Raw genomic sequence first — 250,309 nt, forward strand, 5'->3', positions numbered from 1 at the left:
GATGGATGGATGTTGGTGCATTACCGCCACCCAGTGGTCGTCAACGAAAATGTGAAAATTACAAATAAAAAAATCAATACTGGGAAGCAGAATCTATTATTAAAATTGGCACCCAAAAAACCGCGATAAATCATAAAACCGATTTTTCACCCCCCCCTCACCATTACTGATTAATAGAGGTAAGGTGAAAAGGCTTTATTGTCATTGAATAACAGATTGTATCACAGATGTCTACTATGTGTTGCCGTATTTTCTAAACTGAGAACAATTTCCTTACTATGCGTGTTTATCATGGGGGAACCATGGCATATATATATATATATATATATATATATATATATATTTTTTTTTTTCAAAAACGAAAACAAAACAGTTAATTGTTCCACATTAAAAACCAATTCAAGAAAAAAGTGGTGCCCCAGAGAAACGTTCCAGATGCCCATCAGGGTACACATCCAGGGACTTCCTGCTTTTCCTGATTTTTCACTTATTTATTGATCACTGTGCTGTGAAAAGGATGCACTGGAAGTAGACAAAAGATTTTTTTCAATACTTGTGATATTTACTTCTCCACTAGAGTGCGATACTGTACTGCTGCAGGAAGATTCAGAGACCTAACAAGAAACACAATTGAGTTGGGATGTTAGGGCTGCTGTCAGGGCTGGGGTCAATTATAATTGTAATTGTGTAATTGATAATTTATGACAATTATGATGTAATTATAACTGTAATTTCAAAAATCTGTTGCTGTTGTAGTCATAATTTAATTGTAATCGAGTTCAGGCTTTGTAATTATAATTGGCATGGAAATTCAATTAAACACAAACATGTACATGTTGTTAATAATTATTAAAACATGTTTCATATTCACTTTTCCCACTCCCTGTCACTTCTCTTCAGTAACATTTTACCATTAACAAAAAATATAAATCTAGGGGTATAGTGACAGAAAAACGTCTCAGACGCCCACAGTAAAAATATGAATACCAATATTTTCATTGATTCGTAAGCCAACTAAGGTAACCAAGAGATGAGAAACAAATTAGATGATAGATCATATTTGTATGTGTATTTTATAGCTGATTTAAGATATGGGTCAAAACTGACCCGTCATCATCAAAGATGCTAACAGAAAGCTAACTCAAGAGGAAGGTTACATTTTAAGTGATAATATACACTCTTTCATAATCCTCATGAATCTACAATATATATCTATTATTAATTTGAGATCTTAAGCGACCTAATAAAATGGCTTTACTTTGAGACTTTTATTAGATGTACTGACACTATTACACTGTTTTCTAAGAGATGTTTCAACTACATTTGACTTCCCCCACTATCTTTCCCAGATCACTAAATGTCAGACACTTGCACAGTGTGCAGTGACCCATGCCCATCTGATGGAGACTGTAGAGTAAGATATTCATCACTGACAAGATCATTGACTTCTCCCTGACATGCAGAGGTGAGCTGGCGCTCTGATATCACTTCTCAGCAGCAGAGATACTGGAACAGAGAAGAACCACCCCCAGCCAGGACTCTGATAACCCCCCAAGCAAACATTATCTCCTCTATTTAACCGTTGTTGTCACGACTAATGCTTTGTTTTTAAATGCAGGTTCATATTGTGTAGCAGCCTATACATCTCAATGTTACACAGAAAAGTCTATTTTCATGTTTGTTCACAGCCTAGTCTGTCCTTTGGGATCAACTACTTTCAGACCTTTTAGTCAATTAAGCTGCAAATGGGTTTTGTGCTGCAGTCCACTGTGTATTATGTATGTATGTATGTATGAGCTAAGGCAATGTGTGTTACAGCTCACAGTATCAATACAGTAAAAACCTCATATATGTTACTGACCTCTACTTAGATTATACTGTGTGTTTGTTATTTAAAACTAGGTATCTCAAATACTCTACAGGGGTGGGAACCTCTGGGTACCTCACGATATGACACGATACGCGATACAAAGCTCACGATAAAGGATTATCTCATGATATGACGATATTGCGATTATCGATATATTGGTTAGAAATCAACCTACAATAATTTATGACATAACAAGAAAAAAAAATACAATTTTTATTTTATATCTCTGAAAGACAATAGATTGAAACACATTTTAGTGCAACATTTGTGTAAATAAGTGTCAACATACCAATGTAAATGAGTAAGTATCAGCAATAGTGCTTTCTATAAACAAAAATAGGGTCTTTCTTACCAGTGACACCATTATAGAGCAATATTCCAGTAAACAATATACTGGTTCCTTCAACAAACAGTGGCAACATTTCTGTGAAGACCTACCTGCACATTTTAGTGAAAAAGCAGAAAAAGTAAAAAAAAAAAAAAAGATAATAAATAAATCGATAGCACAAGTTTATATAGATAATCGATCATGCGAAAACCAAAATATTGCGATATATCGCAGTATTGAGATATTGTCACACTCCTATGACTTTAGTCATTTTTTTTTCTAGCTCATCACCAAAAATCTGATTTTGTGTATTAAATCTGTTTATTTTGTCAATGGTCAATAATAGGGATGTCCCGTTACATCTTTTTCACTTCCGATATGATACCGATATTGCAGCCTTTAATATTGGCCGATACCGATATTGATCCGATGCAATATCAGCACAAATCATACATACTTTAATGACTTATTTTGTTGTGTGGAATGTTAGAAAAGGCTTGATCAAGTGATGTTACTCAAACAGAGAACATTAGTCAGCAACAGTAGGTATGAGAAAAACGGACCTATTTATTACTAACCAATTGGTTACATACATTTTACCCTTCATCAGAAATAAATGAATAAATATAATATAATATATATCGGAGATTTTAGATGCAGTCCAATAAAATCTGATATTCGTTTTCTGGCTGATATCGGACAAATATCAGATATCAATATCGGATCAGGACAACCCTAGTCAATAAGGCAGATTATTCCCATTCAAACACATCTGGATATTAACTGTCAATCTTTATAGATTTGAATTCAATCATACTCATTTTGCCAACAAGCTAGTTTTAGCTTGAAAAGGCCAAACTGTATTTTACTTTGATATTATGGTAGGGTTTTTATTAGCAGCAGACATCGTCAATGTCAAATATATATATTGCTGTTAGAAAATGTACAGACATGCTCATATTCTTTTAAAAAATAAACATGTTCATATCTTAATTCTGGGCTATGTAGACTATTTAAGTTTAATGTATACAAAGTTCATGGAGGACTATTTTTTTTAAGTAAGTTATGATGATATGATATGGTTTTAATCTTAAACAAACATGAATTGTCAGTCTCTTTTTTTTTATATATATTCCTACTGAGTTGAAAAGGTATGCCCAAGGTTAAAGTCAATTCTGCTTTTTTTTGCTTTTTTTTCTGTTTTTCCAAAATATCGTATTGTATCGTGAACTCTGTTTATCGTCCCACCTCTACCTACCTGCTAAAAAACGTGGCGAAAAAAAAAAATTGAAAATACTTTGAAATGTTATACAGGACTGCAAAACACTTGGGAAATCATGCCAAATAGGATAAAAATCAATATGAATAGATTTAGAGATTGAGATGTTTTTAAAACAGTTGTCGGATGTTGTGGACAGTCGCACCACATTTTTTGAATTGAAATAATAGAATGAATTACAGATAGGTAATGTTTGTTTTTATTCAAAGTGAGTGCATACATACCAGAGGTAAAACATATATAATGTATTTTAATGCATTAAATCAATTTTTAACTGAAAGAAATGCAGCAGGATAGAAAATGTAGGCGTCACATCACTGACCCATATATAACAGACTTTAATCACTTTAGAAAATGGTTGTTGGAAAACCAATTTTGTGGACATAATTGTATCTAATGTTTGTTTTTCAAATGGGCTTAGGATTTTGGGGTACCATACACAATTGAACACCACTGAGAACATAAATACATCTATGTATGCTATCTTTGTTAATTAGTGCTTAGATTAAACATCTATGTATGCTTTTTAGTGCAATATATACCCATACTTCACCTACTCTTCATATTCCTGTACAATAATCTGGCAATGTGCAATATAATGACGACCTGATCCTCCAGGCAGCTAGCACCATGCGCTTTAGCATTATGGCACTTTAATTAGCACTCTCTAGCACTTTACAATCCACAATGTATAATTTTTATGACATCTCTAGGTCTATCTTTTATATCTGCAATATATGTCACGTAGAATGTTCAGGGTTGTTGTATGTTACCTGTCTTTTTAATATGCTCTGTGTTTTTCAGTCCATTACTGATGTTTGTTTTAGGCAGTGGCTATTCGTACGTAGCCATATCAATATACCGACATTCTATCCAAACGCAACGCCCCTCACTGGCCAGTTGAGGTGATGTGATAGGTCCTGTGATTAAGATGCTAGGTACTTGTACTTGTGTTTTCTATTAATACGTAGATTCCTTACGGACTAACTAACCCCAAACCTAACCCTAAACTACGTTACGAACTAACTAACCGTAACCCTAACCCTAACACTAAACTACGTTACGGACTAACTAACCCTAACCGTAACCCTAACCCTAAACTACGTTACGGACTAACTAAGCCTAACCGTAACCCTAACCTAAACTACGTTACGGACTAACTAACCCTAACCGTAACCGTAACCCTAACTTTAAAATACATTACTGACCAACTAACCCAAACCGTAACCCTAAACTACGTTACGAACTAACTAACCCTAACCGTATCCCTAACCGTAACCCTAACCGTAACCCTAACTTTCTGAAGTGGATTTGAATTTCTTGTCACCGTGAATTTGTACGTGTATCGCTTGTTCAGCCATTTTTCTCTACTGATTTGAATGTACGGAATGGTCACATGATTTCCGGTAACGTCATAGCATCGAGGGTTGTCCGTACGGGTACGTATGGATAGCCAGTCCGTTTGTTTTATGTTAAAACCAACCTGTTAATTAGCCTGAAATCCATCCTAATCTTCTTGTCATTATTCAATAATTAATACAGGTATTGATTTTATACACCCACTTTCTTACAAAAAGTAAGTGGGTGTGGCTTCTTGCCAGGCTTGCTGCTAATGGGACAGAGGATGGAAATTAGCCCCCTGGCTACAATCTCACGTATTTACATTAAAATGTGTTTTATTACATATTGTCCTATTAAAAAATAAATAAAAACATTTCAAATCTCAAATTTAAAACACACACGAGAAAATCAAATAAACGTCTGTTATGGAAGCCTATTCCCGCCAGTTTAAATACATAAACAAAATAAATATCATACATATCTCATAATTATGAGATACTCTCAAAAATGACTTAGCATCTATTATTTATGAGATAGTACCTCATAATTATGACTTTGATTTTTATTATAATTTTACTTTTCGAAGTTTTTTTTAAATATTTTTCAGTAAAATAATAAATATAAAAATGTAAGTAACTCATAATTAAGCCTTGGATTTTTTTTTTATTGTTGTCATTTTACTTTTCCCATTATTTTGTTATTTTGTTTTTTCTAGTAAAATAATAATAACAAATTGAAGTCATAATTACGAGAGAGTATCTCATAATTATGACATATTATAGGTTTTACTTTTCCTAGTTTTTTTTTTTTTTTTTTACTGGCGTGAATGGGCTTCCGTAATTTGATTTTGACTTTAAAACCATAAAATTACATGAAATTAAGCAAAAAAAAAAAAAAAAAGAGCGCGAGAGAGAGAAGTGTTTTTATAGACTAGTGTGAATGATGCAGTGTTGATACAGAGGACACAGTCAGCACTGCAGCTGCTGGTCTGTCTGACTCTGCACTGACATGTCTGTGACTGCACTGGTGTCTGTCTCTGTGCAGGTAGAGACAGACACTGATGGGCTGCATGCGGCACAGCTCGGTCTCTCTGCAGGAAAAGGAGTGGCTACGAGAGGAAGACAGACGAGTGACCGCTACGGCCGTGCACACGCACGCACGCACGCACTCACGCGTAGTGTCGCACATGCGGTGGACTTTTTACTTGTTTAGGTTGGAAATTCAAAGCAGTGGATCATTACGTCACTGTTTGACTGGATCATAGGCAGCGATAGAACTGCAGCAAGGTGAGGCTGAGCACCATCACTGTGTGCGTGTGAGTGTGCGTGACGTGTGCATGTGGAATAACAGTTAGGCTGGGTTACAACTGTGGTGACATTTCAGGTTCACTGTGTCGCAAACAGGTGTGTTTGCGTGCGCGCGTGTGTTTTTGTGTCACGATTCGATTCCGATTATGACTGCAATTCGATTATGAATCGTTGCACGAACCCCCCCCCCACCCACATATTCTCTTAGTTTCTCACCCTGACCAGTGATTAATTGCTATTTATGTATTTATTTATTTATTTATTTAAAGCAATTGCATTAAGACAAAAGACAAATTAACTTTTTAATCCAACCAGAGGACATCTGTAAACTGTCCCGTTTGAACTGAATGGTAAAGTGTTAAAGTAGCAGCATCTCAAATACAACAAATAAACACTTAACAAAAAGCACTGTTATAAGTGATATATAAATTACATAGGTCAACAAAAAGCACTGTTGTTAGTGATAAATAAATTACATAGGTCTACAATAAGCTTAATAAGCATATAGTGCTGGGCAATATAAACCAAAATTCATATCTCAAAATTTTGTACAATATTAAGTCTCGATCATTTTAGTTCAAATGAAGTCTGACCAGAAAGACAATTCTGGCTCATTTTTATTAACAAACTGTTAACACAGTGATGCGTCAAATGTGTCACTTTTGGCTTTTTCTCTTATATAGGACAGCATGTGTGAGGGACAAGTCTTTTTTTTTTTTATTATATATATATAATAAATATATAAATATATTATATATATTATGTATGCAATATTGTAATTTGCTTTATCGCCACAATAAAAAAGAGGATATATCTTGAATCTCAATAAATCGCCCAGCCCTAGTACACTTAATGCTTTGATATTATCTGTTATACCGTATTTTGTGTAACTTTACATTACAAATAATGACAATTGGCGATGCATCTTTTATTTCTCCCAGCCCTAGTGATGCTGGAGGCTGCTTTAATAACCTTGATGGAGTTTGAAAATGAGAAGCGCACAATTATTTTTTCCGCCGTTATTGCCCTTGTGCGATTTTTTTTTACTGTGTTCGAGGTATCTTCAAAGGGGACAGCTTTTCTTAGAAACTGTTTAGGATAGTAATTTTATATTCTGATGTTATAATATTTTCTTATGTATACATCTAAGTTCTTAGATATCTGGCAGGGGGATGTTGATGACTGTCTTGTTGTTTTTGTTGAAAACTTAACAGAACAGCATTATTAATAGATTCAAAAATGTGTAAAGTCATAGGTCTACACCACAATAAATATTACAAAAATCACATTTATAATGTACTATTTTTAAAGATTTCTAAACACTGGATGATGTGCAGATGATTTCATATTTTCCCTTTAATCCTCTGTTGTGATGTTGCATTACTCGTCTTGTTTGCCTCCTATCTGGACGTTTGTCATCCTGGCTTCTGCATCATGTAATAATGTTTTTACTCTTGTTTTTGTCATAAAAAGACATTAATGAAGATACCATTAATGCCTTTGATAAGAAATACAAGAACAACTAACCTCTGTACTTGTGCTCAGCTGTCACACAGATAGTGGTGGCGTCACACACTCACTATCACCTGCTGTATCAGCGCTCACTACCTCCTACTGTGGGTGTGTCTCTGTCACAGAAATGTGTTTTCAGACACATTATCTAATATGTTCTAGAACTCGCTGGCATCCTTAGTGTAACTCTATCCTTTCTGCAGAATGATTGGTGTGATGAAAGTGAATCAAGGTGTGATGTGCCTTCCATAATATACAGTACACAGTAATGATTTTTTTAAGCTGTAGATTGTCGGTGTTTATGACTCATTTTGACAAGTGTTACCACTGCTTCCTTTGATTCCAATAATTCTGTAATCTTTACCAAGTTTTATTTAACACAACACTGCAAACAGGAACATTAAAACTCCTCAAAAATGGAATCTAACTAAACCAGACATGCTTTATATGGTTAATCCGTGCACTTTTATTACGCTTTAAAACCAAATCAAAAAAATAAATAAACAGTGTGGTTATTTTTTTTTTTTACTGACTTAAAACCTAAACAGACATGCATAAAACAACAACAACCAGAAAAGCAGCGTTTTTTTTTTGTTTAAAAATAAATTTTGCTCCTTTTTTTGTCTGGGAGTAAAGTCCGCCCCCGTCTGTGGGTCCCCTCTGTGTGGTGAGCTTAAAACATTAAGCTCTTGTCCTAGTTTCCCTTAAATATCTAAATATCACACAAACAGATTTAAAATTGAAACAGAAACATGCTGCATGTCTGTTTTTTGATTTTTCTGTATTTCTGTTTAGGTTTTAAGTCAGTAAAACAAAATAACTAGACTTTTGTTATTTTGTTTCGTTTTAAAGCGGAATAACCAAAGAACAAACAGTACACAGATTATGATTAATTAAGTTAACAATTGTTATTCATACCATATTTCTCCACTATATTTGCACCAAATGCAATCAAAATTATACAAGATTTTGCAGGAAATTTGATGTCTGTTTGCTAAAGCTGCTACACATTAGCCCACGCTGGTATGTTAAAAAATTGGCTGTAAATGTGTGATATTGTCCCATTTTATGTCAGCGAGGGTTTAGTCTGTGTCATATCCCATTGCTATTTCCATTTCTGGAGGTGAATTGCATCATGTCATGTAACGTGCGAGAATTGACATTTCTATCTCTTTGCCCACATTTACAGTAAAAATATTGCATGTAAATGTGTGATATTGTCCCAAAACATGCATGTGAGGGTATATTTGCAGTCATTTATTTAGGGATGCACTGGAATGAAAATTTGTGGCCGAAGCCGAATAAATATAAACGCTTGGCCGAATATCGAATGCGGTTGTTTTTAAAAAGCGCATAAATAGCCTAGACATGTTTTTTAAAGAAAGTAAATGTTTATTGAATATTAGTTTTTCATTTATATTAGCCCTTCAAATAAAACAAAACATGCATGAAAAAAATCACTTTCTAATGGTTTTGATAAGTGACATACATTCCTTTAGCCTCATTCAGAGGGACAAAGTTGTTGTTATTTCAGATTTTGTAAAATGTCAGCTTTAAACAGGCGAGTTGTTTTTTGCCCACGTTGGCAGGTGACGTCACCTAACACGCCTCCTACAACGTGAGCTCCTCCCTCTCCAACTATTTAACAGCTAAAACAACAGTGTGGTTTAATATAGGACATATATTATACTTTATTGCCATATATGTAAATGCAACTGCACTACTGGACGCCCAAACAGCGCTACTTTTTCTGCTGCCGATCGTGTTGGGAGTCACTGCTTGGAGCCACGGAACCATTGTTTACACACATCAGCTGTTAGCACTCCATGCTAATGCTACACCAGTCTATGCAGCGAAACCTGGTGTAGTGTAAGGAGGAAACGATGGGGAAGTTTACGGATTTGTGGCTCACAGCGCTAACAACGGACTCGGTTGTGGAATTGCATGGCTTTCAACTTTTCCACTGTGACGAAGAGCGGTAAGGAGAGAGTCTGGCTGTGTGTGTGTGTGGAAAGCAGAAGCTACTGCTGCTCTGGTTCTACAGCAACGCGCACACACTTTTCCAACTCAAAATGACTCAATCAATCGTTGTTTGATTGAGTCATTGCGTCACACGCTACTATTCAGCCATGCTTTTAACTCACTAAACCAAAGGCGGAATGTGGCTTTTTTTGCAATATTCAGTCGAATATATTCATCCACAAATATTCGGTGCATCCCAAGTCATGTTTCAACTTCCACTTGATTATTTTCAAATCTGTGTCAGGAAGTGAATTCCTTTATCTTCACCTGTTTTCATGGAAAATTTGAGCCCATGCATTAATGTGTTTTTTTTACAAATTGGGAATGGTTGAATGGTTTTTAAAGTAAGACAGATGCCTTCTTTCCACTTCGTTGGCCTCTTGTTACTGACACGGATACGGGTGAATAATTAACCTCAAGGCAAAGGTCAGAATCTGGTCAAATTAAAATACATACTTTCTTAAAGGGGTTCTTTTTTCTGAGTTGATTATTATCCACAACCTGGCCCGTGATGTAATAGAGAGACCATGACGGTTTTATGTATGACTCAGTAGCTTAAAGTATGCATGTCCTTTAAAAAAAATAAGGAAACTCTAACCTTCATGCATGGGTGGTTAAAGGTCCATATTAGCGTTAGTTATCAGGATCATTTAGCCTTACACACACACATACACACACACACACACTGATATTTGATAAGGAGTGACAGGTTGTGCATTTATCTTTTATAGCAGTGTTGTATAATGACATAAAGCTGCAGTATGTAGAATCATGAGACTTCTATAGAAACAACCATGCTTTCTCCTCACCTCCCTGTTTCAAAACCTATCGTCCCGTACTGGTATCCTCGTCAACGCATACAACTGTGGAGCTTTTAGCAACTTTTTTCTCAAAAGAGACCAGGGACTTTATCTTGTGTTATTGCAGGGTTCACGCCAACGCTGTTGAGCGTAGGGGCCCCCCGACATTGTATTTTTGATCCCCTACAGAGTGATGTCGCCCCCTACGGTGTGTTTTCAGCAATGTAGGGGGGCTTTTTAGTTACTGTTGTAATAATTGTTGCACAGAAAAGGGACTTCCAGGCGTGCACGGGTTGTTTTAACTCTTTTTAATCTGCATAATCCAGAAACACACATCAGCCGCACCATCTATTTAATACAGGCGATTTGCTTGGCTGTTCCCGTATTCACCTGAGGACCCGCGTGCGTGCGTCTGCGGGTTCGTGCCTCTGTCGGTGTGCGTGTGTGTCCATAACAGTCCCAATCAGTCTTTTGAGTAAAATGTTATTTCTTGTGTATACAGTGTCTGCTATCTTTTTTCTGAAATAATTGTATCCATTTTTTGCAGAAAATATTAGTTTTTCCTGTGAGGAAACCATAATTAAACACAAATGTATGTCAACATAAAAATGTAATTTAAAACCTTGTGTATGCTACAATTAAAAGATATATGTATTATTCTAACTGTCATGGATACCAGGGATTGTCGCGTATTAAACATCGTAGGTTCATGATAACTTGATAACTTCTAGTACCGTAAAAGATCATTTAAATTCAGAATCATTTAAATTGAGTTAATCATAATCATTGATACCTGAGGGGAAATTGGGTAACATTAATGCTGCTCTCATACATCTTTATATGAAACAAATCATTAAAAAGGAGAAGCTTGAAAAATCCATGTTGGTACAATTTTTGTTTGTAGATTTCACATTGTTTTGAATTAAATGTATTATTTTTGACATACATTTTTGTTTTATTTTGGTTTCCTTTTTTCATGATTTATTTTGTTTCCTCAAAGGAGTTAAAATGTATAAATATTTCTAAAAAAATGTTTAAAAAATTGATGTGGAAAACATGGAATTTAGAAAAAAAAAAATACAATGGATTTTCATAGGGTTCTACATACTGCAGCTTTATTCAGTCATATTTGAGCAGGTTGCAGTAGAGAGAAGGAAACAGCTGGTCAGGCTGGTTTCAAATTGTTTGGGTGTTTCTCTTTTACATTTTAGTACTTGGCAGGCAGGTTAAGCCAACAAAATAAATAGTCATGGAGGGTTAAAATGTAACTGCTGTTACGTCGTCATAGTTCATTAGAAGGCGCATAATGTTTCTGTTCATGTTTAATCAGTCAAAGTTTAACTCTTACCTGCGATAATATTCCTATAAAAGCTAACTGGAGGAAAGCAGCAATTGATGTGATTCATCATTGGTGTGAGGTAAGGTGTGGTCATGGTGAAAGTTATTGTGTAGGTGTGTGTTCTGAATGTGTGCGTGTACAATCTCGTTCACGTAATTACTCTCTAATCTCTACTTGTAGTTGGTGATGGCGTCTCATCAAGACAGACATGGGCATCAAACATCACCAGAGGAAAGCAACAGTGAGAGAAGACCCGTCCCCTCACCCGGGGACACGCTTCCATGGAACCTGTCCAAGCACCAGAGGGTGAAACGCTCCAAATCCTCCTCGGCAGAAGTCCTGGATCCAGCAGAGAGGGCGGTGATACGTATTGCAGGTAGGGTGACGGAGTGGCCCCAGGGCTGGACTCACACGCACCAGACGCTGGACGTGCATGTGTCTGAAAGATAATCCATTGACAATAGAGCAGTGACGGTCCCTTCTTATATAAACAAGCTAGAACTAGTCTGTTACAGTTCACTCTGCTGGTTTATGTTTCAGTGCTCTTATTAGTTTATTTAGTTTCAGTTACAGTTATAATATTCAAACATAATCACAATTTATCTGGGAGCTGGTCTGCCACTGTCCTAAAACATAAATAAAAAAATCTGTTTACATATGTACAGTATATATACTTTATTTCAGTTTCTATCCATTATTATTATTTTTATTTTTCATTTGAACCTTGTTATTCAGTTTAACCTCCTTCTGCGTGTGTGTGTATAATTATTATTGATTCTGACAGGCAGAAGCAAAATGCTTATATGCCCAACATAAATCATAACATTTCAGTTACTTTTCTCACTAATACACACAAAAGAAAAGCAAGCATTCAACAAGTACATTTGAGTTGCCTTTTTTAAAATAATGCAAAGAAAAACAAAAAAATTAACAATATATATACTGTATATATATATATATATATATATATATACACACATGTACTTTATTTTATATATGGACAGAGAGAGCGCTGAAGCATTCCGGTTAAAATAAACATCAGCCAGTTTATGATAGAAATAAACAGCATAAAGTTGCTAAATAACCACGTTTACATTTGTTCAGAAGCGATCATGTCAACGTAATCGCCAGGGATGTCGTGATACACCTTTTTCATTTCCGATATGATACCGATTATGCAGCCTTGCGTATCAGCCGATACCGATATTGATCCGATATGATATCAGCATGACTCATACATACTTTTATTACCTTTTTTTTTTTTTTTTTTTTTTTATAAAAAAAATAATAATTACTTATTTTGTAGTGTGGAATGTTAAGGCTTGATCATGTGATGTCACTCAAACAGAGAACAATAGTCGGCAACAGTAGGTATGAGAAACACTGACCCATTTATTATTAACCAATTGGTTACATACATTTTAACCTTCAACATAACATTTACAGTGTTATACAATTGAATAAAATAAAAAAAAAAAAAAAAAAAAAAGAAATCTGAATTTCTTCGGAATTTTGAATCCGATATTCGTTTTCAGGATGATATCAGACCAATATCAATATTGAATCGGGACACCCCTAGTAATCGCTGCTGAGGCGATGGTGCACGGGGATCAGACGGAGCGTTATCTCACTCTGGATCCAGTAAAAAGTGACCATGGAAAGCTGTAAATGGACTGATATGCAGACGTGGGACAGTGAGGAGGAGACTTAATGTAGACATGGAAACTCATCCATTGAAACTGATCAGAATACACGGAAATACACGGAAACCTCTGTTAACAGGAGTACAGCAGCCGTCCTACCTGCCCGTTCATAAGCAGTTATAAGCATGTGGAAGCTTAATGCTTTTAGGTATTCTTTCATATATACACTGGGTTTTTCTATCAGATATGTATAAATGTCTGGCCATTGAACATCAGTCCAGAAGTGCACATTGGATGATCACTCGTTTTCGGCAATGCTGCATGGGTTCTGCAATTGTTCACCTGTACTTAAAGTGAGTTTCCTTAAATAAGCGACTGCGTCCTCAGGTGAGGACTATTATACTACTACTACTATTTTCGAGCCTGAACAGCGGTTCATTCATTGCCATTTTTCAATTTTTCAAGCATCACATATGTAAACAACATGGTTTGCGCGCGCATGTCAGTCACGTGTCTCATGTTTGCACACATTGAAATCCGTCTATTCTACACACTCTGGCTGTGTTCAAAATGTCATACTATCGTACTACATTAAACTAAGTATTTAGTGCATTCACATTAGATAGTATTTAAAGATTGAGTACGTGAGAAAGTATACTATATCGGGACATTTTTGTATGCACGGTGGGCACACTAGTCATACCCAACTGCCTCATGAGGCTTTGCCAGCGGAACGTAAAATTGTCCAAGCTAAAAATCAAACATACCCTTTTCAAAACAAAAGAATCTCTTCTCGTCTTCATTGGTTTTTAACCCTTTTGTAAATAGGGCCCTTGTTTTGAAGTTAACCGGAAGTTTTGTCCGTAGCACAACGACGGTTCCCCCGAAAATCTCAGAAATGTCGGCATGAAATGTGTTTCTTCCAGTTTTTATGGATCAAATGACATTGATATTCATCAAATGATGTTGATATTCTACTTGGTCACTTTCTCACTTAAAATGTTTTCAGAACTCTCAAAGGTGGAGAATCAGCTGAGATATTTAGCCTCAGTGTGCTTCAGGTTTTTATCGTTCAGATTTGAAATGCATCTTGGGAATCTTGGAAGTATACTTCAGTGGGAAGGGTCATCCTCCTAACCATACTTAGTAGTATACAGTGGACAGTATATAATCATTGAGTTTGTAGTGCATAGTATGGAGTACTACAGCCCATCTCAACAGAAACAATATTCTGTCAACCGCAGTAATTTGACATCATTTGAACTGTTATTTTTAAGCCCATTATCCTAGAGAAGCTTCAGTTCTTGTTGATGGTTAGGCAGGATGTGATACTAAACCAACAGTATTACACTGTGGTCAAGCCGGAGTGAGCAGCAGCATCATATGTCACGTCAATGAGGAGAACTAAACCTTATGTGTTGTTGGCAAAAAAAAAAGAAGAAATCTAGATATGCACCTGCAGTGTGTACACAGGATGTGCATGTTAGTATGAGGATAAAAACCGAAAAGCGCGTCTACGTTCCTGAACCTTTTATTTCTACTGGAACAATAGGCTGGGACGGCATCCGGATGGAAACACATGATTTATTTACACAGTGGGCGTCCAATGCCATCGCTGGTATGTGAGGACTGGCTGAGCCCAGGTGTTAGATTCATTCATACAGCTCCTAATTAATATTGGATTTAATAAGCAAAGAGATGTAGCAACTTTAGAAGAAGACAGGACTGGTTTTATTCATTGGTTTGTCATTTAATGTGATTTCCTTTATAGGCTGAGCAGGTATTTGATATTATTTTAGGGCCTCTGATAGACTAATTCAAAGTTCTTTTCATGGAATCCCAGGCAATTTCAGTTATGTTCCATTTCCGAGTACCTGTTTTATGTTATTACCATTTCATTGTTTTTCCTCTTGATGTTATGTAATTACTGCCATACCAAGCCTCCTAAAATAATGCCAAAACTGTTAAGAATTAATTAGGTTACACTTTGTAAATAATGGGATTTGTAGTACTTTAAAAGGCAGTGGCTATCCGTACGGTTGCCGTATCAATATACCAACATTTTATCCGTACGCAGCGCCTCTATTTGGCCAGTTTAGGTCACGTGACAGGTCAGTCATTGGTCAGTTTAGGTCGCGTGACTAAGACTAAACCTAACTCTAACCCTAAAATTTGTTGCGATATAGGGTTATAATCTAACCCTAAAGCTATCCGTACGGTTGCCGTATCAATATACCGACATTCTATCCGTATGCAGCGCCCCTCATTGGCCAGTTTAGGTCACGTGACTAAGACTAAACCTACTTGTAAACCTAACCCTAACCCTAAAAATTGTTGCGATATAATAGGGTTATGATCTAAACCTAACCCTAAGACGCTACGTATGTGGACTTCAGTAATTGTACCAATAGCACCTGGGGTTGTCCGTACGGCAACCGTACAAATAGACACTTATTATTCAAAAACGTCTGCCCCACTTATGCCAAATCTGGTGAGATCAAGTGGGATGACACACAGTCGGGATTTTGTAGAGCAAGACAATATGAATGAAATGCCCCAACTTGTCCACGGACTCACGGAGCAGCTGTATTTCAATACATCTGAGCACAAAAGCTTTTTCTGACGTAGCACGTAAGTGTGATTAAGTTTCTCTGTCACGTTGACACTGAGCACACTGAGCACATCAGGAGCCTGAATCCAGTTTCAGAGTCCGTCAGCGCACGTTTTACAGAGATCCTCTGCACTTCACGACTGTACTTGGTCCATGTTATAAAGATCATTTCTTTGGATGGGATTAAACCAGCACACCACAAGAAATAACGCACGCCGTAATCAAAGCACACAGAGCACATGGAGCGTGTGCGTCTTGGAGACGCACACAGAGCAGGAAATGAGAGTAGAGCTTACAGAGTCACTGTAATACATGAGAGAACTTCAATGCATTGTGTGTTTTAATGAGAGCACAGATTTAATTAACTCCCTTTCAGCAGCTCACTCAGTTATCAGCCTGTACATTATTATTTAATGTACGAGTGGGGTCAAGCTAGGGATGTTCCGATGCAACTTTTTCACTTCTGATACGATACCGATATTGCAGCCTTGCGTATTGGCCGATTCCGGTATCGATTCGATACGGTATCAGCACGAATCATTCATACTTTGTGGAATGTTAGAAAAGGCTTGATCAAGTGATGTTACTCAAACAGAGAACAATAGTCAGCAACAGTAGGTATAATCTAACTAATCAAACATTTTAACCTTCAACATAATATATACAGTATTCTACAATTGAATAAAAATAAATTATAAGACCCTGAAAAATAACCTAAATAAATCCAAAAAAAAACGAATTCCACTTTTAAAGTGCAAAGTATTCAAGTTCACTTCAGCTATTTTTTATTGTCAGTATATGATGGGAACAACTGAGGGCGGAGACAAAAACAGCACATTATTGTCCACTGATCAAAGTTAAGAGTTCACAGCTCCAGTTTCACTGACCAAAACAATGTGATCATTGCTCTTAGTCCACTAAAAAAATTGGAGCGCTTATATCGGAGATTTTTGATGGAGTCCGATCAAATTCGATATTCGTTCCTGGGTGTTATCAGACCGATATCAGATATCAATATCGGATCGGGACACCCCTATTATTTAACTTTTTTTTTTTTTCAATTTTATATTGTGTATTGTTGGAATATCAGTGCTAAATAAATATGTTCATATTTTTAATTTACTTATTCTTTGAAGCTTTAATATTAATTTCAGAGCCATAATTTGCATAATAATTTTTTTCCAGTGTTTCGGTTTTTTGGCCTTGGTTTTCTCGTTCTTGGTTTTCGGTTTCAGCCAAGAATTTTAATTTCAGTGCATCCCTAGTAAATGCTTAAATAATGAAATTAAATGAACTGTTCAAATCAACTCTCTAAACAAGGATAATTGTTGGAATAGATTATGATGCAAAGCATTAAAATAGTGGTAGGCAGACCAAAGCAAAGGAGGATTAAAACACTTTTCTATGTGTTTCCTGTGATTTAAACATAGTAAAGATTAGTGTGGTGGCTGTTCAGTCTTTGATGGAGTGGCTCTGGAATGCTGTGCTCGCAGCTAAGAGGAAGTTTGTCATATTTTAAGCATCTACAATAGGTCCACATCCTGTACCTTTTCCTCCCCCATCAAGACGACCATGTCGCACCGTTTCTGGACATCAAGTTTGTCAGTTCACAAAAAATCCCAAACTGTGCATGTGTGTTTGTTTCACTGACTAGTGCATTGGTCCAAAGAAATAACCCCTCCCCTCAGCCACAATACAATATCAATTTATCCTAAATCACAAGTGGCCTGGGGGCTAAATCTGGCCCACAGGAGAAAGTGAAAATGACAGAGAAAACATGAATCATTGTGTAAAGGAAACTCAACAATATTTGCTGGTTCTCACAGTTTTCCCAGTGCTTATATTGCATGATTGCTGCTGTCATTTTTAATGTTAAACAGTTGAAAAACTCAAAATTCTTCAATTTTCCTCAAATTATGACACAACATTCACCTTAAGTAAATAAGAATTGGTCAGAAAATCAAGGAAATTTAAAGTGAATATCCTGTTGTGACTAATATCTGTCACTTATTTTTTGGATATAGTTGTTTCTGACATATTTTGTATTTTATGTGTACGTATAAGTGCAAACTAGGGCCCAATAATGTTGAAATTACTTGTTTTCCCGCATAAAATCTATGGCCCTCTTGAGATCAAACTGCACCGTATTTGGCCCCTGAACTAAAATGGTTTTGACACCTTTGGCCTAAATGCTTAATTATTACGTGCTTCTTGTGTGGCATTTAACTGCTCAAACTAAGTATCTGTAATAATTTTTGTTGCCGTGAAAAGTCGTTTTACTCGAAATTAGTGATTTTATTAATGAAAATGCATACAGTTGATTTTTGAATATGTTCACAAATGTTAATATTAACAGAGATTCTACAAATATTTTTCACTGACATTGTGCAAATAAATTTGAATAAAAAGTTTTCCTTTCGTAAGTCATTTAGTAAGGCATATATACATAGTCTATGTATATGTATAGTCCTAGTTCTATCTCATCCTGTACTGTACATATCTTATACAGGAATTTTACTATAATAATAACAACATACTAGTACTATAACAAAGCATTTTCTATAATTAGGAAAAAAAATATAATAATGTAAACATATCAGCCCTGCCACACTGTCACGCAGTGTTATCAACGGTTTGATCACAGCTAATGGCTCTAGCATGGATGATGACCTATTTCATCACCAGGGGTTGCTGTCTATCATCTTACACAGTGACGTGCAGTCAGGGTAGGCAAGAATTGATATTTTGATTATTTGTTATAATGTAATTATAAATTATTTATTTTACCATTTCCAATAGCCTACAGTACCTATAAGTTTGAAAGTGGCAGCATTTTGTGCTTTTCAAAGCCCAAATTACTAAACATTGCTATTACCTGGTACGGCAGAGATGCTGCACAGTCTCACTCCGCTGTAAGGCAGGAGGAGGCCAAGCCCCCCCCGCCCAAAAGCACGTTGCTGCTCTGCCTCTGTTCCCATAGCGCATTTTTACATGTTTGCGCATGCGCAGTCAGTTCCCCAAGATGAAAACCATTTACGTAAAAAGACAGCTCTTTACGTTGCCTTTGGATGTAACCGCGCTATGCTAAATGCTATACGTATGTTCACAGTGCATTAGTGAATTGAGAGAGCGTGACCGCTGCTGCTGCGTTCTCTAGCTAGTGGGTGGGATAACACTACAGGAAGGATGACAGCGCTAGAGACGATCAAAAAACTTTCTTTTGAGGAAAAACGACAGCTTTTAAAAGATGGGAGACCAACACCTGAGCTACCAGACCTTCAGCAAAGGAAAGGTCAGAAAATTGTTCATATTTTCACAGTGAATGGAACAAAAGGAAGGATTGACTTTGTGGATGCTCCTCACTGAGGCTGTTCTGAGTTGTTGTCATTTTCTCCATGTTTCTGTGTTTCCAACACAAACAACGAATGCGCTGCCGTGTCATGAGATATATTTTGTTGGGAGAATATGGAGGCTATGTTAAATAATATTTTCATTTAAATGTTCACCTGCACTACTCATCAATGCACTACTGCACTATTATCTTATTATTATTATTATTGTGTTTTTTTTATTTTATTTCGTTATTATTATTATTATTATTATTATTATTATTATTATTATTATTATTATTATTATTATTATTGTTATTGTTATTACTATTATTATAATTATCTTGTTATTTTATTTAGTTTGCACATATTAGTCTAACTACTCTTATATTTATGTTTATACTTCTTTTTTTACTTATTTTTCTTTATTCTAGTTGATTGTTATTATTTAATGTTACACTATCTGAGAGAGCACAGGTCACCAAGACAAATTCCTCGTGTGTATTCATACACTCTTGGTCAATAAAGTTGATTCTGATTCTTCTGATTCTGATTCTGATAATTGTTTGTTTCTTCAATGGTGTTTATGATGTTGATTTTGTTAGATGCTAAATACTTGTTCATGTGGATCTTGTTGGATTCTTTCTTATTATGAATTTTATATTTTGATAAGCTCATTGAGATGACTTTGTTGTAAATTGCGCTACACAAAAAAAGTTGAATTGAATTTAATTAACACTTGCCAGCAGAAACATATGAAATTGTCATTGGTGTTGACATTGGTGGTCTCGATTTGGAACGCCCTGCCTACCCAACCCTAGTGCTCACGGCACGTCACTGATCAGCCTGGAAAGTCTTTCTGTATTTCTAACACCATTGACTACTACACTTTAGTCACATGCATTACAGAGCTACGACTGAGAATTATTTAGCAATAGTGTCTAAGCGTCCTTTTAATCCTTTTAGTCCTTTTTATATGAGCTATTCCAAATATTGTGATAAGACTTGAGAAATCTAAAAATGGCATTAAATAGTGGGTTTAAAGTTTGTTCATGTTGAAAGCTTCCAGCAGAGGGAGCCACACACACACACACACACACACACACACACACACACACACACACACACACACTCATTTACCCATGTTCAATAACAATTCAATTATGATTACAGTTACCAGCATTTTCCCTAAATACAATTAATTTACAATAATTTTTTATCCCCAGAAAGTCAGTTAAAATTACATTTTTAATTACAAATGTTCAATTACAGTTACTGAGCCTGGAATAAATAACCTAATGAAAGTTAAAAGTAATACATATCATTTTTGAAAGGCATTAGCAAACATTTATGTGCAATGATTTGTTAGAACTGGCGTCTTTTTCTTTGAACCAAGTGGTTAAATGTCGCTGACACTGACATATTAAATGTTGGGGAAAGTTATCTATTATCATTACACCTCATCATCTTATAGTTTGTAGCTTTATGTATTTCAGGTTTATCACAAACCCACAAAGTCAATCATTCACTGTCTGAAACATGCACGCACGCTTTTGGATTCTGTCACGCTGATGTCTCTGTGTGCGTGACTCGTGGCGGCTGCACACACCTGTTGAGTTACTGATGTCTGAATGTGATCTGGGAATCACTCCATCAGCTCCTCGCTCTCCCACTTATAGTCCTGAGTCATTCAGACCAGCAGATCACAGGCTTCTTAAAGCTTCAGTGTCACTAAACAAACAGTCCTGCTGTCAGGGAGTAAACCAGGAGCTAGAATGACCAAGCAGTTTCTGAGTGAGACATGTGAACATGTGTGTGTGTGTGTGTGTGTTAGGGATGGGCGATATACAGTAGACTAAAAAAAAAAAAATCCCAATAATTTCTGGTGTTTATCACGATAACGATTAAAATGATGATAAATAAAAACAATGAATAAATGAAACAGAAAACAACAGGTTCCTTACAAACACAAATGAAATTGAATAAATCAACACGAGATACATTAAAAAGGCTACAATAGCTGCTGACTTAAAGAGCTCATGGGCTGATATTACATATTTATGGAAAATATGTACAAATTTGTGCATGTGGGTCACTCTATTAGTGTTATTGTATGCAATTAATTTATTTCCTCACTTAAAATGAAATTATTTCCTAAAAAAAAAGCACATGGAAAGTAAAAATAACTGTTTATTTCATATCTGATAATGAGTTACATAAAGTTATGTTTGATAGATATCTCTCTGTTTTCCTGTAATTAAACCAGATCAGGCTGATAATTTATTAATTCAGGATATTTAGGTGTAATAATCACAATAGTTATATTACTGTCTAATGAGACCAGCTTTGTCAGCGAACACGTGAAATGTATTTTAAAAATTTTGCAGGTATATTGCAAGTCGGGACAGATAAATAGTGACATTTGTATTTATACTAACATTTATTTCACACGTCATGTGACATGTTAGCTTTTATCGTTCCATTCAGGTGTTAAATTTTACCATAAACAAATTGGTGGCTCTTTGTGGTTTGATGGAGTGGTTAGCATTAGCTCTTAGCCCAGTCTGTGTGTCGGTGGGTTAGCTTAGCTTAGTTAGCTTTAGTTGAGTTTCCAGTTCATAATCGTTGCTGCAGGTTAATCTCTGTCACCGTGTTTGTGGGAACTTTGGGAGGATCTGGTGGAGGAACTTGGATTGGTTCACTTTGTTGGGTGGGTCTGGTTTTAACTAAGTAGCGGTTCATGATGTACCGCAGCACTGCAGCTTCAGGTAGCCGTGACGACCGGAGGAGCGGCGGCGGTGGCGCACACTGCAGAAGTTGTTGACAAAAAACTTGGGGGCAATTTTGGCCCCTGGAACAAGGCTTTTAGGGGCATTCTTGGCTAAATCGTGGAACAAATGGCTCGTGGCCCTCGCTAAGGATGACATTTTCTTATCGGTGAGAATGTTTTTGACGATATATTGTAAACGATAACACATCGCACATTCTTAGTGTGTGTGTGTGTGTGTGTGTTTAGGGCTAGAAGAGTTTTTGTCAGTGAATGTTGATGGACATGTACTAATTGTCATTGTGTGTGGTTTAGGGATCTTACAGAGATGAGGTGATACTAATCCTTCCAAAAACTACTACTTACACTCAAGGGTGGACTGGGAGAAAAATTCAGTCCTGGCATTTTCTATCCAGACCAGTCCATTACATTATCAGCGACATCATGTAGAAGCCTTTATTAAAGCTGCAGTATGTAGAATTGTGAGGCGCTCCATGCTCCCCCCTCCCCCCCCTGAACAAAACTTGCGTGCACGTGTACACTGTAGAACTCTTTGCGACTGTCTTCTCCATAGAGACTAGTAACAAATGTAGGAATTTTATCTTAATCTATATTTTATCTAGCTATTGGAGATTTTTCTGATGTTTTAGAAACATGAAAGCATGTATCACTCGCTGCTGTGTGGACAGTAAGAGGCTCAGAGTCACAGCTGCTCCTCAAACACAAGCAGCCGAGCTACAGTCGATCCCAGATGATCAGAGCAGACACACTCCGTCCAGACTGCATATTAGTTGGGTCTGTTCTTTCCACCGTAGATCATTTTTAATAAGCTATTTATTCTATCTGTTCTCACTCTCTCTCTCTGAAATGGGGCTGACTGCGTTGACTGATCGCTCTCAGTTCTCTGCACACACCGACTCCGTGCCTTTATTCTGTTGCTTCTCCACCTCGGTCTTCCCTTTTCCTCTTGCTTTGCCGCATAACCGCTGTGCCAAAAGCCGCATTAGAGACTTCAGCTGGAATATAATGTCATTGGACTGTCCCTATTCTCAGAGCGACTTTTGACGAGCAGCTCAAGCAGCCAATAGAAATGCTTAAAACAGCTCATGGGATCGCCCTGTTGGTAGAAAGATCTCTGATTGGCTGAAGTCCAGCTCCTGTATTTCTAAAGCTCATTTACAGAACCAGGAGAAGGAGCAGAGATTCACTGTCTACTCCGAAAACTTTGGATTACAATATGCAAAGCAATATAATAAGATGATCATGGATTTTTGACCAAATAAAACCAAAAAAAACTTACATACCCCAGCTTTAAGTCAGTGATGCTCAACATGTGGCTCTTTGTCTTAATTTTAATTATTATTCTCCCAGAAAATCTTAAAAAGGGGGAACTTTTTAACCCCTTGTTACCTTTTTCCATTTCGCTTCTTCTTTTGTCCCATTTTTGCCCCTTTTTCAAACAGTTCTGACACTACGATGAGCTTTTGTAGACGTAAACAGGAGTTGCATGAATCAGTGATTGATTGCTCAACCTCGCTACCTATGGAAGTGTGTCTCTGTGTAGTGAAATGGAATTGCGTGCAGTGAAACTGAATTTGAGAAGCAGAAATATATTGAATTTTTGGAATGTACTAAGAACATTTTTTCAACAGGAAAAATGAATGACCAACTATTCAAATTTAGTTTCTAGTGGCACAAATCTGGGCCATTAGGATTGCTTTTTCCATTTCAGTATGTGAAGGCAAAACAAATTTCCATCCCAAATCAAAGTACTAAATGTAATGAACCAAGACAACACAAAAACATCAGTTTTGCACATAGACCTGGAACGCACAGAGGAGGAAAGGCAAGATATATATATTCACAGAGTGTGTGGATGAGGGAAAGACCAATGTTTTGTTTAATCTGATGTGACCATAAAATACAATGACAAATAGTTCTGCTGGCTATTTATGTGCCTCTGAGTCCTATCTTACGACCCTGTTAAAGACACGATACTACCAAGATTAATGTGGGTCCTGTTGGAATAATGCCGATGTCATTAATCATCTCTTTCTACAAACTGAAGCAACTATTCCACATCCACCTGGCTTCTACCATCATGTTGGCATTTATAAAACTTGTCTGGAATCATTAAACTTCCCCTAAATCCATTAAAACTTGACATTTGATGTCTCAAAAATGCACCTTCCAGATATGAGACCCCTGGAAATAAATCTATGGTTCACTTTATCTGCTGGAAATTAATACACATACATTAATACATTTCCTTCAATTAATGATAAAACCTTTCACTTAATAATAGATTATTTTTCACTCAAAAGACAGAAAGCTTCCCTGCTTTCTGTCTTTGATCTCAATTAGGGCTGAGATAAACGATTATTTTTTTAACGATTAATCTAGAGAATATTTTTTCAAAGCATCGATTAATCTAACGATTAATTTTTCCCATCAATTGACTAAAGTAATTTATACATGTTGATTTACATATCTAAAATTAAAAAAAAACAAAAAAAAACACACATACATTCCTTAACATTGCAATATGTATTGCTCTTAAACTCAAAATTCCAAAATAAAGTTCAGTAAGAATATAGAAGTACAAAATAATGCATTCAGAGTCAGAGGTAACATTCATTAAAAAATAAAAAGGCAGTGGGTTCATGAATTAGCAGAATTTAAGATTTATGTTGAAAACACATAGACCTAGCTTACTAAAAAAAGTGCATCTATTAATTCTTCATTCACATGAAAACAACAACTTAAAGTAATACACTCTGCCACACATTTTTCTTAAACTCAAAATTCCAAATGCTAATACAGAAAGTGCTTTTCCAACAAAAAAAAATAAGGGAGAGAAATTGGAAAATTAACAAATAAATATGGGGTTTTATAATGTTCATTTCTAGTTAAAAAAAAATCTAATCATAATAATGATGATGTATATGATCTTGATTATAACACGAACTGAAAAAATACAAGGGTCAGTCTTGGTCCCACACTAGAGGTGAGATGACACGAAATGATAAAAACTATAGAAATAAATCTATTCAGGAGCCACTAAATACTGTTTTATTCCATTTATTTACAAAATCTGATTCTTTAAAATATGTGTTATCACTTATTCATTTCATCATTATGATCTATATTAAAGTTTGGGAACCACTGGTGTAAAGCAACTTCTCACCCTGACTCAGGAATGGAGCAAAGCTTTTTTTGGTCATATTTTAATGGTGAGAGTCATTTGATGTTATGCACTGGTTGTAAGGAGAATGTGTTTTTTTTACTCTTGGCTCGGTGTGTGTGCGTGTGTACGTCTGCTGCTGATGCTGCTGCTGTTGATGTCAGAGCGGGTGTTTCCTCCTTGTCACGTCAAAGCATTGCCGTCCTGTCACACCCGGGATAAAGGACCAGGGTTACGGGGAACAGCTACCTTTGACAAACGAGTGTGTGCCTTCACTGCCTTGCACTTTTGAAACTCGGACGAGCCACTCACCTTAGTTATTCTTCAGCGCCGCCATCTTTGTTTTGGTCAGATGATGCATCGGCGCGCATATTCTGCGTCGATGTATTTTTTGCGTCAACGTCATCGATGACATTGATGCGTTGTCCTGGCCCTAGTCTCGATGTCCCGCCCTAAACAGCCTCACTTCCTCCCACTACCTCTCCCAATCTACCAGAAGCCACGCCTCTACTTTTCTGCGGAACATAACAAGGTCACATTGGTCAGGTTAAAGCCAAAATCATATTTACCTGTTTGCGGCCTTGTTTTTGTGCACAGTTCCACGTTGACTTTGATAGACGGACTCAAAAACAGGAAGTCAAAGCCTATTGGCTGATCGTTTCCATTTGTATAGGGGTCTATAGGACAAAGGATGGACTATGCAGTAATGCATATGAATGACTACCGGCAGTAGACCATAGTAAATGGCTAGTTAGATTTCTCAGAAACTCCGGATATTAGCTTTAAGATCAGGGGTTCAAAAATCAGGTCCTGGAGGGCCCCTGTCCTGCATGTTTTCTTTAATGTATCAGTTTAAATGGCTTTCTGAATGCTCAGGGGCTGATAAAGGCACAGAGAAAGTGTTACCCAGAAGATGTGCAAAACATGAGCGAAGACGACGTGAACATGTGGTTGAACTTCACCTTAACAAAGAAGACATAATGCAGCTTTAGTGCAGGAGTCAACAGCAGCCATGTATCTGCAACTACAAATTTCCTGTTGGAGTGAGTGCAAAGATAGTGACACACTTCAACAGCAGTTGAAAGAACGGGGAGCTTGGAGTGGACTTATCGCGTTTCCTCTCAGGAAGGGCCCTGGCTGATGTCAGCCCTGAACTTGGCCAAAGAAATGTCTGAGGCTGAGGATGACGTCCTGGGATTTTCCTTTTTCCTAAATGATATCTCATCTGCTGGACGGCAGCCGACTCCTACAAAAGCCAGCATGAAAATATGACTTAGCTGGCTTATTCTTCTCATTTATCGTCACCTTTTATGGGGTTTACCATCATATAAGCATACAAATCATCATGACAGCGGCTTTCTGCGGTTAAATGCAGGAGAACACCTCACTATCCTCAGTATTTGTCCTTTATATTGACATTGACAGCTTAGATATTAATAAAAGTGCTTGTGAGGTCATTATTTAGTGACACAACTTTAATGGCAACACATGTGATGTGTTTAAGGCACAGCAACAAAGCCTGGTTTTTCGTTTCTAAGGGAAGTTGCTAAATTGCCAATAGGAGTAAATAACTGTGTCAGGCGGGTAAAGTGGATGATGATGAATGATGGATGAATGAGTATTTTACCTTTTTAATGAGAAAAGTAACTTTTTGTAGAACAATTACCGGTAGTTAGTTAATCATATTGAAACAAATGGTACATTTTGACTAAATATAAGTCACTTTTTTTTTTAATGTTTATTAGAAATAATGAGAAAGTATGGTAGTTGATTAGTAGGGGCGGTAAAAGAAAATCGGTGAACAGCAATTCTATTATTAATGATCATGAATCGATACCTAAATTTCCAAAGATCGATAATTAACATTTTCAAATTGTAATGCAAACCAGGCGAGTCCTCCTAATTTGGATTTTTAAATTGCACTATGCAATATTGAAAGTCAAAAGAGAAGACATAATTTAGTAGCTGATGTTAAATGAAGATCAATAATAATAAAGTTTATTATCATTATTAATGGAAAATTGATTTGTAATTCAAATGAGACTTTAATAATTGGGAAATTCGGCTGATGAAGCAGCCCTATTGATCAGTGCTGATACTTGTTTATATTGCTGATGTGTACTTTTGGTTGATTTGTGATTATTTACAATCACAATAGAAGAATGAGTAAAAACCTCAGAACAGGCTACACACTTTCACACTAAGTCCCGAAACAGATATTTGGTGACTCCGAGTCCTCATACATAACAGCATGACTACTTGGATTAACTTAATTTGATGAAACACATAAATCTATAGACATGTGGAAATTTACTTTTATTTTAACTTTTAATCTTTTCCATCTATTTAATTAAACGACCCATGGCCCAAAGAAAAAAAACCTTACTCATCTTTTTGGAAGCACTTTAATAAAATAATTGACCCGAAGTGGGCTGGTCCAGTCTGGTACAGTCTGCTATGTTTTTGTTTAGTTTTTTACAAGTGAGTGGAGGCAGACATGGTAACAGGTGGCCAAAAATGGTCTAAAAGTGTCAAAAACGTGGCAAGAGAGTGGAAAGTGACTAAAATGGGCCAAAAGCAGCCAAGAGTTATTAATTGTAAAGAATTGATCAGCTGGTCTCTCAATGCAATCGACCAAATTTTTTTGACAAAGAGAACGGGCAGAGGTGAGCCCGCCTGTCCTGGAGGAACGTTTATGGACTCTTGGGAGAAGTGGATGCTCGTGTCTGTCTATCCTTTCCGTTGAGGACGTGGAAGACTACATGATCTACACGATTGGAATTATTAGCAGGTATGCTGCTGATTGGAGCTGGCAGTTTTCTGACCTGTTGTAAAGTTCGGATTACGTCGGCAGCTGTTTTGGTAAGGCTGCCAGTCATTTCAGATGGATTGGGCAGGGCTCTCAACACTCAGACTCATGCAATAAATAAACTCAAAAGTAAGCAGAATGCTACTTTGGAACTTCTACGCGGGTTTGAATCTAGCATGGAGAAGTTGACAGCCCAGCTTTTGCGATAAGGCCACCATATTGGATCTACTCCCCTCCCCCCGACCATATGTCTGCGAATTTTGTTGTAATTGTGTTTAATGGGCTTATGTGCTGAGGTGTTTTTCCCTCGTCCTACACTGTGTTCCTCTAAGAGAACATAGTTTGGGAGCTGCCTTTTTCTCCTCTCCTTTCCTCCAGTTTTTCCATTTTTCATCTAAACATGATGGCACCGCAGATGGCTGCCTCGGTGTGTTGGTGCGCATGTTCTTTGGACCAACTGCCAAGTTAAATTCCTTGTGCTGTTTTCAACTGTACCTGGTGAATAAAAATCCTTTCTGATTCTGAAACAAGTGGTATTTATTGGGCAAAATTTAGCTCATTGGGATGAAAGGTGGCAAAAAAAAAAAAATTAAAGAAAGGAAAAAAAATTCATTAAAATGTCAAAAGGAACATTAAAAAATGGGCAAAAAATAAGGAAAAAGGGGTATTTATTGGCAAAAGGTAGCTAAAGTCTGAAAAAAGTGTCAAAACCATTTGAAAAGGGACAAAAATAGGACAAATGAAGTTGAAAAATGGCCTAAGGAAGTAGGTAAAAATGTGTTTAAATGTTCCCCCTTTCTGGAGGAATAATAATTAAAAGTAAGACATAAAGAGCCACATTACTGACTTAATAACAGCTTCTACGTGGTGTCCTCTGATAATGTAGTAGGCTGGTCTGGACAGAAAATGCCAGTGCTGAATTTTTGTCCCTGTCCAGCCCTGGTTACAGGAAGAAACCTGTCGTCTGTCCCTTCATTATCACAGTGTTACTAAGATGAAGTGGTTCCCTGCTGTAAGCTGCTGCTTCACTCTGTGTATCTTTAAGAGGAGGGGCCTGACATTTATATTGGTGCTTCTGAGCCAGACTATGGGAGGCTATGGAAAAGACCAGAGCTGAGGGTGGGTGCTGACAGGGTGGGGAGGGGGGAGGGTGGGTGCTGAGGAATGAAGTGAGTAGCTGTGGATGGTTCACACACAGCTGAGAGAAGAGCTCAGGCAGAGAGGACAGCACAGGCTGCCTCATTCACATCCAAACTCAGAGAGAGAGAGAGAGAGTGAAAGGAAAAGGAAGAAGAAGAGGAGGAGGAGAGTGACAGCGGGAGCATGGCCACCTACGAACCTGCCTACCTTCCTCCTAACGCTGAGGAGCAGGACTTTGTCCAGGCTTATGAAAACGTCAGGGAGAAGTATAAAGGTGGGCAAATCTACTGTTTGTGCTGTGATGACAGTTGGCACACGTGGTGATGGAGGAGATGTGTGTTTGTCCTGGGAGAGCTCGCTTCATTGGTCTATTTGTGCTGGTTTTGCACATTTGTCAGCATGTGATTGTTTGCATGCCGTATGCATCTTTTGGTTTCACTGTGTGTGTCTGTGTGTGTGTAAATGCTGTTAGAAGTGTAGAGAGTCCTGATATATTCTTCTCAAGTAGAAGTATACTGGTATTTCATTGAAATTGTACTCAAGTCCAAGTACAAGTAAGTAATCCATAAAATACTGAAGTACAAGTAAAAAGTAGTACTAGTTACTGTCACCCCCACTTTTATTTTTGGTAATACGTCTTGCCACGTTTCCCTTGCATACAGTAAACATCTCATGTATAAACTTAAAAAAGGAAAGACCAAATCCTGCACAATTGGAACTTGATTTATTTCCCACAAAGTTATCTGTATAAAATACACGGTATGTCAAAATATACAATGATTATTTTTGAAATAAAATAACACCAATTAATTAAATTTAAAATAAGAAAATAGATACATTTATGAACTCTAAAACAATGCTATGCCAAATGTGCCCTGTGGATAACAACACAATCTGTAGAAACCCCAACATGAACCAAATAAAGTGGCATAATAACCTCCATTCAACGCTGTTTTGGCGCGGGGCATTATGTTTAATCTGATTGGTCGGCTATGATGTGATGCATTTGATTGTTGTCTGGTCATTTCCTTTTTTTTGTACTGTCAGCATGTGCTTTGATCAATTTAAAACAAAAAATAATAATTTACTCAGTAACGGTTGGTTAAAAACCTAACAAATCACTTCACTTCTTTTAAAACGTACTTAAGTGCAACTAAAATTGCTGATTTAGAAATATACTTAAAAAAGTAAAAGTACACATTAAAGCAACTCAACAGTGACGCGAGTACTTCCGTTACTTTCACCTGTTTTTATTGATCAGCCCACATGTCTGCTGTCAGGCTTCCTCGTCGCCTCTCTGCAGTGGATTTACATAGTGCTTCACTTTGATATGTGACCTTAACAGCCAGCCTCGCTGTGCTGACCTCTGACCTCAATGAAACTAACAGAGGGGTTCAGTTTAAGTGCCAGCGCTCAGCTGATTGTTATCCTGTATCCAACCACAACAGTGAGTGGACATTAACAGGTGCTGCAGGGTTACAGGAAAATTCATTAATACCTCACTGGGAAACCTGTGCAGTTCCGCCTGAAACCTGCACCCCAACACCAAAATAAAAAAAAAACAAGCATGCAAATGGTTTCTCTATTGACATCAGAGCTAAAGGTCTCGCTCAGCCATTGTATTTGACAGTATTTATGGCTTTGTGTGGGTCACTTCCCAGTGTTTGTGGTGCTAACTCTACAGCTCGAGGTAATGGGAAGCAGGAGCCGACTCTGTGGCAGGTGTTTATATTCCAGGCGTTACTCTGTGTTCCTTCCTCCACAGCATCCTTGTGAGCCGCTCTCGTTATTAGGGCACACTGATGAAGGAGTGCTATGGCTCTGTTTGCACAGTTTGTTCTATTGTTTTTTGCTAATCTTTGTTGGTTGTGTTGTATTTCACAGTAGATGTTATATTCCTGTATCTTGTTTTTAATGGGAGATCTGTAAACATTTCACATTAGCCCAAGTTTGGATCATTGGCTTGATTTAATGTTCCTTATATGGTATACGAAGTGTGTGGATATTATAATAAGAATGATCAACATCTGTTTATCCTGTCACTGTTAAACTGGTTTTTGGAAGGCAAGATTTATGTGTACATTGTTGCATATCAGTCTTAGAGGATACACACTACAGGTTTTTAATAGATGGCTAGGCATATAGACACTTTTTTATTTATTTATTTTTTTACAAATGTGATGTTTATTGTATCACACACCATCTGTCTTCATTTAGTTTAGACACTGACACCTAGAACTAGCAAAAGTAACTGTATATTAAATTAGAGTTGAACAATAATAACCATAATGATAACTAATCAGAGGAAAATGGCAATTTTTTTTTCAATACAATTAGACTTTTTTAGCATATAATTTTACCCGATAACATCAGATATGTGCTCAGCAGAGGTTCAAAGAGTACTGATATATTGTACTCAAGTAGAAGTATTGTTACTTGACTCAAATTGTACTCAAGTACAATACAAGTAAGTCAGACATAAAATACTCAAATACAAGTAAAAAGTAGCTCAATTAAATAGTAATCAAACTAAAAGTTACTAGTTACTTTCACCGTTAGTTTTATCCGTATGCACCGCCCCCTCATTGGTCAGTTTAGGTCACGTGACTAAGATTAAACCTAACCGTAAACTTAACCCTAACCCTAAAAATTGTTGCGATATAGGGTTATAACCTAACCCTAAGACGCTACGTACGTGTACTTCGGTAAACATACCAATAGCATTGGGGGTTCTGTACGGCAACCGTACGAATAGACACTTTCAAGCAAAAACACCACCACTAAAAACATATGGATCATGTTCAATGTGCCATGAGACCATGAAACGGAATTAATTAAAAATTTTAAAAATCACAAAAAAATAACAATTTACTTAGTAACGGTTTGGTGTAGAAATGTAACGAGTTGCTTTACTACTTTTAAAACGTACTTAAAGGCACACTGTGTAACTTTTGGCCACTAGGGGCACAAGGCCGGTAACTTTCACGTCAAGCGCCCCTCGTGGCCACAAGCGCCGCAGCACTGTCACAAAAATCAACAAACAGTCGGGCCAGCCTCCCTTGTCTTTTGATTGTGTATGCAGACAGTAGTTGACCCGTAATTGGCTCTAAGGGCTGAGCTCGCGCCGCAGCTACAGTCTATGGGCCGAGCACCGAGTCTGCTGTGGCAGGGAGAAGAGTGTGCGTTGGCGGCTGCTCCTCCAGCCCATACTGTAGCCCTGACTGTAGCTGTGGCGCGAGCCCAGTCCTGAGAGCCAATCCTTATCCCGAAGTTACGGATCTAACTTGCCGACTTCCCTTACAAAATAATCCACGTTTAACTGAACTATCGCAGTGATTAGTGCACCATTAACCCAACATGAAACTAGCATAGTGTGCTCTTTTGGCTGTAAACAGAGGCTAACTCGTTTCAGCTGCCCACAGCAATGGCACCGGGTTGGGAAATGCCCGTATGTTGTGACGTCACGTGGGAACTATGTATATCTGAGCCTCTGGTCATGTAACTGCCGTAAAGTGAAACTTCTCCAGACATTCTCCAGGTCACATGACCTGGTGAGAGACGGTCCGTCTCCTCCAAACTTACATAGTCGGTATTTCAAGAGGGAATCCCCGCTCGGAGCATTCATATTGTTAAGCGCTGTGTATTGGCCTGAGGAATCATATAAAATAACTCATATGGGTCAACTCTTTAGGTCAAAAAGTAAATTCACTGATTTAGAAATATACTCAAAAGAGTACAAGTACCCATGAAAGCAACTCAATTACACTAACGTGGCCACTTGTTATCCATTATTTTCACCTCTGATGCTAAGCTAACCTAAGCATGTTGCTCATATAGAGTTCCTTTACAGTCTCAGAGAAAGACAGCACATAATCCTTCTGCCGTGTTTTAAAGCCAATATTTCCACAGAAGTGAAAACATCTTTAGTTTTTTTTATCAGCTGTGTGAAAGTATCATAAAGTTAACACTGTTTGAATTGATTTGACGTCCAATATGTTTTTTTTCCCCAATAGGTTAGAATCCAATTGGTGATAATCAGCTAGCCTGCTCTTTCTATTTTTACACACTGCTGTGTCATTGCCAGTTCTTTGGTGGTGGTTTGTGCTTTAACAGCTGATGGTGGTGTTACTGGGTTGCCTGGGATGGGGGATTGCCACGCTCATGCTGGGGTGGTCTGCTGAGGGTGCTTTATCCTCTCACGAGGTACCCTGCAAGACTCCATACTGCGCCCTGGAATGCTTCAAATATCTACTCAATCTGGGCGCGGCAGGTTCCAGTCAGGCAATTGAAGTGTTATTTTTGGCAGGCTTGATTGCCTCTTCAGTGTAATTAGGAATTAGGTTTCTTCTAGACTCAACAAAACATCAACAGCATGCTTTGATGTGTGTGGATTTAGTATTAATAATTCAAATGTGATGATGAATCTTTGTTTTTGCCAAATACGTAATCTAAAATGAGTGCTGGGGCCTTCGTCATCCATACTTAATAGAGCGATTAGGATAGTGTTCCGCTATGTTTATGAATGACTGCAGGGGATTGTGTTTCCTGTGTGTGTGTGTGTGTTACAGTGTGAGGTGAGAAATAGTGAGACAAACATTTTGTCACATACACGTGGAATGATTCAACCCTCAGGTTTTGTGTATTCTGCTCTTGCCTGAACTGCTTCTGTACGGAAAATGATAACACTGTGAAATCACGCACATCTTATGTGTGTATTATTTCATATGATAATGGCTGCCTTGGTGCAGATTGATTCATGTCAATGTGCCACAGTATACAACAACGTGTCTGAAGTGCCCTTGAGAAAAGCACTTAACCTACGACTCATTGCAACGGTAATGTAATCTGGAAATTATGTGACGCCAAGATTGTGTACTTGAGGTGTTGTCTTATCACGTTCCTGCTAGAATAATTGTCTTGTTGAACTAATTGAGGGTAGTATGTTTTTTCTTATTATAAGGGACAGATGATGTCACCTGAGAGTTAATACAGTAGGAATGTTTTGTTCATTGTTTAGTGTTTATTTCAGGCACAGAAAAAAGAAATATTGCACCAAAGCAGGAATTTGATTTGAAAATGAATAGATTTTTGATTTTCCCCCTTTAATTAAGCAAAGTATTACATTTAACAATCTGAAACATCTTTAAAGCTGATGTCCGGGGATTCTGAGAAACGTCTCGATGTCCCGCCCTCAACAGCTTCACTTCCTCCCACTGCCTCTGCCAATCTACCAGAAGCCACGCCTCTACGGGTCTGCACGCGCATTGCGGAACATAATAAGGTCACATCGGGTCGCATTGATATAGATCTGTGGGTCAGATAAGAGCCAAAATCATATTTACCTGTTTGCTGTTGTGACGTGCGGCCTTGTTCCCGTGCACATCTTCTGCATTCACTTTGATTGACAGTCTCAAAAACAGGAAGTCTAAGCCTATTGGCTGGGTGCAGTCGGCGATCGTTTCCATTTGTATAGGGGTCTATAGGACGAAGGAGGGACTTGTATACATTAATGTATATGAATGACCACGGGCAGTAGACCATAGTAAAATACTAGTTAGGTATTTTCTCCCATTGGACTCATGTTTACATCAGCCACTTTACGCAGCACCACACTGCTCTGCACCTGCCACTTTGTAATTTCATTAATTTCATTCATACTTCTGCACTGTAATATACCATAGTTATATTTATATATATTTATGACAGAACAAAACTCCAACAGATAAAGACATTTTATAACACACATTTTACCACAATTTGGTTTATGATTAGGGATTTTGTCTGTTAGAGTTTTGGTGGTTGGGATTTTGTCATCGATTGTTCTTTGACACACACTGGTGACGCACAGAGAAAGACTATCACAGATACACAAACACACCTATACTTTTTAGTCTGGTTAAAGATTCCAACAAACAGGGTTGTTCTGGACTTCGGACACATTAAAACGGAGCAAATGCTTGTAAACCTCTGACAGAAAGAAACTTGAACTTATTTTTGCTTGAGGGCAGAATTGCCTCCACACGCACGCACACGCACGCACGCACACACACACACACACACACACACTACCTTTAATGTGTTTTAGAACAATTCATTGAGTGCCTTTTCATAATAGAGTTGCTATTTTGTAAATGTTCACATTAAAATAAAAATAAAAACAATCTGTTGCAGAATTTGTTGTCTACACAAATATGTAGTGCCGTCTCATCAGTGTTTATATGAATCTCAGCATTTTATTGATTTAAAAATAAATCATATGCCAGACAATGAGAATATACTGTGTGGTGTGTTTCTATCACAGGTTGTAGTTTAAAAATGACCTAAACTGCCAAAATACTATATTACATAATCATAAGTCATGGTTTAATTGGTTTTCCAATTATTCACCAAATTAAAGGCCAATATGAGTTGTTGTTAGCATAATATTTCAATAGAGGTTTCCGAATACAACTTTTTTTTTATTTTACAGTTTGTAAGGGAATGTTTGAAAAGGTTTGATCAAGTGGTATTACTCAAACAAAGAACTTTAGTATTTTTTTTAATTTTAATTTAGTTTACAATTAATCATCACATGTAGGGCTCGATACACAAAATTTAATTTCTGCATTTAACATTTTTTTGACACTCCGATTGCAAACCCGCTTCCTTAACCACTATAGGCCATCACTGCCCTAAAAAAGGAACCCATTTAGGCTGCCATTTCTCGCCTACGGCCCCTCTGACCACCACCAACGTTCATGCACAATCCATACCCATTCATACAAGGCAATGTGCTTAAAGTGCCTTGCCCAAGGACACAACGTCAATGACTCGGATAAGAGCAGGATTCAAACTTCCAACCCTTCGATTGTTGGACACTCTACCACTGTTCCACGGTTATTAATACATTATAACTTTAAACATATACAGTAAAAAGATTCTACAATTTAATATAAAAATGAATTAGAAGACTCTGAAAAATAACCTCAACAAATCCAAGAAAAACTAAATACGCATCTGAGTGCTTGTATCAGAGATTTGAAATGCTGGCCGATACAGACCCATACTTGTTTTTTTCCAGGACAACCTCACATTTTTGTTGAGAAAATAGATGTCAAAGGTAGCGTGAAGGTTTCTTGGTAAGATACCTCACAGATGGAGGTTCTTGGTTGCTGGGTGTGATTCCTACGGTAGAGAACTAGAAACTTTATTGTCCTCATGCATGAAGGATATCCTCCATCTTCTACCCACAACCCAGTGTTTTAAAGCGTAATGTTATTACTGGCCATACGACAGCCTTGTTACCCACTCTGACCATTACTAGAAGAGCTGTGTTCACATTAAGGTCAACTGTACACCGTGCTGTGTGCCAAGTTAAACAGAGAAAGAAAATGGGCCGTTAGTTGAAAATACAGTATGTTGCTTATGTTTTTCTGACACCTCCTGTAGATGTTTATGACATTCAGCAAACGGAGCCCGTTGTAGTGTTTTTTTTTTTTGACCCAACCGTCAAACTAAAAAGGAAATGTATCATTATGGAACATTTCTGTTACTGCCTGTCAGTCAGAAGCTCTGAAATGAGGCAGCACACTTAGCTCATAGGGTGTGTCAGTGTGTAGTTTGTGGGTTGTAGTGCCCCATTATTCAGGTTACTCTTCTGCTAACACATTAGAACAGCTGCTGTATTTGTCATCTAAAATAATAGGATGTCCTTATCAGTGTGTTTGGTCGTATCCATCTTGTTTTCATTTGTCGCTCTCTGTCCTGGCTCATTTTAGAGGTTACTTAAGGACAAGGCACGATAAGCAAGACAAATGGGATTCCTGTTAGGCCTTCGAGGAGAGAGAGAGAGCGAGAGAGAGAGACAGATAGGGAGAGAGAGAGAATGAGAGGAAATTGAACAGTGTCTGGAAAGTTTGTCTTCAAAACTGTAGACTTGACAGAATGTCAACAAAAAGACCGTCATATTTCCTGAAAGTCTTGGTTTTTATTGACAGACAAAGAGAATATAATTAATTATCTTCTTCTTCTCTACTTGTTTTTTTTGCTTCTTGTTCTTGTTCTTGTTCTTGTTCTTGTTCTTCTTCTTCTTCTTCTTCTTCTTCTTCTTCTTCTTCTTCTTCTTCTTCTTCTTCTTCTTCTTCTTCTTCTTCTTCTTCTTCTTCTTCTTCTTCTTCTTCTTCTTGTTCTTGTTCTTGTTCTTGTTCTTGTTCTTGTTCTTCTTGTTCTTCTTGTTGTTGTTGTTGTTGTTGTTGTTGTTGTTGTTGTTGTTGTTGTTGTTGTTGTTGTTGTTGTTGTTGTTGTTGTTGTTGTTGTTGTTGTTGTTGTTGTTGTTGTTGTTGTTGTTGTTGTTGTTGTTCTTCTTCTTGTTGTTGTTGTTGTTGTTGTTGTTGTTGTTCTTCTTCTTCTTCTTGTTGTTGTTCTTCTTCTTTTTCTTCTTCTTCTTGTTGTTCTTGTTCTTGTTCTTGTTCTTCTTCTTGTTCTTCACCACCATGTTCATTAAAAAGGCTGTGGATTCACAGTTTTTTTCTTTTTTGAACCACTTTTTTTAGAGATTGCCTTGTGAAACTCTCTACGCTGGCTCATTTTCCCTGTTTCAAGCACATCCATAGCCAAACTTTTACCACCTGCAAGCTCAAAATAACAAATTTTAAAATCAATTTCACATTTAGTCATTCAGATTTTGGTAAATCTCATCAGATCTAGAGTGTGTCAGTAAAGATGTGATGATCTTTAAGGGGTGCGGTAACAAGAGATTTTTTTTTTTGACTGTTGGAGTTATTTTTTCCAAGTCTTTGCTATAAATGCCAAATGTAAAGTCACGTTTAACCCACGATAAACAGAGCTGGGCATGGTTAGTACTTGAATGGAAGTCTGTCTGTCTAGGAAGATAAAATGTAAATATCTAACTTAAAGACAAGCAACGTGAAATTAAATATGCAACGTGTTAACTTGTAAATGAACTGTAAGCATATTAAATAAACAAATGTGTTTTATAATGTAGGAATTAGAGCTGGATGATATATCGTGAATCAAGATATATCAAGTTTTCTGTATTGGTGATATAGAAAACTACAATATCGCCTATATCGATATATATATTTGTATCAAAATACTAGTTTTAGGAGTCGCTGCTTTTACTTCTCAGAACATGAATGTAAAGCTCAGTTAGATGGATTAATGAGTGCACCCTAACCCAGACCTTACCTATAACAAGCTACACTACAGAACTCACTCACACGTGCTGTCCCTTATAGGAGAAAAAGCCGAAAGTGGCACATATTGTGCAACTGGTTGTTAATAAATGTGCCTGTGTGGCATTTTGCATCAGCAAATTTAATTCAGAATTGTTTTTTTCTGGTCAGACTTTATTTGAAATGAAATTATCAAGATTGATTTTGTATATCACAATTTTGAGAAAAAATATTGAGATATGAGTTTTGGTCCATATCGCCCAGCCCTAGTAGGAATGTTCTCAGCATTTCAAGATTCTAATCACTTAATTGTGTTTAGTAAGTGGTTAACAAGTGGTTATTTTAGATTTCCTGTACACTTATATAAATATAAGGGATACTGCAGCTTTTTAGGGTGGGACGGCTGTTAGTGGGCGCCAGAAAAATTTCCTATATTATATATTATATATATAAATGTTTGCAAATCTTAAATGAAATATGCGCTGATTTTTTTCTGCATTTGTGGCATTAAATTATAGTATTTGGGCGTTAAAAATAAAATTACATTTGACTTGCTTCTGCCTGTATCAACCCTGTATTTCTGTGGTTTATTTGTTGCATCATGAAATAAAAAGTAAAGAAATCCAGTTTGTTTAGTTATTACGCACTGTTGTGACAGAGTTCAGTAAGATTATTGTACCAACAATTAAATTAAGATTTTTTTACTTGTTCATGAAAATGCACCAGAATGCAGGAAATTGCATGCATTTTGTTGAAATTCGTACCAAATTTCAACCCCCCCTATATTCAAACAATTGTTACGCCCTTGCATTCAGCCAATAGGTAAATTTAGCAGCAATTTTCACATCTGACATGATGCTGATATTGTATTCTTGGGTATTGCCCGATATCAAAATGATCCAATTTCAGCACGAATCATACATCATTTTTATCATATTTTCTACCTAATATGTGGTGTGGAATGTCAGAAAAAGCGTGATCAAGTGATTTTACTCAGAGAACAGTAATCATCAATTATTTATTATTAACCAATGGTTACATACATTTTAACCTTAAACAGAAGAATGTTCTACAAATCAATTACATAAATGAACAGAAAATAATTGCACTGAAAATAACCTCAAGAAATCCAATTAAAAAATAATATACTGTATACATACTGTATATTTAAAATGTAATATAACCATCCGTTTAACTTAAACAAAGGCATCTTCTACAATTGACTAGAATATTAATACAATAAATAAATTAATTAATTAATAAATGACATTTTAAAGAAGTTCCCTGGTTTACACTGTTGCTGAGTCAGCGCTAGCTTTGTACTAATGTAATGCTAATATCATGGGATTAGCAGCACATTGAGTGGCAGTCATCAGTTTATCACAGCTGCTCTACAATAGAAAGCACATCACATCAGATTTTTTACAAGGGCTCTAAACACATGGCTTTGATTCTGACTCACTACAGTATATCCTGTGTCTACTGCTGTGCCGCTTTACTGCATTCGTCTGGGTTTGTTGCTTCTGGCAGTAATAAAGTTTGTCAGAGAGACAAAAGCTTTAAGGGCAGAGACAGAATAACACAGGCTCCTACAGTATCATAGATACAAATGTCAGATAGAAGAAAACCAATGAGAAGCTAAAATAAAGGTGTTTCCATTGGTTCCTGTGATGATGTTTATAAGTGGACTGTATGTGGCTGTGTCTCAAAAGGCACACGATAGTGGGTGGTTTAGCATGTGACCCCTGGTGCGTAAAAAAGACTCTTAGAATTTAAGGGGTCAGAATGTCGCCCAGGTTAAAGTCTTAAGAGGTAAATGCCTTTAGTATTTTCAAAGTGTAAACATTACTTCCCCTTTTATTATATTCTGTCGTTTTCTCGTATCTTTGTAGCATTTTAGTTGAACTATAGAGTGGGATTACTATTGCAACAACACATTCCCTATCAGAGGGTCATAGGTTTAGTCCCGTGGTTGTTAACCAGATGTAGGTTTGTGTTTAAAACAATATCGTGTAATAGTTGATGAAGAAATCCAAGTTCAACAGTAGTTTTTAGTCCAATCAACATTAACATGAATATATCAATATGTATGAAATAGAGAATAGAATAGACCTTTATTGATACCCCAGCGGGGATATTCACACGTAGAATAGCACAAAGTAAAAACAAAAATAAATGCCAACATAGGAGTATAGTGCAAATATGCAACTGTGGAACAGACATGAATTAGACAAAAATATAGATAAATAAAAAAATTAAATTAAGTAAAATTAAAATGAAAAACAACGATATAACAACCCCCCCCCCAAAAAAAAAAAAAACAAAACAAAAAAAAAAAAAACACAACAAATGTGTAAATGACAAATTAAAGTAATTTGGTTTGGGGAATATCAGAATGGTAACAGTTATTGAGTTGTAAATAATTTTTTTTTAAATGTGCATATGAACATTCTTTTCAAAATGTACAAATAACACAATAATATATACATTACATATTTTGTTACTGGGTCAATAATGGGTCTGCAAAACACATTTAGCTTTACCTACAAGCTAAGAACCTCAGGTTTAGTTTACCTTGAAGTTACTTTTTTATTTTTAAAAAAGAAAGAAAGAAAAAAAATGTAATTTTGACTCTTAAATTCCATTTTTTTGATCATCAATTTTGAAATTAAAGGGGGGAATATTGGTTAAATTGAACATAGTCTATTCCTTTATAAATGACTTTGATGTATACTTAAAGTAATTGAAACCTGAGTTGTATCTTGACGAAACCTAACCTAATCCTTAATCCTGTGGAAAAAGGGCTCGGTTTCACATACTTTATTTCCTCCTAAATGCTTCCTGTGATACTTCCTAATGGTAGTGAGCAAATAGAAATGGTAGTAAACAACATTGATCACAGTGGGGGCCACAAAAATATGTTCATTTGATCAGAGGACCACATGATCAACATTCATGTCAGCATTTGTGTATTACTGTTGTAGTTTTCTTCATTTTTGTAGTAGTTAAATGTGTATTTGGAGTATTTTCTGTTTGTCTTTTACAGTTTTTTCCTGTTTTGTTGTAATTCTTTATGTCTTTTAATGTTTTCTTGCTCTTATTTTGTGTATTTTTATTTCATTTTGTACATTTACTTTGGGGGGCACATAAAATTAGACCTAAGACCTAATGTGGCCAGTTGCCCATGTCTGGAATAGACTATTTGTTTGGTTATATTCAAAGCGAACAACAATAAAATCCCCCTTTACTCATGACTTGTTTGATACTAATGTGTTATTTCAGGTAGTGATGCGGGGGAACAGGCATTCAGAGTGTGCTCGTCTCTTTCTTGGTCAGACTTGTCACTTCCTGACATTGGAAGGTTGTGAGTTTATTGCCAGTCAGAAGTATTCAGAGCTGCTCTGTATGACTGTCAGGACACGAGGCAGGAATGTCACAGCAGGTCACCCCACACAGCTGACAGCAGGGGGAATTTGCCCCACGTGCACTCACACTAACTTTACCCTGTGGCTTTCTCACCACTTGCACATACAAACTCCCCCCCTCTGGGAGTCCCTCTGCCACTGGGAATAACTTGTAAAATTCCCCTCCGTTAGCAGATCAACCTAATCTCTTTCTTGTCTTTCTTTCTCTCCCAAAGATGGAGGAAATACAGCTTGTTAGCAGCACCACATGCTTTTGGCACAACATGAACCTGGTTAGGAAAGGAACTACCCTAAATGGCTAGCACGACTTTCAGTGTCGCACCAAAAACGGGCAAAGCACACTGTGGTTACATAAAAGGCATGATTTGTTTGGTAGATAAAGATGCTTCTCAAACTAAACAGAGCCTCACATGCTTTTCCTGCGTCCGCTGGCCATCAATTCTCAGAGGGGTGTGTCCCTCCCCCCTCGGGCCACAGGTCAACCAGTTACTGCGGAAAAAAAAAAAACCTCCCTTTTGTTTGTTCTCTTATCGGAAAGTTGAAATTGCTGGTAATTCTGCAGTTTCCGTCAGTCCGATGTTGCACTTTGCCCACTGATGAACCCTGCTGTGACAAACACACTCTGACTGCTTTGCTACAACCTTTAGTCTTGAATTTGCTTAAAAGATGAACTCCTGTGGATAATGTTTTACCTTTCTAGTAAGTTGTTACAGCTCCTATCATTGTTAAAGCAGCTCCTGATGTGTACCAGAGCCATGGAAGCTTACAGGCCAGGCTGGAATGTTATGACCTCCAGTGTACATAACTCATCCATGGTCCCTACAGTTCACTGTATCTTTACTTAGAAGTATTTAAATCAAACACAGCCAGGAGCTGTATTTCTAAGGGCAGTACGCACAGTTTGTTGTGTGCTTATATTGTCCTGTACCTTTGTGCACACTGAGAGCCTCACCTTTGTGTGTGTGTGTGTGTGTCACAATACGTGTTAAACAAAAGGCCAATGGGCCAAATTCGTGGAAGTAAACTTGAGAGGAAGCCTTTGATCCTAAAATAAAACACCAGGTTAGTTGCTAGAGCTTTGACTATTAGATTAAACTACTGATAAATAATACATTATGCTGTCATAACTTGGTTCATCAGATGTTTTTTTTTAAAAAAAACTCTTGATGTAAAGTTCATGCACAGATAGGATTTTAGTTTTTTGAGAAATATTATGATAATGACATGATGTGGCTTTTAATTTAGACTGACATAAATTTTCTCTTATTTGCTACGTTTTTATTATTATTTTTATTTTTATTTTCGTGTATTTTATATTTATATTTCTATGGAATTGAAAATAGGGTGAAAATGGCGATATACGATATAAATCTTGGTAATTTTGATTCAAATGAAGTCTGATCTGAAAGACAATTCTGGGTTCAGTTTACTAATGTAAAAATGCCACACAGGCCCATTTATCACAATTTGTGCCACTTTAGGCTTTTTCTCCATTAAAGGTGCAGTCTGTAGCTTTTCAGAACCCCTCCCCCTCCTCTCTGCTGCTCTCTTTCCCTGCCTCCAAAGTCCCTCCCTCAGAGGAGCTAACAAGCTAACGTTAGCCCGAGAGCAACATCACAGTAATATAACGTGCACTGTTAAAAGCATATTACTGCAGCACCTCTCTCTCTCAATGTGTACACACCAATCTATCAGCAGCGTGACAACACAGTGTCACTCACAGCAGCCCACACGGAGGCTGCAGTGATGGCAGCGCGCACACGAACAAACAACACATGCACGACAGAGTTCTAGTGTATCGATCAGCAGTAATTACCTTTCATGCAGGAAAGTTGCCAATTCCATTTTCTACTCCTCCAGACCATACACTGTAAAAAAAAGATGGTGCTCAAGGCACTACCTTGCTATGAGCATTGCTGTGTTTTGGCTATGGCAGAAAGGGGCAGGGACTGTGAGCAACAGCTGTCAGACAGCCCATCGAACACAATCCTGGCTCTGATTGGTTCTTTTTGCTCGGTCGCGGTGCATTCTGGCAATCTGCTAAAGGGCGCAGGAGCAGCAGGGGGGACTCAATGAGCCTGTTTTTTTCACACAAACAACTAGTTTTATTTAGGGCTGTCCTTACATAGTGACAGCTTCAGGAAATATGACAAAAAGTCAAGAGTTACGGACTGCACCTTTAAGGAGTGAGTTCTGTAGTGTTGGCTTGTTAAAGGGATGGTCTGGCTTCGGAATCTATCTAACTCTAACTGAAAATGTTATACCCAGAGAAAATATGTAAGTATGACCAAAGCTAAAGTCAAATAAAAGTATGGTTACTATTCCAACTGCAGTTTTTATTGTCGTTTTTCTTTCCAAAATGTTGTCTAGTCATTATCATAAACCCGTTATCGTCCATCATATCGTGAACTCAGTCAGTCGTCCCATCCCTATTGTTATTGTTGGTATTTGATTCTGTATTGTAGCTTGTGTCTTTGAGTTCATATTTTTGACCCTTAAAAATACTTCTCTACACATAATATTCTCCTCTGTCTGTTCCACAGTAAGTACAATATATTATGATGTTTTTGGTGCTTGCTTTTGTAACTGTGTAATACTTGTTCACGTATATATGAGTACCCAGCATGCAAACACACGATTAGTGTGTTTAGAGGATAGTACATTGAATTGCAAACATCCACAGGGATTGACCCCGTATTTAGTTTGTTTGGTAAGTGACGGACTGGTGTAGATCAAGTTCTGCAGGGAAGCAGTAAAATATATTGTAATTCTGCCGTTAGCCAGAATAAAAATACACAGCGAAGACAAATGGCTTGATGCGTGTTAAGTTTATTGGTGACTTGGCTGAAGGTGTGAATGTGTGGAGGTGATTGTCTGTCAATCTGTGTGTTTACTCTGTAACACAGTGTTGACCTGCTTGTTTTTATTTTTTTTTGCTGCTCGTGCAGTCAGAGTGACGCCTCAGGCAAAATTTCTATCAAGAAATAGAACATGGTGATGAGGCATTCAGAGAGTGTGGGAAAAAGTCATGAGGAATTAGACACATTACTGTACATGGGTAGAAAAGCAGAGAATGGAGGATAGTTGCTGTTGTTGCATATTTTACCCTTTTTAAGTTTTTCTGCATTGAGTGACTTATTGTAAATGCACAGGATAAAACAGTGTATACTTTTTCATTTGTTGGACACCATAGCTTACAACTTTGTGTTTACCCTGTCCGATGCTGTTTCTAAACACAACCAGAAACAAGTGCATCAGATTCAGACATGTTTGGAAGCCATTTGTTGTTTGCCTCAAACAGGTTTGTCATGGGAATCTGTCCAGGTACCACAGCGACAGCGTTACAGGATAGAATGTGTGTGATGATCCATGTGCGACTCCAAATGTTGTCTAGACGGTATCGTCTTTACAGTGTTCCATGAAGTCCCACTGCTACTCCCAAAATACCGTTTGAATTGATGGATCTGTGTCTGTCAATGGCTGGCAGAGAATGAAAGGGTTTTTTCAAGGTTTTGGAAAACCAAGGAATAGACCTATACCTCAATCACGAGCCTTACATGATCCTTAAAATATGTAGGTTTATTCACCTACGTATTTTAGCCCCTTAATAAACCGATACCGTGATAAGAAGCAGGAGTTTAATGAGCCCACTTTAAGAAAAAAAGAAAAGATTTTTGATATTTTCCTTGATTTTAATGGGATCCATCCATCCATCTAAAAAGACAGTAACCAAATTAAAGCTGCACTAATTTGAATTATTTTCTCGGTCAACCTTTAGACCATGTCAATTTTGAAGTAAATTCCATTTTTCTAACCTCTGACCAACATGACATTTACAAAATATCAAATGCATTTTCATTACCAGATATGAAAAACCAGATATGTGGCTCATGTATTCAGTCATTCAACTGCTGTTTTCATGCGCAATAAGAATATGATGATTAATGACATTTCAACACATAACTTTTTAAATTGCAAATTAAATTAGGAATGCTCTTGGAGGAGTTTGCTTTTAAAGACGGTGTGGTTTGGCCAAAAATTAAGAAAAAGTGCCGAATTTTGCCCCTTCGATTCAAAATTGCAAACTTCCTGTTGAACTTAGGTTATAGGTCCAAATTACATTTTTGCTCGTCATGGCCTTCTGCATATCGTCACCAAATGCCATCCAGCTAGTTCAAACCAGTGAAAAGTTACAAACTCCACATGGCGCTAACAAGTCCTTAAATTGCATCAGAAAACTACACGTCAAATTTTTCACCAAACTATACCGTCCTGGCAAATTGAACAAAATTGCACACCTGGGAAGGGCCTCAAAAATCCAACTGAAGTGTCATAAGAATAAAAATAATAAGAGTTCTTACAGGAAAAATAGTGCTTTCGCATCACTTCTGGTGCTCGGGCCCTAACTAACATTCTGGACTAAATTCCAACCTCATTGGTCAACTGGGCTTAAGTTGATGACCCATTAATTTATACAGTATTCATTCATCCTTAAAAAAGACGCTATCACCAATAAATAGCAAATGCATTTCATTTACTTGATCAAAAATGATTCTGTGTTTCAAATATACTGCACATGTAATGAGCATGTATTGTGTCCAATGTGAATAATCCGATTACTCTACTTATTCTACCATTAACAACCCCTAGATCTTGTGTTTGTCCAGCTGGTCTTATTCCTCCCTGTGCTGGCTGCCTTTATTTGGACTTGACAGGGAAAGCACAGCCTCTAGTGGATCTCTGTCTGAACAGCAGCAAAGTTGCCTGTCAAAAAGCAGACTTTTAAGGTCATTCATGACTACAAAAAAATTAAAAAAAATAGCTATGTGATGATTCCCAAGACATTAGGAGCTGACGAGGAATGTGTGGTTTAAGAATCTTCATCTCTGAGGTCGGCCTGGACATTCCAACGGCATCTTTTAATCAAAGCCTGGATTACCCCCTTCTGCTCTCTCAGTAAGAGTTAGGCTGATTCTAAATAAAGACTATACCCTGTCGACTGCTATTCATCCAAATGTAAAGTTCATACACCCAGAGATGGTCCATGAGACCTGCTCTCTGATCTTTAAGGGTGGAGTATTAGAGGAAATCTTTAAGGGTCATCTTCTGTCATCCCAGTTTCCAAGAATTCCTCCCTATTTGTGTTGCAGCAGAATGTTACAAAAGAAAGCCTCCTGATAGAGATTCAAACAGCTGCATACTATCCACTTGTCAACAAGGAAAGCAAACCTTTTACACACTGCTGGCTCTGTATATAAAAAACATCACAAAGAATAATCAGATGGTCTGGAAATAGTTTGGAAATAGTACTTGGAAGTACTTCTTAACATATTATACTCGTGATGCACCAAAATTCTGTCCACCAAAATTTCTCAGATGAAAATGGCCCAAAAGTAGCCTGGGATAAGCCACACCCACTTCTTTACTTTTTATAAGAAAGCGGGTAAGGTAATGCGGTCGTTTCTGCTCACTTCCTTGGCTCAAAAGAAACCGAGCCAATTACAGCCGTACAGAAAGAACTTCATATCTCCTGTGCCAAGCAGTATCAAAACAAAGATGGCACCCGCCATGGAGAAGACGTTCTGAGCTGTGCTCTGCTCTGACTTTAAAGACCAGGATATATCGTTGATCGTTGCCGGCTCCATTTAGGGAGCTGGCTTAGCTTGTCGCGCTATGGTCGTCACGTCCACTCTTCGTTGAACTGTTATCTTTGCGTGTGTTTGTTCCGCCCTGCTCAGGCTCCCAGAACTGAAAAACGCCTGGTGAGACTAATTGCCTATATTAAGCATTGAATTATACAAGATTAGGATAGATTCAAGGCTAGCCCAAAAGTACATTTTCAGTTTTCGGCCGAAACACTTTTCTCACCGAAAAAAAACCAAACAAAACAGGATGTTGTAAAAACGGGTGCGCTTGTCCGTGGACATCCAAGCAATGAAGCTGTCACCCTTTGTTAACACGTCTGGACGTTATCACGACTATACTTGTTCATGTTATAAAGATCATTATTTGAATGGGATCAAAATTAAACCACCGTGCACAAGAAATAATCCACGCCTAAAAACTAAGAAGCTGATTTCCGTCAAGAACTTCAATGCGCTGTGTTTTAATGAGAGAACATATTTAACGTGGTTTTCTTCCAGCAGCTCATTCAGTTATAGGCCTGTACATTATTATTTAATGTATGAGTGGGGACAAGTTGAACATTTTACTCATTTTATTTTTGTAATGTCAGTGCTAAATACATAATTGTTCTTTGAAGCATTAATATAGATTTATACAATAGCGATGTTTTAATTTTAGTGAGGTTAGTACACACTAATAATTTGCATAATACTTTCTTTCGGTGTTTCGGTTTTTGGCCTTGGTTTACGGTTTCGGCCAAGAAGTTTCATCCCTATGTTACACTTTATTCATTCCATGCCAGTGACCTGCCTTGTTCTGTGGATCAGCTTAACTATTATATCACAGACTGAATCTCTTGATGGGGGGGGACTTCTCTCCTGCTGACTGTCGCCCTGGGCTTTAAGCTGGAACATTCGACTGGAGATTTGAGAGGATTGATGACCTCAGACAAAAGGAATGTTTTGTTTGGATAGTCACAGCACTGCTACTGGTCTGATGAAGACTGAGCTGAAGGTCTGTTAGCAGCCTTGTCATGAGCAGGGGTTAGCTTAAGTGAGCAAATGTCACCTGAAGTAAACCTTTGCAAAGACATAATTGGTTTCAGAAAACAAATGTATTAGGAAAAACAGTGTTTGGTCATCTGTTATTGCAAGCTTTTGGCCTCAGCACTATGTCCTTCTTCTTATAGATTTATATCTACTAAGGAACTGTAGTTTGGTTGCAGGCAACAATAAATAATAAAGAAGTTGGCGTTCTGTGCTTGTGGTACCAAAAATATTAACTAACAGTTTAACCTGAATTGGACTATTTCTGTATTTCTTTTTTTTTTTAAATATTTTTTGTCTTTTTTTCAGTGGAGTTGGACTAATAAACAAAAGGTGTGCCCCCCACACTTTTGTTTTTTTATCTAAAATTTGGGTTTAATGCAACTAACCTTTCTCAAACATTACATAATAATTGCGTACATCCTTTGAACATTTCTAGTACCTTTCACTTGCTACTTTTGCTGATGCAAAAATATTGACTCACAAGCTTCTCTGAACTTGTGTCTCTCAACAGTTATTAGTTTCAACAGCAATGGAAAGAAAGGTGTATGTTAGTTTTTTATTCTCCCAGTTAGAATTTACCTTTTCTATCGCCCAACTTTATTCCAACAAGTAATTTTTTATTGGTTGCAGGTCAGTCAGCTACATTTTATTATCCTAAAAAAGTCAGAACACCATTTCACTTGCCGCACATCGCCAAAGGAAGTAGAAGCACTGCTCTGAAGGGTCCACCAAGCACAATCGTTTCATGAGAACTCCTGCTTTGTTTCCCTACTGTTGGCTTCAGCAGCCCAAGGCTTTGAGCTTTTGTTTTGTTTTTGACTGTCCTTTTCCCCAGTTTATTGGAGTTATTATATAACGGAAATGTTTCGATGAAATGTCATTACAGCTGGCACAAAGATCTGCACAGATTGGAGGACAAACTGGTAGGAATGCAAAGGTCATACCAGGTCATTTTTCACAGATTCCAAAATTAATAGTGGAACAGTTTTTCACAATGAGGAAGTATAAGTAATATTATATATTTGCAATTAGTCAAAGGTCACCGTCACTCAGTCTTTGTGTAAAATCACAGAGGCCACACTATTGCTGGGATGAATAAGCTACCATGAAAGCTTGAGCGAAGTCTTCGAAGTTGAGACTTTGCAGCCTTTTTAAAGCACTTGAGATTAGCTCACATTGTCTGGTTAAGTAAGTAAGTAAATAATCTTTATTTATAGAGTGCTTTTCACAGGTAGAAACCACCAAGTGCTTTACAAAAAATTAAAAAAATAAAAAAAAATCATTATCATTCCGACTAAAGAGAACATGGAAAAACAGTCACAAATAACACGGGAGACAAGAACGGGAGAACTGTGGGTCGCCAAGGGCATTGGAGGCGCCACGTATTTAGATGAAAAATGGGAAAAACAACAAAAGCAGAGGTAAGGGGATTAAGCAGATTATGAACTGAATTCCCTAAAGTACAGAACCAGGAAAAAAACCTCTGCTACAAATAAACACAGTTAAGAAAACACACAGTCACGAACCATAGCACGTTGGCAGGTGGGGGTGGGTCGTGGGGGCGGGGTGTAGGGGACGGGGGCTGGGTATAGAGGGGGAGAGGAAATTCAGCCGCTGGGGGGTGCAGCGTGCAGCCACTGGGCGCTTCTCACACTTCCCTGAGCTGGAGGGGAGGGGGACGGGTAGAGGGACAGCAAAGGCATAGACAAAATAAAACCTATGCTTTCCCTCTGACAGTCAGATGATATGATGACCTTGGAAGGTCTGGTTCAGAAGACAGAAAGTCCAGGTGGTGATTGGGAGGGGGAGGAGAGAGGAGCGGGGACGGAGTATCAGATCTGCATACATCCAAGGTTGAGATTGAGACGACCTTGACCAGGCTGTTCTCAGGGGGGTTGATGATGGGAAGACAGTTGTTTTCAGACAGGCTCGTCACAACATTTGACTACCAGCCATATTGTCCCTGCTCATTCAATAATCCAATAGTGTGGCCATTTTCCTTGACCCAAACTTTCCACTCCTCCTTAAAATTCCACGATGGATTCCATCTGAGAGTTCTGAGAGTTCGGCCCCCTCCATCGATGACTAGCGGCTTCCAATAATGCTGCCAACATAATCCAAATTTGCGATAAATCCGGAAAATACCAGTTCCAATCAGCAGAAGTCCTGTTTCTTCCACATCCTCAGGACTTCTCTCATTGCCCACTTTCCTTGTTGAGAAATTTGACCAATAGAGTAGACCAGCTCACCAGCTGATCCAGTTCCATAATTTGGGTAGGATAAATGCAGAGAGAGGCTCCTATTAGATCCACAAGACAGAGACAGCAGATATAACAGCAGGGGGAGGTATGGAGGGAACGTGGGAGCGAAGAGGAATGGGACTGAGCTGTTAGCTGCTGTTTGACTTCTATTTCAGTGTATTTGGGTTGTAATCTTAAAATATGTGCACCAAGAGCAGCTACCTATAATTAATCAAAAAAAACTACATTGTATCCAAAGCTGCCCGAATACTTTATACCTTTACTTATTTGTCAGGAGTCATCTTTGGTTAAAATAATTGTGTTCAGTGCTATTGACATAATCCTGCTAACAAACAGACAAAAAAAAACAAACGTCCAAAAGATTTTAACTACTTGGCGGGGGTAATAATCAACATACGTTTTGTAAGAAATGATTGGAATTCAAGTTTCAGCATGTTTTAGCACAATCAAAAATGTTTTTAAATAGATTTGTCAAACTCAAGATATGCAGGCCAGATCTGGCCCCTTGCTGAGTTTAACACTGACCTTTTTTTTATGAACAAAAAAATAAAACAGTTTATTTACATTACTATAATTTAATACCTAATATCTCACTAATTATTTTTGATTGGCCACAAGTCTTTAAGATTACTTTCTTTTGTCAATAATTCATGTATACCTTATCTTGACTAGGACACCCATAACCAATAACTGGGTGATTTCATGTTTGGTCTGAAAGAAGCTCACACAAAGGCCATTGTAACATTTCCAGCAGCCAATAAACTTGTGTAGATTTACAGAATCCAGCCATGAGTCTACACAGAAGCAAATACCTCTATGACAGCCTGTGTGATGACATATGCCTTGGCCCATTGCTCCCATTCCTCCCATCATTGGTTATGAAGTTGTGCTTGTGGCAGAAAGATCCATCCCCGTAAACTTGGCCAGCTAAAGAGAACCTCTCTGTCTCTGTGTGCTGTGTAAACAACGTGAGCCGTTATATTGGTTGCTTAGTTTAGACTACTTTAGTTAGACCTGTACAATGTCGCATGGGTTACAGTATCGTACCCGCCTCAATAAATCAATAAAATGTCACTGTGATGGCCGTAATAAAACTCTTTTATCTAATTCTGTAGAAGCTACACACGCAAACCCAATGCACCACAACGTTGGATGATTGCTAAATATGTGCAGTCATTTCCTGCAGACATCCTTTACTCTGTGCTAGGGTTACAACATGACTATCAGAGCTTAGTTGGAACTGGATATATGGTTGAACAACGAAAGGATTCCATCCATCCGTCAATATTTAAAGCAAAGATAAAACATTTCCTCTCTCTTCATCTGAATCCTCAAATACCCTAAGGCACTTAGTGCATCCTAACTACAGTAGATGCTGCCTCAACTGGCTTTACTTAATGTTGAAGAATAGCAGATCTACTCTGGGAGCGATCGAATTGGCTACACTTAATATGTCCCATGGGCTATGGCCCTCCAACATGATTTAAGCCATTTACATTCCCTTTTCTGAGGAGCATTACTTTTCTTTTGTATTGGCAATTCCTCTAAACCAGTGATTCTCAACTGGTGGGTCGGGACTCAAAGTGGGTCACGTACCAGTACTGGGTGGGTCGCGGAAAGCTGGCCAAAAAAAATAAAAAAATACTTAATGTCTGTCATGTTGGACTTGTCTTTTATTTTGAAAGAAACTTTTCTTTTGACAGGCATGCTGTGAAACCATGTTGCACAGCAAAATATATAGATTTATGTTTTAATAAAGATTATATATGCATGTTTTCAACAGCTATCTTTGAAAAAAACTAGTAAATGAAATTTGACTCAGTTTTGTCTGGTCGGTTCTCAGTTACCTCACTGAGTTTCAACCGGATTGGATCTGAATTGTGCATTTCACTGTGACTTTATAAGAAAAATGGGGCGGCCATACATTAGGACCTACTGTATCATTGTTGTTGGGGATATAAATTTATTTAAAGCCGTTTTTTCCAAAATCTTTTCTGATGCGTCCCCCTTTGATGAAATCAAGCATTTCAAGGCCCCCCATTGCAACAAAATTTCAACAAACAGGTAGAAAAGTAACTTTTTTAATAAAAAAAAAATAGAGAAATTGTGTCTATTCTTCAAAACGTTATATAATAATATGAAATGTGTAATTACATCTTTTAGATCAGTAGTCATGAAGTTTTTTTTTGAGTGCAACATATTTTTCTTCTTCAAGTTTCATGCTTCATGTTCAGCAAGTCTGTTCTGGCACCCCCAAGGGGGCTCACAAGGGGAACCTTTTCTTTAAAGTGTGAATAATAATGATGTTATGACATGGGTTGATGATATAGAGCAATGTTTCTCAAATGGGCGTACGTGTACCCCTAGGGGTACGCAATGGCCCTACAGGGGGTATTGAGAAAGAGAGGGTGGAAAAATTAACAAATTAAGTGTCAGTCTTGATCCGACCCCAGGCGTGAGATGACAGGAATGGATCAAAACTATAGAAATAAATGTATTCAGGAGTCACTAAATCAGTGTTTTTCAACCTTGGAGTCGGGGCCCCATGTGTGGTCGCCTGGATTTCTGAAAAAAAAAAAAAAATTGTAACTATTATTCTTTTTTTTTCTTAAAATAACAAACAATCTTAAACAACTGTATTTTTATGCTTTCACCTTTGTGAATCTAGTTAAACTAAAATGCAGTTAAATAAAAACAATATATATCTGAGCTCGAAAACAAATTCTAGAAAGAAATGTTTTTGGAGTCGCCAGAAAATTTTGATATCAAAATGGGGTCACGATCCAAAAAGGTTGGGAACCACTGCAATAAATACTTTCTTTCCACTTATTTACAAAATGAGATTCTTTAAATTATGCTCTATAGTTGTTTTTAAATAGTTTTTTTAGGCATAATGTTGTAGTTGGACAAAGGGGTACTTGGATTCAAGAAATAAGAGAAATGGGGTACTTGGGCCAAAAAAGTTTGAGAACCACTGAAATAGAACACTCTGAGTACTTGTGTTTAGAAAATGTGATTTTCAAATTGAAATTCAATAACTGTATACTGTATAATACTAGGTTGTAAACCCCCAAAAGTCCTACCACTGAGTTGGTGTCGTCTTCAGTCCTGGTTAACCTTCTCAGGGCAAGATTTACATCCTCGGTTCCACCGTTGTCTAGGAAAAGTTCTCATTGCCAGAGGAGACATTGTGGTCAGTTGGTAAAGTGCCTTTTAGAGATAGTTTTTTTAATGTCAGTCATTTCTTTATCCGCAACAATCCACGCAAGCAGAGCCAACTCACTATTGTCTTTGTACACAGCTAAAAAAAAAACAGTACGTTCATGGAAAATATGCAGATGCAAGACCAACACCTGGGATCAAGTCCATAACCTTGTGGCTCAGAGCTAGCTGCAGGTCAAATGTTTCATTAGCATTACTAGTACATTAGCATGCTATACAGTGAGGTCAACAAGTCGACCACAAAATTGTAATTTCACTTTTACATCACTTACATCAGGGGTTCTCAACTGGTCTCACCGTGGGACCCACGTTTTGCTACGGTCATTAAATCGCGACCCACTTTTTTTTTCTTTTTTTTTTTTTTAGAATACAATTAACCAAATTTAGGTTTTCAAAAATAGCTGTTGCAAACACACACATATGTGTTCTTTTTTTAATCTATATATTTTCCTGTGCAACATGCATTTCACCGCATGCCTATCAAAAGAAAAGTTTCTTTCAAAATAAAAGTCCAACATGAGAGACATTATGTATTTTTTTTTTTTTTTTTTTTTGACCAGTCGTCTTCAACCCACCCAGTACAGGTCCATGACCCACTTTTGGGTCCCGACCCACCAGTTGAAAATACTTGGCTTAGATAACTAAGAATGTCTGTAGCCAATATGAATACCAGTGGGTTTTTTTTTTGCTAGTCAAAACTGTGTCCTTCCTGTTTTTGGGATATTCAGTAAGCCATAATAAAACTTCCACTTTCCTTTATTTATTATTTTTTTTTCAGATGATTTTGTTTGCAGAAACATTTGTGTGGTTAATAAATTAATCTGTAATCTCTGTGGTAGCCATTCATAGACGGTAACTACACAAGCTGGATCCACTAAATGGTGACTAAATGGTGGAGCCAGTAGCATAAACGAATAAATTAGCTGTGGAATGTGGGAGAAAAAAAAGTTTTAGTTTTATTGAAATGGGAAATAAAATCTGCAAAATTATTATTATTTATTATCTTTTCTTTTTTTTTTTTTTTTTTTTTTTTTACTGTCCAATTAAAGTGTTGTACAGGTTTTACTGGTTGGGTTTAATGACTTGAAGGTGTTGCTGTACTTTTTACCCTTTACAATAGCGTTTGGGCAGTGTCAAGTGTAACCTAATCACTAGACTAATATACAGTAGGGTGTGGGCGTGGTGCTTTGATTCTACAGTAATCACATACTTAAGTAGCACAGACAGGTCAAATAAATACCACCAAACAGTGTCTTATTGCATCAACTCCCTGATTTGTGTTTCTCTGCACAAACTCAACCCTAACGTCATCTTGACTGGACTTAGTAACTGACAGACACGTCACCCTGCGTTCCCATTGGCTGGTTGGTGGCACACGAGGTATTTGACCGAGTGGTGTAAGGTGTGTGCAGTGACTAAAGTCATTTTTCGATGAATAAGGGAAGCAGAAAAAACAAACAGGAGGGACTGTGGGAGGAGCTTTCCACGGATGCCGACACACACAAAAATGTTTGCGTGTTGAAGAGGCTGTAAATGAGTGCGTTTGTGTGCACATGGTGGAACACATGCCACAAAATTATAGGACAGTCCTCTGTCGGCAGTGCTTATAGAGGGCCAGAGAGCCAGGAAAAGTCCCTAGAGGAGAAAAGCGACAACTTTTATTTTTTTATGATCATTTTTTTTAATTGACAGCTTTGCTAACGTCATTTTTCACAAAGGGGGGTGACAATGGACAACGCCAGATCCATCCAACATGAGATTACTTCACTAAAAGGTATTTCTCCTTCATGGCAAATTTGCTGATTCAAATTTAGCATGACAAAAAGCATAGAATACCAGTTTATTGTGCTTCTTAGAAAGGAAGGGAGGAGTGTCTGACAGGCCATTGTTTGAAAAACAGTGGAAGCTCTGAAAAAGCTACACATGATCTTACAGTTTTGAACCCCTAGCATTCAAAACTGTAACCTTTTTTTTTTTTTTTACTAAAGTTACAACATAGTTGTAGGGTTAGGGTTTAAACAGCATGCTACCGGTCTATTGACACAGGAAAAAATGTGCAACAGCCAGTTTGTGTACACATACTTTGAGTGGCAGGAGTAGAGATTGCTAGTATTTAATCTGTATACAACATTGAACAACATTGAAATCCATGTATGTAAATGAGGTCATGTTACAGTGAGATAAATAGTCAAATGATATAGTTATCTTTTACCTTTTCCCAGTTTTAGTGCACGTGCACATGCTGATAGTAGTTTCTGTTGACTATTAGTGATGAGTGACAAGGCTAGGACTCAACACAGCTGTTGGCAGAGGTGTAAATAGTGCTGACACATCCTACTCAAGTAGAAGTACTGGTACTTGGTTGAAATTGTACTCAAGTACAAATACAAGTAAGTCATACATAAAATATTCAAGTACAAGCAAAAAGTAGCTCAATTAAATAGTACTCAAAGTAAAAGTTACGAGTTACTTTCACCCCCTACGTTTATTTGTGGTAATAAATCTTGCCACGGTTCCCTTGCATACAGTAAACATCTCATGTATAAACTTGAAAAAGGAAAAGACCAATTTATTTTCCACAAAGGCATCTGTATAAAATAAAAGTTTTGTCAAAATGTACATTTTTTTTTTTTTAATAACACCAATAAATTCAATTGAAAATAAAATAATAACTAAATAACCGACATTCTGCTGTTTTTGCGCCGTGCATTACGTTTAATCTGATTGGTTTGCTTATAATGTGATGCATTTGATTGATGTCTGGTCAATTCATTTTTTGTAGTTTCACAATGTCCGTTGATCATTTTAAAACACAAAAATATAATTTACTTAGTAACGGTTGGGTGTATAAATGTCACAAATTGCTTTACTTCTTTTAAAATGTATTTGAGTACAAGTGAAATGACTGATTTAGAAATATACTTTAAAAAGTACAAGTACCCATTAAAGCATCTCTATTACAGTAACGTGAGTACTTCTGTTACTTTCACCTCTGGCTGTTGGTGCTGTTTTTTGATGTTCTTATAAATGGAAATCTGTGCTTGACTTGATAAAGATATTTTTTATTGGGATAAGATTTTAAACTGTATATTGGCTTGGTTTGGATCTGTGCATACAAGCACTAAAGAGACCATGAAATATAAGATACTATGAAGACCTATTTCATCTTCTGTATGATGTCAAATCTAATGAGGGCGTCCGTAATGTAAGCATGAAAATGATCAGGACTCAGGTTAGTAATGGTCTCTGGGAACACTGTTGTGCTATCCAGTTTAGGCTCGTGTTTAAAGCTGTTTTTAGTAGGGCTGGGCGATTTTGCCTAAAAAAAACAAAAAAAAAAAAACAGATTTTTTTAAAGAAAAATTTAAATTTTCGATTCGATTTTTTATTTTATTTTTTATTTTTTTAATGCACTTAAAAATGACTGCAGACATCAGCTATATTGTCAAAAGTGCAACTTTATTGCTGTGATTGTCCTCAAGAGTTAAAATGCATAGAACAATCCCAAAATAAAAAGTAAATCAATCATTTCAAGCTTTAACCCAGGTTTAAGCAAAAGTACAACAGCAACTTCAAGTAGCTCATATTGATTGATTAAGAAATCAGATAACTACATATTTTATAACATATAACATTACAATTAAAAAAATGATAAACTTTTTCAGCATAGTGTGAAAAAAAAAATTCAACATGCATGTGGCACACATATTGCCTACTCAAAGGGTAAACAAATGTAAACAAAGAGGGGGCTGGCTCACATCGGAATGTGAATAAGTCCGAAAAAAATTGTAGTGGGATGAAGAAAAAAAAAAAAACAAAAAAAAAAAAACTCGATTTTGCAAAATAAAAATTGTTTTTATCTACAAATTTGATTAATCAATTAAATGCAATTTTTGCCCCAGCCCTTGTTTTTAGTGAAAAAAAGGAATTGAGACGACACTAAATCAGTGAAATCTGATGGGATCTCACTGCAGAGCAAAAGCTGAAGAACAATTTCTAGCCAAGACATAAGACATCTTCATGTTGAGGATAAAATCCCAAAAGGCCATCAGAGGGACAAAAGGAGTGTTTCATAGTGATTATGACATGATATTTTTCTGTGGCAGTGGCCCTTGAGCAGATGCTATGAATTCATTAGTTGCACTTCAGAAAAAAGTTCTGCAGCTACTAAAAAATGTCTTCTCTGTGCTTTCTGGCTGCTAAAGTCAAACACATGGACATTATCCTGATCCTACCAACAATATGACAAAGAGAGTTAAACAGATCTCATAATGTAGAAAGAAAGGAACGCCTGTTGTTCAGCTCTGGACCAGTGAAATCATTATCCAGATGTGATTTAACTCGGTTTGCATGCATGAGAATTTTACACCAGCAAAGACCCATTTAGAGCTTCAAATCTGCAGGTTTTTTTAGTGCGTGTTCCTGGTCTGTAACCAGGAAGTGGGCAATCGACCTGAAGTGGGCCGGTCCGGTCCGCTACGTTTTTTTTTTTTTTTTTTGGAAGAGAGAGCGGAGGCAGACATGGTAACAGGGTGACCAAAATGTTCCTAAAGTGGCAAGAAAAGAGTGTAAAGTGACTAAAATGGGTCAAAAGCCATCAAGAGTGGGCAAAAAAAATAGGCAAATAAAGAGGAACAAGGTGGTATTAAATGGCAAAGAGTAGCTTTCCTCCTGTTTTTCCCTTTTTCATTTAAACATGATGGCGCCGCAGATGGCTGCCTTGGTGTGTTGGTGCGCATGTTCTTCACACCAACTGCCAAGTTAAATTCCTCCAGCTGTTTGAAACTGTACCTGGTGAATAAAATCCTTATCTGATTCTGATTCTTTAATGTGCAAAATTTGGCAAACAAGAGTGAAAAAGAGCAAAAATGTGGAACAAATACAGCCAAAATGCAGGGAAAAAAAGAAACAAGTGGTATTTATTGGTCAAAAGTTAGTTTATTTTGTTAAAAAAGTGGCCAAAAAAAATCAAGAAAGGACAAAAATAAAAAAAAAAGAGATATTTATTGGCAAAAGGTAGCTAAAGTCTCAAAAAATGTGACAAAGGAAGTTGCAAAATGGCCAAAGGAAATGGGTAAAAAGGGGTTCACAAATGTACCCCGGCCTTTTAATGTTTTCTGCGGGAATAATAATTAAAATTCAGACCTAAAGAGCCACATGTTGAGCATCACTGACTTAATAATGACTTCTATAAGGCTGGTATGGACAGAATATGCCAGGGATGAATTTTTGTTAAAGCAGACATGGACAACTTTTATCACAGCAGGGGCCAAAAAATTGTGGTTTTCTGATCTGAGGGCCACGTTATCAACATTCTTATCAGTATTTTGATCTGATTTTTTTTCTTTTTTTGTTTGTTTTAATACAGGAAAGAACATAGGGATAGTCTGTGTTTGTTTTCCTGAGTCATTTTCATGTGTTGAGGTTTTTTCACGTTTTACTCTCCTTTTGTGTATTTTTCTTGTGTTCGTTTGGTATTTTTTTTATTTTAGTGTATTTGTAGTCAGCTTGTATGTTTTTTTGTTAGTTTAATTTTGTGCATTTCTGTTGCCAGTTTGTGTATTATTATTATTATTATTATTATTATTATTATTATTATATTATTATTATTATTATTTTATTTTTTTATTTTATTTTTTTGGCCTTTTTATATACATTTTTTTTAATTTTTTGTTGTATTTTATTCTTTCATTTTGTATGCTTTTGCGAGTCATTTTGTCTATTTACTTAAGATTTCGCACACAGTTAGACAGAGGGCCACTTCTCTGTTTAAAAAGTTTTCAAAAGAAACATTCTCTATTCATGAGTTCTCAATTTTCCCCACTCAGAGAGGTTTTTTCTTCACATTTTTGTCATTGTTTCTTTATCATTAATATTGCTTACAATACAGTATCATTGCTAAGCAGTTGGTTGGCGCCGAAATCTGGTCGTTGATTTAATATCGCTATATTTTGTCACATGATATATTGTCCCATCCTAAGTTGTTTATCCTTTTTTTCCTCACACACAGCAGCTGTTTTAATCGTGTTTAAACAAACACAAACAGAGGTTTGACTTATTAGTTTAAAATAAGACTTAAAGTGACAGTTAAATCCTGGAAAGCTGCATTTTTTGTTATCCTGGAACTGTTTTTTTCTGTTTATTATTATTATTATGATTATCATGATTATTATTATTATTATATTATTATTATTATTATTATTATTATTATTATTATTATTATTATCATGTGCAGTTCTGTAAATATTCAGTCGAGGGTGAATGATTCTTCTCTGGGAAAAAATATCTCATGGAATTCTTAATATTTTGTATTGCAAAGGATCATTAGTTTTCACGCCTACTGTTGCCTTTCTTATGACCTATACCAGTGTTTCTCAAATGGGGGTACGTGTACCCCTAGGTGTACACGATGGCACTACAGAGGGTAGTCGAGAGAGTGATTTTATTTAACAAATAAAAAGACCAGAAGTAATAAACCTATAGAAATTAACCTATTTAGGCACCACTAAATCGGTGTTTTTTTTTTTTTATTTATTTTTTTTTTATCTTTAAATTAAAACAACCCAACATTGTATTCACGAAAGAGGATTAGGGCTAGTGAAAAAAAAGAAAAAAACAGAATTGGAAAAAAGTTAAGACCAAATAAAATAATAAAATATAAATCAAGACTAAAGAAAAAAAGACAAAAAAAATAGAAAAGAAAAAAAGAAATAGATTTATTTTTTCTTCCACTACTGGCTCTGTTTTTCTTTTTTTCATTCTTTCAGTGGCTTTGTGTTTTGTTCTGCTTTCTCCAGTGGCTCTAATCCTCTTCCATACCGTATTTCTGTACTTTCACTTTGTGAAACATAAATCTAGTTCATTGGTTCACACACATTGAGGAGCACATTGCAGGGGGTACTCAGAAAGAAAAATGTAAAAGTAATCGAGAAATGTTACTAGTTTTTTGGAGACTGTATTTACTTCTTATTGAAGTAATAAAAGTTGTAATTTAACTGAATCCCTCTTTAAATTCAACTCATTGTTTTGAACTTGTAGATTAAGCTTCAGGAAACCAATGTTCCAGACACATTTTGGGGTTTAGGAGAGCCCGCTGTTCCACAAATGAAAAACGAAATCTAGAAAAAACCACTGTCCTATACTGTTGTTTCCTCACAGCTGCTCCTGTAACCATGGTGAACGTCTGCTTTCCTTCTCATGTGTGAACTATACTGAGGTGAATGTTGGTGCATATGTGGGAGTTGGCTCCCATATAATAGTCCTCTGTAAACCTTTTCCATTGGACGTTTTTTTCCACCTGTATTTTTGGTGTTTTTGTGCCGTTTTTGGTTTTAAGTCCAACTTGAGTCATACATACATATATACATATATAACATAAGCTAGACATATTATCTACATGATGCAGACAATGCTTCAAAGTGTTGCTCAGGAAGTTCATGGGGACTGTTCTCCTGTCATTACATGTAGTTTAGTGTCTCCAAAGATCCTGGTTGTTTGTCACGCCGTCATCATGATGGAATTACAGGTGTCACATGATGATCATGAATGCAACAACATAGTGAGAGGTAAATACACAGGTTCCCCTCATCGTTTTCATCAGGGTTGGGGTCAATCATAATTGTAATCGCATAGTTGATCATTAATTACATTTATGGCGTAATTGTAATTTAAATAATCTGTTACGTCATAATCATAATGAAATTGTAATTGAGTTCAGATAATTGACTTTGTAATTGAAATTGCCATGAAAATTCTATAAAAATTGTCAATTATAATTTAACGCAAAACTGGGGAGCGACGTTACAGTTCTATGTCGATTTCTACACATGAAGTTAACAATTATTAAAATGTTTCATATGTTTTACCATTTAAAAAAAAAAATTCAAGGGGTACACTGACACAAAAAAGGCTCAGAATCCCACACCAAAAATATTTAAACCTATAATTTCATTGATTAGGAAGCCTAAGGTAATCAATAGAGAATAATAAAGAAATTAGATGATAGATATTTGTTTTTAGTGTATTTTACAGCTGGTTTAGGACCTATTATCATAAGAGATGCTAACAGAAAGCTAATACAAGAGGAAGGTTAACTTTTCTTAAGTTATTTAATTCAGGCTCAGTAATTGTGATCAATTGTAATTGAACGTTAGTAATAGACAAGATAATTGTTATTTACTTTCTGAGAATAAGAATTAACTGGAATTTAATTGTAATTGGAAAAATTGCTGGTAACTGTAATTGTAATTTATTTGTAATTGAACGTGGGTAATTGAAAGCATAATTGTAAGTGAAAAATGTAATTGACCCCAATCCTGGTTTTCATCTCATGTAAAAAACAGACATCCTCACCATCAGTTTTTATCACAGGATCTTCCTTCATAACGCCTCAAAGCTATTTGCACACAATTCAGGACATTCCTCGGACACAATAATCCCTGCGTCTTGGTCAGGAAATGCATCACTGGTATCTTCCTGTCTGTGTTATTGCACTATTTCTGGAGTTGTTGAAACCCTTTAATTGAAATGTCTTTCCTGGGTCAAACACCAACAGAGATGGATTAGAATGGAATGACAGTCTCAGTTGTCCTTAATTAAATACAAATGCAAGTTTTAAAGATATAGTATGTTTGCACCTTTGAAAGAGTTCAGGGCATTACGTCTTTCACTTATCTTAATGTGGAGGAGGAGCTGCTCTACCTTAAATGGGTACTGCATAGGATGCCGTCAGGCGTAGAGGACATGGAACGAGTAGTGCGTGCAAATGTGTGGAAACAAAGCAATACCTCAGGAGCAGTAGTGCTGCGTTTAAAGGCAAACCTCACAACTCTGGATTTTCCGACCTCCTACTTTAAAAGGTGCATTGGAAGGCCACGAATCCCACAATGTATTCATCTCAGTAAGCCATGTCTTGGTGCTAAGAGGATTGTTACGGCTGGTGCCTCAGAGACAAATATTCTGTTTCGGTGTTTTGTGGTGCCGTTTTGCTTTTAAACACAGACTATTTATGACATGAACCTTCAAACTTTGACCAGAATCTGATTCAACACAGGTCCGACAGGCGTTAGGTATTTATATCCGTGCCCGACCTGAAACTGACAGTTAAAACCATTTTTTTCCTGATACAAATGACATATTTACATTTGTTTTAGTGGTGAGCCTGCTATTATTAATAAACAAATGTTGATGTGAAACAGAACAGATCAGCACACGTCAAACACAAACAGATGCGCAGTGCGCGCAAGAGACTGGATCGATTTACCTAATCCACGTATCAAACATAAGGATAATCAACAGTGGATGCTTAAAACTTTTGCCTAGCCTGTTCCCCTCTGGTCTATGGTGATCAGAAGACAGCGCACAGCCTGCATCTCTGCTACATTCACAGCTCCAGCTGTTAATAATGATGCCAACATATTAAACGTGCATTAAATCTGCCTCGGTCATGGATAAATGCGACCTGGCCATTCACACTGCAGTCGCATGGAAAAAGATCGGATACGTATCGGATTTAAGACTACATATCCAAGTGACCTTGGTCGCATTTAAAAAAATCGGATTTGGGTCGTTAAGACTGCTATAAAAACATCAGATATAGGTCGTATAGGAGCAAAAACATTGGATTTCAGCATTAAGTCCTGCCGTATATACGTAGCCTTTGAGTCTGATCAATTGGTGTCAAATAATTAATACAGCTTTTGTTGGGTGTTTTGTTGTCAAAGTTGGAGGATGGTTTTTTAAGCTTGTCTCGTTCGCTAAAAGTACATGGACATCCAGGCTGTAATCCTGCAGGCTTTATTATGTATATTTATTTTTATAAGAATACTATATATAGTACACTACCAAAACATGAACGATCAATGACCTGTAGAACCAAGTTGAATCTGTGACGTTTACCTCACCCTCAGTACAGTCGTTTGAATCGTTTCTACTGCAGTTCTTTTGACTTACCATTCTACATCACCCGATGGCAGCTTTCACATAAACATTTAGTCTTCAGTAAAAAGGATTTCCCACCTCTGGAGAACATTTTAGAAAAAAAAACAGCTCACAAATAACACTTCTTACCATTCTTCTAACCAAACTCTAGGTATGTGGATGCCTGTCAGTTTGTACCATTCAGTCCTATACTTGTATAACTTTCTCTTTTCTATGTGGGCTAGACATTAGTATGGTTCCAGTGGATTGTTGTTGTTACCCAGTCTCTGCGGTGGGGACGTCACAGGTTGGTTTTTATCTGACACCAGAAATAAACACTGCGACATAAATCTTAAAGAATTAAAGGACTCATCATCAATTTGTGAATCTTTGTTTAATGACTGGTTGGCCTCAGAGAACAAAGAGAGCGTTTCAAAGTCTTGCTAAGCATTTGGATAACATTTGTAATTAATGACTTTGAGGACAAAATACTTTTTGTCTTCTAGTGAGGGAACTACTGTTACCTTTGGGATGTTTTTTTCCTGCTTTTGTCAGGGTGCATTTGATAACTTTGACTAGAGTTAATGTGTGCACGGTTGTGCTGCAATTTAGAAAATGTTAATCATTTACCAATGGCACAACATTTCCAACACCTCAAGCTGTAGCGTAGCTAATGCTGCTATGCCTGCACCAGCCATAGCTCTGTGACTTTAGCACCCATAGTTAAACGGAACAGTTTGCAGACATAGTTTTTCCGTTTTGCTTTCATATCCCATGATGTCTTTACCTGGAGATTTTAATCACCATCCAGTCATGCTCCTTTATTGACTCTCCATGGAGCTTGTTCGGGCCTTTGTTGCCTCCCTGCACAATCACATGTGCATACAAACGGAGGTATTATTACAGAGGGCGGCTCTGACCTGTGAAGGAGGAGGAGAAAGCTATGTGTGTGTCTTTTATTCTGTTGATCTATGGAGCGTGACGTGTTGGACAGAGGGGAGCACAGGTAGATAGAGATAGCCAGCGATCTCAGAGTGACACGCGGATATTAAAAGAAAACTTCCCCACCCGTATGGAGTCGTACTTCTCCAGCAAAGGTAAGAAATGCAGCTGAAAGGGGAAAGAGGAGAACAACAAAAGCCAGGAAGGTAAAGCAATACAGGTGGAGAATGGAGGGAGGGAGAATTCCTGTGGGTGGGACTGCACAGTGCACATGGGTCAGATTAGCGTTTAGCAGTTGTCTGCGCTGCTCGCTAATATTTTTAGGCCCGAGCGCCACGAGCTGGCAAAGGGCATCTTGCTCTTGTAATGGCCACACTACGAGGGAAGGGGCGGAGCCTATGCGAACGCCACGTGCCAGGGATCCTTGTCGTGTCGTAGGCATGCCCCTGCACTTTCTGAAAATGTCTAGTTCACGGTACTCAAAAAGGGGGAAACATTGTTATTGGGTTGGATTATTTTTCTTTCTTTCTTTCTTTCTTTCTTTCTTTCTTTCTTTCTTTCTTTCTTTCTTTCTTTCTTTCTTTCTTTCTTCAAAAATTCCAACAAAATTCAATCACGTGCTTCTGTAATTTCTGGCTAGTTCCGATTTCAAAAAAATTGGACGCGCCAGCGCCCCTAAGTATGCCAAAAATGCATTACAAGATAGGAATTGCCAAAAAAATGTATTCATTGTTGAATCATGAAAATTGACACATGACATGACAAGTAAAGCCAAGCCAAAAAACACACAGGAAGTCCAGAATCTTGAATTGAAAGTTTAAAATTGCAAAATTGCTCTTTTCGCTCACGTTGTATTTTAACGCATTTGTCAGACAGTATCACTGATGGGGTTCAAAATCGCTGGAGATCATTCACTTGTAATAGTCTGTGTTCAACCCGTAGAGGCCAGTATATCTGACATTTTACAACTGAATACGCAAAATTAAAATACTTCTACTAAAATGTGAAGAGTGGGACTAGGATCAATCAACATGACTACTTTATACCCAAATACATATGTATTCAGCAGAAAATAGTTGGTTTGGGGTTTAGTTACTCTTTAAAGGAGACATATCATGGTTGTAAATCCTTCCTTTTTACATATAAATCATACAGTTGTGGTCTATATAAAGCGGAACTGCAATGCTTGGGTCTGAATTCCTCATTATTATAGCTCCACAGGCCCCTGCAGAACCCTAACAAGTGAGCTAACACAAGCACCGAGCTAACGCTAGCGCCAAGCTAACGTCACGAAATGCATTTTAATACAGTCTTTTCAAAGACAAAAGCGGCAAAATGAAATGACTAATGAAAACTTTAGACTTAAATTAAATCACGTAGGCCATATCATCAAGGATCTAAAACGAGCACACAGCGCTAACATATGAAGTCTGAAGACGGTGAAACTGCTAATGCTAACAAAACAATGACAGGGACGTCTTATCATCACACTTTTTAGCGTTATTTACAGCGAAGTGCTCTGTTCGTCGTCTCCAAAGATAGAGGAATTGAACCCTCAATCAGACAAAGTCTTTCGGCAAATCCTTCTTTATACTGGCGGAGGTTGCTGAAGCAGTCATCCTTACCCACAGATGTGGGTACATTTCCGTGAAAAATAAAACTCAACCAGGCACTTCGAAAAGGTTCTGATGCTGGGAGACGGTGTAATGAAGCGTGTGGGTTACTACATCCAACAACCGAACATTTTGATTTTTCCTCTCGTAACTTCAGCATCCTTCAGCTTGGACTACAAAATAAAAGCGAGAAATAAAAATGGCGGATTGCTCGAAGTGTTGGACCTGGAGTTGATGTCCTAATTTGGCAGTTCCGCTGCAAATACTGTGATGTAATAGTTCAAAAAACGTAATAGAGAATAGAGAAATCGAAACAGATTGAAAAATATGAGCAAAACAGAATATAAAGATATCTACGGAGCACCTGAAGAGACTAATTTGATTTTTTTGTACTTCTAAGCACTCTAAATATACAACAAAATGCATTTAAGGGCTAAAAAAGTGGATTTAGCATGACATGTCCCCTTTAAGTAAGGGAGCAACTTTAATACTTTAACTTTTACCAGTCACTTTTTATTCAAGTATCTATACTTGACTAGACTAGTTTGGAACCTTAGTTCTTACTAATGAAGATCCAACTCAAAGCATCCATTGCATTGTCAGGATTTTTAGCTACATTTGTCATCACGACCTCCATTCTGTTTGCTCTTCTTGTCTGTTCTTGTAGTAAACACAGTTTAAAGCTTTTTCCTGTCCTCAAAGCAAGCTGTAATTTTCCTTGGACTGAGGTCACTTTGTCGTAAAGTGTCATTTTGCGTTGAAATTAAAACTAAGAATTATAATGTGCTTTTTTACAGCAAATACTGGTCTGTCATTTTAGCGCTTGTTTTAAACCTGTTACAGTGAGACCATGAATGGGTGAAGCTCATGCCAGCTGACACTGGGTGTAAAGGACGGGTTAACTGTGCTTATTAAAAGTTTTTACAGTAGATTAACTCTTGGCCTTGGGTTTGACTCTTAAAGGTGTACATGGGGATCCACTGTATCTGTCTGTTTTCATCCAAAATATGGATGGTATGGTGGCCCAAGTATGCATTTTTAGAGGTTTGAGAGAGGATGACATGTAATAAGCCTACTAAATGTCTTATGTAAGCATTCACCGTACTGCGATTCATTGTACATCTGAATCATTATTCATCATTTCTCTCCTGTACGAAATAACTATAGGTGGGACGATATTTCGTGCGGCAAGATGTTCCGACATTAAAATGTCACGTGATGTATCATCAATGGTTCAATTGGTATTGATGTAATCAAATTTGTAGATAAAAACAATTTTTATTTTGCAATTCGAGTAAAAAAAAAAAAATATATATATATATATATATATATATATATATATATTAATTTTTTTCGTAATGTGATGTGAGCCAGCCCCCTCTTTGTTTACCTGTGTTTACCCTTTGAGTAGGCTACATGTGCGCCACAGGCATGTTTAATGTTTTATTCACACTATGCTGAGATGTTAAGGGAAGAGTTTATTATTTTTTTTAATTGTAATGTTATATGTTATAAAATATGTAGTTATCGGATTTCTTAATCAGAAAATGTAAGCTACTGTGAAGTTGCTGTTGCACTTTTTCTTAAACCTGGGTTAAATCTTTAAATTGTTGAATGACAGAGAATCATTTACTTTGTATTTTGGGATTGTTCTATGCATTTTTGCATTTTTGTTCTTCAGGACAATCACAGCAATAAAGTTGCACTTTTGACAATATATCTGATGTCTGCAGTATATTTTAAGTGCATTGGAAAAAATCTGAGATTTTTCTTTTTATGGTAAATGGACTTGATTTATATAGTGCTTTATCCCCACACTGAAGCAGTCCCAAAGCACTTTACATATCAGCTCAATCACTCACATTCACACACCAGGACTGCCATGCAAGGCGCTAGTCGACCACTGGGAGCAACTTAGGGTTCAGTGTCTTGCCCAAGGACACTTCGACACATAGTCAGGTACTGGGAATCGAATCAGAAGACGACCCTCTACCACCTGAGCCACGGTCGCCCAGGCAAAATTGCCCAAGCTCTGGTCCAGAGTCAAAGTCAAATAAAAGCGTGGTTATTTTTGCAAATGCTATTTTTTTTTTCCCCAAAAATATCAAATCGTTATCCCATTATCGTCTATTGTATCGTAAACCCCCCTTTAAAAAACAAAACAAAAACAATTGTCTTACATACTACCTAAATTAATTTATTTAAAATACCTTCCTGAAACACAATAATAAAAAAAGAAATATCGTTCCCTTTCCTGCACAACATCCATCCATCCATGTTGTTACTCATTAGGTGTGGGTACACCCTGAACAGGGCGCCAGTCCATCACAGGTTCCTGCACTGCAGATAAAGTTCAATACCGATTTCTGATATAGAAATTCTGGCTTCTACAGTAGACTTTTGCCAGTTAGAGTTCCAGTAGATGCTTGGCTGTGCATTTGCACTGATTGCTGACCTTTCCTTCATTTGCCTGTTTGAGCCGCTCGAGCAGTTCATTACCCTTTGTGTGGCTGTGCTGAGTGCGTCTTTGTCTCGCTGTGGACTTTCCCACAAAGGAGGACCTTTACTCTTGTCAAAGGCCCTCTTTGCTTTGACACTTACTGGGTTTTTGGAAATCTGTTTTCACTTGGCTTCCATCAGGCGGCAGCAGGACTCAAGGACGTCCTTAAGAGGGAAATGAAGGGCTGCACTGAAGGTCTGAGTGGGCTTTTATTGATTCTGTTTTAGTCTAGCTAGCAGATATCTGCCTGCAGTGAGCAGTGCAGCACTTTCATACATGAATATAAAAGAAGGCAGAGGTGGATGATGTTATAAGTGGCCAACATGGTAAAATGATGGCCATCAGAACATAATAACCCCGTGGTTTTATGTCGAAATAGCTCCCCAGTATTCACTTGGGTATGAACAATTTGTTTGATCAGTGCAGAGACATACTCATTAAAAACGTTATTAGAAAAAAATGTCGTAAAAACATGATTTGAAGTGAATTCCCTCCAAAAAATCAAGGGTTGTGGTTAAGAGCTCTATCGCCAGTGTTTGTCATCAGAGTTTGCATGTTCTACCTGAATGAGCATGGTTGAGTTGAGTGCTGTCTGAGACATGACACACTTTCTAATTACCCCTTGGGGATAAATCAAGTTTTTTATGATTTTGATCTGATTCTGATTATAATGCATATGGTGTGGAGCCAATAGAAGCTCTATCATCAGCATGGTTTTTCAAATTTTCACATTGAATTGGTTGTAATCTAAAAATGTTGAGTATCTGATCTGAGTCTCTTTAGAACAGGGATGGGCAACTTTTATCACAGTGGGGGCCCCACAAATGTGATTGTCTGATCCGAGAGCCCCATTATCAACATGTGTCAGTTTTTACGAAACTAGTACAGTGGCCGTCAGAAGTTTGCATTCATGTGGGAGCTTAAGGCCTGGTGTAATTCTATGGAAGATGCACATGATAAATTGATAAATACAGTTTGCACTAATGTTCGCTGGACTTAAGCAAATGGATAATAAATGACATCCCCTGTCGTTAAAACCTCCTTCGGCAAGGAAAAACTCTAACCCTAAAACCCCAGTGGGAAATGAATTACTCACAAACATATCATGTACATCCAAGGTGCGCATTAGGTTATAAACACGTGGTAAAAATATCAGCATTTATAGTGTCGTGTTCGCGGAGAAATATGCATGTTTCGTTGTTCGCTTTGAGCACAACCGCTGGCATTGCCCGCCGATAACTTCCGGGAACTAAATGAGTCTGTGTGGCATGTACATCAAAGGTGCGCATTAGGTTTCAAACACGTGGTGAAAATATCAGTGTTTATAATGCTGTGTTCGCGGAGAAATGTGCATGTTTACACGGACTTTGCGGGCATGTGTTCACAGTACAGAGCCAGAGAATATCCAGACGCCCCTCCCCCTCTCATGTCCGGTCTAACCCGCGTTCAAAATAAAATTAAAATAAATGTTTTTGCAACACTAGATAAGTCAAAAATAATGTGACTATGTGCAAGCTGTAAAATAGGTTTCAGCTCGATCAGACATCACGTCAGGGAGAAATGCTCTCCACACACACGCACACACACACACACACACACACACATGCAGACGTTCCGTTTATTTATAGATAGATACTGACCAAACTGAGCATTGATACAGGAAGGGAAAAAAGTATTTATTTATTTATTTATTTCTTTCTTGTCGTTTTGTGTGGTTTTCGTTATTGTTTTCTGAAATTTTAGTAATTTTGTCTGTTGTGGTCATTTTGTGGACTTTAATCTCATTTTCTTATTTTTGGTTGTCATTGTGTGACTTTTGAGTCATTTGTGTTTTTAAGTGGTTGTTTAGTGTTTCTCGTTTCACTTTGTGTTTTATAAGACATTTTGTGTTTTGAAAATATTGTTGGTGTTTTATTTTGTTACTTTGTGTAGTTTTGTGGTTTGTGTATTTTGTGAATTATGTTGGGCTTCATATTCATTCCAACTTCTTGAGTTGCCCATGTCTGCTTAAGGCAATGATGGAAAGGAGGGAGCAGGTGGAGGAGAGCAAGGGTGATGGTGTGTGAGTGAATGAGAGGTGAAAGGGTGAAGGTTCACAGTGTGGGACTAGGGGCCTTTTAACTGCTGCATTGCTCTGCAGGTGGAGGACTTTAAACACCAGCTTTCTAACGCATTAGGGGCTTTGACTTTTAAAAAGGCATCATTTTCATTTTCAAAATTTTTGCCTTTAAAAGAAGTTTTAGTCTTAGTCTTTTGACTGAAATACAATGTAGTTTTAGTCCAAACATCAGAGGGGTATTCCATAAAGGCGGGTTAACAAACTCTGAGTCTATCCATAAACTCTGGGTCAACATACCCCGCGATGTGAAACTCTGGGTATCGGATTCCATTAAAGCTGGTATGAAGTGGGTTAATCAACCCTGAGTATGTAAACCTTGGGTTACTTACATGCACGCGCGCAACAAAAAGCCATCATCACTGGATCAGAGATTTAATCGAGCTGCCATGGCAACCAAACGGAAAATAGTGATTTATTCACCGTAATGGGTGAAATATGCCGGTGTTTGATGAATATGAGCCTGTTCTAAAGGTGCGTTCAGTCTTCAGTGACAATAGTGGCTTAAATCACCCGTAATTAGTCACACTTTTTGGTCACTTCATCACTTTATTGCTTCAGTGACGTGAGGAGCGGTGAATAATATAAATAAAATGTGTCTGAGGAGACGTGGCAGCTGCATAGGATGGCTGCATAGAGAGCCCTCCTGTTACACTGGATAGAAAGACAGTAAATGCCGCTTGATATCGCATCATTTAAATTGATTTTTTATGTAATATTGTCGCCAGAGTCATCTCAACGTCCTAAAAAATGTCAGAAAAAAACACTGAAGCGGGACGCGAACCCGCAACTCGTCACTTACAAGCGCAGCGTCACAGTTCACTGAGCCATCATAAGTTCAAAGATGTATGATCCACAGATTTATTTAAATTATCGTCTCCTCCTTTATATTATCCACGGAGAACTTTACTACAGACGTCAGTAGATGTTTTAATGCAGATCAACCTCTCAGTGTGTTTCACTTAATGATCTACATCTACAATGTTATAAATAAAACTACCGTTTAAAAACAAACAAAAAAAAAACAAACAAGCAAACCGTAAAGCAACACATTTGTAATGATGTGAACACGTCTGTGGTGTGTGATGTTACTAATGTGTTTCAGAGAAAAGTTTTAAGGTTTACTAAAGTGTTCAGGTGGGCGGAGCCAGGTAGAAACCCAGGGTTTCTTTGATAAAACCTGCCAGCGACCAGGTTTAGTTCACGGACAATGTTGCCCAGGTAACATAGAGAAGAACATACCTCGCTTTTTGGAATGGGATACTCAGAGTTTCCCTCATTTTAGCCTGAACACACTCAGAGTTTGAACATAACCCGCTTTATGGAATACCCCTCAGGACTATATCAGTATATCAGGCTAATTATAGTAAACTGAATGACATTTAGATTTTAGTCGACTAAATCTATTATAGTGATAGTCGACTAAAATATACAGGATAACAGCATTTTTATTAATTGTTAATACTTTTTTTTTAAAGATTCAATCACTATTGATCAACATCATGTGGGATGGTATTAATGTTTGTAAATACACACACAGATTTAATATGATCAATGTGTAAGACCACATGATCAAATACGTTCCTATTGGATTCTGTCCCATGTGACAAATTTAATTATTAGAATTTTGCTTTTATTAGTCGACGAGAATATCAATGTATTTTGATATAGTTTTTGTTAACATGTATTTTTTATTTATTTTTTTAAATAGTCACAGTTCAGTTATTGTCACTTGAGAAACATTTTAGTTGACAAAATATTGACTAATTAAAAGCAGATTAAAATGCTTACAGCTAAACAATTTAGCATGTTCCTGTTGTTTGATAATCAGTAGGGGTGTCCCGACCCAAACTTGTCACTTTCGTAACGATGCCGATATTGCTGCCTTGATCCAATACGATATCAGCGTGAAAAATCTATTCTTTTATTACCTATTTTGAAGAAAGGAATGTTAGAAAAGGCTTGAGCTACTGTAAGTCTGGAATGAACCGCTTGTATTGATGATTTTAGATTCAGATCGATATAATCCGATTCGTGCTTTGTTTTATTTTTTTCGCTAATATTGGACCGATATCCCATTTTCAATATCAGATAAAGACACCCCTAACCATTGATATAAATTCTTACTTTGGGTAAAATATCAGACGCAAATAAAGTCACATTGAAAAGACAGTGGATGTTATTCTTTTAATTGGATTTTCATTAACTTTTGTAAATTCTAGTTTCAAAGTTGTTATAATTATACTGAACATTCCATTATGGTCAGTGGTCCACTTTGTCAACAAAGGTTTTAGAGAGTGAATACCTCCAATAGAATCAGAAAGAAAACTATTGATTTATTTTTGTATTTGACTGCCATCTTCTGAAAAAAATACATTACGTTATTGTCCCCCGCCACAAAGTGTGGGAGGGGGATATAGATTTGAGCTCTGTGCATCTGTACGTCCGTCCGGACGTGTTAAATGGGACAGTTTAAAATAGGATAACCAAATTTGGTGTGTGGCTTCAGGGTATCAATACTTTGATGGAGTTCGAAAATGAGAAGTGCACAAATCTTTTTTCTGCAGTCATTGTCCTTGTGCCGTTTTTTTTTTTTTTTTACTCTGTTCAAGGTACCTTCAAAGGGGACAGCTTTTCTTAGAAATTGTTTAAGATAGGATAACAACATTTGGTGTGTGGCTTCAGGGTATCAATACCTTTATGGAGTTCGAAAATGAGAAGTGCGCAAATATGTTTTCCGGAGTTATTGCCCTTGTTCTGTTTTTTTTAGACTCTGTTTGAGGTATCTTCAAAAGGGACAGCTTTTCTTAAAAACTGTTTAAGATAGTTGGTAATTTTATATTCTGATGTGATAATGTTTTCTTATGTATACATCTAAGTTCTTAGATTTAGGACATTTAGGAAAAGGGGGATGTTGATGACATTGTCTTCTTGTTATTTTTACACACACATTTGTTTTATACCCTTTTAAAAGGAGCAGTAAAATGTGAGAAATAAATGGATTAAAGACATCCACTAAACACTAGTCACCATAAATACTTCCCAACTTCTCACCAGTTACAGTCGCTCACTGGAAGCCACAGCAAACATCTGTCAGGCTTTGATTTACAGCGTGCCGTTGTCACGATGTGATGATTTAACAGCGTTGGAAACCCTATCAGGGCTGATGGTTGGTAGATGCCTGTGGGTGTCCTCACAAAGGGAAAGCCGTGCTCAGTCGGGCGCTGACCTGGGTGGTGAAGACTGGAGGGCACAGTGGAGTGACCTCATCTGAAATAGACACTTTACTGAGGAGCTTTGGCATCTTTATCACAGCCTTACAATGTGTTTATTGCCTTGGAATTTTACGTCTGAAGGGCAGTAGTAGCTCCCACCTGTTACCACAGAGGTGTAATGCGTTGTGAACTACAGTACTTTGAAATTGGGTATAATTTTTATTTATTTATTTTTTTTAAATGTTTGATTAAAATGAAGACAATTTCCAGCAGACATTCTGCTTCATGGATGAGTTTCTTTCTTATTATGAATTTTATATTTTGATAAGCACATTGCGATTACTTTGTTGTATATTGGGCTATACAAATAAAGTTGAAATGAATTGAATTGAAGTAATCAATGGTGAATCCTTATAAGCAGAATGTTTTGAGTGGGTCTTTCTGGCAGTAATGTCAATATATGCGTTTTCTGGCTATTTTAAGGTGATAAAGTTGTTCAGAACTCTTAATATACTTTGTTTATACTTTAGTTTTATCAATATAGTTAATAATGTAAATAATCAGATTACTGACAGATGTCTTGCAATAATATCAGTTGAATTCAATAGTGGTTTGTTGTGTTGCTGTTGTCAGCATACCTGTCAAGTATCCCGTTTTAGCCGGGAAACTCCCGTATTTTACCCCTCTTTCCCGCCATCTTCCCGTATTAGCATTTTCCCGTATTTTAATGTAATAATAATTACATTACTAAACTGAACGCTGTCACAAGCCTCGCGAGAACTGCCACCTGAAGTAGTCTGGGTGGCAGTTCTCGCGAGATTAGTGCCGACAGCAACAACAACAAACCCGAAAACAACTCAGAAGAGAGACGATGAATAAAGACGTTCCGGTGAAAATACCAACGAACTTGTGTAAATACGTTGTGAAATATGACAGAGTTTATCTTCCTAAAGAGCAGCAGATGGGACACAGTTACACGTTCTGTTAGATTAATAACTGAGATTTTAACGTCTACCACACCACGTAAGTCACCATGAAAAATCAGCCAATCACAAGCTCCATAAATATACACTGCTTTTCAAAAAGTGTTAAAGAATATAAAGTCTGTAATAAATGTGTCTAATAAGTCATTAGTGAATACCAGAGAACCACATGAGTAAGTATGAAAAATTAAAAGAAAATGTATAATGAAAATAAAATCTAAATGTCTAACTTAAAGATGTGAAATTAACAGTAAATATTAAACGTGTTGATTTGTATATAAACTGTAAGTATATTAAATAAACACATGTGCTTCATATACACATTTATGTTTTTATTTAGGCTGTTTTATAATTTAGGAATTAGGGCTGGACGATATATCGAGATTCAAGATGTATCACGTTTTCTATTTTGGCGATATAGAAAACTATAATATTTCATATATCAATATCTATTGTATATATATATCAATATATATATATATATATATATATATATATATATATATATATATATATATATATATAGCTTTTGTATCAAAATACGAGTTTTAAGAGTCGCTGCTTTTACTTCTCAGAACAACATGTAAAGCTCAGTTAGATGATTAATGAGTGTCACATATTGATCAGCTGTTTGTTAATAAATGAGCCTGTGTAGCATTTTGCATCAGCAAATTTAACACAGAATTGTTTTTCTGGTCAAACTTAATTTAATAAAATTATCTAGATTTATATTGTATATCACCATTTTGAGAAAATATATTGAGACATGAGTTTTGGTCCATATTGTACAGCCCTAGTAGGAATGTTCACAGCATTTCAGTGTTAATAAAGGTCGACCTACCAGATTCTAATCACATCATTGTATTTATTAAGTGGTTGACAAGTGGCTATTTTAGATTTATTGTACATCTGTATTAAAATATAAGGGATACTGGAGTTTGGTTGAGCAGGTGGGACGGCTGGTAGTGGGCGCCAGAAAATTTCCCTTATTTTCAAATCTTCAAATTTTTTTTGGTATCTGTACTTTACTTGAGTATATATATTTTTGGGGACTTTATTTTTCCTCCTTACATTTTAAAAATGAGCTTGTTACTATTAAGCAGGTTTGGGGTCAATTACATTTTTCAGTTTCAATTACATTTTCAATTACCCATGTTTAATTACAATTCCATTATGATTACAATGACCAGCATTTGCTCCAATTACAATTAAATACAATTATTTTTATCCTCTGAAAGTCAATTGCAATTACATTCTCAATTACTAAAGGTCAATTACAATAAATCACAATTACTGAGCCTGAATTAATTTACCTAATAAAAATTAACCTTTCTCTTGTGTTAGCTTTTTGTTAGCATCTCTTATGATAACTGGTCCTAAATAAGTTCTAAAATACACTAATAACAAATATCCATCATCTGATTTTTTTCCTATTTATTGGTTACCTTGTTAGGCTTCCTAATCAATGAAAATATAGGTTTGAATATTTTTGGTGTGGGCGTCTGAGCCTTTTTTGTGTCAGTATTCCTCCCGATTTATTATTTTTTTTAGATAATAAAAAGTGCGAAAGCTTGATATGAAACATTTTAATAAATGTTAACTTCATATGTGTAGAACTATACATAGAACTGTAACGTCGTTCCCTAGTTTTGCGCTGAATTATAATTGACAAATTTTATTGAATTTTCATGGCAATTACAATTACACTCATTTACCTAAACTCAATTTCAATTTAATTACGATTTCAACAGCAACAGATTTTTAAAAATTACAATCACGATTACACCATAATTGTAATAAATTTTCAACTGCTTGATTACAATTATATAATTGACCCCAACCCTGGTATTAAGACCTTCGAAGATGACGTCACAACGTAAAAAGACACAAACCAACAACCACAAAGCTGGAGGAGAAGCTAATACTCATTCCAGAAAACTAGAGAACATGATTCTTGTGAGACTAAATGAAACTTTTGGTAGTTTGACCTTTAGGCAGGTCCCTTAGTTTTATAGTTAACATTTTCAAGTTATTAAAAATGCTCTGTGTTTAATTGAAGATTTTCATCATTTTTTTATTGACACATTTTATTTGCAAATTGTATTATTTATAAGTGTTAAATGCTCCAGGTGTTTAAAGGTAACAGATTGAACTTGTTTCCATGTACCGCTATTCTACAAGTTCTTAAGAAAATAAAATAAATGGAATTTGCTGATTTAAAAACCCTGTCGTATTATTGAAAGGACGTTTATTTTACATTTTACTTTTTTTTTTTTACTTAAGATACATTTAGTAGCATGTACTTTTTTACTGTTACTCAAGTAAGTGAGCAACTTCAATACTTTTACCAGAGTAAATTTTTATTCAAGAATCACTTTTACTTTAGTACTGAAGACTAGTACTAGTGCCACCTCTGTTATTGCATTTGTTCAATCTGCTTGTTTTTCTCCTGTCACTCCAGTAGATGGCACTGTTACATAGTCAAGATGAGTTCTGCCTTTTAGTTTATTTCTTATAAATTGTTACTTCTGTATTTACTAAGTTTATAATCTCATGTTGACCAGTGATCCTTCTTATGAGGCCACAACCAACACCTCAAGTCTATCTTTTTAAATGAAATGATACAGTCTTTGCCTGCATCAGAGGTCATTTTCAGTGACACGCCCTGTAGATATAATTTACAAAGTGTAATTATTAAAGTATCTCTGAGGATTTTGATGTTTCTAATGTTTTTTTTTTTGTTTTTGTCTTTCTCTGTCTTTTCTTTCAGGTGAGTCTCTCCGCTTCCTCCTCTAATGCCTGAGTGCTCTGGGTCGTCTGGAGCTCAGAAACAATAAGTACACTGAATTACATTACCCTGGCAGTGTGTAGTTTTAATGCAATACAGAACAGGAAATGTGTAATTATGAATCATGAGTTGCAAATACTTAAACATATAAGAATAGATGTGAGCTTGTATGGTTCTATTAGTAATACAGTGACAGTTTTGCTGTGTTATATGACTAAATTATGAGTTTATGGCTAGTTTTTGGCTCTGAAACAAAGGTCAGCAACTCATGGCTCCAGAGCCACGTGTGGGACTCTCATCCCTCTGCTATGGCCCCCTGTGGCTTTGTGGGAAAAAAATCAGGAGTGTGTACTGTGTGTTTATTCATCGAGGGTCATGTCATGCTATTTTATTCCCATCTGTTTGTTCTAAGAACCCCAAAAATTTGTTATTTGAGGTTTATTTTCCCAAACGCGCCTGTTTTCCAGAGTTTTAGCCTCTGAAAAGTCACTTTCTGAGCAGCTCTACACAAACGGGCTGATTTGCGGCCTACGTATGCATATTCATGAGTGGGCGTGTCTATAGACGGGACACTGACTTCCTCCTCCCCGCACGGCGACGTAGGGCCAGAGGACGGCCCGCCCTCCTCCCACCCACTCTGTAGCTGAGATCATGCTGCTTTATAAACATGAGACAGAGTGTGGGGGCGGGGCGTTTGCCAGTACATACATAGACTGTAGAAATTACATACAGAACACTGCGCGAAAGACGCTAAAATGCTCACCTTCGTGGGCGTGTCTGTTTACATTTCAATCACAGCAGAGAGCTTCCTGGAGGCGTGGCTTCTCCAGCTCAGTGCCGAGTCAAATTGGTCATCAAAGTGGGAACGCATTATCAAATTGGAGCGATGTGTTTGGGCTCACCCTGCATTATGAAAGGAGCAAATCACCCTCTAACTAACGATTGAGGGAATTAATGAAAAAAAACACTTTGGGCATGTGTATGAAGCCCAAATAACACTTTTATAATGTTTAAAGCACAGAAAAGTTGATTTAGCATCACATGGGCCCTTTATCTTAAACATGAATCTTTATCGGATAGGACTCAAATAGGGCTGAACGATTTTGGAAAATAATAATCTGCAATTGTGATTTAATTTGCGATTTAACGTGCAATTATTTTTATTTTAGGTCCTCTTCTCATGTACTTTTCAACAAACATAATCAATAGATCAATGTAATGTGTTCTAATAAACAATATCAAATGTATTATGGGTACCTGGGGCGGCGTCAAACAGGGCGACGGCCAGCACGAGACCGCCGCGCCCGCCAGCGCAGAGTGGTTTCGGTTGCGGGTGGCGGGCCTGTGCATCCCCCATTAGCGCTCGAGTCAATGGTGGCCCTCAGAGCGGGCCGCGAGACATGGCACAATTGGTAATTAATTACAATTATGGTGTAACTATAATTGTAATTGTAATTAAAAAAATATATTGATGTTGTATTCATATTGATATTGTAATCAAGTTTGAATAATTTACTCTGTAATTGTAATTACCATGAAAAATTATAACAATTGTCAATTATAATTTAACGCAAAACTGGGGAACCGTGTTCCACTTCTATGTGCAGTTCACAATTATTTTTGTATTTAATATTATTTTGTTAAGCGCACTAAGATGACTTTGTTGTAGTTTGCGCTATAAATAAAGTTGAGTTGAGTTGAGAATTATTATAATATCTTTTCATAGCAAGCTTTCTTACATTTTACCAATTTAAAAAAAATAAACTGACACTAAAAAGGCTCATCAGACGCTCACACCAAAAATATTAAAACCTATATTTTTATTGATTAGGAACCTGTCAAGGTAAATAAATGATATGATAGATACAGTATTTGTTTTTAGTTTTACACATGATTTAGGACCCGTTCTAATAAGAGATGCTAACAGAAAGCTAACACAAGAGGAAGGTTAACTTTTAATACATTATTTATTATAGGCTCAGTAATTGTGATTAATTAGAATTTACCTTTAGTCATGGGGAACACAATTGTAACTGACATTTTGAGGATAAAAAAAAATAATTGTAATTGTAATTCGGGAAAATTGCTCGTAACTGTAATAGTAATTGAATTGTAATTGAACATGGGTAATTGAAAACATAACTGAGTAACTGAAAAGTTATATTGACTCCAATCCTGCAACACACGTTAGTTTGTTTACATACAGCATAAACGTAAAGAATAAAAATAAAAATAAAAACGCTGAAGTTGTATTTTCATTTTAAATGGAAAAAAATGGTTTGTGGCTCCTAGTACTTTCTTTTCTATTGGAAACGGGTCCAAAAGGGTCATTGACTGATAAAGGCTGAAATATGATTTATTGTTCACTGCAATGATAAAGCCAGAGACAACATGTGCTTTTACAGGCATTGTTTTCCCTCTTAAGTTAATCTGGAATGCTTTACACCCATAGAGATGAAACGGTGCCGGAGTTTTGACATCTGGGTGTAGCCTGGCCCCTATAATAAAGAAGGTGACTTGACTGCATTCAGTTTGTTGCTATTATTAAAGCCGCTCAAGGTGTGCCGTAGAAATGCTAGAGATGAGAGTAAAACCTGTTTGGATTAGTTGTGTAAGTCTCTCAAATGGTGGCAAAGTGAAAGTGTGGCAGAGAACATGGGCGAAGGCACACAATGCACGTTCAGTTACTGTGAACTTTACCCACAAAGCAAAAAATGCCAAGAGTGTGTGTGTATGTCTGTGCGTGTGTGTGAGTGAGTCATCAGCCGGTGTCAGAACAGTGCCCAACTTGTGCCTCCACGAGCATTTTTCCTAGTGATGTTTAGATAAGGTTCAACAATGGAGTCCCTTCCCTGAAGCCTTTCAGACTGGCTCACATTTCTTTACCCAAGGGTGGACCATCACTGGAGCCACGCCCTGAAGTAGAAAAGCCTTCGTACAAAGGAACATCATTAACAATGATTCAACCGGTTTGGTTGGATGCCCTTAACCTAGTATCATACTCCATTATCCGTTAATATTCCTGCAACACGTAAAAGCCTGACGACACCATGCCTTACATCAGTGGTGTCAAACTCATTTGAGTTCAGGGGCCACATACGGAGCATTTTGATCTCAAGTGGGCCACAGATTTTATGTTGGGAAACGAGTAATTTCAACAGCATTGTGCCCAAGTTTGCACTTCTAAGTATACGTAAAATACAAAATATGTAAGAAACTGACAATATCCAAGCAATAAGTGACAGATACCAGTCCCAACAGGATCTCCACTTTAAATTTCTGACATTTATTGACCAATGTCTTTTTATTTAAGGGAAATCTTATGTAATAATTTGAGGATTATTTATTTATTTTTTTTTTAAAGAATTTTAAACTAGTTTTTTCAACAGTTTACTATTAAAAATGACAGCATCGGTAAAACTATGAGCCCCTGCAAATATTGGTCAGTTCATTTACACAGTGATTTACTTTCTCCTGCAGGACAAATTGGATGCTCCAATGGGCTGGATTTGGCCCCAGGGCCATGAGTTTGACGTATGTGCATTACATTCACAATGCAATAGTGAGAATTTTCAGAAGGTTAACCCAAAAGGTTTTTTGTGTTTAGATTAAAAAAACAAAAAAACAAAAAAAAAAAAAAAAACGCAGATTAGCTCCAAGAGATACTGTGTAATCATGTAGCAGCTGGTGTTGCAGGGAGAGTAACCGGATCGTCTTTTGATACTTTGATAATTTGTCTTTACATGTGCCAAAAACCCGCCAGGCAAAAAGGTGCCGCCTCACTTTACTAGTAATTCACTTTTGTAGATTTTAATTAATTTAGACGTAATTAATGTTGTAAAGAGCTGGAGAAACTAACATACCCATCTGATATCAAATACACTAGATCACACTATCTTTCTTTTGTTTTAGAGGAGAAGCATTGGTTGCCCTAATTTTGTGCGGCCCCCAGAACAAAATTGTAATTCAAATAGTTGGAAGTTATAGCCCAACATAAGACGCAAAGCTCCAGAAACACAGAAAATGGCAGCAAAATGTGTAAAATGTTTACGAAAGTAGACAAAATGTCAACAAAAGTAGACAAAATGATAACAAAGACACACTAAAAAACCACTTAAACACAAAAGGATGACAAAAAACAACAACATATACAAAAAGGACTGCAAAGACACACAAAATGCCAACGAAATTCCGCAAACTGACAGAAAAATATACAAAAAGACAATAGTAACACATAAAATATAACAGAAACACACATAATGACACAAAAAAAACACAATAAGGCAACGATGATTCACCATATTGGCAAGAAAAGGGACAAAATGAATTAAAAACATTCCAAATAAAAACAAAAAAAAACCCACACAGAAGGACAACAAAGACAAAACCCTTTGTTGCTCTGATAGAAGTTGCCCGTCTCTGACTGAGAACAACTTCTCACGGTTGCTTCTCAACTCTTAATGCTGTTGCTCATTTTTATAGGATGCTTTAAACCCAATGTTGCTGTTGGAGAGTGTGCTTGCTTTAAAAAATTGCAGCATACACAAGAGTACATCCTGATAAAATGTAGGCAGTGGCTATCCGTACGGTTGTTTTATCAATATACCGACATTCTGTCTGTACGCAGCGCCCCTATTTGGCCAGTTTAGGTCACGTGATAGGTCAGTCATTGGCCAGTTTAGGTTGCGTGACTAAGACTAAACCTTACCCTAAACCTAACCCTAACTCTAAAAATTGTTGCGATATTGGGTTATAACCAAACCCTAACCCTAAACCTAAGATGCCACGTACTTGTACTTTGGTAACCATACCAATTGCACCAGCAGTTGTCCGTACGGCAACCGTACAAATAGACACTTTCTAAAATGTATTTCTCAAAAAGATGTCAATGGTTTGTAATCCTGCCTTACACCATGGCCTGGGTTTGATTGTTTGGACCTTTTTGTGTGGAGTTTGCATTCATAAACATGTACGGTATATTCAGTTTGTTGAAGATTGTGAAAATAGGAGTGTGTGAATGGTTGTATGTCTGTATGTGGTCCTGTGACAGGCTCGCTGCGAAGAAGCAGGTATCGAAGATAGATGGATGAATAAATAATTTCAAAAACACTCGATACAGGTGTTTTTGCCAAGGTTTTGCACTTTAAACGATCACTTTTGTTATAATTTTCTTTTTTGCAAAACCTCCAAGGCAGAACAAGGCAGTGATGGAAATTTGGGAGTCTCCATGATGATTGAAAGATGATTCTTTCAGTTTAAATTGCTGCATTTCCTTCCTATTTCTACCAATGGTGGTACTGCAGTAGAGGCTCTGTCCATTGGCCCTCACTGTAGTTATGGGACAGGAAGCCTTCCCATTGTTTTTGAGTGATATTTTAAAGCAGGCATGGAGGTGTCACAGCAGGAAAAACAGGATGTGGACCCAATCTAGTGAAAACGCTGATAAGAACGAGCATTTAAAAGGAAAGCAGCAGGCCTTCTTTCCTGCAGGTCATGTGACATTGACCTGGTACACAATTAACCACTGATAAAAAGAAGAATACTACTACATATTAATGTCAAACTAATCCATAGTTTGAAGGGTGAAGTGGAGATGTGAATTGTCTCCAGTCTGTTGTTTGGTTTAGGGTGGGGTCTTTGATATAATGCTGTGTGGGGGAAAAATAAACAGAAGTTCTTATGGTGAAGCTCTTTACCTGCATTATCGTGTCACTGAAACAAAGTCATCATCATGCTTTTAAACATACAACCACCCTACAGCTCTCTTTGTTTCTTTATCCTCCCACATTCTTTCAGTAGAAGCTTTATTAAAGGCTCAAGAGTTAAGAAAAAAAAAAAAAAAAAGTTTCTCACACAGTATGAAGTATGATAATTGCACTGGATTAGCATTTAAGGTTTAAGAAAAACAATCACGTAACTTGACGTTGCATAACATTTAGTATTTCATCTTCCATGTGAAAGGATATTTTTAAAAAAACAACTGCATTGCTATAATGGTAGCGCAGTTTAAACATCCAATATCAGACGGTAGTGCATGTGCCATTTAGGCATGTCGTTACAAAAAGTAATGCATAATCTCTGAAATGTTCACAAAAATAATAATGCTCCTGTGCATGACGAGGCAAATTTGTTTATACAGCGCATTTCATACACAAGGTATTTTAATGTGCTTTACATGATGAAAAAGTGCAACAGAAAACATTCAACAGCTTAAAAATCAATGAGAACTTTACAGTCAGCAGTAAAAACATGAAATCAACAATAACATGATTAGAAATCTCTCTCTCAATCATACGCAGTAGAGAAAAAAAAGTGCCTTTAACTTTGATTTAAAAATGTTCACATTAGATACTGACTTCAGCTCTGCTGGCAGTTTGTTCCACTTCTTTGCAGCATAACAACTAAAAGCAGCATCACCATGTTTACTGTGAACTCTGGGCTCCACTATCTGACCTGTGTCCATAGATCTGAGAGCCCTGAGAGATCTCACTGATGTGTTCTCTTCTTCTCAATAAATTCGGTCCATCTAAGTTGGTATTTACAGTACACACAGATTTTTGTTTTACTATGTGATGATTAAACTTTCAGAAGTCATGTCTATGCTTAGTAATATATAACGAGTGTAAACAATATGTGAACATAAAGCTGTCATCCAGACAATGTGTGGTTCAGGAAAGACATTGTTTGTCTAACAGCAAACCACACTGTTCACATCTTATATTAATTACAGCATGGCTCTGCTACAGTTTCCTGCTTAGGTTCATCCACTGAATATTTGTCTGGGAGAAGAAAAAAGAAAGAAAAAAAAGAAAAGAAATTTTGACATTTTGATTAAAAAAAACAAGCATAATTATTAACAAGTTAAAGCTAATTTTTGTTTGCATCATATCAACCATGCCAGTAATGTGACTTTATATTGTTATATTTTTTCCATTTGGATTGCAAATGTTTCTTCGTCTTTCAGAAAGTATCCCACGACCTTGTTCGACGTTGGTTGTTGTAGCTTTCCGACATTAAAGGGTTATGAGAGCCCTGCTGTGGGTGGTTCAGTGCAGCGAAGGCCAGTTTATGAAAGTGGCAGAGATAATAACCCCTGTGAGTCACCACTGGTTGTAACTGGACTCCAAAGCAGAGGCACGGCAAGGGCCCCTCTTCTCTGTGCTCTGTAAGGTTTACGGCCAGTCTTTCCTTGTGCTCAGAGCAAAAAAAAGAATGATTCATTCTCCCCACAGAGTTTGGAATGGGGGTGGGGGCCCATGGTGGAAGGATTTCTGTAAGTGTGTGTGTGTGAGAGCATGTGTGCGGGGACACCAGTACTGCATTTTAATACTACCGCCAATCGTCAGGGTGTCTATCTAAAAATAAAGTTCTCATGTTACAATGCAAATGCACACCATGCGGCTGACCAGTAGATAGACTTGCAGTCCGGAAGCTGTGTGGGCTTGTGTTGTTTGACAGCTGGTTGCCATAGCAGCAGCTCGCCCATGTTTCCTGGGAACTCAGCCGCAGACAGCACGTGGTGTTTGCCAAACCTGTGGACTGCGTTGGCTTAGCAACCAACTCCTGACCACTCCCCTATGGTGTGCGCAGTCGCTGACTCATACGACAAAAACCCAGTTTCGTTTCTCTTTAGATTCTAAGTTTCAATTTTCTATCTTTTTTTTTCTCTCCCTTTTTTTCTTTTTTGTAGTATTTTCCTGAGTGCGTGTGTCTTAGCATCTGGCTCTGGTACAAATAGACTGGTTCCAGTTGGCTGGCACTGCCCTGCCTACCATTTTGTACCCTACTGATAACAGTTGCTGGAGCTCCATTTCATGATGGTGTATCATTTCAATACTGTTTTATTTTTTTGCAGTACTCACATGTATTTACTTTGACTTACGAAACTTTTGATTGTCCAGTGCTAAATAGTCTACATTTGCTATTAGTGTAAACCCCTAAAGAAGACACAAGTACCTCACAACACTACCTTGTGGAACACAGTAAAGTTACACACAGTGTTATTTTTGTCCACTAACTTTTCTCATAGTTTTGCCAAATACACCAAAAACTAAATGCAAACAAATGTATAATAATCTATGTATGATCCCTGTCATGGCCAGATTATTAAGTATCATGGACCTACTTTTGTAGAGGATCGAGGACAGGATAAAACTGTTGTTTTTAACGAAAATGGCTTCATGACTAGGGTTGTTGAAAAAAAATGGATGCAGCGGATCCATTCAAAATGCATCCATATCGATTTTTTTTTAATAAAAAAAAAAAAAAAAAACATATTCATTATTTACCTTTATTTAACCAGGAAAGTATTTTCCACTGCAGGAGACATTGTAAGTGAAACCTGGGCATGTTGACCAGCTTGTGTTTTTTTCAATAAAATCCAAATAGGAAGTACTAACTTTCTGCATTTATTTGTTGATCTAGGCATAAACCTCAGTTAAGTTGCACTAAAGTCAAAGTTGCTTTAAAAGCCACAGACAGATTGTATGTTTTTTTTAATTTTTTTTATTTTAAGTTGCTGGCACATGTTAAAATGGTTTTGAGTGTAAAATATGCCAATAAGATATATTTCATACATAATGTTCTCATGAAGAGAAGGTGTACACATTTACAGATTAGTAGTTTAAGTCATATATTAAAAAATTGCAATAAATTGCAATAATCGCCTCATAATTTAATATCGAGATATATCGTATCGTATTGTGACCTATGTATCGGGATATGAATCGTATCGCCAGATGCCAGGTAATTCACACCCCTATTCATGACACAGAGCATACCCTGATACTAGGCTTATATGGGCAATATCAGATCGGCGAATATTTTGCATTTTATGCAATTATTGTGATTGGGTGTAATGTCTTAATTTGCCGATCCAATCAATGACATCATTTTCATGGTGAAATTTTTTGTAGATGTTTTATCCGTCTCATTTACTGCGGAGACGTTCCAAGCCACCGACATGTTTGCTCTGCATGACACGGCTTTATAGTATTTCACTTGCATCTGTCAGTCGGAGCGGAGCGCTGGACCCTGTATGCGTCTCGAGTCTACCGGCTCTGAAAGCGGAATCAGCGTCTGCTGTTAGCGTCTCTTAGCTCGTGTTGTTTATTCAGCCAGTGCAGCCGCAAAGTGAAGGGCCTTTAATACATGGCGTTTCTGTCCATTTGAGGAGGTTTGTGGACACAGTACCGTGTGTGTGTGTGCGCCCCACCTTAGCTATGCACCCGTGAAGTCGCCAAGTCTTCCACTCCCTCACAGTCCCATGTATGCATCTAAAGGTACTGGAACATGGTACAGTTTGATTTTACATAAATTGGTACCAGATAGTAGGAAGGAATTCAGTCGGTACCTGAAAAGTACCAAATTCGGTTCCCATAGCCCTCTTCATATGATCAGATCGGTTATCAATGATTGTGTGTTTTACACTCACTGATCGGTGATCGGCCAAAACAATCCTGATTGTGTAAAGCCTACCTGATACATATACATTCTTTGGGGAAAGTATCACATTTTTACGATATATCATTTTTAGTGTTCTGATCAGATGAACAGACGTGGAATTCCCTCCAAAAACCGCTCGGCCGCTGTGTGTAAATGAGCAGTCATGTGATGGCGTTTTGATATGTGTGAGAAAGATGCCCAAATGGATGCTGAGGAGGTGAATTGAAGGCTGGCCTCTGGAAAATGAATAAATGATGTCCGACTTGTTCTTGATCCGTGTGCGTGCACATATTTGAAGAGTCTCAGGCCTATTCTGTCAGGCTGGGCCGTCTCAGGTCTAACTTTTGAGGGCGGATTAGGTTCTAGTTCTAGAGTGTTGTTTTCCCATCTTGTGAAAGAAGCTCCAGAAAGTAGTGCAAGCAATGAAAAAGCTAATGAATTTATGAACGGGGATGGAAAAAGTTGCCTAGTGCATCCACATCTTCTACTGTTTTTAGGGTACTATGCTGATGCTGTTAGGCAACAGAACGTTCAGTGCTTTGAAATAGTAACTGTTGTAAGAAGTGCTTGTCACTTCATTTGGTTTTCAGATATTTGTACATTTAGTTTTGAACCATTTCATTAGAAAGCTTCATATTCTATCAGGATTTAAAGAACAGACATGCCACCTCGCTGTTTGAATTCATTTTCACTTGAAATTTAAGTATAATGTCACATTACCCATGCATCCCTCTGTTTTGTTCCTCCTGTGAGATTGTTATTAACAACATCTGTTTAAAAAGTCAGCACCAAGCAATCCAAAACCTCAACATTGTTAACCAATATCTGGCACCATCCATCAGTTTCATTTGAAAAGCATTGGAGCTCGACATGGTTGCACTCTTGTAGCTTAAGAATTTTAATCGCTGCTCTTTAACAGCACACTAAAGGCGTAATTGCTCCCTATACACCATGCACAACTATATTTTAGACAAAGCTAGAGCTGTTGTTGGGTGTATTTTGGGTGCTATTTGCATGCTGGCTTTGAGAAATGTGTTTTTTGCCTCTCGCTTTTCAGTTTTCCTAGTCTGGCTTTTTCTCTGTGGTCTCTCTTCATTTCTGCAGCCACAATTGTCCCAGGACAAAGGATCCAGTGTGTTTCTACTCAGCTACTGTCTGAATAAAGTGTGGGCGTTCTTAGATGTATGGGACATGGGGATGGGTATCCAGGGAAGCAAAGAGGATATGTCCATCTTGGCAAGACTTTACGATTTATAGTGTACATGTTCCTCTGCGTTTATGGGATAGAGAATAAAAGATTCCCTTGTTCTTGGTTTCACACTTACACCCTCCCAACCTTAAAAGTACCCCATCACATCCTTTCACAGTGTTCTTTAGCCCTTGCATGCAATGTCCTTGTACTGGACAGTCAGTGGGGCTCAGATGGGTGAAACGGAGTGGCAGTAGGGTTTGTGACTGTGCGGTCAAAACGGAAAGAGCGTTGTTGTGCAGTTTTTGAGACATTTCTCATTATATGTCACATCCAAGCAGCATGGACACAGGGGATCCACTTGGCGATCGGTTCTGGCTTACCCCCAAAAAAGGTAAGTAATCAACCTGATGAAATAGAAGATATGGACATGCAACTTTGGGGAACTTCTCTGCATTAGTTGAATAAAGTACATGTCATAAAGAGGTGTGGCCTCTGTGGTCCTACAAAAATTGTTGGGCATTTTAATGTTAACTAAATCAGTTTAGTGGTGCAAGACTTTGGCTGCATGCTGGCTTGTATCTTTGAGAAGGAAAAATAGCAAATAACTCGCGGCTGGTTTGAGTTTTCTATCCGGATCTGACAGCTGGAACTTGTTTATAACACAAAACATTCTTGCAGTTACCGTGTGTGTGTGTGGACTTTATCACCATTGTCTGATTTCTATTTCTTCTTCAGCAACACAAACAATACAGAAGATGCACAAATAGATTAAGGAAAGCCTTATCTCAGGAAAACTGTCCACAACATCACGACTGTCTGTCTCACCTAATCTACCCCCAGTGGGCGGGCAGCTGTCCGAGTGTGAGGGACTGCGCGGGGCATTAAGTTGAGATGACGAAGGAGACTCCCAAGTTTTTGGGCACTACAGCTTACTTTTGGTTGGTGACGACGTTGAAAAATGACACAACCTATGACTTAATTGTCTTTCCACTCTGGAAAAGGAGAGGAAGGTGTAACCCGTGACGTAAAGAACTGAGGAACCAAGCAGTGCCTGTCATTTTTACCTTGAGCACACATTAGTTTATAGATTTTCCATTGCTACTTAAGCATTTTGGTAAAACAGAAGCCAAGAACTTTCCTTTTTTATTTAAAGCCCTTTCACACAATTCTCTATTCTACACTAGGCTTTTGTGTAAATTTGTGTTGCTGAAAATGAACCTTAACTGAGAAAATGCCATTCTTCAGACTTTTCTTTGACTTAAACTTAATTCAAAAAAAGCAAATGTTAGAGATGCCATAGATGATAATTTTTTAACAGATGATGAGATAGTTACAGATTTACTAAAGGTTTGCAACTTTAAAAATGTGTGCAAACTTTACTATGCGCACTGATTAACAGTAAACAAACCCAGGCAACCAGGATTGAATAGCACGCACAATGCATTTAGCGTGTTTGCCACTGATGATTATGTAATGTTGGGCGGATCAGCTGTGGGCCGCAAAATATTGGGAAGGGAAAATGCAAATACAATAATGCAGGATGCGCAGTTACATTCATCAAACCTGGAGCTGTTTGCTGTGCCTGTTTTTGCTCATAAATGCTGTACCTCCCAAAGGAAAGTAGTAACTTTCACAGCTTTACGCACATAGATGCAGCTGCAGTGAATATTGCCAGAAGATGCAGCGGAAATGAAAAGAACAGATGTTTAATACTCTAGTTCTGGTACCAAAAATAATTGAAATACAAATATAGTCCAGGTCTATAGTAACAGCCACGAAATTAAAAAGTGGTGTAAACTGTGAGTTGGGTAAAGAAAAAAGCTGAGCCAATGAGCTGGCCCAGTGTGGCACATCTAACACTCTTATCAGAGCGTTGATGGCGAGTGCCAGCCCAGAAACAACGCTGAAGTGCTGCAGACTGATTTCTCTTTTGCTGCAGTAACTCAGATCAATGTTATCAATTGATCCATATGGAATTATCAAAGATCCCTGAGATTCAAATTCAATTTTTTTCAAATGTAATATTGCACTTTCACGCACTCTCCTCCCCTGCATTCTCTATGTTGTAAAATTGTAATTTAAATAGCGTGGAGTTAACCATGTCTGCGCGTGCACCAAGTACTGCAATCTTAGTAAATTACCCACAAGAGGAAAAAGCTACTCCAAAGTGTTTAGCGCCTTAGTAAATGTGCCCCATGGTGTTGGCCTCAAAGTTTGATAATTTACTCAAAAATGAATGTAGAAGGTTGAACTTTCCATTCAAAAGTTAGTTTTGATTTTCAATGGAAATTTTTTTAATTTGCATTGTGGGATGTGGAGTCCCTTAGTGAGATGCATAGAAGTGTTTCTACTTGTGATTGCCCCCAAAAATTCTGGCAAAGTAACTTCCCAAAACATTTCTGGTGTTGCGGCAAAAATATGGCCAGAGTTTATTTTGCGGCTAACCCAGAAAGACCAGAAATCGGCCGAAATTGAATGTCTCAACTGGAAGTACTGGGGTACAAACTAAAACAAAAACGGTGTCAAGCGAATCACGGTCCTCTTTGTCTGGCAAATAAACACAAGGACACATGATGAGAATTAAGTAAAAACATGTATTTGCATTAGTCTACAGGACTCCACATCCCAAAATGCACTGGGCAAAACTTTTCTGACAATATCAACAAGTGAGTGTTTACAGTGGTGAGAACAAACGTATCTTATCCAGGAGCTTTAAGTCACTGCAGTTACTTTTAACAATTCTTGTAAGCTCTCCAGATATTCAAAAGAAACTCTTAATTCTAATAATTTAAAATAATTATTGTACTTGGCCTTCAGCAACAGTGCATATGTTTCCATCCATTTCATTGTATTTGCTTTCTGTATTTTATTCATCATTCATTGAGAGATTGTTGTTTATTGAGAAATGCCAGAGACACCTCTCCCTCTGACCATGTACTTTAGCTCCTAAAACACTGCCTCTTTGTCTATAGCAGCATTGGGTTTTATGATTTTCTGTGGTTTTGGGTTTACTGCTTCCATTGCAGTTTTTGGAGTTTTGGGTAATTTTTTCAAGCCAACACTTAAATAACATTTTTCCTTTGGTCCTTGTATCTAATATGCATGGGATGTCAAGTCCGCTAAGCACTAAGAAGATGTCAGTGGGGCTAATTTGTCTTTACTGTACGTGTAACATAAACTGTCACTACTTTCAGCATATAGTAATTCCTCTGAGATATTGAGGCCTTTGATGACTGCAGAAAGAAAAAAATATATATATTTAATGTACTGGGCAATTTTCTAATGAATTATATTTTTCAGAATTCATTGCGATTGTTTAAAATAGAACACAGAAGCAAAAAAGTATGGCAGACATTGATGATATCTCACATTAAGTATAACCTGTCTTTCCATGTGGGTTAGGTTTAGTATTGCAATGTGTATTTCAGACTCTTTTGTCTCTTCAAATATTGAATAAAGTTGAAGTTTTTGCATGTAGAATTGGTTTAAATGTGGACAGATATGTTGGTATTCAGTGTCTTTAGCCTAAAATTCATAGAAGCATACTTTTATTAAACCACTATTTAAACCTGGACAAGAAACACTACATTCCGCTCCACATATATCAGACAATAAAGGTCTAAACTCTTTGTTAAAACACTGAAAGTTTATGTAAAATATAATAAAATCGAATTCCTATCTTACCTGTAAACATGGATTATAGGAATTCCATTGGCTGTACTGGGCTTCCTGGTGTTTAGGGAGTCCTGCATGTGATTGGTCTGATGGCCGAAAAGTGTGTTGCAAATTTCATTACACAGCAGCCCTAACATAAGGCCTTCTGTATTAATTATTAGCCAAGTGTATTAGCTACTACTGGTGGCTTAGATGGCACTGTACATAAAGGCAGCCCTGCTCTAAAAATTGAAGATGACAAAGTGATGACTTGCACTTGCCTGTGATAAAGTCAGTCATGTCGAAAAATCGGCCTTGCTGTATCAATTGGCTAATGCACTCTGAACGTACATATAGCATTTAGCATAGCACGGTTACATCCAAAGGCAGCGTAGCAATCTGCCTTTTTACATCAATGGTTTTGATATTGGGGAACTGACTGCGAATGTGCAAACACACATAAACACAGGCTATGGGGCTGGAGGCAGAACACCAGTGTGCCTTCAGGAGAGGGCGTGGCCTCCTCCTGCCTGACTTAGCATAGGCGTGAGACTTGTGCAGCGTCTCTGCCGTACCAGGAAATAGTGGTGTTTAGTCATTTGGGCTATGAAAAGCACAAATTGCGGACACTTTCAAACTTACAGGTAAATTGAAAAATAAATTATAATTATATTCTGATTACAACAAATAATCAAAATATCAATTCACCCTTGGGTAGGCACTGCCTACCCTGACTGCACGTCACTGGTGTTATCTCTTTTATATTTATTTAGCTGAAAAGAAAAAAAAACCTTTATAGTCTTTAGTGCATTCAAACAGATTTGAGTTATAAAAAGCCCTGCATTGTACAATGAGCCATCTTAAAAAGACTCTTGTGCTCGTGTTGTCATCCAGACTAAAATGGGCCAGTAGTCCGATTCACACCAGGGGTTAATCCTCCCAATTTTAGCCTGTTTGCATTTCAAAGGCTACTTTCTCTGCCTGTTGGCTGGGTAATTCAACGGCTGTTCACGCAGAACCATTTAGAGATAACAGTCAAGGTTGTTCAAGAGGTGGTTTGAGGTAATATTAAGGCGTCTTTTAATATACGGTATATAAAATATATATATATATATATATATATAACTGACAAAAAGCTAATATTGAATATCGCTAATAAGCAGACAATTTTTGAATTCTCAGCACAATTAATTTTGTGGGGTTGACTTTTGACCTCACTACTGTGCATGCTTTAATAACTACTACTACAGCTCATTCAATATACATATACATTTGCCACAGGAAGTTTTTGCTTTAAAACATTTTCTGCATTGAAAAAAAAAGTTATTAGCCTCCGTTATTCCATGTGAAAATTAATTTAATAAGCTGATTATCTTGAAATTAAAATAAAAAAAACAACAACAAAATGCCATGTGATTGACTGGTGTCCATTTTTAAAGATTCTCTCTGTCTTTCATATTTAAGTAAATTGGGATCCAGCACAAGCATATGATATAAAACAGAGGTGCATGAACTAAGATAATGATAGCATTAAACGTCAGCATATTTTCATTTTATTCTGAAAGGCTTTAATTAAAATAGTTTCAGAGCTCGCAGTCAACCCTGAGGAATGCACTTCACCCTATCGTAACTGCATATTTCCATTGTTACATTGTATTACCTTTGAACAACAGCTTCGTCATCTTGATGGCAGTAATTATTTTTCAAAGTCTATATTTAATTAAATGACAGCTCTCACGCCCATATAAAGCAGTTAAGAACAAACTAACTTTAGCCGAATCCTGGGGTCAAGTATTTGTGCTCTTACATGCATCGGCTAAGTCAGGAAGCACAGCTGTCCCTGACTGAAGAAGTACCCTCCTAGCATAGCCTTGCTACGAGACAAACTGCACTGACATAAAAATAGGCTTTTCATCCACACAGCAGGGGTATCTAGGCTTTGCAGGATGATTTGTCATAGCTACACTAGTGCAAGTCATGATTTGGGGTGGACTAAGGACAACATATGGCTTGTATTTATTCTCAGTCTGCCATAAGTGTTCAGCAAATTCATAGTATTTTCAACCTCAGTGGTTTAAAAAACACTCATTTCACTTTAGTTTCAATCAAAGTAGTCATCTCATATCTGCTGCTTAATTTGACACAGGTTTGACTAAACCAGCTAACTCTAGAGTAACAGTGGGCCAGAATGGCCAAGCTGACCTTTTCTTTCCTTGGAAGTGGTGGAAATGTCCTGGATCTGATAACACGATGGGCTGCACGTGTGCATATCCCCCAGGCACCAGGCCTTTGCTCTAGATCATTTGCCAGCCACCATCAGCTGTGGTGACACTTTATAATCTGTGACTTGTAGTTTAGCAATAGCAGACTGTACTTTTCTAACATTAGTATTGCTTCAACTACTTTTTAAGTATCCCCTCCTACTATACTTCTATAGGTTGTTTCCATAACATTAATATTACATTAAGGCTGCTTCCGCTTAAGAGCTACGCTACCAGCAGAGATAGTGATTCAGCATTTCCATTGAATTTGGCACGTATTGTATCTTGATGCTGGGAGGCTTGGCCCTTAGGCCAGAATTTGATTGATAGTTGGAACTTGGATGGACACTAAACACTTGAAGGGCACATGAAATCTTTCTGACATGGAACACAAAGGTCAAGTCACAGTGTGCCAACGTACCACATAGGATACCACTCAATGCTATTATAACTGGTTCACTGTTACCTTTGAAATTCAATGTATTAATGTAAGCACAACTGTAATAAATAAAAAAGAAATTATGCATAAACCTCTTTCCTTCATATCTTATTGGTTTTTTGTTTGGCTGGTTTTCTATTTTAAACTGGTTTTTCGGCTTGACAAGATTAAGATCATAAATCTTGTGGACCTTGAACCCCTTTAAAGATGTATGATGAAGACATTAGATAAGACCTTTTTCTGCAAAACAAGTCATCATCAAACATATGATGGCTTTTTGCCGCCCAAATTACCATGCATTTACTGCACTGCAGATTCTCACATGTTCACGCATGACTGTCATTTACTTTTTATCACCAGCTTTCCTTCTGGTTCAGTGTTGAACAAACTCCAGCTTGTCAATAATAAAACGTTGGTTTTGCAATACAAAGGAATGCAATACATATACAATTAACCTTCAAATCCCTTTGCTGATCCTCCCAACCTGCTGAACCATTGCACCACTAAAGTTAACACAACACAAAGTATGCTCGAGGGTTTTTGAGTTATAGGTAGAGTACAAACAGCCTGAAGCATTGCCTCACTGATGGATGCCAGACGTGTGTGTGAACTTGTGTTGGAGAAATTGTACAGAATGATGTAGTTCATAAAAGCAGAAAATCTACACAAGTAAGTTGCTTCATGAGAAAATAGAATATTCAGATATCTAGTTTTAAACACAAGTAGGATTTTAGCCTCTGCAGGGAGTTTACCAGAGTGCTGAGAGTTTGTTTTGATTATCAGCGTCTTTCTAAACAGTGACCTAACATGTTCCTATGTAGTACAGCTGTGCTTGGACACATGTATGGCCTGTGGTTCCACTGCAGCTTTGAAAGCAGAAATTACTTACTCATAACTTGTTTACTATATCTGACTGTTGCCATGGCAAATACAATGTTTTTCCAGTGTGTGTGGTTTCAAATGACAGACGGACAGAGTTTTTTATTTGTACTTACCACCTACTCTGTGTATCTCTCCTTTCATTTTATCTATTCATTGAGATCCTTAGGTACTAATCGATTAGTTGGCTTCTGCCTACTGTGTGCACTTCTCCTCATAGCTCTGCCTTCATTTGGACACTTGCCATAAGAAGGACATCTCTGACACAGAGAGACGAACAGGAGACAGATGTACAGAGGAGAGAAGTGATCTCGGGATAGAAATTTGATATCATGTTCCTGTCACTGCTGAAAAGGTTAGCTCTAATGCACAGTTCTTTATATAGTTGCACGTGACAAGGTCTCTTTTCCCAAGATTTAATGTTTGCATTCTGAAGCTGCAATACAGCTTTTAGTGTCTTTTACAACCAGTTGCATCACTTTATTGAGCTGCAGTGGAAAGGAGTATTTGTTCTGCGCAGCCTGAATTTCTTGGGAGCTGGGAGCTCTCCTAAACAAACACAGATATGAATAGCGTTAAACTTCCATATAGTTCTAAGTACGTGTCTTTTTATAGTTTGAAACTTGGTAAATGTCTGCAATGTGAGATTTTTGGAACACACATTGTGCATAGAACAAAAGCTCTTTTTTGACACTTGATCATGAAAGATGTGAAATGAGACACCTTTCCACCTTTCCTTAAACAGCCAATACAGGCACCCCAGGGTGTAATAGACGCATGCCGGCCGAGTTCTCTCTTTTTTTATCACTAGTCTGAGTTTACAAGAGTCCATTCATTGGGGCCAGGATGTGTAACATGCTACAGGGTGTGTGTCGGCCAGTCATAAGGTGTGTGTACGTGTATTTGTGTATTCCATTGGAGGCGTGCACTTTTGTGTGGGTGTCTTTGTAAAAGTCGTAGCGCTACAGAACATGTGCTCAAACCAACTCCATAGGTGTGTTGCTCGTCATTTGACACTGAGTCTATTATATTTTTGCAAAGTTTCCTGGCCAAGATTTTTTTTTCCTACTTCCTGCTGGACTGATTCCTTTTGAGATTTTCTCTTGATACAAGTTTTCTTTCAGAGAAAAAGAGAGAGAAGGTAGGAGGAGCCGGACTGAGAAATAAGCCTTACTCACGCTCTGTCTCTCTCTCTCTCTCTCTCTCTCTCTCTCTCTCTCTCTCTCTCTTTCTCTCTCACTCTCTCATACACGCTGCCTCTTCCATTCTGTCATTGCCACTTCGGCAGAACGCAGACAGCCTATTTCTAACAACCCTGAACAAAGTAGAGGAATCAAAGTCTTTTTTGCAAAGGATTCTTTTTTTCATTTTAACAGAGAGTTTTGAAAGAACACGACTAAAAGAGAGCAAGAAATTCACAGGAATTGTTGGGGTTTTTTTTTTTCAAATTGACCTGGGATACACGTGACAGCCGGTTGTACCACAGGATTCTTTGGCTCAACGAGACGTGAGACATTGCTTTTTTCTTTATTTGATTCTCTGTATTCAAGTGTTACATTGCTGACAAAAAAGCACAATGGTTGCTGGCATGCTGATGCCCCTCAGTGACCTGAGGGCCATCTATGAGGTCCTGTTTAGAGATGGTGTCATGGTGGCCAAGAAGGACAAGAGGCCTCAGATCAAGCACCCTGAAATCGAAAATGTTACCAACCTACAAGTTATCCGGGCCATGGGATCTCTGAAATCCAGAGGCTTTGTAAGGGAGACATTTGCTTGGAGACATTTTTACTGGTACCTGACTAATGATGGCATTGTTTACCTGCGCGATTACCTCCGCCTTCCTGCTGAGATTGTTCCAGCCTCTTTACAGAGGATTAGAAAGCCTGCTGCAACTTTACCTTTTGCTCATCGTGCAGCACATGTGCAAACTGTAGAAGGTCCTACTTCTTACGTAGCCAAGCAAGGGCGAAGAGATGAAGCGGAGAGCCGAGAAGCTCTGGCCGAACGTCAAGGCTACCGTCATAAGATGTTGGGTCCAGGTGAGAGAGAGAATTACTCCGATAGGGCTCCTAAGTTTAGGGGTCGTCCACTGACTGCAGAACCAGTGAGGCAAAAAGAATCATGGGAAATGGAGTCTTCACGCCAGCCTCTTTTTAGGAGGGAACCAAGTTGGAGAAGTGCTGCAACAGCAATGGAGGAACATAAAATTGATGAACATTCTGTTTCAGGACCTTCAACTGAGAAAAAGAAAGTGGTCGAGGTTGAAAAGCAGAAAATCCTAAGTTCTGTTCCCATTCAACCTGCAGCTTTGAAACAGCAAACATCACAAATGAGTCTATCATCCTCCATAACACCCCTGCCAATCACTGTTTCTAAAGCTGCGACAGCATCAAAGGCCTTAGATATGCCTGCATCTCCAAAACCAAATGAAAAGAAGTCTAGAAGTACAGAAAAACTAAAAACTGTGACAGTAGATCCATTTCAATATGTGGATGCCAAAACTACAGGAACATCAGCTAAACCCCTGAGTGGCACTGCCATCGCCAAACCTGCAATTACAAAACCAGAGATCAAACAAGAGAAAACCAAAGCAGCACTTGAAGATCCAGGTAAATCTGCAGATGCTAAGAAAAAATCTGACTCAGCTGCTAAAAAATCAAGATCTCAAACAGTTGTTACTTCTCAGGAAACATCCCAACATCTGTGTGATACAGCCATCCCAGCTATTACAAAACCAGTGGACAAAGATGTGATGGAGAAGTTAGTTTTAACTCCAGAGGTGATTAAAGCAAATACAGCTTTTTCTAAAGAAATGCCCAACGTTTCTTCACAGAGCACCACTGTAATTCCAAAGACAATTGAAGATGATGTCAACAATGATAAGACAACAAAAGGGGTTTCTGCTCCAAGTAAGGCCACTGAGAATTATGTTGCAGATGCAGACCCTGATATGAGATCTGAGCCAGTGCTAAAGAAGACCTCTGCTCAGAATTCTTCCACAGTACCCCCTGTCATGACAAAACCCATTAAACAAGATGTGAAAGAGAAGACAAAAGAGATTATTGTGGATCCACCAGCAGCTCCCATCTCTGCTACTCCTGTCATTAAACAACATCTTGATATAAATGTTGCAAAAGGGGTGACTAAAGAAAGGAATGTTTATGTAACTAAACCTGCAGAAGTTGTGGATGAAGCAGATGTAGCATCTAACAAAATGATAAATCGTGGACCTTTGGCACCCTTGGGTGGTATTAAACTGGAAGGTGTAGAAAAAGAAAAGACTGGTAAGAGAAATGTTGATTTACGGATGCCCAAAGCGGAAATAACAGTAGAATCAAAGCAAGGATCTACTATTACTAAAGATACAAAAGAGATGAAGACTAAAAGAGAAGCTTTGAATCAATGTGAAGCAGCACAGACACAAGCAAATACAGAAGAAACAACAGATGGCTGGAAACCCATTGCTGAAATAACAATAGTGCCTGTTAAGAAGGCTACCAAGGTACTCAAAGATCAGGTTACTGCTGCCAATGCTGGTACAAAAGCTGTTGAGAAAGAGCTAGATAAGAAGGTAGATAAAGGGTTGACAGTGATGCCAAATATGTCTGCAGAGATCCAGGCTGTCGCTGACACAGCCAATCAGAAACCTAGTCAGGAAGACTCCAAAATTCTGTCTGGCATTACAACCACCACCACCACCACCACACCTGGGATTAAAAAAACAGCTAAAAAAGAGAAGTCTCAGAAAACTCAGGTGAAGGAAGAACTTGATGTTCCCAATGTAAAAGCAACTCAAAGTCCATGTGGGACTGACATGAATGATAATGGTGAAAAAATGACAAAGCTCTCTGTTGCTCAAGTGACCCTGAAAGCAGACAGTACATTGCCTAAACCAGTGGAATCAGTTAAAGCAGCAGAGAGACCTTCAGATGTTTCTGCAGTGACTTTAGATAAGTCTAAACTAGATGAAGCACCTCCAAAAAGTATCTCAGCAACTGAGTTCAAAGTTAAAACTAATGTTCCTTCAGCAACTATTGCTGGTGTCTCGTTTGAAGCTACAAAATCAGAGGTGGTTCTACAACAGAAGAAGCTCAATGAAAATGTGCCACCGCATTTAATGATGGATGAAAGCAAATCTAAAGAAGATGCCACTAAAGTTTTAGCAAAGCAGCCGACTTCAGAGCAAGTAGAATCCACTCCATCTGTGACTACTCAAAATGTCATTACCATTGGAGAGGCTAAAGAAAGCAAACAAGTAGTAGAAAGCAGCTCCAAATCGAAAAGAAAGAAGAAGAAAACGCCAGGTGAGATGTCGAAAAACACTAGTGCAGAGGAATGTGCTGATGTGAATATAGAGCCCAAAGTAACTCTTACAGACAGTCTTCCCAAAGAGGTGACAGGTAACATCAAAATGCAGCCAGCCGTCACCCAGGAGACCTCAGCTGCATCTGTCAGCGTAAAGACAGGAGAGAAAACTAATGCTAAAGCTGAAAAGACCTTAGCACTAATGTCTGTGGTGCCCACAGCAGATGCATTGGATAAAGAAAAACTAACAAAAAGCAATATCACACAGGGAACAATATGCCCAAAGAATGAATTAAATGCTTCATTGCTCCAGAGTGAGCCAGTGAAATGTGAGGAAAAAACTGTAATCCGAGTGGAAACTATGACCATGCAGGAAATAAGTCAAGTTAAGGAAAAGGGTGAGGACGTAAAACCCACACTCTCTGAAAAGCCTTTAACTGAGATAAAATCTCCATCCGATACAGAAGCAGAGGAGCCTTTGAAGGGAAAGAAGAAAGGGAAAAAGACTGCTAAAGCAGCCCTGTCACAGACAGTAAAGCCTGCTCTGTTGCCTGAAGCAGAATTAATCCCAGCTGCAAACATTACATCACTGCCCAAAGGACAAGCTACGGACAGCTTTGTCGCCCCCTCTGAAGCGTCACAAACCAGTGTTTCTCTAAAGACAACTCCTGAAAAAACATGCAGTGAGGAAGTCAGGCCAGCAGCAGTGGTGCTCTCTGAGGCCCAGACAAACAAAGGGGAGGTGGAGCCAGCAGCAAAACGCAAGCGGGAGGTTCCAAAACCAGAAACGTCCTCCACTGCGAGGAAAGCACCAGCAGCAGGAGAAACAGTGTCAGCAGCAACAGCAGAGGCAGCCGTAGCTCAGGCACAGGCCGGCCCCCTCGACAAGCCAAAGGAGACTCCCAGAGTTGCGCAACATTTAGCTTCTCAGGCAGCAGAGTGCAGCACAGAGGAACGGCTCTCTGTGTCAGAGGCTGTAAGGCAGGGAGAACAGAAGAAGAAGGAATCGGAAGAGGACACTCCCTCTTTTGACATACCCTCTGCTCAGCTTGACCTGCCTCACCTGCAGGACACCTGCAATTCTGAAAGAGACGATCAAGACGAGGCAGCCATGAAGAGAAAAATAGTAGTAGTGGAAGAGATAGTGGAAGTGAAGCAGGTCTTAAGTCCTGAGGCTGCTGGGGCTCAGTCACCTCCACTACCTGTGCAACCGGAGGGAGAAGAAGAAGAAGAAGAACTGGACCTGGATGTTCTGGAAGCCATCGCTGTAGAGCGGGCACTGTCGACAGGGGCGCCAGTCTCTATGGTGTATGCGGCTCCACCTGAGGTAAACTGGGACCATTCACTGGAAGAACCAGAGGAGAAGATCTGGCCCAATTTCATTGAAGGTATGTTTGACTGTGTGCCAGCTAAACTACTTCCTGTCCTATCCTTAAGTCAAAACGTGTGTGCTTACAGTGCTGTCCAATATTGAATCATATCTTTTCCAAAACTTGTGATAAACTCGGTTGTTGTATTTTAGTTTGAAACTTAATTGACAGCGGATGTCATCTTTATGCCAAAGGGTATGTTTGATTGTGGAATGATTAACATCTAACTCCTTGATTTTGATGTGGGACAGAGGTTGTCTGTCTATCAATACGTTTCATTGAATTGGTGTGGAACTATCCTTAAAATGTGTCTGAGGAATAATAATCTGTGTGTGAAAATAGATCAAAGTTCAGCAACACTGCTGAAAATTGTAGCTTAGTGTGTTAATGTGGCTGTCAAATTTCACACAGGCTTAGTAGCATAGATTTCTCCTCCACACATTGGGTTGACAGATGAAGTTTGCATGCACACTTTGGTAGTTAAATCTCTCTGTGGCATTTGTCAAAGACTTTGCATACAAAGTCTCCACAAAGTCACTTTTGTCTCCGTAGCCTTTCGCTCGAAGGATAAAATGTATACCTTTCCTTGAAGGGGATTCAGTTGTGTTAGAGGATAATAAAGTGTTTGCTTGTGTTTCCAATGGGGCTAGGCTGTTTTGCTGAGAATCAGCCTCGCCTGTTCCCTGTAGAGGCGGTTGTATGTGATTTGAAGCCAGAGATGGGGGTGTGGTGTATTGGCATGTATTTCAACTCTTAGCTCAAATGAGTGTTTGGCTTTAAATTTGAGAACTTATGGCTGAGTTTTTCTTTCAGTTAGTGATAAGAATACTTCTTGCATCACACGATGCAAAGGCATGCGTAGGATGTGGGAGATATATGGGGAACATGATAACAATGCTGTATGCTTTTTCCAGATTCTTTCAATAATTCTTTGCACAGTGCACTCTGTGCTGCTATTTGCTGAAGTGAAACTGACATTTCACAACTGCACATGGTACTGAATGACTTCTGAACCATGTGCGTTTTAGTCATTTCTAAAGAGTTGTATGCAAAGGACTGTCCTTGGGCGTTGTCTTTATTTTGGTTGTGAGCTACAGACAAAGAGTCAGGAGTTGGAATCTTTTGCTCACAGCTCCATGGGTGTGTTTGTTAGAGTCCACATGTGACAGAAGTTCTGGATTCAATTAACAACTTATCTTTTCAGTGTAGTACCAATGAGGAAGATAAGGCCCTTAAACTGTTAATGTCTATTGAATATATGCAGCAGAACAACTGCTGTCATTACAGTATAGCATGTAAGGATTATTGACTTCAGTTAAGTGATTCAAAGCAAATATTTCATCCTCTTTCACTGTCTCTCTGATATGTCGACCCTGCAGTGCACTGCTGACATCTGCTGTCCATTACTGTCCACTTTTATCCTTTCCATTGACCATATGCTACAACCATGTCTGGGTCCATCTCTGTAGAACTTGTATATCAATAGTATTGAGTTTTTTGTCAGTCTTTAAAGCACAAACATAAAGCTGCAGGTTGTTGAGATACTGCGTTGAGTGCTGTTGTGCTTTTAAGTGTGGTATGCCTGGTATGTGGGATAATTAAACGCCTGTCAGCGTATCTCTTACACCCTGAGGCAGATTTATACTAAGGTACATCTGCCATTGTCATGTAACATGTTTCTGATTTTGTATTCCCTTTTTGAGTCAGTCATGTGGAACGCAGGAAAAAGGAAAGTGCTGAAGAGTGGAGAGGGGAAAAATCCCAACGTGTGCCACAAAAATGTTGCTTTCAAAACAAGAGCTTTTCATTTCAAGGAAACACGCTGACATGGCTTGTGACATTTCATTTAAAATGAGACTACTGGAACATTCACTTGTAGTCAGTAGGTCTGTATCTTAATACACTTGTTGTAAAAGACTTGGTTTAACTTCCACCCACAGATAAAGTACTGGTAATTAGATTCAATCACATCCTGGATGTGCCACAGACAGTTTTGGTTCTTTCTTTAAGGTCACGTTATTTTAATGCACTCACTTATTCAGATAGTCATGGTTTCAGTTACAAACACAACCTCTCTGAGTGACTGCAAACAAAGATACAATCAAAAGTAATCAGTGACAGTGTTGGGTAAGTTACTCTAAACTTGTAATATATTTATATTACTAGCTACTGGGATTAAAATGTAATATATTTGTATTACAATATTACTATGTTTTAAAATATAACTGAGTTACACTACTTTGAGTTACTTTTGGTCCAAAACACGAATGTTTTAAATACTTCTGCTCTTTCAGGAGCAGAAAGCTCTTTTATTTTTCCCATAAGTTATATTTAACTACAGTGATCATCTTTTGTTTCTCAAATAATTGCAAACAGTGAGAAAACAAAGCAAATATGCACTTAAATTAGATATGCATGTACCTTGAGTTACTTTAATTGTAACTAGTTATATATTACCACTTTTCACTTTTGTAATGAGTTACACTACTGAGTTGCTTCAAAAAGGAATATATTACTGTACAGTAATATATTACAAAAATAACTAGTTACTCCCAATACTGATCAGTTATCTCTGCTCTGTCAGAAATGCTATAAAGTTTGCATCTGAAGTAGTAGTTTTTCTAGCTATCACTGATTTATTTTGCTCAAAACAACATGAATGACCTTCGCTGCCCAGCGTAACTGCTGACTCCTACTTTTAATCTCTCTTGTACCTATTTGTTTGGTGTCAAAACCTATGTGTGGGCCAAAGCAAGCATTAGCCTAAACACACAATGAAATACAAGGTCACAACTCTTTTAATAGATGACAGGAAAGTATTGCAGAAAGAAGCACCATTGATGTTTGTTTGTTTGTAAAAGTGGGACATTTGTAAAATCAATCAAAGTTCCGTTGAGGTGTTGAAACATTATTAGGTGTGTTGAAGTGTGTCTATGCAGTCTAATGAGGTTTCGAAAACATAATCCTCCAGCATTGGCTGTTTGCATGTGGCCTTGTACATTCCCAAACAAAAGTCAAGCTACTGCTTTGAACGGCGTGGCTTGTCGTTCAGACTGTGGCCAAATTTAATTACGATATATCCCAACATGAGTTGAGTTTGGGTGTTGCTGCAGAATCACAAATCTGCTATTGCCTCAAGACTAAACGCCTTAAAACCAAGAGATCGATAACATGTGGAATATATTGAGGGCTCCACCAAGATGCCTCAGACGTTAGTCATTTCCCTGGATGAATGTTGGGCCCTGTTACAGAGGCTGACGATGAGTGACTTCAGTTTTGGGAGAGACCCAGAGGGTTATAGAGATTTATTGTTTTTTCACATTCCAAATGTTCATGTGACTGTTTAGCATTTACATTTCTGACTTTAAATGTTAGAAAAACATTAAACATCACCTGGAAGTGCTACTATTATTGGAATTGAGCAACATCTTGTAAATATTTAAAAGCCTCATGGACAAAAAGTGTTTTACATTAAAAACCTTGAATTAACCGAAATAGCATTGATATTTAAATATTTCATAATGTACATTTGAAAAGAAGGATCATTCTCAATGACACAAATTATTATTATTATTATTATTATTATTATTATTATTTTATTTTTTTTTAAATTTTTTATGGTATTTTCCCATTTTTACAGTTGTTAAACAGATTATTTCATGAAAACAGACTTAAAGGTGCAGTCCGCGATCCCTCTCTCTCCCCTCTCTCCCTGCTGCTCTCCTACCCTGCCTCCAAACTTTCCAAAGTTCCTCCCTCAGAAGAGCTAACAAGCTAGCGTCTGTACGAGAGCAACATCACAGTAATATAACATGCGCTGTTAAAAGCATGTTACTGCATTGCTTCTCTCTCTGTGCACACACCTCAGCAGAAGCAGCAACAACACAGTGTCACTTACAGCAGCCCACGTGGAGGCTGCTCTGCGCACATGAACAACACATGCACCACGGAGTTCTAATGTAACAACAATGTAACATCAAGCAGCAGTAATAACTTTTCAAGCGGAAAAGTCACCAATTCCATCTTCTACTCCTCCAGACCATACACTGTAAAAAAGACCGTGCCCTAGCTCCGGGAAAGGGGCGGGGACTGTGAACAACAGCTGTCAGACAGTCCATCAAATCCAATCCTGGCTCTGATTGGTTCTTTTTGCTCGGTCGCGGTGCATTCTGGCAATCTTCCAAAGGCTGCAGGAGCAGCAGGGGGGACTCAATGAGTCTGTTTTTTTTTCCCACACAAACTACTAGTTTCATGTAAAGCTGTCCTTACACAGTGACAGCTTTTCGCAAATATAACACAGTTACTTTTATAGGAGTTGCAGACTGCACCTTTAAGCACAGCATACCATAATATAAGCTTTTTGTATTTTATATTTTTCTGCCAATACAATACACTGATTAAACACAAAATCTAGACAGAATAGTAAAGAGAGAAGGAAAGGATGTATATACACTAATAAAAACAACAAAAATTAAGGAAATTAAGAGAAAACGGCAAGAAAGCACCTTAAGAAGTAGAATAAATATATTGCATCTCAACTATCTTCCCCGACGCCCAAATTCCACAATGTCGACTTTAATTGACTTCCTTGTTTTTGACTCCAAACTGAGCAAAACATTATTAATACAAGTGTAGAGACCCAATCCCTTCAGCTTTGTGCCCTAACATGGCTGCAGTGAGTTGCCAGTTGAGTTCAGGAGTTCATCCACACATGATGATGTTGATAGAGGAGATCTCCCAAAGATCTCATGTAAAGCTCCCTCACCGTGTCATGGTATGGCTTCATTTCCCTGATGGCGCTCCATCTATAGAGCTTTATAATTCATCCTCAGCTTTGCTCTGTAGACACGGCAGTAGAATGGCTCTCAGGACGGGACCAGTTGTCAGTGCAACAATTCACAAAGCCATGTGCATATATTGGAACTTACTATATTTAGAGAATGTTATGCATTACTCTGATCCCAAAAGCATTATGGGATGAAGTGCAAGAGGTCCAGTCACGATCCTGAACCCTTGTGCCAGTGTGAAGTGCTTCTTGTCCATTTTCCATCAGTGTTTGGTCTCAGTTTTCATATTTACTGTTTATGTGGCTATTCCTGACTCTTAATGATGCTACAAGGGGCTGTTTCTTTCCATAATAACACTAAACATAGAGTTCTACCCAGAGGTGAAAGTAACGGATTATGAGTACTCACGTTACTGTAGTTGAGTTGCTTTTATGGGTATCCGTAATTTTACTTGTACTTAAGTATGTTTGGACAGAAGCCGTAAGGGCCATGCTTTATTTCCTCCATTTTCCTGTGATAATGACTTAATTATCTCGAGATAACAAGACTTTGTTTCCCCGAGATAACGGGATAATAAACAAAACAAGTGTAGTATAATAAATCATTGCAGGAAACATCATTCACTGTAACAATGTCAGAGGAGCAGCAGCATCTAGATCACCGCATCAGGTTTCTTTTCAATCTAGGATTGACACAGGCTGAAATAGCATTATGCCTTGCTATGACAGATAATATACACATTAGGGATGCACCGAATATATTTGGCTAAATGTTGCAAAAAAAGCAACATTTGGCCTTCAGTTTAGTGAGTTAAAAGCAAGGCCGAATAGTAGCATGTGACGCAATGACGCAATCAAACAACGTGCAGTGATTTTGAGTCGGAAGAGTGTGTGCGCGTTGCTGCAGGAGCAGAGCAGCAGCAGCAGCTCCTCCTTTCCACACAAAAAACACAGCCAGACTCTCTCCTTATCGCTCTCCGTCACCGCATAAAACTTGAAAACCGTCTAATTCCACAACCGAGTCCGTTGTTAGCGCTGTGAGTCACAAATCCATAAACATCCCCATTTTTTCCAACTGTCCCGTTTAAAGCTGACTTTTTACAAAATGTGAAATAACAAGGGAGGGAGGAAACAGAACTTTTTACACTTTGTCCCTCTGAATGAGGCTAAAGGAATGTATGTCACTGTAGCAAAACCAATAGAAAGTGATTTTTTTCATCATACCTCCCCTTTAATGCACCTTAGTTTTTTTTTTTTTTTTTTATTTTGGAATGCATGTCTTGTTTTATTTGAAGGCCTCATATAAATTAAAAACTTTGTTTTTTTTTGTGTTTTTTTTAAGCAAAGGCTACTGGAATATTTAAAAAATGTCAGAATATTCAATAAACATTTACTTATTGTATTCTAGGCTATTTATGTACTATTATATATATATATATATTATATAAGAAAATAGTGAAAAACGTAACAATTGCATTTGATATTCGATATTCGGCCAAGCGTTTATATTTTATTCGGCTTCGGCCACAAATTTTCATTTAGGTGCATACCTAATACACATTGGTGTGCGTACTATTAAATGACTGGAGTCACACCATCAGCTGTTTAAACTAGAATGCCTGTTTACACTTACGGTAAAGCCGTCAGAAGCCGAGAGGAGTATATGTCTTTAGAGCCGGAAGCCATCGGTCTAGGACCCATTGAGGTAGGACCCTTGGATTAGGACCCTACTGTTTTTTTTTTACCACAGCACCAACTAGAGGCTGAATGTCTGCAGAGCCGGAGTCTTGAGTTCTGAGACCCATTGGTTTAGGACCAAAAGATATTTTTGCCAAAATTCAATTACATTTTTGATTATTCCTGAAAATTAATATTTATTAGCACATATGATCATGCAATCAACATTCAGTTGTTAACCTTATACATAATTTTAAAACCTAGCCAAATATGTGGTGTGTCCAAATATAATCTATGCAAGCTGCTCACTGGTTTATTTCACATTATTAGAACTGTTATTGTATTGAATAACCAGATAAATAAATGAAAATACCACAAACATGATTTTTCTTTTCTACTTTTATATTGTGAACACAAACCAACATATTAAAACCACAACACTTAACTTTGATGATCACTCACACAATACATACAGTACTGTACGGGGTTATTGTACCAAATATTCATTAAAAAAAAATCTGAATTTGTGTAATTATGAGAAAATGCAATGGCGATTCTAGACGAAAATTGGCACAGAGGTACCTGGGGGCCTGTCGAACAAGAATGTGTTGGAGTTTGTTGAAAACAATTAAATTTTTTTTATGAATATTTGGTACAATACGCCTGTACATTACTGATGGTGTGATTTGAGGTGTACTTGAACGCACCATGAAGCTCCCGTAATACTTGATGTAAACTGGCATTCTAGTTTAAACCGCTGATGGTGTTACTCCATTTGTTACACTGAATGATGTTTCCTGCAATGATTTATTCTACTACACTATTGTTTCGTTTAAATTCAATAAACTTGTTATCACGGGAAAACAAAGTCTCGTTATCTCGAGATCTTGAGAAAATTAAATCGTTTTCACCGTAAAACGGAGGAAATAAAATATATGACAGCATGGCCCTTTGGGGCTTAAATACATTTCTACACCCAACTGTTACTGAGTAAAATATATATATATATATTTTTTTGTTTTAAAATGATGAAAGGACATGAAAAAAAAATAATAACCAGACAAGAATCAGATTAAACGTAATGCACCGTGCCAAAACAGCATTGATTTCTGGTTATTTCAATAAAAGTAGCTTAACTTAAAGCCTGATATTTTCATTTATTATTGTTCATTTGTTATTTTATTTTTTTTAAATTCTACATTATGGCAAACCTTTTACAGATGCCTTTGTGGAAAATAAATTAAATTCCAATTGTGCAAGATTTAATCTTTTCCTTTTTAAGTTTTTGAATGAGATGTTTACTTTATGGAAGGGAATCATGGCAATATTTATTACCATAAAATAAACATGGGGGGTGAAAGTAACTAGTAACTTTTACTTTAAGTACTATTTAAATAAGCTACTTTTTACTTGCACTTGGATATTTTATGTATTTCTTACTTGTACTTGTACTTGAAGAGAATTTCAATCAGCTCACAGTACTAATACTTAGTAGGATTTATCAGTCTTTACACTTCTTGTTTTACCATCTCATTTACACTTGAGCCACAGAAATGAACCAATATCTAAATCCAACCACTTTATGAATTGGACGTTTCTGCTGTTTAAAAACTAATGAAGCCTTGTGTGTAGGTGTGGACACTATCACAGCCTAATGATGACTGTGGCATGTGTTAATGAGTGTGTGTGTGTGTGTGTGTGTGTGTGTGTGTGTGTGTGTGTGTGTGTGTGTGTGTGTGTGTGTGTGTGTGTGTGTGTGTGTGTGTGTGTGTGTGTGTGTGTGTGTGTGTGTGTGTGTGTGTGTGTGTGTGTGTGTGACCTAATATATCACAGAATAGACCTGCCATCAGCTCCATCAGGGCCCCAGTGAGGCAGGCTGTATTTGTGTTTGTGCGTCTCTAAAGGGCGACTGAAGCCAAGTGTCCCGCCTCAGCTCGTCTATCAGCTTCTAACTGTGACACTGTGTGATCATTTGGTTCAAGTGGATATTTATATCACAGTTCCCCTGAGCACCCTCGCCCCTGCCCCCTTTTTCCTTGGCTTGGCGTGCCCCTCCCTCCCTCCTCCCGTGGCCAAGGGGAGAGCAGAGTGACGGATCCAAGCAGGAGGCACAGCCTGTCAGAGGACAGACAACACAGCAAAGCAACGGGAGCTCTCTCTCCTGTTCCAGTCCTCCCTCGCCCTCGTCCAGCTCTCTTTTCACCCTCTTCCTTCTATTCTTCTCTGTCTGTGCCGACGTTAAATGAAGATCATACCTGGTAGGTCACTGGAATGAGGTTGCTGTGTGTGTTTCCTGTTTGTGTACTACACTCTGTTGGTGTGTTTGGGTCAACACACACACACACACACACACACTGCGCAAGGTGTTGTTGTGTTCCCGGGGCAGAGTTGCTCATTATTACACAAGCAGGATGGAGTAACTCCAGTTTAATTTTAACAGATAACACCAACTAGGCGTCCATTTTTAACCCTGTCCACACATTAACTACCCTTATTAACGTTCCAATGTTTTGTTGGATGACATTGGATATAGCAGCAAGGATTAGTGAGATAAAAGTCTAAGTCCATCCCTTTTCCCACCTCCCTCCCACACCCTCCATCCAAAGCCGTCCCGACCACTGGATTTTTTTCACATATTCAGAATTTCTGTGTGACAGCGAAGGCCATCCATCTGCTGTGATTGTTGTTAAATCACAATCAGATGCTATTATTCAATAACATGCATTACAGAAAGTGAACTTGCTCTTAAACCCTTTAAAACAAGTTGTTGTTGTTTTAACTCATTTATACACATTTTAAATACTGGCTTTTTATATCTAGATTTGAGGATCAGGGTTAGGGTTAGTTTCTGTGACCTTTTAAATGAGTATTTAAGTTATTTGCAATAGATGACAAACAAAGGTAACCTCTAAAGCATTCCTCAGATTGCTTCGTAGGGTTCAGCGTATTTCTATGTAAAGTTCTTATCTAAGAATTCCGATAGCAGGCCCATCCTTGCATGGCAATGAAATGAAGCAGTTGCTGGTATTCAGCCAGAATGATGAAGGCTTTGCTCTGGTCTGTCAAAGAATATAGTTCACAGTTGTTGTTTTTTTTGCTCGCCTAGACGAGAAAAAGATGACAGATTATTACAGATATCTTTATTTATGTTTAAAACATTAACAATGGCCTGATCCAAAGGTTAGGAAACAAGATATGAAGCCAATATTCCAGTGATTTATTCAGGGTGAGGTTTGGAGCAGAAGATTCATGCGTGAAGCTTTTGTTTTATTTTTAATTTTTAATTATTGATGTCTATATCACACAGCACTCCTTAATCTGCTCCATCTACTTGTCAAAAATATGTGGTCACACAAAAGTCCCCAAAAAAAGTCACTCAAGTATGGGGATCCGATTGTAAAGTTGCGCATGCTAAAATAAACACCAACTTTTTGCAACATTAAGCAACAAACCGTGTTTAAAAAACCTGTGATTTACAGCAATATTTAATAATATCGTAAAAATATGTCAATGTTAAATCTATTTTTTTTTTAATCTAAATCAAAATGTTAAATCTAAATTTTACATTTAAATATAAATGTTGATTATAAATCTAAATGATAACTCTAAATCTAAATGTAAATATTTAATCTAAATGTCACGGGTGAAACTAAATATTTAGCTAATATCCAAGGTCACTGTTTAGATTTAGCATTTAACATTTAGACTTAGATTCAACATTTACCATTTAACATTTAGATTTAGCATTTAGATTTAGATTTCACATTCACATTATATTTTTACGAGAGGAAAAATATCACAAATCTCACAATTATTGCTGTAATTGTGATCAAAAGTACCGTAACATAAAAATAAAAAATTCACAAAGCTTTTTTAAATGTGGTTTCTTGCTAAATGTTGCTGTTTATTTTAGCATGTGCAACTTTACAGTCGGTGCCCCATACTCAAGCAGCATTTCAGATAAGCATATTTTGCTGTTACAAATACTGTATGCTAAGTTGCCTGGACTTTGTGTCTATATTTATTCACTTTTATTGCTTTTGAGAGTGTACTAGAGAGGTCACATTACTAAGCACAGAGGTGAGCTGCCACACACCATGCAGCTCCACGTGTGGCATGTTTACCCTATGCATTAGTGATGTGTAACCTTGAAACAGGTTTAGTCTATATGCACAGAGCCTCTGTCAGAGGTAACATCAGGTCTCTGTGTGCAGGTTGGATGATTGCATGACCTGCAGGATTTAAAAGATGAGCAGAAATTTCAGGCCCGATTCCACCGACCTGAACATTCCTTTAGTTGCACTGCAGGCTGAGAGAAGCCTGCAGTGTTTAACCAGCCAACAATCACTGTGACAGTGATTGTTGGCTGGTTATGTGCTTGATCATGTTTTTTAGGTCTTTATGATCAGAATATTTTTAGCTGAATTAATATATATGACAGATAAAGCAAATATATTGGCCTATATCACCATTTTCAATATATTTATCCTGTCTATCAATGCTTAAGTGCAAATTTCTATCAAAAATATTTTTTTCTTCCAAATTAGTTGCTAAACAGGGTCTCACAGCCCAAATGTGGCACTTTTTAGACCCACAAGGTGACCGCTGCCCACAATTGGGGAATCACCATTTTAGAGGTTTAGGACACCTGCTTGGTTGGAAACACTGCCAGTTCCCAAAGGGTGTGATGGCAGCTTTTATACTTACAGATAGTATTACAAAAGAGATTATCCATGATCCACCATGTACAGAACAGTTAGTTTGGCTACACGGAACTGGCCATGATGGATTATTATCCCCCGCCACAAAGAGGAAGGGGGATATAGGTATGGGTTTCGTTCGTGCGTCAGTCTTTCTGAGTTAATTGGGACAGATTTTCTCAGAAACTGTTCAAGATAGGATAACCAAATCTGATGTGTGGCTTCAGGGTATCAATATCTTGACGGAATTCGAAAATGAGAAGCGCACAATTTTTTTTTCCGTAGTTATTGCCCTTGTTCCATTTTTTTTTTTTTTTTTGGCAGGGGATGTTGATCACTATGTCATCTTGTATTAGTAAATGTCTTTTTGGAAAGTCTGCGTTTTTAGAGAAACGTCTCAAACGTGGCTAAATATTTAATTGTTATCAACTTTCACTTTCCCATCTTTGTCATGGGTAAATAGGTGAAATATTGTTAAAGCTGCGTTAAATAAACCATAAAGATCCAAAGCCAGGCGATGACTCTCAATCTTGACTCATTTTCTCAGTGACAATTATAGATTAGCATGCTAGCACAACAATTTATTTTTATTTTACAGACTTCTGGTTTGGTGCTGCTTTCATGTACTCACAGGTCATTAGTGATTTACCAAACCATGAAGCAAAAGAGCACAAAGCAAAAACATGATCGATAACTTCAAACATTCTGTATGTTAGCTTGATGGCTAGCTAGCTAAATTGCTGTTTAAAGTAACAATAACAATGCATTGGAAAGTGCTTTACAGAATGACTTCATAATCATAACATAAGCATGCTAGTTTTTTTTCAGTCTAAACAATGCAAACAATGAGAAGAGCAGTTTTTCCACAAACTTATTTGAAATTATTAAGGTTTTACCATATTACGACACTATTATGTCTGAAACAAGGACTGTCTCGTTTGTTTTTATTTCAACATACCCTTTAATCAGTAACACAAAACATGTTTGACTCATAACAATTTACCAATAAGTCTCATGTCATTAAATGTCTAAATGTTTGTCTGTCCAACTGTTGCTTAAACCTACTGACTGTGATTATTGGGTTGGGTAAGACACATTTCCCCCATGTTGCCTCATGTAACTGTGTAAAAATAAATCATTAGGTGGTGGTGTTAAGTTTGACAGCCATGCTTCTGTTGGACAGCTGTAGCCACAGATGTAGCTTACCCCCCCTTAATAAATACACCATATAACCTATCAATCCATATATAGGTAATAAATACTACTAACTAGAGCTGCACGATAATTATGAAAATCATAATCATGATTATTTTGATTAGTATTGTCATCACGATTATAATCACACTTAGGAGTGTGACGATATCTCAATATGGCAATATATCGCGATAATTTTTGCATATGATCGATTATCGATATTCTTGCGCTAAGTATCGATTCATTTTATTTTATTTTATTGATTTTTTTATTTTTTTATTTTTTTATTTAAGATTTATTTAATTATTTTCAAAACCTTTTCTTTTTCACTAAAACGTGCAGGTAGGTCTTCACAGAAATTTTGTCACTGTTTGTTCAAGGAACCAATATATTGTTTACAGCAATATTGCACTATAATGGTGTCACTGGTAAGAAAGACCCTATTTTTTGTTTACAGAAAGCACTATTGGAGATACTTATTCGTTTACATTGGTATGTTGACCCTTATTTACGGAAATGTTGTACTAAAATAGTGTCACTGTTCATAGCACACTTTTTCAACGTACTCTCTTTCAGAGATATGAAATAAAAATAGTATTTTTTCACTTAATCTTTTTTTTTTTTTATGTCATAGATTATCGTAGATTGATTTCTGACCAATATATTGATAATTGCAGTAGCGTCATAACGTGAGATAATCGTTATCGTCAGCTTTGTATCGTGTATGGTATCGTGAGGTACCCACCCCTAATCACAATATTTATCTTGTTAAGAAAAAAAATCAATTTTCATTATACTACTTTTAAACAAACATGTGTACAGTTTACACTGCAAAATGAAGCTTTAAATAAGAATTATACAAAAAAATAATATACAAAAAATAACAAAAGAATTTAAAATGTACCAAATGCTAACTGAATAAATACATTATTATCGAGTGCAGAGCCCATATTTTTAAATGTAAATATTGCCGACGATCAGGTTAATTTAATCCAAGCAACCAAAATTGTGGCCACTATTAAAATTTGAATAATTGTGCAGCCCTACCGCTAACCATATTGGACTGCTTCTACTTGATGACTTTATAACTCAGTCATCTCATGCTCTCTGTTGTGGGATGACATTTTATTGTCTGCGCTCGGGAGGAGTTATTGCAGCTGCTGCCTGAAATGCAGCTCTAACGTTTTCTAGCTGTCCCTCTTTTCTCCATGATGACAGCCCTGCCCTCTCATCCAGTCACTTGGCCTTTGACTTAAACTCAAATTTACAGAAATGAGCGAGGAGACGCTCCTGAAGAGCAGTTGTAGTAACCGAATCATGCGTGTGGAAGGTGGGAACAGGGAGGCAGGCATTCTTCTTAACTGTGAAACTGGGTTGTTGGAAAGGTCTTGGTGCGTGGCCGAGGTGAAGTGTAATGTAAATAAATACTATTTGAGCCACACATGAGCTTCACCACATCACTGACCTTTCATCTGCTCCTGTCAACCCCCCAGAGGCCCAGTCGGATATACTGTAGCGTGGTTCTACGAACACGGGAATGGCTCGTTCTCATGCACAGAATGTTTAGCCATATAAATATTTCACAGCAGACTTTTAGAGGTTAGAACGTAAAGTATAACATCCTGTTTGCAGAGGTGTAAAGAGTACTGATATAACTTACTCAACTAAAAGTACTGTTACTTGATTTAAAGTAGCTCAAATAAACTAGTTACTTTCACCCCCCACATTTATTTTTGGTAATAAAGCTTGATACAGTTCCCTTGCATACAGTGAACATGTATGAACTTAAAAAGGAAGAGATTAAATCTTGCGCAATTGGAATTTAATTTATTTTCCACAAAGGCAACTGTATTAAAAGGTTTTTTTGAAATAACACAACACCAATGAATTCAATTCAAAGTTTAAAAAAAAAAAAAAAAAAAGCTAAAAAAATAAAGTAAATAAAAGTATAGCTCAATTTATGAACTCTAAAACTGAGAAAGTGGTTTGCATTGCGTTTAATCTGATTGGTCGGTTATAATGTGACACGATGCATTTGATTGTAGTCTGGTCATTTAGTTTTTTGTAGTTTTACTATGACCGTTGATCATTTTAAAACAAAAAAAATAATAATTTACTCAGTAAGGGTTGGGTGTAGAAATGTAATTAACTGCTTTACTTATTTAAAACGTACTTAAGTACAAGTAAAATGACTGATTTCAAAATATACTCAAAAAAGTACAAGTACCCATGAAAACAACTCAATTATAGTAATGTGAGTAGTTGTAATCTCTTACTACGCAGGACTGCGGCTTTGGTTTGTGGAAAATCCTGCATCATTCCCGGAGCCTCTCATAGGCATTTCCTCCTCTTTTTTTATTTATTATCTCTTTCTGTACTGTGAAATGCACATCCATCCTAAAAATAAATAAATAAATAAATTCATTAATCCATGACAACTCTGTGCTCACTGCTACTGAACCGTTTACCATGAGTCATTATAAAAACAAGTGGGTTTGGATGGAGGTTTTTCTCTTTTTTCCCCCTGTGGGAATAGTTTCCAACAGGCTGTTCATGTTAGGTTGATTTATTTCTCCGCTTGGAGTCCAAGCTTGGGACGATGGAAGACTTTTTTTTTTTTTGACATTTCTGCCCTGTGAAGTCCAGTAGACATGTTTCCACACTCCTAAGTTCTTACTGTATACCAGACATGGGCAACTGGTGGTTGGGAGACCACATGCGGACCTCGGTCTAATTGTGTGCGTCCCCCAAAGTATACGCACAGAATTACTCAAAAAACACACGAAATAAGAGAAATATACATAAAACAACAGTAACAACACACAGCTTTACTTCAAGCTCCCTTCCATAAATAAACAGAATATATAGAAAACAACACCAAAAATACATATGACTCCAAAAGTAGAGAAAGTTACAAAATGGCTAAAAAAATGACAACACAATTACACAAAGTGACTCTAAAATCACACAAGACAGCTACAAAAGTCGTAAAATGACTCCAAAAACACACAAACAACAACTAAAATACACAAATGCCTAGCCTTGGGCGGTATTCAAATTTTGATACCGTCAAACCTCCTCCCTATTTTACCGTGGCATACGGTATTACCGTGACTAATTAAAAAATGTGTGTGTGTGTACGGAGCCGTACGTTTACAGCATTCATCATTAACAGTGCTGCTTTTAAGGTTTAAATGATCAACTTACGGAGTTACTAAAGGATGAGCTCACTCAGAATGTAGTTCACTGCTTTCATTTTGCCTCGGTAAGTTGAGGAAGCCTCAGTCTGTTGTCGTCTCACTGTAGCGGGAGGGAGGGGCTACTGCCGCGGCTCTACAGACAGTGAAGGACGCTTGAATTCGCTTGAAAAGTTCACGTTTTTCCACTTTGACCTCTTCGCTCAAATCACGCAAGTCACAATGCTTGAGGGGAGATTACTTGCGGTCGCGTGATTTACATTGATTTAAATGTAATCTAGTTGATTCAGCGGTGCTGTCAACACATAAGTGCTCCTGGACATAGAGTCATGTTTAGGCATTAAATAAATTATATTTTATATTTAATCTTTATCTCCTATATAAGTGTATTGCATTCTTTTTTATTTAAATGACGGTATTGAAACTTATACCGTTGCTATTTTTATAACCCCGCGGTATAAGGTATTACCGTATTACCGCCCAAATGACTCTAAAAACACACAAAATAACAACAAAAACACAATAAATTCAAGAAGAATGTTCTTAATTACAACAAATACACTTTGTTCTCTCCTGTATTTATGCTCAGATTGGTCATTATTCTAAATGCTGATCAGACGTTGTAATAACAGTTGCCCATCTCTGCTAATCAGTACTATGCCAGAGTTACCAACACTTTATTAAGGTTTATCTGGTCACTTCTGGTCATGTGATCAAGTGTAGCAAAGTTAGAAGATGCCAGATTTCAACAATATCTATTTGTGCCCACACCCACTCTATCTTATCCAGGTGTCTGACTTGTTTGCTCTTATCTGTAGCTCGGACCTATTTACCCTGTGGTTTCCTTGTTCCTGTTTGGCTGAGATACAAAAGTGACTCGCACGACCAGACCATCTATGTACATTACATCCAGTATTGTTTCATAGTTTAATACTAACCAGATAATGTCATCAACCATGTTTAAAAGCATTATATATTGTCTAAAGGTAGATAAAATGATTGAAATATAAATGATATTGTTTGTGACATTTCTTAATGGCCCTTTAAAAATGTCACCCATGTCTTCTCTGTCTTCCTTTATTTTAAATGAAACTCTGGAGCAGCTCAGCTGTGCCCCGTCGTAAATGGGCACATTTTAAAGTTAATCTGCGACAGAAGGTGCATGTGTCAGACAGAGGATACTGTTTCATCCTGCTCGACATGAGAACCTTAGCACAGACGGGGTTGATTGTTTATATTTGCTCCTGGAGGTTATGGAGCAAAGGTGGCGTTTCGTGTGAAGAAGAAAGCCATTGAGAAAAACAATTTGTTACAAACTCAATGCGTGGCGCTTCAGGGCTGCGTTAGGACTACTTACATGTGTCAAGCACACAAAAACACCCACAGGCTTTAAAAAGCCTCTTTTTAGCAAATGTAAAATGAAGTTTGTCAGGGAAAAAAGAAGAGTGATTTGATTGCCTCCATTTTTTTTTTAAGTTAATTAACTTAAAAGTCAAAATTTTCCAGAACTTAAAAGGTTTTTGATATCAGTAAAATTAAAGTGTCATAAGAATTAAGTTCATTTTTAAATAATCCCTATTTGAAACAGCAGAAATAACAGGACTTCTATCATTCTTAGCATGTAATTACTTAATTACTTTAAGTTGTGTTTTTAAGTTATACTTAAAATATAGTTCCATGTACTCAAATAATGTTACACCAACTTGACATAATTGAGTGGAACTTTTTCTATAACTTTGAATATAAACTATTGATTCTATTTAATGACCCTGAACGTCTGGGTTTACAGTGTATAATGGATTTATGTGACTGTAATCTAAGCGAAAGAAATGTTGCTTGTTTAAAGAGGATTTGTGTGTGTGTTTGCTTTGGTTTAACTCAGGTTAAAAGGTTTTTAAAGTGTTTGAACAGAATGCTATTATAGTATAGTGAACCAGTCAAATATGAATGTACTGAGTCACTGAATAGAAGTTATGTTGAATTGCCAGTCTCTTTTGGGGCCTGTTCACAAATAGTGGGCGGGGCACATTAGGTGGCTGCCACCTGTGTCACCTGTCGTACCTACAGTGTATGTTCTTCTCATCATTGTGCTCTGCTGCTTGTCTAATAGGTTTAATAACACAGAGAAGAATAGTTCGTTGGAAGGCTACAGCATGTCCGCAGTGCATTGCAGACACCTGCACACGCACACGCGTTATTATGGTGAGTGACGGAGCTTTAAGTTCAGACCGGGTGGGGAGGAGGGATTGTAACTATTACTCTTAATGTTTTCGCGTAACACGTGGAGAGAGGAATTGGTTTCAAATGTAGATTTGTGGTTGTAGTTTTAGGTTACATAATGTTGCATGTGTTTGTTTTTATTATTCAACGTTAAGTGGAACAGGACAAAGATTTAGTCTATTATTCATCTCTCTTGTTATTACAATTTTAATCATTAGATATGTATTAGAGGCAGTGAAAACTATAGATTATTCTATATCGCAACTTTAAAAAAAATGATAATCATGATTTTTTTTTTTTTTTTTTTTTTTTACCATCTCTACGTATTCATAGGTTAACAATGTAGCACACTTTCATTTTCAGTTGAAATACATTTATTTCTTGGAAATGTGACTCATGTATTGTTTCTTAAAAAGTATGATTCAACTTTTGTGTTTGAATGGGGACTATTCAAACTAATTGTGATAATTGTTACTATTAAATTGCAATAAATGAAAAATTAGAATCGCAATATAAAGCGCATCGGCAACAAAGTATCAGGATTAAAATCAAATTAAACAAAAGCAGATTGTTTCATCATTAACATCCATACATTGTTTGTATGGCTTATGATGAACACTGCATAAATTGTACATTTTTTGCCCTAAGTAATGACAAATCCAGAAATAAAACAGAGATAGTTCATCGTATGCATATATACGTATTAGGCGTAGCACTGGGGACAGAAAATGGATGGATGCATAGTAATCTTAAGAAAATGACAAATGATGCCACCAAATAAAATACAATGTTCATGTGGATCCTCAAAAAGTCTTAAATAGTATTAAATTAATGAATCTAATAATAAGGCCTTGATTGTCATTAAAATATCTTAAATCAATGTTTCAAAAGTCTCGCATTTTAACTTATAGTAAGTATGATTTCATAATTGTAATTAGTCACATTTCAAAATAAATGGTGACATTAGTTAGATTTTTTTTAATTCATAAACAACATGGGAAAACGTAAATTTAACGAAAATTGCCTTTTCTTAATGGCTTTTAGTTTTTGTAGTTTAATTGTTTTATAGATTTTTGGCTATTTTTGTAGTCATTTTGTGTTTTTGGAGTGATTTTGATTTTTGTTTTTATTTTACTGTCATTTTGTGTATTTCTGTATGTTTACTTCGGGGTCCGCCAGTTGCACGTCTGCACTAGACACTAGAAAAAAAAAAAAAAAACCCTATATAATTAATGTGGCATGTTTTTCCCCCAATAATATTTACTGTGAATTTGGTCCTAAATTTATTATTATTAATTATTATTATTATTATTATTATTATTATTATTATTATTATTATTATTATTATTATTATTATTATTATTATTATTATATTTAATTCAAGACAAGGATTTAAACCATCTGTAGCCTATAGCTGCATGTAAAACATTGTAATATGGGAATCTAGCTTAGTCGTGAAGTATGAAAAGAAAGTCAGTTTATGTATTAAAATTAGTAAAGAGAGTGTAGAGAAATAGATAATGATTTTACTCTGTCGCCCCCTTGTGTTCAAAGTACCTCATTGCAGTGTGACTCATGGAGAACAGGGGTTTTTCCCCCGCATCAAATGCTTCCTATCCGGGTCAGTGCTCTGACTGCATGACTGAAAATACCTCAATGACTCAACGCTGACCGCAAATACACGTGGGGATGTGTGTTTTGTATATGTCTCCATGGCAACGGCTCTCGAGTTTCCAATTCTTTACGCATTCACAAAGACGCTTGGAAAGAGTAGTGGGTGAAGGAAGTACCACGTGCTCGCATAGCATTAGGTGAGAGGGAAAAATGAGGAATCTAGAGTAACTTGATCTCCTGAGGCTCACACAGAGATATTTTAAGCATGTAGCAGGAAATCACAGGGTGATTAGGAAATAGCAGGAAGAGCACGGAATACCATCTTACATCGATTATTTCTGTGGTAAAAGAAGTGATGGTGAGGAAGAGGATGAGAAGGAAGCTCATGTTTCTACAATGAGACACAACTGTTGATTGTTTTGATTTTCATACCTGAAGCAGCGTTTGTCGGACTCGTAATCAGAATAGATGCTTAAGTAGCCATGTGTTTTACTTCAATATGCAGTTTATTGGCCCAAACGAATAACAAAAGCTGGTATGTTATCAGCTGTTGTCTTTACCCACCAAACAAAGACAAAGTTTACCGTTTTGAAACCTTCAATACGATTATTTGAAGCATGGAGTGCTTTCTTCATAACTTGCACACGCAACAAAGTCACATATTTCCCAGAAAATGCAGGGATTTGTCATTTTTCTCAGTTTCTCTCATGCCCGAGTTGTTCCTGGTTTTTAAATGGCACGTCACAAATGTTGAAGGATGGAGTTGCGGCTCACAAGATTGTTTCGGATTTCATCACAAACAATGTATTTGTTAACATTCAAGTTCCTTGAATTGCATTGTGAGATTAGGAATCCTGTCGAATGTCCAAAATAACATTTCTTATATTTTAGGGCTGGGCGGTATGACCAAAAATGTACAGTATATGACGGTATTTTTCAAAATTCTAACGGTTTCACGGTATATGACGGTATTTTTTTTTTTTTTCATGCATAATCAGGTGTTCCACACTAATAGTAATACCAGTTTGCAACAGCAGCCCAATGGCTCTTTGCCGTGCTAGCTTAGCTTTAGCATTAGCTTTATTTCTAGCTTTAAATGCTGCATACTCAGTGGTGTGGTGGTTTCTTACGGTGAATAAAGTAGCGTTTTGTTGGCAGCTCCACCTCCTACGTTATAGGAGTTTACCTTCCTATTTAGAAGTGCAACGTTAAAAAGGGACCGGTCTGAAACGCGGGGCAGCGTAGTGTCCCGAAAGTTGTGTAATCAAATACACCGGTAAGGAGGTATATTCAAAATTCATATCATAACAAAAATATATACCGGTATTCGGTATGAATTGGTATACCACCCAGCCCTAATTTCAGAAGTGTCTTTACTTCATTCCTACTGTGATTTCTTGTGTTTCACCAGCAGACAGGGAAAACAGTGATTCACTTAATGCCCTTTTTGTTCTGGTTTGTTTCTGGTGTTTCCCATCACTCCGCGAGAAATTAAATCTCACCCATTTTTGCATGTTTGGCACAACTTTTAATCCATGAAATATCCCTTTGGCAGTGTGTAATGGACATTACCATGCATGAGTTAGAGTACTACTACTTTTTGCTCCTCCCTTATCCCCAAAACATGCAAGCTGAACACAAATGCCACATGTTTCAGCTAAGATGATGTCACAAATCTTATTTTCCAACTATTGCCTCCCAATTTATGTCTCAGGATTGAATTCATGTAACAAAGAAAAATCTAATCTAATCGCCATTAAATTGAGTAAGTCACACAAAAACTGTTTTGTGTCCTTGAAACATTCATTCAAAAACATAACATTTCAATATTCACCAATAAACCAAAGGCTACAATTGCATGTAGATATTTAATCCAGGTGTATAAATTACCCTGACATGCAGAGGGAGACACATGCAGTGTCTGAGTCCTTCTGCTGTGGATTGATTCCCTCTTCAGTTTAATCAATTATATATGTGCAACCAAATAAACACCTACCAATTCACCCAATACTTGACGTTGCACTCAATGCTAAGCGACAATTCACCCAAAATTCATCCAAAAATAAGATTTCACAACGACAGGTTACTGAATTAATATAGCAGAAAATGTTCCTTCAACCAAGAAGAATTTGAAACAAAATACAACAGGTGTGTGCTAACTGCAAAATCTGTATAATTATATTTAAAACCATTAGCTCATTGAGCTAGCGTCACAGTAAATAGGCAGCTTTATTAAGACGTCTCCTGTAAACATAGCAATTTAAATTTAATTTATAGCTACTGAGGTGGCTATGAATTAAATTTAAATGAAAGTAGCTACCAAGCTGTAGGTGTGGATAATATGGTGTAATCTTTGGAAGGTAACGTTTCACACTTAACGGAATGAAGGATGTGATAAACATGGGTGTGATTACACTACTCACAGTTTTATGGGCATTCCTTTCCGTAAGGTGTGGTGCTGCTTAAGGGTCATATTCATTAACATCTTCCCTTTTTTTCACAACAAAGTAAACAGTGTTTGGGAAATGATAACTATTATTATTATTATTATTATTATTATTATTATTATTATTATTATTATTATTATTATTATTATTATTATTATTATTATTATTATTATTAGGGGGGGGTGGCCTAGTGATTAAAGACGCTGGGCTTGTAATCGGAGGGTTGCCGGTTCAAGCCTTTCTCTGGAAAAGCAAGAAACCTTTTAGCTGTTTGAGTCAGAATGCTAATACCTAGAGCTTTATTGTAAATATTACTACATTGTAAGGTCAGCCTGAAATTCTTTAAAAACAAAGGCCTGGGCAATATATCGATATTCAAGATATATCCAGTTTTCTATTTTGGTAATACAGAAAATGTTGGTATGTATGTTGTTCTTGTATTTTTGTTGCCCCATGGTGTATTTTTTTCTCCTTTTGTGTCCGTTTCATTATTTTTGTTGTTCTTTTGTATATTCCTTCGTTTATCTGTACGTTTTTGTAATAATGTTGTGTATTTTTTGCTGTCATTTTATGCATTTACTTTTGGAGCTGCTAGTTGCCAATGTCTGTGATACATGTGATACAGTTGTTGTTGTTTTTTACCAATCTAAAAGCACCGTAATGTTATTTTAGCCTGTGTTGCATTTTGCATCAGCAAATTTAACTCTGAACAGTCTTTCTGCTAAGACTTTATTTGAATTAAAACTATCAAGATTTATATTGTATATCACCAATTTGCGATATGATTTTTGGTTCATATCGCCCAGCTTTACTCGTGCATATCAATTGTAAAGCAAGTCCTAACCTCTCGTTTTGTGCCACACTTCCTCTGTTCATGTAAAAAAAAAAAAAAAAGGCCTAAGGAGTGCAGCTGTTTTTGATTAGGTAAGTCGAGGTCAGAGTGTAGTAAGTACTCAGAGATCTTAATGATATGTCTTCTTTTATGAGGAAAAGAACTAGTGACTAAGATGTCTCACGTTGCTACTTCTCACTTGGGTTCCTACAAAAGGTTTAGACTTTCATCAGGAGCTGTTGTTTATCTGCTCCAATCTGAAAGTCATTCCCTGTCTATGAGCTTTGTATGTTTGCACTTAGCAATCAAACTCTATCAGTGGTTTCTTCTGTCTTTTTTCACCCACCCACATACCACACCCTAATTCCTTAGCCTGCCTTGACATTTAATGGAGCTACAAAGGTGTGTCTCTAAATTTGCTAACGTGGCTCTAAATGAGTCAAGACACACACACACACACACATCCACACACACTTGTCCTAACACATTAAAAGCACTCATGTTCACACAGGCAGCCCTTAATACCCTGCAAGAAAAGAGAAGAGAGACATCAGTCAAGAAGGGGAATTGAGAGACTGATCCATGCAACGACAGAATAGGCAGGATTTAGCTCATGCAGGAACACACTGTGTCTCAAGCGTTGCTGTCAGGATACACTGCAGAAGATTTATAGGGACCATAATGGAGAACCATTGTGAAATGTTAGATACAACTGTAAAGATAACCTCAATAAATCCAGAGCTTTGAGTTCAAGGGGCTGGAGTGAACTTTTCTAAAGGGCGTAGGCAGCTCTTGGGATTACAGTAGAGGGACAAAAGAAGTTATTAAGATATTACTATTATGTTTGGGGTCAGGAGAACACATGTACAACAGTTTTGACCTAGAAATCTGATTATTTGTAAAAACTTGTAGATTTGATCCTAGAACTGTGCCTTGGTTCAGTTCCAAACACTCCGATGGAGAGACATATAATTTTGTTGAGGGGATGTAGCTGGGCTAAGCTGTGATACATGTTCGTTGGTATCATCTATATGTGTGTGGTATAGTCTTTAGAGCACATGACTATAAATCTAAATGTGCAAAACACCAAATTCCACCAAATGTCTAACTGAGCTGAAAAACTAGCGTGGAACTTTCACCCATTTGTAAACTGTTGCACATCCCAGTGAGTCAGTGGCATTTAAGGTGTGGTCAACACAGTCACCACAGTCACCAGCCCATCCTAAAACTATCACATTCTCCATCTCTGGATTTTTTTTATTTTTTTTAAGCTCTAATACCTAGAAACGCCTGAGCTGGATCAGCAGCGATTAACCAGAAATGTCTGCATCAGTCTACATGTGGTTATGAGTGAAACCGTTGCTTCTTTGTTGGTTCTTTAGGCTATATTAGTGTTACTTTTGGATGTGTGTTGTCATTTATTGTTCTCTCATGGTAAATAAGCATTAAAAGCCATTGCCACCAATCCTTTATTGCTTTTTATTGCACCCTTTGACTGTGTAGATATCCTTACGCAAGCCCAGCGATTAAGTGATAGAGGCTGCCACACCTCTCCTTCCCTTTTTGTGAGCTGCATGAGGAATGGGTGTGTTTTGAGCCCTACCCGCTGCGTCCTTCACACACTAGCACCACTAAATACACACTTGCACATCTCACACAAGGATAGGCCCAGACTTTGTAGCCCAGAGGCACAGTTTCTTATGGAAGGAAAGGAGTGTGGGGGAAAAAAAAAACAACCCATAGAGAGCCGTTGGAGAGGAAAGTAAAGGAGAGGAATCATATGTTTGGGAGGCATTGGGAGGATTGCTACCACAGGATTGAGACCTTTGGGACAAACGATAGAAAGGGAAACGGCAAAGGTTCCCAGCAAGGGAACAACTTGTTAGGTATTCTTTATAGTTAGGATTATCGATTTGAGTGAACCATGAACTCTCAGCCACATCGGTTGAGGAATTTCTCCTCTGATGGCGTTGGCAGAGAGAGGATGCCCTCTGAGGAAGCCTATTACCATGGGATGCTGAAGGCTACGGACGGCAGGAAAGGTACAAGTATTGTTTCTGTATGAGTTCCTGCTGATAAGGGAGTTGTTCTTCTTTCATGGAGAGAAGGAGATTGCAGATCTTTACGAGCCTGAGAGGTTTTACACTGATCTTTGACTTGTTTGCATGTTATATAATGCAGTCATTTCCATTTGTGAGTACTACAGTACTTGCGAAGTGATTTTTTTTTTCTTACAGTAACTCTGGTTGGACTGAACTGTTCAGTATTTTCCTCACACAGTGACTCTTGTCACTCCCCTTTACTGATACATCAGCAGCTTTCTCACCTCGTGTTGGTCAGAGACATTACTACTTTGGGCTTTGTGAATGATTGACAATTTTTTCGATGCATCGATTAATCTTAACGATTCATTTTTCCAGTTCGATTCCATTAGACTCAATTCGATTATCGATTATCTCACCATCAATTGACTAAAAGTAATTTATACATTTAGCCATTAGGAACTTGACTTTGTCCTCTTAAAGCTGATAAGGCTGAGGACTTGTTGGATGTAGCATTACAGTAGTGTTAGCCCCAGGTTATGACCATGAGAGTTGTCAGAATGCCATCTGATCATTGTTGTCATGTAAATAACCTTTTGAGGCTTTTAAAATGCAATCAAAATCCATGCAAAATATAGTTTCATGATATCCTTTTTTTTTACACAGGCAGCTCTATTTAGTTCATACTATCTATAAGTGAATAATGTTGTACACTTCTACACGTTGAAACGGGTGTAATCAAGGTGCTGGCAACAGAATCCAGGGACACACCTTGCGGTTTTTAGCCCAAACTCCTCAACACTGTCAGGTTTGTTGACTCATAGGGTGGAATCTCTGCCCTGACCTTGTTGTTTCTTGTTAAAAAAATGTATTGAGTATTGCTCCTGCCATGTCTTGTGTAGCAATTATGGAGACTATTTAATTGCTCCAAGAGCATTCCGAGTAAGGTGATTGAATGCCTAAACTGTTTCTGAGAGCACAGTTAACAGTGGTATTACAGTGAAGATGTGACCAATGAAAACACACTAGTTTCTGGACAGTAAGGGTGAATCTGAACACAGTGACAGTGAGATGTGTTGTGACTTCGCTGCCTGTGGGCACGTGCACCGGCACCTGTGCAAGAGGCATGAAACCACTGGTTCTGGAAGAACCAAACAAGTGTGGGGTGCAGTTTTCGTTTATGTACTGTATGGCAGAGCTACACTTTTAGATACTGGATTATTTCTGGTATCATCTATACCAGATATCGGCTCCATGCGGCCCTTGGCCTAATTTTTTACGCCCCCCAAAGTTAATGCACAGATATAATAAAAAATACAAAAAAACACTACAAATTCACAACATTTCATCAAAAAAAAAAAAAAAAATATGCAACATGACTACAGAAACGCACAAAAATATATAAAACAAGAATACACAAAAATGACTTAAAAACACAAAAAAAGAAAAAAAAATCTACAAAATTTTTCCAAAAAACACACAACAAAAACACATCAAACCCCTTTGTTTTTTTTTTTCCAGTATTAAAGCTCAGATCTGTCACGAATGCTGATATTGTGAACCTTGGCTCAGATAATCTGAGTTTTGTGGCGCAAACGTTGTCCATATCTGACCTACACTAATGTTTCTGTTGGGTTTCTGTTTTGCAGATGAACGAGATCGAGTCCAGAAAAAGACCTTCACAAAATGGGTGAACAAACACTTAATAAAGGTAAGAATCTCTGTGAAATTCAAAGTCCTAACTTTAGTTAATAAAAGTACCATACTTAGCACATTTATGCTCACACTGAAACCAAACCAATGCTTTATTGCCCATGGAATCACACAAAAAGACTAATTTCACAAAGACAATTCTGCACAATACTTGATGTCTTATGAACATTTGGCCATTTCCCTTTCAAAGTGGTCCAGGAATAATGTTATAATACAAGCAGCTCCTGTTTGCATTTAGAATGGCTGCAGATAGATCTGTTCCAAGTGCTGTTCAGATGTTATATATCAGTTGTAGCTTACTGTTCGTACGGCTAATAGTATCCATTAAGTTGGCAGCTCTTTTATAACCACAGAGAAAGTTTTGCATGTGAAATTTTAAAATTCAAGCATTATTCTTTAAAAGATAATAATAATAATAATAATAATAATAATAATAATAATAATAATAATAATAATAATAATAATAATAATAATAATTTAAAACTGAATATATTTGCTTAATGAGGAAATATGAATGACATTGTTTGAACAGCACTTACTGGAGTTGATTTATTTTGAAAGGCTTTTCTTTTTCTTTTTTTAAACAATGCAAAGGACGTTGTGGTGTACATGTTGTATTTAAACCCAAAGACACAACTAAATACTGTCAACATTTTCCTTTGATGCAGAAGTTAACCATGCAGCCTCTCAGCTTGATCGTTGCTGATTTAAATCCTTAATATTACTTTCACTCAGAGGAAGGCAGCAAAAAACAAAGCCTAAAGCAGCTACAGATGATGCATAAATGCAATAGTAAGTAATTGAAATTCATTATAAACTGTCATCAAAGAAAGTATTTAGTGTTCTTAAAATACCTGTTGGAAGGTTTCTTAATGTTACAGGAGCTAATCTTAAATGCTAAATATTTTATCAATAACTTGGCTAAAAGTGTATAATCAGCCATCATGTATCATATTTTTTGATTTGTACCAAAACTTTAGGTTAATTAAAGTTCACGCCCATTGTGTGGAAATGCTCCCAGTTCCCAGAACTCGTGGGATGTGTCATCATTGTTTTAATGCTGGCAATCCATCGCTCATCTGTTCACTGTGCACCCAAACCTTCCTGTCCTCACCTGGATGAACACCCATGTGCCGGTCATTTATTGCCTCCCACTCGGTCATTCACTTTGTCCTGCGTTGGGGAGGCGAACCATGCAGAGGCCCCATGTGTCATCAGCTAAGAGTCTGTGTAAACTGTTCATCAGCTCTGCTTTACTCTCACCTACCTCACTCTGGGGTCAACAGTTGTGGCCCCAGTAGCCCTCCAAATCATCACTCACACAGACAGCGGGGTAAACAACCAAGAAAAGGACTCGGATCAAACAGAGCGCTTCGCCTCATTTGGAGTTCCTCTTTTGGAGTGATAAATTAGCTTTTGTAACGCCATCACCCTCCTTCAGAGCAGTAAAAAAATAATCCAGCTTCTGCCATTTTTCTTTCCTCAAAGACATTGGCAGCACAACTTTACAAAATTGAATACCTCTGTGTTACATTTATACCAACTCCACACATAGGGCCATTCATAGTTTTTTATAGGCATGGAAACAAGAGGAAAGTGTTATCCTTTCCATGAGTGCACACTGCCACTGTATGAGAAAAAAAAAAAAACTAAAGTGCCTTTTCCCTCCTCTTTTTTCTCTATGAATTGTGGAGGTTGAGTCATACACATCTGGACTCACTTAACATACTCTGAAACGACTAAAATCTGGTCTAAGCCAAGAACCTCACAGTGGTTCTGGCTATGGAAGCAATGGAATCAATAGGAATGGTTTGTATAGACACCCATCATGCAAATTATTGTCGTGTTGCATTGCAAAGCCGATAATTGGGCTTTTAAAGAATACATTTAGACCAAACGTTAAGTAATGGTGTTATTGGCTCACTCAGTGGAGCATTGGTTAGTAATGGGGCTTCTTAGCTTGAGACCAGGATTCATACAGTATATTTACATTACCAGGTCTATCATTAGTAAGGGTTTACAAGTTAAATAATCCAGAGAGCAGACCTCTAGTACAATCACAACATGTGAGAAAATGTGAGTTTAAAAAAAACAAAAAACATCACCATCAAATGTTCAGCAATTGGTTTTGCTGCTATAGGCCTCACCCTTTCTAAAATTATAGTTGTTACTCAGCAATGTTCCAATGGAAAGTGTTGCTATTTAGTCCAACAGAAATAGTAATTCTGATGTTTTAATCAATGTTGGTGGAGGTTGGCTCTGCTAAGGTTTAGCTGGTTATAAAAACTGATTTAGTGACTTAAGGGGGGCTTGACAGAGCTGAAAGGGGCCTCTGACTTTTGCCCCCACTCTAAATGTCCTGACATTGCATAAGGAGTAGAATGACCGCTGAACTGCAGAGCAGATTCAATAAATCAGTCCTCTTTTAGGAACATTAAAATGCTTTCTGTGGGAGGAAATGGACACACAATGAAGAATGACACAAGTAAGGACACGTTGAGTTTGTTGTTTTCAATTGGCAGGGGTCTTGAGATAAGGAGAGTTAAGTCACGTCTATTGTGCACTAATGGTTTTCACCGTATGAGGATCCCTTTGACTTAGGGAAGACAAATTGTCATCCTACACCCTGCTTTCAACAGCAGGGAAACCAACCACAGCCTTCCTAATAGTCACTGGATAATTGTGGCCTGCTGACAGATGGTTAGCGCTCACAGTGAGGTTACTCATTCAACATGACAACTACCAATGATGTCACAAAAATGTCTATTTTTCAAGTTGGACAAGCCATATTGATTGTGAAATTAAAGTTAACAATGCTAACTTAGCCAGATGTCATATAAAGTTAAAATGTTAACTTAACCACATGTCATATAAAGTTAAAATGTTAACTTAACCACATGTCATATAAAGTTAAAATGTTAATTTAACCACATGTCATATAAAGTTAAAATGTTAACTTAACCACATGTCACATGAAGTTAAAATGCTAACTTAGCCACATGTCATATGAAGTTAAAATGCTAACTTAGCCACATGTCATATGAAGTGAAAATGCTAACTTAGCCACATGTCATATGAAGTTAAAATGCTAACTTAGCCACATGTCATATGAAGTTAAAATGCTAACTTAGCCACGTGTCATATGAACTTAAAATGCTAACTTAGCCACATGATATATGAACTTAAAATGCTAACTTAGCCACATCTTATATGAACTTAAAATGCTAACTTAGCCACATGTCATATAAAGTTGAAATGTTAACTTAGCCACATGTCATATGAAGTTAAAATGCTAACTTTGCCACGTGTCATATGAAGTTAAAATGCTAACTTAGCCACATGTTATATGAAGTTAAAATGCTAACTTAGCCACATGTCATATGAAGTTAAAATGCTAACTTAGCCACATGTCATATGAAGTGAAAATGCTAACTTAGCCACATGACATATGAAGTTAAAATGCTAACTTAGCCACATGCCATATGAAGTTAAAATGCTAACTTAGCCACATGTCATATGAAGTTAAAATGCTAACTTAGCCACGTGTCATATGAACTTAAAATGCTACCTTAGCTACATGACATACGAACTTAAAGTGCTAACTTAGCCACATGATATATGAACTTAAAATGCTAACTTAGCCACGTGTCATATGAACTTAAAATGCTAACTTAGCCACATGATATATAAACTTAAAATGCTAACTTAGCCACATCTTATATGAACTTAAAATGCTAACTTAGCCACATGTCATATAAAGTTGAAATGTTTACTTAGCCACATGTCATATGAAGTTAAAATGCTAACTTTGCCACATGTTAAATGAAGTTAAAATGCTAACTTACCCACATGTTATATGAAGTTAAAATGCTAACTTACCCACATGTCATATGATGTCGTATGCAGACATAAACAAACTTAATTTGTGTCATGTGTCCTCTAAGTAAGTGTTATTTGTAAAAGTATAACATGGTTAAGTCTTACTTTGTAAAATAAACAGTGCCACCTAGAGGTAATGGCGGTAGGTACATTTGCTGTGTTCTTCACGTCACCCTCTGTCTGCAGGCAGGCAGCAGCATATCACAATCTGCTGTAATGGATAGTTGAATAGTTTTAAATTCTTTGCCCCAGTTGTAACTTGCAAAAAGATATTTGCACTCTAAGACTGAGGCCGTCTTTAACACGGGAAATACACACCCAGATACCTTTCAGTGTTTCTAAGAAGATGGAAAAAACAACAGTTTGCATGTCTGTCCGATGTTGATTAATCAACAAATCCTCTACTCACATGTTTCATGACCCTATCCATTGTTCTCCTCTTGTCATTCCCTCTTTTCTGTGTGATGTCACCCAGCGTTGGAGGGGCGAGGTAGGTATACTGGCATGTGTGTGACATGCATGCTCAGGCTTGTGTTTTCTGGCTTCAACACAATAATTATTCCCTCTGACAATCTTTTACATCCATTACAAGATACCAGAACCTCAAAAATGTAATTCAGCATCGACTTTGGGTTTGATATGCACGAAATACCTTTAACTCATAAATAATAATAAAAGGTTCATTAAAAACGTTCTGTTTATTATTTGTCTGAGTTGACAACTGCCCATGGGCACTTGGTGGAGATTTAAGACTTGTTTTACTGACGGCTATGAATTCCTGGCCTGCTGTGTGAAATTGTGCTAGTGTGGATAACTCTCTGAGCACCGTAGAGTGTAGAAAAACGTATAAAACCATGTTTTTTAAAGTAATATAAAGTTTGTTTTATGTGTTTTTTTGTGTCATCACAGTTTGCGGATAATTCTTACAAGTTTAAGGGTGACAGGTTTTTAACGCCGTGTGATTGTATTTCTTTTCCTTAGTCGCAGCGCCATGTGAGCGACCTGTATGAGGACCTTCGAGATGGACACAACTTGATCTCGTTGTTGGAGGTTCTCTCTGGAGAATCATTGGTGAGTCTTTTTTTTGAATACATCATAACCCCGAAACAAGTCTCGTTTATTCTAACCCAAATCCTGAGAAATTGCATCTACATCTCAGAGAGTGCTAAACACACTCTCACTGCGTAGTTTTTAGTTAAATAACGGGAAGTTATGTTTATAGGCTGGGCTACCGGACTCAAAACGCCACTCACTTTGCTCTTCTTGTTCTTGTTGTGTACACTACTTAAAATCGCTACTCCTCTGTTATTCGTGAACGGATCGGGCTGAAATTTGGCAGGTATAATCTAATCTATGGATGTGTACGCATCAATGCTCAGAGCCCGATTTTCCATTTGGGGCCCAAGGCAGCCCCAAAAGAAGAAAAAATACAAAAGTCAATATCTCATTTATTTGCGAGTCAAGGAAAGTGGCACGTGCTATTGGGCGCTAAGACGTTCCGCGGGCCCGGCCGTAGTTTATCAGAACTGGTTTTTAGAGAACTCAATAAAGGATTTCTTCGGTTAATTCTGTGTGACTACACATCCTCTATTATCCTTGATTAATCTAAATATAATTGACAGTCATTCATTTGTTGTTCAATCATATGATTAGTCATGGCCTCCTTTTTTTTTTAGCCTTTAGTCGGACAGTGATTTATATTTAAAATTGAATTGATGAATTTTGTGCAGTAGATAGTATATATTGTGATGGAGAATATTAATTTAAATATTGCCGCAATATATTTTAGATTTGAAATGTAATTAATGAAATGTGTTTAGTAAATATTAAATAGTATATTAAGAATATTATGTACATGCATGTGTATGTGTGTAAATGTGTGAATGTATATGAATATATGTTTGATGTACATGTATAAACTGTGTATATGGAACTTTGTAAAACTCGTAACATTAGTTTCATATATATATATATATATATATATCTTTCGGCTGATTAGTTGGACAGTTGAGTGTTGTTTGTTCTGTTTTTTGTTTTTTCTGAAGAATGCCAAAATAAAATTCAAATTAAAACAAATCAAATGATCTTAAAAATAGACATATGCATGTATGCAAACATTCTCACATAAATGCATGAAACCTACAAATATAATTTTCCTTTACCCAAACGCAACATGTACACACTTTACAAACTGTGTGATTAGGAATAACATGTAGTGATGCTCATGCTCTTTTTTTTTTTATTATTATTGTAATTTATTTATTTATCTATTATTTTTTCCTTGTCTGCATAAGCTTTTGAAGGTCACCACTACAGTAGGCCTGCATGTAGTGCAAAATACATTTATTTTATTGCTAAATTGTGACCATCACCTTGACACTTGCTACTTTGAGTTTGTTATAAGCTGCTTCTTTCCTGCTCCTGCTGTACTTCCTGCTGCTTCTACCACTTCCTGCTCTCATAATCACTTAGAAACCCATGTTTTTAACTTAATAAACCTTCCATTGGTTTTGCCAGTGTGTTAACTCTACACATACAGTAGCTGATGCATACTTCTTCTTTTCCTATACTTTGACTGCTGTTAGCTTTGCACTAACCTCTGACTGTGTGTCCATCTTTACTCTTTGCCTGGGCTAGCCGAGGGAGAGGGACATTGTCAGAAGTGCTTGGTTGGTGAGTGGGTTGGTCCTGCATCTCGCTGCGATGTAAAGGGTTTAAGGGTTTACTCTCATGTCCCCTGTCTGTTGTCTGTGCATGTACCTCCTTGTACCTTATGTTAAGTTTTTTTCTTATTAACATCTTGCTGTAACCACGTTGCCGCTGAGTGTAAACACGTAGCTTGTTATAATAGGGCTGAGTATAGCTGACGACTACTCATCAATGAAAAATTAAAAGATCCCTGTCAACTTGACATGGAACAAAATTGGCAAAAGAAAACAAAAACAATAAAACATCCAAAGTGGGACACTTGTGTTAAAATGAGTAAACCCGCTGTAGCTTTTTGTAATCACCATTGTGGCATTAATCTTCAAAGAAACAATTGTATTTGTTTTTCTAGCTTGACACAGGATGCTGTTTAAGGAGTTAAACCAGATCATTATAGCTTTCTAATTAATATAACTGTAGATAATGCAAAGAAAGCTAACTCGCCATCATTTCTCCTCCATAAATAAATAGGAAATATTGACCTAGAGACAATTATATTTGTATTAAAGATTTAATACCAAAAACTATTTTATTAGATAAATTAAATGGCAGGGAAATCTGTGTAAAAAAAATAGATGTATTTTTTTTTTTTCAAGTGTTGGTAAAGACATTAAAGTTCCTCACCTCTAAACACATCTTTTTGTGTCTTTTTCTTCATTTTGTATTTGCTTATTTATAGTTGCCCTTGCTTTACTTTGTCCCTTTTTACCTTTACAACAAACAAATAAATAAAAAGCATTGCTCTAACTCTACCTAGTATCAACAGTATTTCTATTTTCTCCTCTTCTTTTTTTCAGCCCAGAGAGAAAGGCCGCATGCGATTCCACAAACTGCAGAATGTACAAATAGCACTGGACTTCCTCAGACACCGGCAGGTGGGTCACGGTTGCTGGATATGACTGTATCGGTGTAATGAGAGCTAAAGTGAGACCTGCTGTGTTCTCAGGTTAAACTGGTGAATATCAGGAATGATGACATCGCAGATGGGAACCCCAAGCTGACCCTGGGGTTAATATGGACCATCATCCTCCACTTCCAGGTCTCCTCCTCTGTCAGTGTTGTTTTTTTATTATATTACTCCCCCCTGCACATCTTTCTCTGGGACCTGCACCTCTCCGCTGATGTTTCCCTGGGAGCCAATCAGACCTCTGGACTCTTCTGACCTTCACAAACCTTTTTCTATATCCAGTTATTCCCTCATCAAACATGCTCATTCTAAAAGTAGATCTATTCCAGATCCTACCATAACACACTAACGTCACACTCCAAAATGGGATAATTTACTGTAAACCCTTCAAAGCAGTACTATATACAGTATCAGCAGCACATTGGGTGTGTTAGTCTGAGTCACTGTCGTTCTTACAGTGAAGGGTGTGTGAGCCCACTATAAGACCTGTTGACATGCTCCCAACGTCAAACCCTGCTCATTTTCATTGTTTGTAAAAAAGCTGGCACGCAGAAATCCCAGGACAATCGTCTAAAAGTCCTGGTCTAACCGCAAATGGAAAAGACTGAACTGATCTCACAGAAAAAGCGGATGTTCAACTTTGGGAAAAGAAATGGTTGGTGTGCTTAGAAGGCAGGCTATCAATGGTCCCTTTAGATATGCACGCACTGTTCAAAAAGTCTTTATACTTTGATACAAAAGTAGGGAAATGGGGCAGCTGGGTGGAGGTTACAAGTTATTCATAAAGGCCTCATATCAAAGGGATAAGGAGACGCATTCACTAACACATTAAATGGTAAAACCATAATATGAAAACTCAGCAGGACAGTACAGGTGCTCCTTATATTATACTACTTAGTTTTATACACATTCTTCTCAGGCAGAACTTTATTTAAACAGAAGAAAACTCAATGATGCAGTTTAGTGAATAAGAAAAAAGAGAAGAAAAAAAGACAGACTTTAGTAAGTTTATAAATACATTAGTACAGTGTCTCTCAAATGGGGGTAGGTGTACCCCAAGTGGTACGTGATGGCACTGCAATGGGTCCTTTTTTTTAAATTATTTTTTATTAAAACAACAATTTAAAACAACTGTATTTCTACACTTTCACTTTGTGAAATATAAACATGATCATAAACTCATTTTAGAAAAAATTGTCCTTGGTGTCGCCAGAAATTTTCAATATCAAAATGGGGTCAGAATCCAAAAAATATTGTGAACCACTGCATTAAATAGTGTTTTTTTCCACTTATTTACAAAATGAAATTATTTAAAATGTGGGTTATCATTCATTCATTCCATCATTATGATCTATAGTTGTATTTAAATAGTTTTCTAAGCAAAACCTTGTCGAATAAAGGGGGTACTTGGATCCAAAACTAAGAGAAAGGTGGTACTTGAGCCAAAAAAGTTTGAGAACCACCGCATTAGAAGATATGGATGTTGGCTGAAGAAATAGACAAAAGTTGCACTATTGTTGGATATTATCCCAGACAACACCAGCAGATATTTTAGATGTTTATGATCACTTTTTTTACTAATAATAATAGTAATATTAATAATAAATTAGTAAAATCCTCATTGATCTTATTCTACGATGGTATATTTCCACCTTGAATTGGGACTTTTGGTTTCCACTAATGACTCATTTATTTTCAATTTCTCCTCATTGCATGCAATCCACCCTCCTCCATGTTTTTATGGTGTTAACATTTCTGTCCGTTTCCCGTTATTCTAGATCTCAGATATTCAGGTCAACGGCCAATCAGAAGACATGACAGCAAAGGAGAAGCTCCTGCTGTGGTCCCAGAGGACAACAGACAACTACCAGGGAATCCGCTGTGATAACTTCACCACCAGCTGGAGGGACGGCAAACTCTTCAATGCTGTCATACACAAGCACTAGTAAGTGAAAGCAAACTCTTAAAGTCTGTGTAAAGCAAATTCTGCTATTTTCTTCTAAACACATTAAATTGGTCATAAATATGTTCCTTAACACATGTACAAAGCCATTCAATCATTTAGAATTTCATTGTGGAGCTAGGCTTCAACAACTGTATTTCTAATTTCTGTGTTCTGGATTTAATGGGCGGGTCAGAAATCATAGCGCGACCCTCATTAGCATAAACCTGACTGCTGAAGCACACCAAACTTCTGCGGCCGCAATCCGGCCTCTAGCCGAAAACAAACCACATATTCGGACTCGGGGGGAATAAAACGCGTCCGCTGGTGCCACATTTTCCATGAAATTAGCACGTTTATACACCGTGATTTAGTTTTTCGCCTCTAGTAGGCGCAGTTTTGACTCTACCTGGGAGAGATGCACATATTCAGACTCGGGCGTTAGCAGACCTTTCCGCTGATATCTCGTTTGGCCCGATCCGAGCACTTTTTGAAGCACTATGGACGCTGGAGCCGCTTTCACACTGCTCTCTCCCATAGACACAGTAAGGAGGCGGCGCCCTTCCAGTGCCTCTAACTGACACGCCCCCAGCATTTCAGAGCAGAGAGAAGTGCTTGTTTTTCCATGATTTTGAGACCTAATTTTATTTACTTTTCACGGTCAATGACACATGTTTATGTGATGTTACAAACTCATAACAAATTTATTTCTGCTTTACACTGACTTACATAAAGCACTGTCAATATGATAAATTCAACCCAACTGTGAAGATTTAAAGGGTATTTTTCTATCCAGGCTCATGTCTGTTTTTCTGGCCCAAGCTTTTAAATTGACATGCAGAATGAACATGTGTATAAAACACTATCTCTGTTTTATCTGTTTATCTCTGTTAACATTAGAAAGACTCGTCAAACCTGAGCAGAAATCATTGGTTGGAATGTTTAATACCAGTCTTGACTCGCTCTGTAATTTAATCTTCCATTTGGTACTAAAAGGCTATTTTAGGTCTAATAATTTTAGACACAACTAATAAGACATGGTAGTTTGAGTGCATTATGGCTTTTATACCTCGTGTTAATTCCAGTTTCTTCAAGTTATTTTGCTGCAAAATGTTAAAGATTGTTTTTTAGCAGAGATACGCAGCTGGCACTGTGGTCTGACTGTAGAGGCGAAAAGTGTATGAAAAGTTTTATTTCTCAACTGTTTTCTGCAAAATATAGATATGATAATAATAATAATAATAATAAAAGTTAACTCAGGACTCAAAGAGCTGTTGTTTTACAAACTAGAGTTCAAGGAAATCAGAACAGTGTTGTAAGCTAATGCTAGCATTTGCTCGAGCTTAATGAGCTACCTCTTCTAACTTTAGATACATTAGCCTACACTTTATTTTACAGTCTGAAGACCCACTTTTTTTTTTGTTAATTAAGGAAGAATAAAAGTGCTCCTAGAAATGTTTTATGGTGTCATTAACAATCTACAAAAACAAATGTGGATAAACCAGGTCAGCTATTGTTAGCTTAGCAGCACAAACGTAGCGTTTGTTTTTAAATAACGCAAAATAAATGACCCTAACTCAAATTCTACTTTGTCGATACTAGATTTGATCTTTAGAAAAACATGGAGATGTATTTTTTCTAGATGATTTTAAATGGTACACCATCATACAATTTTTATTCAGTCTGATGAACCAGCAACAGTCACACTTTAGCTTCTTTCCTTCTTTCTGCTCTTAAAGCTGTGAGCAGCTAAAAGTTAAAGTTCACTGTTGAGTCTTGATAATTAAACATACGGTATATAATTGTCAACCTGGTCAGAACATTTAAATAAGTATTTTAGTTCCACCTAAAGGAATTCCATTTATTGGCTATGGATAATGAACAGGATGGATACTGACACATACACTGTTTCAACGTTCTGCTACACCAAATAAAAATATATATATTATAAGTTATGGCAAAGTAGCACCAATAGGTCAACCAAACCTTAAATAATAAATTATTTCTCTTAACAATTTGACCTGTTTTCCAGGAACAAACACTAATACTATTGCATGATATCCTACCTTTGCTTGAATCATATTTTTCCATGATATTGAATCAGTTTGGATCATCTTAGTCTGAATCTCTCACTGTTTGTTTTACCCTAAACATGCTAATCTCCCCTTAAGCTGCCGTGTGGTTTGGCTACACTGAGAAATCAATGCGGTCACGTTTCTCACGAGGATGTTTTAATAACGGTGATGTCTTTCTTCGTCTAACAATGTTAATTGGAGATGGAAGGTAGATGATGAGACAATATTTACCTATCTTAAAACTCATTACAAGAGGAGAGAAGAAAAAAAAATAACCTGCAGGGACATGTTTTCTCCAACCTCCACATAAACGTGCCGCTTTGTTTTTTTGTTGTTTAGAGAATCCCGAGGCCATCCTTTATCAGCCTTTCATGAATGTGTTGGGTGTGGTGTGTGTGGGCGTAGCTGCAGCTCTGTGTGGTGCTGGGAAAGCTGCTCTGTTAGTCTTTACAGGGACTTGAGTCAAGGAAGAATGTTCAGGATTTATATTTTTTGACAACTTTGATTTGTAGAATATTAATTCTTGATCAAGAAGCGTCACGTTTTTTGACATCAGGAGGAGTGCTTTACATCACCTGAATGGATTTATTTTTTATGATTTATGAATGATCATTTATTTAGTTTTTTTACCACTGCTTGAGGATTGCTCTGAGAAATCGCCATGCTAGGTAGGAAGAAGAAACCTAAACAGAGGAAACCAATACTGAGCTTCATTGGCAGCAGGTCAGGATCCATCAGGAACGTGGTGATGGTATGTGATGATATTCCATCAGAGGAATCATCTGTAGACTCTGGGAGAGGCTCTCACAGCTCAGGAGCCCAGTCCAGCCGTGACAAACTGGCCCATGAATGGAAGTCGCACCGCGTTCATGGAAGGACTTACCAGAACTTAGGCAGACTGCCTCAGCAACACTTTCTCCAACAGGTCCACTATGGAGAGTCCACTCCTGTGTTTGTACGAGACAGAGACGGATCGTTTTTAAGCGTCAGGAAAATGTGAGAATTCCTGAATTTGAGGACATCCATGGATGTTTAAATCTGTGCTTTAGGTGTTTAAATAAAATGGATAAGTATACATTTATAGAAATACGAAAGTGTCTATGCCTAAGTCAATTTATTCACTTCTGTTCTGTCCAGTGCTGGGACATTGTTTTTAATTTTTTTGAATGTGAACAATATCTGTCTGCCCAAATTCATTAGTGACCTGTGTGTAAGTGAAATTGCTGATGATTTTACATGTTTTTGGAAAAAAACATAATTCACTGAGGACAAAAACACAGGTGCTCACTTTGGTTCATCGGGGTTTTCTCATATTCATCATAAATATGCATTTGTGACATTTTTAGAATTTCCAAAATATTAAAAAAATTAGGTTGGATTTATTTAAAAAAAAAGTTATAATATAAAAAAGATTTAGCACAAAGATGAATAGTTCTACATGCTTTAATGCTTTCATTAATTATCTAAAGTAATAAAACAAAACAAAAATAAGATTAAAATGTAATAACTAAGCATTGCCATAAGTTTTTACAAAATCCAAAAACATTTTTTAATGACATTAATCCACTACATATTTTTTTTTTCTCTGCAGTCCCAGACTCATCGACATGGGCAAAGTGCACCGGCAGAGCAACCTGCAGAACCTGGAGCAAGCCTTTGGGGTGGCAGAGAGAGACTTGGGGGTGACACGCCTTCTGGACCCAGAGGGTAAGACGCACTGCAGCACTTTCTTTCACACAGTGTGCATCAGACACTCATGGCTTTTTGTGTGTTTTTAGACGTTGATGTTCCACATCCGGACGAGAAATCCATCATCACCTATGTGTCGTCCTTGTATGATGCCATGCCTCGCACTGATGTACTAGATGGAATGAGATCTAATGTAAGCACAGTGTGACAATGCTACTGATGGGCTGAAGTGTCACACAGTATAGTTTGATTGGAGCAAATAAAAAGAAGCGTACTGGCTGCAGGAACTCAACTTTTATTTGATCTTTTCGCTTGATCCTAGTAATTCAACGAGAAACTAGAATATTTGCATTTTCTGAAGAAAATGTAAGTGAGGATGCAGGTGCTGGCCTGTATTACTAATACACTGTATTAGCTTAGCATTAGATAACATTAGTATTAGCATTGACATTAGCTAGCATTAGCAGTAACTTAGCATTAGCATAATATTAGCATTATCATTACCATAGCATTACCTTAGCATTAGCCTAGCATTAGCATGAACCTAGCCTTAGCATTAGCCTAGTAATAGCATTAGTCTCGCAATAGCATTGACAGATCAATAGCTAGCATTGTCTAGCATTAGCACTAACCTATTAACATTTGCCTAGCTATAGCATTAACCTAGCATTAGCCTGGAAATAGCATTAGCCTAGCATTAGTGATACACTAGCATTAGAATGAACTTAGCATTAGCATTTACCTAGCAATAGCATTATCCGAGCATTAGCACTAACCTAGCATTAGCCTAGCATTAGCGCTAACCTAGCTTTAGCACTAACTTAGCATTAACCAAGCAATACCATTATTTCTAGCATTAGTTAAGTATTAATCTAGCAATAGCTTAACAATAGCATTAAGGTTTGAAAAGGTTCAAATGGATTGAGCGTATTAGGTGAACATGTTAAAGGTTGAATGGTTTGTAATTTGTTTACAAAGAATTTGAAGGTAAAAACTGGAGCAGCTCCACTAACCACAATAAAAATTGGATTGGAGCTGAAAAGTCAAAAAATGTAATAACTCAAAAAGTTAAATACTTACAAATCACAAAATCTCTAGAACTTTCAGAACGTTTCGATAGCTTATTTGTCAAAAGTGTAGGAGGAGTTAACGACAGATGGAAGAAAAAGGCCTTCTGCATCCTCACTAATAAAAGTCCTGTAAACTATAACAGACATCTGCTTCTGCGTATAGGAATAATATGCTACTCTTGCACTATTGTTTTTAGCATTCTCCATTCTTGGTAAACAAGCCTGGGATTGTGTTTGTCTAATTGAGTTTAGGGTGGTGTGTGTGCATGTGCGTGCGTGCGTGTGTGTGTGTGTGTGTGTGTGAAAGAACATGGAGAGAAGGCATGCTGTTAGTGCACAGTGCTGACTGGCTTTTCTTTCTGTCTGCAGGAGCTGGAGCTGCGCTGGCAGGAATACTACGAGCTGGTGACTCTTCTTCAACAGTGGATCCGACACCATGTCATGATCTTTGAAGAGAGGAAGTTCCCCGCCAGCTATGAAGAGATTGAGGTGAGTTGGCACGATTCTCTATGATTACGCTCACAGGTGAGTAATAGAGTAAGGACTCAGTGGGCATGGATGTAACATTAGATTATAGTGTGAAAAGGTTTCAGTTCCAGGCCTTTGTTGGATCCATTGAACAGCTGACATCATGTCTGGCTATTGAGAGCAGTAACATTAGTCTGAGGGTGGGGCTGGGCTGGTGCTGGGAAAATGCAATGAAAGGACAACGTGATGTTGATTAAAGTCCTCAGGAGGACGAGCTCACTGCTTCTCTTTGATGTTTTTTATTTTTTTCAAGTGAAATATAAGTCAGTATATTGTCGTTTTAAAACTGTGAACTTGGCCACACTGTGTGTCAAATAGTTGTTCTCATGCCCGATGGGACACTATTGTAGCTCTGTATATATTTACTGGTCTTTGGCTGACCTTATAAATCAGAGTTGGGCAACAAAAATGTCTTTGTTTGATCAAAGGGCCACATTATGTACATTCATGTCAACATTCAAAATAATGACCAATCTGAGCATTAACAGGAAACATCAAAGGGTTTTTAGAGTAATTTTGTGTTTTTTTTCTGTGTACAGTATGTGTTTGTTATGTGCATTTCTGAAGTCATTTTGTGTATTTCGCCTGTAAAATCTCTTTTCGAGTAATATTGTCTATTTTTGTTTTCATTTTGCGCTTTTGGGAATATTTTTTGTGTATTTCTGTTGTCACTTTGTTTGTTTTTTTTATTTTATTTATTCAGTTTATTTCCGACATGGTTACATTCACTTTTTTTACATTTTTTTTTTTTTTTTTTTCTGTACATGCCGAAAAAGGAGACAAGAGAAGCAGTTTGCTTATCTAGGTCCCGTCCCCTGTTTTGTACATCAAAAATTTACATGGGTTTACATGTCTCTCTGGTCAAATATTCTTAGGTTGTTCTGAACAGTCCTTTTTTGTGTAGAATTTAGTCTCATCTGTAGTCAGTGTTGTCTTTTTTTTTTTTTTTTCTTGTAGTACTGTGGGTTTGCATTGTCATTTTTGGTGTTTTTCTTGTCTTTTTGTGTACTTTTGTTGTCATTTCCTGTAAATGTGTATGTTTTTCAGTCCTTTTGTGTTATTTCGAGTTTTTACTGTATTTCTGTTTTTTCGTGTCTTTTTTGTAGTTTTGTCATTTTATAGTATATTTTAGTGTACTTGTGCTGTTGTTTTGTGTATTTACTTTGGGGGTCGCTAGTTGACTACACATGAAGTTTTTTGATGAATCAATGAACAAGTTGCAAATTTTTCTGCAGAATTAACCAACTTTTGGTCATCAGTTTTTTTAATTTTTTTTATCCAGCCTGTATGTGTCAGTAATGTGCTTGTAAGATGATGGTCTTTCAAGCTATCTATCATCCATCCATCTACAATCATAGGATTTTTTTTCACTATGCCTAATAATTGGATTAGGCAACTTTTTTGTAATCTCTCTATATATTTATATATAACACCTGTTGGAAAATAAGAGCAGCCAATGACAAGTGTGCATTTTATTAAGGAAATGTAATACCATTAGAAGAGTAAACATTAGCCATCTTTATCTTTATTCTTTCTAGCTTCTGTGGCGCCAGTTCTTGAAGTTCAAAGAGACTGAGTTACCGGTGAAAGAGTCCGACAAGAACCACTCCAAACAGATCTACCAGACCTTTGAGGCAAGGCCGCCAACAGTCAGTCGTTATGAGTCTCGTGAGCTTTGTTCCTAATGGGAAACCTCTTCCACCTGTCCACAGAGCGCAGTGCATGCTGGTCAGATAAAGGTCCCACCGGGCTACCATCCCATTGACGTGGAGAAGGAGTGGGGTCGGCTCCACGTGGCCATCTTGGAGAGAGAACGGCTGCTCAGGATAGAGTTTGAAAGGTCAGGAGGGCTGCAGATATTTCACTGTTGTGGGTTTTTTTTTTTTTTTTTTTTTTCCGGATGAAATATGAATGAGAACATGTCATTAATGCAAAAGCAAAAGCCCCAAATAAAAAAAAAAACTTAACCATCATAAATGTAATATTACGCAACCAAAGGCGTTTTAAAAAAAAAAAATAATAATTTTTTTTTAATGAAGGACACGCAAATTCAAAGAAATGTTGTCATGGTCTTGTGTCATGAGGTCACGCTGTCCCTTATTCTGAGAGTCCTTGTTTACACCACGGTGAAGCAAAGTGAGCAGACTGGGTGTCTTTGTCAGTCGTTATTTATTCCCAGTATGAGCTTCTGTGTGGTAAAATGTTACCAGTGTGAGGTTGGGGAACTTTGACGTAGGAGTGCGGCGATATGGCATCTGTTACTGATCCTTATAAACTGGAGTACTTGTTGCCATCCAGTTGGAGTAAGTGCTTTGATGCATAAGTCAGAAAGATTGGCTTGTGCTGGAAGGCGAAGATGATACTCATTTTGTGCATTATTTGTCTTTATTATTTCTGGCCCAGACTTGAGAGGCTGCAGAGGATTTACAGCAAAGTCCAGATGGAGTCTGGAGTGAGCGAGGATCAACTCAATCACCTGGAGACGCTTCTACAAACGGTGAGTTTACATCAGAAATATTACTATGAAGCCAGTCACTGTTGAAGATGCTCAACAAGAGCACAATGTTAGGTGTAAATCCTCATTCAAATCTAGTTTTTAATTGTATTTTCTTTCTTCTAGGACATACGCCTGATGATTGCAGGAAAACCTCCTAAACACACAGCAGAAGTGGAAAGAGAGCTGGACAAAGCGGACAAAGTGATCCGTCTGCTATTCAACGACGTGCAAGTGCTCAAGGACGGGCGCCACCCTCAGGCTGAACAGATGTACCGCAGGTGGGTGAAGTGGGAATTGTGATTTAATATCCCCCCAAAAAAGTACTTACAGAACATTAACCCTAGGAAGGTGGTTTTCACCTGAGCAAACGTATTTACAGTATTTTCACGAAGTTGTGTTTGTTTTAGTGTTTTTGGGTTCCCGGCTAGCTTCAGCATTTTTTTTAATGTTTTAGAACAGTGTTTCTCAAATGGAGGTACATGCACCCCTAGGGGTATGCGGTGGCACTACAGAGGGTACTTGAGAGAGACAGAGAGGGGAAAATCAACAAATGAAAGCATTAAAAAATATGAGGTTTTATAATGTTTATTTTTAGTTAAAAATGATAATAATGCCATCTACTGACAAAACAACAACAAAAACACACAAAGTAAGAGAAAAAAAACTGAGTAATAAAAAGAACAGATAAACAATAGCATAATACACAAAATGACACTAAGGGCCTGTACTACAAAGCTAGATTTCCTGTTATTGTGCTAACTTCCGGGATTTAATCAGTGTTTGCTGGACTACGAAGCTGGCTAATGTCTTACGGGGTTAAATCACCATGGTAACTTAGGCTGAATGACTAACCTGTTTGGGACCAAGTTTTGTTCTGGCTCAGATATGAGCGAGTAATAAAGTCACTGTGTGGATCTGATGTGACGCTGACAGGAGAGAGAATATTTAGACATCAATGCAATGTTTCCATTTACTGATGACATCCTATAGGAAACATAGCGATTTATATCTGATAGACTGATAAAGTAAAATAAGTCAGCTGATAAAGCCTGCGTGCAATCGGACGCTTTCAGACCGATGAATAATTTAATTCATTCATTCATGTATTCAATGGTAACACAAAGAGCCTCAGTCCTGTAAGATAATATAAAATATAAATATATTCCACCTTATGATGTATTGTAGGCTGATCTCTATGAACGCAGCATCAGAGCCAAAGACAAGGTAAAAATGAAAGTGAAACTGATCAGTGTCTGTTTATTTTCCGTTTATAATCTCACTAATTTAATCATTAACACTCATCAATTCCTGCATTAATTACTTTCTGCTTTTACTGCAGCAACAGTGTTGTTTTTGGTCTGAATTATGGATTTTAATTCTTCATATTTTAAAAGTATTTTAAAGTTAATCCTTGATTGTGATTGGTCTGACGCTGTAATCTCCACCCCTGTCACAAGAGCGTGCACGTAGCCAGGCTGGAATCAACTCGCTTAACTTAGCGAGTTGTAATCCAGATTCATAGGACAGCTTCTGTCTGATGGACAATGTTTGGATAGGTGAAGCTTGCTAATGGAGATCAATCCAGGATATAATTATCTAGCTTCGTAGTATAGTACACCCAGTCACCAGTTTATCTGGATACTATTTGGACTGCAACACTGTTTGGTAAAGTTGGCAGATATTCACAAATTCGGACTTCCAGCATCAATAACTCCTTAACCAAACGTCATCGACACACAAATTATACTTCTACCATCAGTGTGATGATACATGGTTATTTTATATCAAACGCAGCAGAGTAAAAGTCCGTCTGTCAGGTGTGGTGAGATTAAAACGTGAAGCTGTCGTCCTAGTTTCCCGTAAATATCCAAATATCACACAAACAGAACCAGATTTGATTTTAAAACAATAAATCGCTGCTTGTTTGGTTTTTGGTTTTTCCGTTTTCCTGTTTCTGGTTTTAAATTAATAAAGCAAAAAAAAATCAGTTTTTTTCTATTTTTAATTTGGTTTTGAAACAAAATAACCAAAGAACAAAGGATACACGGATTCATATCACACTTCCATAGAAGCCTCAAATGCCCCAGTAATAAGAGGACCATTATTTAGTAAAGAATTTTTAGTTATTTACATTCCTAATTTTCTTTAATATTTCTAGAGCCCACCCATGGTAGTTTTTCATTTTGTGAGGCATTGCATAGTTAAAAATAAAAGAACACAACTCTAATTTGTCATGTATTGTCACATTTTCCATATATTTTGATGCTAATTACTTTTTATTGGATATAATATATCAGGTAAAAATCACCAGTCGTTAGTGATGGTGTTAATAACTTTAGCGATAGTGTTCTAGGGTTAATGTTGGATTACTTTGTTCCCACAGAGTTTACCACCTTCACGAGCGCCTGGTGAACCTACGCAGTGATTACAACCTGCGACTGAAGTCCACCGTCACTACAGAGCAGGTTTCCCTGAAAAGCTCCCAGCAGAGCACCATGAAGGTGCGCCCCGAGTTGGACGACGTCACCTTACGCTACGTCCAAGACCTGCTGGCCTGGGTGGAGGAGAACCAGCACCGCATCGATGAGGCTGAGTGGGGGACCGACCTGCCTACGGTGGAGTCCCAGCTGGGCAGCCATAGAGGTCTTCATCAGACTGTGGAGGACTTCAAATCCAAGATCGAACGAGCTAAGGCTGATGAGGTAAATATCAGGATCATCATTTCAAGCTTTCTACCAGGGTTTTTAGGGTCAATTACATTTTTTTAATTACAATTACATCTTTTATTATCCATGTTCAATTACAAATCAATTATGATTATGGTGATTGCCAATTAAAATTACAATATTTTTTTCCCTTGAAAGTCAATTAAAATTACGTTCTTAATCACTAAAGTTCAATTACAATTAATTACAATTACTGAGCCTTTAATAAATAGCCTCCTATAACTTAACCTTCCTCTTCTGATAGCTTTCTGTTAGCATATCTTGTCAGCTGTATAATACACTAAAAAACATTATCTAACATGAAATTTAATTTTTGTTTTGGGCGTCTAAACCTTTTTTGTGTCTGTAAACCACTCAATTTCACTTTTATTTTTTTATTTTTTAAAGGGTAAATCTCAAGGGTAGTAAGAAAACTTGATATGAAACATATTTTGATAATTATATATGTGTAAGCCATAGAATTGTAACATGGTTCCCAAGTTTTGCGTTTAATTAAATTGTAATTGACAGTTTTGTATAGAATTTTCATCCCAATTACAAAGTACTCAATTACAATGAACTCAATTGCAGTTCAATTATGACTACAACAGCAACAAATTACAATTACAATTATAATCACATCATAATTGTAATGAATTATTAATTACACAATTACAATTATAATTGACCCCAACCCTGGTTTTTACAAATATTTGTCAATTTAAAAAAAAATGTATAGGGCAAAAAAAATTCTTCCAATATGCTTTAAAACGTTGACTTATGTCGTAATTTGTAAATTAAAAAAAAATGATGTGGATTTATGGGGGAAGGTTGGTGAAATCATCAATTATGTATTGATTACGTTAGGATTTAGCAAAAATACTGCTCTTTTCCATTCATTAAACTTTTTATTGTGGACTGTGATATTGTTGGATATACATGGGGAATGTATGTTGGTTTGCATATTCATGAAATAAATAAATGAAAGAATGATTGAATGAATAAATAAATAAATAGAATATAATAAAGTTTCTTTACACTAGGAGATGGAAATATAACTTTAACTCATTCGGTTACCCTGGTGTTCCTAATGTGTTGATAATATTTTTGATCATGTAACATTAATTATTAATTATTGCAAAGTTTTTAAAGTCACTAAAAAAAAACCAAATATTTATTTTACACTCATAGAACTTTATTATTCCCTCTTCTATAATATGTGATTGATCTTCCTATAAATGCTTATTTAATGTGATAACATCACTCTCTGGTTTACGTCTCTCCATAAACATTTCACTGCACTGCTTCTTTGGTTCTAAATACGTTTCTTTGTACACAAGCTTAGACAATGGTGACAAACGTCCTGTTTTAGTTGATAATTTAGTTTACTTGGGTGCATGTCATGTCCTCTTGCATTTCATTAATAAAAATGTATTTTTAGTTTATGTTTCTTACTTGCTTTACAGAAAAATGAGGTATCCATATTTGTTATGTGCATTTAATGTGCTCTTTTTTTTTTTTTTTGTCACAGAGTCAATTATCACCCCTCAGCAAAGACAAATACAAAGAATACCTGGGAAAACTGGACCTACAGTATGGCAAACTACAGGTAAATATATCAGACCTTTTTTTCTACACCTGCTTTTCTCTAACTTTCTACACTCTCCAAAAATAATATTTATTCTTGTTATTTAAATGTTATTATTTTATTTATTTTTTCCTAAATTCAGAACTCCTCCAAGTCCCGCCTGAGGAACTTGGAGTCTCTTCATGCTTTTGTCAGCGCAGCCACGAAGGAACTCATGTGGTTAAATGACAAAGAAGAGGAAGAAGTCCTCTTTGATTGGAGCGACCGCAACACCAACATGACAGCCAAAAAAGACAATTACTCGGTGCGTTGTCGAGCGATCAGAGGGAGTCTGTGTGTAAAGTGTGTGTTTTATCCCTGATGATAATAATCACTGGTGCCCTCTGGGTGTTTCAGGCTCTCATGAGAGAACTAGAGCTGAGAGAGAAGAAGATCAATGACATCCAGGCCTTGGGCGACAAACTGGTCAGAGACGGACACGCTGGGAAGAAGACAGTAGAGGTGACTGTGATAAACAATAGGGCAGAAAAAAATAAATAAAAAAAGAATTGGGCCAGGTTACAAAATTCATAAATTGATTTTCCTTTCAATAGCCTGTTAATAAATCATAAAATCTAACATTTAAGACGTTTTTCCTACCATGTGTAATGCCTTGCTGTGAGCTCAATTCCTAACGTAAACATGAATATTTATTACTGCACCAAATTAGAGATACTTTCTACTATTTACAGCGTTAAAGCTCTTAGAATTTATCCCACTTTCAAATAAATATACTGTGACTGAAATATTGAAAATCAAATTGAATTGTGAATCAAATCGAGCCCTTGTGAATAGAATCAAATCGACTTTAAAATGTAAAATAAATAAAAGAATAACAGTTAAATAGATTTTAATATTATGCAAGATTTTTAAGTAATCTTGCATAACATGAAGATTACTTCAAATCTTAAGTAATCCTAAAAAATAAGATCAAATTACATTTTTAAATTATTTACATGAATATATAGATATATTTTAGGATATGGATATTTAATTTAAATCAGTTATACTCATTAATTGATCAATTATACAATTGGAATTTAATACTTAAATAGATTTAAATTTTTAGTATTTTTAGATATCAAGATTACTTAATATTTTAAGTACTCTTAGAAATCAAGATGACATTACATTTTAATATTGTATACATAAATACAGTAAATAAATACTTGTATATATCGCAACATTTATTTTTTTCCACATTCAAAAAAATTTTAAACTGTAACTGAAATATCAAAAATCCAATCTTGAATCAAATCGGGCCCTTATGAATAGAATCAAATCGATTTGGGAAATCTGAATCAATACCCAGCTCCACTAAATGACACTTTTGATTGAGTGACTGAAGGATGGTGACCAAAAGCATTAATCCTATCATTGTGGATCCTTCCAGGCTTTCACAGCTGCCCTGCAGACCCAGTGGAGTTGGATCCTCCAGCTGTGCTGCTGTATAGAGGCTCACCTTAAAGAAAACACAGCCTACTACCAGGTATGGTGGAGTACTGTGCATTAGTGTGTGTGCATAGAAGCAGAGTGGAGATTTAAACCAGGGTCTTGTTTCTGCAGTTCTTTGCTGACGTAAAAGAAGCTCAGGACAAGATGAAGAAAATGCAGGAGAACATCAAGAAGAAGTACAGCTGTGATCGCACCACAACTACCACCCGTCTGGAGGACCTGCTGCAGGACGCCGTGGTGAGCACACGTCTCATTTCTGGCTTTGAAAAAAATATTAACAACGATTTGGGGTGTAAAGAAATAGTTAACTCACGATAGGATATGGAACTCCATACAGGACTCACGACAGAAAATACTAACAGTACGATGTAAAAAAATGTAGAAAAAAATTTCCAATGAAGAGTCACAATTTGACTATAAGACAGTGTGCTTAGGTTCACAAACAAGAAAGGAAAACACATTTTTATTGCTATTATTTTTAATTTCTGTAACTCAAAGGTACAATATGTAGAATTTTCAACTTTAAAATATGTCTCAAATGCCTAAAATAAAAAAAATGAGTGTTAAGAAACATGTCCTTAGCTGTCATGACATATGGGATTTTTTTTCAGACTACATAGTTATTATATACATTAATAAATATTGCCGGCCCGGCCAACCTGTAGTACCTATTTTCCACCGGTTGGGTGCGTATAAGCCTATTTACAGCAGAGCAGTGTCTGAACTAGGTCATCTCTGGTAACAGACATCCATCAAACAGATAAAAGGTGCGCTACCCGTGATGTTTACAACAAACAAACAACTGCTTAAACATCTTCAGTCATGAACGCATCACAGATGTAAAGCAGACGATATACATCGGCCCTCATGGCCCCACCGAAAACATTTGCAGGGTGTAGCAGAGAACATTGTCACCTGTACATTCAGTGGTCAGGACCGGATATGCCGGCGGTGTCGGTTTTACTCAGTAATATGCCACCTGGTGGTGGCAGAAATTGCTTGCAAATCTCACATACTGTACGGTACCTTTAAGTTTCTAAAGCTGTATTATGGACCTGTCAAAATAAATCCAAAATGCAACTTGAAATGTTCAGCCCCCACTGTAACTTAAAGAATGAGTAAGTAAAGTTGCTCAAATTAAGCAGTGTTATTATGTATGATGTTCTACATCACGGGTGCCCAAACCTGGTCCTCAAGGGCCCCTATCCAGCATGTTTTAGATGTTTCCCTCTTCCAACACACCTGATTGAAATGACCAGGATCGTTATCAGGCTTCTGCAGAGCTTGATGATGAGTTAAGCATTTGAATCAGGTGTGTTGGAAGAGGGAAACATCTAAAACATGCTGGATAGTGGCTCTTGAGGACCAGGATTGGGCACCCCTGTTCTACATGATATGACACTTGATTCATGTGTTTCAATATGGGAGATTTGCTTTACCATGGAGGGATAGACTTGCTGTCAGTTGTAAATCACTAAGTTAGACAGGTAGATTACGGCATTACAAGGCTCTAACAATGTAATTCTGCCTTCGCTGAATGCTAGCGCGCTCCCGTGGGGATGCCGATTTTGTTGTGGGAGGGGGGGGGCTGGGGGGGGGGGATTGGCACAACACCGCTCAATTGACACACTGTTCTGTATCCAGACAAACGCGCACTGGCCGCTGTGTTTGCTCTTCCAATGTTGTTCCAGCGGTTATTCTATCAGTGCCTCACTACACACAACAGACTTATGAGTCTACTGAACATGTAGTTGTCCGCGAGGGTCAAATGTCATCGTACTGCTGCTCAACTTTTTTACTTGTTTTTTTTTTTCGTGAACCTTTGAAATTTATATCGCAGTTTTTTCATTTCGCGAAATTTTGTGCCACGGAATTTTCATTACATTCCTAAAAGCTCTGGGATCTAATCTGATTCTGTTTGGGGTTTGTCTTTCGATTCAGGAGGAGAAGGAACAGCTGAATGAATTCAAAAATCAGTTGACCAACCTGAACAAGAGAGCCAAGAGCGTTATTCAGCTGAAACCACGCAACCCAAGCCATCCCATCAAAGGCAAACAGCCCATACAGGCTGTGTGTGACTTCAAGCAACAAGAGGTTAGAACAAGCACCAGTGATCAATGTTAATCACTCACAGCCTCGTATTTCCTAAAGAACCTGATCACAACCCCTTCTTATTGTTTCAGATCACAGTCCATAAAGGAAACGAGTGTGCTCTCCTCAACAACTCCCAGCCTTCCCAGTGGAAGGTCCTGAGTCGCTCTGGAAACGAGGCGGTGGTGCCTTCTGTTTGCTTCATGGTGCCTCCAGTCAACAAAGAAGCTGTGGACAGTGTTACAAAGTAAAAGCACTTGATCAGTCATAAACCATGTCATTGTGTCTGATCTTCCTTTTGATGGACGATGTTTTAACGCTACTCTTGTGCTGCAGCCTGGATGCACAGCATCAGCAGATGGTTTCCATGTGGCAGACGCTCCATATCGACATGAAGACTCTGCTGTCTTGGCAGTACTTGATGCGAGACTTCACACTGATACGCTCCTGGAACATTAGCATGGTGAATATTGAAGGAAAATGTTGTTTGCTTCTGCGACACGAGAGCTCATTGTGTGATAAATACTGCATTGAGCTCTGTTGGCTTTGGATTTAATACATTTCAGTTTAAAGTTTAGTTTTGTTACGTTTGAGTTTTGCTTTTTATTTATTTTTGTTTTTTTAAACCTGAAAACTGATTGAATCATATTTAGTTAATGTGATGTAACAGTAAGGTGACACATTAAAAATAACATTTTAGGGTAAAAAGTAACTTTAAAATGTAAAAAAGTTTTGATAAATAATTGTGATGGATTTTAATATCATGCAAGATATTTTTTTAAATAAAAGATTATTTAATTAAACAAAATAAATAAATTACTTAGATATATTTTTGGAGTTAGCAACTTTTACGTAGTTTATATATTAGTTATAATTGTTATTTGATAAATTATGATTATTTTGGACTGATGTCAATTTTCCAAAAAATTTTAAATTAATGTGAAATAAAAAATACAACATTATTCCAAACTTTAAATGCTGTCATTTTTTTGGCCTCCAGTAATTGTGAATAATTACCTTTTTTATTCTGGGTGTTAGTGTAAAAATATTCTATTTGTTTATGGATGATAGTGTCCTACAGATAACCTGGGGTAGATTTTGGAGCTTTCAGTTTGTGTTAAACTCTTATTTTAGTGGATTTTTGTTGATCTTTTTTTAAACCAGAGTTTTTGTGATTCAGTTCTAGGCTTTTGCACTTGTGTGCAAAATCTGTTTTCTACCCGAGTGCATAAAACAAACCCAAAAGTCTATCAATAAATCCCACTGCATCATACTGGTAAATTGTACAAATGTCATTTGTCGTGTTCTTTTCCACCATGTGCAGTTGAAGAACATGAAACCAGAGGAGTACCGGCAGACCATGAGGAACTTTGAGCTCCACTACCAGGACTACCTGAGGGACTGTCAGGACTCACAGCTGTTTGGACCCAATGACCGCAAGCAGGTGGAGGAGGACTACACCAAGCTCACACTGCATTTTGACAACCTTCTTCGCTCCATGGAGAAAGGTATGATTTCTTTGCTTTTACAGCAACACATTGCAGTTTTGCCTCTGCAAATGAAAATTCACAGTTTATGATGAACAATTCACATTGTAGGACTAATGGCTGTTAGGCCCAAAGGTGAGTAACAGGAAGCCGGTAAAACCTCCATGATGTGTGTATACGCTTCAGAGCCTTGAGCTGGATTTTCACACCTAAGCATGATGGTTTATATGACACCTGCAGATGCACTTTGCTTTGATCACCAGTGTTTTTTTTTGTTTTTTTTTGGCAGCTCTGTATCAAGTGTGTTCAAAGTTAGGCAGATACTGTATTTTCTGCTTTTTGTCGCGCAGAGAAATCCTATTGTATGATTGTGAACTAGCTGGCTCTGAAAAAAATACATGAAGAATAGCATGAAGAACTCTGCTTTAAATGCTGCAGTCGAACAGAATGAATGAATTGTCTGCAAGGGATGTGTTTGATTTAAGCATCAAAATCACTGCACAAACAGTACACATGTTGGAAAAACACTCATCAGTACATGCCCTTCTGCTGTAGAGTGACCCTGATGCTTTCTCTTAGGTCAGAAAGATGAGACTCTGTGTAAGAACTACCTGTCTGAGGTGAAGGACCTGCGACTCCGCATTGAGGACTGTGATACTCGTACAGTGGCTCGCATTCGCAAGCCGGTGGACAAAGAGCCTCTGAAGGAGTGCATGCAGAAGGCCACGGAGCAGACGGTACTGAATATCATCACACTTACATTACATCTTAATAACAAACCATGACCAAATTCAACAAAGAAGAAACTGTATTAAATATGTTTCATATTTATCATGCTGTGGCAGATTTAAGTCCATCATCCATAGCTCTATAAATAGTTCCTGCTCGAAATAATAGAACACAAGACTCATAACTCACTAACAAAGCGATGTGACCACTTGGGTTGGGTAGGCTCGTTGCAAATCTGGACCACCAATGACAACTTCATATGTTTCTGCTGGCAAATGTTAATTCAATTCAAATCAACTTTATTTGTATATAAAACCCAACAAGATTCACATGAACAAGTATTTAGCCATCTAACAAAATTAACATCATAAAACACCATTAAAGAAACATAAACAATTATTTATCATAGCCTCCATACTCTCCCAACAAGATATATCTCATGACACGGCAGCACATCCGTTTTTTGTGTTGGAAACACAGAAACACAGAGAAAATGACAACAACAACAACTCAGAACAGCATCAGTGAGGAGCATCCACAAAGCCAATCCTTCCTTTTGTACCATTCACTGTGGAAATATTAAACATTTTCTGACCTTACCTTTGCTGAAGGTCTGGTAGCTCAGGTGTTGGTCTCCCATCTTTTAAAAGCTGTCGTAAAAGCGTAGAGAGCTGCCTTTTTACATAAATGGTTTACATTTTGGGGAACTGACCGTGCATGCGCAAACACATAAAAACACACTATGGGGCCAGAGGCAGAGGAGCAATGTGCTTTTGGGAGAGGGTGTGGCCTCCTCCTGCCTTACAGCGGAGTGAGACTGTGCAGCGTCTCTGCTGTACCTGGAAATCGCGATATTTAGTCCTTTGGGATGTGAAAAGCACAAAATGCTGACACTTTCAAACTTATAGGTACTGTAGGCTATCGAGAATGGAAAAATAAATAATGTATAATTATATTATAATTCAAACAAATAATCAAAATATCAATTCACCCTTGGGTAGGCACTGCCTACCTTGCCTACCCTGACTGCACGTCACTGGACACAACCCAGTGAACAAAACAAAAAATCTGCTTTCACACTCTATGCTCTCCAGTATGCCCACCATAGTGTCCCGACTAAATATAAAGTCTGTAACAATCTAATTTTGGAATATATGTTTTTGATTTGAACTTAGAAATATGTGCAGGGTGCGCATAACTTGTTTGACAGCACCATGCTTGGTGAAAAATAAAATGTATTTTTTGTAACCTCTTCACAGGAGGAACGAAATAGAGGAATGCGTGAATAACATAAAAAAAATAGAAACAACACAGAATATATCCCCATCCTCAAATCTTTGATGCACACATTCATGTATGTGTACCCCTAAATATATATGTGGAAAGTGGTTAGCGTGACGATTTAGAGGTAAAAAAGTATCGGTATTTGTTTTGGAAAACTAAAAATAATGTATTGACTTAAGATATAGAGAGATGTAGAGTGGAAATCAGGTAATAGTAAATCAAATATTTAAATTAAAGTAATTTAATTTAATGTCGGCTTGATGTGCTAAGTAGGTTATATAACATTTAAAATATATTATTTCCAGAAGATTTTAACAGTGGTTTCTCTCCACTATACAGAAAGTTCATGTGGAGCTTGACGGCCTCAAAAAGGAACTTAATAAAGTGTCCACAAAGACCAAAGACATCCTGGCCTCCCCTGAGCAGTCGGGCTCTGCTCCTGTGCTGCGGTCAGAGCTGGAGCTCACTGTGCAGAAGATGGATCACACCTACATGCTCTCCTCAGTGTATCTGGACAAGTACGTCCTCAATAATTCCATCTGAACACTGTGTCCGCTATCTGTGTCTCTCTATCTACCTTATTCACTTTGTGTTTGATTTCAGGTTAAAGACTGTGGAGATGGTGATTCGTAACAGTCAGGGTGCTGAAGGGGTCCTCAAACAGTATGAGGACTGTCTGCATGAGGTCCACACTGTCCCCAGTGACATCAAGGAAGTGGAGGCTTACAAAGTAAAGCTCAAGGTATACAAGCACTGGAGAGTTGTCATGACTCCAAATGACTTTCACCAACCTTTTACAGTAAATGACTTGAATACCTTTTTGCAGAAAATGCGAGCTGAAGCCGAGGGTGAACAGCCAGTGTTTGACTCCCTGGAGGAAGAGATGAGGAAAGCCTCCGCCGTCAGTGAGAAGATGTCTCGTGTGCACAGCGAGCGTGACGTGGAGCTGGAGCACTACCGCCAGCAGCTGTCCAATCTCCAGGATCGCTGGAAGGCTGTGTTCTCTCAGATCGACCTTCGCCAGAGAGAGCTAGAGCAGCTGGGTCGCCAGCTGGGTTATTACCGCGGCAGCTACGACTGGCTGATCCGCTGGATCGCTGATGCCAAGCAACGGCAGGAGAAGATCCAGGCTGTCGCCATCACTGATAGTAAAACGCTGAAAGAACAACTCGCTCAGGAGAAAGTATGACATGTGACCATTGATGCAAACTGTGGTGTTGTAAATCTACTGAGCAAATCTAAACACAATGTAATGCCTTTTTTCTAACAGCAACTATTGGAGGAGATTGAGCAGAACAAAGAAAAAGTTGATGAGTGTCAAGAATATGCTAAAGCATACATTGACACTATTAAGGTGAGTGTGAAATACTCTACTTAGGTAATGAGTGGTGTCATGTAGAGCATTGGTTCCCAAACAGGGGTACAGGAGCACATTGCAGGGGGTACTCGGAAAGATTTAACAATTAATTAAAAAATTAACGGGAAATGCTCGTAGTTCCTTTTTAGGCTATTTCTTTGGACAAATTCACCACAGACTAACAGTGCTATTGCTTCATAAAGTACTATATGTTCTTGTAATTTGTTGAAACATAATTATTTTATGCTGTAGAAGCCATTTTATCATACTTCTGACAATAGGAGACAATATTTATTAGCTACATTTTACAAAGGAGGCCATATTTACTTACTGTTGAAGTAATCACAAAAAAAATTCCATGGTATTTAATCAATTATTTATTTTCTAAATAAATTCCTCTATAAATTCCATCCATTATTTTTATCCATTTATTTTGTAGTATAAGCCTTAGGGAACCGAGGTTGTGAACTAATGAGACGCATTTAGGTGTTTAGGAGAGCCCGCTGTCCCACAAATGAAAATGCATATTAAATTATGGCGAGGGTACTTATGATATAAAGAAGGGGTACACATGATTTTACAAAAATGCAAAAGTGGTACACGGGACAAAAAAAGAGTGGGAACCACTGATGTCGAGCATTTCTGAAGTTGTTGTGTTCATACAGGACTACGAGCTGCAGCTGATAGCCTATAAAGCTCAGGTGGAACCTCACGCTTCGTCTCCCCTGAAGAAAACCAAACTGGATTCTGCCTCTGACAACATTATCCAGGAGGTAAGACTCATACAACCAAAACCCAGAAGGAATCTGTGGATGTTACACAATCATTGTTTCCCCTTCACTAACCCTGTTCGTTTTTCTCCCCTTGTCAGTATGTAACTCTGAGGACTCGCTACAGTGAGCTAATGACTCTTACGAGTCAGTACATCAAGTTCATCACTGACACGCAGCGGCGCATAGAGGACGAAGAGGTGCGTAACGACTGCCTGATGGTTCCAGACAAACTAAACCTTAACAGTTTTTTAACCAACAAACCAAATATTTACCTGACCCACCAGCCACGGCACGCATATATTTACAGTGTGTGCACGCCCACAAACATATGCACATAAGGGTGACAAAGACTTATTTTGCAGTGGATATGCATGAGTCATTGGCATGCTGTAGCTGAGTCCAGCAAATTAAGATTTAAGATGATATTTCAACTGTTAACAGATACTGCATGAGGTGTCAAAGTAGGTACTTTTAGTAGTTTTAGAATACAACTCTAAGGGGCTGATCTACTAAGACCTAAAATAAAGGGTACATAATTTATTGTGCTCTACAATTCTGTGGAGGCACTAAATTGGTGCGCATGAAATGCACAATATGAATATTGCAGAGCTGTGAGGGCAAAAACACCAAATAAAATTTGAAGCCACTGAATTGGAGGTGACAACGGAGCGGCAGGTGCAGTTCCCTCTAAGCAGATAACTGCACAAACTTTTAATTATTTTAGAGAATACATGGAATTTATTCCATGATCAAGGCTACAATATAAATATAAATGAAAGTGACAGACACAATCCTGATTGTTTGGGGTAAGAAGAGGCCCTGCACCCTCTGTCAGTGTGCGTAGTGACATTTGCACAATTTTTTACAGGTGCAGACCTTTAGTAGATCAGCCCCAAAATGTCTAAAAAGGAAAAGATAAACAAATACAGCTCAACATTTTAGTTGCAGTGCCAGTAACCTCATTTCCATCCATTCTGAGTGTTGTACTTTTTTAAGTGCCAAAGAAGGGGTTCTTTCTTTCACATTTCTCCTTTTACTTTAAGTTCATATCTTACTGGTGCTTTATTTTGGGATAAGCTCATCGTTGCACCCTGTGGTTCAGCTTGGTTGTCGGGGTCTGCAGCTGTCACTTAATGAGGGATTAAAACAAGTATAACTTTATATTTCTTTAGCACTGATGTCTCGTTTGTTTCTTTGCCCCCTTGAACTGCTTGCCAGCACTTTGTCATGATGAATGCTTGACTTGTTTGAGCATTAAGGAGGTAAATGGTTCTATAAGTCCATGGCTTTTTTCTGATGGTTCATCTTATTTTCTCTTTTCTTCTACAAATTCAACATTTGTGTCTGTCTTGTGCTTCTGTCTGCATTTTTCTCAGTTTCCATTGTCGCCTGTTCTATTATCGTTAGTACTATTTATACTCTCTTTAAAGCCCAGGTTTTTAAGTCCAAACTATTAATAGTCTGTATGAGAGAAATTCTCAGCAATTAACTATACAATGTACAAAACTATTCATAATCATAACAGTTCTGCAGCTACAGATGCATGCCTATGATTTTCTTGCTGTGTTGTGAAGTGATAGATTGTTGCCATCCAATAATTTTTTCATCTTTATTTTCCATTTTTGCCTGAAATGTCTTGTAACTAATTACTTTGATTTGCATTGTTGATTTAACATTAACTTTTAATGAATGTGCATCTAATTTGCATCTAATGAATGAACTTTTTACCATAAATTTAACATTAACATTACATTGGTAATATATTGCATTAAAATGCTCCTACTTCAGTGTGTTTTGGATGTGATTACCTTTGTAATCGCAATTCTAATACACATTGTTTGGAGTAGGTTAATGTAGAGTATTGCCTTTAACCTGTCATGCTTGATTATAATCCTTTCTTTACCATTTGCTTCCACTAATGCAGAAAGCTGCAAAGAAACTCAAAGCAGAAGAGCAGAAAAAAATGGCAGAGATGCAGGCTGAGTTAGACAAACAAAAGCAGTTAGCAGAAGTTCACGCAAAAGCTATTGCCAAAGCTGAGAAAGAGGCTCAAGCTCTGAAGCTCAGAATGCAGGAAGAAGTAAGCAAGCGAGAATTTGCTGCGGTAGATGCAGAGAAGCAAAAGCACAATGTCCAGCAGGAGCTGCAGGAGCTCAAAAACCTCTCAGAGCAGCAGATCAAGGACAAAAGTCAGATGGTAGATGAAGCTCTCCAAAGTCGAGCCAAAATTGAAGATGAAATCCACCTTATCAGGATCCAGCTTGAGACAACAGTTAACCAAAAGGCTAACGCTGAATCTGAACTCAAGCAACTTCGCGATCGAGCGGCTGAGGCTGAGAGACTGAGAAAAGCTGCTCAGGAAGAGGCAGAAAAACTCCGTAAACAAGTAAATGAAGAGACTCAGAAAAAGCGCTTGGCAGAGGAAGAGCTGATACGGAAATATGAGGCTGAAAAGGAGGCAGCTAGACAAAAACAAATAGCTTTGGAAGATCTTGAAAGACTAAAGATGCAAGCTGAGGAAGCTGAAATGCAAGTCAAGCAAGCAGAGATTGAAAAGGAAAGACAAATCAAGGTTGCCCAAGAAGCAGCCCAAAAAAGTGCTGCTGCTGAGCTCCAAAGCAAGCACACGTCCTTTGAGGAAAAGACCTCAAAGTTGGAGGAATCCCTGAAGCAAGAGCATGGTGCTGTTCTTCAGTTGAAACAAGAAGCAACACGTCTCAAGAGACAACAGGAAGATGCAGAAAATGCCAGAGAAGAAGCTGAAAAGGAGCTTGAGAAATGGAGGCAGAAAGCCAATGAGGCTCTTAGACTAAGACTCCAGGCTGAAGAAGAAGCTCATAAGAAGAGCCTCGCTCAAGAAGAGGCTGAGAAACAAAAGGAGGAGGCAGAGCGTGAGGCTAAGAAACGAGGTAAAGCTGAGGACTCTGCACTAAAGCAAAAAGAGATGGCAGAGAAAGAGCTTGAGAGGCAGAGAAAAGTGGCTGAGAGCACAGCTCAGCAGAAACTTGCTGCAGAACAAGAACTAATTCGACTTAGAGCAGACTTTGACAATGCAGAACAACAGAGATCCCTCCTTGAAGATGAACTGTATCGCCTTAAGAATGAAGTGGCTGCCGCCCAACAACAAAGAAAGCAGCTGGAGGGTGAACTTGCTAAAGTTAGGAGTGAAATGGACATGCTTATTCAGCTGAAGTCTAAGGCAGAGAAGGAAAGTATGTCCAACACAGAGAAAAGCAAACAGCTTCTTGAGGTTGAAGCTGCCAAAATGAGAGACCTGGCAGATGAGGCAAGCAAGCTTAGAGCAATCGCAGAGGAAGCCAAACATCAGAGACAAGTTGCAGAGGCAGAGGCAGCTCGACAAAGAGCTGAGGCTGAGAGGATCCTCAAAGAGAAGCTGGCTGCTATCAGTGAAGCTACTCGTCTCAAGACTGAAGCAGAAATTGCCTTAAAAGAGAAAGAAGCAGAAAATGAGCGTCTTCGTCGGCAAGCTGAGGACGAAGCTTACCAGAGGAAAGCTCTGGAGGACCAAGCCAACCAGCACAAGCATGAAATTGAGGAGAAGATTGTTCAACTGAAGAACTCCTCTGTAGCTGAAATGGAAAGGCAAAAAGCAATAGTGGATGATACACTTAAACAGAGACGGATTGTTGAAGAGGAAATTCGAATTCTTAAACTCAACTTTGAGAAGGCATCATCTGGAAAGCTTGATCTAGAGCTCGAATTGAACAAACTGAAAAATATTGCTGAAGAAACTCAACAAAGCAAGCTCAGAGCAGAGGATGAAGCAGAGAAACTCCGGCAGCTTGTCCTTGAAGAGGAGAAGAGAAGAAGAGATGCTGAGGAAAAAGTTAAGAAAATCACTGCTGCAGAGGAGGAGGCAGCCAGACAGCGCAAGGCTGCCCAAGATGAGCTTGACCGCTTGAAAAAGAAAGCAGAGGAAGCAAGAAAGCAGAAGGACGAGGCTGATGAAGAAGCTGAAAAACAGATTATTGCAGCCCAACAAGCAGCACTGAAATGCAATACAGCTGAAGCGCAAGTCCAAAGTGTTCTTGCTCAACAGAAAGAAGATGGCATCATGCAGCAGAAGCTCAAAGATGAATATGAAAAAGCCAAGAAGCTTGCCAAAGAGGCAGAGGCTGCAAAGGTGAAAGCTGAGAGGGAGGCGGCTCTCCTCCGTCAACAAGCAGAAGAGGCAGAGCGACAAAGAGCGGCTGCTGAGCAGGAAGCCGCCAATCAAGCTGCAGCTCATGAGGAAGCTGAGGGGTTAAGGAAAGAGGCTGAATTTGAAGCGGCCAAACGGGCACAAGCAGAGGCTGCTGCGGTCAAGCACAAGCAACAAGCTGATGCTGAGATGGCAAAGCATAAGAAACTGGCTGAGCAGACGCTAAAACAAAAGTTCCAAGTAGAACAAGAGCTTATGAAAGTTAAGCTTCAACTTGACGAGACAGATAATCAAAAAGCCATCCTAGATGATGAACTGCAACGCCTTAAAGATGAGGTTGATGATGCTGTCAAACAAAAGGCTCTGGTGGAGGAGGAGCTGTTCAAAGTCAAGGTCCAAATGGAAGAACTTCTCAAGCTTAAAAACAAAATTGAGGAAGAAAACCAACGTCTCATCAGGAGAGACAAAGACAACACGCAGAAATTCCTTGCTGACGAGGCTGAGAACATGAAAAAGCTTGCAGAGGATGCTGCAAGACTCAGCGTGGAAGCCCAAGAAGCTGCTCGTTTGAGACATATTGCTGAAGAAGATCTTAATCAACAACGAGCTCTTGCTGAAAAAATGCTTAAAGAGAAAATACAGGCAGTACAAGAAGCATCTCAATTGAAAGCTGAGGCGGAAATGCTTCAAAAGCAAAAAGATTTAGCTCAGGAACAAGCCCAGAAGCTGCTCGAAGACAAACAACTCATGCAACAGCGTCTCAACGAGGAAACTGAGGAATACCAGAAGTCACTGGAAGCAGAGAGAAGAAGGCAGCTGGAGATCATAGCTGAAGCTGAAAAACTAAAGCTTCAGGTTTCTCTGCTCAGTGAAGCTCAGGCTAAAGCTGAAGAGGAGGCTAAAAAGTTCAAAAAACAAGCCGATACAATTGCAGCGCGTCTTCATGAGACTGAAATCAAAGAAACCAAAGAAAGAAACACAGTCCTGCAAACACTTGAAGTCCAGAAACAAAGTACCAGCAAAGAGGCCCACGATTTACGCAAAGCTATTACAGACCTAGAAAACGAGAAGGCTAGACTGAAAATGGAGGCTGAAGAACTTCAATATAAATCAAAAGAGGTATTGTGTCTAAGATGACATAACACTGAAGCATATGTCATTGATAACTCTGAAACTAACCCACTTGTTTCTTAAACTGTCCTCTATCCTATCTTTGAAGACACTAATCATGAAATCATTAGTTTTGATTGTGGATCTGATTTAACGTTCTTTACAGTGCACTTTGCTCATGCAAATCGGATCCTGAATGTCTCCTCGTGAATGTTGTTCTTTTTTAATGACATGCTCCTCACTCTTTTATTCTAAAATATCGTATTATGTAATATTAGAGAACTACAATTTGCTGCAATAGTTATAGTCTATAATAGTTAATAATGTTTAAAAGTGAAAAAAACACGTATCTTTGCTGTAATGAAATTTGGGATTTCTCATTTCCCTGCATCATACTTTCATTACAGCCAAAGAATGAATTCTACTTATGAAAACTGGAAAGAACACTTTGTTTAATTTGAACAGTTTTTCATTTTGGCCAGTTTAAGAAATGAGAATTAATTAATAAAATTAATTTTGATATTTATTATACAGGTTGGCAGGGGTGGTCTAGTGGTTATGGAAGTGGGCTTGTAACTAGAATGTTGCCGGTTTGAATCCACTGTGGGTCATCACTGTGGGTCCTTCCTTGAGCAAGTCCCTTAGACCCAAGTGCTTCCAAGAATCTCTTGAAAAAATAGATTCTCAATCACAATGAGACTATCCTGGTTTCAAGAGTCATTCCTGTGCAGTCAGTACGAATTCCATCTTGTTACTTCACTGTGTTATAAGAGTTTGCGGCTTGTGCGGTGCCTCTCACTTATTATCTGTTACGACCCCCAGGAAGAAGAAAATATTTTGCCCCTATTTTTTCTATAAAATTGTTATAAGTACACCTCTGCATAACATTGTATTCTTATTAACATTAAAGAAAACAAAATAAGAAAGAAATATCGATTTACTAACATTGTTTTTTAGTCTGTAACAGAAAAGATTTAAAGTGCATCAATTTGCCTGAAATTTAACATTTTCAGAATCAGTTTTATTATAATAATAATAATAATAATAATAATAATAATAATAATAATAATAAATATAAAGGATATAGGATGGATATATACATATATACAAGTGCTGCAGGTAATTTTGATTGACTTGAACCATCTGATACCATCTGAAATATAAAAATAAATGAATTCAAACTAACCAGCAACATTAACTCAGGAGCACAATATAGTAGATCCTTATACAGGGAGTTTGTCATGTCGTATAAGTAATAAATAAACAGTCGGCGCACGTTAGACGGGTGATAGCCAGGGCGATACTGCCGCGCCCGTTGGCGCAGAGTAGGGTTACGGTTACGAGCAAAAGATGGCAAACCGGGCAGTTCCCACACACCCCCATGGACACCAGTGCATTCCCGCCGAGCGAGCCCGTCGCTTGATGGGGAATGCCAAATGCCTGAGTGGCACGGAGCTGCCCCGTGGCAGGGGTCGAAGCCGTATGCGTGGAGGAGAGGGTGAGACCTGGACCCCTCCAGAGGAAGCGAGTCGGCCCTGAGTTTCCTCGGTGAGGAGTGGGGGACCGCCGACACCTGAATTGGGAACCAATGGGTTATTGCGCTTCATCTCCTGCTCTGTGCTGTGTGCACATGTTCGGTGCAAAAACCATCGAGCTAATACTCTATAGACTCTAAAAGAGCGCGCACACACACACGGGTGCAATTACACTTTACTTTAGTTCAGCAAAAAAAGCATGTTCCCAGGGTCACACAAACTGGTGATGATGGCGTTTGCACACAGAAGCTGGTGTGGGAACGCAGAGCGGCAGAGAGTGACAACATGCGCAACAACAAATTATGGAGGTTTTAGAATAGGAGAAGTGAAATATTCTTGAATTACAACAAATGCTGTAACCTGGAGATATTTTACATACTTTTATCAATTCAGGGTTTAGATTCTATTGGCCTTTAATAGAAATGAAGGAAAATATGTCTCATTTTCATTTTATTTGGATTTTGCCAAAATTATCATTTTCATTCTGATTGAGGCAATAGTATAACTTATGTGTGTTTAGTGTGTAAGGTTGGTGCATTGATCTGTTTGAATTTCCTCTTCCCAATATTTACTGCAAAGTAGATGTTTCACCCCGATTGCACATTCATCAGCAGCAAACACACTAAATCAATGGCTCGTGCTATTGTGCTTGTTTGACAGATTCAATCCTGATTGTGTGGCGTTTGTAGGTTATTTTTTTAAATGCTCTTTGACGTTTTTACACATGAAACTGTTAGTAAATGTATGCAGAATGTTACAAATTCAGCTCGGAGAAGAGTGCATGTTGTATAAGAGTCATCCCAGTGATAGTCTATGTAGGCTACATTTATTTATTGTCATAATAGCAAACAGATGCACACTGGTTAATTGATAAGTCCTTGTGAGAGCCGCTGAAGAAAAGAAAAACAACAGGGTCCACCTATAGCTGTAGGTTAAACCAAGTAGAGTTTTGATCAAACTCTGCAGGTCCCCAAACACCAGGCTGCATCCTGAGAGGAGATAGTCAGAACGTTGGACCCAATAGCAGACTTGGACACAGGAATATGATTTCATCGTTTAATCCAGGCCTTGGTTCCTGTTCACAGGTAGACAGTCAATGGAGGCAACAGTACAATGTGATAATCAGTAAAGCAGAGACCTTCTGGCATAGCAAGGTTTATGCATTGGTGAGCAGTCCGACCAGGCGACAGAGCCCAGGGATTCCAACTCTAATCTTTGTGACATCACTAACAGCTACTTTTAGCCTTAGAATGCTTTGTGAATACAGGCACAAGATTATTTAGCACTCATAAAAAATAAAATAATAAAAATAAAGACGTGCTGTTTTTGGTCTGAAAATTAGTCCTGCTGAGCTGAAAAGCCTTTCACAAGCACCAGAAGCGGATAGTTTGGTTTGAGTTACAAGGTCTTAAAACTAACAAGCTCAATAAAATGTGAGGAGAAAGTACAGATATTTATTTTAAAAAGTACGGAGTAAAAGTAAAAAGTTTCCAAAAAAACAACTTAAGTACAGTAACAAAGTATTTGTACTTGTCTTACACTACAAGTACTCCTACTCTAACCTCGCTCTATTTTATTCTACTAAACTTCATGTCACTTCACTTGCTCACTGTGCACATCAGCTCTTAACTGTGTGCTCTTATAACAAGGTGGTGTTTCTCTCACTGACTGCACAGGTTAGGCTTTTAAAGCCAGCATATGTCCTGACTGACTCAACATAATGCACACTCTTGCTTTAGCTACAAGGTCGCAGTCTATTGGAGAGAAATTACATGCAAACAATTAACCATTAACACACTCCTTTGTTGCTTTAGGCAACTCAGACACTCAAATAATACATTTAGGGGCTGATTCACTAAGATTTGTAATAAAGGGTGGTAAACCACTTGCGTCCCTAAATGTTCCTCACCTCCTGCGAGGAATTCACTACTTAAATGAGCATTTTGTAAATAGAGGGTGAAGGACAGCTGAGTGCATGGAAGCTAAAACTGTAATTGGAGGTGTTGGTAGAAGAAGCAAATAAACACATGATTGAATTCCAGCCAAGACATCTCAGTGTTACCAAAACGTGATATGGGAGGAAATCAGTGAGAGAGTTAATGCTGTGGGGGAAACTAGGAGAACAGCAGCTGAAGTAAAGAGAAGATGGCAGGATATAAAGTGCAGAATAAAGGAAAAAGTTGCTTTCAATAAATCATCAGCAAATAAAACCAGTAACGGATGGTCCATTGGAGGAGAACCCATTGTCAGAAATCAAGCAGCAGGTTCAACTGTGACTGTGTGATGAGCAGATAACAGGTATTAAGGAAGGATATGACACAATTGAAACTGCAGACGAAGGTAGTTCACCACAAACATTTGTTTATTTTAGTGAATTTAAGGTTTATATGTGGTGTTTATAGGGACAAAAAAATACAAATAGTTGGTCTCAAAAGTTTATATGATGGCCTCAAGTCCACAACTGCAGGGCTCAGAGCTGTGTTGGGTGGGATTTGTGCTGAGGCGGGGGTTCAATAAAATTGTGGCTTTATTCATCCCAGAAATGTCTACTCGAGGTCTGCGATCCCTCGGTCACCTATCCTCTTACCTGTGCCGTCTCCTCAGATATCAGATATCACTGCTGCCATCACGGCTTTGACAGTTACCACCCGGTTGTGGGGCGTGCTAAATTTACAAGGAAAAAACGAGTGCCGCAATCAAGTCCTGGTTTGGTGAATTGCATTAAACTGCATTAACTTTTTTGCTTTTCCCCCTCCCATTCTTTTGCTCCCTTTATGTGATCCGCCTACATTACATATTAATCAGAGGGAAATGTGCTAAATGGATTGTTGGCACATTGTGATGCACTGAACACGCAAAGTCCTGTTTCCCTGGTGTTTGTACCCCTTATCAGCACATGAAGAGACGTTTGCACTTGTTTTAATAGCCCTAAACCTTTACTGAATCTGCCCCTCAAAGACATATGTTTTAGAATTATGGAAGGAAGCAGAAGAAGAAGGTTACTTTATTTCCACATATACACTCGTAAATTCATGTAATTTGTTCACTACATTTACCCTTCCCCTTCTTTGAGGAGAAGTGGGCAGCCACAGTCTAACACCCAGGAAGCAGATGGGGTTAAGAACTTTGCTCATCAGCCACAGTGATGGCCCACAACAGATTTGAACCTGCAACCCTTCAGTTACTGTAAACATTAGGCCACCACTACCCCTCCAACCACTACCATCCTGGGAAGAACATGCACATGGAAAGGTTCCATGTCCATCTTTAAAACTTCGCATTCTTGAGCACTCAACACTTACATGTCCAAACACAAAGCTGCAATGAGGAACTGATATGTATTACTTTTTATTAAATTCAACATTTTGTAGAATGATCATTGTATTTTAATATAATAATAATAATACAATCTTTAAAATTAAATTATTTTCTAAATATATAATTTATCTAAATTTGTAATTAAAAATGGGGGTAATAAATAAAAACTACCAAAAAAAGTTAAATACTGGGTCTGTTACATTTGTACATTTTAACCTCCAGTTTAGCTCTCTGTGTCCATAGGCAGAGTGCATTGTAAATACATTTTGAACAGAACATTTTATGAGAAAGTAAAAATATCTAAAATTGTGTATGTAAGAAGTTGCAAATGAGTGCCACATCTATAAACCCATTGTGAGTAATTTTTGTTAATATTGTTTCTTTTCATCAGATTGCTGATGCCCAACAAAAACAGATGGAGCACGAGAAGACAATGCTCCAACAGACATTCCTGACGGAAAAAGAGATGCTTTTGAAAAAGGAGAAGATGATCGAAGACGAAAAAAAGAAGCTAGAGAGCCAGTTTGAAGAAGAGGTCAAAAGGGCAAAGGCACTCAAAGATGAACAGGAACGGCAGAAACAGCAGATGGAGGAGGAGAAGAAGAAACTTCAGGCTACCATGGATGCAGCCCTTAGCAAACAAAAAGAGGCTGAGTCAGAGATGCTTAACAAGCAAAAAGAAATGGAAGAGCTGGAGAGGTTAAGATTGGAGCAGGAGAGGATTCTTGCAGATGAGAACCAGAAATTGCGTGAAAAGCTGCAGCAACTTGAAGGTGCCCAGAAAGACCAGCAATCAAGCAAAGAGGTTATAAAAGTTACCACAATTGAGACAACACAGAAAGTTTACAACGGCCAAAATGCTGGTATGGCTGTTGATGGTGGGGACAAGAAACCAGATCCAATGGCTTTTGACGGCATTCGTGATAAGGTACCAGCAAGCAGACTTCAGAGCCTTGGTCTTTTACCCAAGAAGGAGTTTGATCAGCTTAAAGATGGAAAAACCACTGTTCAAAAGCTTGGTGAGACTGAAAACCTTAAGCAAATTCTAAAAGGAAAGAACCCAATTGCTGGTATTTTGACAACTTCTAAAGTAAAGATGCCAATCTATCAAGCATTAAAAGAGAAGAAAATTACCCCTGGGACAGCTTTGATCCTTCTTGAAGCACAAGCAGCCACTGGTTATATAATAGATCCCATTAAGAATCAAAAACTCTCAGTGAACGAGGCAGTCAAAGAAGGTCTGATAGGGCCAGAACTACACAACAAAATGCTTTTAGCAGATAGGGCTGTTGTTGGTTACAAAGATCCATACACTGGTGGAAAAATATCTGTATTTGAAGCCATGAAAAAAGGTCTAATTGAACATGACCATGCAATTAGACTTCTTGAAGCTCAACTTGCTACTGGTGGTATAATTGACCCAATCAACAGTCACCGTGTTTCAAATGAAATAGCTTTTAAACAAGGGCAGTATGATACAGAGATAAACAAAGTCATGGAAAACCCTTCAGATGACACCAAGGGCTACTTTGACCCCAGCACTCAGGAACCTTTGTTATATTCTGAGCTAATGGAAAGATGCAGTACTGACCCAGAAACAGGCCTGTTGCTGCTACCAATTACTGACAAAGCTGCCCAGTGCTCCAGTATATACACAGAAGAGGAGACAAAGGATGTGTTTAGCAAAACAACCGTCTCTGTTCCATTTGGAAAATTCCAAGGAAAGGCTGTTACCATTTGGGAGATAATCAACTCTGAGTACTTCTCTGAAGACCAAAAGAAGGATCTTCTGCGTCAGTACAAAACAGGGAAAATCACAATTGAAAAGATCATCAAGATTATAATTACTGTTGCTGGGGAGAAAGAAAAGAAAAATGAAATTACTTTTGATGGGTTAAGAGCACCAGTTCCTGCTACTGAGCTTCTTGAGTCCAAGATTATTGATAAAGATCTGTACAACAAATTGCACAAAGGCAATGTAACAGTCAAAGAGGTTGCAGCCATGGATCCTGTTAGTAAATCACTAAAAGGAAGCAACAGCATTGCAGGTGTTGTCATCGAATCATCCAGGGATGTTATGTCCTTCTATGAAGCCATGAAGAAAGACATCATGAGACCTGGACCAGCCTTAAACATGCTTGAAGCACAAGCAGGAACAGGTTATGTCATAGATCCGGTTAAAAATCAGAAGTTTACTGTTGATGAAGCTGTCAAAGCTGGTGTTGTTGGTCCTGAACTACACGAAAAGCTACTTTCTGCAGAGAGAGCTGTTACAGGTTACAAAGATCCCTACACTGGAAAGACAGTATCCTTGTTTCAAGCAATGAAAAAAGATCTAATTCCTAAAGAGCAAGGAATTCGACTTCTTGATGCTCAAATGGCTACTGGTGGCATCATTGACCCTGTAAAGAGCCATCGTGTCCCTAATGATGTGGCGTGCAAGAGAGACTACTTTGATGATGAAATGAAACAGAGTCTGAATAATCCAACAGATGAAACTAAGTGCTTCTTTGACCCAAACACAAAAGAAAATGTTACATACTCACAGCTCTTCAAAAGATGTACCTCTGACAAGAAAACTGGTCTCCAGCTCCTGCCTCTTTCTGAAGATGCAATAAATGCCAAAGAGACACCAGCATACACTGAAGCCCAAAGCAAGGAGGCTATGACTCAGGCATCTGTGGAGCTCGATTATGGACCATTTAAGGGCAAGAAAATGACTCTCTGGGAAATCCTCAACTCTGATCATCTCACAGAAGAACAGAGACGTGATCTATTAGATCAGTTCAGATCTGGAAGGTTTACAATAGAAAAGATCATGAAGATTATTATCACTATTGTAGATGAGAAAGAAGCCAAGAATAGTGAACAGTCTGGTTTCAAGGGCCTTAGAGCTCCTGTGCCTGCAAAAGCACTGCATGATTCCAAAATCATAGACAAAAATACTTTTGACCTCCTTCAACAAAAGAAAATTACACCGGAAGAAGTCAGTAGAAATGCTGATGTCTATAAATACCTACAGGGCTCTGAAAGCATTGCTGGCATTTATGTGGTACCAACAAAAGAGAAGACCAGCATCTATCAAGCAATGAAGAAAAAGCTAATTCGAGACAGTACTGGCCTGTCACTTCTTGAGGCACAAGCCGCAACTGGGTTCATGGTTGATCCAGTAAAGAACCAATGCCTGTCAGTTGATGAAGCAGTCAGGTCAGGACTGGTTGGTCCAGAACTTCATGAAAAGCTTCTCTCTGCAGAAAAAGCAGTCACTGGCTACAAAGATCCATTCACAGGCAAAAAAATCTCGCTTTTTGAAGCAGTGCAAAAAGAACTTATACCAAAAGAACAAGCTATGCCAATGTTGCAAGCCCAGATGGTGAGTGGAGGAATCATTGACCCTGTCAACAGTCATCGTGTTCCCACAGATGTAGCCCATCAAAAGAAGATTTTCAGTAAAGATGTTGCTAAGACAATTTCTGAACCATCTGATGATAACAAGATTTTCTGTGACCCAGAAACTGATGAGAGTGTAACCTACAAACAGCTGAAAGATAAATGCCAAAGAGATAAAGATACAGGCCTTTACATGCTGCCCCTTTCCAAGCCTCAGTCTCCAACTGTTGTGGAAAAGACATACCTCTACACTGAGCAGCAAACCCAGAGCGAGCTGGCCAACACTCAGATTGACATTCCAATTGAGGGTCTTGCTGAAAAACCATTAAATCTTTGGGACGTTGTGAACTCAAATATGCTCCCAGAGCAAGAGAGGCAGAAGCTAATTGATGAATATCGCTCTGGCAAAATCACCAAAGAACGCATGATTATTATTATTATTGAGATAATGGAGCAAAGAGAGGTTTTCAGAGATGATAGTCCTCTGTCGTTGAAGACTGTAAGGAGAAGGATAACTATTGAAGAACTCCACAATGCTCGTATTATTGATTTGGAAACTTACAACCTTCTCAAACGAGGCCAGAGAGATATCCGGGACATAATGGAACTGTCCAGTGTAAAACAGTATCTCTATGGTACAGGCTGTGTTGCCGGGGTAACAACAGACTCTGCTGCGAAGGTCAGCATCTACCAAGCCATGACTAGAGGTTTCATTAAACCTGAAATTGCACTTAGCCTTCTGGAAGCACAAGCTGCAACAGGTTTCCTCATTGATCCAGTCAAGAACGAGAGGCTGACTGTTGATGAGGCTGTTCGTAAAGATGTTGTTGGTCCAGAAATCCATGACAAACTTCTCTCAGCTGAAAGAGCCGTCACTGGATACAAGGATCCCTACAGTGGGAAAACCATTTCCCTTTTCCAGGCGATGAAAAAGGATTTGGTTCAAGAGGATTATGCTATGAAAATGTTGGAGGCACAAACTGCAACAGGTGGCATTATTGATCCTGAATTCCAATTCCATCTGCCAGCCGACGTTGCTCTGCAAAGAGGTTATATCAACAAAGAAACAAATTCAAAACTGACAGATGTTAAAGGATTTGTTGATCCTGTCACAGATGAACAAGTTTCATATGCAGAGCTGCTAAAGAGATGCAAGCTTGACTCTGGATTGAGACTCCTTTCTCTGGGAGACAAGCGACTTACATTCAAGGGTCTGAGAAAGCAAATCACAATGGAAGAGTTAATTCGCTCACAAGTCATTGACCAGAAGACTGTCACTGAACTAAATGAAGGTCTAATTTCAGTAGAGGAGGTTAGCAATAGGTTGTCGAGGTACCTTGAGGGTACAAGCTCTATTGCGGGTGTATATCTGGCAACCTCAAAAGAACGCCTATCGATATACCAAGCTATGAAGAAGAACATGATAAGACCAGGCACTGCATTTGAACTTCTTGAGGCCCAGGCATCCACAGGGTATGTCATTGATCCAATCAAAAATCTTAAACTAACTGTCCAAGAAGCTGTGAAAATGGGAATTGTGGGCCCAGAGTTCAAAGACAAACTGCTATCTGCAGAGCGCGCAGTCACGGGATACAGAGATCCTTATTCCGGCAAGACAATCTCCCTGTTCCAGGCCATGAAAAAGGGACTAATCTTAAAAGATCATGGCATCCGTCTCCTTGAAGCCCAAATTGCAACTGGTGGAATTATTGACCCAGAGGAAAGCCACCGTGTACCAGTTGAGGTGGCCTATAAACGCGGATTCTTTGATGAGGAAATGAATGAGATCCTGACAGATCCATCAGATGACACCAAAGGATTTTTTGATCCTAACACAGAGGAAAATCTCACCTACCTTCAGCTGATGGAGAGGTGTATCACAGATCCTGATACTGGGCTTGTACTTCTGCAACTGAAAGAAAAGAAGCGTGAAAGAAAGGCCTCCTCAAAATCCTCAGTCCGCAAACGTAGGGTAGTCATTGTAGACCCAGAGACAGGCAGAGAGATGACTGTATATGAGGCCTACAAGAAAGGGCTCATTGACCACCAAACCTACTTGGAACTTGCGGAGCAGGAGTGTGAATGGGAAGAGATCACAATGACTTCCTCTGATGGTGTTGAACAATCCATCATCATTGACAGAAGATCAGGAAGGCAGTATGATGTTGATGATGCTCTTGCACGTGGTTTCATTGATCAGAATGCCCTTGATAGATACCGAAATGGAATTTTGCCCATCACTGAGTTTGCCGACATGCTTTCTGGGGGTATGGGAGGCTTCCGATCACGCTCATCGTCTTTTGGTTCCACCACTGGTTCCCCAATGAGCCCCTTACCATCCATTAAAGCTCCAGCTGTTGTATGGGATGACCCTTCAGAAGAGACAGGCCCCATAGCTGGAATTTTAGACATCGACACACTGGAGAAAGTGTCAATCACGGAAGCAATGCACAGAAGCTTGGTTGACAACATTACAGGACAGAGATTACTAGAGGCCCAAGCCTGCACAGGGGGCATATTTGACCCATTGAGTGGGGAAAGGTTCCCCGTAAGTGAGGCAACAGAAAAAGGCCTTGTTGATAAAGGTATGGTTGAGCGCCTCAACTTGGCTCAAAAATCTTTCAATGGTTTTGAAGACCCCAGAAGCAAAGAGAAGATGTCTGCCTCCCAGGCTCTAAAGAAGGGCTGGTTATATTATGAGGCAGGCCAGCGCTTCCTTGAGATTCAATACCTGACTGGCGGCCTTATTGAGCCTGGTGTTGAAGGCAGAGTGTCTCTCGATGAATCCCTCAAAAAAGGCACAATTGATGCCCGCACTGCCCAGAAGCTGAGAGATGTCAATTCCTATTCTAAATATATAACCTGTCCCAAAACCAAACTGAAAATCTCCTTCAAAAATGTCATGGACAGAAGCATGGTGGAAGAAGGATCAGGCCTGAGGCTCCTGGAGGCTTCATCACAGTCCAGCAAAGGTCTCTACAGTCCCTACAATGCCAGTGGCCCTGGATCTGCATATGGCTCCCGATCAGGCTCGAGAACAGGATCCCGATCAGGCTCAAGAAGAGGCAGCATTGATGCAGGCTCTGGCTTCAGCACGAACTTCTCCAGCTCTTCTTTCACTTCATCCTCTAGCTATAACCGCAGATTCTAAACAACTGGTTATGTTCCTAAAAACTCTAAACACAAACAAACAAACAATTGCATTTAACTATTCAGTTTAGAACAAGGAAATATAGTTACAGAAAAAAAGCTAATCAGATTTATTTATTCAGCACTTCAAGTGGCCACAAGTACTTTTAGTGCTAATAATTGTTCTTACATGTAACGACTTCCTAAAGGAAACTCAAATATTTGCTATTTTCAAGTCAGTCTATTTTCAAGTCTTTTTTTATTTGTGAAATTATGTCTGATTTCCTTTTTGTTAAAATTTCAAACCTTCAAAAAAATATGTACATGCGCTTTTTAAGAATAATATATAATCTATGTCAAAGAGAGATATTGATCAGTATTCCTTGTTTCCTAAAAAAAATTCAACAATTTATTCCTATTATTTGATTTGTACTAATAGTAAATGCTGACATAGTGGTGATACTTCAGCAGAAATACATTTGTTTTTTTTAAAAATTTTAGATTTTTGTATAGAATGTGGACAGAATGTGTCTGTTCTCTACCATGCAATGCCTGGATGATAGTGTATTACACATGCTTGTGAGACACTACCAAACAAGACACTATCACTGAAACTGAAACAAAGAACCCAGGTTCCCCCATCATTACTTTGTTCCCATTTTTTTTTTATTCAATGTACTTTTAGATTCTTTACGTTTTTTTGTTTTTATACACTCCTATCTCTGGATTCTTCATCACCAAGTGTTCCTGGTGAGCCCCAAGATGTGGTCAATCGTGCTCCCCTCACAGACATCCTGCCTCCTGTTTTTTTGCTTCTTGTAAGTTAAACATCATCTTTTCTTTTTCCGTTCTTTTCCTCCTTGTTTATAATTTCTTTTGTTCAGTTTGTTTAAATCACCTCCTAGGATATCTTTTATTTTCCCACCTGTGCCCACACATCACCATGGTATAGCAAGGGGTGTTTAAGCTCTGTTCTTGGAAACTATAGACAAAATAATTACATCTAATGAGCCAGTCCTTATTCATCTATGGCAAAAAGTTTGAAAATCAATGTTGTCATGTTTGCTAAAGAAGGGCAGCATCTGTAACACGGCAGTTCTCCAATACTGACGCTTGGCACCTCTTGATATACACTATATCTATAACTATCTCTATTATGACTTGTGAATAATGTTTTATTTCTCTTCAGAAATCTAATTGCTGTTATCTTTTTTTTTTTTTTTTTTTTATCATTTTGTCTTTTACAGCTGCCTCAGTTGCTCGGAATTCAACCGCAGAGAACAAATGCTCTCTTCAGTGCTGATTTAGTCGCACAGGTATAGTTTACCACTGATTAAAAACATTGCCATTCTCATTTGATTTTCCAAAAAAAGAAAATGATTTTCATAATTTCTGCCTTTTGATTTGAATTGCATGATCAGGATCCATTTTATTTTAAGTTATATATATTTTTTGTTTGTTCCTAGATCTGCCTTTGAGCATGTCCTTTCTTCCCCTAAACATCTGACTCGAGGAAAAGCTGAGGCTGATCGCTATCTTGGGATGCACATCTAGGAACACTCTTCATTCATTATTTTCTTTTTGTCTTTATAATTTTATTGAATTATTACTTGAATGTTGAAAATATTTGTTGTCATGTCCTAATGTTTAGACACAACACTCCAGATATTTAGAAGTTTTACAAGAGCATTAATGTTTTGTTTTTTTTTGTTTGTTTTTTTTTTTTTTTTCTAATATAAGGTTTGCTACATCCCTGTCTGATGACTTATTAATTAATACCAAAGTGCCTGTGGAGAAAATATAATGATCTCAAATATCTGTTGCTGCACCACATTGCATGGATGTCTGTTTTATATCTAATTAAGTACTTTCTTTTCACCTTTTGCCATGTATTATTCTTTTACAACCCTAAAAACAGCTCCAAAAGTTTTCTCTCACACTATTTGTCTCGCACAGAAAGTTATTCTGTCAAGCCTCTTTCAGATGTTTTACCTTTTGTAAATCTTATTCCATCATGTTTTTTTGAGAATATTGATTTGCTATGCATGTTTGACTAATTTTACAAGGAGCAATTAGGGGGTGTGAAATATAAACATTTTCTGATACAAGCACGCTGGTTTTAATGATAGCAACATATGACTTTACAAACTAACTGCCTTTGCATATGTGGAGGTGCTGCTGTGGTGGATAATTAGTTAGTGTATGTGGACATAACACTATGTTGTAAATAAACGTGCTCTGAAGAACTCATTGTCATTTATATACAACAATTTTGGGTCTAGTCAGAACAATGATGACGCCAAAAGTGTGTGTAATATATAAAGAATAAAAGTATAGGGTTTTCTAATGTTTTAACAGCACAAAAGGGAAATTACAGCTCATTTATTCTAATTGTATGACTTTATGAAACAAATATTTTCCCAAAAAGCCTCAGAATTGCATATTAAACACTTCTGGCATAAAATTTTACATTTTGCAACTCATTACAGGAGTCAACCAAAAAATAATATAAACATAGTACACCCTATATTTTTTCCACAGATTTTTAGCTGATGTGTATAAAATCCTGGCATGTTTATTAGTTTCTCATTGCTGTTGATAGGAATTCTTAGTTTATTGTAAATATGTTTACTATTTATTAAAAAGTATGTATCATCTAATATTACTTAGGCTGTTAGTTCTTGGATAAAGGTAGACAAGTAAAAATGTATTTCCTCAAGTAGATGCTTCTTAATTTGTTAAAATAGACATTATAGGTGTGGCACAGTGTTTGTTTTTACCCTTTCAGAATAAGAGCATTGTGTGTGTCTAAGGATATATATTTGTAATCGTCACAACATTAACTAATTTTTCCCTATCACAACACTAAATTACATTTATCAAAACTACCATTAATAAAATAAATGTTAGTAACTTATTAACCGCGAATGCTTCAATCACATGGGAAATTGTGATGTATTGTATTCATGCATGAGTTTATACTGTAGATACATACAATATATAAACAACGCATATGTGTGTGTAGGAACACTTCCCAGGATAAGTTATTGCCCCAAAATCATCAGAATAATATAAACATTGAAACAGAGTCAGAGAGAGTCATATATACAGTAAATTAGTATTATAGAGGTATCACTGTATGTTGAGGTACAGGAAGTGGTACAAAAATACAGCTCTTTCACATTTTTTCTTCTCCATAAGGTTTAAGGTAGACATATAATAGCAACATTTTGTTAAGAAAGAAAATACACTTGGAAAAGCCTTTTTCAGAACTTTGTTTTATGAATTAGAATTTGGTGGATATTTTGACAAGGTTCATTATAAAAGATTAGTTTTACAATTCATAATGTCTTTTAGTTCAGTTGTATACAAATATTTATTCTTCATTCCAGAACGATAACATAGATTGGCAGTGGTAAAACAGATGTAGAATTGTTTCACAAAATGTACATTTATCATCTGTGTATGAAAAATTGAAAATCAATACATAATAAAATAATAATAAATGTAATTTTTTAAATTTTATTTGAAACAAAAATTATTCCACTTTATACTTTAAAAATGTGAATTCCCAATTGATTTGCCTCGAGATGTAATTTTATTGTAAAGGATTTATTTTGTTTATTAGGTGTCATATAACATATCATTTAGTTTTATGATACTTAATGTTTAACAAAAAAAAATCAGGATTTACTTTTTGTTATTTTAAGTGACCTTTAATTAGTTACATTTTATCTAAAGCAATATGCTTTGGAGAAAAAGACAGAAACCCTTATATCTGTAAAACACACCTGGGGTTGTTGCTAAACAACAATAAACACCACAGAAGAAGAACCTGCGTTCACCTTCAGGCTGATTAAGATACACCATTTATTAGAGCTTTATATATTCTCTTTACTGTTCCACTGGCTTACATTTAGCGCACATCACACAGTTTGTGTGTGATGAGAAAAATCTGATGTTAAACTAGTGTTTGAAGCGTTAAATAGCTGCTGAGCTAAAGAACAAAACAAAAACAAACCCATGGTGGTCTCCAACCAGTGGGCTGAAGCCCAGAACAGGGACAAAGGTCATTATTTAAAGGCCCTCAAAAAATTAGGACAATTAACAAGTAATGGTACAACTAATTTATTCCAAGACACGGGTGTCAAATTTAAGGCCGATGTCACAGTCTGAGTTTACCTCCGTACTGAAATTATCTTACAATCTCATTATGTGACTGCTACGTACTGAGATGTACAAGTGCTGGATTAGCCATGCACTGTTGTACTGATTTAAAACAGGCTTAAAACATCACATCAGTCGACCATCGATAAAAAATCAACCAATGATAAAAAAAATATATATATATGATTGTTATGATCAGATTTATATGAATACAACAGCTTATTATTGTAAAGTTACATTAAGTTAACTGTTATTTATTGCAATGTTTATCATAATCATGTTTTTTTTTGGAAAACAAATTAACCTTCACCATAAAGAAGATTAACCTGTCCATTCTTTCTTTGTGGCGTTGGAACCTCTCCTGCCTCGTATATTGAGCAGTTGTACATTTTTCCCCAAGAAAAGGAGCCATTCAGCACTCGTAAAACAACATTTGCTTTGAAATTGAATTTTCAATCTCAGCACGGCGAAAGTAGCAAAACTCACAACGGAACGAGCAAAAATTCATTTTCTGGTCGTGTGCATGCTCATAATCGAGGTAAACTCAGACTGTGGCACCAGGGCCGCCATTCGGCCCACAGGAGAAAGTAAAAATTACAGAGAAATCATGAGTCATTGTGTATATTACCACATAATTCAGTTGGAGATATCTCCTATTTACAAATATAATAAAACTTCTCAATATTTGCAGGGGATCTCAATGCTCTCCCATGCTTGTATCACGTGATTGCAATCATCTTTAATTGCAAATGGTGAAAAAAATCCAGTGATGCACAGAAGATTCAGTCCGCTATCATTAAAGAACACAAAACTTAAGTCAGCTATTGAAAGTGTGTTATTGTTCTGCTCCACTTCACATGCCGACGTAAACAATTATTTTTGCGTGTTTGTATCATGATACATTTTGTTCCTAGTCGTATAAATAACGCAGTCTCATAATTGAATGTTCTTATAATTTCTGCTACATCTTTAGGCTTCTCGTTATTACTTTCTTTGTGTGTCGGCTTTTTTGTTTAAAAAGCGTTTCGTGTTAATGATCTTTATTGTCAAAGAAGAAAAGACTTTAAAAAGATTGACATGAAAATGTCCTGTTTGTCGGACCCCACCTGTCATATCTCCATTCCCCACCAGGGGGTGCACTACACACTTTGAGAAACCCTGCAGTGTAATATGACCACTTTTATCAGTAATGAACCGGCCCTTGCCTTTTTGGTGGCCTAGGCAAAATTACTTTATGAAATAAATACAAATATCGATATAAAAGTTTCAGTTCAAGGGCATTTCTACTTTCCTGTTTGGTTTTACTAATTAGTAACACAAATCTTGAAACCAAAGAACACAATGTGCAAACAACACAACAGAATTATATAGAATAGAACAAGAATTGAAATAAATATGGCTATTAATATTCAATTAGGAGAAAACATGTTTAGTGATTTTAAAAGGTTATGTTTTACGTTTATTATACGTTTTTAAATTAATATTTAAAAAAAAAAAAAAATTGTGGGGTGCATTTTGGTGCCCCTCCAGCAGATGGCGCCCTAGGCGGCCGCCTGTGTTGCCTGTCGTGAAGGCCGACCCTGGTAACGAGTAAACTAACACATTGCTATTCCCAAACCATTAATCAGATTAAAGTTACTAGTCCAAATAACTGTGAGTTACTATTTGTCTCACTTTCCTCACCTGTGCGACACGTCACGTTTTCAGCTTGAGAACAACAACTCACGTGTTATACTCACACAAAATATGACAGGAACAGGTACATACACACAAAATGTCAGGTCAAAAAAGGCAGACTTTATTTTATATTTTAATGAAGAAAGTATTTATGTTAAGTGAAGTAAAAAAGGATTGTCTTTATTTATTTATTTTTATATAAAAATGTTTGTCAGGAAATACATTGCTGACATTACTGTTAAAAATGCACCTCCATTAAAGTGAATATTGGCAAAACTATTATTTTCATATTCGGTGGGGGTTGTTGTCGGCAGCTGCTGAATGTAACTAACAGAGTAACTTGTAATCTAGATGTGTTACCTTAAAATCAAGAAATCAGTAAAGTAACTAAGTTAAGTTTTAAAGAAGTAATCAGATAATTCTCAGATTGCTTTTTCAAGGTAACTGTGGCAATAGGAGCGATCCACAATGGATGCGGAGAACCCACATGGAGAGACTGTTCAGTGCTGCAGCTCATGAAAAGAAGAGAGCAGACCTAACGTGATAAAGCAGAGAAGCCACTCTTCATTAAGAATTACATTTATGTGCATTTTGTGTTTTTACGAGGGAACATATTTAATCTTTCAGCAGCCCAGTCAGTTATAGTACATCATTACTTAATGTACACAAGTGTGGTCAAGATAAACATTTGTTTTTGGTGCTTTATTTTACATTGTACATATATAATTTTATTTTTTTATGTATGCTTGTAATCAGAAAACTAGCACACACTAATGTTGACGTTGCAAATTTTTCACCAACAAACTGTGGCGGACTTAAAGGGGCAGTATTATGAAAAAAAAATCACTTTATAATGGTTATATACATCCCTATAGCCTCATTCAGATGGCCAAAGTTGAAAAAGTTCTGTTTCCTCCCTCCCTTGTTATTCCACATTTTGTAAAAAGTCAGCCCCAAATGGGCGAGTTGGATTTTTCTCGTGTTGTGACATCACAATGCGGAAACTCCTCCTCCTGACAATTCTGGCTCCTCCTACCCTATATAAGAACGTGAGCTCCTCCCTCTCTAACTGCCTCAGAGGTAAAACAAACACTGTGGTTTAATATAGAATATACATTGTACTTTATTGCCATACATGTAAAGCTACATACACAAAATTTGTTCTCTACATTAAACCCCTCCCTGAGGAGCAGTGGGCAGCCACTATGTAGCACCCAGGGAGTTACGGTTAATATAAGGAACTGATCAACATCCCACAGTGATGGACCAAGGAGATTAGAACCAATGAGCCTACGATTACAAACCTGATCCCTTAACCACTAGTCCTTTTATCCACAAAATATATTTATGTTCAGTATATACGTAGATAATCCAAAGCGCAGCGTCAGCTCACAATCAATTCCACACAGACATGAAGTCTGCGTCTATAGGCACGCCCACACCTCCTTTTTTGCAGTTCAGGTTTTTCAACACCTGATTAATATCTCAACGTTTGTTTGTTTTTTCCTAACTCATTTTACAACTTCATTTCAGCTCCTATTGTTTGTTTTGCGCCATTCCGTTTGTCTTCTCCGATACCAAACCATAACAATCCCGCTTACGTAAGCAAGTAGCCAATTGTTGTATGACACATCACGACATAGTGTTCATGGGAAATGTAGGATTAGTACAACCAGCAGTGTTGCCAGATAGACATTACATTTTAAAATCTAAACACACACAAAAACCCTCAAATTTATTGGAGGAAAACAATGGCAACAATGACTTTTTGCATCGTTTCTGCAACCTGCCGATTCAAACAGACGCAGTGGTATTTATTTTGTTTTTCACAAGCCAAAATGGCTAGTTACTCTACATTGTTACTCTCCAAAGTTTAAGGCCGTGTAAAGCAAATTCAGCCATTTTCTTCTAAACACATCAAATAGGTCATAAATGTATAAATGGTCCAGCCTTTGCCTTTCGAAAGCGAACCGAAATGGTTCGAACCAATCATGAGGCAGTATTGTGGTTTAGGGCGGGATATCTGGGTGTGACGAAGGCAGAAGCGCCAAAGCAAAACTGGTGCATGCGCAGTTGCGGGAAGATGCAGGAGGATGAATGTGTGGAAGCTGCTATAAACTCAGTTTTAGAAGAATCCAGCATTTCATTTTTGAAAGAGTAACAGCGAGAGGCATTTTGTGCATTTTTGGACGGTAAAAACGGCAAAGCGGAGCCTTGTTGTTGTTGTAGCAGCGTATTTGCGACACATGCAGATGAGGACATCATTTGTTACAGTGTGATTGGCTAAAACATATCATGGTGGACAGATGCTTCGCCCAATCAGCTTCAAGCATTCTGTTCATGTCCCTCCCTGGTTCCGAAAGCATTCGCCAGACACAGACCAATATCGATGTGGAGAACTCGAGTTAGAGGGAGGGCTACAATCTGGCTCTTGCCAGATTAAGGCTTCACAAACTGTTTTTCAAATTTCTGTGTTCAGGGTTTAATGGGCGGGTCAGAAATCATGGCTGCGTTACATAACAGAGCCATCATTAGCATAAAACCGACCCTGCTGCTGAAGCACACCAAACTTCTGTGGCCTCCAGCGGGCGCAATTCGGCCCCTAGCTGAAAACAAACCACAAATTCGGACTTGGGGGAATAAAACGCATCCGCTGGTGCCACATTTTTCAGCGCACAAGTTTTACTTTGATCCCTTTCTTCACACAGTTTACACTTTGACAGGGTATTTTAAGTGTCTGACATCCATGAATTGCATCTTTTCCTCTGTCTGTCGATATTAGCAGCTGCATTTGGTTAAGGAGTTGACTAACAGAAGCAATGGAACACTCAGCTCATTTAGCTCTTCACCTCACTCCGTTGACTGCTGTGATTCAACATCTGCAACAGCGCCTCCTGTATTCGACACAGACAGGGAGGTAAAAGCACAGAGATCTGTAAAAACATTTCCATTATTATCTATTCCATAAGATGAAGCAAAAACACTACTCATGTACTGTTCAAACAATGACAATCCCTTACATTTTCTGCCGTTTTGTTGCAGGATGAAGACACGTCCTTGCTTGGGTCATCATTGTCTTCAGCATTGGATGCAAATTATGGGTATATACAGAAGAATAAGTCCCTGTTTTAAGGAAGCTATGTGTGTGCGTTTGCTTGCATGTGTGCGTGTGTGTGTTGAACTGGTAACCAACAGAATAAACAAATGCTGACAGTTTATAATAACAGTTGTACAATTGAATGTAAAACACAAAGGAAAAGCTGTGAATCTTGCAGTAAAGGCAAATGGATCCAGGAATCCAGGTTGAAGTCCAACTGACTGAGAGAACAGATGCCTCCCAAACAGGATACTCTGCTAATAATTTAACAGCTTTGAACCCTGATTTAAAGCTGCTGGACACCATTTTTTTTTATCAGATCCAAATCCCTATTATAGGCCTCATTGATCAATAAATCGAAGACCATTCGTTTGGAAAAGGTTGAAATTGCCACTTGAAAGTTTGTTGACAGTTTTGTGCATTGCATTGTGGGATGTATGGATGTGCAGAGACTGTGGCAAAAATCTTTTTTTGAATTTTAATACTAATGGGAACCACTGGGAACAAATTAGAACAAAAATGGTGTCAAGACAATCACTGTCCTCATTGTCTGGTGAAAAACACAAGAAATTGTGGTAAGAATGAAGTAAAAACGCTTCTATGCGTCCGTCTACAGAACTTCACATCCCACAATGCAATGCGCAGATCAAAACAAACATTCGAGCAGCAATTTTAACCTTTTTCATTTCTTTTCGGAGTAAATTATGTTTGTTTCATCGATTTTATCTACGGTAATAAAAAGCAGTCGCAGCTCTAACACCTTTGATAACGATAACAATTGTTGATCTCTGTTATTCAAATATCTGGCTTCTGTTAGCCTCTATAGCCACTCAAGTAAGTAAATACAATACAGTTTTTTTTTTTTTTTTTTTTTGTTAAAATTTCAGTCTTTCCATGTCTGAACAGGTTTATGTGTTCTCCATAAATGCATGAATTTCTGCTAAGTCAATTCAAAAACATGTAGAATTGTTCTATTTATGTTGTTTCATCAGTGAAATCAGAGCCTCATTATGTTAAACATGATTCTCAATGCATTTGCAAAGACATCTGTGTCTTTTGTTAAGGGAGTCTTTCTTTTAAATAGAAAGTTGAACGGCTATCCTTAGCACTTGCAATACCACTCTCCACCAATAGGTGTAGTGAGTCGATTTAACTTTGCTTAGGCTGACGTGGGTTCATATAGGAATAAGAATTTTTACGTGTCTCACGAAAATGAAAACAATCCAGAGATTAACGTCAAGTAACGTCTATCAAATGATAGTCTAAACCTTTTATAGCAACGTTTACTAGTCTACACACTGTGAACAAAGGAAACGTTTAGTGTCACACTTAATATACCACCGTGCCAGTATTAGCTGACTTTTGTGTTCTGTTATATTCTTGTTTCAGGAAGGATGAGGACGACATAAGCCAGTGGCAGTGTGAGTTTAGAGATCAAATCCGAGTGCTGAGACAGTGGTTGAAGAACATGGAGATGAGACTACCAGCACAGGAGTCCAGGGTCAGTTCAATATACTGTCTGTCTGTCATCCTTCTCTATAGCACGTGTGTTCTGTCTTAACATTCTCTCCTAAAACATTCCATCAATTCTGTTTCAGTTTATTTCCTTAGTTTTAAAAGTTTGATTTGACAAGAATCACCAGAAATCATCCACATCCATTCATTTACTTTTTTTGAGTTCGTCAAAATAATTTTTGTGTAACACTGCTCTCCCTTTTTATATCCACAATTAAGTAATAAAATAAATCTATTTATTTTATTGCAATAACAAAACATGCATTGCTGTCTCATAATGATTGCACTTCTTGTAGTGTTGACCTTTGACAAGTAAAAAAAAGAAAAAATAAATAAATAATTTTCATCATTATTTTCATGATTATCATTTTTCATAAAACTCCATATTTTTAATGTTTTTATTTGATAATTTTCCACTTGCTCTCACTCAAGTACCCCCTGTAGTGCCATCGCGTAGCCCTAAGGGTACACGTACTCCTGTTTGAGAAACACTGATCTAAAGTGCATTCCTGTGATAGGTTGCATATCACTTCCACCTTTCTGTTAAAGTCAAAATGTCACAGCCCTCAACAGATGTAACTCTGTTGGCCTTGGGTTTAAAATCTTGTAACAAGTTGGATCTGCAAAAATCTTTTCTCCATCCTTGACCTTGGAACATTTTACTACAATGTGCCCTGAGAACAAATACTGGTGCCAAAGATTTTTACTCTCATCATCATTAAAATTCAAGTATTATGCTATTTTTCACCCATCTTTATTTGTTGTCAGAACCTCAACAACATAGTATTTGAGGTTTATTTTCCCAAACTCACCTGTTTTCTGGAGTTTTAGCTCTCTGAAAAGTCCCTTTAATGACGCTTCTAAAAACAGGCCGTTTTGGAGGCTTCATGCATGTGCATGAGTGGGCGTGTCTGTAGACTCAGACTCCATGTATAGCTCTTGTGAGGGTGATCAGTGATCACCAAAGCGATTTTCTTTTGCTATCCACACACTCGTTATTGTTTTCAGCCAAAAAACTGCACATTACAGTAAAACACATGGATATTTAAGCAGATATTGTGAGTGCGTCTCAGCGCTGCTTCAGGGTGTGTGTGGCAGCGGCAGCAGCAGCAGGAGCGGAGTCAGTCAGCTGTTTCAAACACTCATTGGAGTGTTAAGCTGCTCGGTCACTTTCTTCTCCTCCTCATCTCTCCTAACCACAGGAATAGTGCATTTAAGATGATCATAATTTGCTTTGTCCAACCGCTGCGTCGCTTGGGGTCACAAACGCGTCAGATCATGTCAAAGGCGATACGAGGCGGTATAACGGCTACTAAAAATGGAACTGCTCCGGTTGCTTCACCGTGTTTGCCCACTGCTCCTAAGGGAGGGGTTAAATACAGAAAACACATTTTGTGTTTGTAGCTTTACATATATGACACTAACGTACAATGTATATTCTTTATTAAACCGCAGTGTCCTATAAGGTAGGAGGAGTCAGGTTTGTCAGGAGGAGGAGTTTTTGCGATGTAACGTCACAACGCGAGAAAAATCCAACTCGCCCGTTTGGAGAGGACTTTTTACAAAATGTGCAATAGCAAAGGAGGGAGGAAACAGAACTTTTTAAACTTTGAACTTTTTGGCCCTCTGAATGAGGCTAAAGGAATGTATCACTGTAGCAAAACCATGATAAAGTGATTTTTTCATAATACTGCCCCTTTAAAGGTTTTTTTTGTGATATTAAAACCAATATTCTCTTTCACTTTATGTGTTCATTTTATCCTTTAATCTCATGATTGGAATTATGGTTGCAGGCAAGCTGCTGATTGGAGCTGGCAGATTTCTGACCTATTGCAAAGTTTGTATTACGTCAGTAGCTGGTTTGGGAAGGCTGCCAGTCAACACTCAGACTCATATGATGAATGATCTCAAAAGCAAGCAGGAGGCAGCTTTGGAACGTTTACATGGAATTTAATCAATCTTGGAGAAGTTGAATGCTTAGCTCGCTAGTTAAAAGACCACCCAATAGCATTTACTGCTGGAAAAACGGGACTCAAGGTGATCAAAATTGAGCTAGCCTGAAAAACAAATCTCTTATCATCTTTGGCTCCCAAAGCCAGTTATCAAGGTTGTCTCATCCACCAGCAGGATGTTGTGCAGAAAGTAGCTCCGTCCCCCCTCCAACTTCACATATTTTATTTACTAAAGAGATCAGACTGCTTGATCAAAAACTAAAACAGGAAATTATTGTCTGATCTGAGTAAAATGGTTCAGAATCTGTTTCTGATTCTTGCTGTTGAGGTTGCCTGCACACCAAACTACAAAAGCACAACAAATGTGGATTTTTTTTCCCTTCACAATCCCTCAAAGTGATCTCGAGGTGGTCCTCTTCCTCTCCTGCAGGGATAGAAAGGCTGTGGAACTCGCCTCTATTGTGCAGTGGTCTGGACAGCCTGACTGGAGAAGTGCTTGGCATTAGAGGCCCATTCCACACATGAGCGAACACGGTGAAAAGACGTCTGACTCAAATGGGAGGATGCGGCAAGTGGGCAGAATTAAAAAGAAAAATGAGATCTCTGTGCCAGCGTGTTTAGATCTAACTGTGACAACAAAAATGTGTTGTACATCCATTTGTACCAGAGTTTAAACAAAGCAGTGGCCAGGAAAGTCTGCTTTGTGAAATCCCCGGTTACACTCAAAGGCAACATGGTCATGTAGCAACTTCCTCACAGCAAGAAGGCATTGATACGATTCCGAGACAGGGAAATCATAATTGGACCTTTTTACATGGAGTTTTCATCTCCTCTCTTTTAGTTACTCCAGCTAAATGTGTGTATCTGGAATTAATATTACAGATATCTACAATGTCATTTTGACTAGGTGTTATACAGTATCATTTTGAGTACTCAAAGTGAAAGTTATCTCAAATGTTATTCTGCCGATGCGAATTGACACCTCTTCCTATTCAAATCAATGGGGTATGTCATTACAGATATTTCAAACTCCATTCTTAAATTAAGGATATAGTATATTTTTAATTGAGGGGCAATGAAGAAATTCAGTTTTGACAATGTGAAATGAAAGCTTTTTACCTCCGCCAAGTTTTCACTGCCATTTATCAGTCCGTCCATCCGTCTGTCTGTTAATGTGGAGGATTGTTAGAAGTATATCTCAAAAAGTTCTGAACGAATTTATATGAAATTTGATATCAAAAGTAAGAACGAATTTGATTTTGGAGATGATCAAGCAGGTATTGAGAATACAGTATCCAGAACTAAGTAACTTTGCACCTCTAAACTCTAAACATTTTTTTTAATGAATAAAATCTAAATATATCACGTAGCTTTAAATCCATTCAAAATGAACTGGAATAGTTTTTTATTGACAAAGTAAAAGGTTGTGTGTCGAACGGATCCTGATCACTGATGAAAAGGTAAGGCCAAAAAACAAAGCCACAATTTGAGCTTGAACCTGTATGACCTCCGGAGACACTTGATGATTACCATCTTAAAGAACAGACTTGTCAGAGACATTATTTAGCTGTAGATCTCATCCCCCTTTAAAGACGCTTTGTTTGTGTTACATTTTTGGCCCGCCTCAAAGAAGTTGCTGTTTCCCTGGGGACAAACAAGTTGGATGCACAAGCGTGTCTTATCACAGAGTGAAAGCTCAAATATTTGAGAAATGTTTGACCTCCGGGGTGAATGTGTGAAATAAGGAGATCTCTTTTCATCCCTGCCATGCTTTCATAATAGTGCATTCGATCTTAGACTTTTGTCATGATAATGTGAGTCTGCCACACTGCTGGTTGCAGACTGGGCCTTGAGGGACTCGTTAGTTAGCAGCATGAATGAGGACATCTCTGGTATACTGACTGTTCTGCAAAACACAGGAGATTGCAAACACCTGCTCTCTAACACTGGCCAAGCACATTTTTAAGTGTTTTTCCAATTAATGCTGGGGTACATACACATGGGCTTCTGCCTTCTTAAAGCTGATATCCAGAGTTTCTGAGAAATCTATGTTTATTTATGATTCTTTTGAAATGTGACAAAACACCTAACTAGTCTTTCACTATGGTCTACTGCCGGTGGTCATTCATATACATTAATGTATATAAGTCCCTCCTTCGTCCTATAGACCCCTATACAGGTTTGTTCCCGCTGTCAACACTAATCTTGCAAGATTTGCCACCCAGGCCACTTCAGGTGTCAGTTCTTACGAGTTTAGTGTTATCGTTATTATATTATAATACAGGATATTTATGGGTGAATACTAATACAGGAGGATGGCGGGAAAGAGAGGTGAAATATGGTAGTTTTCTGGCCAAAACGAGAGACTTGACAGACAAGATTTAATCCCAGATTTTGATGGCATGTAGTTATTTGTATCGCACTGGGATCTGTCTTGTTTCTGTAACTGGGTAGACATACTTCTCTATAATTTTGCAAGATTTGTGACTTTATGCTAGCTGTGCTACAAAGAACACTAGTTAGAAGCCAACATGCACACTTCCTAAATCAAATATTTACTCATAAGACATACTTATTTGTTATGTCTTATGAGCTGACTTATTGTGATTTATGCGTATGGGATGAAACTGAAAGGCTTTTGTCAGTAATTTTAACTTTCAGTCAAAACGTCAACTCTTCCCACTGACAGTCGGTTCAGGTCAAAAGTTCTCTGAATCCATCCATGGCCTGGTGATAAGTCTCCTTTAGATAAAGCGTCTGTGTTTTAAAGGTCTCTGCTGTCCTTGAGTCTGTGGCAGATGCTGCATCCCAAATAAACCATATACGCACAGACAAACAAGCAAAAGAAGAGGGGTCAGGGATCACAGCCTATTATCCTCTTCTCTCTGTCTCTCCCTGACAGTCGGCAAACAGCATCTCTACCCTCTGACGCCATCATAACCTTTAGGAGAAAGGCTTATTTTCATTGCTGTGAATCAAAAAAGGCAATGAAATACTCTAGAATAGAAATAAACATGGTTTTCCAGACTTGAGCTGGAAATAAATCTTTCTAAAAAACCTTTGGCGTAGCAAATTGACTTTTTTTTTAAACCTTCATCGTACTTCAGACTATAATTCCCAAAAGACTGCTTTAAGTTACAGTTTCTCAGAGTAAATGACAGTACTGGGCCTCTGCCTTTATAGGCTTTTCTGTTGTGCTTAGAAATTGTGGCTGTGGTGTAAATCCTTTCTTCCTTGGATACAAATCCACAGCTGATGATATGATTGTCCTCGAGTATCTAAATCCTTGTCGAAAGCATGACTCGGATTACCAGTATCCAGGCAGCCCAGCAAGTGTCAAGCAACCCAGTTGGGGAGCCCATCAACCTTTCAAACCCTTTCCTTAAGAGCAACCTAGTTGGGTGATAAATGAGAGACGCACATACAAAAACAACAAATCTAAATAGCAACCACCATGTTTTTATGAGAAGATATTTTATTCAATTTGCGAGCAGGAGCCTGGTTTAGACCAGCCTATACAATATCACTGGAACCTTTGACACATGAGTCATTATCAAATTTGGAGAGTAATTTAATATTCCATTAATTTGGAGGCTAGCCTCTTCCCTCTCCAAACCCTCCCTTGTCTATACATTTTGAGATTTGAATACTTCAGAGAAAATCTATTTAATTTGATTCTCCTGCAACCCCCCCTTTTTACACAATCCTGTTATCACAGCACAGCTCTGTGTGCCACTTGCTCTTCAACCACATCAGCTCACTTTGACAGAACTATGTGGAGGCTCTTTTTTGCACATTCTGGGAATTGAGGAGAAGAAATTTTTGGCAATGAATGTAATTAGTACAAAGGGGGGCAGAGGATTGTGAAAGCAGGGCTCATGTGTTGTGGTTCTACCCGGTTGTCTTCCTGGCGATGTGGTGCCTCATTGCTGCCAGATCCTTTCAGAGAAACAAAGACGAGACAGGGAATGTGGGTTTATCTTCTCATTAAATGTTTGAACGACTTAAGCTGGTCTAGATACCCAAAAAAAGCTTAACAGTGAGTTTGTGCATCCATTACTGTTAAGAATTTACATGTTGTTGGTTAAAGGTATACAACCGTCTGTTTAATGCAGGCTGTAGTTAATCTTTATGTCCAGAGTGGGACTCTTTCACACCAGCACTGCAGTGCTCAGAGGTTAAATGACTTGACCCTTGCAAGGGTCATTCTATTCAATTTGCTCTTTCTCATAGGGACCATAGTGTTGGGGATCTTCCTTTTCTTTACAGTTTTTTAAATTGGCTTTTGCCTGTAATAGTGCAGCAGTGCTTTAAGAGGGTTGAGGGTCAATAATGGGACACTAATGTGGAGGATGGGGATCTCGACAAAATGAAGCAGCTTCAAAGCAGCTTTAACAGTCTGTTTTTTTGTTGTTTTTTTTATTAGCGCTAGGTTTTATGGTTCATTCATGATAAAAAACATAAACACAAAACAGTGAGGGGTTTAATGGTAAAAGATTTGGGTTGCATCAACACATGCTCAGTCTGCCGTAAAGTAACGCTTTATAAAGTAAAGGTCCTTGATTCACAAAGCAATGTGAGGGATTAACTGCTTTGTTACTGTTTCCTTGCAGTAGCTTTTTATATCAATATAATGTCATACTAGAAACCAAAAAACTACAGAAATGTATGCTGTATTATTTATTGTTAATGTGCAGCTCTTTAAACTACACCAGGTGTAAGTTTGGAGCATTTTAAATAGCAAACCAAGCCAAATCAAACTGTTAAAATGATCACTTTTATCTACCAATGTCCTACAGACGATCCTGGTATTTAGACATGGTTAAGTGACATTTGATCATAATCATGCAGTGTGAGTTTATTGCATCCCTGTCATTGTTAACAATAGTATATTGGCTGGGATTTATATCGCGCTTTTTTTCGAGGAGACTCAAAACACGCAACAGAATGTTAACTTTTAGAATGTAGTCTACTTTTCTTCTCTGTATTAAAGTAATGAGAACTACTTATTTTATTGCAAAACAATTCTCACTAACTGATAATCATGTGATCATTACTTTGATCACATGGTCAAAATGTTCATTCTTGATCCTCGTTTTTTGCAACAACAAAATAAAAAAAAAATGGTTTTGCATTAAAAAACTTATAGTACTTGTTATTGTTGTTATTGACTAATCGAGCTATAATGCTATGTAAACTGGTTTAACCTCATAGACCTTTTAAAGCCTTTATCATTTTAACTTGTCATGTTTATTAGACAACACCCTCACATCTGGTAGATTAAACACCTGCTACCACTTTTATGTAACAAAACTTTACACCAGATAAGATGCCATCTTTGGTTTATATAATAAAGAAGCCTCCATTCTCCATAGAATCTTTAGAGATCATAAATTATTGCTAATGGAATTTTGTTGCTTGGGATCTAAACCGAGTAAATAGGGTTTCTGCACACATCCCATGCCTAATAAACTTAGTTTGTATTGACAGGGTCAGATTCTTACACTCACACTCAACACAGTAGGCACTTTACACAGGACCAAGTGGTATTGATTACATGACATTTTATGAGGTGACGTATGACTTTGCTGTGTAAAATGCATGTGTAAAGGAACTTACATGTCCCTGATGCTACAAGGTTGCTCTGATGATTTTTCTCTGGATTTGGGATGTTCCATGACATTTTTTCGACTTGTTTTTCTGGTGAGAATAAGTTGGTAACAGTGCATGGGTATTTGTATTTCAGTCAATCAAATGATTATACAAGTCATTTGTTTTTTGGATGAAATATTTAAATAGATTGAAGATGGTAGGAATTGCAGCTGGAGATGTTATTTGTATGAAAGTCATTTTGTCAGTTTTCAACCTTTTTTTTCTCTCTCACAAGAAATTCCGGGGCATTTTTTGTCGAATTATGTTTGAGTTTGGATTTTTAATGTGTGTCTGCAAACCTCCTTGAACTCTCTTTTTAGCGTGGGGCAACTGTAACTAAGCCTTGATCCATTGATCCAGAATTATCTAGATGATAGAATTATCATATTTGAAGAAAATAGAGTGTTCCCACACAATTTATTTCTTTACACATTGAGCAAAAGAACATAGCAATAAGATTTGCCCAGTTAAAAATTGGAAACAGTTCAGGAACTTGGAAAATCTTCTTATTGTATTTTAAACTGGTTACCTAAGTGTCTAACGGGGAATCACTACTTCATAATACCTTTATACACTCAGTTAACTACGGTATTTCTTGTCTCTCATATTCTTCCTTAATCTGTGTCTGATAATGTTCTTAAGATATTAAAAAAAAATGTGGGTGCAGAGTGCAAACTTTAGATGTGATCACATTTAATTTGGTGTTTGCCTGATTGCCTGTTTATAGCTTGTCAAATTAATGTGGCTTTTTAAGTAAGTTCACTATGGGGGTGCTTCCTTTGCTTTTCCATTCCTCAGAAAAGATTATCTTACCATTGCTCACTTTTTTCTCTGCTTTCACCCTTGTTGTTTATAGGCTTGCAGTGCAATACCTGGAAGTGAGTTTGAACATAATCTGAGATGTTTTAGAGTAATTAGTTGTCTTTTTTGCTGCCGTGAATGCTGTTGCACTGGCTCTGAATTGGGAATTGGGGGACTACAAGGGGGTTGGGAGTGATTTTGTGAGTGGGTAGATACCAGGGTGGGTGTGGGTCCCTTCTTTTGTAGCCGGCACTCCTCTACCCTCACTGCAGAGAGAGGGAATGGTCTGAGGCAGCTGTCACTTAACATGTGAATGTTTCGAGGGCGGCCCGGGGGGCTTTGGAAAACTCTCCCTTTTTTTGCCCCCAAAGAACCCCATTTTTTAAGCAGAAGCTGCATTGAGACGTTCAGCTCCAGTCCAATTCAGAGGAGGGGCTTTTTTTGGGTGAGAAGGGGGACAAAGTACAAGAGGAAAGCCTGAGAAGGTAAAGGGGGCAATTTGCCACCCAGCTACGCCTTACAGAAACAACCTGAGCGACTGCAGCAGTGCCGGCGAGGCTGCCGTTGCCACCTTGTTACAGGATTCAGCGCAAACGGACCTCCATGTGAAAACTGTTCTTGGCTGGGAGCTGTGGGAGTTCAACTGAGCCGTTGGAATACATTGTCTCCATCCAGGCGCACTATCCCATCAGTGGCGTTAACAAGGAAGGAATTCCTCTTTCGCAGCTCCCACAACAAAGAAGAAAGGGGAGAGGAGCAGAGCCGGTGGGAGGGGAAGCGGAGTGAGGGGAGGGGTGCTCTGTGAGGGGAGAGGAGGACATTGTTTGCTTGTGACTGTGGGCAACGGAAAGCATGAGTTATCAGGGCATGTGTGAATGTTGTTTGGAAAGTGTGTTTGTATGCAAGCTTGTGTAAATGAATGGACTTGATTGAGTGTGTTTTAGAGGTAACATGTATCTGTGTGTCCCTGTTGGGAACTCTCAGTGTGGGATGTTGGAACCAGGAGGCCGTTCAAAGGATGCTCAGACAAAGCTGAATTTTTTTCCCCTCTCTCTTGCTGCCTTTTGAATGGTGAATGAGAACTAGCTGGATGCCTTTACTCATGCTGTCTTGCTGGAGTCTGCTTTGGGGTAAGTGTGATTCACATCCGCCTCCAACCGCCAAAACTGCCACCAACTCAGGATTGGTCCAGGGAGAGTTCACTGTCTACTTTACTGGCCTGTTTCTGACACCAGAAGCCATGTGGTATTATATCGCAGGGTATTCCAAATAAAAATACAAGTGCAAAGGGAATGGATTAATCTGTGTTTGAGGTCAACAATTTATAATCCATGTAGTCTCTTTAATTTTCTGTCAGGATACATTAGTAGAGATAAGGCTTTTGGTATTTTATACTGTGTTCTTGTATCCTATATTTAAATAGAACCTGGTATTATATGGTCTCCTAAAGATTATGGGTCTCCAGGGTGAATGCTCAGCTGCCACTCCTGATTAGGGAACACTTCAAAGATTACTTCACTACTTCCTTTTCCAGGGTGGGGGGGGGGGGGGGGGGGTACACACAGCAGTGACACAACATTAGGGGGTCTGCTGTTTTGATTGACGATTATTGTTCCCCTACTAATTACAAATCCATGGCGTTGAATCCTCCAATGTACATTAAGAGATCTGTTTGTTACTAGATCATCTGTTTTGTAATACTGTTGAATATTAAGACTACTGTATATACACTTTTTAGTTAAAATAAATAAATAAAAGGTTTAACAATTACGTACAGAGAAAACATGTATTTTTTCCCCTACTGCTACCAGGATACCATGAAGACCCTGAACCATAATGATAATCAAGTTCATCAGGAAATGGACTCAAGTGGTCATGTAACATGAATCACTTGAGAGCAGAAAAGAGGAGCCTGTCTGGCAAAAGAGCCATTTGAAAGTGGGCTAAGTGATGGGATGGACGGGTCATCTGCTGTATGGGTTAAATATCCAGAGTGGTTGCCTGGTTTCCTGGTTCTCATTCTAGGATCATTATAGAGAGCGGTGTATCAGACACATGCTCAAGGCACAGGGAGGGTTTACCCTTGGCATTGAATAAAAGTAGGTCAATGGTGTTAGATTGATTTCAGTGGGAGCCATATTACAGCTATAAAATAAATGATTGTGATTCAAATTATCTCCTTTGTATCTGTGTCTGAACCACACGAAAGACAATTCATTTGTGTGTTAATCTAAATATTTGAATGCTGCCGATTTTGCCTAATGAAGCAACTATATCCCCTCACAAGGCTGTGATATCTTTCTAAAAGCAGCCATGTAATTTAGCAATTGACCACAAATGCTGAGTAGTAACCAGAAATGACACACCCTCACTCTTAAATTGTTAAGCCATGTGGACACAGCCACATACACTCTTCCCTCCTCAGGAGACCGCTGGGCAGTGATCTGAGCTAACAGGGTAATCATTGATCTTAGGGATGGGGCTTTGTCTGGGTACTCTTCTCTGATCAGAGTGTGTACTCCCCTGTGGACCCCTCGGCTGCATCATCTGCTTAGCAGAGACATACATGATGTTGCCAATTACCCGCCTAATGCACATGGAGACTTCATATCAAATAAGATTATATTTATATTTATATTTCAATGTAGGATCAAAGCCCATAATAATAATAATAATAACAAAATGCAAGATTTACTCTGGCTTCACACTTTCTTTGTTTGAACCTGAACAAAGATGGAAAATCTGCAAATGCAGCAAAAGTCTGTTTGCTGATATCATGACTGGATCCATGCAGTGCTGTGCACGAGCCCTTCCTCAACTTACAAACCAGTAGAAAACATTACTTGCAATCCAACATGCCAACATGTCATTAACTGAGCTATATTGCCCCTCACTGATCTTTAGTCCCCTGACCTGACCTGATGTGGCCTTTGAAATCCAACTCTGAATAAACTGTCTGACAGTAAGGACTGGGCTTCAACAAATCTCCTGGTTGTTTCACCTCTGTTTCCTTAGGCCAAGATAATTACATTCACCTTTAACCCTTCTGTCACAACAATGAAGGCTCTGAGCAGACAGCAAACTGTCACTGATGATTAGCTACAAAAAGACTGTACTCATTTTTGGTATTCTTTCGATTTTGATGGGTGTTCTCACATAACTGACTCTTAATTGGGCAGGGTGTATCCCACCTTTTGCTATTGCCAATAATAATGCTTGGTTGTCTGGTTTTCTCAAAACTGTTGACACTTTGAGAAAACCAATAGTTTTTTGCCCTTGTTGAATTTCTTGTCATATACTTGGTTGTCTGTGGTTTATGGATGTTGATAAGAACTTTTGCAAGTTTCTCAGTAAGCCTAAGCAAATTGGTTGAAGGAGCTTGCTTGGTGCCACTTGTTGTCTTAATTGTACCAAGTGGAGATACTTGGCTGTCAAATTGGTTTTTCACTTACAGTAAATATATTTCAGTTTTATGTCAACAGGGGAATTTTAGACAAAAAATCTCTTGAGCTGTTGCTCCTTCCAATTCTTGCCGCCAAAACTATGGAATTATATGTTGTTGCTTCTTCTAATAAAAGCAGTGATAGTTTAAAGAAGACTGGTTTCGAATGACCAAAACACTTTTCCTCCAAACAATGTTCTCTTTAAAATGAATAAAGGAAGTTTTGAATGGGAACATGTTTTACAGACGCTTATGTGACACACAACATTTTGTACTAAACAAGTAACTGTTTACTGTATGATGACCCAAAGACGCCCTTGTTTTATTATAGGTAGCTGAAGATCCTTCTGCATGCATGGCCAAGGGGTTTTTCCTCACCTATTACTTCACTAGCCTCTGGGCTGAAGAAATATGGGTAACCTCATCAGCCGGCCCAGCTGCCTGGGCCAGAAATCTAAACAAGTAAGGTCAGATGAGGCCTTCTTGAAGGAGCGCTATCAGCAACCAAAGGAGTGGCAGCCCCCTGAGCAAAATGGAGAGGCAAAAAAAGAGGATGCTTCCAAAGAAAACAATGCTGAAGATCCAAACAAGGAAATTGAGGAAACTGAAGAAATCGATCCTAAGAGGGAGCAGGGGACTTGTACTCCTATTTCGGACAAACCCATTAGCAGCTCTCCTGCCTCAACTATCAGGAGTTCTAGCACTCTGGAAAATGCCTGGCATAGCAGTCCATCACCTATAAAAACATCCAGGAATGGAACACTTACGAGGCGGGCAGTTCTTCCTGAGTTTACCAGGTCTCCTTTAGCTTACCCAGACAAAAGTACTACAGAGAGGCGGGCCAGTTTCCAGAATAGAGACTCTCGAGAAGGAAGCCCATGGTCCTGGAAGACTGTGGCATCACGTGAGGTTACAGAGGTGACGGAGGTAACAGAGACGATTGTGACAGAAATTGTAGAAGTAACAGAGTACCCGACGGGAGACAAAGGAGGGAGCCCCATAGTCACCAGGACCGTCAGAGTCTTGAATGGTGTCGCAGAAGAGCTTGCCGAGGTTGAGAAAACACTTTCAAACACGTCTTGTCTCATCTGTCCTTCATGTCATCTTTTTCTTCCTTTATTTCTATTAAACTAACATGTTACTGTAGTAATGGAAACATAAAACTGGCATTACTGTTTTTCATATATTTTCCTTACAGAACAAGTGTTATTTTTTATTAGACTTTTCAAATAATTACAATGTACAAATATTTTTGCAGCTTCAAAAAGATGGACATTCAAGTTCAGACCAAGATTCCAGCCTGGATAAATGGCGGGTAGGTCTTTCTTTTTACCATTTAAATTATTTGAGCAACTCAACTGTTCTTCTAAAAAAAAAAGAAGAAGAAAAAATAACTGATTCATTGTCTTTTGAAGCACCTAACTGGATACATTTGTCTTTTTCCTCTAAGGGAACAAAGTCTGCCCTGGCACTGAAAGATGTGTCAGCAAATTCTGAAGCATTTCTCCAAAACCTGGAAGCTTTGATCACTTGGGTCAATGAAATAGAGGACCTCAAAGCCAATCAGAAGCCCCTATCATCTGAGGTCAAAGTGGTTAAAGCCCAGCTCCAGGAACAAAAGGTTTTTATTCTTTTTGACAGTAATATCTCTTCATCTCATTCCTTGTTCAAAGACACATCTATAGACGTTATAGATCGGTAAGGTCTACTTCCTAAAAAGGTATGTCAAGGTGGCTGAACATGCTAAACTCGTACTTCTTTTACGTGGAATATTGTGCTGTATTTGGTTAGAGATGAATGGGTGGTGCTTATAGCCACAAAGAGCTTCTGTAAGTCTTTGTTAGCATTCTCTGAGGGTATGATAAAAGCAGGGAGGCCTCTCACCTTTCAGTGGAAATCACACCCATTATAAGGTCTACTGCCACAGTAGACATGAGACTTCCTCCAACCTGACACAACGGTGGTTAAGAACACAATGATGGTGCTATGTTGTACCTACTACAAGTTAACCTTTTAAATTAAAAAAAAAAGTATAGCATGGCCTAACATTTCCATGCTTTGTTGTGTCACAGCTCCTGCTTCGCCTCTTAACAGACCGAAGGCGTAGCATAGACTCTATAATGTCAGAGGGCCCACGGCTGATCGATGCCACCTCAGACGGAGGAGTGCAGGCAAAGATCAAGCTCTCTGATCTCCAACAGAAGTGGAGCAGCCTACAGAAAGAGGCCAAACAAAGGTCAGCCATTTCTGTCACATCGTTTGAAAGGTTTTAAGAAATGATCTGTATCATGCTCACAGGTTTTGGAAACTTTTTAGGAAAGCAAGTCTGGAGCTTATTCTGCCCAGAGCCCAGGTCTTCCAGGAGGGAGTAGACGGCATGCAGCAATGGCTCATATGTGTGGAACAAACGCTAGCTGAAATACGTAATGCAGAAAGAACAATGCTGTACCTGTCAGAAGCCACAGATCGGGCCAAGGTTAGAAATGCACAGCGTATGTTTTTCATCCTCAAATGTGTTTGTTGAGCTGTAGAATTAAATATGATAGGAAATGTTTTTTTCAGGCTGTTGTTGAAGAAATCAAACACAAAACAGCAGAATTGGGAAAAATACAGACAGCAGGTCAAGATTTGATTCAAGCAATTACAGGTAAAGTTTGCAGGCTAATGTCACTTTTACCCCCAGACCAATTCTACAAAACAACATATTTTTTCTACTGTAGGTAATTTGAATGTACTCTTTTTCCAGAGGAGGAAGTGGAGCAGGTGCAAGAAAAGATGGACACTCTTCGTGTCCGCTGCTCAGTGCTCAGTCTTAGCAGTCTGGATGTGATGCAGAGGCTGGAACAGGCTGTTGAGGCCTCAAATCGTTGCACCTCTAGTCAGGAAGATCTCCACCTGTGGTTGGGCCGTATTGAGAGGGAACTCCTGGGGGCTGCAAGTGCACAGACCAATGCTGGAGAGGTAATACTGTGTGCAGCTGAGAGGCAACGGGTAATAATCCCTGTATCATGTTGTATAGACTCCCAGTCATCTAGGTCATGTTGATCGTAGTATTGTAGCTTAATCAATGCACCTATTCTCTGATGATCCAATTGCTTGTCCATTGTCCACAGTCACTCCAGCTGTTATAAGCTATAAAGTCATATTATTAGTGTTTTGAATCTCATTTAATGAGGATTGAGGGAAAAAGATGTGACAAAATGTACAATATGACCAACTTTAAGACAACATACATTACATTCTGTTCTCAGGCACCTTTGCTAGCATGTCAACTTCAACTACATACACTTGAAAGGAAGATCAAATATCTTTTTGACTTTGTGTACTTTGGTGAAATTGGCACTATATTAACAAATGAAATACATTCCTTTAACACATCTTTTTGATTTGGTGCCGTTTATCTATTAAATTCAGTGTTATTGTTCTGGCACTCCTGATAACTGTACATTTTCTTATTGTTGGCTTTTTTAGTTTTTTAACAACTTAAATTCTTAGCTTGTGCAGGCAGTAGAGAAGGAGATGGCTTGGTTCAAGGACACAGCACATGGTCTGGAGACGCTGAAAAACATTCGTCTTGATTCTGCGTTTATAGCAGAACAACTGTATGAGCAGAAGGTAGGTAAATTCTAATGTGCTGAATAGATTTGAGAACACTATTGAACAGGTAGTCAGTTTTGTTATGGTTATCTTCTCACCAGATTTTAGCTGTGGAGATTCTTCAACACAAGTTCAACATTGAAAAAATGGTGAAGCTTGCCGAAATTTTGATGACTTACAGTGACGAGGGAGAAACCTGTGATCTGCAGGTATTCTGTTGTCGCTGATTCAAGACACAGTTGTATTGACGAATCCAAATATTGAATAGATTGTCAGTTTCAAAATTTTTTTTTTTCTCTCCATTGTTTCAGACTCCGATAGAAGTCTTGCAGGAACAGTGCAACACCACCTCAGCCACCAATGCTCATGTGATCTTGCAACTCGAGCACGCCCAGGCACTTCTGCTGCAGTTTTCAGAGGGTCTTGTGGAAGTTTCACCCTGGCTTAAGGAAACTCAAGCCCTCATTGGACAACTCTCCCTGACCACGATTAGCTATGAAGCATTTCGGCAACAACAGGACCTCTTACAGGTAGACGAAACCTGCTCGCTCACATGAGAGTGCCAGTTTTCCTCTTTTTTTGTCCGTCTGATTGAGTTAAGGTCAACAAAGAAGTCCTTTCATTCTTCACTCTACTATAATTCCCCTCTTGGTAAATGGGAGGATCTGTTCCAGCAGGGGTCATTAACGTAATGTGCTTTGTGACAGGGTTTCTCTTCCACCTGTTTATCACACAACAGCAGGTTGTTGAAAGAAAGGCATTTGTTTTCCTAACTATCAGTTTTAGGGATTAGTATCTTGGATTAGATTTCCTCTATACAAAAAGATGATGCATGTAATATTTGGAGGCTTGTGGTGAAGGCAGGAGGCAGAGTCAGTCTTCTCATTTAATCCTTTTATTTTCCATGAACCAAAATCAGCGCTGGTAGATGCAGAAGAAAAAATCAGAGATACAAAAAATACAAAAATAAGCTAAAACTAAGGTAGAATTGGACAAACTATCAAAAAGTAACCCAAACTTAGCTAAATTTGAATAGCAAAAATGAGGAATTTAACAGGCCTCTGCTAAGATGCTCTGGAGCTCATTCCTGGCCGATCTGCACTGCCAGAGGAGCTTCAGCCACTCCTTATATACCGGAAGCTCCTCCTACAAGACAAACCAAATGTTAGTCTGTAACCAAAATAAAAAAAAAACACTTTTAATAATTATCTTATTTTGAAAATATGCTAATAGCAACTATATTTATACATATAACCCCTGCAGGCATTTATGGATTAAAACTATTCATTTATTTTAAGACTTCCACTGAGAATAAACATTTAACCCAAAACAAACCTGGTTCTATTTTACCAATGGTACAATCCAATTTACCCATCTCCACTTGAGTACTGGAACCCTCCCACCTCAGGTTTGGTCAGCAGCACCAGGAGCTACACACAACAGGTAACACAGAGAGTTTAAGTGCACAGAAAACAAATAGTCCAATAAAACTCTATAAACTACACAATGTGTGTTGTTTCTAAGTGTAGTGGAGTTTATCACATGAGCTCTGTGCACCCATGTACGTACTGTAATTAAAACACCTGCTAGTTTAGCTTGTTAGCAGCTATGTCGCTGTTGCTAAGTGCCACTTTACACTCATTGACAGGGAAGAAACAGTTCAATAAGCAAATATGGCCACACAGACTCAACTCATTAAAAAGAACACCATTCTATCTGCCGGCATGATGTTAAAAATAATAGAAAAAATGTCTTTAGCTGTGAGAAGAAGCTGGGTGCAGCATACAGCACCCTAGTCTTGGGTTAGCCCCATGACAATGCAACTCATTCTTGTTCTCAAGCATCTTTTTTCTCATTGGACCAGGGTCTGAGGGAGTCCATAGCAGAACACAGACCTTTAATATCTCGCCTGAGCTCTCTGGCCAAACGCTTGTCAGAACTGAACCCCATTCAAGGAGAACAGTTTTGTCTGAAGGCCAAAGAGGTCGAGCAGCAGCACAAAGCAATCCATGAGCACGTCAGGGAGACTGCCAGTGTACTTGAGGAGTCGTTGCCTCGATTCATGCAGGTGAAAAGCCATCTTTAATATCTAACCCACACACATTGGAAATTTCCAACAGCAGCAGAGCTTCATGCCTGTTTTTGTGCCACAGCTAAATGAGAGGATGACTGTCATCAGAGAGAGCCTGGATCGCCTGAACAGTTACTTACAAACAGCCACCTCGATTCAGGGCCTCACCCACAGAATCCAAGAGCAACTGGAGGACAACAGACAAACTCTGGCTGAGCTATCAAAGCTACAGTTAGGCCTCAGCGGTGTCAAAACGCAGGCAAACGAACTGCTGGCAAACACACGAGCAGCTGGAGATGGAACCATAGGCTCAGGTGATCATCATCTCTCACACACGAAAACGTCTACTCGTCCACTGTCATTTTAACATTGTTGCTGAATCTTTCTAATCCCAGCAATTCAGGAGCAAGTCACCAGCCTGACTCAGCTGTGGGACAAGAGTCACGATCAGGCTCAGGAGAGAGAGACGTGGTTGCTGAAGGTCCTTGATTTATCCCAGAAGTTCTGGAGTGATGTCAGCGATAACACCACCACACTCAACGATGCTCAACAAGCAGTCTGGGATCTCAACGCTAGTCAGACAGACTCGGAAACAATTCGCCAAAGTATTGAAACCATGCAGGTATTTCTAAAAGCATTCCTAGAAATAGTAATCAGCATATTTGATAATTGTTGGTTTGGTAGCAGGATTACGTCCGAAATGGATTCTGACAAAATTTTACATTTTGGAGAGAATCCGGGTCATTATACTGTTTCTGGATCAGTTTTACAAATGTCTCATCATAGGCACAAATTTAAAAACTCAGATCTTGGTTCATAATTGACGGATCTTTATGAAATTCTTCAATTACCGCACAGAGTTTCATCCAAATCGAATCTAGATTGTGCATTTCATTGCCATTTTTACAAAAAATGGACCAACTGTATGGTTATTAATGGGGACATACATTTCTTACAGTCTTTGTGAATGATTATGGTATTATGATCAGGATCTTTGATTCAGATAACTGCCAATATCTGGCAAAGAGGTTATTTGGTGGTTGGCGGAAGTTTGTGCTCTCTGAGTGCTGTTGTTTGGACAAGATACATTTCATTCTGACAGGGCCATGTGTGGACTTTTTAATAAAAATGTTCCTACTTTCAACTTTCAGACTCTCAGGGAGGATATAGACACTTTACAGGGTGATCTGGACACACTTGGTGTGCTGGGAATGGAACTGATGTCTGCCTGTGGAGACACTGACAAGCCTGATGTCACAAAAAGCCTGGATGAAGTAAGAAGTCTATTAAAAACAAACAATACCCTTCACTGATGTCGCAGCACACAGTGATTCATGTGTTTTTGTGTGTTTAAAGCTCTACTCCAATTGGAACAACTTGAGTAAACTGTGGAGTGAATGTCACAAAAAGCTAGAAGAGTCCTTGCATATGGCACTGCACTATCAAGATACTATGCAGGCAAGTGAATGTGGAATACGCAACATACTTGTATTAGCCACGTGAAGCTAGGATGCATCAGCTAAACCTGCCACATAAGCAATATAGATAATTGCATGTGAGTATAGCTTGTCAAAATAAATAATCTTATTAATATTGTTTTTATAACATTGAAGCACATTTTATAGCACACAGGTTGACATGTTTTTTAACTGGGCCAGGCCATAAAAAGGGAAATTGTTAAATTATAACATTATTTTGCTCTTGCCTTCCACATACAAACAGCTGTATCAAAACCAATAGGCATTTCCTTTGCTGTAGGTTACAGAAATCTGGAACTAACACATTCATCTCATGCAAACTGTGTCAGACGACAGATGGCTACAGCATTGATTTGTGTGATCTAACAAAAAATCCAGCCCAGAAAAATCCGAGCATTGTTTGTGAAACAAAATAATGAATTTTAACATTGTGATGTCCTTTTTTTTTAATACTTCTACACAACCACATAACTGCATATTAACTACTTTTAGTTCCCATGGTGTAAAGCATTCAGTTTTACCAAAGAATTTTGTTTCCCCAGCAATTTGCACTCTCAGCGAGGGAACATGGTATCATAAACAAGCAGCATTAATAAGGGTTGAAGAAGATACGTTTATACTTCTAACTACAACTGAGAATGTGTAAAATTTAATAAAATTAAATATAATTCATTCAAAATCAGTGCAAATGTTGTCTGTTTATCTAAAAGGGCTTATATGAGTGGTTGAAGTCAGCAGAGTTGAAATCCACGGAGGAGTTCATGGTGGAAAGTAACCTGGACTCAGTCAAAGAGCAGCTGTGTGATCTCAAGGTGAATCAACAATATGGCTCACGTACTCGCTCGCTCACTCACTCACTCACTCACTCACTCACTCACTCACTCACTCACTCACTCACTCACCGTGTGTCCTAATGTTCACCTGAACGCTGACTTTTCATTCCAGGATTTTAAGCGAGAACTTTACCAAAAGAAAATCGAAATGGAGAGCTTGAATCACCGCTTTGTGTGTCGGCTCACTCCGGGCCTGGAGCGTCCTGGTTCTGTGTCTCCGCTCTGTGACTTCAGACAGCGCTGGGACCACCTGGAGTCAGAGACTGTCAGCAGACAGGTGAGAGCATGAAGAAGGTACAATATGGTTTATAGATGCTATCATTTCCACACAACAGGCACATCAGCAAAGATTGTGACCAAGTGCTAAGTACGTCACTTTACAGGTGATGTAACGATTAATCGTAAGGCAGTTAAAAATCGATTCATAGGTACCACGGTTCACATCGATGCTCTGAAAATTGAATCGCAGTACCTTTTTTTAACAGCAGAGGGCGCTATATATTAATCCTTCCAGAAATGGACGTGACGGGCAGAATCTGCTACTACTTTCTTTCTGGCCGCCATTTATTGTTAAACATTTTCATAAATGATTCTTTACATCTTTAGCACCGAAAGAATATCTGTAATATTACGTGAATATCTGTAATATTACGTGAATATCTGTAAAAGTCACGTTTTTCTATTAGTTCTGTCTGCTAGCATAGCATCTCTTCTTCACTGGTGGAATATCTGCATGCCAACCGACCACTGGGTTACCAGCGCCCTCTGCTGGTCCAAACAAATATCTGACGTCAACACAGTAAAATGACTTTTTTTTTTTTTTTTTAAAAAGTCTAATTGTTAAGCCACAAACTACATTTTCAGTTGCACTTTTAAAAAGAAAAAGAACTATTATGTAGTTTTGAATTGTTTACTATAGAACCAGAATTTAAATTAATAGGCTTCTTCTTCATTTGTATTATTCCTTTATTTATTTCAATTCAAGATTTATTTTTAGTGAAATTGCATCATTTTGAATAGTTTGTCAAGGGATTCTTTTGACAATGAAAAATAAAAGGAAAATAGTACAGTATTTTCCCCAAAAAAATAAAAGAATATTTTTCAGTCATCATTTGTCTACAGTCCCATTTTGTAAAATAAATCGTGAGAAAATCGTATCGTGAACCCAGTATCGTGAATCGAATCGTATCGGGAGTTGAGTGAATCGTTACATCCCTAGATCGCATTTTACTCAACAGAGGTGAACTGATTACGAGTACTCACGTTACTGTAATTGAGTTGCTTTCATGAGTACTTGTACCTTTTTCAGTATATTTCTAAATAAGTAATTTTTTTTGTACTTAAGTATGTTTTAAAATAAGTAAAGTAACATTACTACACCCAACAGTTACTGAGTAAATTATCATTATTTGTTTTAAAATGATCAACGGACATTGTGTATCTACAAAAAATAAAATGACCAGACAACATCAAATGCATCACATCATAGCCGACCAATCAGATTAAACTTAATGTGTGGTGCCAAAATAGCATTGAACAGGTTATTTTAGCCTGGATTTTTTTATTTATTTTGAATTTAATTCATTGGTGTTATTTTATTTAAAGATAATTGTACATTTTGAATTAAGTTCCAATTGTGCAAGATTTGGTCTCTTCCTTTTTAAGTTTATACATGAGATGTATTAAAAAAGGGGGGGAGGGGTTTGAAATTAACTACTAACTTTTACTCTGAGTACTATTTAATTAAGCTACTTTTTACTTGTACTTGAGTATTTCATGTATGATGTACTTGTACTTGAGTACAATTTCAATTAAGTAACAGTTCTTCTACTTGAGTAGGATATACTGTATCAGTACTCTTTTCACCAATGTTTGTATTATTATTATTTTATTTTTTTCCCTTTTCTGCATGTCGTCAGAAGTTAAGACTATGAGTGCAGTCTTTTTGCGACGTCAATTCATGTTTTGTTCTTGCAAAAAAAATTCATTAATAATACATTTATCTGTTTTCTTTATTTTTATTTGCAGCATCAGTTAGAGTGCGCTCTTCTTGGTCTGGGTCAGTTTCAAAACACGCTGGACGAGCTGCACACGTGGCTTTCCCACACTGCTGAGCAACTGCAGGGCAGTCAGCCTTTCAGCATTGACTTACAAGTGTGTGAGATTGAGCTGGCAAAACACAAAGTGAGTTTTACGTTCCCCCACATTAAGTGATTCTTCAGTTTGCTGAAATCTCATCCTCTGATGCATCTGTTTTACTCAAGGTGTTGCGGAATGACGTCATGTCACATGTTCGCACAATGGAGTCCCTGAACAAGGCTGGCAGGGAGCTGCTGGAGGTTGGGTCCGGGGACAGTCCTCATGGTCTGCAGTCTCAGCTGGAACATCTCAATGAAAGCTGGGAGTTTGTCCGATGTGAGACGGAACGCAAACAGCTGGAGTTAGAGAGCAGACTGAGTCAGGTGAAGAATAAGAAATACTCCATTACAGCTAATTTTCTTACTTACAGTTACTGTTGTATTGATACATTGTCCTGTATGGATAGAGATTATACCATGATGTCAATGTGGGTTGAAATAAGTACTTCTTGTAGTCTTGGTTTAGAATTGACACACCAGCAGCAGATTTTCCTGTAAAGACAAACTTAAATTCCATAAATCTGATTTCTATACAAATAATCTGATTAATTAATTATGACACCATAACAAACTGTTGATTGTGAGGTTATCGAGTTTCATCCTGGTTTAAGTTAATCACCTATAAAAGGACAAAAAACCCTACATGGAAAATTCAGATTTTAACAGAAAGTATAAATCAAAAATGATACACTGAGATTTTATTTGGTTTTAGTTTTATTAAGTATACACTACCAGTCAAAAGTTTGGAAACACCTTCTCATTCTTCAAACTTTTGCGTGCAACCTTTCACGTATCATTGTTGATGTTTTGCTCTGGCTTTGAATGACATGTGTTACAGGTGCAGGATGTTACTATGGAAATCCAGGATCTCTTACAGTGGCTGGAGAACACAGACCTGAGAATGTCCTCCTCCAAGACTATGTGGGGCTCGCCGGACTCTGCAAGCGAACGACTCAATGCCCACTTGGTGAGCCCACTAGTATAGATTATATTACTGAAATTACTAAATATTCCACAGTCAACTGTCAAAGCGGGGTCAGTGGATTCTAAACCTGCACAACCAATGGCTGTTGACCTCATAATCCTCATGTCAATTAAACACAATTTACTGCCATTTGTAGCCCTAAATGCCATGGGAATGATCTATTCTTTCTGTGTTTTAAAGCTGCGTTACCTGATTTTTGAATCATGACAGGGGGGCATGGCTGAATTTGAATTGTAAATCCCGCCCCCCACTCTGATAATTCCTCCCAGTCTCCTCCTCTGGAGGTGCACAAAGTTGTGCATGAGCGTTGAACGTGCGCACGCATAGGTTGACAGTCTGAAGTTGCATCCGAGCATCTCCTAGTTCATATTTTATTGCCGAAAATAAATGTCATCGTCACGGGTACGCGTTATCAACCATGCACGTGCTTCACTATGTATCATGGCAACCAATGAGGAGGCTCTTTCATTCAATATTTACCTTTTATTAACCAGATTATTTTTTTTTTAGCCACTAAATTGAAGCAAAAATATGTCACAAACACAATATTCAATAAACCACTAAAATATAGTAGCAGATTTATAAAATACAAGCAATGGATCTGGAGTCATTAGGCTATTATGAAGAAAAAAGAAAGTTTGTATGATATGCAGGAATACTAGTACAGTTTCCAAAAAAAGTCTACATAACTTGCAGTAGGGGCCCAGAAAGATGGTTTGTACCCAGGGCCCAAATTGTGGTGCTATTTTCTAGCCATTGAGACATCCCTGTGAAACTAATGCTTCATCATGCTCAGTAATTTGGACAATTTAATGCTCCCCACGTCTTTCCTCTTCTGAACTTATTACAGGAACTCTGCAATGAGATGGAGTCAAAGCTGCACACATACACAGATGTAAAAAATGCCATCTACAGGATGCTGGAGAGCAGTAACGTCATCCGAGGATCCAGCATCGAGCACAGCTTATCCATCCTGGAACAGAAATGGGCCTCAGTCCACAGCAAGGTCCAGGAGCGGAAGGTAAAATATTAGTCTCGCTAACAGGTTTCTGTGTGTCTAATGTGTCACTGTAGTCAATGTGAGATTCTCTTTTGTTATAGGATCTACTAATGGAGGGACTAAGCTTAGCCAAGGAGTTTCACAGTAGTGTTCAGGAACTTCTAACCAAGATGAGCAGCTGTGAAGAGTCCATTGGGCTTCTTCCTGTCCCAAGCTTTGTTCTGGACACAATTTGCATTCAACTCCAAGAACACAGGGTATGTTTTCCACCCTCAGTTGTTCCTTTCAGTTTGGTAAAAGATTGACATTTTCACACTAAAATCTTTTCGTCTGCACAGATGCTCATGAAGGAGGTGAACGGTTATGGAGAGACAAAATCCTCAGTGGAGAACGCAGGCTGTAGACTGACAGAGCTGAGCCGGAAGGAAGACTGTGATATCATTCATAACCTCTTCATGACGGTTCAGGATCGATACAAGAAGCTGCAGCAACGTGCCTCAGAGCGAGGCCGTCTGCTGGAGGATGTGAAAAAGAACTCCAAACAGGTCAGCAGAAAGCTGTCACTTTTAATGTAAATAATAATAATAGTAATAAAGAAACGCCGTTCAATTTGTGTTGTTAAACAATGACTTGAATGTAGTGCCCTCTAGTGGTTAAGATAACTAACTTCATTTGAGACGGGAAATATCAGGGTTGGATTTGGAGGGAGAAATTTTTATTCAAAAATGATTTTGCAATAAAATGAATTACAATTACAAAATACATTTAAAACTGACAGTAAAAAGATGCAGACCGGCACTTTCTTTTTTTTACATTATTCAGTTTAAACTGATGAATTTCCCTGCGACCCTGAACAAGTGTAAAGAGTACTGATATATCCTACTGAAGTAGAAGTACTGTTACTTGATTGAAATTGTACTTAAATCCAAGTACAAGTAAGTCATACATAAAATACTTGAGTACAAGTTAAAAGTAGCTCAATTAAATGACTTTCACTGCCTTGCGATGGTTCCTTTGCATACAGTACTCTTGCACAATTGGAACTTAATTTATTTCCCACAAAGGCATCTGTATAAAATACCAAGTCTGTCAAAATGTACAATTCCTTTTTAAACAAAATAACACCATAAAAAAATGTAGCTAAATGTATTAAGTCTTAAACAGTACCATGTCTAAAGTGCCATGTGGGTAACAACCTAATAGGTAGAAATCACAACCTGAACTGAAGAAAGTGGCTGGGTGTTGATCAGAAATGCCAGGTACCCATAAAAGTAACTCAATTACATTAGCACGAGTACTTGTAATCCATTACTTTCACCTGTGGAATTTGGCACGTAATGGTTAACATTTTTTTTATTTTAACTAAAATGTTTTTGTTATTTTTATTTTATTAGTTTAAAGGGTTGAAAATCAGGTCATGTTAGATAGTTAGAAATCAACATCATCATAACCAATAGAAAGTTTTGACACCCATTAGACCACCCTTAGCGGGTGTGATTAGGAAAGTTTCCCTGCGCTACATTAAAAGTTCATCTTTGTTCTACTTTAGTTTATTGAATCTTGGCGTCTCCTGCTGGACTGGATGACAGACGTGGAGCAGACGTTGGACACACATAAGGAGATTGCTGTTTCCCATGAGGAGATCAAGCAGCAATTGATTGAACAAAAGGTTTGATATTCGTTATGTTAAACGAAGCACGGTAATTGTTGTACGTTTGTTCCTGATTTTGTTCTGATTTTCGCTCATTCTGCATTATCAGGAGTTTCAGAAACTGCTTCGGTCAAAGAGGCCGATGTACGAGGCCACTCTGAAGAGTGGCCGTGGCCTCCGTGAACGAGCTCAAAGCAGCCATGACAGGCAGCATCTGGAAAACCTGCTGGCTGAGCTCAAAGACACATGGGAAACCATCAGTGGGAAGTCTATGGAGAGGTATGGAACAATGGATGAACATTAGATGTCTGAGTAGTTGTAAAATCCAGTGAAAAAAGTGAAGGTGTTTGATTGTGGCAGACAACATAAGCTGGAGGAAGCCCTGCTGTTCTCTGGGAGGTTCACGGATGCTCTGCAGGCCTTGAATGACTGGCTTTACAGAGCAGAGCTTCAGTTAGCAGAGGATGTTCCTGTGGGTGGAGACAAAGACATGGTCAACAATCTCATAGACAAACACAAGGTACATGTTTTTAATCTCTTCTCTTTTAGATTACTGTAAAGTGTTTTTACTTGCGTGAATCAAATTTCCATAAACCGGTTGCAAATTGTCCAGAACTCACCTGCCAGGCTTTAACAAAAATGAAATATGACCATATTATCCCTGTTTTACCATTTTTACACTGGCTCCCAGTAGGGCTGAACGATTTTGGAAAATAATCCAATTGCGATTTTTTTTTCCTCAATATTGCACTTGCGATTTAATATGCAGTTATTTTTTCAAGGGCCTCTTGTCATGTATTTTTCAATGAAGACAAGCAACAAATCAATCTGTTTCACAATAAATAATTTCAGATTTATCTAAACTTTAAATAAATATAAAATATAATTTTTAAAGCACAGATTACAACAATAAAGCAAACAAACACTCTCTGAACTTAACAGTACAGTCTATAGTTTGGATTTATAACATGCCTTATAGATAGCTATTAGATAAGCTGTTGGTTAATAATAAATAATGACTTGTTAACTGTATGTTAATGATTTATAACTATACCTTATTAATTACTAACAGTTAGTAAATGAGGAATAGTTGCAACTTCAGAATAACATCCTAATAACGTATATAAAATTTTAACTGACACTTCACAAGTCATTAATAAGTAGTGTACTAATGGCTTATTCATGATCTATTACTAATTTATAAGGTATAGTTATAAATCATTAACCTACAGTGAACATGTAATTTATAAATTGTTAACTTACAGCTTGTAAGTTATCTATTAGCTATATATAAGGCATAAATCCTTAACAAACTGTTATCAAATATTCATCAAGCACTCATTAACTAACAGTTTATTAATGATCTATTAACTACTTATAACGGATAGTTACTAAAATTTTTTACCCTATATATCTTTTATTTTCTAATGTATAGGTGCATTTGGAAAGCACTTTGTAATGTGTTTTGAAAAGTGCTATATAATTTTTATTTATTTATTTTTTTTAATCATAAGAGTATCCCTGAGACACACACTGTTTGATGTGTCTGTAGAATAGTTAATTTAAAACTTTGCTTTTTTCACATAATAACAAAGAACTATGAGATTCTGACAGCCCAACATTCAACATCTAAATTAAAATTTTACCCTTCACTTGAGTTTATATTTACTATTTTACACATTTCTTATTTAAATTTACAGATTTATTCCCAGCTCATTCCTACTAAATTTTTTCTCAATCTCTTAGGCTTTCCAGAAAGAGTTGGGGAAGCGAGCCGGATGCATAAGGACTCTGAAGCGCTCAGTACGGGATTTGACACGGAGCAGCACGGCTGATGCTCATTGGCTGCAGGAGCAGATGGAGGAGCTGGAAGGCCGTTGGGAGGCCGTGTGCAAACTGTCAGTCAGCAGACAGGACCGGCTGGAGGCTGCACTTCAACAGGTGCTGCACACACATGTAAAACATTTAAAACCCAGTTTGACTGTTCATGCATTGCTGCTATAATAAAGTGGACTTTAAATTGTATGGTGCACATATTAGAACATAAAGATCCAACACTATCTGATTTTGGAGTGGCTTTAAATGTAAGACTTTACTGCAAAAACATGATATCACATCATCATGATATTTTGATTCCAATTTCAGCCATAGCAAAAAGCATGACCCTCAACTCTTATCTGTGTTTTTGTTTTCTTTCTGTGTTCTTTGCACAAGGCTGAGAAGTTTGATGGCCTCGTTCACTCTTTCATGGAGCGGCTCACTGAGGCAGAGAGATCGCTCAAATACGGAGTCATTCCAGAGGAGGAGCAGAGTTTACTTCGTCTTCACAAACAGCATGAGGTCTGCATAACAGGAAACCTCAACACACTGCCCAACTTAACTTGTTTCCACTATAGGACTCAGGCTCAGCTGCAGAACAAGTTTGTATTGATAAGGGTTTAGTATTTTCCACTTAATGTAACATCAAGGATGATAACTCAGAAACCCTATGATCGTTGTTATCAAGTATTTAAACAGTGTTGCTTTTGAAAAGTGTCCCTTACTTCATCATGAAGTATCTGTTATATGTGTGGCAAGCTGAAGCAGGAAATGTAGTTCCTATTTACGAAAAACTTATCACAGACTATGTACATCTTACACTTTGAGAATGTTTTTTTTTTTTTGTTTTGAGCTGTGTTTTTAGGTGATATGCATGGTATTTAGTCAAATATCAAACTGGTACCAAGTACTATTTACCAGAGGTGGGATCAAGTCCTTGTTTTGCAAGTCAAAGTCAAGTCCCAAGTCTGTTCCCAAGTCTAGACAGTAGAGTCAAGTGAATATGATTTATATATCACTCTTGTCATTATGGCATGACTTCATATGGCTCGTCGAGTGAGGGTCGTCGAGTCAAGTCCAAGTCTAGAGTCACTGAGCCTACAGTTCAAGCAAGTCCGAGTCTTTTTTTGATTCCAAGTCAAGTCAAAAAGTCATGAAATCGGGACTTGAGTCCGAATCTCTGCTATTTACATTAAAAGCCTCAACAGAGTGTTTGATAACATTGTATGTTAATATATCTGACATCCTGATGAGATATAACTGATGCATGTATGTGTTGCACAATTTATTTTGAAAGGAGAAATTTGAGTAACACTTCACATGAAGTTTTATACATAAGGCTGACATTACGCTGTCTTTACCCTAACCCTTTGTTACCCTAAGATCCCTCCACTTAAGTTAAAAAAATGCCAACATAGCTCCAAAGGTGTCATAATTTAGTAAACAACACTTTAATGACAGTGGCGACCGTGGCTCAGGTGGTAGTGGGTCGTCTTCTGATCGAGAGGTTAGGGGTTCGATCCCAGTACCTGACTATGTGTCGAAGTGTCCTTGGGCAAGACACTGAACCCTAAGTTGCTCCCAGTGGTCGACTAGCGCCTTGCACCATTTACCTTCATGACACATTATTCATGCTAATGATAGATAATGATAGCTCACTGTCATAAATGTGTTTGAAAATTGATTATTAATGGTAAAATAAACAAACAAATCTAAATATTTAACTGGTAGCTTTGATCAGATCTCATTTTGCCACAAAAATGTTACAAGGACTTTAGGTAAAGAGTTTTTTCCAACTTGAGGATAATTTGCTAATGAATATCTGCTCTTCTCCTCCACAGGAATCAATGACTACTCTGCAGGCTCAGGCAGTGGAACTAGAGGACATCCAGTGTTTTGGTGATGAGATCCTAGCCTCTTGTCACCCAGACTCCATCATCACAATTAAATCCTGGATCAGCGTCACCAAAACCCGCTATGAGGAGGTGAGCATATCAATGAGAAAAGAATATGTTACAGATAAGTGATCTGTTTGAACATTGGAGTTTAAACAACAACAAAAAAAAAAATCCAACAGGAATTATTTTAATGTAATTTAATCAACCGAGCAAAGTATAAAGTCAAGACGGTTATTGTCTGTTACTATGGAAACACAAAGCACAAAACTCTAAAGGACAAGGAATAAATCATCATCATCAGAATGAAAGTTATGCAACTTGTCGTAGTATGCTGAAATATCTAATTTCAAAGGAAAACTTTCAAAGTAAAAGGTTGCAAAATGAGTATTGTGAAGGATTTTCCATCTCTGTTTTGCTCCATCAGGTCCAGACGTGGGCACGGCAGCAGGGTCAGAAGATTCAAGCCTCTCTAGCAGCACTGCTATCTGACAGAGAGGAGCTCCAGAGACTACTCGACTGGATCTCCTCCGCAGAGGAAGCCCTTCATATCAGGGAACAAGAGCCTCTCCCTGAAAGCACAGAGCAGGCCCAGGAAGTGCTTCAGCAGCACAAAGTAGGTTCAGAAACATGGAGATAACTAATGTGATTAAACTACTAATGGAAGCCTCTGCATGAATACTGTGCCACACATCTGATCCCTTTCTCTGTGGGCCTTTCAGGTATTTCTGGAGATGTTGAATGATAAGTTCCCGGAGGTCGAACATGCAACAAAATCCTGCAAACAGAAGAGTATTCCTAAACATCTTACTTCCCCCAGCAAATGGACACTAACCAGTGAGTCACCATGAAAGCAGCCTCTTTAGGCCGATTAATACTGTCATACTGCTTGTCATTTGACTAAGGACTGAATGAATGACCAATCTTGTGACTGTTCTTCACCCAGAAAGGAGGAGCACTCGGAAGCTGCAGCCTGTGACACCGATCCCCCTGGAGCACCTCGACCCCCAAAGCCCCCAGCACAGTCAGCTGATCAGTCAGTGGCAGAAACTTTGGCTCCTGGCGACTGCCAGGCAAAACCAACTGGATCAGCACCTCCAAATGCTCAAAGAGGTGATTGTGGAATTCAAATAAAACATCCTAAAAATAAACAACAGTTTGAAAGCTTACATGTTTAACATTCCTGCACAGATGGAGGAATTTGCTAACTTCGACTTCAATATTTGGAGAAAGAGTTATATACAGTGGATCAGTCATTTGAAGTCTCGGATTCTTGATGTGTTTCGCTGCATTGACCGGGACCAGGACGGACGGATCAGCCTCAAGGAGTTCATCGATTATGTCCTGGCCTCAAGTAAGAAATGCTGACTCAAATTTATTCCAGCTAATGTAACGTTACAATAACTCCTGGGATGTGCATATATAGGTTCTAAAAGTTATTAGTCCAAACAGTGGATGGAGAATCAAGTCATTAAGAAGTCATACCAGCGTATGTTGAGCAAATCAACACCATAGTAATAACTATTAAAGCTGCAAGTGACGATCCCCAAAATGTGTCTAAAGCAGTACCAGTATTTCATCCAAAAGTTGTTCTCATCCACTACTGATGCCAGTGTATGCCCAAAATATCTGCCAGAGTGACAATTCTGGTGTTGAAAGTTCTGAAACCATGGTGGATGTTGATTTTGTGGCATTCTATGACAAACACTCATATACGTCCAAAACTGAATGTCTCGTGGAGTGATGTCGTGTAACGGGAACATCATAAACAAACCAGAACCAAAAAGGCGAATAAAAACACAAAATCACCCAAGAAAGCCTTGCCCAATCTGTCAGGAAACTTTTCCACTTCGTCACCATTTACCAAACTTGAAGTGTGTGATTGAGTTAAAAACAATCTTGCGAGCTCCAGTTTTACCCGTTGACATTTATCAGTGAGTAAATTATCTTGTTTTGTGGAAGAAATATCTTTGATTTATTGATCTACGAAGAGAGGTCTAGACTCTAGAGAAAAGAGAAATCTGTAAGAGGTGATGGGGATTGTTGCTTATTTGTGATAAGTTTTCCTCCATGTTCATCTTAACGGTGAAGAAAACCTTTCTTCTTCAGAATTCCCAACAAACTCTCTTGAAATGAATGCTGTGGCCAACATATTTGACACAAACAGTGATGGCTACATTGACTACTATGAGTTTGTCAGTGCGCTCCATCCCAGTAGAGATCCCTACAGAAAAACTATGGATGCAGATCAGATCAACGAGGAGGTAAAGATGGTCAACAATAAGTCCTTGGTTTGTGATTCCTATGGAAACATGGTGTGATGTTGTCACTGTTGTTATAGGTGAGTCGACAGGTAGCTCAGTGCAACTGTCCCAACAGATTTCAAGTGGAACAAATAAGTGCCAATAGATACAAGGTAAGCTACAGTCATTACAGAAATTGAGCTTTTGAAGGTTTCTTAATGTATAATGTGCAACTGGCTGATCCCTGTAGTTTGGAGACTCACAGCAGATGCGGATGGTTCGAATGCTTCGCAGCACGTTAATGGTCAGAGTCGGAGGAGGCTGGACTGCACTTGATGAGTTCCTGGTCAAAAATGACCCATGCAGAGGTCAGTGACCATCACTCACTTCTTCATTTCATATTTTCTCATGCTGTATTGCATGAGATGTGTATTATGGTGCTTTTTTGGACTGAAATCCTCTTGTTTTGTGACCAACAGTCAAAGGTCGGACCAACCTGAAAATCAAGGAGAAGTATTTGTCTCCTTCAGGAAGCAGGTCTAAGGGTTTGACTGTCAGCAGGTCCAACTCCAGCCTGAGTCTCTACAGCAGTGCCTCGGCTCCCACCAGCCCCATGACGCGCAAGGCAAGTGATCACTGTTCAGCAAGAAATTTATGGACCAAATGTTACTTAAAGAACATGGACACAACACAAAGCTCCCACATTCATGCTTTTTCTTCACACTTTCAGTTGGTTCAGATCTTAACGTTAAGCTGGCAACTGAAGTTGTAATGAGAAAACATGAATTACTGTGTAAATTACTAACTTACTCAGTTGTAGATATCTCAGACCCTCCAATTACACAAATTCAATGAAACTCCACAATATTTGTAGGTGCACACAGTTTCCTTACACTATAAATGTAGTATGACTACTATAAAAATTATAGTAGTCATTTTTATTCTCAAATTGTTGGAAGTGTACGTACACCACCAAGTTTTTGTTGACCTGCCACTATTTTTATGGGCGTTGCTCTTAGAGTAGTTAAGTCATAGCAGCCCCGCCCCCACAGTGCTGCACAGTTCCACACGGAGCTGTCAATCAATGCTCACTGAGGGCTGTGAGAGGGGGAAACATAGTCATATCGGAGGGGCGGGGCCAACAGTGATGCTTAGTGACGTCACTGACATTTTGACTAATTGACTTCATATCATATGTATTCAGCAGAAAAAAGTGGTTTTAGGGTGTATTTACTCTTTAAAAGAACTGTCAATGTTTCCAAAGTCCTGGAATTTTCCTCAAAATATTCCACAAAATGTCTCCAAATTAAATTAAAATTGTTGTCAAAAGCAAGGAAATGTTAAAGATGACCCTTTGGGGACTGATATCTATCACTTATTGCTTGGATGTTGTTGGTGATTTACATACTCTATATATCATTTATACATGGAAATGCAAACTCGGGCACATTGCTATTGAAATTGCTCATTTTCCTGCCTAAAATCTGCAGCCCATTTGACATTAAACTGGTCTGCATTTTGCCCATGAACTGAAATGAGTTTGTAAGCCCTGTTTTAAGCCTAGCAGCCATGGTTTATAGTTTAAAGAGTAACTAAACCCCTGTTTAGTTTCTGCTGAAAACAAATGTATATGTGTATGAAGTAGTGTTGTTGATTGATCCTGGTCCATCTCTCAAAATTTTAGTCAAAGTGTTTCAATTTGTCATATTTTGTTGTAAAATGTCAGTGACTGCCCTCTATGGGTTGGAACTCGGCTATTGCAATTGATTTTTACTATTGGCTGAGAAGAACAAGATCATGTGACTTTTTGGGACCATCTTGCATCACAAACAAGCACTGTAAGCCCCGCCCCTTTTATAAAAACTAGCACCTGTGAGCTGTACAATTTGTGGTGAGTAGAAGAGTGAATAGAGAGGTATTGTGAGTAATGAGTAGCTAGTTAGCATAGCATAGCATAGATTGTTCATTGGAGATTTTGTAGTATAGACTGGGTGTGTCTTAACTGCTGAAGGAGCCCCACCCATATTCAAGGCATTTTTTTTTAATTTTTCCTCCTAGTGGCAGGTCAGGAGAAAGCAGGGATTTAGTTCATCTTTAACATTAACCGTCCTTCACAGGATCCTCAAACTCTGCCTAAATGTACTTCTAGACGACTCAATCTCAGAAACTGCCTAAACTTAATAAACAAAAACCAAACTACTGCTGTGAACCATGACGTCTGAGTGTGATTGTGTTCTTCAGGCTTTACTACGGAGGAGCTTCTCCGGCGACCGCTGCCTCCGCCCCAGGAGCTCCATAGCAGCGTTGGGGTCTGAACTTCAGTTTGTTAGCACAGGAGTTGATCACTCACCATCACCCTCAGGTCAGTCAACCACTGCTCCTATTGGTCTCATTCTTTATTTTACTAAGAAAATATAATAAAGAACACCTCTCACTGTTTCCATCCCATTATGTCTTTCAGAAGAACTTGAGCTACTGCCCACATGATGACCACCATCATGAAAATACTACAACCTGAACCCAGCCTTGTGGCCCTCACTAATCCAGGAGTTGATGGACACACAATAGAAGAGCCAGAACAACAGCGGGACATGCCCAGTGGTTGGAGGTTGTGTCTGATGGGAGCAGCGAGTGCATCCATCTCTCAGTGATGTGTGGATGATGTAGAGAAGGAGCATGTGCATGGATACAGTACTTACTGCATGGCAGCCTCAGCGTCCAGCACACACAGCCTGTTTTTCACACTCACTATTCTTTCAAGGATGTAAAAAGGTCGAGGATGTAAAACCATGCACACACTCATGCACACAAATACCAAAACACACACACGTGGAGGACAGTCCCCGTTTGAGATTTATTGTTATTTACTTGAAGACGAAGCTTTCTGCAGGTCCGTCCATTCTTTGCCTTCTTTGAAAAGGGTTGTTTTTTTGTTGTTATTGTTGCTGTAAGAACTTTTTAAACATTAGCGATTGTGTGATGATCATTGCACTGCAGTGTGGGTGGTGGTGTTTTTTATTTGTCTTTGGATGTAAGTGTTTCTGTGGAACATGACTGTGAACGTACAACACATCTTTCTTTCTTCTCATACACATGCACTTTCTTTCTGTCCAGCCACTGGAGATGTGCTTAGCTAAGCAGAAATGTTGATTATTGGATGATGCTTTTTGGGTGAAAGTTTCTTACATTGTCTTTGTTTTCTCTTTGCTTCCTTGTTTTTGAGCCTTTGATATATATATATATATATATATTTTTTTTTTTTTTTTTAATTGTCTAGGTGTTTTCCACAAACATCTCTATAGTGTGAAGGATGCTTTGAATACTTATTGACCCATTTGTATTTCTTGGAGAACGTCCCGACATTGCATTTGGTCTATGCTGTTTCTAACAGAGTCAAACATTTTTTTTTTCTTGTATAAAGTTTGTCTTCTTTGCTTTTGGAGAAAGTTGATCATTGATTTGTACTGCTATGCACCCAGATCTTCCTGTTAGGTACATATTTTTACGAGACACCACTCATTCTAATGATCAATTTAGGATAAGTTGTAGTTAAATGTTACTAATGATTTTTGTAAATAAATAAAAAATGTTTTTAAATAAAGTGTACAAAGTTTAATTTAACATTTTTGGCCATCTCAGCAGTGACTAATGTTTACAGGTTTCCCTATGAGGGATCTGGAAAGCAGAGGCTACAACTATCCCTGTCAGCAGCTGTTGCCAACTAAGTAAAAACAGGACATATTGAACATGGTGGAAGGTAGGATTGTGGTAATGGTTGCACATTTGGTTTTTGTTGTGCCATACTGAAAATAAATAAATAAATAAACAAAAACTCATAGTTAACCCAGGGGAGAAAATCAGGCATGAAATAAGGCATAAAAAATTTATTAAAAAAACACCTAAAATCAAAGATAAGGCTATAGTAAGGTATACAAATTTGAAAACGTTGGATTTTTTTTTTTTTTTTTCTGAGATAAGGCTATAACAAGACTAAAAACTAGTGAAAATGTGATGAGTGCACTTAAACTGGGATGAAAATACAGTAAGGCATGACAAATTAGAAAAAAAGTAGAACATTTAGAAAAAAAGTGACAAACACAAAAAATGAGAAGTAAGGCTATAGTAAGGAATAAAAAGTTGGATTTTTTTTTTTCTTAGATAAGTCTATCACAAGACCCTAAAAACTAGTGAAAATATGATGAGCACACTTAAACTGGGATGGAAAAGCAGTAAGGCATGTAAAATAAGAAAAAAAAGGGAGAACATTTAGAAAAAAGTGACAAACACCAAAACATCAGAGATATGGCTATGGTAAGGCATAAACATTGAAATTTTTGGATTTTTTTTTTTTTTTCTGAGATAAGGCTATCACAATACCCTAAAAGCAAGTAGTGTAAATAAGATGAGCACACTTAAACTGGGATAGAAAAGCAGTACGGCATGAAAAATGAGGAAAAAAGTGGAAAATGAGAAAAATGTGTTACACCCAAAATCAGAGGTAAGGCTATAGTAAGGTATCATTTTTTTTTCTTAGATAAGGCTATCATGTGACCCCAAAAACGAGTGTGAATATGATGAGCACACTTAAACTAGAATGAGAATCCAGTAAAGCATGAGAAATGAGAAAACACTGATAAACACCCAAAATCAGAGGCAATGCTATAGTAAGGGTTAAAAATGTCAAACTTTGGATTGAAAAATTTTGAAATAAGTCTATCGCAAAACCCTAAAAACTAGTGTGAATATGATGAGCACACTTAAATTGGGAAAAAAAATTCAGTAAGGCATAAAAAATTAGAAAAAAGTAGAAAATTAGGGGAAAAAAGTGACAAACACCTAAAATCAGATGCAAGGCTATAGTAAGGTATAAAAATAGATGTCTGTCACAAGACCCTAAAAATTAGTCTCAATATGATGCCACATTTAAACTGGGATGGAAATGCAGTACGGCATGAAAAATGAGGAAAAAGGTGGAAAATGAGAAAAAAGTGACAAACACCCAAAACCAGAGGTAAGGCTATAGTAAGACATATACAAATTGGAATATTTTTTCTGAAATAACATTATCACAACACCCTAAAAACTATAGCAAATATGATGAGCACACTTAAACTGGGATTAAAATGCAGTAAGGAATGAAAAATTAGGAAAAAAAACTGACAAACACCCAAACCAGAGGTAAGGCTATTATAGTGAGGTATAAAAATTTAAAAACTGTGGAAGTTTTTTCTGCGATAAAACAAGACCTTAAAAACTAGTGCAAACATTATGAACACACCTAAATGAAAATGCAGTAAGGCATAAATAATTAGAAAAAAAAGTGGGAAATGAAAAATGGTGACAAACACCCAAAATCAGAGGTAAAGCTTCAGTAAGATATAAAAATGTAAAGACATTGGATTTTTTTTTTTTTAGCTAAGGCTATCACAAGACTCTAAAAACGAGTGTGAATATGATGAACACACTTAATATGGGGATGAGAATCCAGTAAGGCATGAAAAATTAGGAAAAAGTGACGAACACAAAATCAGAGATAAGGCTATAGTAAGGCTTAAAAATTAAAATTTTTGGATTTTTTTTTCTTAGATAGAAATGCATCATCCTTGAGGAGGACATCCAGGACTAAAGTTAGGAAAGCTCCTGGACCGTATTCCTCCTCGTGTCCTTAAACTGTGCTCTGAGCAACTTGCCCTGTTTTCAACATGTCACTCAAGAAGTGCACTGTTCCACTTAGCTTCAAAAGATCAACTATAATTCCAGTGGCCAAGAAGACACCTGTGACGTATCTAAATGACTATGGGCCAATGGCCCTCACATCTGTCTTGATGAAAACCTTTGAGTGATTGGTGCTGGATTATATCAGAGAACAAACCCCTGTGTCTGTGGACACTGCTCATGTGTTTAATGGGAAAAATACCATGGAAATGTATGATATGGTTCCAAAACATTATTGTAAAACCTTTAATTACCGCTATCCGGAGAGTCACCCTCACATTTTGCATGACGCCTTACGCAGCCGTGTGATTGTTGATGCTTCTGCTGTGCCCTGTCAGTAGGTGTGATGGTCACCAGTTTAACTAATTCACTAACAACTACGGTAAACCTGTTTTAATACCACAATTCAGTGCCTTTTTCTCTCCTCCCAGTACACACCATCCCTCTTCCGTGGTATTCCTTTGTCACAAAAGGAACACACAAGCCTTGTTAATCCAAAGAATAAGAAAGATTTTTTTTTTTTTTTTTAAATTGTTTTTATTAAAACAATTTTTCCACACATGAAGTAAACATTACAAAGCCAAAAAATATGAAACAGGCTTTCAGAGCATATGGGAAAACAATCCCAAAGGCATATTTCACACAGTCATAAAAATAAATTGCATAATTGAATAATATCAAGTAAAAATGGTCTTTGGCCTCAAATCATCTGAGCAACTTGTACCTGTGGCTGTTTATTGTGTTTCTGATCATATACTCTACAATAGAGTTGTAGATAACATTTTAAAAGACTGTGGTTAGTGATCCATGTCATGAATCATGTTGAGGACACAGATTATTACCACAAAACATCAGCTGAACGTTCCCTTTTAGTGTGTAGCTATGATCAGTGTTGTAAAGACTCAACAGAACCATTTCTATAGACCAATGACTGCAACTCAGTTTATTGCTATTTAAACAAACACAATTCACATTCCAGCAGCCTTTAAATGTAACATACTCACTGTTTATGATGGACATTTAGTGTTGCAAGCATCCCCTGATTTAAAAAGCCCATAAACACTGACCAGTGGGAACATTGATACAGCACCGAGCATGGAGCCCAGCTGCACCACCGCTCCACACCACACCAGAGCGCTGTGGCCCTCGTCTCTGAGAATCACTCCAATAATGACCTTCACGTAGGACAGAGACAAGACAAACACGATCCAGGCCAGCACCTGCAACATAGATTTAGATCAGATAGATTGCAAGAAAAGTGTCGACGAGAGAAGTGGTTTTCTAACTTGTACCCTCTTTGTCCAACTGCCACATTTTGCTCAGAATTCAGTGAAAAAACAACTCTAGATTATAATGATGGAATGAACGAGTGTTAACACATATTTTAAAGAATGGTGGAATGAAACAGTATTTATTGCCTCCTGAATAGATATACTTCTATCGTCATGTCCCTCCTGACATGGGACCAACACTGACCTTTGGATTTTCAGGTCATGTCCTAATCAAGATCATCATTCTGTGTGTTTTTGGTATCACTTTGTGTATTTTGTTGTTGTTTGTCTGTTTTTGTTATTTTTATTCAGTATATTTTTTCTCTTATTTTCATCGTTTTTTCGTGTTGTTGGCGTTATTCAAATTATTCTCTCTCAGTGTTTTTGTTGTCGTTTGTTTTTTTTCCTCATGTCGTTTTGTATGTTTCTCTGTTATTTTTGTGTATTTTGTAGTGATCTTGTGTGTAATTTCCCCTCATTTAGTGTGTCTTTGTAAAAGTTTTTTGTGTTAGTGGTAATAGTAAATCTTTTCCTCTCTTAGTGTGTGTTTTTGGTGTCGATTTGTGTGATTTGTTGTTGTTTGTCTGTTCTTTTTATTATTCAATATATTTTTCACTTATTTTGTGTGTTTTTGTTGTCGTTTTGTGAGTTGCTGGTAATGTTCAGTATGATTATCATTTTTTTCTGAGACAAGATCCTAAAAACTAGTGTGAAGAGTAAGTTAATGTCACTTACTATGACTACGGTTCCAGAGGCACTGTGGACCAGCAAAGGACAGGGACTGAGTGCTGCCATGGCCAGGATATAAGCTCCAAATCCAGTTCCAAACATTGTCAAGAACCCCATGAAGACAAGAGACCTGAGAAGATTCACATCAACGGTTACTATTGGTATTTAAGTCCTGATTACACATGCAAGTTATTAAAGAAATGACAGCAAGAGCTCTCAGAGAGCGCAAACCTCCGTAGAGCGCCCAATCTCCTCTATGCCGGATTATGGCAGTTATCTAGATCAGTGATCCTTATAAAGGTACCATCATCATTCACACTTTAAAGGCTTAGAAGAAATTTCCATATTTCCATTAATAATTTTACAGTAGGTCCAAATGTATGGGTACCCTCCCACTTCAGGATCCAATTTGGATGAAACATTGCTGAGTCAATTTTTTTTAAAGATCAGTAAACAATGAGATAGACACAAAATTTTGACAATAATGGGATTTTTTCATTTCTTTTTTTAAACTAAATCAGAATTAGTACATTGATCCGGACCCCCTCCAAAATGTAATGTAATCTTTCATTGCGTAAGGTCTTACTTAGGTTAACATTTTGTCAAAATCCATTAAGTACTTTTGAAATAATCCTGCAAAAAGATAAACAAGGGTGAAATAACAATAAGCCTTTTCGACAGATATAGGATCTTGGAGCTCTGCCCTTTTCTTACCTCACTGGGACACCCATAGCGATGAAACATGCCACAGGGTTAGCTACCGCTGCCATGGTGGCAGCAAGGTGATAGGCTTTGTTCCCATAGGGCAGGCATGAGTAGGACTGCACCGAGGGCAGCACTGCATTGGTCAGAGCATTGACCCATGCCAGCACAACAAAGATGAACACCACCTCAGTGTTACTGTATGTCCCACTGCCAAAAGCGTTCCGGGGTTCCCTCCTGATGGAGTCCAGCGGGTTGATCATTGGCTTCTGCTCTGGTGTCCGGGCATGCAGAGACAGACCTTGTTCTCTCTTCTCATGACCCAAATCATCACCAAAGTACTGGTCACTCTTCCGTTCTCTGGCCACAGCTGGGTGGTGGTTGAGTAGAATAAAGGCCACAAGACACACCACCATCATAGCACTCAGGAACACAAAAAAACCCTGTGCAGAGAATTTCGCTGGCTGGTAGACGGCTTGTAGCTCTCCACTATTGACTAAAATGGAATTGTTTGTAGCGGTGTTACTTGTCTGAGTAATGTTTTGACATTCGACTAGACCAACACCTTGAATCAGAGCAACCAGGGCTGGAACCAGACCACTGAGGCCTTCACCAGCAAAATATGTGGTCAGATACTGGGGACGCAGCTGCATCATGAAAGGAAGGAAAGTAACAGATGATGTGCAGTCTACCACAGAGAGTAAGAAGCTTAATGTCAGCAGAGGAACACTGTGCAGAGAGCTCCCAATGGTCACTGTGTGCCTCCAAAAGAAAGCTAGCAGGAATGTGGCAACGATCCCTAACCCAACAATGCAGTAGATGACTGGTCGCTCGTCCAGCGTCCCAGGGCGGAAACGATGCATGAGTGTGATGAATAGAGGACCTATGTTGGCCATTTGGATGAGGACGGTGAGGTAGGAGGGAAGATACCAGCCCTCTGGAATTTCATGTACGATGAGGGGAAGCTCCACCCACATCCCGTTGATGGCCACCCAGGAGCCCATACCAAACAGGCAAGCGAGGACGTGGGTCAGTAGTGACATGATGGAAGTCGGAATGAACCCAAACTTTGTAGACAATCTGAAACACAACAATGTATACATGAGTGTTTCTGAAAAAGGAAAGGGAAAGTAATAGAAAAGGACACGTAGAGAGAAAACAACCGTAAACAAGAGAGCAAACCTAGTAGTACATAGTATTTGCACATGTACAGTATGCATTTCAAAACTGTTCGTTGAATTCATATATTAGAAGAAGTGAGTTGATGATTCACACAATGATTTGCCATTTCTTCAGTCATTTTCAAATTGTCCTACAGGCCACCATAGCTCTACAAAAGGGCAGGATTTGACATGTGATTCGACAATCTCTACATTGTAGAGTACATTGTACGTTGTAGGGTTTGCATTACATACTTCTACACGCATTATGTAAATACGTTCAAGAGACTGTGAAACACTAAAACAAAACTGAAATAACATCAGAAAAAGTTGGAAACGCTTTAAAACAAAGGGCAATAAAATACTGTCATAATGAGGATTGTAACATGATATGGAAGACCAAAAGAGTCATAATTAAATAAATAAAAACGACATTTTGAAATAAATACCATTTTAATAAATAACAGTCATTCTGCTGAAAAACAACATTATGAAATAAAAAGGCCATTGTGAAAAAGGACATTATGAAATAAAAAAGACCATTGTGGAAATAGATATTTAGGAATAATAAAATGTATTTCATAATAATATTACCTTATTTAACAATTTAATGGCCATATTAAATATTTGTCTGTTATTTATCAAAATGGTGTATTTATTTATTTAATTAGGACTCTTTTGTGCTTCCATAACATGACAGTAGTGTTAAAATTGTTGACTGACATGGTATCGGTTGCCATTTGAGAACTAATTTTCACAAAATCATCACCAGTCTTATATCATGAATGAAACATACGTCTGCCAAAACTGATGGAGTCTAAAGACAAAGCTGGACACAATCACATAACATTGTTGATCTCAGCCTGAACATAGAAGCAGGTGACCAAGCACACAGCAAGAGTCGACCTTCTTTTCTCCCATCCTTGTCACATGGGACTCCTGAACTTTCACACACTGACACACTGCTCCCATAAAAAACACCATGTGGCTGAGACATAAACCGAAACATTCAGAGGGGGGCAATTGTCATGAACATAAACTATATTCGGCCTTGAATTGGATGAAAAACAAATTTGAGGCTAAATGGCATGAAGAAGGATTGGGGAGATGAATCAACACAGTGAAAGCAGCAGTTATATTGCTATTTAAAATTTTAAAAAATCACACTTTAATCATGTAATCGGAGTTTGCAGGAGAGCAGGAGGAGCCATGCCCCACTAGTGGTCAAAGGTTTTCATTAGTTTTACCAAATTCATTTAATTTTTTTTTTTTTTTGTATAAAATAGTTTTCTGCTGCTTGGATTCTAACATATTACTGTTTCATGTCACTTATGTTAGTTCTACCTCAGGTGTGTAGTATACATTTTGAAATGGTCCCAAAGTTTTGAGACTTTAGGTTGGTTCTTCTTCTGTTGCGCAATTCCACAATGTAAATGGTGAAGCACCACTGCTTCCAGCAGTTCAAGTATGGTACTGCAGCCGTCGGCTCGATTTTATCATTAATTTACAACATTAAACAACACATTGATGCAAATTTTTTGAGTCAACATTATCAATTAGGTTTCTAATTATGTTTGCATTATTGTATATGTTACACGCATTGTGGTTGGCGCCAATCTCGAGACGGAGACGGTCTATATATTTAATTCTATTTTTTCTTTTGCCCCCCTCTCGGCAAGAATCTCAAACTCTGCCTATGGGTAAAACGGAAAAAGCATAAACTAACTTATGTCCTTCCTCATACAAAAACAATGACCATGTTTACATGGGAGCTTTAATTCATCTTTAATTCAATTCAGAATCAACTTTAAATCCTCTTTAAACTGACCTTGCAAACACTTACTTCCTGATGCAAGTTTAATTCTGAATTAAACTTAAATCTGGATTAGGTGGCTGGTTTATTTCGATTTTGATTCCGAATCAAATTATTCCTTTTTTTTGTACACACTTAAATCCGCTTTAAGCTAATTCCGGTCGTTCTGCGCATGCGCGACTTACTGCTATGACGCACTGGTGACGGCATAATCCAGGAAGGCCACCCGGATTCCAGCCAAGACTATTTATTAAATAAGAGCCTTAAAAGACATGGATATAATGAAAAGAGTGGATGGACAGAGGCATAAACATGCGGACATTCACACGGACCTCAGGAAACGGAACAGGCTTCATTCATGAAGCACCAGAGCTTCACTAATGATGCACGAATCATTATAAAGTTCATTTTTCACTCGACATCCTGTATAGTGGACGTAGAACAGCTTTTGCACTAACCGCTGGCTTTGAGTGACCAAAGTACGGACTTCTGTCTCCTTTTTCCGCTGCTCTATCTCTCATCTTCTGCTCCACGGACCAAAGTGTGTTATTGTCGAGCAGCTGCTTCAAAACTACAACCAAAATAAAATTGAAAATAGTTCTAATGTGGTCTTCTATGTTGTAGCCAAAAATAAAAGGTTGATATGTGTGTTTCTCTTGATAGATGTGAAAACGTGATGTTTGCCCCCGTCCAATCAGAACCCTTCCAAATCCCCAGACATAAAGTGGAATTGAATAAAGTCGAATTAACCAGTTTTCCATGTAAACCTAAATTTGGAATTACTATTTCCATGTAAACACAAAGCAGAACACTTTTAATTGGAATAACTAATTCCGAATTAAAAAAAACATCATGTAAATGGCAAGTTAAGTACGCACTGTAAAACTTGAGAGTCTAGACTTCAGCTAAGCAGAACCTAGAAGGACATCATCTCTTATCTTTCTTCTACATCAGTCCAGGCTGATTGGGAGAATCCATCACCTTACTTGCCTCAGAGGTTCTCTTCTTCTTCAACCTTTCACTCCATAGGGATCTTTCTGTGTCAGTTACATCTACTGTCAGCGTGTGTGTGTGTGTGCCCTCCCTTTTTCACACAGGCTTACTTCCGGCTTCCGTCTGTGCTGCACTTGACAGAAAAGGGACTGCACAGGCGCACATGTGCTCCACCACCATGTGATCCCTCCTTTCTTTCAGAGCTACAGTAATAGGAGGAGAGTGAGGCAGAGGGTACTCCCCCCCTTTTTCTCTCCTCCAACCAGTGTTTGACCTTGTGCTTGTTTAAACCCGCCCAGGCAGCAGAATGACGCTGCATATAGACGTTATGACATGAAGGAATACTTCCATTTTCCTGGGTGTGTGTGTTTGTGTGTGTGTCTCTGTGTTCAGGGAACTTTGGCTTGTTTTCCTTCTTTGTAAATTTCACAATGAGAAAATGTTCAACACAATCTACAAACCAGTCTGTCAAGTCAGCTTCAACAAAGCAGACATGACTGTGCAGTTTCAAGATTTACTTTTGAAGTCTACCCAATTATTAATTTTACCACATAGGAACTCCTACAGAAGAGGATTAGGGCCAATTTCGATAGATGTCGAGATGAAAGTTAAAATTTCAAAAATAAAGTTTTCTAACATCCAGACGGTAGAGGCGCAGTAACTTCTATCACAACATTGTATGTATCCCCTGTATGACAAGTATCGCAAGACTGTGAAGGGTGAAATCTAAGATAGCGGAGTAAACATACCTGATACAAGTTACCTTTGTTATCATTATAAGTTCATATATAATAGTATCGATCATAGTCAAAATACATTATAGTGATAAATGTTGAAGGTTTGCTAATGAAGTCAAATCTACGGAAGCTGACGAGGGCCAATTTCTGTTCTGTTAAATTTGGAAGAGGTGGAGCATTCAGTCCTGTCTGTGGAGCAACAGAAACAGATTTAGGCCAGTTTTGATGGAGGCTGTTATTGTATATGGTGAATTGGCCCTAGTCTGCTTCTGTAGATTTTACTTTAAATGGCCCATGTTAAGCTAATCGACTTTTCTGTGCTTTAAACATCATAAAGTGTTATTAGGGCTTCATACACATGCCCAAAGTGTTTTTTTCATTGATTATCTCAATCGTTAGTTAGACGGTGATTTGCTCCTTTCTTACTGCAGGGTGAGTCCAAATACCTCGCTGCAATTTGATGATGCGTTCCCACTTTGATGACAAATTTGACGCAGCACTGAGCTAGAGTAGCCGCGCCTCCAGGAAGCTCTCTGCTGTGATTGACATGTTAACAGACACGCCCACAAAGGTGAGCATTTCAGCGTCCTTCGTGCAGTGTTATGTTTGTATTTCCTACAGTCTATGTATGTAGCGGTGAACGCCCCGCCCCCACGCTCTGCCTCATGTTTATAGAGCAGCATGAGCTCGACTACGAAGTGGGTGGGAGGAGGGCGGGCCGTGCAGGGGAGGAGGAAGTCAGTGCCCTGTCTATAGACACGCCCACTCATGAATATGCATAAGTAGGCCGCAAATTAGCCTGTTTGTGTACAGTTGCTCAGAAAGTGACTTTTCAGCAAACCTTTGACTTTTATCACAATATTGTTTTTTCAGTTTATTTTAGAAATTTCAAATTTAATCAGGACATTATATTTCAACTTTAATCTTGCCATTTTGACTCTATTCTTGATTTTCCAAAAATTATTTTTTCCATCAAAATAACTCTCTTCTGTAAACTCTTCTCTAAAAATATGTTTTTTTTTTGTGAGAATAACCAAATATGAAGTCAACACATGGAGTATATGTACTATATACATACGAATGAGTTTTTTTTTGTCATGAGGTTTCTATTTTCAGGCAGTTAAAGCCAGTCAAAGCAATGACAATCTTTCAAGGCTGTAGCTCTGGATCCAGTTCCTGTTTCTCACGTCAAGCATCTAATGTGCCTCGAGTTTATCAGCTGTGCTGTGTAAAACTGGCCTGAAGGTATTTCAATGCAAAGAGTGCAAAATCATTTTGCTATCAATCAATAGTCAATTTCTTCATCATCGTCAGTAGTTAGGTAGATTACAGTAGAGTGGACCACAAAGCGTCAGGACAGTGTGAAACGGTTAATGACCTCTATGCAATTTTAGATTTAGAAAATAAATCTGTTTCTTTACCTAGGTGTCACTTTCCATATTTCATAATTTCATAATATTTCATACATTCCATAGCATACACTGACCTGTGAATCACCACTGATTATTATTTATCAGTATTTAGGTGCTTATTTTTGGGTAATAATTTTATTTTATTTTCAATATTCATAGATAAATATCTGTACTTTTTACACATACAAAATAGGTCATTTCCTCAACGATGATTTTAGTTTAGCTAATACATTTGCTCATTTATGATGGGTTGTGTGGTAGATGCGACTGAAACACACACAACCTCTAACTATTTTATTTAGTGTTAGCAATGCTAAGGGAAACACACAGTCTTAATAGCATTTTTAGCTTACACGCCTCTTCTTTAAAAAAAACAAAAAAACATTATACTCACAGATGTGTGATCGATGCAGTAAACTAGCGTTAGCTCGTGTCTTTCCTTCTCTGTATCAGAATTGAGTCAGTTATTATAGAAGAGCTATCATTACTAACATTTCATTCAGTAACGATGTTATATTTTGGCAAAATCAGTTTTTACAGTAGTATTGGTTGTACATTTACTTAAGCTGAAATAAATGTACTCTACTCACATTCTTAACTCAGAGTACTTTTTCCTCCTTTGGTCATAACATCAGATTGAGCTCCTGTTTACCAAAAATCATTAAGCAAGACAACATATTAAAGTTTAACAAAATTGTTCTGCTGTTGTAATATTTGAGACTTCAAAGCATAGAATTCAACTATATGATGTTGTAGTGTTTTATAGTGCATATTGAAAGATTTCCTCATACTAATTAATTAGATCTTTCCAAAGATTCACATTTTGAATCCTGATATAGATCATCATCGAAAAGAAAAACAAAGCATCATTTACCTGTGCAGAGATACGCTGTAATGTGGGACGAGGTTACACAAGCAGCAAAGTGCTGAGGATCCCTTTGCTCTGTGGCGTCCTGATGTTAGTCTGCAGGAACAGCTCTGCACTGTACAAATCTGCATCATGTGACTAGAGAGGGTTGAGTTAAAGGCTTCGTTTGGGAACCGAATAAAGTCGTTTGCAGGAAAACTGTGTAAAAAGGAGAACAGATAAAGGAAACAGGTGAAAATGACAAAATATGATATAAATTGTCAGACTGGCTAAACGATACAACAGTTTTAATCCAAATAATCATTTAAAAGAAGAAATGTTTGATAACGACTGTCATTGAAAAAAAAAATAATAATTATCTTTGTAAATGCATAACAGTGAAAGGTGTTTTTCAGACAAAGAGATGTTTAGTCACAAGACATGACAACACAGTGTGTTCCATTCCCCTGTGACCTGAAACTAAGGCCAATATTTGTGTGAAAGCATAATACTCTGCTTTCTTTATGAAAACTACTGAGCTTGCTGTGTTTAAACAAACATGTCTGTGTCTCAGGTTCTGCATGTGCTGTCCTTTAGGAGTCTGAAAGAATTCTTGTTGAAACTCAGCAGGAGGGAAAGTGTGGGAACGGGGTTACAAGGATTCATTTCCTGCAAATCTCAATATTTTTTCTCAAAATGGAGATATATACGATGTAAATCTCAATATTTCTTAGTTCAATAAAGCAGTGTTTTTCAACCTTGGGGTCGTAAACTGATGTGGGGTTGCCTGAAACTTCTAGTAATTGACCAAAAATGTGTTAAAAATACAATTTGAATTGTTTCATGTTATTATTCCACACACACACTCAATCTCAAACAACTGTATTCTATCCTTTCACCTTCTCAAATATAAATCTAGTGCAAATAAAATACAGCTCAGAAATATCTGAGCTAGTGCATGTTGTCACTTTGTGCACTAATCCAGGCTACTTGTAACACAATATCACAAACTTAATCAAAAACGAAATGTCTGATTTTTGGGGTCACAACTTAAAAATAGCGTTCTTTTTTTTTGTTCTTCACATTAACCCAGAATTTTCCAACCTTTTTTGGGCCGTGACCCCATTTTGATATCACAAATGTCAGGTGACATTTTTTTTTTTCTAGAATTAGCTTTGATCATGTTTATTAAAGTTTGTTACAAATACAGAGTAGCCATCAGTGCACACAGTGACAAAGGCGCCACCTTAGATATTTTTAGATATTATACTGCATTTTATTTGAACTGCATTTACATTTGAGAAAGTTAAAGTATAGGATACAGTTATTTGATATTTATTGTGTGTGTGATGTGTATTTGAACAACAATAATTCCCCCAAAAATTTAAAAATGGAATTTTAAACCGTTTTTACCTACGTTTTTCCAATTACTAGACATTTAAACACCATTTTAATTCCAGGCTGATGCCACATGGGATCCTGAAAAAAACTGCAATAACCTAATGACTCCATATCCACTGCTTGTATTTTATATATCTGATCTACTATATTTTAGTGATTTATTGAATATAGTGTTTTTGACATACTTTTGCTACAATTTAGGGGTGGCTGATAATTATTATTATTATTTTTTGGGGGGGGGGCGACAACCACCTACTTCAAACTTGGTGGTAACAACATTTTGTTTTCAAATTCATTTTTGAAAAATAATTTTGTTTCCCATTAAGATTTGATGTGAAACGTAGTTAATTTCAAATGAAATAATCTATTGCCTAAAAAAGATAAGTGTTTTAAAGCTCACCTCTGAAGGATTGAGTTAGCAGTTGCTTTATTTTCATTTGACCTCTCCCTCTCCTTTCCTTCTTTGTGTTTTTGGCCTGGTTTTCCTTTATTGAGAAAAGACATACTGCTGTGCATCTCCCGCTCCCTATCACATTCGCAGCACTGCAGCAGAATCACATGCATGTGGGTCGTACAATTTGCACTGTTTTAAACAACTTATTTTCACACAGGCCCCTTTTCATTCCAATATAAATAATCTAAAAATGTTTAAAATGCATTTTCGTACATTTAAAAAACAAACTGCTGAGGGCCCCTCTGCCTTGGGCCCTGGGTACTCAACAGTACTCTTTAACACACACCCCCCCCCCCCCCCCCCCCCCCCCCCCCCCCCCAGTCCGACACCCCTGTGGACCAGTACTGGCACGCGGTCTGGTGCTTGGGGAGAAATTGAGCATAGCGTTAGTTCAGGCAGGCCACGGACGTCAAGCCAGCCACAACTTCAATCAACCAACAGCCCAGATTGGCTCCCTATTGGCCAAAACATACCATGACACCAGCCTCATACCTCCTCAGCATCTCACAACCCACCTCCACCACTACTCCTCCAGGTCAGTATGTATCCAACGAACTGGGTGTTATTTCATTGTCATTAACATCTGCTCTGCTCTGTTCCAGGAGGTTTCTGCTAACCGCTCTCCTTGCTTTAGTCTTTAGTTAGGGCTGAGTGAAGGTCAGGGAGGAGTGCGTTCCCTACCTCCGGCTCTGCGGAGAGGACAAGGAGGTCCTGGAACAGACCAATACTGCCAAATATAAGATTGCATGCACATTAATGTAAATCGCTTGAAGGCACTATATAAAATCCAATACATTATTATTGTAAATAAATGATTTATTTTGACTAAAGCGATCCTGACTGAACTGGATTCAAACACACAGCATGTCTTGTGCCAAACGTCACCACCAGATCTATCCTCAATGGTACAAATGATATCAAGAAGGGGAAGTGGGGATGAAGCAAACCTTTTAATTCTGCTATAACCTTCATATCTGCTACATCTGTCCCATAGCGTACGTGTCTTTTTGACTCCAGGAGAATCATTGTTCAGAAGTGTCAATCGCTGCCAGAAAATGTAGACATGTTAATAATACAGTATTAAAATCTGGGCTATGTAGACTGTTCTAGTTTATTGTTTTGTTTGTTTTTTTTTTTTTTTTTAAAAAAAACGTGTTATATGCAAAGTTCATGCACAGGAATATATAATGGTGACATTATTTGGTTTCAGACTGTGTCTATTTTTTGCATTCTATTTGCAGAATGGAACATTTTGCACCTTAAATATGAATTAAATGGTCTTATTTATATTATGGTTGAATTTTTTTTCTATTCCTATTGAGTTGAAAATGTTATACCTGTTGTAGGAATGTATGAGTGGAAGTCAAATAAAAGCATTTCCCTTTGTTGTGTGTTGTGTGTTTGTTGGTCTTTCTTAATTCAAGCCAAGTGAAGTGTAACTCCTGCCTTCTGTGATCACATCAGTAGTAACACTTTAGAAAACTGACCCTAAACTGTTTAAAATGAACACTAGATGGCAGTATATGATTAACAAGCGTTTACTCTGCATTGTTGTGAGTGTGATTACTGTAAAAAAAAAATTTTTTTTCTTTTTTCCCCTCAGTAACGCTTAATGTAATCTGCAAACACAGGGACCTTATTCATCAGTTTGTCAATATTGGAAAATGAATACAGCAGTTTTAAGATAATTTATGAACAAATGGAGTGATTACATTTAATCATTTCTGTATGTCTCTCTATATAGAGATTTAATACATACATTTAAATCTAGAACAGATTTAAATAAATGTATGTATTCAAATCTGTTATAAATGTTATAATAATGTGTCAAAGGGTTTTTGTCTGGGTCAGTGGTATCATGTTTGTGTGTGTGTGTGTGTGTGTGCGTGTGTGTGTGTGTGTGTGTGTGTGTGTGTGTGATAGTTAATCATTCCTTTTGCCCACAGGGACTAAAAGGAATGAGGAACATATAGCCAGTCAGAGCTTGATTCAGATCCCAGTGGGTTATTTTTTTCTTCTCTTTCTTTTTTTTTTTTTTTTTTTTAGAACATCTGGGGTCATCATCGACTGATGTCTCATGCGTTTTCTATTCTGTTTATCGGTTCCTGTAATTCTGTATTTTAGCCATGAGCAATTGACTTGTTCCAGATTCATTCTAAAGAAGTGAGACATGCTCTTTTGGAAGATACACAATATTTTTCATCAAATAGTAAAATAGGCTGAAGAAGATGGAGCTCAATCTACTCCAGTAGATTAAGTGCAGTATGAGTACCTTAAAATAGAGATAGTAGGACACACTTCCTCTCTTTTGCTCCTTAATTTTTTGGTGATATCTCCCTTACCCTGAGCTCCTTGTCTTCCTTAATTCATGCGTATGGCAGACTTTGTGACCGCAATTTCAATTTAAAACACATGAGGGGAAATCCTAGCCCGTCCTGCTCTTTAATGGGCCGTCATGGGATTGGAGTATGCAGAGAATGATTGAATTTTGCCAGAAGGCCAGGAACGATCACGTCTCGCCTTCTGTTATGCAATCGACCATTCCCTCCTCGCAACGCCACGTCTGGTAAAACCTAGTGATGGCAGGGGAAGATCCTGGAAACCTCACTGTCTGGAGTGAAGAAGAAATATAATATATCATCTGTGATTCAAGACATTATGAAAGAGAAACTTTGCTTTGAGTCTGAAAGAGCTAATTGGAAGTGATCCATCATGCTATCATATGCAGAATAGCTCAGTGCGACTGTTGGAAATAACTGTAAATGAGTATTTTTACACCATGTCCTCACATGTGGAATCATCAGTGGTGGAAAGTAACAAAGGAAATGTACCTAGTATCTATATTAAAGTACTATTTCTGACTATCTACATTTCTCTGGAAGCCCTAGGAGTCAGTACTCGCTACTTTATATATCCTGTCACATCTTTTTTTTTTATTTCTTTAGTTCTAATAGCAAATTAAGTGTGTGTTGATCAGTGACGTGCCGTTAGGGTAGGCAAGGTAGGCAGTGCCTACCCAAGGGTGAATTGATATTTTGATTATTTGTTTTAATTATAATATAATTATTAATGATTTATTTTTCCATTTCCAATAGCTGTAAGGCAGAGGGAGGCCACGCCCCCTCCCAAAGGCACGTTTCTTCTCTGCCTCCGTTTCCATTACGTGTTTTTACGTGTTTGCGCATGCGCAGTCAGGTCCCCAAGATGACAACCATTTACGTCCAAAGGCAGCGTAGAGAGCTGCCTTAGGACGTAACTGTGCTATGCTAAATGCTATGCGTAAGTTCATAGTACATTAGTGAATAGATGCCACGTGACCGCTGCTGCTACGTTCTCTAGCTAGTGGGCGGGATAACACAACAGGCAGGATGACAGTGCCAGAGATGATGGAGAAACTTTTTTTTTGAGGAAAAACGACAGCTTTTAAAAGATGGGAGACCAACACCTGAGCTACCAGACCTTCAGCAAAGGTAAGGTCAGAAAATTGTTGGTATTTTCTACAGTGAATGGAACAAAAGGAAGGATTGACTTTGTGGATGCGCCTCACTGAGGCTGTTCTGAGTTGTTGTCATTTCCTCTGTATTTCCAACACAAACAACAGATACGCTGCCGTGTCATGAGATATATCTTGTTGGGAGAATATGGAGGCTATATTAAATAATTGTTTATGTTTCTTTAATGGTGTTTTACAGTGTTGATATTGTTAGATGCTAAATGCTTGTTCATGTGGATCTTGTTTGTTTTTTCTTTCTTATTATGAATTTTATATTTTGATAAGCACATTGAGATGACTTTGTTGGAAATTGCTTTATACAAATAAAATTGATTTGAATTGAATTAACACTTGCCAGCAGAAACATATGAAACTGTCATTGGTGGTCTCGATCTGCAACGAGCCTACCCAACCCTAGTGGTCACGGCACGTCACTGGTGTTGATCATCTGTTAACCTGAAGGCACGGGGGCCAAATCGGGCCCTTTAGAGCAGGGTTTCTCAAATGGAGGTACGTGTAAGCCTAGGGTAGAGAGAGAGTGAGGAAAATTAACAAATGAATGGAATTAAAAATATGGAGTTTTATAATGTTTATTTTTAGTTAATAATCATAAACATACTAAATATCACCAGCAACTCACAAACTGACTTAAAAAAAAATTAAATAAGAGAAAAATATACAGATTAATATAAAAGAATGGACAAACAACAACAAAATACACAAAAATACACGCACTAGGAGAAAAAATACTCAAAACAACAACAAAGACACGCTAGATAAGAGAAAAATACACAAAATCACTCCAAAATACACAAAAATAACATAGGAACATACAAAAATGACATAAGAAACAACCAAACGACACCAAATACACACACAGTGATGTAAAAAATTACACCAAAAACACAAAAAATTATGATGGAAATGATCTTGATTAGAACATGAGCTGAAAATACAAAGATCAGTGTTGGTCCCACACCAGGGGGGAGTGACTATGAATGATTAAAACTATAGAAATAAATCTATTCAAGAGGCACTAAATACTGTTTCATTTCATTTATTTACAAAATTAGATTCTTTAAATTGTGTGTTAACACTCATTCATTTCATCATGATGCTCTATAGTTGTTCTTTTCACAAAATTCTGAGCAAAATATACTAGTCGGACAAAGGGGGTACTTGGATTTAAAAGTTAGAGAACGGGGTACTTGAGCCAAAAAACTTTGAGAACCACTGCTTTAGAGGATTCACTTCGGCCCACAGAAGAACATGAACATGAATCTTTGTGTGAATTACCAACTAAATAATTTGTACTAGTTATCTCAGCCCCTCCAAATATACAAAGACAATGAAACTTCAGGGCTCACAGTTTCCCCATGCATATTTTACATGATGGCAGTCATTTTTAATGTCAAATTGTTAAACGAATAAAAAAAAATTTCCAAAATCCTGCAATTTTCCTCAAATTATTTCACAAAAAATCCCCAAAGTAAATAAAAAATTGGTCATAGAAGTATGAAGATACTTCACATGAGCATCTGTGCCCATGTTTGAAGTATTAAAAAAAAAAAAATGCGTATATTGAAATCTGCGATTTGAGGCTGGCAAGATGACGTCTGCTTTACTAAACAAAAAACCAACTGGATCTTGAATTATTAGTTGTTTATTTTTGTTAAATATCTCTTGTGATGCTGAAATGTTACTAAAAATGATAGAAATTGATTTTTATTTAATGTAATAACAACACAGCTTATAGTTATTTGAGTGTAGTTGGCAGTATAAAACAGTTCTATTGGTGAATGTAGTTGAGTTTGGTAACACAGACTTCTCTCCATTATTTTTTAGACGTTCATCTTCATTTATTCCGTGAATAACAGTGAAATGGTTTGATGTGGTTTTTCAACACAAACCTAATTGTTATGGCAATTAATAAAACACCACAACGTGTTATTCAGTTGTGCTTGGGTAATGGTTGCATTTTTGCATTACTTTTAACACTTGAGTATTTTTATGCTAATTTTTTTAGTAATTTCACCTAAGTAATATTTCGACTAAACTACTCTTACTTTTATTGAACAATGAGTATCTGTACTTTCATTCAAGTGATGAAGTTGAGCACTTTGTCCACCTCTGGGAATCATTTGGACCCATACAAATACTGACATATTTATGGGATTGGATTGTTAATTTCTATTCATGCCTTTGAATATGAAAAGATCACGTCTAAAATCCTGCCAAGGCTCTGCCGTTATGCTTAAACATATCCACACTATTTTCACCAAATTACACCGCAGTGCTGTACCTTATCAATGAAGAAACAGTTACTACCTTTTCCCGTTAAGTCCATTAAATTCAAATGGCCTTTTTTTTCTTCTTCTAAGCAACAAGACATTAAGTAATCAAAAGTTAAAAGCAAACACTCAAGGAGGCACTTAGCAAAAAAGAAAAGCTTTTATAATAAAACATTCATAGTCAGAGCAGGAGATAGGTAATCTTTGAGGATGATAGGGTTGTCTTGTGGTCAGTTTCTTTGTATTGTTGCTCAGGGAGCCCTGTGGGTGAATGCACCTAATATCCCCCCCGCCCACCCATCATCCACTGAGCAGTGCAGACAGAACAGATAATACCTGGGTGAGTTTCCTCAGCCGTGTGAAGTACACCTTAAAGATCAGCAGTAAAAAAAATGGGTTCATTACCTTGATGGACTGATGACAGCATGGACTGACTGAGATACATGCATATAAAATCAGAAAGGCAAGGGCAGAGGTTCAGGGATTTATGGCACTCAGATTCCAAAAGAGAGATTAAGAAGTTTTGTAGAAGAGGTGCAAGTATTTTTATACTATGTACGATGTACGGGCCAGGTTGGGTTCAGTCTTAATTTCTATATTTTACACAGGCTAGGGCTGGGTTTGGGTCAAGTAAATGACAAGTCAGATGATACGTGCACAAGACAGATGCATAAATGGATGCTGAGGAGTTGAAATGAAGGCTGGCCTTTGGGAAAATGAAGAAATGATGTTTAAAAACACATAGTCCACTCCAGTGACGTGCCATGAGCACTAGGGTTGGGTAGGCAGGGCGTTGCAAATCGAGGCCATCAAAGTCAACATCATTGACAGTGTCATGTTTCTGCTGGTAAGTGTTAATCTAACAAAATCAACATCATAAAACACCATTAAAGAAACATAAATATCAATCAATAGCAGCCTCCATACTCTCCCAACAAGATATATCTCATGACACGGCAGCGCATCCGTTGTTTGTGTTGGAGAAAATGACAACAACAACAACTCAGATGGCGGTGGAGCCGTGGCGCCAAACAGCAAACATGGGAAGCAGAACAGCCTCAGTGAGGTGCATCCACAAAGCCAATCCTTTCTTTTGTACCATTCACTGTGGAAAGTACCAACAATTTTCTGACCTTACCTTTGCTGAAGGTCTGGTAGCTCAGGTGTTGGTCTCCCATCTTTTAAAAGCTGTCGTTTTTCCTCAAAAGAAATTTTCTTTATTGTCTCTAGCGCTGTTATCCTGCCTGTAGTGTTATCTACTTCTAGCTAGACAACGTAGCAGTGGCCACGCTGTATCAATTCACTAATGCACTGTGAACGTACGTATAGCATTTAGCATAGCACGGTTAAGTCCTAAGGCAGCGTAGCAATCTTCCTTTTTATGTAAATGGTTTTCATATGGGGGAAGCGCATGCGCAAACACATTCATACACTGATTTGAAGGCCAGAGGCAGAGCAGAACTGTGCGGGAGAGGGTGTGGCCTACACTGTAATACAGAGCAGGAGTGAGTGCAGCGTCTCTGCCGTACCAGGATATAGTGGTATTGAGTCATTTGGGCTATGCTGGTGGCATTGGTGTGGGGTGTGCTGGGTTCTTGGGGTTTTCTTGGGTGTGTGTGTGGGAGCGGTTGCTGCCTCTTGGCCTGAGGTTTCTGGGGCACCTAGAGGGGCTGCTCGGTCGAGGGGTGGTGACCTGGGGCTCCCTGACCCCCGTTGTTGCTGCCGGCCTGCGGCTGCACTTTCATGGCCGGGGAGGCGCCTTGGCTCACAGAAGCAGTTCTTGCACAAACATTGGTCATGGATGCACTGGTATGCTTTGGGCTGTGTTATAAGCTCGTACTTGGCTTAACCTTAGACACATTGATCCCAAATACCAGTTTCAGGTATAACCACTCACTCCTTCCCTCTGTTAATGGTCACCATCATTATACTTAAGCTGGGTGCTGTGTCACCAACTTCAAATTCTCCACACTTGTCACCAGACTGGCTGAACTGCCACATTTCACTCACCTTAAAATAGTTTACTCTGACGCACCCCTTCCATTGTCTCACCCTGACTCCCTCTTCCCTGTTCCCTTCTCCTCCCCTAGGTGTAACACTGCCCTCTCTTTTATATCTTCCCTATAATAAAGTGTTTCTTACCATTCCTTAGGGAGGGCTGGTGATGGTCACAATTATGCAATAAAATAAATTCATTTATTGAATTGCAATAATAAAACATGCATTGCTGTCTTAAAATAATTGCACTACACACTGTATATAGTGTTGACCTTCAACAGCATGTGCAGACAAGGCAAAAAAAACCGAATAAAATAAAAAATACGACTTGCATTAAAACACTCAGCAGTCACGATCAACCCCCAGTGCCTTGATGAAAGTATTGGACACCCCTGATAAAACACGTTGATTAAAACTTCTACACCAGTGTTTCCTAACCTTTTTTGGCCAATGTACCCCTTTATTTTGTTAATTTGTGTCAGAATGCACATCTGGAAGCTTCACTCATATTTTTTTTTTTTTTTTTTTTTTTTGATGTTTTGACCGTTTTAGGTGTTGATCTTCACCCTTTTTTAAAATGTATTTTAAATAGTTGTGCCACAATGTATTATCGATAGATAAGGAAAATATCTGTGAGCAAGCGGAAATTTGTCTCATATTTATAGAAAAATAAATTGAGTACCACAATTGTTTCTGTGTACCCCCTGAGATGTGTTGAAGTACCCCTAAGGGTACACGTACCCCTGGTTGGGAACCACTGTTCAATTTAATTTCAATTTAAGTTGACTGCACTGGCCTTTGCAGGATATGTTATAGCTGTTGAACTTTGTCATATTGTTACCAATAAAACAGTTTATAAAAGGTTTGTGCTCAAAGATATCTAAACTCATATTTCACATGAAAACAGTAAAAAAAAAACAAAAAAAAAAACTATTCTTAAACTATGTGCCATATGGGAACATGCAAAGCTCACACATAAAAAGATAAACACTTTTAAAATAAGGCTGTCAAACTAATTTTCGTTCAGGGGCCAAATACGGAGGAGTTTGATTTCAAGTGAGGAGGGTCAGACCAGCTGTGGGGTGTTTTGGATGGGCTACAAAACTGCCTTAGTGGGGGTTTCGGTACTTTTTCACCAACCAATCAGAAAGGGTTTGAAAAAACATAATTTCCGCTACTTGACTTCCGGCTTGGTTACTGCTTCAGCATATAGGTCACGGGAAATCTGACCTTAACCCTAACCCTAATACAATCTTATTTTGAAATACCGATCAAGACTGGACGTTAAGCTACAACCGAATAAGAAGAAGGGGGTGTTTCTGCCTCCGAAAGGGGTGTACCCGCTTACAAACCAAAATGCCCCTTTTTGCTGCTGGTCGGATGATATTGTTACAAGTAGGCTAAGGTTACAGGCAAGAAAACGATGAATTTTAACATAATTGTTTGCATTTTTACGTATAAATGACAGAAAGCATGTTAGTCACTGATAATATCCAAGCAATAAGTGACAGATATTAGTCCCTGCAGGATCTTCTATTGAAATTTTCTTTTTTTTCTATTTTTTTTTTTTGATCAATTTTTCTTTATTTGGCAGACCTAATTTAAGAAAAAAAATGCAGTTTTCTGGAAAAATGTACTTCCTTCAACAATTTCAAATTAAAATGATAAAATGAGCATTGCAAACATTGTGGAGTTTAATTTTAGCTGTGTATTTGGAGGGGCTGATATCGACAACTGAATTAGTTGGTCATTTACACAATGATTCATTTTCTAAAGGGCCAGATTTGGCCCCTGGGCCTTGAGTTTGACATGTGTTTTAAAACAACACAATTGTGTGTTCGCTTTAGCTATTGTTGTTTGCTAGCTTGAACCAACCATTTAACAACAACATGAAGAAAAAAGCTGATGAGGAAACGCTGTGCTTTAAATCAATATTTTCAGAATACAAAAAAAAAAAAAAAAAACTAGTTGTATATTAGGTGCAGGTATGATAAATCTATATCTGTAAACTGAGAACAACTAAGGTTTTGAGGCAAAAGTAAACAAATAAAATAAAGACCTAAACTCTGTCTCCTTCATTTCGGGAAGTCAGTTCACAGAGGTTTTCTCTGGGGTCAAGCTAAGGTCACGCTGGGCATCCATTAGTGGCCTTATTTAGAGTCTTTTTCCTTTAAGAGGAGTGATTGGCCAGCGAAGACAAAGAATCATTACCTTTGCCCGCCCCCTCCCTGCCAACAGTCAATAATGAGGGATCATTAAAATGAATAGATGGACATTCCCCTTTTCTCCGGATCCTTATTGCAAGATCAGTGTCAGGGGAAATGAAGATTGAGCTCGGAGAAGGCGTCTAAAAGCCTCACAGTGATTGTCATGAACTCATCTGCAGTACCAGGCTCCTTTATCTACTGTAAGAGTCTGCACCTGCCTGAACTCTGGACTTGCAAGGGCTTTTACTGTAGCCCATTAGGAGCATCCCTAATGCTCACTACAGCATACTTCAACATAAACATTCTGCATATGTACCAAAACATTTACAGCAACCAACAGATGACTGATTGCTCTGGATGTCTTGGAGCCTTCTGCACGTAGAGGCCGAGCTGGCACGGTGACGCTCAGGAGTCCATTTGAAGGCCCTGACTTTATATTGGACATCGATTATGTTGGACCTCGATCTAATTTTGTGCGGCCCCCAAAACAAAATTGTAATTCATGAGTTTGGAAGTTACATACCACACAAAATTCCAGAAACACAGCAAACAACAGCAAAATGCACAAAATGTCAACAAAAGTACCACTTAAACATAAAAAGAGTAAAAAACACATGCACAAATGGACTTCAAAGACATGCTAAATGATAATAATGATAGAATATACACAAAATGACAACAATAACACAAGAAATATAACAAAAGCACACATAATGGTCCAAAAAACACACTAAATGCCGATGAAAATTTGCCCAAATTGACCAAAAAATGCACAAAATGACAACAATAACACAAGAAATATCACAAAAACACACATAATGGCCCAAAAAATACACTGAATGCCAATGAAAATTGCCTAAAATGACAGAAAAATACATAAAAAAAATAACAATAACACAAGAAATATAGCAAAAACACACACAATCACCCAAAAACACAAAATGCTAACAGAAATTGTCCAAAATTACAGATAATTACACAAAATGACATGACTCATAAGACACACAAAAAGACAACAGAAATGTGCCATGTTGACAAGAAAATATGCAAAATAAATTCAAAAACACACAAAATGTCCTTCCATCCATCGATTTTCAGACCCACTTATTCCTGTTTATCAGGGTCGCGGGGGTCTGCCGGTGCCAATCTCCGGCTCTCATTGGGCGCTGGGTGGGGGTACACCCTGGACAGGGCGCCAGTCCATCGCACTCTCATTCACTCCTATGGGCAATTTTTAGAGACTCCAATCAACCTTACAGTCATGTTTTTGGAATGTGGGAGGAAGCCGGAGTACCCGGAGGAAACCCACGCAGCACGGGGAGAACATGCAAACTCCACACAGAAAGGACCCAGGTGAAACACAAAATGTCTAAAAACTAAATAAAAAAACACACCAAGAAAACTCACACAAAAGGACTACAAAGACAAAACCATTTGTTCTTTCTTTTAATAGTGCTCAGATTTGTGCTAACGGGACTGTTGATAATGTGGCCCTCGGATCAGACAATGACATATATATTTTTTGATAGTAATTGCCCATTTCTGCTTTATATACTCATGTGCTACATGCGCTCAAAGATAAACGTTGCTTTTACATTTCTTGGCTTCAAACATCCGTCCTTCTTCTTGATTATTATAAAACCTTGCATGTTTCACGCATCACAAAAGAGGGAGCGATCAAGCTGACTCACTGCAGATGGAGAATAAAAGGCGGGACAAGATTTTCCAGTCTCCATCTGGTTGCTTTTCCAAGCGTCTCTTAAAGTGTCTTTTAAAAAGGTGATTTGTCTGTGGATCCGCATTGTTGTGACCACGTCAGCGTGTCATCTGCTGATCCATTCCTATAAAAGAGAGTCAAAAAACACATGTAAACACGCACTCACAAACACATGGCCCTCGTGTTCACTATCATTCTGAAGGCTATGGTGATAACAAGGCCTGTTTATGATCTTCTGCAAAGAAAAAAGTAACTCACGGGATGAGAAGAGATCAATTGCTGATATGGCTTATGGGGCGGAACTATCCAAGCCCCTTTGGTCTGGTGAAGCTATTATCTGTTAAAACATCTTTTAAAGCCACCCCATGGTTTTCACTACAGCCTCTTCATAACAAAGGTATATTGCAGATTTACGGCCTGCAGGTGGATGCTAAAAGATGAAGACTGGAGCCTCATCACGGTGCCAACGTGCTTCCGTTTTATAAAAGCCCAAATCAAGGCCTTTCTGGGAATACAACAGAAGAGGAAATGGGCCATAAAGACACGATAAATCTCTACAATTAAATTTTAAAATGTGTCCTCTGCCGGTATGTGTACACATTGTCTTCAAAGAGACATGCAGCACTATTGTAATGGACATAAATGGAATTTATTATGGTAATTGTTGCTTTCATTACACATTAGAACAGGGATGTACAACTTTATTCACAGCAGGGGCCACACAAATGTGATTGTCTGATCTGAAGGGGCCATTATCAACCTTAATGTCAGCATTTAAAGACCAATACAAACATTATAAAGCAAACACACAACAAAGGGATTTTTTGGAGGCAACATTTTGTCATTTTGTATATTTTACTTTCATGTTGTATTCCTATGTTATGTGTATTTTTGTTGTCATTTTGTGTTGTTTTGTATATTGTACACTCATTGTTTTATGCTTTTTATGTTGTTTTGTGTGTTGTTGCTCTCATTTTTGTGTGTTTTTGGAGTCATTTTGTATATTTTTCTCAGTTTGTATGCTTTTTATCTCGTTTATGTGTATTTTTGTTGTCTTTTTAGATAATTTTTTTTGTGTTTCTGGAGTCATTTTGTGGTTTTGTTCTCCCACATTCTTGTTTTTTGTGTGTTTTTCTTGTCATTTTATACATTTTTCTCTCATTTTGTATTTTTTTCACTATTGTTCTGTGTGTTTTTGGCCTCGATTTATGCATTTACATTGGCGGCCGCACAAAACTGGGACAATGGCCGCACGTTGCTCACGTCTGTGATTCAGCAACTCTTGATTATCAGTTGACGAGGTAACAATGACAATGATAGGTGTGTAAACAAATCACGTGTCACACTTTGCAACACATTTATAGGTGGGATTTAAGTTCACCTTTCACGACTAATGGAAAAATGCTGCAGCAACGACGGCTAAAGTTTGGGTCATATTTTGATGTTAAAACCCTGAATTTGGTTGGTTATTTATAAATAAATACATGAATTAACTGAAAAAATAAATCAAAACACCCTGAATATGATTAGAATTACAATGATACTGTATTTTGTTGTTGCAATGTAACAGTAATAATCTTCCTGCCATGGATTGTCAGGTCCACAGTAAAATACATTTGTTTGCACGTATAAAATGCAGAGTGAGTGCGTCTTCCTTCATGGCACATCATTTCCATAACTCATAGTGATTCTAATTTTAGCTTCCGTATCTTCTCTTTAGCTCAAACATTCATCTCATGCACTATAGCATTGGTGTACCTGGAACATTAGTTTTGTAATTGGAGAAAATTGCAGGATTTTGGAAAATTTCTTTTTTTTTTCACCTTGTCTGCACATGCTGTCAAAGGTCAACACTACAAGAAGTGCAATCATTATGAGACAGCAATGCATGTTTTGCTTAATTGTGACCATCACCAGCCCTCCCAAAGGAAGGGTAAGACTTTTGTATTATAGGGAGGATATAAAAAGGGAGAGCAGTGTTACACCTGGGTGGAGGGAGCAGGGAGGAGAGACTCAAGGTAGGAAATAGAAAGGGTGGGGAAGAATATATTATTTTACAGTGAGGGTGAGATGTGAAGTTGTAGAACATATTGTGCTTATTATGTTGTGTAATCAAGCCAGTATAGTGACAAGTGTGAATCTTAGCTATAATGGTGGTGGCTGTGGACAGGGGGAATGAGTGAGTGATAATACCTAAAGCAGGTATTTGGGATTAACGTGTCTAAAGTTAAGCCCAGTATGAGTTTTATCCCACATCCCAAGACATGCCAGTGCATCGTAGACCAGTATATGTGCAAAAACCGCAACTGCAAACCCAGGAACTGCCCCGGACCCGCAGATGCAGCCAGGCCAGCAGAAAGAGCTGGGGCCAGGGAGCCCCAGGCCACCCCCCCCCGGCCGAGCAGCCCCCAAGACGTCCTCAAGATCCCAGGCCGAGAGGCAGCCACCGCCCCCCACACACACATCCGAGGAAAATATCTTTCAACAAACTGCAATTTAAAATGACTGCTATCACAGGATGTAAGCACAGGAATACTGTAGAGTTTAATTGAATTTGTGTATTTGGATGGATGCTGTATATCTACAACTGAATTAGTTGGTAATTTACACAATGATTAATGTTTTCTCTGTCATTTTAACAAGTGTGCACTATCGTCTGTGGGTTTTATTTGACATATAGAGTTTCTAGACTTTGCAAATAGTGAAGTGGGAGTTTGTTGCTTTTGTACATGAGCATTATAGTCACCCCGGACGTCTAAACCAAAGCCCATTTCTAAATCTGGTACTTTTGGCAAGAAAGGAACTTAACTTTCTGGTGAAATTGTGGAAGTCCCTTTGTTTGAAAAGAGTCACTATAGAGGGTCTGGAAAGTGGTTGAAAACAGCGACAACGCTGCAAAACTGGCAACACTGTTTTAATGTGACACAAACTCAAAAGGTATATTTTGAATAATCGATAAAATTGATAACATAAAGTAACATCTTAAATCATCACCATTACAAAACACGAGTAAAACATTTCAGCCATAGGCAGAGTTTGAGATTCCTGCCTGGGGGGGCAGTAAAAATAAAAAAATAAAAAATAAATCTATAAAACGTCTCGAGTTTCGCTTTACAAATGAGGAATGAAAAAAAATGTACCAATCAAACTGTTTTTATTATTATTATGATTTATTTTTTATATCTGTAACGAGTGAGCAAAGCTGCTCAAATTAAGCAGTGTTATTATTTATTATTATTCTACGTGATCTACAACACTAGATACATGTGCTTTAATATGTGAAATACACTTAAACATGGAGGGATAAAGTTGCTGTGTAAATCACTAAGTTAAACAACAGGTAGGAGAGAATAAAATTATTCATATGGATTAAAAGCATTTAAAAGTCCAACAATGTAGATTACGGCATTAAAAGTTGTTTACTTGAAAGTGTACTTTTATAAACTTAAAAAATGTTCCAAATTAGAAGAAGTAAAAAATTAGTATACTTTCTAGTTGATACAAGTACATGGTCCATAGTATACTTGGTATACTTATACTCAAGCGTACTTAATAAAATGAACTTGAGATGTATTTGCAATCTTAAATGAAAATTAGCAAACATCTAAACAATTCTGAGGTTGCATTAATGAGAAAAACATATTTCATCATGTTATCACTTTACAGAGGATTGTTTTTTTTCTACGCTGCTTCAACTACGGGAACAAACCACAGCCTGGCCTATGTCAAAGCCCACGGTGCTTTTGGAGGATGATGAAGGTAAAAAAAGACAGCGTGCCAAAAAATCAGGGCGTGACTGCATCTGTAAATAGTAAGGCTATTTTGGGTTAGCCCT

At 37.9% G+C, this 250,309-nt stretch overlaps 3 protein-coding genes across 25 annotated transcripts; 2 read left to right on the top strand and 1 right to left on the bottom strand.

The window, feature by feature from the left end:
- The first annotated feature begins 5,977 nt into the window (after positions 1-5,977).
- On the top strand, positions 5,978-177,768 carry LOC114477761 (plectin-like). 20 transcript variants are annotated; one of them, XM_028470324.1, is made up of 37 exons: positions 5,978-6,104; positions 11,979-12,174; positions 128,014-128,075; positions 132,432-132,446; positions 132,938-133,027; positions 135,460-135,537; positions 135,609-135,713; positions 137,348-137,514; positions 141,178-141,293; positions 141,365-141,468; positions 142,715-142,834; positions 144,412-144,507; positions 144,586-144,713; positions 145,277-145,370; positions 145,494-145,648; positions 147,754-148,072; positions 149,607-149,684; positions 149,806-149,967; positions 150,060-150,164; positions 151,096-151,191; positions 151,269-151,394; positions 153,099-153,251; positions 153,341-153,495; positions 153,585-153,711; positions 154,573-154,756; positions 154,847-154,870; positions 155,315-155,472; positions 157,088-157,266; positions 157,352-157,490; positions 157,575-157,931; positions 158,019-158,102; positions 158,771-158,878; positions 158,977-159,075; positions 160,803-164,159; positions 169,395-176,340; positions 176,770-176,838; positions 176,989-177,768. In XM_028470324.1, the coding sequence occupies exons 2-35, from the start codon at positions 11,985-11,987 to the stop codon at positions 175,542-175,544; spliced, it is 13,680 nt and encodes a 4,559-aa protein (XP_028326125.1). In that variant the 5' UTR covers positions 5,978-6,104; positions 11,979-11,984; the 3' UTR covers positions 175,545-176,340; positions 176,770-176,838; positions 176,989-177,768. The 20 variants fall into 20 exon arrangements, with proteins under 20 accessions (XP_028326125.1, XP_028326139.1, XP_028326127.1 ...); XM_028470338.1 differs by having other exon boundaries at positions 135,609-135,701; XM_028470326.1 differs by lacking the exon at positions 132,432-132,446.
- Positions 177,769-184,174: 6,406 nt separating this feature from the next.
- Positions 184,175-220,777, top strand: macf1b (microtubule actin crosslinking factor 1b). The gene is made up of 41 exons (XM_028470339.1): positions 184,175-184,283; positions 184,409-184,467; positions 185,853-185,964; positions 199,084-199,140; positions 199,276-199,446; positions 199,898-200,061; positions 200,142-200,301; positions 200,388-200,472; positions 200,572-200,816; positions 201,321-201,440; positions 201,524-201,631; positions 201,734-201,952; positions 203,287-203,490; positions 203,576-203,807; positions 203,889-204,115; positions 204,645-204,767; positions 204,850-204,951; positions 205,682-205,783; positions 205,917-206,081; positions 207,833-207,988; positions 208,069-208,266; positions 208,781-208,909; positions 209,778-209,948; positions 210,029-210,184; positions 210,266-210,472; positions 211,477-211,596; positions 211,688-211,857; positions 211,939-212,098; positions 213,325-213,519; positions 213,793-213,918; positions 215,238-215,381; positions 215,719-215,907; positions 216,014-216,128; positions 216,238-216,404; positions 216,483-216,645; positions 217,401-217,555; positions 217,633-217,707; positions 217,785-217,902; positions 218,014-218,159; positions 219,776-219,896; positions 219,996-220,777. The coding sequence occupies exons 3-41, from the start codon at positions 185,932-185,934 to the stop codon at positions 220,019-220,021; spliced, it is 5,724 nt and encodes a 1,907-aa protein (XP_028326140.1). The 5' UTR covers positions 184,175-184,283; positions 184,409-184,467; positions 185,853-185,931; the 3' UTR covers positions 220,022-220,777.
- Positions 220,778-223,788: 3,011 nt separating this feature from the next.
- Positions 223,789-233,054, bottom strand: slc52a3-2b (solute carrier family 52 member 3-2b). Of its 4 annotated transcripts, none has more exons than XM_028470701.1 (4): positions 232,941-233,054; positions 225,964-227,031; positions 225,256-225,379; positions 223,789-224,469 (listed from the first exon to the last, which is right to left on the bottom strand). In XM_028470701.1, exons 2-4 carry the CDS (start codon positions 226,992-226,994, stop codon positions 224,257-224,259), a joined length of 1,368 nt encoding a protein of 455 aa, XP_028326502.1. In that variant the 5' UTR covers positions 226,995-227,031; positions 232,941-233,054; the 3' UTR covers positions 223,789-224,256. The 4 variants fall into 4 exon arrangements, with proteins under 4 accessions (XP_028326502.1, XP_028326503.1, XP_028326504.1 ...); XM_028470702.1 differs by lacking the exon at positions 232,941-233,054 and adding an exon at positions 229,915-230,058; XM_028470703.1 differs by lacking the exon at positions 232,941-233,054 and adding an exon at positions 229,911-230,058.
- Positions 233,055-250,309: the final 17,255 nt, after the last annotated feature.

The sequence above is a fragment of the Gouania willdenowi genome, chromosome 16 (assembly GCF_900634775.1).
Source record: "Gouania willdenowi chromosome 16, fGouWil2.1, whole genome shotgun sequence".
Lineage (NCBI taxonomy): Eukaryota > Metazoa > Chordata > Actinopteri > Blenniiformes > Gobiesocidae > Gouania > Gouania willdenowi.

Excerpts from the sequence above, each read along its gene's own strand:
- LOC114477761 (XM_028470318.1), top strand. The coding sequence starts at position 97,557 with ATGGTTGCTGGCATGCTGATGCCCCTCAGTGACCTGAGGGCCATCTAT. Across the intron at positions 101,674-128,013 it reads CTGGCCCAATTTCATTGAAG|ATGAACGAGATCGAGTCCAG; the intron begins GTATGTTTGACT and ends TCTGTTTTGCAG. Across the intron at positions 145,371-145,493 it reads TGGAGACGCTTCTACAAACG|GACATACGCCTGATGATTGC; the intron begins GTGAGTTTACAT and ends TCTTTCTTCTAG.
- macf1b (XM_028470339.1), top strand. The coding sequence starts at position 185,932 with ATGGAGATGAGACTACCAGCACAGGAGTCCAGG. Across the intron at positions 217,903-218,013 it reads CAAAAATGACCCATGCAGAG|TCAAAGGTCGGACCAACCTG; the intron begins GTCAGTGACCAT and ends TGTGACCAACAG. Across the intron at positions 218,160-219,775 it reads CCAGCCCCATGACGCGCAAG|GCTTTACTACGGAGGAGCTT; the intron begins GCAAGTGATCAC and ends TGTGTTCTTCAG.
- slc52a3-2b (XM_028470701.1), bottom strand. The coding sequence starts at position 226,994 with ATGTCACTACTGACCCACGTCCTCGCTTGCCTGTTTGGTATGGGCTCC. Across the intron at positions 225,380-225,963 it reads GCTATGGGTGTCCCAGTGAG|GTCTCTTGTCTTCATGGGGT; the intron begins GTAAGAAAAGGG and ends GAATCTTCTCAG. Across the intron at positions 224,470-225,255 it reads CCTCTGGAACCGTAGTCATA|GTGCTGGCCTGGATCGTGTT; the intron begins GTAAGTGACATT and ends TCTATGTTGCAG.